General features: G+C 41.4%; 17 protein-coding genes across 28 annotated transcripts in view; 5 read left to right on the top strand and 12 right to left on the bottom strand.

The window, feature by feature from the left end:
* Window positions 1–23,910: 23,910 nt before the first annotated feature.
* Window positions 23,911–31,232, bottom strand: LOC307032463 (protein sidekick-2-like). Its single transcript, XM_079670443.1, has 14 exons — window positions 29,540–31,232; window positions 29,121–29,459; window positions 28,801–28,929; window positions 28,544–28,705; window positions 28,381–28,451; window positions 27,591–27,837; window positions 27,430–27,474; window positions 27,254–27,328; window positions 26,368–26,496; window positions 26,080–26,244; window positions 25,421–25,473; window positions 24,388–24,490; window positions 24,273–24,303; window positions 23,911–24,178 (listed from the first exon to the last, which is right to left on the bottom strand). Exons 1-14 carry the CDS (start codon window positions 29,580–29,582, stop codon window positions 24,121–24,123), a joined length of 1,650 nt encoding a protein of 549 aa, XP_079526569.1. The 5' UTR covers window positions 29,583–31,232; the 3' UTR covers window positions 23,911–24,120.
* Window positions 31,233–33,068: 1,836 nt separating this feature from the next.
* Window positions 33,069–93,127, bottom strand: LOC307032373 (hepatitis A virus cellular receptor 1 homolog). The gene is made up of 8 exons (XM_079670286.1): window positions 92,901–93,127; window positions 46,146–46,191; window positions 35,315–35,467; window positions 34,804–35,139; window positions 34,674–34,730; window positions 34,378–34,463; window positions 33,752–33,845; window positions 33,069–33,598 (listed from the first exon to the last, which is right to left on the bottom strand). The coding sequence occupies exons 3-8, from the start codon at window positions 35,355–35,357 to the stop codon at window positions 33,522–33,524; spliced, it is 693 nt and encodes a 230-aa protein (XP_079526412.1). The 5' UTR covers window positions 35,358–35,467; window positions 46,146–46,191; window positions 92,901–93,127; the 3' UTR covers window positions 33,069–33,521.
* Window positions 93,128–93,934: 807 nt separating this feature from the next.
* LOC307032372 (alpha-1A adrenergic receptor-like) lies at window positions 93,935–105,107 on the top strand. Its single transcript, XM_079670285.1, has 2 exons — window positions 93,935–95,803; window positions 102,602–105,107. The coding sequence occupies exons 1-2, from the start codon at window positions 94,840–94,842 to the stop codon at window positions 103,165–103,167; spliced, it is 1,530 nt and encodes a 509-aa protein (XP_079526411.1). The 5' UTR covers window positions 93,935–94,839; the 3' UTR covers window positions 103,168–105,107.
* Window positions 105,108–105,245: 138 nt separating this feature from the next.
* LOC307032371 (caspase recruitment domain-containing protein 8-like) lies at window positions 105,246–132,424 on the bottom strand. Of its 7 annotated transcripts, none has more exons than XM_079670279.1 (17): window positions 132,155–132,424; window positions 130,083–130,130; window positions 123,548–123,691; window positions 119,444–119,470; window positions 116,902–117,006; window positions 113,564–113,593; window positions 112,521–112,625; window positions 111,704–111,947; window positions 111,376–111,439; window positions 111,118–111,224; window positions 110,700–110,914; window positions 110,360–110,610; window positions 110,145–110,273; window positions 109,879–110,008; window positions 109,686–109,724; window positions 107,963–108,235; window positions 105,246–107,872 (listed from the first exon to the last, which is right to left on the bottom strand). In XM_079670279.1, the coding sequence occupies exons 1-16, from the start codon at window positions 132,408–132,410 to the stop codon at window positions 107,967–107,969; spliced, it is 2,163 nt and encodes a 720-aa protein (XP_079526405.1). In that variant the 5' UTR covers window positions 132,411–132,424; the 3' UTR covers window positions 105,246–107,872; window positions 107,963–107,966. The 7 variants fall into 7 exon arrangements, with proteins under 7 accessions (XP_079526405.1, XP_079526406.1, XP_079526404.1 ...); XM_079670280.1 differs by having other exon boundaries at window positions 105,246–106,833; XM_079670278.1 differs by having other exon boundaries at window positions 105,246–108,235.
* Window positions 132,425–133,209: 785 nt separating this feature from the next.
* LOC307032374 (gastrotropin-like) lies at window positions 133,210–134,289 on the top strand. The gene is made up of 4 exons (XM_079670287.1): window positions 133,210–133,346; window positions 133,442–133,602; window positions 133,727–133,816; window positions 133,973–134,289. Exons 1-4 carry the CDS (start codon window positions 133,280–133,282, stop codon window positions 134,030–134,032), a joined length of 378 nt encoding a protein of 125 aa, XP_079526413.1. The 5' UTR covers window positions 133,210–133,279; the 3' UTR covers window positions 134,033–134,289.
* A 4,410-nt stretch (window positions 134,290–138,699) lies between these two features.
* ccnjl (cyclin J-like) lies at window positions 138,700–156,576 on the bottom strand. Of its 2 annotated transcripts, none has more exons than XM_079671604.1 (6): window positions 156,251–156,576; window positions 154,986–155,093; window positions 150,884–151,094; window positions 143,168–143,467; window positions 142,896–143,055; window positions 138,700–142,031 (listed from the first exon to the last, which is right to left on the bottom strand). In XM_079671604.1, exons 2-6 carry the CDS (start codon window positions 155,061–155,063, stop codon window positions 141,506–141,508), a joined length of 1,275 nt encoding a protein of 424 aa, XP_079527730.1. In that variant the 5' UTR covers window positions 155,064–155,093; window positions 156,251–156,576; the 3' UTR covers window positions 138,700–141,505. The 2 variants fall into 2 exon arrangements, with proteins under 2 accessions (XP_079527730.1, XP_079527729.1); XM_079671603.1 differs by having other exon boundaries at window positions 154,986–155,096; window positions 156,251–156,575.
* A 299-nt stretch (window positions 156,577–156,875) lies between these two features.
* On the bottom strand, window positions 156,876–160,292 carry c1qtnf2 (C1q and TNF related 2). The gene is made up of 3 exons (XM_079672176.1): window positions 159,447–160,292; window positions 158,871–159,128; window positions 156,876–158,240 (listed from the first exon to the last, which is right to left on the bottom strand). The coding sequence occupies exons 1-3, from the start codon at window positions 159,472–159,474 to the stop codon at window positions 157,600–157,602; spliced, it is 927 nt and encodes a 308-aa protein (XP_079528302.1). The 5' UTR covers window positions 159,475–160,292; the 3' UTR covers window positions 156,876–157,599.
* Window positions 160,293–160,435: 143 nt separating this feature from the next.
* slu7 (SLU7 homolog, splicing factor) lies at window positions 160,436–166,766 on the bottom strand. Its single transcript, XM_079672175.1, has 15 exons — window positions 166,610–166,766; window positions 165,697–165,859; window positions 164,304–164,457; window positions 164,134–164,214; window positions 163,862–164,026; window positions 163,670–163,735; window positions 163,424–163,555; window positions 163,189–163,286; window positions 163,031–163,098; window positions 162,304–162,443; window positions 162,045–162,206; window positions 161,855–161,956; window positions 161,672–161,749; window positions 161,035–161,157; window positions 160,436–160,941 (listed from the first exon to the last, which is right to left on the bottom strand). Exons 2-15 carry the CDS (start codon window positions 165,849–165,851, stop codon window positions 160,762–160,764), a joined length of 1,704 nt encoding a protein of 567 aa, XP_079528301.1. The 5' UTR covers window positions 165,852–165,859; window positions 166,610–166,766; the 3' UTR covers window positions 160,436–160,761.
* A 1,256-nt stretch (window positions 166,767–168,022) lies between these two features.
* Window positions 168,023–183,426, bottom strand: nsd1a (nuclear receptor binding SET domain protein 1a). 3 transcript variants are annotated; one of them, XM_079672174.1, is made up of 23 exons: window positions 182,953–183,426; window positions 181,511–182,397; window positions 180,961–181,096; window positions 180,618–180,790; window positions 178,729–180,526; window positions 178,412–178,536; window positions 177,914–178,133; window positions 177,610–177,713; window positions 177,468–177,518; window positions 177,144–177,365; window positions 176,662–176,742; window positions 176,431–176,554; window positions 176,121–176,321; window positions 174,892–175,071; window positions 174,151–174,307; window positions 173,851–174,056; window positions 173,632–173,744; window positions 173,262–173,531; window positions 172,678–172,794; window positions 171,511–171,652; window positions 171,292–171,398; window positions 171,007–171,199; window positions 168,023–170,639 (listed from the first exon to the last, which is right to left on the bottom strand). In XM_079672174.1, the coding sequence occupies exons 2-23, from the start codon at window positions 182,378–182,380 to the stop codon at window positions 169,831–169,833; spliced, it is 6,399 nt and encodes a 2,132-aa protein (XP_079528300.1). In that variant the 5' UTR covers window positions 182,381–182,397; window positions 182,953–183,426; the 3' UTR covers window positions 168,023–169,830. The 3 variants fall into 3 exon arrangements, with proteins under 3 accessions (XP_079528300.1, XP_079528299.1, XP_079528298.1); XM_079672173.1 differs by having other exon boundaries at window positions 177,468–177,524; window positions 177,914–178,130; XM_079672172.1 differs by having other exon boundaries at window positions 177,468–177,524; window positions 182,953–183,425.
* Window positions 183,427–184,332: 906 nt separating this feature from the next.
* LOC307031403 (UPF0461 protein C5orf24 homolog) lies at window positions 184,333–186,329 on the bottom strand. The gene is made up of 2 exons (XM_079668497.1): window positions 186,076–186,329; window positions 184,333–185,801 (listed from the first exon to the last, which is right to left on the bottom strand). The coding sequence occupies exon 2, from the start codon at window positions 185,796–185,798 to the stop codon at window positions 185,130–185,132; it is 669 nt and encodes a 222-aa protein (XP_079524623.1). The 5' UTR covers window positions 185,799–185,801; window positions 186,076–186,329; the 3' UTR covers window positions 184,333–185,129.
* A 289-nt stretch (window positions 186,330–186,618) lies between these two features.
* Window positions 186,619–189,454, bottom strand: atp5po (ATP synthase peripheral stalk subunit OSCP). Its single transcript, XM_079668498.1, has 7 exons — window positions 189,341–189,454; window positions 189,009–189,053; window positions 188,818–188,928; window positions 188,416–188,545; window positions 187,597–187,709; window positions 187,338–187,424; window positions 186,619–186,874 (listed from the first exon to the last, which is right to left on the bottom strand). The coding sequence occupies exons 1-7, from the start codon at window positions 189,365–189,367 to the stop codon at window positions 186,764–186,766; spliced, it is 624 nt and encodes a 207-aa protein (XP_079524624.1). The 5' UTR covers window positions 189,368–189,454; the 3' UTR covers window positions 186,619–186,763.
* A 3,611-nt stretch (window positions 189,455–193,065) lies between these two features.
* On the top strand, window positions 193,066–196,472 carry LOC307031401 (serine/threonine-protein phosphatase 2A catalytic subunit alpha isoform-like). Its single transcript, XM_079668494.1, has 7 exons — window positions 193,066–193,628; window positions 194,076–194,285; window positions 194,406–194,579; window positions 194,677–194,766; window positions 195,156–195,317; window positions 195,462–195,580; window positions 195,715–196,472. The coding sequence occupies exons 1-7, from the start codon at window positions 193,527–193,529 to the stop codon at window positions 195,785–195,787; spliced, it is 930 nt and encodes a 309-aa protein (XP_079524620.1). The 5' UTR covers window positions 193,066–193,526; the 3' UTR covers window positions 195,788–196,472.
* A 648-nt stretch (window positions 196,473–197,120) lies between these two features.
* sfxn1 (sideroflexin 1) lies at window positions 197,121–205,471 on the top strand. Its single transcript, XM_079671484.1, has 11 exons — window positions 197,121–197,253; window positions 198,961–199,130; window positions 199,223–199,393; window positions 200,090–200,188; window positions 200,291–200,366; window positions 200,667–200,752; window positions 201,300–201,427; window positions 201,530–201,579; window positions 201,718–201,767; window positions 202,938–202,985; window positions 203,136–205,471. The coding sequence occupies exons 2-11, from the start codon at window positions 198,967–198,969 to the stop codon at window positions 203,230–203,232; spliced, it is 969 nt and encodes a 322-aa protein (XP_079527610.1). The 5' UTR covers window positions 197,121–197,253; window positions 198,961–198,966; the 3' UTR covers window positions 203,233–205,471.
* A 63-nt stretch (window positions 205,472–205,534) lies between these two features.
* atp7a (ATPase copper transporting alpha) lies at window positions 205,535–228,422 on the bottom strand. Of its 3 annotated transcripts, none has more exons than XM_079671481.1 (23): window positions 228,150–228,422; window positions 227,014–227,144; window positions 225,122–225,608; window positions 223,047–223,817; window positions 222,660–222,869; window positions 221,850–222,013; window positions 221,445–221,606; window positions 221,238–221,314; window positions 219,912–220,134; window positions 219,568–219,801; window positions 219,384–219,475; window positions 218,148–218,275; window positions 217,356–217,510; window positions 217,133–217,267; window positions 216,738–216,932; window positions 216,365–216,547; window positions 213,389–213,602; window positions 212,095–212,241; window positions 211,823–211,965; window positions 209,291–209,494; window positions 208,667–208,784; window positions 208,462–208,564; window positions 205,535–207,642 (listed from the first exon to the last, which is right to left on the bottom strand). In XM_079671481.1, exons 2-23 carry the CDS (start codon window positions 227,131–227,133, stop codon window positions 207,369–207,371), a joined length of 4,539 nt encoding a protein of 1,512 aa, XP_079527607.1. In that variant the 5' UTR covers window positions 227,134–227,144; window positions 228,150–228,422; the 3' UTR covers window positions 205,535–207,368. The 3 variants fall into 3 exon arrangements, with proteins under 3 accessions (XP_079527607.1, XP_079527608.1, XP_079527609.1); XM_079671482.1 differs by having other exon boundaries at window positions 228,155–228,422; XM_079671483.1 differs by lacking the exons at window positions 225,122–225,608; window positions 227,014–227,144; window positions 228,150–228,422 and adding an exon at window positions 223,961–224,083.
* A 1,934-nt stretch (window positions 228,423–230,356) lies between these two features.
* Window positions 230,357–232,275, top strand: fbxl3l (F-box and leucine-rich repeat protein 3, like; the record flags this gene model as incomplete). The annotated part of the gene is given in 9 exon segments (XM_079672146.1): window positions 230,357–230,425; window positions 230,428–230,498; window positions 230,500–230,713; window positions 230,966–231,082; window positions 231,238–231,433; window positions 231,436–231,689; window positions 231,770–231,830; window positions 231,833–231,975; window positions 231,979–232,275. Coding segments are annotated over 9 exon segments (1,338 nt in total). The 3' UTR covers window positions 232,192–232,275.
* Window positions 232,276–233,253: 978 nt separating this feature from the next.
* On the bottom strand, window positions 233,254–251,058 carry atp10b (ATPase phospholipid transporting 10B). The gene is made up of 21 exons (XM_079669742.1): window positions 250,428–251,058; window positions 248,162–248,366; window positions 247,697–247,782; window positions 247,306–247,412; window positions 246,323–246,454; window positions 245,953–246,080; window positions 245,605–245,857; window positions 243,887–244,086; window positions 241,944–242,099; window positions 240,771–241,314; window positions 240,535–240,635; window positions 240,319–240,445; window positions 240,022–240,206; window positions 237,820–238,087; window positions 237,127–237,203; window positions 236,914–237,039; window positions 236,619–236,819; window positions 236,450–236,530; window positions 236,219–236,323; window positions 235,788–235,975; window positions 233,254–234,801 (listed from the first exon to the last, which is right to left on the bottom strand). The coding sequence occupies exons 1-21, from the start codon at window positions 250,835–250,837 to the stop codon at window positions 234,516–234,518; spliced, it is 3,966 nt and encodes a 1,321-aa protein (XP_079525868.1). The 5' UTR covers window positions 250,838–251,058; the 3' UTR covers window positions 233,254–234,515.
* A 2,610-nt stretch (window positions 251,059–253,668) lies between these two features.
* gabrb2a (gamma-aminobutyric acid type A receptor subunit beta2a) overlaps window positions 253,669–263,324 on the bottom strand; it is a 31,022-nt gene continuing 21,366 nt past the window's right edge. The window contains 5 exon segments of the mRNA XM_079672795.1: window positions 253,669–255,670; window positions 256,658–256,798; window positions 257,237–257,478; window positions 259,426–259,578; window positions 259,825–259,962. Of these exon segments, the coding sequence (XP_079528921.1) occupies window positions 255,314–255,670; window positions 256,658–256,798; window positions 257,237–257,478; window positions 259,426–259,578; window positions 259,825–259,962 (1,031 nt within the window). The 3' untranslated portion in view covers window positions 253,669–255,313.

Below are 263,324 nucleotides of genomic sequence, written 5' to 3'. Positions count from 1 at the left end.
GTGTGGGGGGGTGTGTGGGTGTGTGTGTGGGTGTGTGTGTGTGTGTGTGTGTGTGTGTGTGTGTGTGTGTGTGTGTGTGTGTGTGTGTGTGTGTGTGTGTGTGTGTGTGTGTGTGTGTGTGTGTGTGTGTTTATTAAGATTATGTAATACCAAACAATGTAGCATGTTGCAACACCATTCTATATTATGTATAAAGTTTTCATTTCTCTGTTTGTAGGATCTGTACACCTTTAGAAAATATCTCAGAAGGTCCTATTGCTGTGTTGATGGAGCAGATAACCTCATCTTGGTCTTTCCAGTCATCTGTTTTCCTGTTTTACAGACTATAATATAACCATAATATACACCAAAGCTGCCGCCCAGCTCTAGAGCTGTCTGGTAGGACTTGTTTTGAGACACACCTCTGAAGTTCAGAGCCTTTGTTCACAATGTTGATAGATTGCGAGGTATAGTAAAATGTCTTCTTCTTTCCTTTTATCAATCAGGAATAAGTTAAAGGTTATTATTTTTCATGAAATGTAATAACCTTTCTTAACAATTAACTTTTCATATAGGACCATCATCAGGTCTACATTTAAAATCCTCCAATACTTTTGCATATGACCCTATAGCAAAATATTGCCAACTTGTCAACTTTAGTTGAGGTTGAGTGCCAATAAGTAAATATAGCATTCTAACATGCATTTCGTCTCACAGCTATCTTTTGTTAATTCACGGATGCAAGCAACTTCTTGTATGCATTTAATTTCTTTATTCCTATATCACGTAATCATTTGTGAACAACATGTGCATGTATGGGAGGCCCGAGTTTGCGTAATCTATCAATTATATTCGGTTCTGCGTGTAGCCATTGTAAATATCTCATTATCTGATTGTAGATAACAGGTGAGTGTTGAAACATTGACCTACTGTACTGAAAATGTTTTATTTCTACAAGGGAGAAAACGATAATTGCTACATTTGGAACGACCATGTACTCAGTCATTTACAACCAGTCCACATGATGGTCCACATTCAGGCATGCTGTCATGAGTCTGATAATGTGCACACTTGTGGTCTATCACATAGAGACAAATCTCTGTCTGCCACAAAAGCAGTATGTGGCACAGTATTTATCTTACTGTTATAGTTAGCTCGGAGTGGTGCATTTCATCTGTACCACTTTCAATTGTGTTCAGACGTGGGAGTGAGAGCACAGGGTTGCCTCGCTGTATCTGTATCTCTCATAAAGCACAGCGGCGTGCTACTGTTATATTATCTTATTTATGGCAAAGGGGGGCGAGTGAGAGGCTTTGTGGCTCAAAGCAGGTTGGCAGCGTATATCAGCTTGGTCTTTTGTACAGAACAGTGGGCCCTTTTCTTCTGAAATACATTACTGCAAAGAGTATTGAAAAGGGGATTGAAAGCAACACATATAGATAAGTAAATAGATATTACTGTTTTAGCGTGTGATTAATGTTGTATAGTGTGTTGTTTTCTATGATAATTTTATCCTATGTTAAGTGTCTTTAGAAAAAGCTCTCTATAAATTAAATGGATTATTACTATCATCAGGGGGCTATGACGCAAAGTAAATCCTTGCTTTAAAAATAAATCTGGATAATGATTTTCAGATATTTTGAATTGTCGTCTTGCTGATGCATGGGCCATTGATTTAGCTACGTTAGGATTTAAGACAATTTACAGAATAATGTTTCAAATTCCAGATAAGTGCAAGTGCAGGAGACAGAGGAGAGCATTTTGTTTGTCCATTTGATTGTGAGAGAGGGGAAGGCAATTCTTCCACTTCTCTCCCACTAGTTCACTGCACAGCATGTTCATGCACAATAGGTGTAGCAGCTTATTAATAACGGGCTGTTTACCGTTGAGCGCATATAGCCTACTTCCCTTCTATATAAGTCAAGTCTGCTCTTAACGCTGAGATCCTGATCACAGCTATTACTTCCTTTTGCGCTCTTGCCAACTGATGCTGAGTAAAAGCATCTTAGCAGTGCTGAAAGAATGACGCCTCTAACTTGCTTGGATAGTGGACACATGACAAAAGGAAAATACACTTGTTGCGTTTCAGACTATAAAGGAGGATGAGGGACTTTACATGGCGTTTGAAGAGACACAAGACTCTCGCCACAAAGAATCTCAAAGCTACACTGACCTCGAAACACTCATAAGCACAAGTGGAGGACGTCAACAGGCCATGGACGCCTCCTCTTGAAAACCATGGTATTTTAAGAGAATAAACAGATTCATTGAATTCCAAAGGAGAACAAAATATTTTGATCCGTGCAAATTGATTTGAACAAAGTGTTAAATAGGCATTTTACCAAATGCAGCCGCCTGTAGCATCAAAGCTGTTAACATTTTGTTCTGAGTGTGTGGTGGTTTGACAGGACGTTACTTGACATGCTGTTACAACACCTTGGAAGGCATCACTATCATCAGACTCTTTCTCCCCCTCTCACACCCCGACGCACACATACAGTAACATGAGTTCTCTCATATGGCTGCCTGTCTTGCAGCAATTACATGATGTGCGGTAATTGCCAGTCTCTGAAGCGGGCTCTTCAGACACACTTCAAAGGGAGCGGAGCGCGTCCACGGACGCAATTAACAAGATCAACGGAGCCCAGATGAGCTGGCGGGCCCCGCGCTCCTCTCCCCATTGTTCTCATTTTCACTCTCATTAGCGAGTGCGCCGTGGGTAGGGGGTTGGTGGGTTGGACACCTGCGGAAGAGCGGGTTGCACGGTCCACGGCGCAGGGAGAGTGACACGGAGGAGCTAACACCAGCGCAGCGCAGGGACACTGGTGTTAATGATGGTTGTCTAAGCTACTGGAGGGAAGGGCAGAAACAGCCAGCTGTGGGTGTCGAGGCATGTGCAAAAGTGGAGCCGACCCCGGAGAGACAGAGGTGTGTGTCCCTGCTTTGTGTGTCTGCGAGGAGGAGAGAGACAGTGTGTGTTTGTGTGTGGATGCTGCTGGTGCACCTGGGAGAGGATATCACCACGGCAACTGGATTGAGGATGACATGCAGGAGAAGCTGCAGCTCCACTTTTCAAGCACGCACAGACACACACTCCAAGATAAGTCAGCTTTGTCTGGTCCATGATCTCTGGTGACACCTAGGGGACAGCAGGCAGACAGACAAATAGACAGACAGACAGATGGAGAGATACCTCTGGATACTGTTGATTTAATGTCCAACAGTAATGTCATTTCTGAACCGCAACCAGTGAAGAATTTCATATTTTCCCAGTTTTCCCAGGTGAAATTTGTCATTGCCGCTGTTAGGAATAACTGGAGTTGATCCTGAGTGTTGAAGACAGTTAAAGTATGTGATGATACATCACCATTCATCAAAAGCTCCACAAACTCTCCAACCTTCACTCATCTGTCTTTATGGCCGAGCAGCCAATCTCCACCAGCCCCCTTAAGATTTGAATATTGCATCTCTGAGGCACCAATTCAATTTCTGCAAGCAATAAAACAAATGAGTATATATATGGTACACTACAATGCATTCCACCACCAAAGGGGAAAACATTTAACTTCATAGTTGTATTCTTTCAAAGTTAGATTTCCTGCTGTCTAGACCACTTTAGTCTTGGTTTTTATTCGAAAGCTGCTTGGCAGGCTTGTAAAGGCCTATTGGTTAGAGCTTTTAAGAGAGCCTTTCATTTGTTTCTCCTGAATGTTTAATGCTATGAGGCCCAGTGATGCATAGGAATACTTTAAAATCTGGAGGGATGAATACTGAAGTGTCATGTAGCAGCAGCCAGTCATTTTGAAGCATGCTGAGGTGCATTCAAATATATTACTGGTTTGCTTTGGAGTATATCTCTGAGATAAATGGACCAGAGTGATTAGGGGAAAGTAATCAGGTTAACCTGATGTTTTAGACCATTGCCATCCCTGCCCACAGTGGGGGAAACTTTCCAACTCTCAAACATGTAGTGTGAATTCTGAAGGGAAAGCAAAAGTGGGATTAGAAATGTGTGACCTATTTTGCAAAATAGATAAACTGGACCGAGCATTGTATTCAAATTGTACAGTGCAGACAAACACCATTAAAACATCTAACCCAGACCACGCTCTATCTATCCAGACTTACCCAGACCACATGCACTCTGTGCCAAACCACAAGGGGACAAAGAGGGTGGGGGAATAGAGACCATTGGTCTGCTGCAAAAACACCAGCCTTAAGAAGACTTTAGTTTACACCAGAAAGAGAGGCTGGTTGTCTTGTATGCTATTGTTTTTGTCATTTGGCTTTATTAAGCTGGAGTGAAAAACTGCTTGTGTGAAAACAAGGTATTAAAACTGTTGGATGTGTTTCTTCTCTTGGCAGTTGGCCTGTTGATGGTAATAGACTGAGCTAGCTATAGTTGGCTGCCTGGCTGTGATTTGTACAGCAAGGCGAGTGCTTAGAACAAATTGTATCGTGCGGCTGAGAATATAGAAATTGCAGCGTTATTCTGGCTGCTTAAAGCAGTGCCGCTCCATGTGTAAGAAAGAAAATCTTGGCTGATGAAAAAACGTGTTCCTGTTCGCGTGTACACACACATTCACACACAAGCAGGTGCACGCACGCGTGCACGCACACCATTTAACCAATCTTGGCTGGTACAGATATGCAACATACAGCACAGTTTGGTAAATGTCTGTCTCTGCAGCTTAGCGAGAAAGGGAACACTGTGTGAATGTGTGTTTACATCTCAACTCCAATGCTGTGAACTTCATTTCACAGCGGCCAGATGGAGATTTAGCATGTGAACATGCGCACCGCAGGGATGAAAATACACAAAGTGAAAAGGACTAAAAACAGAGAGGCTTGCCACTCTAATCAGGTCTGAGTGCAGCTTTTGTATTGAGGGGGGGGAAATATAGTTCAAGTACAAGGCTTTGGAAACTCAACAATCAGTAAAACAACTGTGACAGCATGTCTACTCAAGACTTAAACAATATTTCTTCAACCAACAGATAATAAGCTGAAAAAATAAAGAAATATAGTCAAATCAATCATGGACAAGTGCATTATAAAAACAGTTAAGACACACACAAATCAAAAGTGTTTTTGAGGCTGTACATCTGTATAGACGGGGGGAAAAAGCAGCAAAAAATGGTGTTGTTAAAATACTTAAATTATGTAATAGACTGTCAGCAGTCACAATGTTTTAAAAGTCCAGACAGATATATAAAAACAACACTTTGTGTGGTGGGTGTGTGTGTGTGTGTGTGTGTGTGTGTGTGTGTGTGTGTGTGTGTGTGTGTGTGTGTGTGTGTGTGTGTGTGTGTGCGCGCGTGTGTGTGTGTGTGTGTGTGTGTGTGTGTGTGTGTGTGTGTGTGTGTGTGTGTGTGTGTGTGTGTGTGTGCTCATGCATGTGTGTGTTTGTATGATGATGGGAGTGGCCATGACTGGTAACGGGACCAGCAGACAGACAAACAGAGAGCGCGCCTTGGCTTTAACAGGGCCTGTGTAATTATGGTCAACCGCACTCCCCACCGCCACCTTTATTTATAGGGTTGCAAACACACTGGGGCTTCAGAGTGCTTTTCCCTGCGCATTCCACTACATCGGGACATTCTGGTGGGGGGTGTAAACAAATGATATTTTAAGTAGAGTGTTAGGGGATCGGCATTGCGTACATGTTTGTGTGTTTTCAAGTTTGTGAGTGAGAAACAAGATCATAATGTATTCTGAATTTATAATAATAATGGGTTTCATTTATAACGCTCTTCATATTTGAGTTCAAATCCCGAAGTGCTACAAGCAGTGAGCATGGGACAATATAAAACACTACACAACACGGTATAATTGAATAAAAAGTGGTAAAAACAAACAATAAAAAATAAATAAAAGGGTAGTAATAAATTAAATAAAAGGTCTAGGAAAAGGCTCTATTGAACAGATGGGTTTTGAGGCCTGCTAAAAGCATCCACGGTCTGTGGTGCTCTCATGTGGTCCGGGAGAGCGTTCCACAGACTGGGAGCAGCCGAGCAAAAAGTCCGGTCTCCCATAGTACGGAGCTTGGTCCTGGGGGGTTTGATAACTTCTAAGATTCAACAGGATATCAAGGAATAACTTGGCTTTTAACTAGATGTGGTTATCACATGAGTGCCTCCCTATGCTTTCTGTGTCTTTGGGGATAACTTGAATTGAGATGGAAAGTAACTCACACTAACTAACCCGGACAGAAATCATCAAAGAAACATGCCGTTGAGGTTTGGTCAGAATCAATGGGGAGGGACAGCCTCTGGCCGCTTAGGACAGTGGGCCCATCGCCCATTCGCCTTCAGGCATGAGCCACCATCGCCAAAGCCAGCCGTCACCTCGAGGGTGCGGCAGAGCGGAAGTGAACAGACATGCGAGTTAATATGAAGAGAAAAGAGGAAAGGCATGGATGTGAACTGGTGAACTTTTCCAGCGCTCCCTCTCTTTTTTTTTGTGCGAGTCAAGCACATCTGCTGCACAACTGAAGGAAATGTAAAATGTTCAGGATATCCTGTTGTAATGAAACTCCAGGTTGAATGAAAGAGAACAAGGTGGGTGTGGTAGGAGGAGCTGTTCATGTCTAGTGCCTGTTGGTGGACAGTGGTGACAAGGCTGAGGGCCGGAGCACAGGAGCAGCAGTTCCTGAAAAGTGTGTGTGTGTGTGTGTGTGTGTGTGTGTGTGTGTGTGTGTGTGTGTGTGTGTGTGTGTGTGTGTGTGTGTGTGTGTGTGTGTGTGTGTGTGTGTGTGTGTGTGTGTGTGTGTGTGTGTGTGTGTGTGTGTGTGTGTGTGTGTGTGTGTGTGTGTGTGCGCGCGTGCGTGCGTGCATGTGTGATGTGGTAGGGAGGGAGGGCAGGGGGCTCATATTGAGTGCAGGTGCGCTGTGGGAGCCTCAGATGGGGGTGGGGTTATAAGATGTGAACAGGGAAAATTAGAGGCTTTGATGGAAACCAAGCACATCTGTGATTATGGTGTATGTGTTTGATCATGCATGCTTGACATATGCTTGGCTGCAGCAACCTCAGATGTTCTATCCATCTATCTATCCATCTATCTATCTATCTATCTATCTATGATCAACTTGTCTGGTTCCTTATAATCTTTCAATGCAAAAAATCGTCATCCCTTAGGCAGCTGATATTCAGAGGGGAGCGAAAAAGATTGAGATGAGGTGTCATGAATAAATCACTTAGTATCAGTTCACTCTCCTCAGCGAGGCTAAAACCTCGATGCTCAAGCTGGTGGCATCTCACCTCGGCCAATGAGCTGGATAATTGATGGAACTTGAAATGATTTCATGTAATATCAAACTCCTACGCTCACACGCACAGTCGTTCCTTCCCATGCCCTCTGAGGAGCGACACTTTCATTTTTGCAATGGTGTAATTTTCTCCGTAATGCACTGACAGAGCAGCTGACCCAGCTGTAACAAACGCTTCCCTGGATTTAAACCTTGTGTGTCTTGCGTGTCTCTGGGATGTAAAGCTGCTTCACAATGCTTACTCGGGTTTGAGCGGCAAATGCATGAAAAGGATACACACAGTCTCTATAGAACCCAGATGGCTGACAAATAGGGAATCATACAAGCCACAGATAAACAGTATAGAGAGAGAGGGAAGCTACTCACAATAACAAGCGGTGTGTCGCGAGCCTTTTCTCAGCGGTTGTGTTTACCCTCTTTGGTCCTCCAGGGGTAATTTGGGGAGAGGAAGAGAGACAGAAAGTTAGACAGAGCACAGAGAGACCAAAACTAGCAAATAACTGTCAGGAGGCAGCCTGTCTCCTTCAATGTTAGGTGTTTGTGCTGACAAACACACAAAGGCAAGACCACATCGGCACACTGTGGCGTCCCTGCACGCACGCACAGTATTTTTTTTTACTTTCCCCTGTTTCTTTCTAGTCTCTCAGAACTGAAGCTGATCTTTAGAGTACATGAGCATTCAGATTGGCTTTGTGGAAGACGCTTGGCAAAGAGCAGTTAACGATGCACCTTCAAACTTAAGCATCAGTGACAATATCTCACTCCCATCCATCACTCACTGCTGGCTCGCAGAACTGAGAACAGATTCACAACCTCTCCTGTTCTTCACCAGCAGGAGGATGAGAAAATACCCAGACCAGGGTCAGTGGTTGGGTCAAGCCTCTGCCGGCAACTTGGTCCTATCTGTGTGTGAGCGAGTCAAGGTGACATGAAAAGGGGGGGCTTGGGGTTTATTCCTCGTTTCCACAGAGAGACATGGAGCCGTGGGTCAATATTGACTGTCAACCATCCGTGAGCTTGGCTGAACATCGCTTGACTTTTCAGACTGCAGTTCATTCTAGCTTAACTTGAGAAGGGAGAAATTCATGGGGAGGGGACTCGGGCAAGGAATAATACCAGGCTTAATAGCCCATATGCACACACACACACACACACACACACACACACACACACACACACACACACACACACACACACACACACACACACACACACACACACACACACACACACACACACACACACACACACACACACACACACACACACACACACACACACACACACACACACACACACACACACACACGCAGGTATGAGGAGGCTTCATGGTGAACTGTGTGGGAGTTGCAGCGGTTTAGGCAGTGACAAAAAAGGTGACAGAGAGAAAGTGAGCGAGAGAAAGTGAGAAAGAAAAAGAGATATTGTCTGAGGGGTGGGGAGGTACAGTGAAATGTAAAAGGGGATTATAACAGCATCACTGAGGCCTCTAATGTTTGTTTTAACTGGACGCGGTCAAACCAACTTGGCTGCCCGTTTGTCTTTTAGAGCACCTTTCAAGCCACACACACACACACACACACACACACACACACACACACACACACACACACACACACACACACACACACACACACACACACACACACACACACACACACACACACACACACACACACACACACACACACACACACACACACACACACACACACACACACAGCTGAAGAGATCACCACAGGGTCGTAGTTAAGGCTGGAACCTCTGCGATATGGTCCATAATGCTCTCCTCTCCCTGGCAAGACAGAAGGAGCAGTTCTGGGCCAACAACAATACAACATAAAACACTCCTGACACCGCCTGAAACCAACGCCACTCAAGGGGAACTATGCTATGGCTGTACTGGGATATAACAGTCCAGATTAAGGCTTTACTTTAAACATTAACACTGTCTGAGCAGACTCAGGGATCCAAAATAAAAACGGACACACTGCCTGAATTTCCGCAACTCTGATCTATGGGCTTTTCATAAAAGTTGCTGCGGCTCAGACTAAACAAGTGGTCTGCCTGCAGCCCCTCTGGGAAGCTGCTCACAAAACATGACAAGACACAGATGAGGCCATAAAGATGAAACAGATGCTACTGAATTTTGTCATTCAAGAATATTGAAGTTGTTGAGAGGACCAGAACATCCAGTGTGAAGCCTGTTCCCACTGCATGATAAGCTCCTGTCACTGGCCTCATGTCTTGTTCATTGTCTTCATACCATTTATGAAAGTTGCGTGTGAAGGAAAACAGAAAGAGATAGAGGGATGAGAGCGGGCAGAGAAGGAGGGAGAGTACGTGGATGAATGAGGAAGAGGAGCTGCGATCATCCTGAAGAGACTGCTCCTTTGTTCTGTTGCATTAATCTGCTTTTTTCCCGTTCCCCTGCTCGTTCTTTTGATCCGCTGTTGGATCATCCCCTTGATGATTCACTAACTGCAAAAGAAATTAAATACATCGGATTGACGACCCGCTTTCCCCCATCCCATCCCCTCCCGCCTCTCCCCTCTCGTCGCCACCACTACCTCCCTCCTCATCTTCTTCTTCCCCTCTTCTCCCCGAGGCCCCCGTTTCTTCAATAGATAAGCAGCGGATCCGTTCTTTATCGCTTCACTCTCCATCTCTTCTTTCCCTTCTTCCCTCTTTTCTGTTTTTTTCCTCTGCGCTGTGTTTAATCCCAGCCTTGCGGTGGATGCATGTCAGAGATGTAATTCCATTGTTTAACATGCTCCTCTGAGCCCCCACCCCACCCCAAACTCAGTCACTCCCGGGTCCACATGCATATTCATCAGCTATCAAAAACAAAAGGCAGATCACACTGTTTGTCATGTGCCGCAACCAGCGCTATTCAATTCTCTCCCTTCTTTGCTGCTTCTGGAGGATTAGTGCATGTTGAACATATCTCAGACACACAAATCCTAAGTACTAACATATAGACATTCAATCAGATAGAGAGTCTGTAGTTTTCTTAAAACCTGTTAAGCCCCAAAGACCCCTTCGGCGGGTCTTTTTTTCACGACACTCTGTCTCAGGGCATCTTAATATTTTAAAATATATTAATGTGTTATAGCCTAACGGGCAGAATGTCAGCTAACTGACGATACAAACAATTTTTACCAAAACAAAACACAAGTCTCCTAAGATGCATCTAAATGACCCGACGGGATGAGGGCAAAAGCTCCTTATACTTATGTTAAGATACTGGGAAGTCTGGGGAGAGTGTGGAGTGTAGTTGGAGGCATGCGGACGACAAAAGCGGTAGAAAATTAAGAGCAATATCGGAAAAAGGGGTCAGTTATGCAAAGGGACATGCATTGCTCTGTGAGACTGTAGGCCATTCATCAGGCAGTCCTGCACAGTCGGAGCCGGAGAGAGAGTCGCTCCGCGGGTCCTGCCACAGTCTTCTGGGTAAAGTCCAGGATGCACCGGCACACTGCTCCAGGTTCCAGGCTCCAGGGCCAGACAGATGTAAACACTGCCTGACCACACACAGAGGCGCAGTGCCAGCCTGCCCTCACCTCACACATAAACAGCCAAGGAGGCCACACTGTGGGCCGGGGGACGGACAGCGCTGAACTTGGCTGGAGGGAAAGAAAGAGAGAGGGGGAGGGGGGCACGGAGCAGGGAAGGCAAGAGAGCATGAGGTGATGAGTTTATGCTTGTTAGAGCAGTTCACATTTCTGAGGGAAAAAACTGAACTGTGGCATCTATTCCGACTTGCCTTAACATTGTATGTTTTCTATTGTTCTTAATATTTGCTGTTCCTAATTGCGGTTCATGCCACCAGCGCTGTGTGCATCCGGGAGGATCTGCTTAGATATTTTCTCCAACGCCCTGTCATGACAGATGCGCCGGGCTCCTCAGCGCCTGTTTGATTTATGCGTCAGGACAAATATGGGTCAAAATGAAGCATCCAACACGGTGGCTTCTTCTTGCTTGTTCTTCTCTCTTCTTTTTCATTCCCTTTGCACTTTCTTCTTTTCAAAGCTCTGCTCAGCGGGACTGTGTGTCTCTGCAGCACCACAGCCAGGTTTTGTGTGTGTGTGTGTGTGTGTGTGTGTGTGTGTGTGTGTGTGTGTGTGTGTGTGTGTGTGTGTGTGTGTGTGTGTGTGTGTGTGTGTGTGTGTGTGTGTGTGTGTGTGTGATGAGACGTGACAAGCGCCTTCATCCTCCCCTCAGACGTCGCATTCCACAACGCTCGCTCCGTGTGGCGCGCTTTTCATCTTTCCCCTACCCGTTCCTTCCTCATTCTTCTTCTCCTCTTCCTCCCTCTCCTTGCTCTTCCTCTCCTCGCTCTCACAGGTGTAAGAAAGGCACATGGAGGAATGAAAGGGACAAGATTCTAATTAGAGGAGGAGGCTGAGACAAAAGCAGGGGGATAACGAAGGCAAGCAACGATAACACATGTAAAACACAAAGCCTTAATCTTAGAGAGTGTTTGGAGGGATCTCTCATTTCTCTCCCTCTGCAGTGAAGCGAAGCAGGGGGGCTGTGTGTATGGGAACACGAGGGGATAGGATGTGATTATGAGCGTAGAGCTGACAGACAGAGAGATTGGCGTGTGTGTGTCTGCGGATATGTGTGTGTATCCCCACAGGGCCTTTGGTTCCCTCTCTTCTTTGGGACCAACTTAAAAAACACGAGCCATGTAAAAACACGCAGGCAGTTGTACTTTTAGCATTGTTTACTTATTCGGAGAATAGTGCAACAAAGTGCCAATTTATTTAAGTAACTGCATGTTAATTCACATCTGTGAAGAAGTTTCATGCAGAAGTTTAGTTGCTGTGTTTATCTACTGTCAGGTTTTCAAAAATACGGAACGAAAGAGAGAAACATCAAGTCCACAATCCTCGATAATATTTTTTCATTGCTGCATCTCTGCTTGGGCAAAAAGAAACGGCTGATTGCTTCTCAAACTCTCTCCCTTCCCTCCAGTTTTTCTCACTTTGCATGTGGATTCTGTCTATTTACTTATTTGTATCGCCTCTGAGCTCTCTGACATGTCGCCGCACCTCCAGGGTCCTCGGGTGATGTGATAGGGCTCGGGGCCTTTGGTTCCCTTGCCACTGCTGTGAAACTCCATTCAGATGATGAAACAGCGGCGCAGCTGTGTCTGGGCTCACGGTAGGATGCTGGTGTCGTTGTGGCTCTCTGCGAGGCCGAGGCGAATACTCACTGATGGAAGAGCCTGCAAATGTGCCCCTTTAGCCCTGGCCCATACATCTTCTCACTGAGAGACCATTGTGAATGTCATCTGCCTGCGCTTGTGTGTGTGTGTGTGTGTGTGTGTGTGTGTGTGTGTGTGTGTGTGTGTGTGTGTGTGTGTGTGTGTGTGTGTGTGTGTGTGTTTGTGGCCTAGCATTACCATCCTTGTGGGGACCTACATTTGTTTACACAGTCACGTGTGGGGACTCACCCCCCTTATCGGGACATAATGGAGGTCCCCATGAGGGGAATCATTAATTTTAGGGTAAGGGTTAAGCATGTGTTGGTTATGCTTAAGGTTAGGATAAGTCTCCAGGAAATGCATGTAAGTCAATGTAATGTCCCCCGAAGTGATGTATGCAATGCATGGTATGTGTGTGTGGCTTTATACAAGCTGAAAAGTCCAGAATTGTCACTTTTGAAAACCTCTAACTGGCTCACGCACACCACAATATCCCTGCTCGAATATGTGTGCATTGTTAAATCATGTGTGTAGGCATTGGAGTGAAGGAAGAGGTTAGACAGTTTGTCAAATTATGTTTCAGTGTATGTGGCACAACTGACAGACAGGTGTCGGAAAATATATATTTTTTCCACAAATCCTGCCATGAAGTTTGAATCCTGTGAGTCACAGGGAGAATGGAAATAACAGCGAAAGATAACCTGGCAAAGCACATTTCCACAGAGTCTTCCCTGAGGTGATGCAAGACTTTAGACAAATGTCTTGTTTGTTCACCACTGAATGGCCATCTTTCAAGGGGTGGCATGCCAGCACAAACACACTCACACACACAGATTTACACACGGGAGCAGATCATTTTTCTCCCTCATGAAGTAGGTAGCGAGGATATTACAAACCAAAATCATAACGCATTGCCGTAGGCCAGAGGTCGGACGAGGAGAGGAGAGGAGAGGCAGCTGTGTAATAGAATTATGTGACAGATAAGGGGAGAGATAGAGAGAGATGAGAGGAAAAAGAAACAGAGGAAACAATTTAATTCAAGAAAATATAAAGATAGCATTGCAATACAGAATGACAATGTTTTGGATAACTACTTCTCGAAGTCATATTAAAATCCAGAACACTGGTTTAAACAGACAAAAGGTATTACACACAAATTACGAAAAGGCAAAAAAGGACGACCAGAATGCCTCGATCAGTCTCTGATATGGAAGAGATGAGAAACATCGGTGATGGTATCAGTACAGATATGTTGAAACAGTTGAAGCAAATGTAAAATGGCTGTAGTTAAATTATTCAATATTATATTTTAAAGCAGGACATACCCTTCAATTTAAAATGTCTAAATATTCCTATTTTCCTAATACCCTTCATTGGTTTTATACCCAAACATAGAACAATAGATCAGATATTTACTCAAATTTTCTCAAAAACCATGTACGCATTTATATTTACATGATACTCTTTTCTTTTCATTGCTCTGAAATGGTATTGGTGGCAAAGACTTTGACTTTCATTACATTGGCCAATCATCAGAACTATTAAAAAACACTTCAGCCCTTCAACTTGACTTAAAGGAAAAAAGGAAGTAAAGTTTATTTTATAATGAAAAAGAAAATAATATATTTTGAGAGACACAACATGGATTCAAACATTGGCGTGAACATACCTAGGCCAAACGAGTATTGCTTCAGGACAGGTTTTACTTTTAATATGGAGCTGAAGTTGGGGGCCTGTCCATTGAACAAGAGCACTGGATCACAGTTCAAAGAGATCATCTTGAGTTCTGTGAAAACATACTGACAGTTAACAGACACAGAAAACAAGTCAAATCAATAAACTTGAATGTTATCATTTTCGATGAGAGAATTTTAATCAGCCAAATTAAATGAAACTTCTCATAACAAGTCAACCCTAACTACATATACACTTAGTGACCATATACTCACCATTGAACATAGTAATCATGAAAGAGAATGGCTAGAAAGAGAAATGGTTAACGGCTTAAATTGAGACAAAAGTGTGTTTTATCACAAATATTCACAAATTGACTAAATATTTAAATTCGTCCAAAAAACTTCAGTGTCTCACACTTCCACAACACTAATTCAGACTCTTTGAGAAGACAACATTAAATAGTTTATATGTAACTCTTTCCTTTGCAACATGTTTGATTCATAACGTCATGCCAATTAAGCCAATTTAATTTAAGTGATAAAGATTTGGAGATATGGTTGGATAGATAGATGAACGGACGGATATGAAAGGAGTGTTTGTGTTTGTGTGTGTGTGTGTGTGTGTGTGTGTGTGTGTGTGTGTGTGTGTGTGTGTGTGAGTGAGAGAGTGACAGCAAAGAGCCTTATCCTCCATTAATAACAGCCACTAATCCCCTGATGTGATTACCTCTCCCTCCCTCCCACCTCCTCCTCCTCTACTTTACCCCCTCTCCCTCCATCGCTCCACACTCTTTCTTCCATTCAGCAGCGCCAGCCACTTGTCTTCCATGGCAGGGCTCAGCTGGTCCAATCCCCTGAACAGATCCAAGACTTCCACTGTGTTCAGCTGCCAGGACGATGGAGGTCTTCCAATTTGACGCCTCTCCTTACTAGAACTCGCCTCTGGGCAGGTGTATAAAATAGCAAAAGTCAGTGGTGTTAGTGCAGAGAAGGAAGCACATTTAAACAGATTAAGACCCATGCCTCTGTTCAAAGCTCTGACACGTAATGCTGCCTGAATGAGAGGTGACGTGTGATATAAATCGTACAAGATATGGTTTTGGATGTTCAAACGTTTATGGAAATATCTGCAAGCATTAAGGATTATGGGTGTGCAAAGGGAGGCAACAAGCATGTCAGGATAGCTATTTCTGTCCTCAATGACTTGCTGCCAAATGCATTTTTTTCTCCAGCATTTGATAAACTCGCTACATCAATATAAAGTCTTGTGTTTCTATGGAAACTTAGACCTCCGAGAAGGTTGAAATTTGCCACTTAGCTCCAGATCTGCTCAATAGTCAAATGCTTTGGAAAATCTACACAGTGCTTGTTCAGTTTACATCTGCAGACAAATGAAACTATGTGCATCCACGCATTGTCGAACGTGTTCTATTTCATCCTTACTGACCGTCAGAGGCGGTGCTTTAGCACTGAATATCTTCTGTCTCGCGCATGCGTTGGTCGAATATGTATATCAACAAAGTCTTGTGTGACCTCGTATGACCCCGGAAGGCATAAGTTCCGATGTTGTCAACGAGTTCAGTCCTTTTCATCTTCTCGCTGCGTCTGTAACTACTTTTTGAGTAGAACCCTAAAAGACGCTTTTGGGAAGTTTGACTTAGCTCAACGCTAGCGGTAGCCTTGCGATCGCCTCGATCGGAGCTGGGGGCTGAAAGACGCTCGCCCTCCAAAGGCTGCGACTGGCTGTCGCCTCCCTAAGGAGGGGACCGCGGTGTTCACCGCTCGGACCTCAGGAGCCGGATCTGCTAAAAGCGGACGCTCCTGCACGTCATCCTGTGAGATCGCTAATTGCGGCTGTACCAGTGAAGAGAGCGTCTCCGCTCCCCTCTCACTTTACATAATTGTGTTACCTGTTTAAACCCCCAGTTAACTGAGTGCTTTCGCTCAAAGGTTAGCTTCCTACAGCGCCAGTGAAGAGAGTGTTTCCGCTCCCCTCTCCTGACACACAGCCGGTTACTGTTCAATCCCTCAGCTAACTGAGTGCTCTCGCTCAGAAGTTAGCTTGCTACAGTGCTAGTGAAGAGAGTGTTTTCGCTCCCCTCTCCTGGCATACAGTTGGTTACTGTTCCATCTTCCAGTTAACCGAGTGCTCTCGCTCAAAGGTTAACTTGCTACAGCGCTAGTGAAGAGAGTGCTTCCGCTCCCCTCTCACTACATACAGTTGGTTTACTGACTTCACTTTGCTCACCCCAGATAGTAGACTGCTCACGCTCACGCTATGTTTAACAGCTGTAACACCTGTATGGCTCCTCTTCAACCAGAGGATGGCCACGACCTTTGCCCCTCTTGTCTTGGCCTTGAGCATCTGAGGGAGGGCCTTTCGGAGGACCCGTGCATGAATTGCACCATCTTACCTCGGGTGGTAAGAGCTGCGAGACTAGCCGAGGTTGGACTACTGACTAAAGGTCGCTTTCCCCCTGCACAGTTGGACCTAGCCCAACCTACCCATCCTAGGCGTTGGGCTACAGAGGCCGCGGGTGCCCCGCCCAAGAAGAGGACTAAGCCTGATAAGCTTTCCTCCAGGGTGGACCTACTCACTACTGAGCTAGCCCAGATGAAGTCACTCCTCTTGACTCTCCATTCTGGTGCCCATACAGAGCATACGGCTGCACCCGACCCACCCAGGGCTGAGCCGGTCCCAGAGGATGATGTGTTCTCGATGGCAGCTTCAGCCACTCAATTTAATGACTATGACAGGGTGGGCACATCCCAGAGTACTGGGCCTGGCTCCGGTAGCTCAGCTCAGGGATCGTTGGAGGGGGCAGATGAGGGTTCCATGGGTACCGTCATTCGTATGGAACTGGCCCGCCAGCAGCTGGACGTACAGCAGCCAACAGCGCCGCCTGCCAATGCGTTCTTCAGGCGCACTCTGACACCCGCCACCTTTACCGTTCCTCCCTCTGGTGAATATCTGAGGGAGTTACATGCATGCTGGAGGGACACTAAGGCTCTTCACTGTCTTACGAGCGACGGCCGAGCCCTGGCAGCTATGCAGGGTGCGGCAAGTGCTGGCCTTGACCACATGCCGGCTGTTGAGCCTACAATTGCTTCCCTCATAGTTTCCCCTGATGAAGCTCTGAGGTCGGAGGCCAGGTGCCCGCGACCCCAGTGTCGGGTCACTGATGACCTGGTCACTAAGGCTTACGATGCTGCGGCGCGCATGGGCCGTATAGGCAATTCCCTCTCTCACCTCATGCTCGCCCTCTCAGCTTCCCTGCAGCAGGAGACTCACAGCGCTCCCACTACCAGCCTCAGTGACGCCTCACTACAGGCGTTTGCTCTGATGTCTAGAGAGCTTGGGCGCCTGATGTCCACTCTCGTCCAGACTCGTCGCCAGGTTTGGCTGGCACAGTCACCCCTATCAGAGGCATGTAGGAGGACTCTCCGGGCTGTCCCAGTGGAGCCGGGGGAGTTGTTCGGTTCAGCTGCCGTACAGGTGCTCGAACGGACTGTCCAAGCTAGTCAGACCAGGCAACAGTTCTCAGGTCTTCGCAGAGACATGCCCCGGGGGATTAGGCCTAGAGGTTCCGCGTCTGCCTCCCGAGACCGCTCCCAGCCACCGGCTCACCCCGGTTCCCGCCAGGGACCCCAGCGTCCCACGAGGGGGACGGCCCGCTACGGTCTTGTTAACTCGCCCCCAAGGCAGTCTCGGTACCCGGTGCCTAACCGTCGCCCCCCCAGAGCTAGGGGCCGGGGGGCATGATACTGAGGGTCCGGGGCCGGCTGTCGGTTATTTCTCCCTGCAACAGCTCAACTGCTGGGTAGCTCAAGCTTCAGACCCCTGGGTGATTTCCACCTTAACCCAAGGGTACAAGCTTCAGTTCCGACGCCGTCCCCCAGCCTTCAGCCGGGTCAAAATGACCACCATGAACGACCCGGCAAAAGAAGTCGCCCTAAACCAGGAGCTGTCAGTCCTCCTTGCCAAGGGTGCAATCGAGCTTGTGGACCCCATCTAGCAACCCGGGGGCTTCTATTCGACCTACTTCCTGATAAGGAAGGAGGGCGGTGGACTCCGCCCAATCCTCGATCTAACGGGACTCAGCAAATTCCTAAAGGTCTTGCCGTTCCATATGCTGAGCACATCGGACGTTCTTCGTACCGTTGCCAGGGGGGAATGGTTCACGTCCATCGACTTGAAGGACGCCTATTTTCATGTTCATATTGTACCTCATCACAGGCAGTTTCTTCGCTTTGCCTTCAGAGGGCGCCATTTCCAGTTCAGGGTGCTCCCATTCGGACTCTCCCTCTCCCCGAGGGTGTTCACCAGGTGTGTCGCGGCAGCCCTTTCGCCCCTGCAGTCCCAGGGTATGAAGATTCTGCCATACTTAGACGATTGGTTAATCTGCGCACCATCGCGGTTGCAGTCGACCCAGGACACGGCTCTCCTTCTCTCTCATGTCGCAAGACTAGGCCTCAGGGTAAACATGGAGAAGAGTTGTCTGAACCCCTCTCAGAGCTTAACCTTCATTGGGGTGGCTCTGGACACAGTCACTATGCGGGCCTGTCCATCTGCTCAGCGCCTGGACGACATCCTCCAGCTTCTTCCCCTATTCAAAGGGGGCAGGTCTCGAGCATATATCCTGTTCCTTCGCCTCTTGGGCAAGCTGACAGCTGCCTCAGCTGTCGTTCCTTTGGGCTTATTGTCACTGCGCCCCCTGCAGAGATGGCTGAACGGCCTCCACCTAGACCCCAGGTGGCACAGGCACAGGAGAATCAGGGTGTCACAACAGTGCCTCTCCGCTCTATCCCCATGGAGAGAGAGATCATATATGTCGAGGGGCGTGACCATGGGCTCCGTCCCCTTCCACAGAGAGATCGTTACGACAGATGCCAGCCTGTCGGGATGGGGGGCGGTGTGGCAAAACAGGACAGCCCGTGGTCTGCTCAGGACTGCACAGAGCACATCAACGTGCTAGAGCTGCGAGCTGTGCACCTAGCACTCAGACACTTCCTGCCATACTTGAGTGGGAGGCATGTGCTTGTCCGATCGGACAACACTACAACGGTGTACCACATAAACCACCAGGGGGGCACCAAATCTGCACGTTTGCTAGAGGTGTCCCAGACTCTCCTGACCTGGGCAGCTCCTTGCCTGGCCAGCCTACGGTCAATGTACCTGCCCGGAGAGCAGAACCAAGTCGCCGACTTCCTCTCCCGTCACAAGCCTCCACAGGGAGAGTGGTGGCTTCATCCTGAGGTGGTGACCAGCATCTGGGGTCTCTTTGGCAGGGCAGAGGTAGATCTCTTTGCTTCAGAGACGTCGACCCACTGCCCCCTATGGTTCTCCTTGACGGAGAAGACCAGCCCTTTGGGTCAGGACGCCCTGGCTCATTCATGGCCAGGGTGTCTTCTCTATGCCTATCCACCCCTTCCTCTGATCCTACCAACACTCCTCAGAGTGCTTCATCAGGGCCACAAGCTTCTTCTGGTGGCCCCCTTCTGGCCAGCCAGGACTTGGTTCTCCCTGCTGCACAGACTCTGTTGCGGGACGCCTTGGCGTCTCCCCAACAGGATGGACCTCTTGTCTCAGCTGGAGGGTCGGATGTGGCACCCCGACCCCTGCCGCCTCCAGCTGTGGGTATGGCCACTGGAGGGCCCGAACCACTACTGAGCGACTGCATAGAGCCTGTCAGGAGGACTATTCTCAATGCTAGGGCACCATCTACTCGTAGGCAGTACGAAAACAGGTGGAAGCTGTTTTCCGACTGGTGCCGAGGGCGAAATGAGGACCCAGTACATTGCTCGGTGCCTACTATCCTTGAGTTCCTGCAGTCCCTCCTGGACGACGGCCGGCGTCCCGCTACCGTCAGGGTGTACGTGGCTGCCATATCAGCTAAGCATGCAAGGGCGGATACTAGTGCAGTGGGGAGCCATAGGCTGGTATCCCTTTTCTTAAGGGGAGCTCTGAGACTTCGCCCCCCGAATATCCCAAGGGCTCCTACATGGGACCTGCCCTTGGTAGTTGAGGCCCTATGCTCACCGCCTTTTGAACCCTTGTTAAAGGCAGAACTGAAGTGGCTCTCAACTAAGGCCGCTTTCCTTCTTGCCATCACCTCAGCAAAGCGTGTAAGTGAGCTTCAGGCCTTGTCCGTGAACAGCTCGTGTCTGAGGTGGAACTCAGATGGCTCAGGTGTCACCCTAGGCCAAACACAGTGTTCCTCCCTAAAGTGCTGGCACGCTCTCATTGTAATCGGCCCATCCAGCTGGCACGGTTTGACCACCCACCAGGGGAGGGGGAAGAGAGGTCAAGACTCCTGTGCCCGGTGCGGGCCCTCAGAGCTTATGTCCAGACTACCGTAGGCATACGTCAGTCCGAACAGCTCTTTTTGTGTTACGGTGGTCCTAGAAGGGGCTGTGCGCTCTCAAAACAGCGCTTATCCCACTGGATCGTGGATGTCATCGCCCAAGCACACAAGGCGAATGACCGTCCCCTGCCACCCAGAGTAAAGGGCCACTCTACCAGGAGTGTCTCCACGTCTTGGGCGACCTTGAGAGGTGTGCCCTTGGAGGACATATGTGCCGCGGCCACATGGGCATCCCCGAGCACATTCACCAGATACTACAGGGTGAATGTTGCCGCCCCTCACCCGCTGGGTGTGGTCCTCCTACAGAGTCCGCCATCCTTATAAGGTGAGTGTTCAGAATTCCTCGTGACTCTGTTGGTATAGGTCATCAAGTGCTAAAGCACCGCCTCTGGCGGTCAGTAAGGATGAAATAGAACGATAGTTACGTATGTAACTACGGTTCTATGAATCCTGGATGACCGCCAGAGTTCTGGGTCACTCGGAATCTCGTGTTTCTGCGAGAAGATTCCAGAGGACTGAACTCGTTGACAACACCGGAACTTATGTCTTCCGGGGTCATACGAGGTCCCACGTGACTTTGTTGATATAAATATTCGACCAACGCATGCGCGAGACAGAAGATATTCAGTGCTAAAGCACCGCCTCTGGCGGTCATCCAGGATTCATAGAACCGTAGTTACATACGTAACTATCGTTTTACATACAAAAGCTTTTAGTTGATAAGCATGCAGGTACAATTTAATAAATTAATTGTTATTAAATTGGTGATGTCTCCACAACACAAGGCAGGTCGATTTCTTTAGAAAAAGTGTTGCGAGTATTTTTGTAAATGTTAAGGAGCGGTAAGAAATCTTAATTGTATATCCTTTGTACAGTAGAGTTATAAAAGCATAATGCAGACTGATTATTATAAATTGTCAGAAAAATGCTCTTATACTGGACACACACACACACGGGTTGATGCAGGTCCCCCGGGGGGAGCGACAGTGCAGTGTAACATTGTACTTGGTTTACTTGGTCTACTTGGTGATGTCTCCATGGTAACTGTTATGTCTGACCTTCAAACATGTGCGCTGCTTTCCATCTGGCTCAGGTTGGCTAATCAGATCACATCAACACACACATAAATGCACTGTCAGTTCTCATTACGAATGAAGGGCACTCTTTGTGATTTTGAGATCATCCAAGTTTGTTCTTAGTCAGTGTAACCTCTGATGTTATTTCCAGCAGAAAGGCATTTTAGGATTGCTACTTGTTTTTATTCGCACATAAGCATGCTGCTGCTTAAACAAGATGAAAAGTTCCCTTAGAGCTGCCGTAGTTTGCTGTGGGTTCAAATGCAGACTTGATTCAATTACTTGCCTTTCATCACCAAATAGGCCATACACCGGCATGCTTTCACAAACTGCCCTTTTATTTCTGTCCTGTTCCATACCCTCATCTGCTGTTAGCCAAATTCATAAGGAGCTCCAGAAGGGCCAACATCTGGAGGCTCCTTAGGCCCAGGGCCGTGCATCCGTTTTGGGGCAAGGAGGCCTGGAGACCAGCCCCTCCTGTTGAGCTCAGCCTTTGGTGTGTGTTGTACATTCAGGGTCTCCACTTCCTGAGTTCTGGTGCCTTGATGTGGTCACAACCATAGCGCATGATTTATTACAGTACTAACTATGTCCCCACTGCTAATACTGCCATTATTATGACCATACACTCCCCTCCTCCTTCCTCAATCTCCCACCTGGAGTCGCACACTGAAGCCTTTACCAGATACAGCCGACACAGCTCTGGCTCGTGTGATTATGTTGTTGCCTTAATGGATGTTTGGCCTCAGTAGAAGATGTTTGAAGAGGGTGGAGGAGCCATCCTGCGGATGACGTGACAAAGTTGTTGGGACAGTGACACAAATTGTTAATTGAGATCAGCTGTTTCCATTTGTGTTCCCAACTTGTTGTGTTGTAAACTAGTTTGCTGCCTTGTGTGATTTACGGGTAGAAGGTCTTTCTCAGGGGGAACCAGGAAAAGTGGGGGTGGAGGTGGCTGGGAGGTAAACTAGAATTTGGCTATGTGGCCAATCAAAGGGGCCTCATCAAAGTCCCTCAACCAGTGCTCCCCACAACCTTCCTTGCCTCTTTTCCTCTGTTTATGTAAGCGCTACGCAGTGTAATCAGCAGGGCATGAGCAGAAAGAAAGATGGATGAAAGGAGAAGAAGATGGAGAGGTGTGGAGATGGAGTAAAGTGTTTGTGTACACAAAGCCAGAGTGAGGAGGCAGAAGAAAGAGGGAGGAGGGCAGCGGACAGGGGAAGTGAGGGGTCCAGAAATGAGAGCGTGTCCAGAGAGGAGGGATGTGGTGGACTTGTGTTTACAGGCCGCAGTCACACAGGGCACTGTGGCTTTGTGTGTCAGCACTCCGACTTTGTGATAGGTTACCACTGCAAAAGAATAATCAAGACATATTTACACTACAGCAGAAAAGCATTCAACTCCTCAGGAAGTGTACCACTTTAGCATGTGAATACAGAAGCAACAAAAACCACTGTTCCTTCTTCAGTAAGTCACATACATCCTTCAAAAAGTATAAACAAGGAAAAAGGAAGTGGAAGCCCATTTTAAACACCCATTTATTCATATATACATCCCCTATTGTGCCATGTTGTCCCCTCTGAGACACCAGCTCGGGTATCCCCCTGTGATCCCCCATTAGTAACAGACTCGCTTGCAGGCAGCTGCCTCAAAGCTCCACAGAGGTATCGGATCTCCTCCTCTTCTTCATCTCCTTAATTAGAACAATTAAGAGATTTACAGGACAGATGGATGGAAATCCAGCTGGCTGTGGTACCCGTCCCTGAGGAGGACTGACGATGAGGAGGTGAGATCTGAGTGAGGCAGCGGCTTTAGAGCATCTCACTCGTATGACTCTGGCTCCCTCTGGTGGTCGTGTATGGATACGGTCAGTGGTTGTGAACATAAACGGTTTTTTATGTTTTGATCCAAAGGTTTTCCATTACTATTATGAACTATTATTTGCATAAAAATATTGTGTTTGCTAAACCTTGTTTTTTTTAACTGAACAAGCTGAGAGTTGATACATCCGTTACAGCTTGTAATCTGATGTGTTCATTTTTCTACATGACACACAATGTTTAACTCGATACAATAAAGTACATGTTGATGACTTTGGTAATTTACTAGGCTATATTTATAGCGTAAAGCAAAAACAGCAAAGATGTGGTATCAATTCTTTACACATAAAGTCACATACAAATATAACAAGTCCTTTGATTTCAGTTGAGTTTTATGCAATCAAATAGCCGATATTGTGTTAAAATGAGAAAGAAAAAAATAACCAAAATGACTAATAAAGTAATGCAAAAAGTGCAAGGAAGGTTTGAAAGTAAAAGTCCATTTGCGTTAATGTTGTGATTAAAGTTTATTTAATGATTAACACATTTGATTATTTTTTTATTTTGGTTAATATGAATCAACTTAGCACACATACATTTGTAGTAGATATAATTTCTTTCCTCAATACCATAACAAATACATATATATATAAACAATTCTATTTAGCAAATGTATTCAAATGTCCTGTAAGATAAAGCCTCATTTTGGAGGATGTTTAGAGATTCACAGCTCTTGAAGTGGCTCCGCGCCTCTGTAACGAAGCGCTCCATTGGTCAGCCACCTGCACACAAGAGAAAGGTATTGTCAATAAAGCAGGTTATCTTTAAGTGGCTTATTTTGCTATAGAAATGTGTCACATACTGCAAACCACTCACATGTTCAGGTTGCCTTTTTTCTGTTTTATTCCTTTATGAATAGAAAATATAAGATTCAGAATAAAGAAGGAAAACCTTTCGGATGGGTTTAGTTTACACTGTTCGGAATACTCACGGAGAAGCTTCCATGTTGTTACCATGCCAACAACCAACAGCACCAGCACCACTGGCACTGCGATGGCTGCTAGGTGACCACCTTTACTCTTGTCAACGCTCGCCTACAGAGGGGGTTCAATAAGTTCATTCTTTCATAAACTGCACATTATATATCTTGTAATAATTAAATGGCATGAACAGATGTAACCCTCTAGGGGGCAGAACATCAAAACAAGCTAACAGTCACCAGCTAATGTTGTTTTTAGCTAGTTAGAAAAACAATTGCCCAATTTCCCACCCTGTTGATAAACAGAAATATTAACTTTAATTTGGAGAGACATTTCTGGCTGCCTCTTTCTTGAAGTTCTTTTTTGGTCTTTACTCAAACCTGACAAATAAAGCATTATTTTCACTTTTTGTGGATTTATTTTTATGTTTAAACTGCCTACAGCAGGGGATGATGAGCAGAGGTGAAAAGTGACGTAATACTTTGAATGTAGACCTTCTTACTGTGCTTGTGTGTGCGGTACTTGTAATTTACTTGAGTACACATTTCAGGGAGAAATACTTTTTACTTAACAAAATCGTAATGATTAGTTTGGAAATTCAGATATATATATATACAAATCAACGTATAGCTATTATTAAACATGATTGCTCCACAAGGCAGTATATAGATGAACTGGAATTAGCCCTAGCTTTACCAGCAACATTATTGGTGTTTACATTGATGCATCAATAATTATAATCCAGTTATGTGACATATCCTTTTCTGAAAATGGACCAACCAAAGATACATTTTGAATGCAGGACTAACTTTATTTCTACATTGGTTCTATTACTACTTTTACTAAATAAGTCTTTGTTCCACCACTGTTGAATCTCAGTCTCACACACAGAGTAAATGTACTGTATGCTATAAATAAAAAACAATGCGCTACAAGAGGCCAACCCTCAGTGGGTTTGTCACTATCAGCAAATTTATTAATTTAACACAGCCGTGCTATTTCTTAATATCGAAAGAAAACAATAATGATTGTTTTCATACTTACAGCAGCATGAGTGTCAGTAGAAATGGTGGTAAGGACATCACCCCTCTGACGACCTGTCAGACACCCACAAAGGAAATTAGCTAAGAGCGTGTTTTTCAGAAAACTGCCGAATATGCAAAAACTAAAATGCTATCAAGGAACAAATCTGAGAGTGCGAGTAAGGGCCACTGCTTGAACTTTTCAACCAAATGCATCACTTGAGAATGCAATATGCAATATATATGCAATATGTATCACAGTGTTAATTGAAGAACATTATGATGCAAAATATGAGTATAGATTTAAATATTAGTTTTCTTTTTCACAGGGATTTACCGTCTCATCTCATTTCATGTATTTTGTGTATTCTATTTCATTTTCTTTTTAAATTTATATCAAATTGTTAGATTTTCCATCTTATTTCCCATTAATAATGACATTCTGTGTTTTCTCAATGATATCTTATTGTGGAGAACCTTGGGCTGCATTTCTTGTATGAAAGGTGCTACAGTATACAATTAAAGCTCGAGTAATATAATCATAACTCATCATTATTTTAAAAACTATTGTGATAACCAAGTATGGTTCCTTTTGATGGTGTACCACAGTAACATACAATAAAAGACAAAACACAAAAACAGTCATTTAAACAAATGAAACAATTCAGAAAAACGTGATACCTCCTTCTCCAGTGGTGATGGTGAGGACGTTGCTGGCTCCACTGGTGGCCAAACTATTCTTGGCAAACATGCGGATGTTGAATGTGGAGGGAATCATCTCTATTATTGTGGCGTCTGTCTGGTTAGGGCTGAAGTCAATAACTGTCTTTATGTAATCCCAGGAGGCTGTGAAGAAAATAAGATTTAACATAACATAACCAGCGGGATTAGAGCGGCAATGTCAATTCAGCTTTTACAGTTACAGGGAAGAAGCAAGTCTTTTTTTATTCCATTAGAAATGCCTCTTACCGTTAGCTGATTTGGACTCCAGGTAATAGCCAGTGATGGGAGTTTCTCCTTCAAAGCCGGGGGTCCATAAAATGGAAAATGTATTGTCTCTGACCTCCTTTAACTCAACCACCGGGGGGTCCGGGGGCGCTAGAGACATGCAGCAAAGTTTTTTTATATACAGCTTAGTTTATTTTGTGAATTTGAAAATGTTTCTTCTGCATATAGATTGTAATGATCATTGCATTTAACAAAACACAGCTGTCATAAATGAATATACACTTAAGTGACACTTTGACAGCACATTGAGATCTAACTTGAATTTGGGCATTTTTCCTCAGAGACTTTGGAAGACCTACATTTAAAGGTCCCCTTTTAAACAATTTTTCATCAATATATTATACGTCTCAGATATATACAAACATGTCTCTGAAGTGTTTGTTTGTATTTGGCTCCAAATACCAAACAGATTGTGCATTGTAGCATCCCATAAACCCCTCTGTTTCGAAAGTGCTGATTCTCTGTCTGCTACTTTAGATGAAAATAAGGAGCCCCTCCCCACGCCCCTCTGAGAGAAATTTGGTTAAAAAGAACACAATGGTGCTCTGGGAGGAGATTTAGGTGATTCAGGTGGGGGGGGGGGGGGGGGTTACCTTGGTTGGTGATTGGCTAATGGTTACACAAGCCTGATCAGCTCATTTTCAGACAGGTTTTTATATAAATGGACCAGGACAAAAAGTGAGCAAATCTTTTTTCCTGAAACTTTCAGAATCTCCTTACACAGAGGGGACACATGTTTATGTATAAAATACATGAAAAAGTGGATTTTGCATAATAGGTGACCTTTAAATAAAGTTAAATTGGATGAATTGTGGCTAAATAAATTACTATACTATAGGTATAATACCTGATGTGATGCCTGGGGTGCTTCCTCCCCAAACAGTGGCAGCAGGAACACTCTGAACTGTGGAAGTTGTGTCAGCTTAGGACATAGTAAAAAAACAATTATTAAAATATATTTTATTTCAAGTTATTTATATAGCTCTCAAAATGTTGATAAATACTTCAGCCAATAACACATACCTGTTATCCATGTGGCAGCAGTGGAAGAAGACTTGATAGTTGACACTGTAGAAGATTTGTGAATTTTAAAGAGAAACATTTGTATTAATATCGAAACTGGGATGATAAGAATGATTAAATATAAGTCATATTTTGTTATCCTCTCATGTGACCCATCTTACCCTCATCCAGAGTGGAGCAGAGAGGGGCATTTGAAGCAGGTCCTATTCCTGCGTCGTTTTTGGCCTGTATAATCACGCCATATCTGGCAGAAGGCTTCAGGTTGCTGAGGACGACGCTCTCTAGTTCCCGTGTGGCCGGCACACTCAAGTGCTGCCACCTTTTAAACTGTCGGCCTGCAGGGTCGTACTCTCTGTAGCTGATGCTGTAACTCCGAAGAACCCCGTTTCTTAGCTCGGGCCTCGGAGGCTGGACGAGAAAAAAGGGTAATAAAGTATTTTACACTCCCTTTCTTTTTAAATATATCATATACATCAGGGGTGTCCAAACCTTTTTCACCGAGGGCCACATACAGACAAATGTACGAAGGGCTTGGCCACTCACTAGAGGTATATTGCCTCATAAATTCAGTTATAAGTTGGAAAAATCTATCCAATGTAGGCAAATTATTTTTGATACTTGAAAAGGCTGTTAGAAAAAACATGAATACAGTTTAATATATTTGAACATATATATTTAAGTAGTAAAATATAAGAGAAGCAGAAGTTCATTATACTTCCTATTCATTATACTTTTTGAATTTGCTAAGGGCCGATTCAAAATGGTCCGCGGGCCGCATTTGGCCCCCGGGCCGTAGTTTGGACACCCCTGATAAACATGAATGAAATATTCCCAACACAATAACTTGCTGGGTTAAAGGTAAGCCATGTAGAGAAGCCTTTAAATAAAAAATCTAATAACCTTTGGAGAAGGTTTTTGAATCCATACGCTAAAAATGTTTAAAAGATTTACCTTCCACGTGACTTTGATGGTGTAGGAAGAGAGGGGCTCCAGCTGCATATCCAGGGGAGGACCCTCTGGTGCTGCACATTTGAACAAGTCATCCATCAAAACTGATTTGAGTCCTACACATCTCAAAATATTTCTGAAAACAATAAATATGAGTGAACCATACCTGCTTCTTTCGTTGTGAATGTCAGAACATTGCTGGTGTCGCTCCTGCCCACACTGTTGATAGCAAACATACGGAGGTCGTAGGCCTTGGCCGGTCGCAATTCCGCCAAAGTCAGCTGAGTCAGTTTAGGATTATAGACTTCAGTTGTCTGTCTAGAGGATACTGGGCAACAGGGACATATATTTCAAAAGATAGAATTAGCTGTGAAATTTCCAAATTCTATTAATATTGAGATACTTTTATTGTGCTTCCTTTACACTCTATGATGTATAGATCAATCAAGTAGGATTCAATAGGTTTGCCGCCATCAAACACAGGGCTCCAGCGGACAGTGACAGTTCTCGGCTTCACCTCTCTTATCTCTACCTTCGGGGCATTAGGGCGTACTGAAAAGAAGTACAAACTTAGTTAAATGCTAAACAGTGTTGTAACAAGAAGTCTAAAATAGTGAGACTCAAGTGATATATCAAGACTTAAATGAAAACATTGTTATGTTGCCTTGGTCTCTTAGAAGTTGTGAGCAACTGATACTAACATACTCCCCACAGAGATCATAATGTCTGCCTGTGGGTCTCACCTGCCACCACAGTCAGAGTCAACTGGTGTTTGTGATCATTGAACCAGCCAGGTATTTCCACACGGCATCCATACATCCCGGAGTCGCCCTCCTCCACCTGCCTGATGGTGAGCGACACATCGCCCTCACCAATATCACCCTTGAGCAGGTACCGTTCCGACAGTCTGCTGGTCACCGTGGTCCCGTCTGCCTTGATCACCTCATTGTCACAGCCACGGCTAGGGATGGCTCCTCGACCCCAGCATGCAGGAAGCTTGCCGTAGTACTTGGCATCATAATTGCATATCAAAGTTACATCTTCCCCCACCGTGGCTATGATGCTCTCTGCAGATACACAACCTGGGAAGGCAGAATGGAACCTTATTAAGTAAACAAATATATTATAAATGAATAAATGTGCATTTTCATGACTTTCTTACCTAGGAGTAGACAAAAGAGGAGACTTCTGCCTAAAGAAAACATTTTACTCTCCTTGTCTCTATCAATTTGAGGATACGGTCCACCTGCTCCACGACACTGAACAAAACCACAGTGCGGTTTCTGCTTTGAAATCCTTCCATATCACATGATGCCGTCCTTGAAATGCTCACACAAACAACTTTGCTGGCAGAAGAGGGATGTAGAAAGAGCCATTTCCTTCTCTGTGGTTTTGGTTCCTTATCCTAGTGGTACACTGTTTCTTTTTGATGACTAGACAGAGGCCAAATGAAGATACTCTGTCCTTCTGTTTGTTATCACTCTTGATACGGACAGAAGATAATTTATGAAGTTTTAAAGATTAAAACTCTAAACTACTTAACTGGATGAGCAGGTTGGCATCAAAAGAGATTATACAGTAAAATGTGGAAATACATTTATTGCAATAGAAAACATTACAAAATAACTAAACTCAGTGAAAATTAGCGCTACCTTCTATTGTCAGCCTGCATAAACACAACATTAAAGATATATAATCATTATTTTAAATTCCAAAAGTATGCCCTTAAATAGAATACTGATGAAGAAAGAAAGTCTGGGTTACTCAAGGGACATTTACTGTTGCTGAGTAAACATTCGGGTCTGCTGGATGTTTAGTAACCCAGCAAAGAACTTCCTCTTCGATCACTCCCATAGATGTGTGGTCGGTACTAGCCACCTCAAAATATTTACAACTAAAAAGCTGTAGATTTATTTTGTAACTTAAAATATTTGTTGGATTGCAGAATGAGACTATCAACAATTGTGTACTTACATTATACACGTGGGTTCAGACAATGAAAAAATTAAATGTGACTTACAACTGTAACAGTTAGGATACATGCAGACTTGCCACAATCTAGATGATTTTCTCACATCAGTCATGAACTTTCTGTAAACACTGTCACGAGTATTTCTCTTAGCAAGTATTCCTTCCCCTAATTTCTGGGATTATGCTTACATTGCTAAACTTCATAGAGAGAATACAACATCAATACAGGAACATAATCAGCATTTACTATATAGTGATTTTCTTTTACACTAAGTATTCACATAAAACCAAAACTGCAACAGAAACCGAAAGGGCGACTTTCTCTCACTGAAATGTGAGAACATGCTGATAGCTAATTCTTCAAAACAAGCTCAAAAAGGGAATGTATGTCATTTTCTGTTGTGTTTCTTTGGCATGTTTGAATTACAAGATACAAACAATAAAATGAGTTAAAAGGTTGATGGACTCACATTTTGAGAGTAAGCCGTGTGTATGCAACAAACCCAGAACCTTGAGGGATGCATTCCAGTGTTTCCCCTAGGTTTACTGCCTTGGCAGGGTGCTGCTCGGGTACCCCGAAAAAATGTTTCGGGGCACCCGAATTTTTTTAATCCTCTGGAGCAGAGAGGAGCTGTGGATTATTGTTATTGATATCGTACAGTAACAAAGTACATTAAAAAGGAATAATGTACAGTGTTACACTGTACTTTATTGCTGGAACAGCTCCACCTCATCTGATCTCTGATGTGAAAGCAATCGTGTTATGATCATATTGAGCTATTGGTGTGAGTCTAACATTAAACAAGCAGTCTGCTTGTCATACATTGCTGACGATACATTTTAAGTGGCAATTTGTTGAGTCACTGCCGCTAAATGCCGGTAGCATCAAGCTAGCAAATCCTGCATCCTCACATCAACAGGTGTAGACAGAACATCCAATTATCCTGAGCTAATTTACTGATTAAACCAACTCACATCTCCTGTCTTTTTTTTCACCCAACTCATTAGACTATTCTTCTGCTGGCGTTTCATTGTTGTTTTCTGTCAAATTCAATACTGTAGTTCAAAACCGCGGTACCTGCTCACCATCTGTGAGCTATTTTTAGAATGCGCACGCCCCGTTCGTTGTCGCGCGCGTTCACCTGGGCAGGCTGTTTGTGTCCTTCTCCCGTGACGATAACAGCTTGCGGTTAAAAAATAATAATAAACGAATTTGAAACTGGGGGGGGGACACAAACGGGCAGACAGCAGAGCTGTTCTTCTCCTCCTTTCCTCCGCTATTGTCTCTGATTGTGAGTGTGTGCATTCGCGTGTGTGTGTGTGTGTGTGTGTGTGGGCGCCCTTCAGAAACAGAGCGGAGGGAGAATGTGAATCCGCAAGGCGTGGAGACACTGAAACATGCACATTGGATAAATAACATAGGCGTTTAGTTTATTTAATAAAAGAGCACATGTTCAATGTGAAACGTGACCGTAGATAGATTACTTCAGTTGCAATTTGGTGCTATATATATATTTATTTTTAAATAATAAAAAACATTTTTTTTTTTAAATAACTTTTTTTTTTTAAAAACACCTTGAATTTCAGGAAGGGCGCGGGGCTCCGTTGGCAGGTGCAGCGCCCCGCAAAGACAATGGTAGGGGAGACATCTTCTCTAATGTGATAGCACTGCATTGAATCCAGTAGGTGGCATTGTGTCCACAGCTATAACACATCCACTCGTTTTTTTAAACAAGATTAAATCTGCTATTTAAAAGGAGAAAACAGGAAAGGGAACTAATTAATCTGCAGGATAATTTGCATATTGTGAGCCTTCCTTAACACACATTAACCCTTTCTAAGAGCGGGAGAGTGTAAACTGCTGTTGCCAATTTGACACTTCTTTTTTCAGATTGAGTAACAGATGAGAGGTCCAAACGTTTTCCCTTTAATTTTTTAACAGTTCAATGCATGTATTGGCGCAGGTTTCTCCATTCTTACCTACCCTACCTTTAAGGTGAGGTGGCAATAGCACTTAGTGAAGGTTATGGAAAAAACGAAACTTTTTGCTGAAATCTGATGGGATAAAATGGCATGCTGCCCTCCACCCAGCATAGTTCATTAAGAGCACTGTGCTTCCTGTGTTGGTTCTGAATAGTGGCATTGAATGTGATTTAAATTTACCAAACCATCCAGTAAAGATTGTCCTAAACAAATAATCTGACACACAACTCACAAACTATAATCCATTCCACAATTTTGGAAAATAAAGAGGATTATAATTATTTTAACAAGAAAAAAACTACCGCCCTGCCCGTTCCCCATTTCCAAGAAGAAATGAAATGTTCTCTGAATAGAAATGAACCTCATCTTAAGGGACTGGCTCAACTATTATTGCTAAAGTTTTATATATGTTCCATAAACATGCAGCATATACAAATACAATAAAAAAAACAATATTGCCTTGTACTTTTGATTTTGTTTCCAGCAAGGTAGAGGTATGTGGGACGTTTAATTTGCCTAATTAATTCTGCACACTGCACTCCAATACAGGAAAAAGATTGGTGTTTTAGTGTGTCATACAAAAACAAAACATATTTTACCTCACTGAGAATATACCGTGTTTGAATGTGAAGTTGAGCCATTTACCTATTTTATTATAACATTAGTAAAAACAGTAATTTGTATGGACCCATAGGTGAAAATTGAGCAAATAAACAAAAAGGATATAACATAAAATGTAATTTTAAAATACAATTTATTTTTTCTGTTTGCAATATACAATTATAAAATGTAATCCATCTTTATTCAAAGCATTTTGAGTAGGAATAGACATGTTTTTAGATCTATATTATCTTGATAATATTGCATTAAATCCAATAGGTGGCATTGTGTCCACACCTATAAACCATCCACAAGCTTTTAAGAGCCGTGCAATTCATTTTTACCAGACAAACAGCAACTTCATTAATCTTCAGGATATTTTCTCCGCCACACATGACACAGATTTGCCTTTTTTCAGAGCAATCTGAGAACTATAAGCTGCTTTACTGTGGAGAGGGCTTCAAAGGGTTTCACTCTAAAGCTGAAGCGGTGGAAAGAGTAAACACATGAAAAGCACACACATTCAGCAAGCAGTTATTTAGAGACGCCATTGTCCTCATCATGTTCATCAATTTTGCACATGGAAAACATTATAGTACTTCATAAATGTTCTCAGCAGTTGAGATGTTGACATCTTGAAGTTTCCTCTTTGGTAGAAGTCTTCTCCCTGGTTTGAAGAAAAGCAAACATTAAATTATACACTCAGTCAATAAAAGGAAGACCCACTCAGTGACTTCAACTCAATAGACACCCACTTTAAATGTACAAAAATGAATCTGAATGGCACTGAGTCACAAACTAAAATCCATTCCAAGCATACCAAAAGCAAAGACGAGGATAATGATGATAGCGAAGAAGAAAAGAGCTGCCACTCTGCCAATGTTCCCCACCTCCAGGAAGGCTTTGAATTCTTCCTGCAAAATAAATGAACCTTATCATGAAGGACTAGGTCCACTGTGCCATAAATAAACAGCATATTGAAAATTAATTGTATATTAAAAACTGTAATATATACTTGTACTGAATTTGTCACTCCCAGCCTATACCCACACCCACACATGTGAAAAATAATTCCTTTGAAATGAAAATGAGAATGGAAAACTGCATTATTATTATTATTCTGATGATGTTTGTAATTATTATTCAGATTTTGCCAAATCTTTCTTCAGAAAATATGTCAGGAAGAAAGCCAGATTAGTCAAGACATTAGCTTTGAATAAATAAAAAGCTTCCATTTGAGTTTATTTTATTTTATTGTAAGCCAACACCTCTTTAGGTCCATACTTTCTTTCACTTATGTTTCATTAATCACGTCAGTCACTGTAGCTGCTAATTTAAATAAATCACATAAGAGTAGAGAAAAGCATTGATCTTTTTTTATAAATAGCATCTTTTTATAAATACTGTAATATATAGTTTTAGCTCACTACCAAAACAATAACACACCTCAGTTGATGCAATTCCAATTACGTCCAATGCTAGAACAGGAACTTCCTCATTTTCAGTAGAAGCAGCAAATGTTGTCAAAAGTTCTTTGAGTAGAAACCACAAGTTATTATTATGTAAAAAACAAGGTTATGCTCAACATGTAAAAGAATGAACTGCATTGTTCAATCCCTGAATACAGAACATTGCTATAAAACAGCTGCCTACATACATTATGAATTACAAAATATAAACATCTTTGTCACACATTTTAAACATAATTAATTAATGTATTTATTTCACAGGTGATTTCTCACCCTGGCTCACACCAACAGTAGGTCTCCAGTCTGGGGTTACTGGTTGTTCGTCGGGGGCTGGCAAAAAGAAAATATCTTAATGCTGTGAATTAGGTTCATATTCATACTGGGTGGGTTTCATGAGCTTTACCTTCCTCCATGAGCAGGTGTGTGTTGAGCTTCAGGTCATTGAACCACCCTGGGATCTCGACCCTGCAGCCGTACACACCGGCATCACTCCACTGAGCGTCCAGGATGGTCAGCGACACGTCTCCGCCCGACACCCGGCCCCAAAGCTGGAACCTGGAGGACTTCATGGTCAGCACAGTCCCGTCCGAGGAGAGGATGGTTCTGGAGCATTGGGATTTGGGCACCATTCCTCGCCCCCAACAGAAACTCAGGACGCCGTGAGTTTGGGAGTCATACCTACAGGGCAGAGTCACATTGTGCCCAACGAGGCCAGTGACTTCAACGGTGCTGGAAGACACTGTGGAGGACAGCAAATGATCAACTTAGATGATACGATGCAGATTGCATTTGTAATTAATAAATGTGAAGCCTGCGATTGCATCCACACATGCAAGCACACACACTTCATCACACTCACACCCACAGGCAGGCTAGAAATACAAGAAAACTAAAAAGCGAGAGTATCGACTCACCTTGGGTCAGGATTGAGAGGCAAAAATAAAAAAGACCACGCATGTGTGTAGGCTATTGCATTACAATGTCCTGAAGAGATAAAAAGATACACTTCTCCCCACACTCTCCTCAGTATGGATGATGTTATTCACTGAAGCTTCAACTTCCTTTTTCTGAAAATTAGGAAGGAAATCAATGTTAGTCATGTCTACGTATGAGCCTGACTGCTTGTGATGTGCAAAGAGCTCATATGCAGTCAGCTGGTATTACCTAATCTGAGATATCATTGTCTATTTAAACATCATGACCATTGTCCAGATAAACATCATCTTATGGCTATTATAACAAGAAACGTTAAAATACTTTGTATGTACACACACATTATGCAATCCCACATGTATTCAGAGTAGGGGTGCAGCTTATTTTAACTATTGTATAATCCGCCAATAATTGAATTAATGATTATTTAGGCAATACAAATGTTGTTGTTCTGAAACCCAAAGATCTCCGATTAATTAATTAAGATTTTAGAAAGAAAAGCAGGAAACCTTCATATTTGAACACTGGAAAGAGCATGTTCTGCCTTATTTGCATTGAAAATGATTAGAAGAGCACGATTGGTAAAAGTAGTCTAGGAGATTTTTCTTTCGATCGTTGCAGTTCTTCTGTGGAACGTTTAAAAGAGGCCAGAAGAAGATGACACATACTTAAACAGGAAATGTTGGTGAGTAAGCTGTTTATAAGAAGCCTTATTTTCTTGTCTGTTTATAGCTTGTGTGGACTGTGAGAAAAATGGCGTACGTCACTGTTGGCTTTTGAACTGTTTTGCACTGCCTACAGCTTTCGGGGTCCCAGTCCCCAATTTGCCACAGGGGTCAATAGTTTTATTTAATCTTCAGAAGTGATAGTGTTAACTGGTGTAGCAGTACAAATTGTGGAAGCAAACTGAACATTGTTGTTATAATTGCTTATTTTAAAGACACTTTTTATACATTTAAATAAAACGTTTTTAGTGTTAAAAATAACCACCTTTAGCCATTTGCTATCCTTTATGAGTGAAAGCATTACCCTTAGCCCAATCATATTAGGTTTAAGAAACTCCTCAAAGTGAGCAATACAATTGAAATGATCAATTTGATCAGGGCTAAGGGCTATTCAACTACACATTCAGTTGGGCCAGATTTTATAACTACAAAATTCAGCTGGGCCAGACATTCAGCGGCCTGTAAAAAGCGGGTAGTGACACATTTTAAACCAAGACATATTACTGCGATGAAAAACATGCAATATTTATTCATTGTTCATCTAACAAAAGTAGGTCAAAAAGTGCATAAAAACACAAGAAATTAGCATTAATTTAACAGAATCTGAAAAAAAAGTGCACAGTTGTAGCATTACATTTGTTTGCTTTAGAAGTCAAATATTCAGGTTAGTTTTTTGAACCAGGCACATCCCAAAGTGCATTTACTGAATACGATAATAGCAGTCTTAATAAATGTCCTCACATACAAAAAAAACAGCTAAAGAGCTCCAATGCAACACAAAGAGGTAGTAGCTATTGTCGCAATACTATTTTTTCACTTTTCAAGTAATAACAAAAAAATCACATGTTTTGGTCACATTTGACCCAGACACATTACAAAGTGCAATTAAATGAATACAGAAAGAACTGTCAAACCCTTCAGTGCACAAACCCATAACAAGGGATACGGGTAACTAACATATGAATGAATACTACACTACACGTCTACTATAGTAAACTAGGTGCTTACCATCACCTCATTTGTGATTTGTCATCGCTGACTTTCTCGATGGGAGAAGGGACATTTTTAGTTTTGAACAAGAGCAGTGATTTTTGGCTCATAGGATGTCAATGCAATCCTAAGACATTGGTGAAGAGTGCTGTCAGTCAGGGAGCAGCGAGTGCTACTTTTGATTGAGTTCACGTGTGAAAAGCTTGATTCACATGTGTATGTTGATCCAAACATACTGAGCACACAGATCGCTACTCTCTGAACGTTAGGGAACTGCTGTTTTTTGACATCACTCCAAAACTTCGCTGGCCCGTTAATGCGCTGCATGTCAATAAGTTCCAGTGTATATTTCCCCTTGCAGGGGACCACTTCCTTTGTTCTGGTTGATACGTTCCCCTCTATTGCAACAGTGAAGGGGTCTCTGGCAAAGCCCATCATCACCTCTCCGGGCAGAGCAAGTCCATCCAATCGACCGGCAAAGTTCTCTTTCAACCTCGCGATGAAATCTGTCATCACATCCGTGATTTGTGCCGGAGATGTGATGTGTTTGGGGAGCGTCGGAAAATGCAGCATTCGACCCGTGCTCAAGTTGGTCGCGAAAAGGTCCAGCTTGACTTGGATCTGCTCCACAAGATCAATGACCGTTTTGTCTCTGTTTACGCTTCAGAGTTGAGAGAGACATGTTTTAGAGTTGCTATCATAGGACCACCGTTACTACCACCACTTGATGCACTTTCAAAAAACGTGCTGCGTTGTGGTTTGGTGGTTTCTATGCAACGCGGAGTGTTGCGTTCATGGTCTGTACTAGTGTAGGAATTTGGCTGCGGAAGGCTGGGCCACTCAGGAGTTGGTTCTGGGCCGCATCTGGCCCGCGGGCCGCCAGTTGAATAGGCCTGGTTTAGACCCTTACGGTACTGTAGGCCACCTAGTGGTTTCATTTTGTTACATTGTAGGAAAAAGCTCCTTGGTGGTCAGTTTCTTTCTAATGGATCCTAATTGACAGTCTGTAAACACGACATGGCTTCCTCCTCAGTTGTCCTTCAAGTTCTTATTTTTGTCTCGTTCCACTGTCAAGCTTTGATGTAATAAGTCATTTGCAAAAGTGACGTAATTGCTCACATGTATGCCAATACACGTTATGGCTGCCTCATATTTTAAAAGTAAGGTAAAATGCCCCATTGATTGATGTGTCTATATGTATGTGCACATATATCCGTCTGTTAGGGTCATTGTTATATGACTAATACTAATGTGAAAGAAGAGAGAGTGTGTGTCAGTGAGGACAGAAGTCAAAGAAATCTAATGTTGTCTTCCCTGAACTTTGTCTGCCCCCTGCTCACCTCCGACCGGCCGTCTCCACCTGTCAACACCGTCAGCCAGCATCAAGTTCCTGCAGAGCGCCGCAGATCACCGTCCTCCCACAACAACATCCTGCGCCTTGTCACTTCTCATTTTTCTTTGTCTGGGACAATCTTTGAAATGAGTCACAGCTAACAACATGTGAATGTAAAGCCTTTCAAATCGACAAAAATGTGGTGAGTATACTTACAAATAGGTGAATCTAGTTTATTGAACTGTTTAATTAAAAAGAATATATGATAGAGAGCAGTTTACCAAATGTATAACATCAAGTTTCTCTCCATTGTAGTGTTTATTTTTCTTTAATATAATATATCATAAATATCATGGAAATAAATGGACATATTACTGCACTACAGCAGGGACAATAAGGTCACGGTTCCCTCCGTAGCCTTGTTTATTTGAATTCCCTGTCTGGGCTCACATTGGAGCCGTTGTCAATCGGCTGTTGAGATAAAGGTTTAAAAATGGCCTTTAGAGATGAATAACTGGTTTGGTGCGAGGCCAATGTGTCATCTCTGAGAAATCTATGGCTGGGCGACTTTTGCTGATGTCTGATAAAACAAAATAGCAAACGAAAAGGAGAAGTGAAACGACAGAGGTCATTTTTAGAAACCGTGAAGTATTGCCGCCTGGTCAGCTCCAATCATGGAGGAACTGAAGCACAGAGTGACTGAGCTTCAGTGTGACTGAGCTAAAATGAAGAAATATGGGTATACTTGTAAAATACATAGATCACAGCTTCTTCTTTTTTTGTCAAATTAAGTTTTGTTAAGTGATCCATCATAGCAAATGAACAAGAGAAAGTATTGATTGGCAATATTGCTGACACTTAGGGATCCATTGTTTCCTTCAGAGCAAATTGCTGAGCTGTCAAATAGCTCCCCGGTCTTTCAGATGACCTCTAATCCCTAAATGTGTTTTCCTGATAAGATACCCTGGAGGCATTTGTTGACAATCGGGTGTTTGCGGATGCTTCTGCCAATACTGCTTTCCAACACTCTGTTTAACACTGAATATCAAGCCAAGTCCTAATATCTTGAAATAGGAAGACATGGTATATTGTAAATCTTTAGAATGGATGTGTCTTTTTGATGTCTGCACAACTTATGTTTACTGTATGCATGTACGTAAACAAGAAGGGGATTGTTACATGAGTATTTCTAATGGAAAACGAACAAACTGTATATAAAAACAGTAGTTAACTTATTTGACCAATAATGTTATTGACAGTTAGAACTGCAGATCATTATGATATGCTGCAGAAGTCAATGTGAAATGTATTTATACATTTATTCAACAACTGATGCCCTGATGAAGACCTCTCGGTCACCATGTTGAACAAATATTTTGGTTTTATCCGCCCTCTGCTCACCTCTGATGACAGCTTGTTTATGCCTCCACTTGTCAACAGTATTATCTAGATAAGATAAAAAGGGCCAGAAAGACCACAAGTATAACCTATAAAACCACTTTAGTGGTTTTATAGGTTATACTATACTAGTTTATAGTGCATTAGAGCGTTGTAGCCTAAACATGAAGTGAGGAATGTTTAAGTGACAAAACTCTCTAGAGGCCGTATTAATGAGAGGAGCCAGGATAAGTCAGGTAACGGTATTATAGAGCATCGACGTGTGTGCAGCGAGGAGGTCAACAAAACATCAGACTTTAACAAAAGACACATCTGTTCATTTTCTGTTCCCAACCGACAGTCAACATTGTTTATTGTCATGCATGACCATGACCGTCCTTTAACCTTAAAGAGCAACTTCCAGGTTAAAGACACCCTGAATAAATGCGTAGGAAAATGATGAATACACTAGATTTTCAAAAGAATATACAGAAATATACACTACAGTGACATCTGGCGTCGTTTTTGTAAGAAATGTTCACTTCTGCATAAAAAAGCCTCGGCACGTGACCTCCCGCGTGTGACGTAACACGGGGGACACAAGGGGGAGATCGGCCGGTGTAACGTATTAATAAACATGGATCCCAATGCTAGTTTCGACACAGAAGACACAGAAGAAGTTGAACATGAATATTCAAATGCATATGACGGACCACAACCTTATAATTATGAGCCTGCTAGGCCTCCAAGAGACCAGGAGCAGCCAAGGATTAGAAGAAATAACGGCCATCGGAGAGAAATTGAGCTGTGGTGTGAGGAGAACCAGTGGAGAACTGGGCAGCTATCTTGGTGAGTGACCGGCGTTAGCTACAGAATGTTAACTAACGTCACATCACAACATTGTAAAGTTAGCTATCATATATCAGACTATAACTAAAGTAGCATTGATAATATAGTAACGTTACTGGTAGGACTGTTGATACTGATCCATAACAGAAACTAATGCGCAAGTATCAGCCGTATCTCGCGTTACCTAATGGAACTCCACACTACGGTGCTGTGTACCGGAGGAGAGACGCGAGATACGGCTGATAGTTGACGATCTGGCGGAGAAAGGTTGTGGAGCCTCCGTTGATATGTCGTTGTAAATGGCTTGATGGAAAGCAGGTGTGTAGTCGGGGAGGGTGCACAGCTGATTGCAGCAGGTGAGTGGAGGTTGAGCCGGGAGCCAGGAGTGACAGCCACCACGCACACACAAACAACACAGACAGGGGGAAACAAACAAACACAAAGGAGACGGCTGGAGCAGTACAGCCACCACAGCGTTACCTAATGTAACACCACACTATGTCTTACGCTGCTGTGTACCAGAGGGGAGAGGGAGAGAGAGCAGCTAAGGGGGAGGGGAGAGAGAGAGAGAGCAGCTAGGGGGGGGGGGGGGGGGGAGAGAAGTAATACGGTTTGCTGATAAAGCTGTGGAGAGTATGTGCTGCAGGGAGGTGGATGCACAACGCACCCAGGAACGAAAGCTAGCTCCGGTCCTTTTTACTGTGGACTCGATGTCCTGACCGGCTGGTATTTGTGCAACCTGCATAAACACAATACTGCACCATGATTACAAATGGTGAAATACAATGTAAAACTACCGAAAAATACCAGCTCCTTAAAACAAAACCGCTCTACTCAACGCAACTGTACTACTGTATACCCGCGGTCAGAGAGCGGAGATGTGTCCCCTGTGTGATGTAATATGACGCGTTTGACGTATGACCTTAAAAAAAAGCCGTTTTTAAGAGCAGAGCTCAAAATTGCTCCTTTCCCTCTGAATTCCTGCCCTTACAGTATGTCTCGTAAAACATATCAAATCCTGCATTCACTTTTTTTAATTGTAATTTTCAAGCAAGTTTAAGCATAAATGTAGAAAAAATAAAAACCTGCAAGATGCTCTTTAACGTAAAAGTATTCAACAAAGTATTATTTTGAAACTTTTTTTTGGTGGCTAAATCTAACCAAGTTACAAGTCAGCTAAATCACACCATAAAACCTTTTTTTTTTTAATCTAATGGTTAAAAGAGGAACAGATACACAATGCTGTCCTGCTTATAGTGGTGACAGATCACAAAACACTTCAATGTGTTGTCTAAAGAGTCTAGACAAACAACCTACTGTTGCTGATATATGCATTCTCCAAAATGCCAATACATGTTTGCCCTAAAGAAACACCACAAGGAGAAAACAAGTATTGTGATGGTCGGCAGGTCCATTATAACACATCTGACAAAGTCATCTTTACTGACAGCCCACTGCCCACCTCATGAGCACGGCAAATCAACACATTCAGTAATGAGACAAAACAACATTTCCACCATCATATCAAAATGTGAGTGAAATGTAAATAAAAGCACGATACAGCCTGGTCAAATCAATATTTCCTGTGATGCAAAGATGAATTCATTGGGTTTAATCCAATTTAATCCTTTTTTCAATCATGAATAAGACTGTGAGCTTTAATAGTGTTTATTTAAGTAGGTTTGTTCGTCTGTTCTCAGTCAGTTAATAAAATTCCTCTGGCCATTTATTTCTAATTTCCCCAGCAAGAACATATTCTACTATGTGTGCCTATGTCCGTTTATGTGTGTGTACTTTGTTCATGATGGATTTATGGCTGCCGCTGCCGCCGGCTGTGGAGCTCCAACCCTTTCCCCACTTCTTACTTCCCACCCTCAGCCCTGCTGGGAGTGTGTCTCAATGCTCCCCCTCCTTTCTCTTAATAATTTTCCACCAGGGAGACCAGAGCTCATGGGGGGTTTGGGAGCGGAAACGCCACTAAACACTCCTGCAAGACACAGAGCTGGGTGAGTACAAAACAAAAAAAGGGGGCGCAGTTTAAGTCGAGTGGGAAATGAATCTGGAGGTGTGAAAGAGGATTAGAAAGCATGAGGGAGGAGAGGAAACAGCGAAAGAAGAGGAGATGAAGTAAGAAGGAGCAGTTGGCAGAGGACAAGATGTGAAGATCTGTCCAAGATAGAAATACAAACACTTGTCAGTAAAGTTGCCCAAAATAAATTGTACAAACACTGTACACTTTAAAAGGACGGAGAGTTAATTAATGTAATATTACTCCGAACATTCCGGTGCTTTTCTTCGCCTCCCACACACAGTGTGTTGGGACAATGCCATGGATCATGTCTCTCTTGCTCAATGCAGCATCATTATGGGAGATATGGTTGTAAACAGAGCTTTCCCACAAACAAGGTTTTCTGGATCAATGGCTTGAAGACGCTTGTTGTCATTTGTGTTGTGTACTTTGTAGTAGATAGTGGCCTAAAAATGGGCATGAGAAGGGTAGGATACTGAGACCTGCTTCCATGCCAACACAACGTGAGGAAGGAGCCACAGAAAGATACTCGGCCAACATCATTCTCATGAGTTCAGTCTCCTTCGACATAATCAGGAAAAATGTGCTAACATAAACATGCCCTTAAAGGAAAGATGATTAGGGATGTACAGAAGAGAAGAAGTTCTCCTGACCCGAGGCTCCAACTCTTTCTCTCCGCTGGGAAACTAAGTCCTGTTTTCAAATCTCACATGGCCTGGCCACCCCTGCAACTAACACAGGACAGAGATGCTGAGAAACCATGTGAGGACATGAGTAGTAGCCAGTATGGGAAAGAGTATCCTGGAGTCCCCTAGTGGTAGTGATTTAAAATGTTTGGAATTTGTCCTTTTTTAAGGTTTGGGTTAGCTGAGGCCACACATTAAAGTTTTATAGTTGCAGTTTTTTTGAAGTAGTTTTTTTTTTTTATCAAGTCAAATGTAAGCTCAGAATAGGGATACAACCTCACATAAAGAAGTTAAGCAAGCGCAGTTAGCAGTGTGAATCTTGTTGGCTGAACCCCAGCGGGATCTATCAGTGTTTTTTCCTGTTGGTGTGTCGGAGCAGACAGAGCCTGACTCAGCCACAATACTGTGAATCAACCCAAGGCCACGAGTCCTTGCCGCTAAACATGGCAAGAGTCAAGGTTCATGAGAAAATGTGTGTTCCATATTTGAAAAAGTGTTCACAAAACACACACACACACACACACACACACACACACACACACACACACACACACACACACACACACACACACACACACACACACACACACACACACACACACACACACACACACACACACACACACACACATTCTTGTTGCTGTTGTTAAATATGGTGCATATTGTACATCAAGCACAACATCATGAAAATATAAACATCAAGTTTAAAAAGTCAGAGCATAGTGAATAGATCGAGATAAAATATATAATGTTATCCCTCGTTCATGGAGCTGCCTCAGAACAGCAGTCATAGGGCAGCTGGTACAAATGGATGTGGATTTTGCTCTTTACAGCCACATCTTACAGCTCTTTAAATATGACATTTATAAAATGATTTCACAACCACTACAACTAAAAGAACAGTCAAAAAGACATTATTATTCAGCTTCTGTCATTTTCAGTGAGCTTGGCATTTGCCCTGTTCTCAAGCAACATAATTAGTGTACGGCAAAACGCCTCCTGTTTAACTACACCATTAGTAACCCAGGACCTTTTCAACAAATGTCTAAATCGCTGTCTCACGTATAAGTCTCATGTTCCAAAATAAATCCAAAAGCAAATCGTTTAACTACATTGTGCGGCGGCAGTTTCAAGATTTCACTTTAAGGGTGAGTTAGACTCTCAAACAAGAATGCAAAGTATCCCATTCAAAGCAGGCTTAAACTTTCTGGAAATGAACAGGATTTACAGAGGGACTTTTATCTCTCTCTACACCGACAACCATATGCAAACAAGAATACATAACATCAGGATACAATGTTGTAATGTCAAAGGCTCTCACAAATACCCATTTTGGATTCAGAATGGATCATTTCACTAAAGGTGATAAACGTTTGCATGTCTGAGAAGCACACCACAAAATGGCTCCTGAAATACTGTAAGTACTACTTTTTTGTCGAAAATGGATAACACAGTTTAGCAAGTTCTATGTGTATCTTATCAATACTAAAAATGATCAATACAAATGATGTCAATGATAACTACAAACTTGGGGGAAAGTGTTGTACTCTAATCATAACTTCTATGTCAGGGAAAAAATATTTTGCAGCATTATTGATTTTCCCACTTTTGTGCAGCCCCAAATAGCTTCCATATACAGACAGCAGTTCGTCAACTTGACAGGCAGTAGCTTGTCAGGGTAGTGCTTTCATTAAAATGTTCAGCACATGTTAAAACAAATCCTTAACAACTAATCTTTAAACTTAAAGATGATTTGACAACTCTGTCGTGGCCACTCAGCTATTAAACGTATAAACTTTGGGCTGAACTGAACAAAACTGCTTGAGTCAGCAAAGTGGCGCTTCCCTTTGCAAGTTGAAGCAGTATGTCTTCTACATTAGGTTCCAGGTGTTAATTATGTGCCCATTTCTGCCAAGTTACAAACTTTATTCCTGACTTGTGAAATCCAATTCTGTCCTTTTTAATATTCACACACAGCCACTGGCCAAAACAGAAGCAAAGAACACCAGTCGGATCGATAATTGGATGCGTGACTGAGATAGATTCTCTGTTTGCTGTCCAGACGGTTCTCAATCTTTCAGACCAGACCATGGCCTCTTGATTGGGTCATTGTTAAAGACAAAGGGTGGGCTTATTTATTAGAACTCTTTTTTTCCAAGTCAGAAAATATAGATGGAAGATAACTTAACATACCTACCTTCAACGTAAATCATCAGGATGAACTAACAAGTCGATCACTAAGGTTGGAGGCTTAAAAAGGACACAATGCCACATCTGGTATTTCAACAGAAAGAGATGTTTCAGAGTTCGTTTTTTCAGAGTAAATATTAGGACATGTCATCTAGCAGTGATTTAAATAGCCTCTCAAACATTGCCACTGTTTTATGTACTGTAAATTCTCACGTCCCAGCCGGTGTGTCTGCTGCGTGGGAGGCCAGGTCGGAACACAAATCAGTAAACAGACCGATTTACCTACTGGAGGCATTTCAGGAATTTCCACACACGTGCACATACACACACACATTTCCTTTCTCAAGTTGTCTTGTCTACTGGTACATCATCCATCTTCGGCAAATGACCAGTTTATTAGATTCATATGGGAAACCCACACAAAGACGGGAAGGAAAGGCACCGTCTGCATGCACGGACACAATGGGAGCTGAAGGAGAGGGCACCGTGTCAGAGGAAAAACACTCACCTGAGAGAGCAAAGGTGACATTCCAGACACCGTACAGTAGATAAGGAGGTTTGGTGTACTGAAGATGTGATGACTTCTTTTTTGCTCCTGTAAAGTAAAGTACATTAAAAGCACATTTTACTCACCAATTCATTCTGGGGGAGATTTGAGTACAGCTTTAGATTCTGGAGTCTGTTAGGGTAAGAAAAACACGCGGTCAGAATATCAGACACAGTTTGAACAATCCCCAGTGAAAGCAAAAATAAAGACATCCAAAACGTCCATTAAAATGATTTACCGCGTCATAAAACTGTGCAGCCACTTGTACAGTCTAGCTATACAGGATCTAACAAACTCTTACAATGGACAGTATTGCTGATAACTTTTAACATTTAACTTTTTGAGTTTTAAAAAGTTGTTTCTTGACGTTTCATAGAGCGGCTGACAAAACTATCTTACTCCATTTAGTTGTTCTGAAGCTTTCAGTCATACCCCAGATGGAGTTTGTGCAGTTGTACAAATGTCCAGGTTATCAACATTTATATGAAAATGGATGAGAAGTTTTTTAAGTTATATTTCCGTAGAAACCCGGGCTCCATCTTTGTATATAAATATGTAACAATGGTGGAGAAAGTCCCTCCGGCCTACTTTGACTGCCCATTTTCATATTCAGTTTTTTCTATAGGGCGCAGTAGATAATAAGTATATTTTCATACCATACGAACAACATAGACCAAATGTACTTAGAAAATGACCTAATATGGTAACGTTTGGGTTTTTTAAATATAAAAATAGCACGTACCAACCATAAAAAGTACAACAGACATCTCTGTATCTCTGTAGACTTAAAATACAGCTAAAATATATTTATGGATACAAAGTGATTTAAAGCTTGTCATCCAGCCAAGAGTTAAAGCTCGTTTTAAGCAACTTTCAAACAGACCGTGTGTGCTCTCTCTTTCTCTCTGCCTCCTTGTAAACTTTATCAGCCTGGGTCCAATCAGTGAAACTACTCCAAAGTTATGCAATCCTCATGTCTCCGCTGCATTGTGTTGCACCATGTAGACGGTGTATTCTTTATGTTCACACTGCCATCTCCTTGGAAACACTGTAGATGCAACTGTGCAGCTCACTTGGCCCGGGTCTGGAGGGATGGCCTGAGTTTCTCACAGACCTCTGTGGCATTTAAATTAGGCAAGAAAAATACCTCCACTTAAGACACCCTGGAAACTATTTGAAAACCCAAATGATGTTTCTTGTTTGAGACAGGAAACCACATTATTTTGAATGTACATAAATGGATGTAGTTTCTCTCGAAAACATGACCCTAACTAGAGAATATCATCTCACAGTGCAAATCAGAATGATGTATCCCTATCGTTTAAAGCACTCAGGATACACACTGATTATAGCTTCAGATACTTAAGAAAAATCACTTCCCATTTTCTCCATAACTATTTCATTTGTCTTACAAGCACACGCTTCCCTGGAGATATACACATGGTGTGATCACTATTTCTTACATCTGTCAAAACTGCACTTTTTTTCTTCACCTCCTTTCTCATAATAAACACAGCTGCCAATAAGAGCAGAGTGCCTGTGAATGAATGATGATTTTGTACGTTCTTCTATTGTGTCGCAGTTTATTCTGGCAAGATTCTGTGGATTTCAAAAGAGCAGTGTTTGTACTGAGAGGCTGCATTGAGTCTCGTCTGTGACTCTTTTATCAATTGGAATTACAAAACATGAGACTTAAAGATACATGGTGTGTTTCTGCTCAGAACATTTTGGACGTCGGCAAGACGCTCACGAGAAGTTCTTTGAATAAAGTGTGTGCAAAATAATACCACCTTTTACCTCACCTCTTGTGTTAGTGAAACATTGGGTGATGTGTTTTCATTCCATCTTATATTGTGCTAACAAATGATTTAACACTAAACCATAGAATGTAAACATTGTGCAGAGAAAAGGGCTGAATGCAGCGTCAAAACTACTGTAAAAGAAAACCTGTTAAACCAATTTGTGAATTATGTGATGTCGTGCTGATCTTTACAAGTAAAACATGTTGATTACGTTACAAAATGTTTCATAAGCTATTATTATTAATGTTTAATTACTGCAAATGTCTGTGCTGATGTTTAAATTATGTATTTTAAAATGACTGATATGCTAAGGGTTGCATTTGAGATGATTATTAAATATTCGTCATACCACATGTAGCATCTAAACAATACATTCAAAATAGTTTACTGCTACTTTTTTGTAAGTGGCAATAGAAAAGATTAACGTTTTAACCCGTCATTATGAGAAATTGTTGATTGCACAATGTAATGGTTGCAGAATAACTACACTTCAGATTATAAGCCTTTCACTATGCATCACAATAGATCTCTGGATAATGAAGACTATTAAAGATCTAAAATAGTGGCAAACAAAACGCAGTGTGTTTTGTGCTGTCTTGTAAAAAATGTTTCCAATTAAAACTGAGCACTCCAAAATCTGGTACCAAACGCTCATTTGCATATGATACGCATTAATTGTATACAAATGTTTGAGTTGATTGCAGTGAAGGAGTCTGCCTGTGCACGTCACAGGAGAAGGAGGAGAGACCTTCTGGTGTTGGCAGCAAAGCCATGGACTGTGATTACATCGAGCAGTATCGATAATGAATTAAAAAATATAATTAAGTTCTTGCTTTTCTCCTAACGGTCTAAATGAGTCACTAGTAGTTGGCTACGCTCTGATAAAAGGAGGGGTTGAAAAGTTGTTGATTGCCTCTTTAATTAATCTATTACATGTCTTTTAGAAGTTAAAATGAATTTTAAATCTTATTCTCTTTGCCACTCGGATGAAAAAAGATGATGTATAATTGAATGCCATTTATTTTGGTGGCACCCCATGCACACAACAGGTGGCTTTGGAAACCCTAATGTGAATCATCATTTGATCAAGAGATGCAGAGCTGGAGGCCGCATTACGCAGGATGAGATAGAAAGGAATATCCATGATGCTGAAAATGTGTTTGATAATTAAAAAAAAGTGTTTTTTTTTAGTGCTTCAAAGACTGCTAAGTTCACAACCATGTGGAGCGAGGCTGATGAATCACACTGTGCATGACGATGCATTTTGCAGCTGAACAACTATCAAGTCAGGTCAGTCTCAATATTAATACATCCGCACAGTAGGATTGACAAAAATGTTTTATAGAAATGTAAAAAGAGCTTTTAAGATAAGCCATCATAATAACTCAAGCCTTTACTGAACACAAATGTACAAACTGCGATATGTGACAAGCTGGAGAACGCAGTAAAAGCAGCTCCAATGTTTCTGGGAAATGACAAAATGTAAAATGTTCAACATATTTCTCTTGCTGACAAGCCTTCATTTTTAAAGCAGATACAGTCAGACTATGATAAGGTAATGCTGTAAATCTGGGGCCCTCATGCTGTAATGCTCAACAGAGCTGAATATGACTGATGATTTAGCGAGTCGCCCGGGCCTGGGAACAGCCCGAATACTGTGTGAGACCGGGCGAAAGAAGTGTAAGGAAACACAAACACTCGTCTGCACTTTTTAAATGTCCTGTGTGTGTGTGTGTGTGTGTGTGTGTGTGTGTGTGTGTGTGTGTGTGTGTGTGTGTGTGTGTGTGTGTGTGTGTGTGTGTGTGTGTGTGTGTGTGTGTGTGTGTGTGTGTGTGTGTGTGTGTGGACTAATCACATTCCCAATTTCCAAATTATTTTTTCTCACATGTAACATTTCTGAGAGAAATGTGTTTAAAAATGAATCCAATGTAAATCTACACTTCAATTAAAGCCCAGTTATTGTTTTTTTTCAACTTGGGTTTTCTTATTATTTGCCACTTCCTTCAGTGGCCGGCCAACACAGCATTTAGTAAAGCTCGTCTTGTAGCTCTGTGGACATGGAGAATTTTATTATTTACATTTGTTTGGATGCTGTTTAGATTATACAATAAAAATAATGGATATAATTGGGTCCATTGAATAGCTGCAAGTCTTGCTCATTTTGTGTGAGCTGAGTGGGCACTTCAGTTAAGAGAGATATGCAAACAGTACAGCTCATTAAATATCTGTCGCTGCCATAAAATTCTCCCATTTCTTGGCTTCACATTTTATTATGTGTACAAGTATTATTTTTTTAATTATGGCAACAGCCTCTCAAGCTCCCTAATGTAATAGGATTATTATTTTAGTTTTATTTTAGATTCACTGAAGATGTAACATTGACATTTTAATTGACATTAAGAAGTCAAAGTGTTTAATGGCATCCTCCATCACTTTTAATATGTAGAGAACATCATCATATCAGTTCAGTACCAGTTTCTTTTTGACAGCAGATCACTAACACTTCATGTTATTTACATATAGAATTTGTTTATATAAAAATAATGAATTATTTAGAGTCATTGAACTTTTGGACACTGTTACTGATAATTAATCTGGGATGTTTTTGTACAGTTGAGGAACTTTTATTTTTCACAACATGATTAATCCTTTCCACTTTTCCCAAGGGCCTTTTAAATGCTGCTAGAAGAAGATTTTGGAGTTTGAAATATTATTTATTATTTTTCACCGCAGAGATGGTGATACAAACCTCCTGTTCCTTGAGTCCTACTTCTTAATGGTCTAAAAGAGGGTGTGGAGAAAGAACACGATACAATACGAGAACTTTAAACACCTGATTGCGTAGGCTACATTTTAAAGTTAAATGAATCGGCCTCTTTGCTTTGCCAACAACATTAAAAGGTCCCCTATTATACTGTTTTTCATCAATATATTATAGGTCTCAGATATATAAAAAAACATGTCTCTGTTTTTTACTCCAAATACCAAACAGATAATTGCAGCATCCCATAAACTCCTCTGTTTCAGATCTCGCAAAACTTTTGTGAGATCTCGCAATACTTTTCATTTAGCTCAATGTACTTCCTGTTCAGTTTGGCTGGTTCGGCTGCTACGGCAACACAGAAACCACAACAACGGAGCGGTTCATCAATTTTACTTTGAGCTTGGCCTTAAATATAAAGATATAACATCAGTGCTTGGCAATAGGCACAGGTTTCACATAAGTGAAAGACACCTCAAGAGAACACTCAGAGCGAGGGGACATGCACGTCCCTCAGATTCGAATTTCGCGGATCAATAACTCATGAACATAACGTTTTAAAAATACAAACAACATAACTTTACAATCATAGCAAGGTAGACAACGAGCTACAGAGTCGTTTTTATCAGAACAGTTAAACATCAATAATTTGTCACAATCTGCAGCTTGAGGAGGGAGAGGAGTGCTTAGGGACCGTCTACAAACTGCAACGGGGTTTTGCAAGATCTCGCAAAAGTATTTTTTTTGTTCAAATTTTTTCTTCTCTATATCCCCTAGGGGGCTCCGTATTAAACAGAGGGGACACATGTTTATTTATAACGTACACGAAAAAGTGGATTTTGCATAATAGGTGACCTTTAAGAGGCTTGATAAACAACAGTTCTTTTAAAAACACTATCAGAAATACATTTGTTGTATATGAATTGGAATGACACCGAAAAAGAGCAAACCTGGTTAAACAGGCAGACTGTAGTGGTGGTTTTACTTAGACACACTGGAATAGCCGTGGAAAACACAATATGCAAGTTTTTCTTTTTTTTTATAAAGCAGCAAAAAGGTAGTACCATGAAGTGTTCCCCCTAAACAGTGTTTTATACTTTCCTTGTAACATACATTCTTTCTTGGTTTGCTAACTGTTGGTGCACCAATGACATCTGAGGAGTTTAATGAAATGATTTACAGCTCCATCTCATTAGGTTTTACATAGGGTTATGTGGGGCCAAACATGTACAACATAAAAAATAACTTCCAAACAGTTGCTTGTTATAAAAAAAATGGTGAAGTGTTTTGTGTGGAACTTCCCTTTTATTGCTTTTCAACATTGCAGATTTTTGTAAGGACGTTACATTGCATATACCAGATGGTCTAAATCTCTGCCTGCAGCCAAGTTAAACTTAGCCTCTGGTGGTCTTGGATGACCCCTGCTATTATCAATCCAAGAAAACTATAAAGCTAGCATCTTTCTATCTTAAGAGTACCATTCAACCCACTGAGTTACTGCTTTAAATGTTGAGTAACTTCCTAAAATAATCATGTGATTGTGATACTCAGAAAGAAAAATATTATACATCTTTGGTGGTATGTATAGGCTGTACAATCTCCTGCATTGTCCTTTGATGAAAGGTATTTAACATGATTTACTACAGACATATTTGTTTTGTCATATCAATTATTTATTAAAAAACGAAATTTAAAGGACACATGTCATGCTTTTCCAGTTATTACCCGTCCCCTTGTGTGTTATGAAGGTTTTTCTGCATGTAAACGGTGTGCAGAGTCAAAACCCTCAAAGTACACCCTGTAGCGAGTAAAACTCTAACACAGAAAATACCTCCGCAAACCGCCTCGTTGGTGAAACGTCATCATGACGTCATCATCCATTTGATTCTTTCGGGTACGTGCTTACGAAAGCACGTACCCGTAACTAAATGGGCCAATCCGTGGAGCCGTTACGTTACGTCCGCGGAGCCGTTACGTTAAGCCCCCGCTGATTGGTCCAAATTGACCAATCCACACACACACTCAGTGCAGGCAGCCCTGCTGATTTCTGCTCCGTGCTGCAGGCTGATAACAGACAGTTGGGATCGCGCAAAATTCTCTCTGCAGACCCATTATCACAGCGTTTATCAACCTATAAACCTTTTTCTTACTCAATATCAAGCCACACTTATTGTTTTTATTTCGGCTGTGACTTTGTGTGTGTTCAGGTTGAGTTTGGCTGTGTTTGGCTGTGTATCGCTAAACAAGGAAATCACGGAGGGGGTGGGAGGGGGGGGGGGGGGGGGGGGAGTGAGGAGCTGCAGCGAGCCGTTTAGTGGAGAAAGTGAATACTGCTGAATACACATACTTTACAGAGATGCTGTATGCGAAACCAATGTGAGTTTGGAAAATTGCACAGTATTTTTCTATTTTAGTATAGCTCAACAATGGAATTATGATCAGTGGAAATGGCCATGACATGTGTCCTTTAACAAAAATAAATTAAGCTCAGCGCAAGTTCAACCAGGAAGACAGTCTTTACTCATTAATTTACTATTTCTATGTTACTACTGATCGGGGGCGTCACTCCCCAGCTTAACCAATCACTTTGCTCTATTCCCACAAGCCTATCATACCGCTCTGCTAAACCTTTTACATCTGCTCTCCCCCCTCTGACAGCTGTTATTTCAGGTGAATCGACGCAACCCTCCTCCACCCCTTTTCACCTCCCGTCCCTCTGAATCCAGGGTCAAGCTAAACCACCTCCTAAAATTGGATCCAACACTTATGGAATATTTTTGTACTAGATCAGAAGGGTTGATTCTTGACCGGAAGAATAGAGGTTCGACTGAACTCGACAAACTTAAGGTGCGTTTATTGACTTTTCAAATAGCTTTAAACCAAATAAAACTATTTTCTTGAGCATACGAAGTTTGTCAGAGGGTGTGTGGGAGTCTTAGCAGTGCTATGGAGGAAAACAGCTTGCTTTAATGTCAACAGATCAATGTCCGAGACAAGTAGACTATATCCACTGATAAAGACAGCGTGTCCTGAAAGAAAACTAGATCGACCATTTGGGAATGTCTTGTCAAATCAATTATATCATGCTTTATACCTATATTGTATGCTCTAATTCAATAGGGTACATAAATAGGATAGCTGCATTTTCCAATTCCTTTAAATAACATCTATTCTTGACAAAATGATGAACTGGATGAACCACGTCACTGTTTGTTTATATAAATGACTGCCATACAAAAAAATACATAGACTAAGACAGCTGTGGAAAAATCACATTCACCAAATGCCAAAACCTAGAGGCAAATTCTTACTTGGTATATTTGGGAAAACAAACTACAAATATAAACCTCTCCGGGGGGGGGGGGCATGTTTCATTTGCACATACATCATTATCTTCTCCTTGTGCAACATGACAGCCACAACACAAGGGCCTGCAGTATGAACAAACTGAGATGTTTGACTGTTGTTGTTTTTTTTACAGGATTACAAGCTGCAGACATGAAAAACACATTCCAGTCGAGTAAATAAATAGACCACTTTCTGTTTTTAGCCAGTGAGAAGTGTGTGCTGCTGAGACTCTGACTTACTGATCACATATTTGGGGATTTTACAAATAACAAAATCTAAAAGAAAAGGAACACAAAACCATCTCTTCTGTAGTATCTTCGGCAAAGCCACCTGAGCCATATTTGTTATAATAGTAACAACATTTAAGAAAAAAACAAGAATGGGTAAATGTTAATAACTACAAGGGCAACCTAATGAACAACATGGCCATTAAATCCATATTCCATTACATGGGAGGGTTGAGAAGCTTTATGATCTTAAGCAGGAATGAGTGTATGTATGTAGCGGTTCATTGATACTTATCTACCGGACTAAGGTCACACACTGCCATCTCCTCAGTCTTCATCCCATAATGCTGCTTATAAATACAGTCGATTCATGTGTAACCATACCTTTAATGTATGGCTGGTGAACATCAGGCACACTTTTACCGGCTTCATATTCTACTGGGTTAGTAATCTAATACCTGTTGATTTTTCTTACTATTAATAATATGAACTTGCGCACTTACTACAAACTAAAGCTGTCCAAGCAATAAAGAGCAGTAAATTAAACGGCAATGTAATTTACTGCACTGTATGCACTCTAGTCCATCATATGGCCCTTAGGTTTATACCTGGACGTGGCTGTAGAATGCATCATCGTTTATTGTTTGAGAGAAAAGAAAGGCACAGCATTTGCATACAAAGCACTTCTTGAAAAACAACCTGGATTTTTAAACTTAACATTAAATTCCCACTGCTTTAGGTGTCAAGACAATTTGTTCCTTCGAATATCATCATGTTACTACCGAGTTTGGAAAACTGGCCTAAACTTTGTATAGATGTTATTTATATAGATTTTATATTTAAATAAATAATACAAATATGTTCTCTACCAGTGCGGAGATCTCTCTTCCTCTCTCCTGTGTGGGGGGCGGGGCCTCACAGACTCGCTGCACTGCTGCAACGCCGTGCACACAGAGATCCACCGGTGGAGACCATCAGGGATCGCAATTCCCCCACTTATTTTGAGCCCCCACTTTTTTGAAGCATGATTTTTTTTTTAATAGTCATATAAATATAAAATCATTGCCAGTGTTATCAGTTGCGTGTGTGTGTGTATTGTTGTAATAATGACGAAAACATAATGCATTTCACAGTAATCATAATACAAAATAAAAACGACTAAGCATACCGGTAGTTTCTGTAGACCTGTCTGCCCGTTTTGTGTGCACTTGTGGCATTGTTTGGGATGACCTAATTAAAATAGAGTCCACCCAGTAAAAACAATCCCCACTACACCACTGGAGACCATAGACCATAGCGTTCAAAAGTGTAAAAATCTAATCTACAGAGCTCGATGTTGCCATAAGTATTTTTGCAGAAACACGAGCAATCTGTCCACCAGCTGGCCAAAAGGCATCCTATTCATACGGCGAAATGCACCATTTTCAACTTCCTTAACTCTGAGTTCTGTTGCCCCAATTACAAGTAAGGTGGGAGAAATACTCAGATCAAGAACTTAAGTAAAAGTAGTTTACTGCAGGGTAGCTTGTGAATTTACTCCAGGTGTAACTAGTCTGATTTAAGATCATTCATCCACATCTGTAAAGTAACTAAATGTATTAAATGCATGTAGTGGAGTAAAGAAAACCATTTACCTCTGGACTGTAGAGGAGCAGAATTAAAAAGAAGAAAAAGTGGAAATACAAGTACAGTACTTGAGTAAATCTACTTACCACCACTGCAGGTATGTTGTGTGCTAGCAGCCCATAATCCACACCATACATAACATAAATCAATGTGAATTATGTTTGTAATTTGTTTAGTTTTCCCCCTACAAAATAAAAAAATACTGTTAAAGAAACGGATTGATAAGCAGTGTTTGTATTTGTTTCAATTAGGCCTCATTATTTCACAGTGGCACAGGATCATCTGCCAATACAAGCACTTTTGTTCATGTTCAATCCATAATAAAATATAAAATATATATAGTATAGTTGGATCTTTTTGTCTTGTTATTATTAGCAGAGAAAATGTAATTTTTGTACGACTATATACAATTAATTCTACCAATCTCGGTGGGAACCGGGTTAGGGGGGGGCTCGAAAATGTTTCCAATTACACAAGTGGGGCCTGACTGAAAAAGGTTGCGAACCACTGCCTTAGCTGTTCACTAACATAACCTGCTAATTTGCCACAGAGATGCTTTGTAGAGTACTGTATTTTTTCTCATCTAATAATAATAATATAGGATCCCTTTATTTGCCAAATATATTTTACACACGCCAAGGGACCGATTTGCTGCAATCCAATGTCACTAGGAGTCAGCCCTTCACTAAGATTAAATGGAATAGCCTTGGCCTCAACAGTGTAGGAAATCCAATCTTGACGGTGGACTATATGGCTTTGTCAGTTGTTGTTTGTAAACACACAGCACTCAAAGTTGGCCCCTCCTCCAGGGCTCACGGGAAGAGAGAGAGAGAGCAGCGGTGGTTGAGCGAGCTTGAGTGTGAATTGTCGTTAGCAAGAACAAAGCAATACATCTGAGAAATAAAACTTTATTGTCTGATTGTTTCATGCCAGTTACATATGCACATTGCACAAATACCCACACAAACACAAACCTGTGAGAAAATGCCAGATTTTGAATGAATGCATTTACAGCACATGCTTCATCCTGCTGTGGCCGGTCAGCTCTGCATGAGAGCATGGCTCGGCTCGGCCAGAATGACATGCCAACAGCAGCACACAGCAGCCGCTCTGTACACAGCTGAGGAGAGAGAAAGGCAGAAAAACGGCGAAGATAAAACACAGCAATGTAACAGCCCGTTCTTCACCGCTTTGTATTCAGGGGCCGAGGGGCATGACAAAGTGAGGACAGGCTATACACCCTGCTTATTGGCTGAGGGAAGGTGGGGCCCAAATACTGTGTCAAAGGGCCTAAAATGTCCGAAACACAGGAAAATAATTAGGTAAAAATGAAAAAAATCTGATAGTTGGCAGGGAACTTTTGGATTTTAGCCTTTGCAGAGCATTTAGATGTACAAAAACACATTTCAGCAAAGAGAAACGCCATAAAGGCATAATAGGGCCCCTTAAAAACAAAGGTTCTCACCTCTAGTATCCAGCAACGCACATACAGTCCACTATTTCTGTTTCTAGATGGATGCTTTCCCTCCAATACAATGATGGATTTGAACGTTGTTGTCTTTTTCGGTGGTGCCATTAGCATGGCTAGATACGACTAAACATTGAAAAGATAATAGAAATATAATAGACGCAAAGCCACAAGTGGATACATTACTATATATACTGTAAAGAAGCTTGTAAATCGAGCTACACTGCGTTTGGTTCAGACATCTCCACGTGTTTTTAAGTGATGTGTTAAAATAGAAGTGCTCATCAACAATGGAGCCATATACAGAACCACCTTAAACTCTAGCCACAGGCATACATCGTAATCAAGAGAATTGTTGTTTTACTTGAAACAAATAAAGATTATAGTGCGAAGAAAGCTTCATTACCCAATACATAAACGACCAGAGAAAACACTGCTCCTAACTTTTTAAACTCACAGTCAATCATAAGTTTGATGAAATGGAGGACTGGTCCAATAGATTTATGCATCAGCCATGTGAAACACTTCCTCTAAGACTCTCAAGAAGTCAGAGTTCGAATTCAAGTGGAAGCAGTTTTAAAAGCTGTCAACACAAGAGTTACCGCTCAAGATTCTTAACTTGATGGGAGAGTATGGTCTAATATGAATCTCCTTTATGGAGGCCTTTGCTGTCACCTCTGGGAAACACACTTTAAGAATATTTTAATATAAATATGAATGATGTAAATTAGTTATTCAAGTGTTGCCAATCACAATAAACATCGAAACTCACCCGGATTATCAGATTTGTATTTCAAGTATCATTAAATCATGTTTTACTTTTTGTGACCGGCAATTTGTCTGAGGCTCTGCTGCGCACCATGAAACACTTGACTTTCCTCTCCATTATAGCTAAACAGTAGCACAATAAATGTCAGAAAGGGAAAGACACAAGTGTTCAATGGCATACAGTATTATATCCTTCCTAATAGGGATGCTCCGATCGATCGGCCGCCAAAAAAGACAGTAAAATAGCGGTATGCAACTGATGAAGCAGAAATCCTGCAGCTCCACCCGTTGTGACGGACCGGTGAACGGAGAAAAACACACAATAAGAGTTAGACCTAACACACTTAGCTATGTTATCTACCTCTGCCTAGCTAAACTAGTTATAAATATGTTTATTCTTCACTGTGGGGTCACTCATTACTGAATCAGTGAGCTGCATGAGACGGATGCTGACGGGCTGTCAAGAGAGAGCGAGAGAGAGGGGGAGAGAGGAAAAGAAAGCGCTTCCGCTCATTTCTCCCGCGTTATTATCCAAATAATAATTATGTTGGTTGTTCAAGGCTCGACATTAAGGGCTGCCCGATGGCCCGGGGCCATCTAGTATTTAGCTCGGGCAATGAAGCCTCACCTGCTGGTTGCCCGATCGGGCAATCTATTATGCCAGTATCATGCAGCTCGCGGATCCAGTAATGATTGACCCGACAGTAAAACTAAACATATCTATAACTAGTTACGGTAGTTTGAGAGGTAATTAAAATAGCTACGTGTGATATTCTAACCTGAGGTGTGTGTTTTGTCCGCTCATCGCTGCATGTGATCATGCAGAACTGCGTGTCGACTCATCAGCAGCAGCTGATCTCTCTCTCCCGTCAGATTAGACTTCACTCGCGTTTATGTCCATATTGATCAGATCTAGCTAGTTCTAGCTAATGATAGGACTACCTGCTTATTAAAAGACACCTAAACAATAAGGTTCGCTATGCAACCGGGTGAGGCCACGAAGTATAGCGCAGCATTATGCATTTGTTTACATGCCCACTGGAATCCTGAGGCATTACCAACAGATCAACGCACAATCAACCCATACAGGACATCTCTTTCTCCACATTAAGTGTTAGACATTAGAATTGACTATTCTTGTCTGTCACATACTCTTCTTGTCTGTCACATAAGTGGCGCAACTGAAGCGGTATTGTGCTAAAGGGAAATTATTGTGACCGAAGAGATTTAGATTTTGCCGGCCAACGGGAACTCGGTTATGGCTAGAAAGGATCCGTCTTGTGTAAAACTCTCGCGAGAGTTTGACTGAATGTCACGTGGCTGAATGTTTACGTTTGGCAGGCAGCCTTTCAGTTACGATCGTTAACATTAGTCGGCCACAGCAAATGATGGTGAGAAGCTAAACTATCTATTAATTATGTCAATTACAGGGAGTGTGATTATTGAAATAGGGTGTTAGCAGTCTTGTTGGTGTTCAAAGGAGAATGACAACACTGTAGATCACCAACACTATTGTTTATTTTTTATTCACAGGCAAGTCAACGTTGTCGCAGTAAAAGTCCCAAGATAGCTCCTGGTGCAATAAAATGTTCCCTTGCAGTGTTTTACTATTAAGTCTGATGTTTCTCTATTAATATTGCTGCTGCATTAATGTGTATGTTGCATCATGTTACTGCTGTAGATGTGTTTCCGAGCCGCTCCGATTACAACGAGAGTTACAACGAGAATGTGACGTCATATTTACACTTGAAGGATCCTTTCTAGCCATAACCCGGGAACTCTGACGTCGCCATTTTGTATGCTTCGCGGATGCGCTCGGCTCCTCTCGACTGCTGCTCGGGTCTACTCGGTCAGCTTCCGGATGAGGAGGCATTCGTTCGACCAACTTACAGTAGATAACCATACAAACATTTTTAACAGGGGCCATAATATTGTAAATAATGTTTGTTTTGGCAGTTACAACTGAATGTAATGTTTTCTACTTTTTTACATCTGATTTAGGCATTTGCCTTCATCAGATGGAAAGTGTCTTGACCAACAACTTAAGTATTTCTTATAGCTATGAAGGGCATGCAAGCGAGCAAACACAAACAAGAACAAACAAACAAGTGAAATGAAGAATAAAATTGAAATTGTACCATATAATATTGTGCTGGTTCATCTTATAATTCAGTCTAGAGAATGCACCAGATAGCATCTAAGACCTGCAAAAATCTAAATGCTCTAGGGCAGGGGTCGGCAACCTGCGGCCCTCGGGCCGCATGTGGCCCTTTAAGCCCTCTGCTCTGGCTCCCTTGAGCTTAGACAAAAATAAGAAGGAAATCAAATAAAAGTATTTGTAGGACTATTAAAATGTTCTTGCACGGTGGAAAATGTTTCGTATCTTGTATTTTGAGGTGATACTGTGACACATAAATAAAAAACAAAACGGTTTTAATTAGGTCAACTAAAATATGCGTCACATCCTGCTACGGTCCCGCGCTAGCGCCTTTTCTTGCAGACGAATAAACTGACCCCCGGCTCTATGGATAAACTATGGATAAATCAAAGAAAAGAAAAGTACCGGAGGAACACAGGATTTAATTCTGCGTGGAGAGAGTTATCTGTTTCACAGCGAGCGATGCTGGTTTACCGGTATGTTTGATATGTATAGAGAAGTTGTCAAAGGTGTTGCAGCCTTTACGTATCGAGGAACAACACGGCAGAGGAAGACAGCTGACAATCTTCGGTCATAATTCAATGGGGTATGTAAATTATTTCAGAAAACACTTTTTGTTATATTCCATGGAATGCTCTTAACGTCCCGATAGCAATGAATACATTAAATGCTTTGACAATAAATACATAAACAAATTAATCTCTGGAAGCCGTAGCGATGTAAAAAGCATGACCAATCATCTGAGCCGGCCCGGCTAAAATAACTGGATGGCCTACCTGCCTGTCAGCCTTCCATCTGTGCACAAACTTATCTCGTGCCCTCATTGGTCATGTGCACGTTCGTGTGTGTTGGAGGAGGGGCTCTGCAAGGAAGTCTGAAGGAACAGGCAGATTTTGTACGGTTGTGTATTTTCAAATTCTAGCGCACTCAAGCTGGTTTCTCCATTCTTACCTACCCCACCGTTAACTCTTTTTAGGGTGCAGCTATATGTTTTATTTATTTCAAAGTGGGCCCATTTTAATTATATATTTTTCCTTCAAATGTGCAGAGAACTCCCCAAGTGCTGTGTTTAATTTATTTTAAAGTAGGCCTGTGTATTATTTTTTAATTCTCCTTTGATTCTTATTAGAGGCTAACAGTTGTATATAATGTAATAAATAGCATAATAAATGCAAAAAAACTGTAGTTTTTGTCTGATATAACAATAAATACAACTTTATAAGCTATCAAGCTATGAAATATGTTTTGCGGCTTCATACAAAAAAAATTTGGGGAAAAAGGAGCAAAATGGCTCTTTTGGTCAAAAAGGTTGCAGACCCCTGCTCTAGGGGGAGGCCCCCCAAACCCTTCGTGGCATTTCGTCCGCACGCATTTTTTAGGGCAATCTCTATTGGACTCAGGGCCATCTGTAATCTGTAATTTTTAACATATTTAACATATGCACTGTTGTTGTTTGTGAAAGTGCCAGTGAATGAGCCCCATTAACTGAGTTTTAAACATCACTTTAAATGGAAGATCCTCATAGCCCCAACCCACTTGATCGGATCAGCGATCATGCAGGGCCGGTTCTAGACATTTTGGTGCCCTAGGCGAGATTATGATTTGGTGCCCCCCCCATCCCCTCCAAGGAATACACAATAGAATATATAAAGAATGAATGAAAAATCTCTACAAAAGACCAAGACACTACAACAACTGAAATGTATTGACATGTTGGTTATATACATAAAGAAGGTTTCAAATTGATTCATTATTGTATGAACATGTTTTAATTGGGGGGTGGACGTCACATCCTCTAGAGGGGGTATGCCCCCCGGGAAAGATGTGTTTTAACATTTAAAAGTAAAATGCTTCAATCGGGTGCACTTTGAGCAGAATTACTAGAGACCTGGGGCCGTATTCACAAAGCATTTTATCTTACCGCTAGGAGTGCTCCTAACTCGCGCAAAAACATTTTACTTAGGAGTTTTTTCTTAAAAGTTATTCACAAAGCCGCTGAGACCTACTCATACTAAGGATAAATCACTAAGAGTGAACTAAGAGTGATGCGCCATTGCTATGGATTACGTCGATTCTCGTGCATGAGTTTAGAAGCGGTCAGTACGGTGATTGGTTGTTCAGAGCAGGCGGTCTCGGTGAAACTCATCAGCAAAACATCCCACAAACGAGCCCACTAAATCACCGAAAAACAAGGAAATAGCCTAGGCTAGAAATGTATTCCTATCAAATAGTTATGGACAGTGCAGTTAGCAGAATACACGCATGATGACAAGTTTGTGCAGACCCCGATAATGACGTCGTATATGCACGTTAAAGAGAGAGAGCAAACAATACAAATACGTAAATTGCATTAAATCAAGGAGGCAATTAAAAGCACCCTGCAAACTATTATCCAATGAGCATATTTCCAGCACTTAAACACTTTCAATAACAGCCCATACCGCCGTTCAAGTCCCCCTATCATGATGAATGAAAACAATCTGCGTGTTGATGGAATGTACTTTCTTTCTATTGACGAACACGTCCTCATCTTTTGATGGCGCAATTATTTGTATGTGCGTCCCGTCAATAGCACTGACCACACCGGGCATACCTGCAATTGCCATGAAGTTGGCTTTGATCCTGTGTAGTTGTTGATTGTCCAAAGGAAACCGGATAAACTGTTGGATGATATGTGGTCTAGAGAGCGCGTTGATGGTTTGGTTTATGGCACGGCTGACTGATGGTTGCGATATTCCTAAATCGTCGGTATTGCAAAGTTGCATTTTCCCTGTTGCTAAATATCGTAGTGTTTCCAAACATTTTATTTCCGGACTAATCGGGTTATTCCTGTTAGTCGGGGATGTTATTGCATCCCGCACTAATTCCACAACAAGTTTGATACCCTCACGATTTAGCCTATATCTCTTGATCAATTCAGTCTTCCATTGTCTCCAAAACATTTCGTCTCGCAGCCATTTTCAGACTCTTTGTGAATAGGTCTTACTGAGTTAGGAGTCCTCTCGAGGACTTTTAAGCTCTCCTAAACTTAGGTGCTACTTTTAGGCCTAAAATACTTTGTGAATTGCTCTTAGTGAATACAATTAGGAGTCCTAAATTTAAGACTGACACGCCCATTATGTTTAGGAGTTTCTCCTAAATTCGCCAGTTAGGAGCTACTTTTAGCCCTAAGATCCTTTGTGAATACAGCCCCTGATCTAGTGGGTACAACTTTAAACACCCATATGAAAAAGATCGGTTTACATTTTAATAATCAAATAAATATGTGAACATAACCAATAACCTACCATTGCCAATAACAAATAAATGTAACGTATTTTATTTTTGTTGTTCATTTATATCTTTATCTCTTTGATATTTTTTGTTTACGGTCCTATAGTATACATTGGAATGATTTCAAACCTGTTTTTATTTATCCTAATAATTATAAAAGGAGTGCCTTGGAAATATTTGCTTGCATAAATTGTGACCAAACCGTTTGAGAACCACTGAGATAACTTAGACTAAAGTGAACTATCTCACTTTAAATGGAAGATCCTCATAGCCCCAACCCACTTGATCGGATCAGCGATCATGCAGGGCCGGTTCTAGACATTTTGGTGCCCTAGGCGAGATTATGATTTGGTGCCCCCCCCATCCCCTCCAAGGAATACACAATAGAATATATAAAGAATGAATGAAAAATCTCTACAAAAGACCAAGACACTACAACAACTGAAATGTATTGACATGTTGGTTATATACATAAAGAAGGTTTCAAATTGATTCATTATTGTATGAACATGTTTTAATTGGGGGGTGGACGTCACATCCTCTAGAGGGGGTATGCCCCCCGGGAAAGATGTGTTTTAACATTTAAAAGTAAAATGCTTCAATCGGGTGCACTTTGAGCAGAATTACTAGAGACCTGGGGCCGTATTCACAAAGCATTTTATCTTACCGCTAGGAGTGCTCCTAACTCGCGCAAAAACATTTTACTTAGGAGTTTTTTCTTAAAAGTTATTCACAAAGCCGCTGAGACCTACTCATACTAAGGATAAATCACTAAGAGTGAACTAAGAGTGATGCGCCATTGCTATGGATTACGTCGATTCTCGTGCATGAGTTTAGAAGCGGTCAGTACGGTGATTGGTTGTTCAGAGCAGGCGGTCTCGGTGAAACTCATCAGCAAAACATCCCACAAACGAGCCCACTAAATCACCGAAAAACAAGGAAATAGCCTAGGCTAGAAATGTATTCCTATCAAATAGTTATGGACAGTGCAGTTAGCAGAATACACGCATGATGACAAGTTTGTGCAGACCCCGATAATGACGTCGTATATGCACGTTAAAGAGAGAGAGCAAACAATACAAATACGTAAATTGCATTAAATCAAGGAGGCAATTAAAAGCACCCTGCAAACTATTATCCAATGAGCATATTTCCAGCACTTAAACACTTTCAATAACAGCCCATACCGCCGTTCAAGTCCCCCTATCATGATGAATGAAAACAATCTGCGTGTTGATGGAATGTACTTTCTTTCTATTGACGAACACGTCCTCATCTTTTGATGGCGCAATTATTTGTATGTGCGTCCCGTCAATAGCACTGACCACACCGGGCATACCTGCAATTGCCATGAAGTTGGCTTTGATCCTGTGTAGTTGTTGATTGTCCAAAGGAAACCGGATAAACTGTTGGATGATATGTGGTCTAGAGAGCGCGTTGATGGTTTGGTTTATGGCACGGCTGACTGATGGTTGCGATATTCCTAAATCGTCGGTATTGCAAAGTTGCATTTTCCCTGTTGCTAAATATCGTAGTGTTTCCAAACATTTTATTTCCGGACTAATCGGGTTATTCCTGTTAGTCGGGGATGTTATTGCATCCCGCACTAATTCCACAACAAGTTTGATACCCTCACGATTTAGCCTATATCTCTTGATCAATTCAGTCTTCCATTGTCTCCAAAACATTTCGTCTCGCAGCCATTTTCAGACTCTTTGTGAATAGGTCTTACTGAGTTAGGAGTCCTCTCGAGGACTTTTAAGCTCTCCTAAACTTAGGTGCTACTTTTAGGCCTAAAATACTTTGTGAATTGCTCTTAGTGAATACAATTAGGAGTCCTAAATTTAAGACTGACACGCCCATTATGTTTAGGAGTTTCTCCTAAATTCGCCAGTTAGGAGCTACTTTTAGCCCTAAGATCCTTTGTGAATACAGCCCCTGATCTAGTGGGTACAACTTTAAACACCCATATGAAAAAGATCGGTTTACATTTTAATAATCAAATAAATATGTGAACATAACCAATAACCTACCATTGCCAATAACAAATAAATGTAACGTATTTTATTTTTGTTGTTCATTTATATCTTTATCTCTTTGATATTTTTTGTTTACGGTCCTATAGTATACATTGGAATGATTTCAAACCTGTTTTTATTTATCCTAATAATTATAAAAGGAGTGCCTTGGAAATATTTGCTTGCATAAATTGTGACCAAACCGTTTGAGAACCACTGAGATAACTTAGACTAAAGTGAACTATCTCACTTTAAATGGAAGATCCTCATAGCCCCAACCCACTTGATCGGATCAGCGATCATGCAGGGCCGGTTCTAGACATTTTGGTGCCCTAGGCGAGATTATGATTTGGTGCCCCCCCCATCCCCTCCAAGGAATACACAATAGAATATATAAAGAATGAATGAAAAATCTCTACAAAAGACCAAGACACTACAACAACTGAAATGTATTGACATGTTGGTTATATACATAAAGAAGGTTTCAAATTGATTCATTATTGTATGAACATGTTTTAATTGGGGGGTGGACGTCACATCCTCTAGAGGGGGTATGCCCCCCGGGAAAGATGTGTTTTAACATTTAAAAGTAAAATGCTTCAATCGGGTGCACTTTGAGCAGAATTACTAGAGACCTGGGGCCGTATTCACAAAGCATTTTATCTTACCGCTAGGAGTGCTCCTAACTCGCGCAAAAACATTTTACTTAGGAGTTTTTTCTTAAAAGTTATTCACAAAGCCGCTGAGACCTACTCATACTAAGGATAAATCACTAAGAGTGAACTAAGAGTGATGCGCCATTGCTATGGATTACGTCGATTCTCGTGCATGAGTTTAGAAGCGGTCAGTACGGTGATTGGTTGTTCAGAGCAGGCGGTCTCGGTGAAACTCATCAGCAAAACATCCCACAAACGAGCCCACTAAATCACCGAAAAACAAGGAAATAGCCTAGGCTAGAAATGTATTCCTATCAAATAGTTATGGACAGTGCAGTTAGCAGAATACACGCATGATGACAAGTTTGTGCAGACCCCGATAATGACGTCGTATATGCACGTTAAAGAGAGAGAGCAAACAATACAAATACGTAAATTGCATTAAATCAAGGAGGCAATTAAAAGCACCCTGCAAACTATTATCCAATGAGCATATTTCCAGCACTTAAACACTTTCAATAACAGCCCATACCGCCGTTCAAGTCCCCCTATCATGATGAATGAAAACAATCTGCGTGTTGATGGAATGTACTTTCTTTCTATTGACGAACACGTCCTCATCTTTTGATGGCGCAATTATTTGTATGTGCGTCCCGTCAATAGCACTGACCACACCGGGCATACCTGCAATTGCCATGAAGTTGGCTTTGATCCTGTGTAGTTGTTGATTGTCCAAAGGAAACCGGATAAACTGTTGGATGATATGTGGTCTAGAGAGCGCGTTGATGGTTTGGTTTATGGCACGGCTGACTGATGGTTGCGATATTCCTAAATCGTCGGTATTGCAAAGTTGCATTTTCCCTGTTGCTAAATATCGTAGTGTTTCCAAACATTTTATTTCCGGACTAATCGGGTTATTCCTGTTAGTCGGGGATGTTATTGCATCCCGCACTAATTCCACAACAAGTTTGATACCCTCACGATTTAGCCTATATCTCTTGATCAATTCAGTCTTCCATTGTCTCCAAAACATTTCGTCTCGCAGCCATTTTCAGACTCTTTGTGAATAGGTCTTACTGAGTTAGGAGTCCTCTCGAGGACTTTTAAGCTCTCCTAAACTTAGGTGCTACTTTTAGGCCTAAAATACTTTGTGAATTGCTCTTAGTGAATACAATTAGGAGTCCTAAATTTAAGACTGACACGCCCATTATGTTTAGGAGTTTCTCCTAAATTCGCCAGTTAGGAGCTACTTTTAGCCCTAAGATCCTTTGTGAATACAGCCCCTGATCTAGTGGGTACAACTTTAAACACCCATATGAAAAAGATCGGTTTACATTTTAATAATCAAATAAATATGTGAACATAACCAATAACCTACCATTGCCAATAACAAATAAATGTAACGTATTTTATTTTTGTTGTTCATTTATATCTTTATCTCTTTGATATTTTTTGTTTACGGTCCTATAGTATACATTGGAATGATTTCAAACCTGTTTTTATTTATCCTAATAATTATAAAAGGAGTGCCTTGGAAATATTTGCTTGCATAAATTGTGACCAAACCGTTTGAGAACCACTGAGATAACTTAGACTAAAGTGAACTATCTAAACCAGAGGTGCCCCTGCGGTCGACCGGTCGACCGCAGGGGCAATGCTGGTAGATCGCGAGTCATTCATAAAAAAAAAAATCCAGCTCCGTTAAAATAGACAAAACTGGTTTTGATCCCTCCTCCCTTGGCCTCCCTGCCACTTAATTCACATTATCTCGCAGTCCTAGTGTCGCCAACTCGTTTCTAACATGCAAAAAGACAAACAAATGCGTCTATGGTCGGTGTATTTTCGATCTTTCCAATCGAGACGAGATCTTTCTCCCCCGTCTGTGTGCGAGGGGGCGGGGCAGTTTACACACACGCAGCTGCTACATGCAGGAACACACGGCGGGCATGGCGGAGAGAAGCGCTCCAAGGTGTGGTTAAATGTTGCCCGTCTTACGCTGGACAATGCTCCTTGCCAATAGTGTTTAGCATGTAAGGACGGTAACACGAGCAATTTCTCTAAACATTTAGCAAAAGTGCACCACATTCAGACGGAGGAATTCACCGGGTTCGACTCTCTTTCTAGTAGCTCTGTAGCCCCATCCACGAGTGACGTTTCCACATCAGGTGTTATGTATGCTAGCAGCAACACACAGAGTTAACACAATTATACAAACATGGGTTAATGATTAGAGGTAACAGAGTTACTCTTTATTTTTGTTAAAGTTTCAGCTATTCTGTTTACAGTTCTGTCATCAGATTATTTAATACGATTTTTTAAAACATTGTTCTTTCTTTTGATGTGAAATATTATTTATTTAATTAATAAAAAGCAATGTTAATTTTGTTCACAATTTGTTTAGTTAATTTAATAATATATGTATTTTTGAATCAAGTATTCATCTTTATTGTCTTCATTCTTAGTTTCCACATGCCTAAAACAACCTCAAGCTAAATCTAAAAGTTGATGGCTAAATAAGAGCGTTTGAGAAATTGTGCAAGGCATAATAGTCCGAATAGTCGATTAATCGTTTCATCAATCGATAGATTAATCGATTATCAAATTAGTCGTTTGTTGCAGCCTAGTTGTCCCATGTATAAATAAAACGTGTTATTCAGCAACCCTTGCAATTTGGAATTTTATTTTTGGTTGGTAGACCTCGGTGAGCTGGTCATTTCAAAAGTAGCTCACCAGCCAAATAAGTGTGGGCACCCCTGATCTAAACACTCAAGAGTCCTTTACCTCACTGAGCTGTAGTTATCAGCCTCAATCCAATCTATCTCTCTCTTGCTCGCTCGGAGGCTCGCTCGCACTTTGGCTGTGAGCTGCGGGCGCCTGATAAGTCAACATCCCCCACTTTCATCACTTACAGCGCCCATCGTGCAGGGCAAATGAAAAGTGTAACCTGGGTGAAAAGGGTGTTACCTTGACTTAATTATGAATGTTGTTACATCAAGGCTGAAAATTAGGTTGAGCCAAACAGTCGAAAAAGTTTTTTTCCATCCCAGAACTACCAGCGCAGCACCCCCCCATATCTGGCGCCCTAGGCGACCACTTATGCCAAACACCGGCCCTGTTACGGCCCGTCCACAAAGCGGCGTGCGTTGACGCTTCACCATTCACTTTGAATGGGGTGACATTTTGGGAGGCGACGCAACGCGTTGCTAGCGTTTCTCGCTTCAAAAGTTCAGCAATGTTCAACTTTTGGCGCCTCGGCAGAAGCGTCAGCCAATGAAATCCCGTTTATTCAAATCTGCCAGTATAAGCGCTAGCCAATCAAACCGCGTGTATTCTGGGAGAGACTACGCAGGTCATTTCCTCATATTCCAAAAAATGGAGGAAAAATTCATTATAGCGGTAGTGAATCACCCGGTGCTGTAGGATCAGTCTCTGTTCATCTACCGGGATACAAACCGGAGGAGCCAGGCATGGAGGGAGGTAGCAGAGACAGTGGGTGAAACTGGTAGGTTTTCATCTGTTTGGGGATTTTATATCCTGTTTACTTCATTTTAACATTGCTATTGCTTTGTATGTCGGGGGCGGGAGATTCATGTGATTGCTTGTTGGTCGCGTTGCTCGCAAAAAATCCCCAAGCTTTAGATACGCCCACCGCCAAGCGTCAACGCACGCCGCTGTGTGGACGGGCCGTTAACATGCGTCTTGGGCGATCAGATCATAACTGGAAAGTGCCAAACGTCTAAAGGACCACCAAGGTGCATTTAGATCCGATCACTCAAATCCCATGCGCAGGTGGTCTGGGACACATGCGTCCATATATCTTTTGTAGTGTTCATCATTACAAAGAGCAGAACCTCAAAATACGTCATCAAAAGCAACAGCTCTCATATTTCTTCTCTTTTTTATATCCAGTTGGTTCTTTAAACTCTTATGAAGGGAATAGGATAATAACTCAGGGGCTCCGTAGTCTAAGCGATGTTGACAAACTCTATTGTCAAATAAAGCCTTAATTCTTCCAATCTCACTTTTCACAAAAGCCCTGGATGTACAGTATACGGGGCATCAATGCTTACCAGATAAAACTGTTTGCTCAGAGGCGAATAAACAAAAAATAGCATACACTAGCTTTTTCCACAATGTCTTAAAAGTTTGAAAAGCCAATAGAGATACAGTATATTATGAGTGCGTCAAACATCTTTAGCACTTTTTTTTGTATGTCTTTAACCAGGGCCCTCTGTGACCTTACATTGTTGTGACCCAATGAGGAGAGTAGAGGCAAGAAAACAAAAGAAGCATCCTGCTGTTCTTTGTCCTGATTTCACACAGCTGGTGCTCAAAGGGTATTTCCAACTGCGAGACAGTGCTGGTCAACTCCAAATGGCCTATTTCACTTCGGACAACAAAACTAGACACAATGGTTGGTCCTTTATCTGCTCAAGTGATGCTCCAATGAGCCATTTGACCCCTTACATTCTTCAGGTTTACCCCAAATGACTGATGTAGTCTTGTCAAGCTTTCCATTCGTGGAAGGTTTATAATGCTGTAAACAGAGGCACTATAAGAGTTAGTTATAGACTGTGCGATACATTTAAGCTATTTGAACTGTTTTCAATTTGTCATTCTACCAAAAAGTGTTTGATGTGCACATAAGGGGTTCTGTGGTAATTTTTAAACAGTGTATAGGCTGGTTAAGCTTTTCACCAATTACATTACCTGACTGTTGCAGCTGGACTGTGCTGCATGCCGTGACGTCATGTTCAATGAGAACCCCAGAAAAACAACACAGCCATTAGCTGTTAGCACTCAGAGCTCACAGCTCCTCATATCTGTTCAGAAACTAGACAAAAGTTAAACAAGTACAAACCACATACTGTCTGTGTCATGGCGAATAAAGTCACTGGTTTATTTATGTTTGTAGGCCGTTGTTGTGAGTGTGGACGGTCGGAGCATACACTGCGCTAGCTTAGCTGATATCCATTTAGACAACACACATTTTAAAAAGGTTTTTTGCCTGCCGTCTGTCTGCAGACTTGTCAAAGCATTAATTCATGGTTTTTACTAACCGGTATCAGTATGTTGTTACTTCGGCATCATTTTGAAACGTGTATTACAATTAAATCACGGTCAAATATGTTCATCTTGTTGTAGTTGTAGCCCCCTTGCCAGCAATTCTCTCTCTAGTTTAGCATTCTCAGCCCGACTCAGCCTGGTTGTTGGCCCGGAAAGAACCTCGATTTTATGGGGCCAGAAAACTGTGAAATAGTACCCGCTAGCCGCTACTACGCTAAGTGGAAACTCAACCAAAAACGGGCCCTGCACGGCTCGGCACGCTTAAAGCGAGCACCGCGCTGTAGTGGAAATGCGCCAATAGAGACTGCAGATAAAAGGGAAACCTGCTGCTCTTAAATAGCTATAAAGAGAGTCACCAGTGAGAAAGAAAGGCCTTCAGCATATTACTAAGCACTGTCGTAAAACACTTGCCTTCAGTTCTGCCAAGCTGGCATTAATGCCTTAACATCTTGTTGCAGAATCAGCATAACCATGTTGAATAAAGTTAATGTTGCTCTCATAACAACTAAATTATACCTTTACCGCATTTTTGCTCAATTAAGCATGAGCCATATATGGATTCCATTTCATCAAATAGATATGGTTAACATGAGTTATTCAGCGAGTTACCATTCAAACTTAACAGCTTTGCTGATTTACTTTGATTAGCTTTTCTCTAGATGCCCAATAAGCAGGGTGAAAGATGTTGAGTTGAAATGATGGCTTCCTTGCCCTGTACCTTTATATGACTTTTTAAGCGATTAACTAGTATTTATTTAGACCATGATGCCTGATAGGTGGCAAATATGCTGAATAACCATACTTATTCACCATGAATATGGACATAGGTTGTCTTATATGATGCTGTACTTTTCTTTTAAATTGCTCTGGGTTGAGGAAGGATGACAACTCTTGCAGTGGGTAAAGGGACAGAAATATACATATATATACAAAAAACACAAGGTCACGGTTACCGAATCGCAATAGCTAAATGTCAAAGTTGACAGCCCTGGATAAAAACATTGTTTAATATACAAGTAGGCATTTTGTTTTTTGCTTAGGAAAGTGTGAATTTGCCTTTTTAAGAATTTTTTATGAGGGATACTTAAAAAATAAATCATATTTAAAGGGATGGCTCAACAATAACAAAATGGCAAACTTCTAGCTCATCAAAGAAGACGCTGCTAAAGGGCATGCTCAAATCAGGCTTTCAGGATCTCAAGCATCTTTCGGAGACATACAAGCATCAGGAAAATGAGGTCAAATTGGGCTTGCTCAGCAGAGCAAAACATAGCCACCCAAATTGACATTCCAAATACAACGGGGAAACTAAGTGTTAAATTGTGTGGAAAATATGAAGAAGCTAATTATATCAAATTGCAAAATGGTTTACATATTTTTCCACCTAAAATCCCCACTGAGAAGAGCCATGGCCTTCTTGGCAGGCCTAGTCAGCTTTCACATGGGAAAAACCGACAGGCTTTTCACAGCAGCATGTTGTTGGGACTTATGAGGAAGACAGGGAGAGACAGGAAGCAGCAAATGAGAAGAGAAGCTGTTTATATGGCCTCAGCATACCAGACTGTCCATGTACATGCTTGGCTTACCCTCAGGGCGAGTGGTTAGATGCCCCAGAGCCATGGACCAATGCTGTGCATGTAAACACATTTCCAAATAATGTAATATCAGTGCCTCTGTGCATGATCACTCTCTGCAGGTGAAATCAAACTCAAGAGGCATCCCATTTCTTGTTTTTCCCTGTGGCACTTTGAAGATTAATTTGCCTGTGTAGGTGTGAAGAACAAATTGCTCCTGAGTGACTTACATAAAATGTTTTTGGGTTAAGGGTTGAACAGGCTCGTGCGGCAGAGAGCTTATCTCCTCAAGCATCATGCTGAGGAAACATTATAGTGAGTCAAAGAGCTTCTGAGGTCACACTGTTATCCACAGGGGTAGAGTAATCTTCCCGTTCTAAAGCAACGTTTACTACAAGGACGTGACAGATCATTCGAAAGCCAAAGACCATCTTTAACATCTTTACTTATTCTTCCTCTGTGACGTGAAGCCGTGCACGTAGCAGACATAGAGGGACATAGTGCTTGTTGTGCTTGCTGAAGTTTGAGGCAGAAGGATGCATGTCTGATTTTGCAGCCTCCTTCAGTTGTTAAAAAATCAGTTTCATAAACATGAACACAGATCAACAAGCATAAGAATTTCCGTACTTCGGGGCCGGATGCTATTTCAGTATCTCTCATTCCTACGGGAAACCAAACTGATTTATCCCTTGGGGTGTGTTATTTTATCTTAGCGGCAGTTAGGGAGGATAAAAGGGTGTTTCTGTAAAAATGTACTTCTTGGTGTGGACAGCGTTAGATAAAACAGCCCAATACCTACAAGAAAATGTTTGTGAAAACAGTTGAAGCATGGTAGGAAAGAACCTCCTGAAGGAACAAGGCCAGAGAAATGGGCTGAGATTACGATCGAGTTGGCTAACAGTTAGAAAACTTCACTAAGACAAGAGGGAGAGGGAAAACCCAAACATGAGCCAAAGAGCAGCAGCTGCCATGTCTGGTGAGTTCAGTCAACCACAGTGGCTGAGGTCTGGAAGCAATTACTGCTGGCTCCCAGTGCCACAGAAATTACAACTATTACTACACTTAGGTCTAGAATAGGAGTTTCTACTAGATGTTAAACGTGGCAATTAAGTTCGCTGGCTTCATTTAATTTTGACCAATTTCAGAAACACAATATTATGGACAGTTATTCGAACGTGCAGTCCTTGCTACATATATTTGTTTCAAATAAGTTATCAAGACTTTGTGAATAAGAGATTACTCAATGATATTCTAAAATCTGGAAGCAATTATGGTCCTACTTTGTGTAATTCAGGACCAGTTCATACAAAGTTCAGAGGAGTGAAAAATTACAGTGAAAAGCAAACAGTGACAATGTTTTTGCAACATTTGATCAACACCATTTTACCGAAAATATATTCTCTCATTTGGTGTTTTGTTTGTTGTTTTAAATCTAATCTTGAACACCAAAGCTCACATACGTGTTCAGTTACAGTAGGTTGAGAACTTGTGAAAGCTATAGTGATTTACATGATTTTGAAACCATTCATTGACCCCTTGTATCCTGTATGGGAGGCATCCGCCCTTATATTTTGATTCAAATTGTTCACTTGTCTTCAGTTCCATGTTATTAATGGTCTCCAACAACAGCAGCAGCAGTCTGTACTAGTCCTTGAGAGCAGCCGGTCTCTTTGTCTGCACAAATGTTCACATTAATCCAGTGTTAAGTTGGTGTTAGTGTATTCCCAATAAGTGTGACAATGACAGAAAACCAGGACTCTAAAACAGAATCAGATAAATGGAAATAAGCCATCATTCATTTTATCATGTAAACAAAGTGCTTTTCTTATTGATGAAAAAGGTGATACTGTGACTAAATTCACTGGGTTTTCAGAGAATGTACGAACGTTTACATTGTTGTTGTTGTTGTTTGGCAACAGGCAGGCTATCAGAACAGGTAACCGAGTACAAAGAGGTAAGCAAGGGAATTGAAGCGGGTAAGCAAGTCATTGGTGAGGTGAAAGGTGCAAGCACAAAAGGGGAATACTGCTGGGAACAGAGTGAATAGCGAGTTCTGGGATGAACGAGATCTCATCTGTTAAGAACTTGTCATTGTGACAGTCATTGTGAGAAACTATCTTTTCAGGGAGGGTTCCTTTATGTCTTACCTCCAATTGGAGTTGGTAAGTCAGAGGTCGGCATCAGCTCATCAGCTGTAAAACAGTAGCCTTGGACTAATTATGTCCTTCTGTAATTCATTAATTAATTATACAAGTGCCAGTTCAAAACATTTAAAAGTGGCTTTTTGCTTGTTCTGTGGAAATGTAAAGCAAATGAAAAAAGCGGATTCAAGTCCATTGGATGAACGGTTGTTGAGAAAATAAAAGACATCAATACAAACCTATTTTTTTTTTATCTGGCAGGTCAAATTGCAGGTTGAGAATTTTATTTTCTGCGGTATAAATCATCGGGCAGTTTTGCCATTCAACATCATGCAATATTTCAAGACTATTCAACAAAAGTTTAAAAGGAAGCAATATGTGATTAATTATTTTTCACTCAGAAATGCATCACTAACATGCTGTTAATGAAAATGAATTTCCAGTTATTCAAGCTAAACAAAAACCCAATGTTCCTTGAAATTAGCTGTTTCTCTACGCTATCATCCAGGGCATTTATCCATTACCTGAGCTCAAATTGAACGGCACTTTTTCACTCCAATTAAGAAAATAGCTTCATAAGCACACATCTGCCAAATGGTGGAAACAGTGAATAGAAAAGATAAGAAGGTGGAGTGCGAGTAACAGAGGGAACAGCACGACAAAGAGGGAGAAATGGAAATAAAAATGTTGGAAAGCCGAGTTGTACTCTTCATTAGGCACCGGTCAAGCAAATTATGGTCTTTTTTTTCTGCACAATTGCCCAAAGTGAATTTGAAAAAGGTAAAGGCAACATGTTTTCAATCAGTGTTTCCAATATGAGAGGCTTGTAAGGAATGAACACAGAGCTCTCAAAATTAGAGCTCTTTAGAAAATTAAATTAAAACTGGTAATGGCACGACTGGTTAAGAAATTATCAAATCAAATAAATTGTTTTGCTACAATCAAAACAGCAGATTAACCAGTCGAGAGTCATTGAAGTTGACGTTGGAAGGCATAACACACTTATTTATTTATTTATGTTTATTTATTTATTTATTAGAAAGGAGTAGTTTGAAAAAATGTTAAACAAATGATTCACTTGCCAAAAGAATAACACTCATTCACGTCTAAACAAACATAAATACATACATACATATCACGCTACAAGCAGCCAGCTAGCTCAGCACCAACACTGAAAATAGTGGAAATAGCTCGCCTGGCTGTGTCCAAAGCTAAGGAAAAACGCCCACCATCATCTCTAAGGCTCACTAATCAACACATTGTCTTTTTTGGTCTAATTTGTCCAAGAATCTAAGAGTGAGAACAACAAGTTTCTGTGTAACAAGATGTTATGTATCGGACTATTTTGAGTCTCATGACCACGAGTACATACATACTGTACCCATGAACAAACCACACACATAGGCTTGAATAAATAAAACATACCAGATGCAAACACATTTGTCATTGTCTGCTGCCTCTCCCAGCAGTAACTGCTACCATGTGTTCCCAACATGGAAGAATCTGAGCTTTTCCTAAATATTTAGGTACTGCGATCACTCAGTTTCACATCGAAAAACCCAGCTGATAGTTATTAGGATGCACTTCTGATGATGTCCTCAAAAGGAAAATGCATAGATTTCTCTGAGCAAATATTAATGCCTAAGCTTCTCCTGAATTGTGGATGAAGAATACCTTCATCATGGCCGCAAGACTTTTCCTCACCCCTCACTCTCGGGATAAGCCATTAATCAAGTGATAAATGGAACTGAACAGAAATGGTTTAGATATCTACAGTGGGGCAAAAAAGTATTTAGTCAGCCACCAATTGTGCAAGTTCTCCCACTTAAAAAGATGAGAGAGGCCTGACATTTTCATCCTAGGTACACCTCAACTATGAGAGACAAAATGAGAAAAAAAAAAAAATCCAGAAAATCACATTGTCTGATTTTTAAAGAATTTATTTGCAAATTATGGTGGAAAATAAGTATTTGGTCAATAACAAAAGTTAATCTCAATACTTTGTTATATACTGTTTGTTGGCAATGACAGAGGTCAAACGTTTTCTGTAAGTCTTCACAAGGTTTTCACACACTGTTGCTGGTATTTCGGCCCATTCCTCCATGCAGATCTCCTCTAGAGCAGTGATGTTTTGGGGCTGTCGCTGGGCAACAGGGACTTTCAACTCCCTCCAAAGATTTTGTATGGGGTTGCGATCCGGAGACTGGCTAGGCCACTCCAGGACCTTGAAATGCTTCTTACGAAGCCACTCCCTTATTGCGCGGACGGTGTGTTTGGGATCATTGTCATGCTGAAAGACCCAGCCACGTTTCATCTTCAATGCCCTTGCTGATGGGAGGAGGTTGTCACTCAAAATCTCCCGATACATGGCCCCATCCATTCTTTCCTTAACACGGATCAGTCGTCCTGGTCCCTTTGCAGAAAAACAGCCCCAAAGCATGATGTTTCCACCCCCATGTTTCACAGTAGGTATGGTGTTCTTTGGATGCAACTCAGCATTCTTTCTCCTCCAAACACATCTAGTTGAGTTTTTACCAAAAAGTTCTATTTTGGTTTCATCTGACCATATGACATTCTCCCAATCCTCTTCTGGATCATCTAAATGCTCTCTAGCAAACTTCAGACGGGCCTGGACATGTACTGGTTTAAGCAGGGGGACACGTCTGGCGCTGCAGGATTTGAGTCCCTGGCGGCGTAGTGTGTTACTGATGGTAGCCTTTGTTACTTTGGTCCCAGCTCTCTGCAGGTCATTGGCTAGGTCCCCCCGTGTGGTTCTGGGATTTTTGCTCACCGTTCTTGTGATCATTTTGACCCCACGGGGTGAGATCTTGCGTGGCGCCCCAGATCGAGGGAGATTATCAGTGGTCTTGTATGTCTTCCATTTTCTAATAATTGCTCCCACAGTTGATTTCTTCACACCAAGCTGCTTACCTATTGCAGATTCAGTCTTCCCAGCCTGGTGCAGGTCTACAAATTTGTTTCTGGAGTCCTTTGACAGCTCTTTGGTCTTGGCCATAGTGGAGTTTGGAGTGTGACTGTTTGAGGTTGTGGACAGGTGTCTTTTATACTGATAACGAGTTCAAACAGGTGCCATTAATACAGTTAACAAGTGGAGGACAGAGGAGGCTCTTAAAGAAGAAGTTACAGGTCTCAGAGAGCCAGAAATCTTGTTTGTTTGTTTGTTTGTAGGTGACCAAATACTTATTTTACCGAGGAATTTACCAATAAATTCATTAAAAATCCTACAATGTGATTTCCTGGATGCTTTCCCCCCATTCTGTCTCTCATAGTTGAGGTGTAGCTAGGATGAAAATTACAGGCCTCTCATCTTTTTAAGTGGGAGAACTTGCACAATTGGTGGCTGACTAAATACTTTTTTGCCCCACTGTACATACATGCTGCTCATCCATCTCAGCGGCTTTGAATGAGTGCAGACCACAGACCTATTTTTCGATCATCAACAGAAGTACTCCTCACTGCCAGGTAGGGCTGAATGATTAATCGATTTTAAATCCAAATCGCTTTGATAATTATTTTCTTCTTGTGTGTCAGTCATCCACACCAATCAAAAGTGATGTGCTCCACATGCACCAGCCATTGTTAACCAATCAGAAGTGGCCCATGATAGAAGGTGATAGACAGATTGATCCAGTCACCTGCCAAGTATCTTTGAAAGTGCCTGCCCTTTTCCAAATGGCTTCCAATGGAGCTTTCCCAGATGGTTTGGTGAAACAAACCATCTGAGTCAGGTACAGTTGCAAGAAAAAGTATGTGAACCCTTTGGAATTACCTTGATTTCTGCATAAGTTGGTCATAAAATGGTCTTGGGACCCCCTTGAAAACGAGGTGATTCACCTCAAGGGGTTTATCCTAATAAAGAAATTTGAATATATATATATATATAAGTTGGTCATAAAATGGAGGAAGCCACTGCTGTCCAGAAAAAACATTGCTGCACGTTTGAAGTTTGCAAAAGAGCACCTGGATGTTCCACAGCACTACTGGCAAAATATTCTGTGGACAGATGAAACCAAAGTTGAGTTGTTTGGAAGGAACACACAACGCTATGTGTGGAGAAAAAAAGGCACAGCACACCAACGTCAAAACCTCATCCCAACTGTGAAGTATGGTGGAGGGAGCATCATGGTTTGGGGCTGCTTTGCTGCCTCAGGGCCTGGACAGATTGCCATCATCGACGGAAAAATGAATTCTCAAGTTTATCAAGACATTTTGCTGGAGAACTTAAGGCCATCTGTCCACCAATTGAAGCTCAACAGAAGATGGGTGATGCAACAGGACAACGACCCAAAGCACATTAGTAAATCAACAACAGAATGGCTTCAACAGAAGAAAATACGCCTTCTGGAGTGGCCCAGTCAGAGTCCTGACCTCAACCCAATTGAGATGCTGTGGCATGACCTCAAGAGAGAGATTCACACCAAACATCCCAAGAATATTGCTGAACTGAAACAGTTTTGTAAAGAGGAATGGTCCAAAATTCCTCCTGACCTTTGTGCAGGTCTGATATGCAACTAAAGGAATTGTTGGTTGAGGTTATTGCTGCCAAAGGAGGGTCAACCAGTTATTAAATCCAAGGGTTCACATACTTTTTCCACCCTACACTGTGAATGTTTACATGGTGTGTTCAATAAAAACATAAAAACATATAATTGTTTGTGTGGTTTTAGCTTAAGCAGACTGTGTTTGTCTATGGTTGTGACTTAGATGAAGATCAGAACACATTTTATGACCAATTTATGCAGAAATCCAGGTAGTTCCAAAGGGTTCACATACTTTTTCTTGCAACTGTAAGTAATGCTCCATCACATGTTTTACATCTATGACAGGGTGAATCTTGAACTGAAGCTTGACTTTAAAGCAACCCAACGGAAGTTTCATGTAAGTTTAGTTCTTTCACTTGTAGCTCGGGCTGCGGGGGTGTTAGAGACGGGAGCATGTCGATGCGACCTTCCTAGCCGGAGGTATGGCCACAGTTTGCAATAAACATCCGTTGGATCGCTTAAAAACAAATATCGCAAATCTCAATATCTGTCAGAAAAGTCGCAATTAGATTATTCCCCCAAATCATGCAGCCCTACTGCCAGGGGATCTCATGGTCCACAACAATTCTCAGGATGAAAATATCCCACTCCTCACAGAGGTTTGGCCATGGTCAATGTCAAGAGAGCTATCTGTTTGGCATTATTTTGGGACTTATTTACAAACTTCCATGCAAGGTTTATTTTTGATTCGTGTGCCTTTTTCCGCTTTTGGCAAGTTGAACGAAAAAGATTCTGAGATTATAACGATGCCTCACACACACTTTTATGCGGCTCATGTTGTGTGTCCACATGTTTCTTTGCATAGTATGTAAACACCTGCAACACAGGAATTATTCCTTTATTATAACTGCTAAAAATCACTCAAATAATAATCATTTCGGCTCATGATTACTCGGCAAATCCACATGATCTATTGCCAGCGATCGACTCTGCTGTGAAGATGGACTCGATCCTGAGAGCTGGGATTTATAAAAGCAGCAAAACATATGCCCCTATAAATATAGCATCTACCTTTGGGAATGATAACTCTTTCCAGCGAGGAAAGCATCTCTCTTCTCAGACTTGATGTGATGAGTTCCTCCAGCTGGCAGTTAGGGAACGTCACAACAGAGCTCACCCTTTTAGCAACCATAAATAAAGCTTACAAAAAGTGAACCATGGGTGACTTCGTCTGATACAACTCTGTAACATTAAGGTATCGGACCGATAGAACAGAGGGGGGTTAACTCAACATCCAATCATACTTTACAAACTCCATATCAACAATAATTCTGTTATTAAACTAACCCGCTCTGTTTTCTATAATTGTGGCTCTTTTAGGGTGATGTTGACTTTGCACTCTCCATCTCCTCCTTCTCTCTACCGTCTGGAGATTAGGGAGAAGCAACTCCAGAAGAAAAACGTTGAATAAAGAGCGTGTAATCATTGTCAGCCCCGTACAATTTTCCAAAATATTAAAGCAGATATAATCAATATGTATTATGATAACAATTAGTTTAATAATGAGACAAATGCAAGGAACATTTTAGAGTGTTAAAGTAGGAGGAGCTATTTCCTGCAATTGTACTCACAGTTGGGGCTCTTCAAAGGATGCGATCATGACAATGACTTTACTCTCAACTACCTGGTGATCATAGAGCATTTAGCAGCTAAAGAGCCAGATATTTCCCTCAGGAGTTGCGGAGAGCAAAGCAGCGCTCCAAGTACATTAAATAATAATGAATCGGGTGGCCAAACACACATCAATACATGAATGCTTATGCTGCTCTGTGTATGTTGGATGTGTAAATAGGCCACAGTCTGCTTAAAATGTTCATATTTTTATATGCAGATATAAGTTTTGCACTTATACATTTTTCATAAATCATTTTAAAAGTTAGCACATGTATTTTACTGACTACATGGAGATCTTTTTAAAGAGGGAAATAAAGCTAGCTGTTTATCTAGAATAGTTAGCATTTGTTAAATATGTAATTTGAGGAGTAAAAAGACATTAAAGAGTGTCCAGAAATGCTTTGGGTAACAAATCATATTAGAATCTTCCTTTTTTTTAAAGCATGCTGTTTTTCTAATTTAACAACATGAAGTAAAGTCAGACAGTATTTTGATTGATCTTTCGATGTGATGGAAAACTCCTGCAGGGGCAGCGACCCTCAACTCCAGCCAAACCACAGCTGTGTTGTAGATTCTTTTATATATACACTAAAGGCAGCAGGGGCTTTGAAGAGAAATATGTTTGATGAGGAAAAGCGTGTTTTATATACTGACAGCTTTTGTTTCCACACAGGGGGTCTGGTGTGACCTCAGTGAGCACAGGGCTACGTACATATCATCAAAAAACCTCTTGCTGCTTTCAAAGAAATATTCTAGTGACAGATGTTCGGGCAAACCAAACAAGCCTTACTATGAGAAACAGAATCTCCTCCCATAGAAAATGTCTTATTATCCCCTATACATATATTTCATTCCACCCTTAAATTTAAATATCATGTCAAGACTTTTCACATCAGGAAGCCTTCGATGGGTTTTTAGAGCTCAAGATGAACCCAAGTGAGAATAGAAAAAAAAGAGTGTAAAATGAGCACATTGTACCTCGACCCAGAGAGGGACAACATGTTCCTCCTTTTCATAGAAGAAAATGGATGTGAGTAAAGGCAGCTTCAGCAGGTCATTGCTCATCTGTCTTAACCTGTCTGCTTGCTTGTGGAAGAGACTTTGTAACAACTGAGTGCGACACGACCGTCATCGGCCAGATCACAGACGGCGACAAGACGGCGTACAGAGAGGAGGTCGGGAAACTGACATCTTGGTGCCAGGATAACAACCTCCATCTCAACGTCAGCAAAACCAAGGAGCTGATTGTGGATTAGAGGAAGCAGCAGAGAGAGGGACACGCCCCCATCGCCATCAATGGGACAACAGTGGAGAGAGAGTCAGCAGCTTCAGGTTCCTCGGTGTCTACATCACTGAGGACCTGACATGGACTCTTCACACCACCACCATCACCAAGAAAGCTTGACAGCGGCTCTTCTTCCTCCGCAGGCTGAGGAGGTTCAACATGGACTCCAGGATACTCTGCAACTTCTACAGGTGCACCATAGAGAGTATCCTGACTGGCTGCATCAAGGCCTGGTACGGCAGTTGCACAGCCCTCAATCGTAAGGCTTTACAGAGGGTGGAGAAAACTGCACAGAACATCACCAGGACGGAGCTGCCATCCATGGAGGGTCTTTACTCCCAGCGGCTCAGGAAGAAATCCCTCAGGATTATAAAAGACCCCCATGACCCCAGCCACACACTGTTCAGTCTGCTGCCGTCTGGCAGGCGTTACCGCAGCATCCTGACAAGAACAACCAGATTCAGTGACAGCTTCATCCCGCAGGCAATAAGACTGTTAAACAAATGAACTGCTGAAACAATTTCATAACATTCATCTGCTACTTAGTAATTATTTATCTATTATCTAATATATCATTCCGATAACTTGTATATAGACTCGTATTGTACTAATTTCTCTTTTTGTATATAGTATATTTTAATATTGGTTAATATTGTCTGCTTATCTGTATTATTGTGTTGCATTGTTGGAGAAGCCTGTGACCAAAGATTTTCAACGACATAATTACTCTGTAGCTATGTTAGTTTGACAATAAAGAACCTTGAACCTTGCTTGCTTTGTTTGTTTGGCTTGGTAGAACACCCCAGGCCCAGGGATGCATTAATTAGTTTTGACAGGATGTTCTCAGAAAATGAGAGCCATTGACGCAGGCAGACTCACCATCACTTCACCCAAACTTAAGGGAGATTGTAATTAAGGCTTGGCTGACCCATCCTGGCTCTGTTTTCTTTTGGATCAATGATCTGAAATGGAACCGCTCACTATTCTCGGCTCAACAAGTAAATCCTCACAAACACTGATGTGCTGTGGACACATCGTCTATACTGACAAACAAGATGTTGTTTCCTACTTTTTGAGTTAAATAAATAAATAAAAGGAAAAAAACCTTTCTAAAAGAGACTTGGGAGTACTCTAACCTGCGTCACTCCCACTGGGTAAAACTAATGATTTGCTCTGTCTCAACTTTGTTTTTGTACATTTCTTGACTGAATGCCAACTTACCAACTACTTTTTTTTGCAAAAAAGCCCATTCAACCAATATCCTGAAAGTTCATAAGAGAATCTACAGGCAAAATACAATGCTGAATTTCTTCTGAAGTCAATTTAATCAAAGAATTTATAAACCCAATATTTTATAAACTAATTATTTAGTTATTCAATTTGTATATGACATTAAACAATGTTAGCATCATATTATGCTAACCTTGCTATTTAGCAGACACATGAAGCATAGCAGGGACTGATGGGAATGTCATAAACCAACCAAAGTATTTGACAAATTACATTTTTACCATACGAGGTATCACCAATGCTACTAAAATCCTTAATATGGAGAACATTTTTTACTATGTTTCCTGCTTTACATCTAATAGTTGGGACATTTCACTCAAAACCACAAACGGCACTCTCCAAGTGGCACTAGAGGAAAAATCAAGGGATCACCAAAGTCATTGTAGGATTCACTCTCAGGAAACCATAAATGTCAAAACAAACTATAATGGCAACCAAATTAATAATAGAGATATTTAAGTCAGTGGAGGAGAGACCGACAAACCGACTGACACCGTAATTCCTGTAGCCATGTTGTTGGTCTGGCTAAAAATGCTTAAGTACATAATTAAACTTTTATGATGAATAATCCATTATGTCTTGTGTAATGTTTTACTTCCTCTTTGTCTTGCTTCCTCAAGCTCAAGTGTTTCCATGCTACTTTGTATAAAAGGAGATAAGCAGGAGAACATTAACATTTCCTTGATATATTGTGAGTGCATCATTTGAATGAGTGGCTTTTACTGAGGCCACCCATTCAACTCTGAAGGACCAGCGCCAAGTTTAAAATTAGCTCGTGGTACTACATTGATTACCATACAGAGAATTACTCATCTACCAATCAATTTGCAAAGGCCTTCATCCCCAGTGTACCCTTTTATTTTCATTCATGGGCTGAGAGACATTCTGAAAGTCAAATATAAGTTTGTCATGGCGAAGATCTAAATTGTGATGTTGTTACTCTTAAATTGCATCCACTAAAAGGTTTAGTGTAAGAAAGATGAACAAAGAAACACTATAATTTATCTGAGCTGTTCTTGTTGTCAAGATTGGTTTGTTTGTTAATTCCCCAAGAACAAGAAACGCGCAACACATGCGCACTAACTGTCACCACGCTATACACTCCTTAATCACAGCCTGTGCCAAAGTGACAATCAATTTTAAGTTATAAAAGCATGAAGAGGCACACACAAATAGAAAAACATGTTCCTATCAATAAGGGAAAAACTATTCCCCAAGAACAAATTGCTAGTTGCTTGCGAGTGGAATATGATTGCATTAAAATAGATTGCATTCAAATAGATTGCTAGTATTCAAATGAAATGAGGATGTGCAGCTCAGAGTTGATCAAAATGACTTTGATATAGAATTTTGTTTAGATGAAGGAAAGCCGGAGGCAGCTACTAACATCTTTGCAGAGCTAACGACCTGTCACTGGAGGTGAAATTGCACGTTTCTGGACTGGAAATGATTGCTCTGATTTTATAGGAAAATAATGTTGCAATTTCATTCACATGCCATATACCAAACAATCAACAGAAGGCTTATGTCATCTGAGACCACAGTGGAATGTCTATAGGAATTGTGTCTGCATAATTCAGAAAACATGCAGAGAAGTTCAAAGTATGTAGTGGGGGATCAAAGGCCTTGTCATTATGTCCCTGCAGGGAAAACAGTGAACAGTGAGCTTCACTCTGCTCACAAAACCTCAGAGGCAATCTTCTAATGGTTGGGGCTCACCGCACTGCTGGAGTGTCCACTCAGCACTCCTCTGTATGTAAAGTCTGGGCTCCTGCCAGGCCCTTTCCTGTCTCAAGGATCATCAGCCAAGATTCCCCTCTGATGAACGCACCTCATACTCCATAGTACCATACGGCCCATCAGTCTCACCCACACATCCCTGCCCCGGCCCTGTTTTTGTCAGACAATCTGCAGTAACACAGATTTTTGCAGAGATGGGCTTTTCTGATGGGGTCAGCCAAGAACCCTACAAGAGCTTTATCAAATTTAAGTGATGCAGCTTCAGCTTCGATTGCCTTTTGTCAAATATAAATAGTGATTAACAAAGTGCCGGACCTGCAGTTTTTCCACTGAGGAAGGAAATCGCAGCTCTGCCAGCTGTGCATTGCCAGCAGGCCAGGTACAATATGGATGTGTGGCAAGTGTCCCATTGCATGGTGTAGCAGCCTATATAACTGTATGAGCAGTTATTGTTACTGTGTGGGCAGAGAGGTATGATAACTTATCGTGGATGGCCAGTGATGTCTAAAGAAAGAGGGAGGCAGAGAGGTGGGAGCAGACAACGTGAAAGCCAGAGAGAAGCTGAGATAAAAGATGTGGTTTAAAGGTTTCTTCTACCAGATAAGCTCAATCATGCCCCAAGCTCTTTACAAACAAGAGAAAGCCTATTCATCTGCTCTTTTCTGCAGCCAACAGTTTTGTCTCATCTGGCACACTGGCTGCTGAGCAGCATTGATGAAATCCATTTTCTTCTCTTTTTATTAGTCTCTACTGGCTGATACCTGCTGCTGAGCCGCCCTGAAGCTGCGATCTATCCACCAGGATCTTAAATTATTGTTCTGCTCTGGTCCAAGATCCACAAGTGCGATATTCAAATAGTTTAAATTACTCTGATTAACATCAGACAGAAACAAATGAAGGAACTGATTAGACAGATAACGCTCATTGTGTCAACAACACTGCTGATGTGGATTTGATGGTTCCAGTTTAAAACCAAACTCAGGCATTTGCAGAGGAAGTTCACATTACAATGTAACCAACACACCACAATAACTAGCAACAGCCAGAAATAATAGGACACACTGCCCTGTTAGACAAACATACTCTGGGTTATAATAATGACAATAACAAAAACATTTTAGAGCAGTTAATATAAATACAACTTGGGTCTAATGTAAGCGTGGTTTATTCACTAAAAGAAACATGACACTGTTCAACTCATTATGACAACAAAACTGATGTTGATCTCACTTTTGTGTTTAAAATTTTAAAAAAATCTCATAGCCTTCAACTCCACTGTGATGCGAGTGATGAAGCCCACAAGCTGGACAAGGAGTGTGAAATGTAAGAATATTGTTTGGTTTGTGCTCACACAAAAATTCCAGTATTACACGGGCTAAGTTGAGCTAGGAAGGTAATGTGTTAGCACGCATTGTAAAGCACATTAAATGAGAGCTAGTCACAGCTGTGTACATAATACCCAAAGCAGGTATTTGGCGCAGAGGGCACCTGCAAAGCAACATAAGCACGTCTGCATTCATAAAACATTAGCAAGCCGCTAAAATCAGAAGTCTGACTTGTGGGGAGAAAGAGGAAAATGTGTTCTAGTCATCTCTTCTACATCTGAGAAGAAAAAGCAATAATCAGGCTAATGCTACATTGCTGGCAACTGTCAGGAAGGATCTATTTTGCAGCTGCTAGATGAAGACAAATGTGTCTGCAAAAGTGAAAATATAAGTAATTTAAATGTCGTTCTGGTCTTGGTATGATTCAGAAGACATCAGCAAAAAAGAAAGTGAATTCAGTTACTGACGAGTTTTTCTCACATGTTTTCTGAAGATATTTAGCTTGACTGCCTGTTCAAATCTTTCCAAGCCAATTCCCAAAAGACACTTTAACTTCACTTCCCATTTCATGACACATTTTGCAGACTCGGCCTGATATGTGTATTTCGTGGCCAACATTTTTCGTGTTTTTTCGAAATAAGAAACGTTCAGCAACAGCTTTAGATGTCTGTTGTCAGGGAAACGGAGTTCTGACCTCAGCTTCTGCTGATCTGGTTTCTGTGTTGTGGTTTGTGGGAAATGTGCTACCAGGTGGCTATGACTGTCACATCCATATAGGCTGAGGTGTGAATCCTCTGCTGCCTTGATGAAAACCAGATGGGATCTGCCTTGTTTTTCTGAGGATGAGTAAGATGTTGAAGACAGAATATTACTGTTCAGCCAAAGTATTATTAGAATGGAAGGCATTATGGAATAAAAGTGGCTTGGTATTAATACAACGCTTTCATTTTAAGACAGAAACAAACAAAAAAAAGACTATCTCAATTTGTGACCATTACTTAAAGAGTATTATGTGAATTATTTTTGCCACTTTTACTGCCAATTTCTTTTTTTTGGTGGCATATCTTGATGATAGAATAAGTTGACCAACTAAATTCAGTCGCCTGTGTCGGTCTGACGTGTGGTGTTGTGCTTGTCTTCTATTTTTATTATGATCCTATGATCATTAGTAGTACATCCTAGCCACAACAGAGCTATTTATTAGCACCATCACAGCTGTCAGCAACACATACACATACATTAAGCCATGCTTCAAAGATATTATTCCCCTTTTTGTTTGACCCCTCTCCAGGGAGGTGAGCAGAAACCCGGGAAGATGAAAACTGTTTTTGAACCAGGGTCACCGAGGTGGGGTTTGGTCTCATCATGGCTCAGTGTGATGGATCACTTTGGCCTGGGTCGGTTAAGGAGACAGACTGTGTGTGTGTGTGTGTGTGTGTGTGTGTGTGTGTGTGTGTGTGTGTGTGTGTGTGTGTGTGTGTGTGTGTGTGTGTGTGTGTGTGTGTGTGTGTGTGTGTGTGTGTGAAAATACATGTGAGAGTGTGTGTGTGCGTGTGTGAAAATACGTGTGAGATGCTCTTTTAGTGTTCAACTGTGCTAACGGGAACTTCCTTTAACCAATGTATATTAGCTCAGCTCTTTGCAATCCCCACAGGAGCAATTTGGGGGGGGAAGTGTCTTGACCAGGGACACAACGACATGCTGACTGCAGTGGGGTTTGAACCTGTGACCCCCTGACCCTGACCCCAACACCAACGCACAACCCACTGCACCACATGCCTCTTTTTTAAGATAATTTATCTTGAATGTTGGGCTTTCTGTTTTAAGGTCACACCTAAATGAAGCTGAGAGTAACCAAAATATATGAAAGTTAAGTTACAAAATGTATGCAAGTAAAAAAGTTGTGGTTGTGTTCATTTGTTTTAGGCAAAGATCAACAGTGTGAGGAATTGCCGAAAAAAGGTATTGTCATTAAAAGATTTGTTTTCCAACATTGGTGGTACACATGATATTTTCATCGACTGAACACTGAAGATGCTAAAAATAAAACCTAGAGAATGTGCACGCTCCAATCCTTTCATTAGACAGCATGACACAGTGTATCATGTTATTCATGGTTTTGAGGGGCCAAAATGTCACTGAGATAAATGTCTAAAAAAAGTGAAAGAGCCAATCGTGTTCTCTATCTTTGTAGATTGGCTCCTTGAGTCTATGTATGGTCCTTACAAAATCATATTACTAATCCTAAAAAACAGTTATACAACCAAAAGTATTTTCTACGTCTGAGCACATTACACAACATCCTCCATATATGGTGTTGGAGAGACTACACCACCAGGCAGCTCGGGCCCACGCATTCAGGTGGGCCGCTATAGATTATTGGGTCTGTGTGGGCTTCACTGCCAGCTGGCATCTGTATGCCTATCGATGAGATAAAAACATCAACTTAAGAGGAGTTTGCCCTAAAACGAGAAACATTGGGTTATATAAATGCTCATGGTTTACATCTTCCACACTTTTGCATCATAGGTGCCAGATTTGTTGTGAAGTACTAAAGACAAATGATTACATGAATACAATTTCTGAGGTTATTACTTCAAAGAAATCTTGGCCTTTAAATGTGTCACGGCAGTTTTAAAAACATTATACCCAATTGAAAAAAGTAGTAGCTTGTTGAAGCCTCTTTTAACATTCCAGATGTATGAGTATGTATGAACCGTTCCAACCTATGGTTCCAACAAGACGACATTACTTCCAAATAACAGTTTAACGCCAAAGAGAGTATTATCTATATTTCACAGTAAAGCACAGATGAGTATAAAAAGCACCACCAATTTTAAGCAAGAGTATTTTTTTACTTTTGATACTTTAAGTAGTCAACATTTTGTTGATTATACTTCTTTACTTTTTACTTAAGGTGGGGTAGGTAAGTTTGAGAAACCGGTTCGAGATACACTTTTTATTATATTCCATGGAATGCTCTTAACATCCAGATAGCAATGACTTAGAAAAAAAAAATTCCATAAAAAAAAATCTTCTGTGGAAGCCGTAGTACTGTACATTTTAAAAAGCACGACCAATCATTTTAGCCGGCCCGGCTAAAATAACTGGATGGCCTACCTGCCTGTCAGCTTTCCATCTGTGCACAAACTTATCTCGTGCCCTCATTGGTCATGTGTGTGTGCGTGTGTGTTGGAGGAGGGGCTCTGTAAGGAAGTGGCAGATTTTATCCGGCTGTGTATTTTCAAAAATTCTAGCGCACTCGAGCTGGTTTCTCCAAAATTACCTACCCCACCTTTAAGTATAATTTTAAGTGCAGGACTTTTACTCCCAAAAGAGTATTTTCATATAAATGTATTAGAACCTTTACTTAAAGTGGACCTATTTTGCTATATTTGAAAAATATATTGTAGGGCCATACCTATACAAAACATGTCTGTGAAGTTTTTTGCTTAAAATACCAAACAGATTACCCATTGTAGCCATGCAAAGCTCATACTCCTCTTTTCCAGCCCTGCTCCAAAAAGGCTGATTCTGCTTTAATGGACGGCTGCTGCTAGCAACGCCCATTTGTAGCGTCACGCAGCTTTCCCCTGCTAAGAGAGTTTTCTACCGGGAGAAACTCAGCTAAACGCTGCCGTGATTAAATGCCATATTATGTTCCCAACCACTTCAAGCATTATTTCTGAAACAGTATGGAGCTCAAACCTTTCTCTCTCGCGGGGTTTACCACAAGGACATTACGTTACACATATTCCAGGGCTGCCAACCTTTGAGTTCAGCTTGGAGTGAGATTTTTTTTATTTATAATTTAACTTATACCACATTGGGTTCGTCATCATCTCCTTCAGACCTGTGATACTGGTGAATCACTTCTGCTGCAAAGTCAATCACAGATCATGGATAATGGATGGATAACGCTGAACATGTGGAGTCAGTGGGCCCAGCACTGCAGTGACCTGGCAGTTTGAACAGGAGCACAAGGTCAAAAGGGAAACTATGACCTCTTAACATCAGGAGAAACATTTAACCAAGATGGCTGAACCCACACAGCTTAATTCACGGACAGTGAAATTAAATAAACGATTGCTTTCCACCACAATGAGCCATTTGTCGAACCACAGTTCTCCTTCAGTCACCTGAGTTTAAAGCAACCCTTCAAATATAAATATTTAAACCGAATAAATACGTATCTGACAAAACAAACTTTTCTAAACTTGAAGTCTTTATCTGCAGTCTAAACAAACCAACTCCTTATTTAATCTCATTTGATTAATGTTAAATAGATAAATATTATAACAAATTACTGTGCATAACTAGAAACCATATTTCCAAGTATAAATCAATTGTCTCATATTTTATGTAATTCAAGATTTATATTCCTGCACACAAGAAGTTGATCCTTTTGAATTTAAGGAAAAATCTCACCACTGAAGCACAGAGAGACAGAGGCGATCCGGTTGCAGCCCGCCGAAAGATATGAAACTGGCTCAGAGTGCTTGGCAGCATAGAAGAAGAGAGCTTCATGTCATGTGAAGCTCAGTGTATTCAATCAAGTGAAATGAGCAATGTACTTCATCCCCGCACTAAAATCCGTCGAAGAAATGACATGATATAATTGGCGATTATCTTTTAAGAAATATCTCATAATACCCTCATACTCTGGCGTCTGTTGAAGGGTTGAAAAGACAGAGTGTGTGTCTACTGACTGATACGCGTTGAAAGGAATGCAATACATTTAGGGATTTCTTGATGAAGGATTTACTCACATTTGTTATAGCCTACTGTATAAAATCCTAAGAACCAATAGCTTTACCATAACAAAAAGAAGAACAAGATATTTTACTTGTAATTTAATTGTGCAAATCAGGGGTCCTGAAAGTGCTCTTACACTTTTAATGCATCATGAACCAACATTGAAATTACAATTGATAATAAAAACAATTTCACTTGCCGTCTTTAATTAGAACGACTAATCCACAAGAGACTTAAAATACTGCTTCCTTATATAATATACACATCAATGTATTGGCCTATACTAGTGAAAATGGAAATGGTAATAAGACTGCATTTACAGTATATAGCACCTTTTCAGTCTTTACCACCTATCACCTACGTGCTTTTAGAAGTCAGCATTCACACATTCACACAGAGGCTTCAATACACCTGCTTAGGGAAACTAACTTTCCCACCACTGGCTACACCATCTGGAGCAACTTGGGGTCAAGTATCTTGCCCAAGGACACATCAACAAGTTGACTGCAGTAGACAAACACCTCACAGCCAGAGATTCCTTATACACAACAATCAATTCATAGACACCTTGGTGCAGCCTTATAACAAGAAAAAAAAGAGGCAAAACTCAACTAATTTGCCTTTAATGACCAACAATAAACAAAAACAGCCTTGGAAACCACGGCAAATGCAACAATATACATTAGGTCACAGAAATGAAAATATTTGACACACGCAGCACAAACAGGGCTGCCAAGTTTATGGACAATGTTTAGTAACCTGGGCTACAACACACTGATGATATGTCTCTATTACACAGTGGTTGTTCAGTGTTCGTCTGTACGGGTGTTACATTCATGAGCAGTAGTGTAAAGTAACTAAGTAGATTTACTCAAGTAATAACTTGTAGCCTACTTTACTTAAGTATTTCAATTCTTGTTTACTACTTTGTACTACTACCCAACTACACTGACGTCTATTTTACTCCACTACATTTATGTAGTGCCTTTAGTTACTTTGCAGATTTAGTTTAATGATGTGAAATATGACCAACACACAAGACTTGAGTTACACCTGTCGCAAACTTCACAAGCTAACCTGCAGCATATAAAGTAAGTAACCTTACCAGCTTTGATAAACCCATTAATGCATCAATAATTATAATCAAAACAATAATTTATATTATACTGAAATGGGCCAATCTGCACTGTACTTTTACTTTTGGTTCGTTTAGTATATTTTAATGCTAATACTTTTCGACTCTTACTTGAGTACCATTTCGAATGCAGGACTTGTACTTGTAACAGAGTATTTCTACACTCGGGTACTTCTACTTTTAATTTAAAAGTAGAATTCTAAGTAGTGTTTCCCCCGCTGTTCATGAGAGTTTGTTTTGGCACACACCTGTTTGGATATCAATTTGCGCGTCTGCGAAGTCTCCCTCCATCTGCTCTAGATCCATCTTCTTCTGAGTTCGTTCATGCTAACTCTAGAATAAACCAGCCGAGCCTCTCTTCCTCTGCATAATACTGTCACAGGCAGCAGAAAGGCCTCTCTGAAGGTAAATGTTTGCTGCTCATGAAGAAGTCACCGCTGGACGATCACCCACGAGGATGTTTAGCTAGTAGCTAGTGGCTTTAGCTGCACCCAGCATGCACCTGTCACCGGCAGAGGTGGAAGAAGTACCCTGATTATGTACCTTAGTCGAAGTCCAGAATTCCAAATTGTACTTAAGTTAGGAGGGAAAGTATTTGAACCAAAAAATATTTAAAGTACCAAAAGTAAAAGTACTCATTGTGCAGAATGGCCACTTTAAGTACCAGATAGGCCTACTATTACATTATTTGAAGATTGTTGCATTACCTTTCATTCATAATGTATTGTGTGTCGATTTAGCATCTCAGTTATCAGCTAATAGTAGCCTACAGTATAGGCCTATCTCTAATTACATATGAGATACAAACTGAACTGTATGAGCAGCACTAAGGTCACACTGAGTGATTGTTGTTTTCTTGAAAGAATGTAAAGTAAAGGAAAACAATAAGCAATGAAGTGAATACAAAAACATCTGTATTGGATAAAAAAACCCACCTCTCATTCAAAAATAATTCTTTAGAAAGGTTTAAAATCTCATACAGACTGAAAATCAAATATATATAATCACCCATAACATGCTGATTTATAATAAATTGATTTTTAGATGTTGTAAACATCCCATACTTTTTTCACAACTAAGTTCCAAATGAACCTACACCTATAAACATTCCTAGGGAAAAGCCAATAAAGTAAATGCAGATAAAGACTATAAATTGCAATACAACACACCTTCACATGTGCCTTAAATAGTAAGAATGTATTTAATCATTGCATTTAAGACAGTTTATCTTAAAGAAAAAACTGTGCTCTATCCTCCTCCAGTGTAACATCACGATGAAGGGGAAAAGCTCTTAAACAGACGGACCCTCAGTTTTAGGAATTTGCTTGTGTCTAAACTCAGCCCCTTAAATCAGTCGGTCCTCACGAACAGAACTCAGATCCAAAGTGATGTTCCTTTGATGAACTCCTGCATATGACCAAAATAGGAAACTATTTAGAAAGAAATGCCTGTTATAGAAGAGGGGTTGTTGGTATCTATTTGAACCCTTATCATTTTAACCTTTAAGGCTTAACCTTTTGAGTTTCCTGCCTAAACATAATTTTCAATGACCACACATTGAAGAAAACTGAGTAGATGTTGCTGATTCATAATTGGACTTAAGGATACATAAATCACGTTTTACTTAAATTATAATGTTTTCTACTTCACTTTAAATCATAGTGCCCTTTAAAGACAAGCCACTAAAGATCAGGTGGTGTTGGCACAAACGTCTTTCGCTTATAAGTGACCAGTTAAGTGCCCTCCCACAGCGAGGAAAGACAAAGACAGCAAACAGTTCCATTGCGCACAGCAGCGTAAAATTATGCAATGTTAGCCTGTTTTCTCTAAAGTAGCGTGTTTTCATGTATGCGTCATGCGTATACTTATAGACTCGTGTTTAGGTATGTTTGGTCAGTAGGCGACATGGGAGAGCTGTGTGTGGTGCTGAGGAGGCAGGAGATGACTGCTGCCCCCCTCACTTCTCCACTGAGCCCTCAGGAGAGTGGAGTTAGGACTGCATGGGGACTGCTGCGTACTGATCGCTTCTTTCTGACAAAACATCTCAGCAGTGATTTGGAAATTAAATTGCAAAGTTCCACCATGAAGACTTTGGATATGTAGTTCTCATTTTGTTTAGTAGAGCTCTTTCATGAGTTGCAGTTACAAGTGATCTGAAGCCTGCTATGGAGGAACTCTTGAGTCAAAATGAGTCTGAGCACTGACAATGTCACAAACTTGTGGAAAAAGGGTTCTTCGGAACTCGGCTGGACTGCGGGCGCGTCCTCCCCGGTCAACTTTACCAACAGCTCCGGTGGGAACTACACGGAGGTGGACCTCACCCGAGCCATCCCGCTCGGCATGGTGCTGGGGGCTTTCATCGTGTTCGCTATCGCGGGCAACATCCTCGTCATCCTCGCGGTGGTGTGCAACAGGCACCTGCGGACACCGACGAACTACTTCATCATCAACCTGGCCATGGCCGACCTGCTGCTGAGCACCACTGTGCTGCCAGTGTCCGCGACTCTGGAGATCTTAGACTACTGGGTGTTTGGCCGGATCTTCTGTGACATTTGGGCGGCGGTGGACGTGCTGTGCTGCACCGCGTCCATCATGAGCCTGTGCGTAATATCCATCGACCGCTTCATCGGAGTGAGCCATCCACTGCAGTACCCTGGCATCGTGACCGAGAAGCGAGCTCTGCTGGCCATGCTCGGGGTGTGGGTGCTGTCAGTAGTAATTTCCATCGGACCTTTGTTGGGCTGGAAGCAGCCGCCATCGCCAGACGAGACTGTGTGCTCCATCACCGAGGAGCCGTATTACGCGCTCTTTTCCTCCCTCGGGTCCTTCTACATCCCTCTCATCGTTATTCTGCTCATGTACTGCCGCGTGTACATAGTTGCCAAACGGACCACTAAGAACCTTGAGGCCGGTGTGATGCGCGAGAGGATGAACTCCGGTGAGCTGACCCTCAGGATCCACAAGGGCTCTCAGGTGCAAGAGGAGCCCTGTGGTGCAGGCGCCGGTAAAGGCCGAGCAAATCAAGCGAGAAGTTCCCTCACGGTGAAACTTCTTAAGTTCTCCCGGGAGAAGAAAGCAGCAAAAACTTTGGGAGTTGTGGTCGGCATGTTTACGCTTTGTTGGCTGCCCTTCTTCCTCGCCTTACCCATAGGTAGGTTCAATAGTTCCTTTATACTGTGAGCTTTTACACAAATAAAACCCACACCTCCCCCTCCTCTCCAATTTATAAACTTCATGATATTCAATTAGCTAATGAAACCTGTAGACAATATTTTACAACCATCTAAATATAGGACGCTGCAGGCATTATAAATCATACATATAGCTGGCACAGGGGAAATATCCTGGGCAGCATTACTGCTTGGAATTGATACCAAACCTATGAGTGGGCTTTGATATACTGTAGTGCTTATTTTATACTGCCAGAATAAGAAAATAACATCACCGGTATTGCAGCTTTCAATATAAATAGTGCAGAAGGGGTGGATCTACATAACAGTTCTCTTACTTCACGGCCTCTGTTAAGATAATAAAGTTAGATTGCATCATATTTTATTATGACACAACTTTTTATTTGGGCCAACTTTAACATTTTTCCAACACAAAGCCAAAGCTAACACTGATGTTTTGGACTCAAACTCAGGGCTCTTAATATGGGACACTGTGTTTTTCCTAGACTGTAAAGGAATTATTCACAAGCCTATCAAACATTATTAGTGTTATCTTTGCATTTTTCCCTGAGTGTCAGTTAATCTGCTGGTGCAACAAATACACTCCTCAAGTGTGCCAAGAAGAGAGTAGGTGGCCTCCCTTTGTTCCGGTCGGTTTATTCAGAGGCCTGTGGGGCCAACCGGGGCTGCCTGAGACTGGTAAGCATTTAACACCCTGCTGTCATGGTTGTTTAAAAACCTGCAGAGGATATTAAACAATATATTCTGTGGTGGAATGCTTGTGCTGCAGGCTGTCTTGTAGCAAAGAGGTTAAGGTAACATTGAGTCATTATTTGGTGATGGAATCTGGTCAAAAGGACGCAATCAACAAAGAGTAAACTACAAACATGGCTGCTGTATTTAGATGATTGTTCCCCATATGCCCCTGTAGGTTATAGTATATTAGTGTGTGTGTGTTGTCATGTGCCTGCATGTGTACACTTTTAATGATGTAAAATATGAATGTGTTGATGCCCCAGGCTCACCCCTTCCTCACATGGACACACGCACATTACTACCTGGGGCAAGTTCAAAAAATGGGGTGGGGGGGTCATTTTGCCTCAAGCGTTCTTAGTGCGATACCAAAGAGCATGTTACAAATGTAATTTTTCAAAGTTCTGATTGTCAGATCTGAGAGGCTCCAGAGAGCAGGGGGACGTGAGGTTCAGGAGGGGCCTGTTTATGTAATCAACAAACTGCTGAGAAACCCCCAGAGGGTGTTTCAATGTATCAACACTGATTCATTGTGAGAAAGCACTATAACATTTAGTTTCATGCTCATTAGAAATGGGCCTCCGAGATGCATGAAGGAAAAGCCTACAAGCAAGTCCACCAGTCTTTTAGTGGGGAGCACATGGTTCATCTTCTGAAGTTCATTGCATGGTGGACCTATAAAGTAGGAAACTGAAACTCTCTGTTTCTATTTGTAGGAAACATCGTTGTTTTTCAATGTAAGTTTGTGTCACTGTTCTTGTGTGTGACTTTTGTGTGAACATTAATACTCAAAGTGAGATAGGGCCCTCCCCATGTTGCTCTGTGGAGTGGGATTTCCTGTCTCACACTAGCCTGCTCCCTCCTCTGCCCACTGTCACTGATATGTAACCTATCTGGGGGTTTAGGAGTGTGTTAGTAGCAGCGAATGGCACGTGTGTTTTGTTTATGTGTGTGAGGAAAAGTGATACAAAAACTTGTGTTTATGTAGATGTATGAAACGATAGTTGTTTTTTGAGCGATTGTATCAATGTGGCGGCAGTTTATAGAACTCTTTCTAAAGCCAGGAAAGGTGTAACTTAGACTGCATGCTGTCAGAAAGAGCCACTGTGACCTCTGACCCTTGAAGTCTCAACCCAAGAACACGTGCAGTTTAAAGAAATATGTAAAATCTCTCCTTCAGAACATTATCTGAACAATTTGATCAAAATTCTATAAATGTCATGTTTTTTGTTTTTTCCAAAGCCTGAGCTAACCAGTCCCAGAGTTTGAGTCATTCCTTTTTCAGGTTCTGAATTATCATTTTTCCTTTTACGCCTTTTGGAGCAAAGAAAGCTATGCAGACTTTACATTACATTAAAGTTAGCGTGACTCCATGCAAGCTTCCTTGGACAAAAAGCAGCAGTAGAATTTCACAAACAGACCTAACTTAACTTTATTTGATATTAAATAAGACGTATTATTTGATCACAGGGGCCAGACAGAAATAAATAGGGCACACAAAGTCCTACAAAATGCTTTTAGACCTTACTATTAATGAAGCGGTATAATAATTACATGTATTTTCATTGACACTCTTTAGTGCCTTTCAGGCTGCACATGTCCCACCAGCTGATCTCTAATACAGTTGGTTCAGCGGCCGAACATTGTTTAGAAACCGAGAAAAATATTCTAAAATCTAGTCCTGATGGCAAAGTCATTCTGACCATTTCTATGATTCACAAGATGTTTAATTATTTATCAAAGAGCAGTCTAAAATTAGTAGCGATTGTATTATTAAGCACCATATTTCATCAGAAAATGTACGCAACCAGTAAATAGAATCAAAGTAAAACAAGGAAAAGCAGCAATTCCTCACATTTTTAACGCTGTGAAAAATGTAAACAATGCTACTTTAAAATTACACTCAATTGTTATTACAGTAGATAACTATCAAAACTATTTTGAATAAATATTTCTGTCCATGGACTTATCGTTAAATTAACTTTGTACGGGTAAAATAAATCAACATAACTAAAACAAGATAAGGAAACATAAACAAATAATTACTAATTCAAGTGTTTTTTATAAAGTATAGAAAATGTTTTGTTTTAACTTCTAAAATATGAGGGTTCCTTTGAGGTACTCCTCTGCATTTTGATGTTTCAATGAGCTGTCTCTTTCTGTCCAATCTCCCAACTCTGCTGGGAATATTATCACCAGTCCTCAGTGATTTGTGCGTCTTAATTAATTGCACACATTGTCCCACGGCTCTTTAACACCCCGCACAGCCACTAATGTCTTGTGAAGGCCTCGCATTTAGCAACTGGCACAAGCCGTGTGCCCATGTGTGAGAGAAACCAACACTTTGAGGTGCTACCCAATTGTTTCCATGTAGAGGTGTTTTTGGACACGATATTGTAAATGTGTGCAGCTCACACAAGTGTGTATGTGTTTTGTACGGTTTGTCACATGAGCTGGCTTGCCCCTGCACTAGGGGGTAATTGAAATGGTTTTTTGAAGGTGAAAAATAATGAGAGTGCTAAGTGTCAAAGCGTTGAAGAAGAAAGGAGGGGTCTGATCTGAGCAGACCATTGGGGGGGAAAGTGAGCTACCTTTGGATGTCAACCCAATTTCCCATACATAGCTCCACGCTATGGTTTCATTGAAAGCAATTTGCTAGGGCAATAACTTCTGTCCTTTTAGATCAAGACAAATTAATCACATTTATAGGTGTGTTGTGAAACTGGATGCGTGAGGTTTTGGAGAGCAGATTGTGGGGTTGTGAGCACTACGTGGCACCGAATAGGCAATGGTTCTTCCAATTAGTTAGAATAACAGGATGCCTTGTTTTGTTAAGATGTTCCTGTGTTTCATGGTGAGATGTTTTTGCGTGTGCCTGTCCTCAGGAAGGAGGTGCAAACGTTTCTCTTAACAGAAGGGCAGAGGCCACAAACAACAACCCTCCCACAGTTATCACCATACCATTGTCTCGCATCCTCTGCAGCTTATACTATAACCTCACAACATAAACACTCTTCAGGGGACAAAAACTGACCCTGCTCACACAAAACTTAAACATACAAACATGTACATCTGGCTACAGGAAGGTCTGTTGACAAACAGATTTATTTCTGTGTTTCCTTCTCTTTTATTCTGTGCCTGAGTAGAAAGGAGGCACAGGAACATATTGTCCACCTTCTGGTCTCGGTTGGGACCTGTAGATGTTTAGATGTAGTATTGTTAGGTGGTTAACAATGCTAAAACCTTCTCTGCCTTTCCATTGTAAAGATGTGTCTGTTGAAGTGAGTAGATTATGTTGTTGTTGTTTCAACTGTTGGTTGGACAACACAGACAATCTGACCTTAGGGCTGGTCTTATTTTGTACCCTATTTTCAAAGGATACATTGAGAAATAGATGTAAGATTAAGAGATTAAGAGGAAGAAAACTCCTGGCACTGGGCACAGACATTTTTATTCATAAATTGGATATAAAAACAAACTGGTACATTTGGGATCATAGTATGCTCACACAGCTTTTACTCAAAAGCATTACCATTACATTTAAAATTGACTATTTACAAGGAACACAATTATGTATTGTTGAAGTAAATAGTTGATAATTGATCAGAAAACATTGGATTGTTTCAGTGGAGTGGCGTGTAAATTCAATATGATGTTTAAATTGTCTAAATTGATGATAATAAACAGAACTACCTCAATTTCTTCAGAAAGCAGATGAAATTCAACTTAAATCAAACTATTGTTTTAATAGTGGTCCCCTTAATTGGTACAAAAGAATACACAGTCAATGTATGGCTGGAAGTATTTATATCTTCATTTTCTCTATAGTTTCTCTTAAAACATTTTTGATATCGCTATCTAAATATGAAATGACCTATATCGGGAAAGACAATTTAAGACATATCGCCTAGTCCTATGTTACAAATGCTAAACTCAGCTTCATCCGTAATTTATTAGGTTTTCTACATTTGTGATCTAATATACCAAAATAAAAGACCATTAATCATTACTTGCAACGACTATTATCAAAGACAGATGGAAGCACATACAAAAGAGAAAGATAAATAAGATACATTTATTAATTCCACTGCGCCCTACTATGTATCCCAATCACAAGCATAACTTACACGGTTATATAATCACATCTAAGTGGATACTAAAATAGCATGTGAAAATACCAGCCACTAAGAAGAACCATTCATCTAAAGTGCAGGAGGCCCAGGCACATTTAGACGTCTCAAGTTTGGTCTCACTCAAAAAAAAACACACACACACACACACACACACACACACACACACACACACACACACACACACACACACACACACACACACACACACACACACACACACACACACACACACACACACACACACACACACACACACACACACACACACACACACACACACACACACACACACACACACACACACACACACACACACACACACACACACACACACTTGTGCTGTCATTAGGATAAATGAAAGGACATTTCCTCATGTTGTTGCACGATCACTTACCTCCAGGTTAACAAATTCACAAGTGCTGTGTGTGTTTGTGTGTGTGTGTGTGTGTGTGTGTGTGTGTGTGTGTGTGTGTGTGTGTGTGTGTGTGTGTGTGTGTGTGTGTGTGTTCTCTTTGGATATTGAATGGTGTTGCTAGTTCAGTGTTAGTTGCATCTAACTAAAAATGTGAAATGATAAAAGAAGTTCAACCTAAAAAAGTTAGACACGATTCAGGTAACAGAATTTTTGCTATGTATTGCATAATGTACGTTGTGCCACTTGAAATAATTGTGAAAAGTGTTGATGTGATTCATGAGGCAGTAAGCTGAGGTGTGCCTATATAATATCTATCCAGAGGTCATTTCACACTTGAAAGCCTGAGATTATAGTGCATCCTCTTTTATTTTCAGGAATGTGATATCCATTTAAGAATGTGGGCTGGTGTAAAGAAGCACAGTTTTGCTCAGATCTGCCCACACACACAAACACACAAAGTCTGTCTTGCTTTCACACTAATGTCTCACTTGCTGTGTTATTATCTTCAGGCTTCCCCCTCTCACCTCATTAAAGTGTAAGGTATTTTTCCTCTGTTAATCTTAGCCACAAGAGGAGAAAATGCACAACTTTAATACATTTTAACACCGGCACAACTCAACTCATTAGCATGCCTGAAAACGTTCAGTATGTTGGTGTTTATATCAAAACAATTGTCTCTAATTGTGGGAAAAAAATCTTGTTGAGTGTCACATACCTCTGTGTACTGTTCTGCCTGTGAGAGCTCCTCGAACAGAGAAGGTGCGATTTAATCTCAACCTTGTACCCTTTGCTCAAAGCAAAGTGTGACAGTTTATTCCACAGTTTATCTAAAAAAGAATTCAGGGACATCCCACTCTTTCTGTATTCTCATTACATTTCCCAACATGAACTGCAAGTGTCGGCATCGGTTTTTGAAAAGGGAGCACTTTATTTGCTTCTGAAGGCTTTCCTATATCCAAGGTCTTTCTATAATTATGTGAATCAGGCTTTCCACTTGGGACTTCTGATCCACATACTATCAGCATGCAGTCTGATGTTGTTCCCGATCAATGCTGCCCCCTACTGGGTAAAAAAACAACCTGCAAGTCTCACAGTGTAATTATCTACTGACCCTGAACGGCCCTCATTAAACAGACCATGGCTATGATGTGACATGCAATTTGCAAATGTAACACATTTTCTTTTCATGTCACCATACATGAAGGTTATTCTGATTACTTCCACACAGTAAGAGACACACTTTAAATTCATGGAGGAAGAGCACTGATATTGCATCAGCATCACTCAGGCATTGGAATCAGGAGATTTAGCATGATATATGGGATGTGTGGGACTTCCACTACAACTTTTTTCCTATGACAAGCTAGCATTAGGTCCAAGTTTGATCAATGTCAAGTTTTACATTTTAGGAAATACTCTAGATGAACCCAATGCTATTGGCATGACATTATTTCATTTTTCTTTCTCCATGTCTCCAGGTGCTTTTAATAAGAACTTGCGAGCACCTGAAGTGGTCTTCAAAGTGATCTTTTGGCTGGGCTACTTCAACAGCTGCCTGAACCCCATCATATACCCCTGCTACAACCGCGAGTTCAAGCTGGCCTTTATCCGCATCCTTCAATGCCAGTGTCACCAGCGTAAACGCCCCGGCTGGAAGGCCTACAATTACCGCTCCTCCAACATCAGCTCCTCCGGAAACTCTCGCAAAGGATCAACGGATCACAACTCCAGCTGCTTAAACGGCAGCCAGCGTACTCTGCCGTCCTCAGCCAGCCCGAGCCCCAGTTACCTGAGCAAGGGTCTCCCTCCTTGCCCTGAGGGGGAAACGTTATACATCTGGGGGGGCTCCACCCCAACTCCCTCCACACCCAACCTGCTGCCCAGCAGCCCCGCAAACTACCAGCTGGGAGATCTGAGAGGGGAGGTCAGAGGAAGGAAACCATCTGACGAGACTACTAGGGGTATCTTCTCTTTCTCCTTTGGTAGAAACAGAGACAAGGGAGGGATCCACAAGGACGACATGTTGCCTGATGACAAGGTGTGACTGCTGCTGAGTGTCGCTGACGTCTGGCTCAGTCATTCCTCATAGGGGTTCAAGTCAATAACAGTGCAGGAGCGTAGGATTTCCCAGGTTTGCGCTATTCACTGTAAATGATCATTCATCAGTCAATGGATTGTTGTTGTCAATGTGAGGTGAAGGTAACTGAGTATTGACTATGCTGCTGTATCAGAGGTATTTTGTCCTATTTATCTTTTCGCTCAACGGACAGTAAGGGGTTCAAACTGTTAATCAAAATCACTGTTCTCCACGCTCTTTGTTACAGGAAAGACACCAGTGCATTCATTTGGGAGGAGAACAGGAAAGACATTTGAAGGAAAAAGGACACGTTTTATGAGAACCCAACGCTGCCTTCCCTGTAAATAAAAATTCCTGTCCGCCCTACAAAGACTGACATAACCTTTCTCATGTGAAAAGTGTGATTGACAATGGATCACCTTTATGCTGCAGTCACTTGTTGGTATGTTGTGAAAATAAAGTATAACCTGGTTTATCTGCTGCACAATTATCAGATATCATCTTGTTGTTTTGTTTGTTGTTTGTAAAAGTACTGAATATTGTGATTAGAAATGTGATTGTTGATATGAATAAACATAGAACGTTACTCTAATTCTGGTCTGTAACACTTCCTTTTTTTCTGTAAATAGAATGTGTACCCTCATAATGTGAATGATCATATTCTCTATATGTTGATGTTGGTTATGGTTTATTTAAAGTGGGGAAGTGTCCTAAATCCTAAGACAAGGCCACAGTTGTGAGGTTATTCAGTAAAAGGCAATCGTGAGGCTGTTATTTAGGAACACGTCCAATGAGCAGAGGTAAATACTAAGCTTTATTGCTTAAAAGAGCTTAGATCACAACTCCACTATAAGACATTTAACGATATATACCAACCTGTTCACTGACCTCACAGCCCATTGACTCCTGGTACTGTACATGCCAGTTAATAATTTATTCCTGATGGGCTTTAGTTTTAAAAAGAAGCAATACCGGACAAACGCCGACACATACTAACAGCCAAAGAATCTGGTAAATCTCAGGCTTTTTTTTTAGAACAGATTGAGATTAATCCGTGAGACATAACCGATGGATTTAAATTGAGTGGCTTTGTTTATCATGATTTCCATGCCAGGGACCAACACCTCAGACAACCACAGCCTGGCTCATGACGGCAGTGATCCTGCTTTATGTCATATCACCTCGGTTAAAGTCTGTGCCTGATCCTACCAATCCCTATCCTTACCATCATGAGGAGTCTTGTCATCATGGCTGCAGTGGCACGTTTCCAAAGCCTCCAGATGCCGACCAATGGTTTAGTGGTGTGCCTGGTTGTTGTGGACTTCCTGGTTGGCAAACTGATGATGCCTTTGAGTCTGGTGCGCTCCATCGACAGCGGGCACTTCGGGTGCTGCTTCTGCCGAGCTAACTTCCTTCCAGATGTCGCCTTCTTGTGCTCCATTTTTCAATCTCAGCGTCATGGTACTGGACCGATACATAGCAGTGTGTGACCCGCTGTACTACCCTGCCCGGATGTCAGCCGTTGTGTGGCATATTGCTGGATCCTGCCTCTGGTCATCTCCTCCTTTTGCGTCAACCTCGACATGAACTCTCAGTACTCTAACCTGTCTGGCCAGGTTTCGCCTCACCTACGCCTTTGCCTTTGATGGCATGTTGAGGCTGCCCAGATACAAGCGAGTTGGATCCATGCAATCGAACATGGCAGCTCCAAATATTCCCCATGAGGACTGACTCCACCTGACGCGTTCGTCTTAACATAGAAAGATATTCTCTGAAGAAGGAAAGAAGGCTGCTAAGACCCTAGGTCTGATCATTGGGGTCTTCCTGTTCGTTCGGCTTCCTTTCTTCTGTGTGAACGTGGTCCATCCTCTGAAGGGCTTCAGCGACATCCCCCTGATCCTGGAGGCCTGCTCGTGGCTCGGATATGCCAACTCTTCTCTAATCCTTTTCCTGCTTTTTCAAAAAACACTATCAACACTTATTGTGATGGAAACATCTGGAGCAATTGGAAACAGGACTCAGAGAGGCACGAGGAGAGCAGGAACTTTGATGGCAAACACTGATGGTTTATTTGGAGTTACGGCCGGAGAATTGAAAAGACAGGTGGTGTGTCACGAGTTGACACAGCGGTTGCCAAACCAATTCTGAAGAACTCGTTCTGTAGCTCGAGGTTTTAACTAGTTCGGAGTGTAATAATCAATATTCTTCATCAGCGAGAGTAAACAAATATGGACCCTGAATCTAATAGAGCTCTCGTCCATAGGAAAGCATGTGCACCAGGGAACCTTCGTCCATGAACAGTAAACTACCTCATGGCAGCTTGTGCTCTGTCATAGACTGGCAACAACAATGCGCCCAAGCTGCCCCTCCTTAAGAGAGATAGCAGCAATACCCAAGGCCGGCGTAGACCTATGCCATGGGAAAAGAGAAAACGATGAACTGTGTCGAAGGTTGAATACCTAAGCAAACTATTCCCTCACAGTCCCTCTCTTTTTATCAATTTTGATAACCTAAAAAACCTATTCTAATAATAATTTGTTCAATACCCTAATAAATTAGATTCTTCAGAAAGGGTGTAGGCATTCTACACAATGTTGCAAATAATCACATTAATAACATTTCAGATTGAAACAGTCAATCACAATCATAAAAATGATCTCTCATCAGTGTTTGGAGCATATTTTGTCAAAAGCATAATAATGAACATACATGAAAATCACAGATGTATAATAACACAAATCATTTAATCCTAACAAACTTTATCATGTATACTATTTATCAATTATCAATGTAGTAAATTCAAATCTTACTCATTAACCTTTTAAATTGAAAAGACTACTTATGAATAAAGGTATTCTGATTCAGAAGCTAAACACCTGTTACTTGATCAATTACCCAGGACCACAAAGAATCTAAAATTTAGATTTAAAAGGCTATATATTTTTTAACGTAGTCACTGACCCACTCCTACCTCTGACAAATTCAGGTTCCAATGGGGACCTTTTTCCCTGTGTGTGCCTCTCCACCTCTGTTTCCTACTTCTTACTTGCTACCCTTTTCCCTCAACCTATCCTAAGGGAGTCCATGTATGTAGACACGTTAGTTTAGCTGCTATAGGCTTGGACTGTTGGGGGGGGGGCACCTTACTCCGTCTTTCTGGCTGTTTGTACCCGTGTACTCTCATGTTCCGATTAACCTAGTTTCCCCCAAATCTCTTTTTTGTGTCCATATATACGCCGGGATCCTGAGTTGAGGCTAACCCTGTTGCCGTGGTCGTGTGTCCTGGATCCTCTATCCTGAGCACTGGATCTGAGTCCTGGACTTCGAGTCGTGGCTGAACCTGTCTCTGCGGTCCTGCCAGACTCTCACCATAATACTTCCCTGATGGCTCCCACAGGATTGTTGACATCCTCCTGGATTCATCTTATTATTATAGACACATGCATTTCCAAACATTTGGACTACCTATGTTGTAAATGTATTATCTTTTCGATTTACACACGGCATCTATTGCACGTCTGTCCGTCCTGGGAGAGGGATCCCTCCTCTGTTGCTCTCCCTGAGGTTTCTCAAATTTTCCCCTTTAAACTGTGGGGTTTTCTCCGGAAGTTTTTCCTTGCACGATTTGAGGGTCTAAGGACAGAGAGTGTCGTATTGTCATACTGATATTCTGTACACACTATGAAGTCCACAGAGACAAAATGTAACATTTGTGATATTGGGCTATATAAATAAACATTGATTGATTGATTGATTGATTAAAGTATTCTAGCCATGTTGGACAGAGGTATTTGGGGGAGGCAGTTAAGGTCAGGTTTGAATTCCTCAGTCTTTGAAAGGTAGGCACATACTGTTGTAACCTTAGAAACCATTTCAAGATAATCAGTGTTTTTTCAACAATAAGGTGAGACAATTTATGCTTGGGAGTTTTTGTTAGTTCAGTTTTGCCATAACCAAATCAGTATTGAGTTACTTCTCTGTTCTTCAGGTTAGAGCAAGAAACCTTACTCAATCCAGAGTGTAGGCCTAACTCCAAAATCACTTCAAACTACATTTCCCACAATACAATTTGATAGCATCTGTCATTGTACTTTCCCATGGTGATAAATGTTCCAGACTAAACACTCAGAGTTTTAAAATCAAACTAGTAAAAAAATATACATTTATAATGTTATGAATGTGCATGCCTGAGAATACCCTGAGGAGATTACCAGAGTACATTTGTCCAGGTTTGGAAAGCTCAGAATCACAGTTGATACTGTTCACCTGCATTATATGGTGAATAGTAGTAGCTGGTAGCAAGCTAACTATAGATGACCAGCTTTTTTTAACTGAAAATACTTTAAGCATCAATGACAGGTTTACCTACACTCAATAAAACATGGCCTTTGATATCCTTCCTGCTTGATCTGAAAATATTTGGGTTGTTATAAAGTGTATAAACAGCACATTTGAAAGCAGTATTAACTGGAAATTGGGGGTATTTACATGATTTTATCCATTGTTAATATGAAAGAATATTATTAGTACGGCTTTGATTAAGTGCTTTGTGTTAATTAGACATACAAACAATAAAATCATAAAGAGTGTCATTCACTTGATATGGCTTTCAATGCAGAATTAATAAGGACACTTTCAAATTCTGCGCCTCTTCTTAAACCCTGCAGGAACACTAAAATAAGAATACCTGTTATCAGATTATTGTTCAACATTACATTTTGCAGCGCACTACACGTTGACATTTGGTGTGCGTAAGGTTCACCTGGTTAAACATGCAGACCCAGATCAGCAGAAAGTGTAGGATCTCTGCTTTGAATGTGACAAATGATCTTCCTGCTCGCTGCACGTCCTTTCCTCTTCACCATGTCGATGAGGCAGCGGGCCCTGTCTGCCCTGGTGTCGTTCTCCTGAAGAACAGAGTCTTTCTCCCCGTCATTCAACACTCCATCCATTAAAAGGTCATCCAGCAGCTGATTGATCAGTTCTCTGGACACTTTCCGCACAAGTGCAGGCCTCAGTCTGGCAAGCTCCACTTCTGGAAGAAAAAAGAAAAACTTGGGGTACAGATATTAAAAACATATTGCTAAACTGTAATAGTATGGCCAAGGTGAATATCATTTATTAGAGCAATACTCATTTGTAAATATTTTACTCACCCTGGGTTGACTATAATTTATGAGCAAAACTTTGGTCAATGAAGGCCCAAAAACAGAGAAATATCTGGTTGAATTTAATTAAATTGGAGACGTGTTTAACAACAGCTAAACTATATCAAAACATAATCTTAAAGACTGTCACACAGCTTGTGCAGTAGAATTCTAATTTCATTTAATGAGTCCTATCTTCAATAAAAGGGTGTCACGTTTTCCATCAAAAATCCAAAATCAACAAAGCTCACCTTAAGCCTGGAGCTTCCCTTTCCAAACTGAAAAATATTTCGGCATCCCTGAAGCAGCCTTTTACCCTTCCACTGTTCGGGCCTGGGGGCTTAGATTGAGTGATTCTTACAGTTTGTGGTTCAGTTTTGTGATTCCATTGTCATTGTCTAAAATTGTCCATATTGCCTTGATGTTAAACATTGCAAACAAACATGGCGAATATATCAGCTTGATACCCTGAAGAGCCTATCTATGTTTATGTAAATGACGGTTGTCAGTTCATAAAACCAGTCTTTACAAATCCAGACTTGAAAAATGGAATAGCGATCAGTTAATGATAAACAAATGTTTAAATGTAATCAAAAGTAATCTAAAATCATGACGGGGGGCAGCTATGGCGCAGTGGGCGAGTGCATTGATCCTCAGATCAGGGGAGCTGGGGAACACCAGTTGGAATTCCGCCTTGTCCTTGGGCAAGACACTTCACCCTAATTTGCTCCAGTGGGTATTGTCAACAGTATTCATTGTTACGTGTGATAAGTGTAATTTATGTAATGTAAAGCGCTTTGAGCATTTCGAAAAGCGCTAATAAATGTAATTAATTATTATTATTAATTATTATGACCGTAAACAAAAGTCAAATCAATCGTTGATATGAAGATTTGTTCGGCCATTACTATTTCAAACACTTCTGCAACAGTACTGGCACGGACGGTGTAGCTGGCCTGTTAATGTGGGTTATTGTTTTAAATACATTTGAGCAAACATTTTAGTTTTTATGGAGATAGAATTTATTTGATTCATTATTAAGAATGTTATAATTTTATATAAACGTTGTTTACCGTTGAGCCATTCGAGAAAAAGTTATTTCTCAACAAATCAACATAACAGGGTGATTAATGGATAAAGTTGTCATTTTGTGGGTGAGATATTCCTTTAATATAATACTGTTAATTCAAAATCTCAGGTCCTGTGAAGACACTGTATTAATTTGTAGTTTGTGGTGATAAACCTAATTTTCACAGCATTTGACATCCTACCCACCATACCCTTATTAAGATGACCAATTTAGACAAGTCAAAATACTCATCATCAACAGTTTCTTACCATACATCCCCTGAATATCCCCAGTGTTTATATAGTCATCTGGAATGAAATACAGAAAATCAGTATAAAAATGTCTTTGTTTGGTGGGTTATTTTTTTAGACTTTTGTAACATAAGACAGGATATTTTACATAAATAAGACTTGAACTAATGTGCAATATTTTTGCAACCAATGATATCCTACAAACACTGACCTTTTCGAATGATACAGGTCCACACTGGTGCAGATTTATGGGCGAGTGTGAGCTTGAAATTACTGTCTGGATTTTCAATGAACACTTCACAAAAGTTTGGGTCACTCCCTTCATATACAAGCTTTAGGTTCTGTGAAATAATGTATATGAAGTAAAAAGGCGGGGATTAGACTCTGTCCAGGGTTAGTGTTAAAAACTCCATCCTGCTGAAGCTTTGCATTATTCATACAACGTATTTCTGAACAACAATCACAATCAAAACGTACCTCAGGAGTCATTTCTGCACTGTCCATGTTGGCCTTGAGGGTGAAATATTTACCCATTTTCAGGGACTTCTGTGGGTGTGGCTTTTGGATCATTTTGTATCCACTGGATAATTCCTTGCTTTTTATTGTCTGTGGAGGAAAATTACTTTTTTCAGCACAAAACGTCCAGCCAACACTGTGGTCTGAGTTTTTAAGTATAAATCAAAAGCAATTACCTGTTGCAGAGCAGGATCACTAGGGATCAGATACACATGTAGTGTGAGGAATGTCAGGTTGGTCTTGAATATTAACACTTTACAGTTGATTTTTATCCGAAAGCCAGCTCTCATCAGGACTCCTCTTGGAGAGAAATGTGGCTGAGACAACTTGACATGGGATGGTGTAACCTCGGACACTGGCTCCACGACGTCTCCACAGGTATCTATGTGCAGGACTGAGAACTTGTCTAAGACTTCAGGGTTGTCTTCTGCATAAAGAAAAGTGCATCAAAGTTTTTATGGACATATTATCAAACAAAGCTATTACATATGTGTTTAAATTATATGTTTTGCTTGCCTGTGCAGATCCAGTGAGGCAGATACGCTTCCTCCAACTTTCCAGCAATGACAGTAACGTCAAGAAGGGGACCTCCAGGAATTAAGTGCAGAGCTTCCATCCTCTCCATGTGTTCCTCCCAAGAGCCAAACTGGTACTTCAAGCTGACCTTTTCCTTACAAACCCAGCGCAGTCCAGAGACACCACACTCAAAGGGACCTGCATCAGACTGTAGGCTAATTTATGGAAGAGAAGATATTGTAAGAGTGGAACACATTTAAGCATTGTTAGAGAAAAACTGAGTTATTTATTCATGAAAATGTACTTGCTGATTATCGTAATAAAGCATTGGAATTAATGGTGGAGCTCAGAAAAATATCTTAGGTTTTCATCAGGAAATTGGTTCGCTGTGACACAGTAATTGAAGACGTTTTTTTACCTGTAAATTGGAGTATCCTCGTCATCCCCACAGATCACTTCAGGTTTGAGTGTAATCCAGTGAACCTCAGGTACTTGAACTACGGTCGGCATCTTTATTTTAGTTGTCTGAAATATATTAAAAGTATGATTTACTGTAGATGTACTGCAAGTAACAAGTAATTTACAGCTTGGTGTTAAAGTTTGATTTAAAAAACATTGTCTGGTGCCTTGCTCAAGGTCCTTGGTCAATGAGGATGCATTAGACAGCTTTACTCACTTTTCTCCTGACAACATTTGGAGGTCCTCCGCTGCTGAGTTTGTCAACAATCTCTGAATAAACTCTGAAATGGTAAAGGATAACTTTTAACGGATAACTTCACATGGTCCTTGCTGGGCTTAAGAAAACATACATTTTGTTTAATAATTCATTATTTTTTAATATATATAAATTAGCCTCAAAGATCAAAGCAGATATGGCAGTGCATGTGCAACACATTTGAACAAAGATCGTTCAAAGGAATGTTTTAGACAGCAATTTTTTATTGTTTTATAATTTTCTTATCAACATTTTTGTTTATATATCTTAATGGCAATACAAGACCAACCTTGCACCCAGAAAGTGTGGTATCCGTTTCTCAACAATTCTGTAGAAGATGTCTTTGTCTTCTTCAGATTTTAGATGACCATCCAAGAGCTCCTTCATCTTCTCCTCCGAGGTCGGGAGTGCGCAGATTTTATCATAACTTTCCTGATGAATCACCCCCTTGGTAATTAGCTCATCCAAAACGGATTCCACATCGCTCACATGGTGGATCAGCTGATTTCTTTGTATATCCACAAAGTGCTTCTCTAAAGGAAAACCAAAGGAAAAAATACATATTAGTCATTTTGAAGTTTTTACAATAAAAGTATATTTGAGGAACAATACTTTCCACATATTACGTTAAGATTTGCATTTTCATTGTTTGATGTGTATTACATTCAAGCACTTTACATGGACCCAAAGAAGAGATACGGTCAAATAAACAATAGAATACGTTAATTATGCACAACATAAGGCAGAGACAAGTGTTGATGTTTGATTCACGCGATACCTTTGAAAGGACAGAGGTAAATATTGTTTATATTTGATATAATATATATATATTTTTTTTTTATTGTTACTTCTCTATTCCACCTTTTAAGTATTTGTATTTTAATGTCTGAACACACTGCTGCTTCTGTAACAAAATCATTTCCCAAATGTTGATCCATAAAATATATATCTATCTATCTAATATCATGAAACATTATTATTCTTATATAAATTGCCAGATATGCCAGAAAAACTACATTTTTACAGTTATGTTTAACATAAAGAAACAACAGTACAATTCATTATCAACAATAATTCAACAACACAAACAGGAAAAAAGTACTCACGGCGCCGGGTTCCAGGTAGGTCCACATTGGTATTGCCCATGGCGCTTCGGCCTCCCTCCTCTGGAACTCTCGGCCCAGTGAAATCCACCCGGCGAACACTTGATCCTTCAAAAAAGCCCTCAAAACTCACTTATTCACTCTGGCTTTCAATCTCTAATCATCACCATCCTCCTTCCCCCTATTTAATTTACACTTGGATTAGGACTTCTATTTTTGTTTCTCTGTTTTGATATGTATGTAAAGCGTCTTCGAGCACTGGGAAAAGAGATATATAAATATGATGTAATATTATTAATATTATTATTATTATTATTATTATGACTGCCAAAATAGGAAAACACTGCATTACAATTTGTTTTCCAAAATAGGAAAAAGTGCATTATATGCTTCCCGGACTTAAACCAGGTGTTTTGTTAATCAATGCTGCTTCCTTTACAAATCTTCATCCAAAGAAAACTGTGAACAATTGTTTTTTTCAACAAATGTTTTTTAACCAACAACTAAATAGTATAAATATTAAGAACACTAAAGAAGTGAACATGCAAGGGAATATTATGCAAGGCCAAAAAGGGTTTAGATTCAATATTAATAAATGGATAAATAACATGGGCTTAAAATAAACTATAATATAATAAAATAATACAAAAATACATTTTGATGGTGACTAGAGGCCATGCAAAAAATGTTGAGTCAGAAGTGTTTTCATATATTCTGGGGTGGAAAGGTATATATTCAAGCATATTTTGTCAAGCTGGGCTTTAATATATAGCAGCAATACTTCATATACATTCATTTGATATTTGTGTTTACCTTCTATTAGTTTAACATGTTGTGCTCTTTCTATTAGTAGTTTGTTTTAGTCTGCACAATCTAATTTTCCCAGAATTGGATAATCTAAAACTTTTAGCACTAAAGTTCAACATTTACGATCTGTCAATACTATTTGAGAATATACAATTAAATCTGTACAGGTACTTTCTAACAGAAACAAATATTAATTATCTACAATAATTCAACAACACAAGCAGAAAAAAAGTACTCACCGCCCTCGGCCTCACATTCTTCATGACAATCTTCCATGCATGCCAAAATAGGAAAAAACTGCATTACATTTTTTTTCCAAAGTAGAAAATACTGCATAACATGGGTTAATACTTGATGTACAGTAAATTGGCATCGTCAATTAGTTTAACATTTTGTGCCGCTTTCACTGGTAGTTCGTTTTAGTCTGCACTCGTCTCATTTTACGATAATACCCCTTATAATCGGATAATCTAAAACCTCTAACACAATAGTTACATTGCATTACATTTCATTTAGCTTAAACTTTTTTCCAAAGCTTTTTATCCAGCCAAGAGGAAGTTGCAATAGTTGGGACGCGAGATGAAAAGAGCCTAGGCCATAATATGCGTTGCTTTCTCTGGGAAACAACAGAGGTGCCGATGTTGATAGAAAGGTCATAGATGGGAGAGTCCTGAACAGGGATGAAGAGCAGTTCTGTTTTGTTTAGATTGAGCTATTGAGCTTCAGGTGGTGTGCAGACATCCACTGAGAGATGTCACCAGACACGCAGAGATGCGTGCAAACCTGGGTATCAGACCGTTGAGAAGTCCGTTGTTTATCATCTGCGTAGCTGTGGTAGGACAGAGAAAAAGGAGAGACCAAGGACTGACCCCTGTGGGACCCCAGTAATGAGTTGACAAGGGTCAGACACAAACCCTCTTTGAGATACCCTGCAGCTCTTTGTTGGATGAGAGCAAGGAAAGTGCAGAGCCTGAGACTCCCAGTTATTGGAGAGTGAGAAGGAGGATCGGTTGGTTCACTGTTTCAAATGAAGTGGAAAGGTCCACAAGTATGAGGAAAGAGGAAATGGAGGCAGCTTTAGTAGTGTGCAGTTCCTCAGTGACCGCGAGGAGGGCAGTGTCAGTTGAATGGCCTAGACTGGTGCGGTGCAAAGTCGCTCTGATGAAGGTAAGAAGAGAGTTAATTAAAGACAGCACACAAGTGTTTTAGAAATAAAAGGAAGGAGAGGGACAGGTCTGTGGTTTGTTACGTCAGAAGGGTCAAGAGTGGGTTTCTTTAAGAAAGGATTCACCCATGCCTATTTAAAAGTTATTGGAAAGCAGCCGGTTTATAGCGAGGTGTTGAGGAAGTGGGTGAGAAAGGGAAGAATGTTAGGTTCCTGCGGATAGGTGGTTGGACGGGCAGAGAGGGCAAGAGCCTTTGTTGGAGAGAAGGGTGAAAAATAATTTAGAGTGTGGGTAGGGGATCTATTTAGTTCTCAAAATAGTTGACAAAATGTCTCAGTAGCAGGGAGGCAGGTGTTGGGGGACTGAGGGTTCAAGGAGGGTGGAAAGGACAAAGAAGAGTTTTTTGGGGTTAGAGAAAAAAGACTGAATTTCAGATTAAAAGAATGTGCATTGAGCTGCAGATATAGAAGTAGGGAAAGAGGACATTTGAGAAAGAAGTAGACCTAAAGTGTGGAAATAGGTAATGTAGGAGCTAAAATAGGGTAAAATAATTCAGATCCAGTCCTCATGGCTCCAGGGATTCCCCGATCATTTCTTAGGGTTTATCAACAAGGGGGGGGGTCTCCTGTCCCCGGCACAAACACACTGACACGCTGCCTGATGAAGGCATGTGTATTGTTTTTTTTGTCATTAACCTTTTTTGGACCACTTAAAGTTATTTATTTATTTTGTTGACGATCCGACCTCCATGCTGCTATTCTGCTTCAAACTGCATCCACCAAACAATATGATTTATCTCGAACTCCCCAAAAGAACCAAAATCTGACACTGAGTGAGATGTATTTTTGAGCCATTCTGTCGTCATTTCCTGCTATCTTCTTGATTGCAGTCAGTCAAAATGAATATTAATACGGGGCGTCTCTTTTACTATTTATAGGCAAATATGGGCGTTACGTGAAGCCCACAAAAACTGCGCCGCATTTCAAGTTGATTGTGATTTATAAACAGTGTTTTATAAAATCGGAAAATGTCTGCTTATTTATTTGCTTTGTCCTACGTAAGCAACCTTCCCACGTGAATCATACGCAAGGCTTTATAAATGAGGCCCCTGATGAGCTAGCGAGGCTACTACCAAAAATCTGTCACGTCATCCATTTCGACGATAGATTCAGGCAAAATCTTTGGCTTTTTTGATGGCATAATTACGTTTTTGTACACAGCGGAGCTGTTCCAAACGCTTGGTATAAGTGTCCAACGTTTTAAAGGATAATGCACAGGAGTTTAATCGAATTTTGCTCACAAGAAAGACGTGTGCCTAGTTCGTTGCCATAACCACAGCCCCCTCATTAGTCATTTTTAATTAGTAGTTTTTAAAATAAAAGTACATTTGAGGAACACTTTCCACATATTACTTTAAGATAAAAAAAAATGTCATGTTTGATGTGTATCACATTCAAGCACTTTACAATGAATCCAAAGAAGAGATACGGTCAAATAAAATAGAAATGCGTTACTCATGCACGACATAAGGCAGAGACAAGTGTTGATGTTTGATTCACGCGATACCTTTGAAAGGACAGAGGTCAATATTTTGGTGTCTATATACGCCGGGATCCGGAGTCATGGATGATCCTGCGGTCCTGTGTCATGGATCGCGAGTCCTGGATCTTGAGTCGTGGCTGTGGTCCTGGATCATAAGTCCTGGATGGATATCCTCGTGGATTCATCTTCCTATTATACACAAATGCATTTCCAAACATTTGGACTACCTATGTTGCAAATGTATTATCTTTTCAATTTACACACGGCATCTATTGCACGTCTGTCCGTCCTGGGAGAGGGATCCCTCCTCTGTTGCTCTCCCTGAGGTTTCTCCCATTTTTCCCTTTAAACTGTGGGGTTCTCTCCGGAAGTTTTTCCTTATACGATGTGAGGGTCTAAGGACAGAGGGTGTCGTATTGTCATACTGATATTCTGTACAAACTGTGAAGTCCGCACTGAGACAAATGTAACATTTGTGATATTGGGCTATATAAATAAACATTGATTGATTGATTGATTGATTGATTGATTGATTGATTGATTGATTGATTGATTGATTGATTGATTGAGATTATATTTGATATCATATTTTTTCATTTTCATTGTAATTGTTAAGTTTCTATTCCACCTTTTAAGTATTTGTATTTTAATGTCTGAACACACTGCTGCTTCTGTCACGAAAGAATTTCCCAAATGTTGATCAATAAAGTATATATCTATCTATCTATCTAATATCATGAACCATTATTATATACATTGCCAGATATGCCAGAAAAACCACATTTTTACAGTTATGTTTAACAAAGAAACAACAGTGCAATTAATTATCAACAATAATTCAACAACACAAACAGGAACAAAGTACTCACTGCTCCTGCGTCCAGATAGGTCCTCATTTGTATCGCCCATGACGCTGCAGCCTCCCTCCTCTGGAACTCTCGGCCCAGTGAAATCCACCCGGCGAAAACTTGATCCTTCAAAAAAGCCCTCAAAACTCACTTATTCACTCTGGCTTTCAATCTCTACTCATCACCATCCTCCTTCCCCCTATTTAATTTACACTTGGATTAGGACCTCTGTTTTTTTTTCTCTGATTTGATATGTACTGTATGTAAAGCGTCTTTGAGCACTAGGGAAAGAGCTATATAAATATGATGTAATATTAATATTATTATTATTATTATTATTATGACTGCCAAAATAGGAAAACACTGCATTACAATTTGTTTTCCAAAATAGAAAGAAGTGCATTATATGGTTCCCGGACCTAAACCAGGTTTTTTTTTCATCAATGCTGCTTTCTTAACATATCTTCATCTTTCACCAAAGGTTTTTTAACCAACAAACAAATAGTATAAATATTAAGAACACTGAAGAAGTGAACATGCAAGGGAATATTATGCAAGGCCAAAAAGGGTTTAGATTCAATATTAATTAAAGCTGCAAGCAGCGTTGCGCGGGTCTTCTATGCTCCGCAGGCTGTTGGCGGCACGTCCACGTCAGGCAGATGTCTCGAGGACTCGGCCGTTGGCAAACGTCGGAAGTTTCAGGCCGATCGGACAATGTCTTTGAGTTACAGCAGTAACACAAACATTGTGTTTGATGGCAGGTGATCTGTCGCCATGGCAACAGCATTTGATGACACCCCATAATATGCTTTGTTGTGTTGAGAGCTGCATCGTTATCAAACCTGTGAAGTTTTGGGCCGTTTGGAGCATGTTAACTGGAGTTATGAGAAAACCGCGTTTCACGGTGGCCATTTTGTTACTATTGCAACTAAATTTGACGAAATCTCAAAACTGACACTTATATGGGCTTGACGGTTAGCACACATGTGAAGTTTGAACACTTTTTTACCATTTACACAGGAGTTCTAGCAATATCGTGCTTAACGGCGAGGGATGTGTTGCCATGGCAACAGCTTTTGAGGAAAACTCAGTATTGTCATATTGAGGTGTTGAGGGCCGACCATTAACTGTCATCTGAAGTCTGGTGCCGTTTGGACGATTTTCCATTGAATTACGACAACACCCTGTTTCATGGCGAGGGATCTGTCGCCATGGCAACGACATATGATGACATCCCATAATTGGTGTAGAGCTGTTGAGGGCCGGACCATTAACTGTCATCTGAAGTCTGGTGCAGTTTGGACCATTTTCCATTGACTTAAGACAACATGCTGTTTTATGGCGAGGGAAGCGTTGCCATGGAAATGACAAATGGTGAAATTTCAGATTTCACGTAGAGCTGTTGAGGCATGGACCGGTGATATAAAAGTGAAGAATGGGGACGATGGGACCGTGTCCATTGGAGTTACAGCGACACCGTGTTTAATGGCGAAGGATCCGTTGCCATGGTAACGCCACATTAATTAACATCAGATTTGACCTAGAGCTGTTCAGGGCCGCAGTGTTAACCATCATGTGAATTTGGTGGCGTTCGGAGCATGTCAGTTGGCGTTATGACATCATCGTGTTCCATGGCGAGGGATCGCCTAGCATCGAGCGAACGCGAACTTTGGTGCCAAATCACGGCTACGCCGTGCGAAAGAAAAAAAGTTCCGTGATAACTTTCAATTGCCCATGTCTCGAGAAGCTACCTGACGAATCTCGAGTCGTACGGATAAAGTCCCTAGGAGAAGATAGATTTTGCACGGAGGACGAAAAACGCGATAAATCACGTTTTTCCGACGCCAAATTCAAAATGGCCGACTTCCTGTACGTTATTTTATACCCCTCCAAGACGCTTTTTTGTTCGTCTCCGCACCCTAGAAATGCGTAGCGAGTTTCATTCGTTAACGTGAAAGTTAAAGTGGGGGGAGTTTACGTTACTGGGCTCGCGCGGCCTATAAGCCGTCATGTTTTCCGAAGCTTTTCTGTGCTTTTGCCGGTCGTTTTCCCTGTTTTGGGTGTGTTTTCACAGGTTTATCGGTCGCTGTGCAACCGGTTTCAATAGGGTCTTTGCCGACCTCTGGTCTCAGACCCTAATAAATGGATAAATAAACTATAATAAAATAATACAAAAATACATTTTGATGGTGACTAGAGGTGCAAAAAATGTTGAGTAAGAAGTGTTTTCATATATTTTGGGGTGGAAATATATGATTCAAGCATATTTTGTCAAGCGGGGCTTTAATATATAGCAGCAATACTTCATATACATTCATTTGATATTTGTGTTTACCTTGTATTAGTTTAACATGTTGTGCTCTTTCTATTAGTAGTTTGTTTTAGTCTGCACTATCTAATAATAATCTAATAATCCAAAACTTTTAGCAATAAAGTTCAACATTTACAATCTGTCAATACTATTTGAGAATAGAAAATTACATCTGTACAGGTACTTTCTAACAGAAACAAGTATTAATTATCTACAATAATTCAACAACACTAGCGGGAAAAGAGTACTCACGTAATTTTCGAAAAAATTGGTCCATGCCTGCCAAAATAGGAAAAAACTGCATTACATTTTTTTTCCCAAAGTAGCAAATACTGCATAACATGGGTTAATACTTTATGTACAGTAAATTGGCATCGTCAATTTAGAAAGAAGTAGACCTAAAGTGTGGAAATAGGTAATTTAGGAGCTAAAATAGGATAAAATAATTCAGATCCAGTCGTCATGACTCCACTACGGAGGGATTCCCCGATCATTTCTTAGGGTTTCTCATCAAGGGGGTGTCTCCTGTCCCCGGCACAAACACACTGACACACTGCCTGAGGAAGGCTATGTGTATTGTTTTTGTCATTAGTCGCTTTCACACCGCAGGACTTGCCGTACTTTAGTGACGGCACTAAAGTACCATGGCACTGAATCCGCCAGGGGGCTAGTGCCAATCGCATTCACACCGCAGTACTTTCCCTGAGGCAAGATTACGCTGACGTTACTTTGTCTTCTTCTTCTCTGGGTTTACTGGCAGGCCGCAAAACCACTTCACGGCGAGTACAAAAAAAAACGAGAGAAGAAGAACTACACGGGGGAGGGGGTATAAACCCCACCCGCTGTACATGATATATATATAATAGGTAGGCTCAGCAGACAGACCTTAGTGCAAAGATAAAGTGTCACATGATTATCTACTAAATAGTGAATTCAGCATCAACTTCACCAAGATGAAGTTCATATCTTCCTAAAATACGTGTTACTTTATGTCCCTATTAGAATCCGAGCTCAAATGACTCAAACCAAAAAAATGTCCAAGCAAAGAATCATATGCACCATGAGGCTGGGTTGTAAGGGTAATTTACAAATAAAATACCCCATTATAACAATGGACTTTATCTTTATGTATTTATTATATATTACCCCCTCAGGCTGATTTTGGAAAAGGACATTAACCGTTGTTTGGTGTTTTTCCCTTATTTATCTAAAACAAATGACATGATAAATTACTTGTGTTTATGTGTGTAAGACTTGTGTTTCTGCCCCTGCCATTGGCAACATTGTAGATAAATTCAACCACCGACACCTGTCTGCTCTCACATTCTTCTATTCTGCAAATTTGGGGTGGGACACAATAAATAAAGCTTCGCCAGTTTGTTTGTTTTATTGCACAGTCAAGACATAACAATCAGTTATGCAAACACAGGTATGGTGAAAAAAGAGGTGAAAAAAAACAGCGTAATATACCATCTGACAAAGGCCTGTGCTATAATCCTTCAATTAACTGGCTATTCTTTATAATATACTCAGATCAATAGGAGACAGAGATGTTAAGTTATAAATCAAGGGTTTTTATTATTAATTACAGCAGGGGTGGGGAACCTTTTTCCTTTAAATTTGTACAACATCCTCCGAGGGTCGTACAAATTATTGAACACAACCTCTGCTTAAAAAAACTAAAATCACAGCCCATTCATTTCGCCTTTCTTTCATGCTGTGCAAAGAACAAGCAACCTCTTAATCCAGATATTTTACCATGACTCGCGCTGTCGCGCATGCATTCACGTGCACGGTTGTGGCATGACCACCAAAACAGAAAGATATGGACACAAGATGTGTGCAAATGTATTTAGTATCCTATCCATGTGAACATGATTTAAGCGGGGGGGACCTAACCTCCTATAGGGGGGTCCGGGGTCATGCTCCCCAGGGAAGATTTTTTTTTAAATATTGAAGTTAAAAGTATCAATCTGGTGCACTTTGAGAGCAACATGAGGAGATCTATGGATACATCTCTCAACACCAATATGAAACAGAACTGTAAGCAGATTTTTCTTTTGGGATATTTTACAAATCACTCCCCTTTCAAACTCTATTCTTGTTATTTTTATGTTGTTGAAACTTTTTTGTTACTGTCATATAGTATTTTATACCTGTTAATAATTTAGTCTCTAATGTCTCATTAATAACTATAATGATCATATCAAGGTGTGCCTTAACCTCATTGAGCTGAGGTTATTTGAGCCTCTCAGGAGAGCCTTCTCTTCTACCTGGTTGTAGAAAAGCTCTTTAAATGTGTTAGCATAGCTAGCTAACCAGATGCTAATAACAACAGATCACCACTGTGCTTACAACTAAAGACACAGCCTCGCAAACACTGCGGCATGTGTACGGCTCCTTATGGGTACTGCAATATTTGGAGAGCTGGAGTGGCGTTCCGGTGCTCTCCGTCTCCATTATTCAGACGAGACATACCACGTGAAGACGCGTTACGCTCGTGTTGTGTTCAATTAACCTGTCCTTGGCCAGGAAAAACAGGCACTCGCTTGTTTAATTATTTTGCGATCTAGACTTCTTCTTCTTTTTTGAAGTGAGAAGTTGTCCGTCAGTCGGACGGACGGATGGACTGACGGACCCCCCCCATTACGAAAACTCTTTGGTTCTCCACGAATTACACAAGTCACCAAAATCAGCGTTAAAAAAGCGGGAGGCGCCGAAAAGCTACTAATTTCCATCACTGAACAATAACGGCATCACGCCGCTCAAGTAGATTTTGCGAACATCGCTCAGAACATTTGGAGTTGGGAACTGCTTTCTGTAGAAGCTGCTGCATCCCGTCCTCAGAGTAAATTGCCAGAAGCGCCGACACTTCCTCATCATTCCACCGCTCCGGTGTTGTAGTACGTGTGGTCATAACTGCTTTAAAGTACAAAAAAACTACTTGCTCAGGTGTGGATGTGGTTTTGTAGCGAGGAAAAAAATGGCTGACTAACAACAAAAATTCTGTCTAACGGGGCGTGGTTTGCAATTTGCCCAGCCAATAGAAATAGGCACTCTTTTATCACCAGGTTCGTACCACCTCTCTAGCAGGGACTGAAAATGGCCAAAAGAGTTCCCGGCACTGAGTAGACCCGGCGGTGTGAACACGACATTATTGGTACCAACGGAACTAAAGAACCAAAGTACCAGGGAAAGTCCTGCGGTGTGAATGTGGCTATTAACCTTTTTCGGACCACTTAAAGTTATTTATCTATTTTGGTGACGATCCGACCTCCATGCTACTCCATCCACCAATCAATTTGATTTATCTCGACCTCCCAAAAAGAACCAAAATCTGACACGGTGTGAAATGTATTTTTTAGCCGTTCTGTCGTCATTTCCTGCGATCTTCTTCATACAGTCAGTCAAAATGAATATTAATACGGGGCGTTCCAAATATGGGCGTTACGTGAAGCCCGCAAAAACTGCGCCGCATTTCAAGTTGATTGTGATTTATAAACAGTGTTTTATGAATCGGAAAATGTCTGTGCTTATTTATTTGCTTTGTCCTACGTAAGCAACCTTCCCACGTGAATCATACGCAAGGCTTTATAAATGAGGCCCCTGATGAGCTAGAGAGGCTACTACCAAAAATCCGTCCCGTCATACATTTCGACGATAGAGTCAGGCAAAATCTTTGGCTTTTTCAACGGCATAATTACGTTTTTGTACACAGCGGAGCTGTTCCAAACGCTTGGTATAAGTGTCCAACGTTTTAAAGGATAATGTGCAGGAGTTTAATCGAATTTTGCTCACAAAAAAGACATCTGCCAAGTTCGTTGCCATAACCATGCCCCCCTCATTAGTCATTTTTAATCAGTAGTTTTTTTAATAAAAGTATATTGGAGGAACACTTTCCACATATTACGTTAAGATTTGCATTTTCATTGTTTGATGTGTATCACATTCAAGCACTTTACAATGAATCTAAAGAAGAGATACGGTAAAATAAACAATAGAAATGCGTTACTCATGCGATTCACGCAATACCTTTGAAAGGAAAGAGGTCAATATTGATTATATTTTATATCATATTTTACATTTTCAGTGTAATTGTTAATTTTCTATTCCACCTTTTAAGTATTTGTATTTTAATGTCTGAACACACTGCTGCTTCTGTCACGAAAGAATTTCCCAAATGTTGATCCATAAATTATATATCTATCTATCTAATATCATGAACCATTATTATTCTTATACATTGCCAGATATGCCGGAAAAACTACATTTTTACGGTTATGTTTAACAAAGAAACAACAGTGCAATTAATTATCAACAATAATTCAACAACACAAACAGGAACAAAGTACTCACGGCGCCTGATTACAGATAGGCTCCTGTGTCCTGTAGATACGCTCATTTCTCTACGTAGGTTGTGATATTTATCGTCCATGGCGCTGTGGCCTCCCTCCTCTGGAACTCCCAGCCCAGTGAAATCTACCCGGCGAACACTTGATCCTTCAAAAAAGCCCTCAAAACTCACTTATTCACTCTGGCTATCTCTAATCATCACCATCCTCCTTCCCCCTATTTAATTTACACTTGAATTAGGACTTCTGTTTTTGTTTCTCTGTTTTGATATGTATGTAAAGCGTCTTTGAGCATTCGGGAAAGAGATATATAAATATGATGCAATATTATTATTATTATTATTATTATTATTATTATTATTATTATGACTGCCAAAATAGGAAAACACTGCATTACAATTTGTTTTCCAAAATAAGAAGAAGTGCATTATATGGTTCCCGGACTTAAACCAGGTGTTTTGATAATCAATTCTGCTTTCTTAACAAATCTTGATCCAAAGAAAACTGTCAACAATTTTTGTTTTCACCAAATGTTTTTTAACCAAAACATAAATAGTATAAATATTAAGAACAGTAAAGAAGTGAACATGCAAGGGAATATTATGCAAGGCCAAAAAGGGTTTAGATTCAATATTAATAAATTGATAAATAACATGGGCTTAAAATAAACTATAATATAATAAAATAATACAAAAATACATTTTGATGGTGACTGGAGGCCATGCAAAAAATGTTGAGTAAGAAGTGTTCTCATTCATAACACTCCGTTCGATGTCTCACTATGGGATGCGCCTCAACGCGTATGCAAACAGAAGCATCAATCTCATTACGCCAATCCTGATTGGCTGGTGATCTTGACGTCTACGTCAGGGAATCCACCCACCCTATAAGTAGCTTGCGCTACGACGCAGCATCATTCAAACACCTCTTCTCGCTTCAGAGCACATCTCGAATTATCAGTAGCCGGGCTAGCTTAACGGTCCACAGACTGAACCCAAAGCTAACATTCGGTCGACGGGCGCTTGCCCGTTAATTTTTTGCTTTGCAAGAAGACTGAACAATATTAACACACCAGTTAATATTTTAATCTGCCTCGCCGTTTCTTTCTTTCAAATTACGGTAAGGTTTGATTTTTTCTTCAAGCTAGTAACATACCTGTTGCTAGTTTTTCTTCCCTCCACACCGACACCACGGTAGCGAGGACGTTCTCTTTTCTCTCTCACACCAGAGGAGACGGAGATAAAACACGCGCTGTGTCAGGCTGGGGTCCGGTGGCGGCAAGAGCCGCGAGAGCGGAGCCCTGCGCTGTGTCAAGCTGGGGCTCCCAACTGGACCTCACCATGTTTCCACCCGCGGAGGATGTCCTGGAGTTGGACTATATGGGAGAAGAAGAGGATGCCTCTGAGTTCCTCCTGTCCGACTCGGATGAACACGAGGATGACATCTTCGTTTCATCGGCTCAGGCTGCAAAGCCGGGAGCGATGTCCGCTCTCCCGGGCGAAAGCACACCAGCTTCGCAGTGCCTAAGTATGGACTTGCAGGCCGTGTGTCAACGCGCTGCGTCCAGGCTGGACATCCCATGGCCTGAAGTGGCCAAGGAGACCTCCAGATCTCGCTACGAGGGGAAGCAATTGCCCCAAGCAGCGAGGACGAAGAGGCAGCTCCTTCCAGTCTTTCCGGAGATGCTGGACGAGGTGTCGGTCTCGTGGAGAGACCGCCCTTTCAGCAATAAGGCCCCAATCCAGGGTGCCTCCTCCCTGGACTGTGACGGTATGGAGAGGCTCGGCCTGCTCCGCATGCCGCCCATGGAACCGCTGGTGGCAGCCCACCTCCAGCCGAGGCTGGCTTCGACACCGAGCAGGAACCCCACGCTACCGGCAAAGGCAGACAGTTTTCAGTCAGCGATGACCGAACGGGCCTATAAAGCCGCAGCTTTGTCCGCCAGGGCACTCAACGTCTCCTCGCTGCTGACCGCCTACCAGGTGGAGCTCTGCAAAGACTTGTCGAGCAAACCTGAGCCTGCCGTGTGGGACGAGATCGCAGCGATCACGGACATTTGCCTCCGTGTGCAGCGCTGTGCAGTCCAAGCCACGGGCAAAGCACTGGGAATTATGGTGGTACAGGAGAGAGCCAGGTGGCTTAACCTGACGAACCTTCCAGACCGGGAAAAGAGGATGTTCTGGACATGCCTATTGTTCCCGAGGGCATATTTGGCTCCGCTCTAGCTTCGATGCAGCTGAGATACTAATCAAAAAAGAAGGAAGACGAGGCTCTCCAGCTCTGTCTCCCCCGAAGGGTCCAGCCGCCACCTTCAACGGTCCCGCGGCAGGCCTTCACTCAAGCTGCCTCACGTCCTGCCCGGTTCAAGATACCGAAGCAGCAGAGACCACAGCCCATCCCGGGTCCCCAGCCCAGGCACAAGGCGAGGGTGAGCTGGCCAAGAAGATCTCCGGTTCCGGCAGCTGCCGCTCAGGCACAGCCGACCCAGGTTTTCAGCCACCAGGCGAGGAAGAAGAAGCGGGCGGCCTGACAGCCTCCTCTCCTCGACGAGATGAGAGGGCTGGAAGTTCCCTGTTCCCCAGCTCCAGAACACGTTCCAGTGTTAGATGCTCATGTGTTTTCGGGGTGCCATCATGCCCCCATCTTCCCGCCGCCTCGAGTGATGCCAGAACGTCATCCTCAAGTTCGCGCCATAAGGGAAATGGACTTAACATCAAAGACAGCAAGTTCCGCTGCCTGTTTAAGTCACACAAACACATGTCATCATTATTGTTTCCTAATAAATCATTTTCCACTGTCGTTTCCAGGCTTGAAGCCAAGGGCGCAGTCAATACAAATGAAAAGAAAAACAATAAAAACAATAAACAGTCTGTCGTCTACCCCTCTTTTGAGAGCGGCTACGGCGTCTCTCAAAAGGCGGACATTAGACGGGATTGTGAAGGCACCACCACCACGCGCATGCGCAGTGTCGGCCGGGGTTGTCAACCTGGGGTACCACCCTGTTCAGACACTAGAGGGACCCATATCACAACAAATAAAGACACAGAGGGCAGACGACAGAGATGTGACATCTCCGCTCGCTTTAAGGAGTGAAAAGTGGAAGATGCTCACAGATTCTGCTTAGGTTTTCAAGACAGTAACACGGGGCTACAGTCTCCAATTCGCTGTCACCCCCCCTCGCTTCTCGGGCATTCTGTATTCACAAGCCCGGGGAGAGTCGGCCCATATTCTAGAGCAAGATATTTTCTCTCTACTAGAAAAGAAGGCTATATCGATAATACCCGCCGAACAGTCAGAGCGGCTTTTATTCCAAGTATTTCCTCGTTTCCAAACGGGGAGGGAACGGAATTCGGCCTATACTAGATTTGAGAGCTCTGAACAAATATCTCAAAAGATACAAATTCAGAATGCTCACTCACACATCTCTGTTGCGTCTCGTGCGCCAGAACGACTGGTTCACATCAGTCGACCTGAAAGACGCGTATTTCCACATCCCAGTATATTACCCACACAGGAAATATCTGAGGTTCGCCTTTCAGGGTGTCTGTTACGAGTACAGAGTCCTTCCCTTCGGTCTGTCTCTCAGCCCGCGAGTGTTTGTACAGTATACGGAAGCCGCAATAGCCCCTTTAAGAAAACAGGGTATTCGCTTGGCAACTTATCTGGACGACTGGCTGCTTCTCGCACAGTCGGAGCAAGAGGCTATTACGCAGAAGAATGTCCTCGTAAAACACCTGCTCGATCTGGGTTTCGTAATAAACACAGAAAAGAGCATGTTGTCCCCAGCCCAGACTGTACTCTTCCTGGGCCTATACCTGAATTCGGTGCCCTTTAAGCCCGCCTGTCAGCAGAAAGAGTGAAAGCCTTCAGAGCTTGCCTCGCTAATTTCCGGCTACGCAAATATGTTCTCTTCAGATCATGTCTGCGGTTACTGGGGCTCATGGCGTCAGCCATCCTGGTGGTACGACTGGGACGCTTACACATGAGGGAGTTTCAGCGCTGGGTAGCTGCCCTCAGACTGGACGCCGCGCGTCATGGCGCGCAGAGAGTGATGGTCAATATGAAATGCGTAATGGCACTGCGCCACTGGCTACACCCGACTTTTCTAGTACGGGGCGTGCCTATGGGTGCTGTCCATTCGCGGAAGGTGGTCACCACAGACGCATGTCTGACGGGCTGGGGGGGTATCGACGAAGGTCGACCTGTGAGGGGTCTCTGGAGCAGAGACCTCCAATGGTCACACATAAATTATCTGGAGCTTTTAGCGGTGTTCCTCACCCTAAAACACTTTCTGCCATTTCTCAAAGGACATCATGTCCTCGTGAGGACAGACAACACGACCACAATATCGTATATAAACCGCCAAGGGGGTTTGCGTTCTCTCCAGTTACACATGCTGGCACGCAAACTGATCTTATGGAGCTGCGGACGTCTCCTCTCTCTGAGAGCGACGCACGTACCAGGAGTGATGAACCTCGCGGCAGATCTGCTGTCCAGAGGTGCACCACTATATGCAGACTGGACTCTACATCCAATGGTTGTGAGTCAGCTGTGGGTGCGTTACGGGCGAGCCGCGGTAGATCTGTTCGCATCAAAAGGAAATGCTCAATGTCAGCTGTTCTTTTCAATGCGCGATTTAAACGCACCATTAGGCGTGGACGCGCTCGCGCACGTTTGGCCTCCGTTCCTTCTGTACGCGTTCCCACCCCTGGCTCTGATACCCCCAACTCTTGCCAGAGTGAGAGAATAACACCACACACTGATCCTGATAGCTCCGCACTGGCCTGCAATGTACTGGCTGGCGGAGATATATCAGCTGCTGTGCGGGCAGCCGTGGCAGCTCCCACTACGCAGGGACATACTGTCTCAGGCGGGGGGGACGATCTTTCACCCACACCCAGAGCGCTTGGCGCTATGGGCCTGGCCCGCGAGTGGTACAATCTGAATACAGTGGGGCTCCCTCAGAAGGTGATACTATTCAGAGTGCAAGAGCTTCCTCCACCAGGTCTCTCTATGACTGTAAGTGGAGGGTGATTGAGGAGTGGTGCCTTCAAAAAGGACACATCTCTTTTCAATGTCCTGTCGGGGTGATTTTATCATTTCTACAGGACCTGATTGATAAACACAGAGCTTTCTCTACGATCAAAGTGTACCTGGCTGCTATTGCTGCATGCCATGTGGGCTTTGAGGGAAAGACGGCTAGCCAACATCCTTTGGTCTGCCGTTTTATGAAAGGGGCTCGCAGGCTCCTCCCTGTTTCCAGGTCACTGGTGCCCTTATGGGACTTGACAGTGGTTTTAGATGGGGTCACTCGACCTTCATTTCAACCCCTGGAAGAAGCTGACATGAAACACCTGTCACTGAAGACAGTGCTGTTACTGGCTCTGGCATCTGCCAAGCGAGTCAGTGACATTCATGCGCTCTCTGTACATCCTTCATGCACTCAGTTTGCCCCGGGGCAAACCAGAGTGTTGCTGAAGCCCAACCCTGCCTTTATACCTAAGGTGGTTGGTTTATGTACCCCCATTGACATTGTGGCATTTCCTCCGCCGCTGTGTTCCTCTGAAGAACAGCGGCCGAATTTGCTGTGTCCAGTTTGTGCTTTACGCACCTATATGGACAGGTCAAAAGAGTTTTGTTGCAATGACCAACTCTTTATATCCTGGGCTAACCCTCAGAAGGGCAAGCCCGTTACCAGGCAACGGCTCTCCCACTGGATTGTAGAAGCGATTGCTCTGGCTTATACGAGTCAGGGTTTTCAGGAACCAACGGGCCTGCGTGCTCATTCTACTCGTGGACTGGCTACATCCTGGGCTTTGTTCAAGGGTGTTTCCATCCAAGACATTTGTGCAGCAGCGAGCTGGTCCTCACCGCTCACTTTTGTCCGCTTTTACAGGCTAGATGTCTCTGCTCCAAGTGTGGCCCGCGCAGTGCTGGGCCCCGTGTTGAGACAGAGTTCTACCTGTTAAGGTCTGGTTGTTTTGGTGATTTTCGAAATAAGCATGTCTAGCAATACGGGAGTTTCAATATCCCATAGTGAGACATAGAACGGAGTGTTATGAATGAGAACTATAGGTTACTTACGTAACCCCAGTTCTCAGAGTAACATGAAGTGAGATGTCTCGCCAGACGGCCCTTCTTGCTAAGGCGAAGCGAGAAGAGGTGCTTATTTTTAATGACGCTGCGTCGTATCGCAAGCTACTTATAGGGTGGGTGGATTCCCTGACGTAGACGTCAAAATCACCAGCCCATCAGGATTGGCATAATGAGATTGATGCTTCTGTTTGCATACGCGTTGAGGCGCATCCCATAGTGAGACATCTCACTTCATGTTACTCTGAGAACTGGGGTTACGTAAGTAACCTATAGTTTTCATATATTCTGGGGTGGAAAGGTATATACAGTATTCAAGCATATTTTGTCAAGCGGGGCTTTAATATATAGCAGCAATACTTCATATAAATTCATTTGATATTTTTTTACCTTCTATTAGTTTAACATGTTGTGCTATTTTCTATTAGCGGGAATAAAGTACTCACCCCTCGCGGCATCACAAGCTTCAATATCTTCGTATGTGAATTGTTTGCCTGCCAAAATAGGAAAAAACTGCATTATATTTTGTTTCCAAAGTAGCAAATACTGCATAACATGGGTTAATACTTGATGTACAGTAAATTGGCATCGTCAATTAGTTTAACATTTTGTGCCGCTTTCACTGGTAGTTCGTTTTAGTCTGCACTCGTCTCATTTTACGATAATACCCCTTATAATCGTATAATCTAAAGCATCTAACACAATAGTTAGATTACATTTGATTTAGCTTAAACTTTTTTCCAAAGCTTTTTATACAGCCAAGAGGGAGTTGCAATAGTTGCAACATGAGATGAAAAGAGCCTAGGCCATAATATGCATTGCTTTCTCTGGGAAACAACAGAGGTGCCGATGTTGATAGAAAGGTCATAGATGGGAGAGTCCTTAACAGGGATGAATAGCAGTTCTATTTTGTTTCGATTGAGATTCAGGTGGTGTGCAGACATCCACTGAGAGATATCACCAGACACGCAGAGATGCGTGCAAACCTGGGTTTCAGACCAAGGAGAAGTCCGTTGTTTATTAGCTGCGTAGCTGTTATAGGACAGAGAAAAAGGAGAGACCAACGAATGACCCCTGTGGGACCTCATTGATGAGTTGACAAGGGTCAGACACAAACCCTCTTCAAGATACCCTGCAGCTGTTGTCTTTGAGGTAGGATGAGAGCAAGGAAAGTGCAGAGCCTGAGACTCCCAGTTATTGGAGAGCATGAAGGAGGATCGGTTGGTTCACTGTTTCAAATGAAGTGGAAAGGTCCACAAGTATGAGGAAAGAGGAAATGGAGGCAGCTTTAGTAGTGTGCAGTTCCTCAGTGACCGCGAGGAGGGCAGTATCAGTTGAATGGCCTAGACTGGTGCGGTGGAAAGTTGCTCTGATGAAGGTAAGAAGAGAGTTAATTAAAGACAGCACACTCTTTAATGTGTTAGTGTTTTAGAAATAAAAGGAAGAAGAGAGACAGGTCTGTGGTTTGTTACATCGGAAGGGTCAGGAGCGGGTTTCTTTATGAAAGGATTCACCCATGCCTCTTTTAAAAGTAATTGGAAAGCAGCCGGTTGATAGCGAGGTGTTGAGGAAGTGGGTGAGAAAGGGAAGAGTGTTAGGTTCCTGTGGATATGTTGTTGGACGGGCAGAGGTAACGAGGGCAAGAACCTTTGTTGGAGAGAGGGGTGAAAAATAAAAATAATAACAGACAAAATGTCTCAGTAGCAGGGAGGAAGATGTTGGGGGACTGGGGGTTCAAGAAGGGTGGAAAGGACAAAGAAGAGTTTTTTGGGGTTAGAGAAGAAAGACTGAACTTTAGATTAAAATAATGTGCATTGAGCTGCAGATATAGAAGTAGGGAAAGAGGACATTAGAGAAAGAAGTAGACCTAAAGTGTGGAAATAGGTAAGAAGCTAACATTTTATTTAGCCTAGGTTTATTATTTGTGTTATTATTGTTTGTTTACACCACCTTTATTTGTATTTGTTAATCACTTCCGGCCATTGGAAATGAGCTCCATAGATAGTTCAACAACGAAAGCAATCATATCAGACCAAACATGCGAGAGCAATTCAAAAAAAGATAGGTATTTACAACATTCAAACCACAAAAGAATCACTATTAAACTTGTGCAAATAAAATGAAAATTATCCCGTTTTTTAAGTTTTGTAAATCCCTAGTTGACAATGATAAAGAAAAACGCCTTGTATTTCAATTTTGGTTTTTCAATTTTAAAACGAAAATTAAATATCCAGTCGTTTTTTGTTTTTGAATATCCATTTGTGAAAAGAAAATCCAATAACCAAAACTTACACTACCACACGGACCCAAAACGGCTTTGGTTTCCCGTTTTTCGTTTTAAATCAAAAACGAAAAAAGGCTGGTATTTTCGTTTTTTGGCTTTTGGTTTAAACGAAAAATCAAACTGACAAAACGTACACGAACCCTGAAAGGAAGGCAACATAGAGAAAAAAAGTGATTGCTCGAAAGTCATAGTATAATTGTGTATCTTGAATTCATGGTTTAAATATTCTGCAACCTTCTGGTTCCAGTGTGTCAGCCTCGTCGTTGCAGTCCATCATCCTCAGTATATTTGCAGCCTTTGACAGAGCACCATCCTCGGTGTAATTTGAAACCATGAAGTCGGTGATCTCTGAGATGTTTGTGGTGTCTAACGTCGCATCGCTCCAATTCGGGCAGCTGCTCGATGACCACCACGCCAGCTGTCTGCAGAACCATCTTAAATTGCTCGGGTTCAGTTTCAACAGCGTGTCTTTCAAAGCATCGGAAGACATTTTTCACAAATGTAAACGACCTAGACTAAAGTAGTGCCTCCCGTGAGTTTATCACCCGGCTGGCGGCTGTTGAAGTACAAAGAGGAAGACACTTAGGTGCGTTCATATGCTGTCGGAAATATAACAATCATTTCAGTCCTGTCGATCAAAGTGCTACACAAGCTAAGTCTGTCTGTCTGTCTGTCATGTTTTTATATGTAAGATTATACAGCTGTTAAAAGATGGTAATCTGACTGCCATTGTTCAAGTCAAACAAAATAAGTATTCTGAATGCGGGCTATAATTAGAAAAATAACAGTTAAATAAGGGCACAGCATTTTCACATAGGCTACACATGTTCAATTCAGTGGCTCTCCTGAAAGTAGCATTTCAAAACAAGTCATTGACATACATTTTATCAGCTCTATGAAATCGTTTTTTACTTTTATATTTGACATTGTAGAGACCAACAATGAAAGGAATAATCAGCGGAGAAGGAAAATAATCACTATTTGCATGCAGATCTGTGTAATATTGACGGATAACTCACTTCAATTTATAAAGACTCATTCTCATATAGGCCTATAGTTGTCAAAAATTGCTGATCCCTAATTAAAGAAACCAACAAAACATACCACTATTTAAAGGATATTGATAACCAGTTTTGTACAGAGCATTTTATTGCAACATACCCTACATGCTCAAACTTGCAAAGTTCTGGATAACTGGGAGCCGGAAGAGAAAACTGCCTCAACTCTTCACACACACAGGGGGCGGACGCAGTAAAGTATATGAGAGAAGAAGTGGGTATTGCAACACTTCACAAATACAGGACACTCATTTTTGTCTTATAAACTCCTTCCTCACTTTGTCTCTATCCTTTCACCATCATGGCATTCGCTGGGAAATATGAGTCAGAGAATCAAGAAAACTATGAGGAATTTCTAGAAGCCCTTGGTATGAGATTGTCTTTCATGATACATCATTCATAAATTGATTTATGGTCATGTATGTAATCTTCAGCATTTGGAATTTCCCCTGCGCTCTCACAGGTCTTCTCAGTGCCAAGACAGACCACAACGTGGTAACGGAGGTGCTTCAGGATGGGCACAACTTCACCTGGACACAAAGCATTCCCAACTGGGCCTGGTCCAATAAGTTCACCATCGGTCAGGAATGTGAGCTGGTGACAATGAAGGGTGACAAATTCAAGGTGAGCTATTAACTCAGGCACTAGAGAACATGATCCTTTAACTGCAAATGTGCCACATATTCACTACTTGTCTTGATCTTTCATGTGAGGAAGTTTATTGGAGATTTTCCCCTGTGCCCTGTAGGCTACTGTCCTTCTGGATGGCGGAAAGATTTCAGCTCAGTTTCCTCAGTACCAATTCACAGCAGAGATCATTGAGGATAAGCTGGTTATGGTAAGAGAAGTGAACACTTCAGTTGTGTTCAAGCAATCAAACCCTGCACCTTAATACTCATTGAGACTAATTCTTTCAGATGTTTTTTAACAAGATGAATAGAAATTGTTATATTTTCATCACAAATCATCTCTTTCTTTTGCACATGTCCTCCAGAGTTGCATAACTTCAGGAGAGAAGGGCGTGGATTTCAAAAGAATTAGCAAGAGGATGTAATGCTGCGGGACTCAACATGCTTCAATAGAAAAGAGGCTCCCTCGGCGACAAATAACATATCATGAAAATGCTTGAATTACTGAAGCAGAAAGAATAAAATAACCATCTGCAGCGAGGAACAAGTGGGACATCTTTTGACTTCAATGAACTTTGTTTGGTTGTTCTCGTTTCATATATCTATGAAGAAAATTGGTAAATATATATTGTATTTCTACTAGGGTCCATGTTTGATCCAATAAAACTGAAATCAAATCAAACATTTCTCTTCCAGGCAATCTTTTTATTTTATTTCACTTGGTTTACACCATTGATGCTGTGGTAATGAACTCTGACATAGAGGATGTTTTCTTGTGCACATAATGTAAATAAAAACACAAGCTGAATACCATTTAAAGATAGATAAATCAGGATATATGTATACGCCTATCGTTGGCATTATAGTTATTTGAAGTTTGAATCCATGGAAACAAACGATATTTAAATGTGATGCAGACACACCCAGCTACGTGTGCTGGTAATACATGTGTCATCCTCCAGACATTTGTTCTAATTTAATAATTAGAGTTACTAAAGTCTGGTTCAAGTACCAACAGGTTGAAACAGTGCTTGAATTTTAAAACACAATAGTTTAAAAATAAATAAAAAACAGTATTCCTGGTTTTATAAAGAACTTCAACATTCCTATCATTATTCCTATTTATGTATTCACCGTATGGTTTCCTTGTTTCAAATGCACATTTATCCTTTTGCTTGCAAATGGATCTTTTTTTAATTGAAGAAATTATCTGCTGGGGATGTCAGTGCTGTGTCTGCATTACTGCACCAAACAAATGAACCGCTGCAGTTTCAGGAGCGCCGTGCCTCCGCTCGGCTCAGGTGGTCGGATATATTCTAATAGATATATTTGATTAGTGTGAAAGGTGCCTGAGGAGGTGTTTGGTTTCAGAGACACAATATCACAAACACCTGTGCATACTAATACGATGAAACAACTGAGACAGAGTTTATTGAGACACAGGTGTTCATTTAACTTTGTTTCCATCTTTTTTGAGTTGTTGCACTGAATTGCAAACATTGTGGTGTATTGTAAGGTATTGATTTCAAATGAAACACAGCCTATTCCATACCCTCTTAATCATCACATCTCCAATTTTCTTCAGAGTCAGTGATTGTAATGAAGAAATGTTATATCATTTCATTAAGAATACTGCATGCATGTATGTGAAATGGCAGTTCAGCCTGATAATCAAATGTGACTGATTAGCTGAGAAACCCACAATCAAGTCAATGTGAACAAAATACCTAAAGTAAAATGTTGATTAATGTTGCATTAATATCAATATTTTTGCTCTGCTTTCAATTGAAAATGTAAATGTTTGTTTTTTAAAATACTAGCTAACTGTTTCTACTTCCCCTTTCTTTTACAATTAAAGCTGTGGTCTGGACAATATTGGAGAATGGTGCTCAGAGAACAACCTACTACTAAAAGTTAGAAGATACCCCCTTGTCTTGCATCAATGGAGTTAATGTGGAGCAAAGTAACAGTTTTAAGTTCCTGGAAATCAGCATCACAAACAACCTTAAATGGTCATCATCGCACATCTTCATCCTGGTAAAAACACATGACGAGGCAAAATCCTCCTGCCAAGGCTTTGTTAACTTTTACAGAGCCTGCGGACAGGGAACATTAGGAACTGGCCTGGGATCTGCACGGTCAAGCACAGAAGGGCTCTGAAATCACCATTGATAGCAAGCTATATGTAGCCCCCATGATGAGGAGGGGGATGCTTGAGAAGAGCCCAAAGGGTATTCAAGAACAATCCACCTTCTCCATCACCAGACTATAGAGCTGCTTAGTTTGCATGGTTTTCATTATGTAGCAACATTGTACTACCACTACAACCATGTTTTGTACAATGAAAGAAAATCACCTTGAGCTTTTTGTCAAGGCCAGTTCTTCCTGAAATAGCCAAAGTGCAGAGGTACTCTGAGTTTCACTAACATAAAGCCAGGCCAAAATACCTACATTCTTAAAATCTTTCTTTTAAATTAAACAAACAGCACTGGATCTAAATTGTCTACACTGATCCCATTAATAAACGTCTTCTCTGAACTGCATTAGAGATAATATTTCACAAGGAGCAACAACACCTCAACAAGGACACCTTCAGCTGCCATTAATATAAAGCTGCTGATACTGAAATTAAATCATGAACAAATTAATGATCTATATATTACTAAAACGTAGACGAGGATTGCTTTCCAAAGGGCTGTTGTTAGTGAAGGAAGAGCTGCACTTTCCCATTGTCACCACCGCGAGGCGCCCTCATACCTCAATGAAACATCACAGGGAGTATGCCTCTCACTTTCATTGCATGGGGTTTATGGGTAAATTCACATCTGTAAAGATGTCATTTGTTTTTGATGGTGTTCAAAAACAATAACTTTTTTCGGTTCTACCAGAATTTCAGTTCCAAATCCAAATGTGTTCAGCAGTGAGCCGTTTGCTTCTTTTAATGGATAAATGAGGGAGTATATAGTTCTCAATTGATTCCCTTTTGTTGTGTGAAAGCAGTAACACATTGTTCCCTCTAAAACAGATAGTCTTGTTCACATTCACCCCCTTGTCCAAACAATTTGACATGCTATGAAACTCACTATGAAAAATAAAACGTGCTCATACTTGCAGCTGTTATAAGGCAAACATATATCCTACTTATGGTATCATCACAAGTTCCTGTTATGGAGATTTTAATGATTTTGACATCACACATCAAAAGAAGGGAAGATAGCTCTTTCTGATCACATGTACTATGGGGCATGACATCACATTTGTATTATACATACTGACAATTTGCAAAGCTTAAATTCAGTGAATTGCTTTTTCTTTAGTAAAATGTTTGTTTTTATTATTGGAACTCATTGAATGATGATTTCCATAATAACGACTTTTCTTGCACACATTTTAAATACCTGAAAACATTTGATTTTTTATTAATAAAGTAATGAGTAAGGTATTGTTACCCCTATATTTATTGGTCTATTTGGACTCGTATATATTTTCTTTAGTACCTTTACAGTTTAATGAAGCATCACAGACAAATGTAATTTGTGTAGATGGTAAATGTAAGTAAATTATTTTTTAAATGTGGCTGTTTTAACCTGTAATAGTTGTGTGTTGATTTCCGTTAACACAAATGAATTAATACAAATGTGCATTGGCATGAACCTAAAAACGTTGATTTACTAATCATTGAGATTAGCCACCAGTTTATGGCGCTGACATACTCAGTCCAGGTGTTGATAAGGCTGATTAAATGTAAAAAAGTATTAAGCAAATGTAATAAGACCCCCAAACATTGAGCTGCTCTCTCTGTCCCCACCTCCCCCTTTTCTTCCTGCAGGACACACTAAAGAGAAACGAGCAGCCTCTTCAGAAAAACACTTAATCTCAACATAAACACACACAAATTCTATAAAGTGTGAACCAAATACTGACTGCTGTTTATTCTGTTTGCCAAGTTAATTACGTTTCAGGCTTATTTTGAGGAGCATTTGGATTGCTATATTTTCTTCAAATGTTTCTACTTCACTTAATGATTATTAAAGATCTGTGAGCTGATATGATTAAGTATTTGTGTTCCAAATTTGTGGGGAAAAAACAATGAAAACGCCTCAGTTGCATGATGAATTAAAGATCCTGCTGTGTTTGAGAGAACAGAGCGGAGGCCTACAAATGTCCGCGGTCCTCTGTGCTGCGTCCAACACGAGGAGGGCGGTCAGTCTACAAGCATTGTGCTGGGGTATAATGTGTCGTGTGTGAGAGAGAGACACTGAATGGATTTTTTATATATCAAAATGTTGTTAAAACACAGAAAGCTCTGACTGAGCTGTGGAGGAGGACTTAAGAAGCAGCCGAGACTGAACTTCATTCTCTCATACTGAATTATTACTTTGTCTGCTCGTTAATATACTATTCCGCTCTTGGTAACAGGGAGAGATTATTTGCTTTCGGTTTGACCTCAAATAGAAATTGTGCAAATGTCAATGGTGGATAAAATATGTGCATGATTTAGCTGCAATAACTCGCATACAATATTCATGGGGAATGTGAAACGCTCCATTCAGAATGTAAACTAAAGCATGATTAAATATATTGAAGATTATAAAAAATACAAGTACTCATGAGCAGCATGAGTCACGCTATCATTTGTTTTAGTAGCTATTACAGTTGAAGTTAGTTTACCAACTTTAAACATTGATAAAACAGCCAGTTTAATATATATATTTAGGTTTGTTTGCCAGATTAAATATGCAAAGTAACAAAAAACCACAGCTGTAAAGTAAAAGTAGAAAAGTAAAACAAACAATATTATCTGAAACATTTAGCAAAGAAGAAGTGCAAAGCAGAAGTAGTGGAATGACCTAACGTTTTTAATAAGGTATAAAGCAGGGTAAATGTACTTAGTTACAGTTCACCACTGGCCGTACTGGTGTAGTGCTGTTTGGACGACAGATGTGTTGCATTGACAGCATGTGGTCACAGCTGGAGGGTTGTGTAAAGCCTGCAGGGTTTATCACTGGAGCTGCTGCATCGTCTTGCCCCTGAACCAATAGGAGCAGGACAGGGGAAACCGTCTATCGTCAGTGAAGAAACACACCCTTCAGACACTCAGTTCACTTTTGTGTTTATTTTTCCGTGGCACATCATGACAAAAGAAATCCTTCTATCATTCGGTGTCACATACACCAAAACTACATATTGGTACAAAATACAAAAATATAAATTGGAAGTTTGTAGTGTTTGTGTTTTCATTACTATCACATTAGACAAGTGTTGTTTGGTGTGAGAGACATCAGCACCTTTCACAGGAGGAACAACTGCATCTCTAACTAAAAGACAAAAGCATTCAGTAATATCTATCACTCAACGGAAGTGGCTGCAATATGCAACATATTCATTGTGTTCAGAGCCCACTGCCCTGTGAAGGAGATGAAGCTGCAGCAGCTCAAATCACACAATTATCAAAAATAAGTTACAAAAGATGAACCAGTGGTGTACACGAGACAGTGATGGCTGTGGTCAGTTTAAACAGAAAAACATCATATTGCACCTTTGACACCTCAGTGAGAAGTTGCTCATGAATAATGAGGAAAAGAGCAAGTTGTACTCTAAAAACAAAATGTTAGTTCACACCAGCGGCATTCATCGGGAGGATCACAAAAAGCTTTAACTAAAATACACTGAAAAAAGGAATGTAAAAAATATAACAAAACTGTACATAAAAAGTTAAAACAAAAAAGGCATAGTATCTTAGCTCATATCACCGGAAAGCAAATGAACAGGTTGTTTACTCAGGGGTGGGAAGACAAAGCTGTACATATGAGTTGTGATTATTGTAGTTTCAGAAGGTTTCATGTAGTGTTATCTGAGAAATGCTTCTCCGAGTATGGATTTAAGACTCACAGCTCAAGCACGGCAGCTGCTCAGGACAAGACAAGGCACGGCACGGTAAGATGGCCTCTGTCCACCACGACATTTTTCAGTCAACATCTGAGGGTCTTCAGTCGAGCTGAAGAGATCACGGGCTTCATTTGTCATTCGAAAGAGAGAAAAGCTATCGGGTTTGTCATTTTGTTTAGGCAAAAAATCTCTTCTGCATCCCCAGCTTCTCAAATGTGATGCTTTTCTTCATCCCAAGTGATCAGGAGCTGAACATTTATTTGACAGCAGGTCAAATAAAGCAGGCCATTTAATCGAAAAAAACATGAGCGCCGTGGGAACTTAACGCTGTTATTTTTTACAATTTCTTCAAAATGTTTTGTATGTTATCAAGAAAATAATCATTCGTTACATACCCAAATTAGTTGAACAACATCCCAAAGCGCGAGGCCCGCCGTCGTTTAAGGCATTACCATGGCAACCAGTGGGAAACCCATGTGATCAAAACTAGCAATCTGGATGTGTTTATACGTTAACAGGAAGTGGAAGATTGGGGATTGCAGCTTCAGAAGTCTTGGAGGCAATTACCGTGGACTGCCCACAGATGTGTGAAACCAGTGACCATGAGGTTGTTCCACCGCGATGCAAACAGACTGCTTCATGCATTCAGTTACCGACTACACAGCAGAGGACGGTCCAGTGATGAAGAAGGGGATTATTCCAGCCCCCACAGACACTGCACTAGCATCCACTTTAAAGCATAAGAGCACAGGATGATGGGAAGGCTGCTTGTTTCGGCCTTGAAACCTGAGCCTGAATAAACCGTTTCTATGAACAGGTACAAAGAAAGCTATAATTAATCAATGGTGTGTTTCTAAGATGGTAAAAGAAAAGCTACACTATATCAAACAAAAATGGAAATCGAGAGAAATAATGATCATAAATAAAAGCTATGGCATGTTTCAATGGCATCATATTCAAGTAATCTTGTTCAAGTCCCTGATAATTAGTGGTTCATGTAAACATCGGAGTCATTAACACAGACACAGAACCAACAGTTCACGAGAAGGCAGCAGCAATTCTTATTTACAATACACGAACAACGTCCACGGCTCCTTCTGGTCCAGTCACATCATTTTGTGTTATATTCTTTGAGCGGTGCAGAGACACCAACATTAAAACTTTAGTATGACAAAGCCTGGAGGTTCCAGAGAGACACAGTTTCACCTGGATGAGTGTCCACTCTGCCACAAGGCTGGACTTTGGAGGTGGGAGAGACACCAAGGACAGCAAGAGGAGTAAAGAGGAAACACTGCAGATGCTGCGGACTTTACCTGCTGTGCTCAAAGCAATGAATTCTTCGACTCCTCCGAGGGCTAATGCGGTGAGGAATACCCAGAGGGGCCCTTCATCTCTAACAGAGACTACAGGAGTCGGATCGATGTTCCCGGACACTGTTTTTCTTCTTGTCTGTCTCTCAAATGGTGGCTCAAGAAAAAAATTAAACACCTGCCTAATTCTCCCTGTCCAACATTTTACATTTTTGGGAATAGAAATTAAAAACAATAATTTCAAGCAGCAAGATATCCTTATCACAGATGCTTTGTGTTCCTCTAAAAATGGCTCAGCTATCACATGACTGAGAACAGGCACTGAACGAGGTGGGTGTTGGATCACACTGCTGCTTTCATCTCATTCACAGTGATGACAGTCTCATAATAACATTGATTTTTAAAACCAGGTCAGAGAATGGAAACGGCATCTTTGCAATGCCTCTGTATTTCACGATGGTGGAGCATTTGTCACGTCAGTGTGATGATTTCCACAGGGTCTGTCTTGCATTTGGACCTCTGCTTGCGTTTGAGGCGTCTCTGTGTTTGGGACGAGGGGGTTGGACAAGCTGAAGGTGTAGCGGAGCTGACGGAGAGAGAGAGGAGGTCTGCAAAAGGATATTTTGGGGTGGGGAACTGGCTCGGAAACATAGCAGTGCAGTCCCGCATGGATTTGTGTTCCCTCTCCGTCTCCTGGCGTCACCTGTCAAAGCAGCCGGCTGTGAAAGTGTGATGGGACCCCAGGTAGCCCCCGCTGTAGGCCATACTCAGACAGTGGCGTGGCTCTCCAGCTAGGGCCATCTGCACAGAAATGGGGCCCTGGAGCGGCAGTGCGCGGGCCCCTGGCTGAAGGCCTGAGGTCAAGCTTGGGTATGAGGGGAACCCCCCCCCAGGAGTCATGGAAGAAGCCCCAGTGAGGAGGCCCATCCTGTGGCTCTGAAGGAAGTCCTGAGACATGTTTACCATGGGCCCCAGAGCCTGGGAGTCAGCCAGCGCCTGCAGCTGGGACAGGGACGGGGAATGCTGGGTAAGGTGTGCGAAACCGTCCGGCTGAAAGAGCAGCTGTGGTGTGGAGGAGGCGGAGGAGGAGGTGGAGGAGGCTGGCCTCTGGATGGCAGACATTGGGGAGAGGTGAGAGGTCTGAGGCTGAGACTGCAGGGAGGAGGGCCGGTGAGGAGGAGTGGATTTGGTCTTGTTGGCCTCCTTCACGTCATTGTCATGAGCACTGTGCGAAGGAAAGGTAAGACATAAAAAAGAGATGAGAAATGACTCAACAAATATGGAAGAATTGACTCTTTTTGCTCTGCGCTCCAATAATAGTTGAGCAAACCTCAACCAGCTCTCTTCTTTCCTGTTGCCTATTTATAACGCCATGTCTTTAAGAAGGTAACCTTACTAAGTAAAGCCACATTCTTTTCAGAGCTTAAGTTAGCTAAGATAAAGCTAGCGAAACGCTGGCTAATAGTTAACGCTTCATCAACACTCTCACACACTTATTTCTGTGGTTCAAGGGACTTGACAAACAGGAATTTGGATGAATCAATCTAATTATAACTTAAACCATCCTTGCTTGCATTGCTGGTGTAGAGAGCAACGTGGGTAGAACATTTTCCAGAATAAAAAGCTACAAATCCATTTATGGGGTAGAGATTGGTCTCTACCAACCATTTTTAATGCTCCACAATTTAGTGTGAACATGTGCCAACAATTACACTAACCCAGATGCACACAAATAAATGCACACAGCTGCCAACCAAGAAAGTGTGCGATTTAATGACAGTTGTTCAATGACACTAAGGCTATCAGAAAGGTGGACAGGCTTAACCTGATGAACAAAAACATTATAAGCCTTGACTGTTTAAAAAACACAGGCATCCTGTAATCCAAAACCATGGCAACTAAAAATGAACAAGGATAGGGGCCCTGATGTCATCTACCTTGAGTTGCCCCCCACTACACTTCAAAAGACTGCCAGACTCGCTTTCTATGAGACCTTTTGCTTTCTTTTGGGTGTGTATGTATGTATGTATGTATGTATGTATGTATGTATGTATGTATGTGTGTGTGTGTGTGTGTGTGTGTGTCTTACAGCAGCATGAGCTCGATGCACTGGGTGAGGTGTTCCCAAGTGTAGCCTGTTAGTAGATGCAGAGCAGTCGTCCAGCTTGGAGAAATCTGAAGGCAAATGCGAGATGCTGCCACACATGCAGCAGCAACCTGGGATGGTCGGAAACTTAGAAAGGCGTGGTCTAAAAAGAAAAAAGACAATAGAAAATAAGGATCAGAAAATATTTCTACAAGCTAATTAATCAAACACCTCTGAAAGAAACAAGGCTTGATCCTTTGTCCTTTTACACCCACCTTGCAGTGAGACCTCCAGGAAGTAGTGAGTGTATTTGTCCATGAACGCCTTGGTCTTGGAGAGGGAGGAGAGCGGCCAGCCGTTGTACAGGTCGCCCTCCTGGACCGAGGCGTGGAGGTAGTAGTCAATAAAGTGGGCGGGTGTGGGCATGCACAGGTTCCAGCCAAAGGTCTCGAGCAGCAGAAGCTCCATTTTGATGAGATCCTTCTTGTTGAGCACCAGGTTCAGGCTGCACATAAAGCCCAGAGAGTTCAGCTGCTCCAGTTTGGGAACCCGGTCTTCCTTCTCCTCAAATTTACCTGCAGAGAAAGAAAGAGATGCAGTCAGGTCACTGGACACCGTTTAGTCCAATTTGTGTATAAGCATTGGTTTCAAAGTGACACGAAGATAGACTACACATGAAAGATGGACTGCAACAGAACAGAGGAGTAGTCTGCAACAATTTATAATCAATTCATAATTTTCAACGAATCATAAACTAATAATAGAACACATTCAGCTCCTCAAACGCAAGAACAGCTTTTTCTCTATTAGGACTTTAAAATGTTGTTTTAATTCAAAAAGAAAAATCCATATAGATGAACTGAAAATTAAGATATAAAATATTATATGTTTTGTATTAATATGTAATTGGTAAGATCCTCTTTTTGTAAATCATAGCCAAAGTAGTCACACTAACAAGGATGTGAAAAGGCAAAAGGGACAACTGCCCGGACTCTCGGTCATTATATCTTCATTAAAAAAGCCATGTTTTGACATGAGGTGATGATAGTTCTTTGTTCCTTTCAGTATTACATTATAAATATAATCATCATGTAGCTACAGGATGCTGTGCAACAAAACATAACAAGAGCCTGCTTAGCATTAGCAATTAAGCTGGCTATTGCTGAACATCTGGCTGTAGCGCTAAGCTATAATGCTCTCAGGAAACATCGCTCCCGGCTTGCAGAGTGTGGAGCACCAACTGTGGATTAAACAAGCCTAACGCTTTCTATGAAAAACAAACATTCAGCCAGATCCCCCATTTCTGTCCCTCTCCATGCCCTCAAAGACTTTGCAGCGTAGCATTACAGTGAACCCCACCCCAAGATATCCTCTTCTCCATGGCAACAGCCCTGAGGCCTAGGGGGTCCATGTGACCAATGGAGAGGGGTGACTCTGCCTTTAATCCAAGAGTCCCACAGGCCTCCTCTGCTCAAATTTAAGAATGAGGGCGAGGGGGTATCAGGTTACTCTGATACAGGCTTCCCTCTCAAGCATGTGCTTTAGCTACACTCGCTTTGAGAAGGACGACGTGGAGACTCATTGCAGCCAGTGATGGTTATTTGAGGCCGTAATTGTGCTAAATGTATACATTTGGTTTATGAAATGGTTCAAATCATGTAGAGAGCTAAACAACAATCATTAGCCAAAGGTATTCAAATGTGGTTTCAAATAAGAGACACTTTGTATGCAAAACACACAATCAGCTTAGACTAAAGCAAAGTGTCATTGTAGAACATTGAAATGGGTTTATTTATGGACCAACTCTAGTGAGGAAATCAAAAACATTTACAGCGTTTAACAACCTTTATTTTTTTTAAGACGTTGCGGAATATGTCGTTATTTTTTTTATTTGTGGTTTCTTTTGTTTTATTCTGGTAATTAAGGCGGGTATGGAGTATGAACACTAAGGCGGACACTTAGATTATTTTATAAGTTTAATAATAAAATACTTCAAAAAGAAGAGACATGATTGCATTAAATATCTGCTTTTTGTTGTTGTTGGGTATTCTTGAGTTGTTATCTTACTTTATCGTTGCTTCCTAGCTGTTGTTTCAGGATTTCTAGGAATGATATCCACTCGGTAGGACTCTGAAGTTATGCATCAGCTTTGTCAAAATATGCATCCAGTACAACAACCCTTCTGTTAGGGTAAATATTAGCCTCTAATCTGGATCCATGGCAACGAAACATTAAAAATAAGGGCTGTATTGGCTTTCCGAGCTGCAGTTAGAAGTGCGTCCTTCAATCAACAACTGTGTGCAGCGTCTTTCAAGGACCTCATTTACTTCTTCATGTCTGAGTGAGTGGGTCGTCTTCCTATACAGTGCGAGTTTTACCACTGATGTTGCGACCCACCATTAAGCAGGGGAGAGAGGGAGACAGGGAAAGGTTGAGAGAGCCTGAAGGGGGGGCAGCCTAACCGGCCAAAGGGGTAATTAGCAGAGAGGCAATAATGAGATCTCCCCACCAGAACAGGAAGCAGAATTAAACAGCGCTGATTACGGCCATCAGGGCTCCCTCCACAGCCCAGTCCACACTCGCCCCATTCTCTCACCCTCATATCCTCTGGAACTGTCTGCTGCTAGACTGCTATGTCCACACAGACGCTGCCATAAAACGCCATCAATGCTCCCCGATCTCCACACAACCCCAGCCGCTTTGATCTTAAGAGAGACACTGTGCAAGTCAATCTCCTCATTGTGCTCTGTGATTACTCCTCTGGTTTACTACAGAGGGTGACCCGGCACATGAGTGACACGCGATGCCCGAAAGCTTTGAAAAAAGAACACAAAGCCACTTCAGAGGGACCTACAGGAGTACAGTATGATGAGAGCCACAAAGCGGTTTGAACTACTGTTAAAAAGAAAACGGACTCATGTGTTTATCACAGCCTGTGTGACAAGACTGTGGTCTCATTCATTTCAATGAGTTGGCACAGCATGGGTGGGCTCCAGCAAAACAACACAGGGCACCAAAGTTGATTCTGGTTCGCCTTTATCTGCAGCACAACAGAAAGTTAGATAAAAGTCCTGAGAAAAAAGAGCATCAAACTGTTTATTTTGTTTGTAGGATTACGGCACATCAAACATTAACAAACCCTGATTCAGTGCTCACGGTTTAGTCATTAAACTGGACGTCCTGATTTGCATGTCATCTTCTCGTTGGTATTATGTAGCAACAACCCAAATGCAGCCCTTTGTTCTGGTAGTCAGTGTGGATGTGGCCCGAGAGACACGGTGCATTCCTCTGCTCTGAGTACAGCCTACCTGGAATGCAGGGGGCTAAATGATCATATCTTAAGTACGCGAGCAGGAAAGAGACACTGCTAACGGAGAAAAAAGCTGCCTTCCTTTTCATCAACACAATCTAACTTTGAATACTCTGTGACTAGAGGACACCTACCATCGCTCAGGGCACCCGCAGGTGATGTAGGTGAAGAGAAAGGTCAAGGGAACAGGGAGAAGTTAGGAGTCAGGGGTTAGGGAGAGGTAAGGGTCCCTCCCAGGTGTGCTGTTTGAGGAGGAGGAGGGGCAGAGGGGTTTTGAGTAATGGGGGCTGCTAGGAAACCTGAGAGCTGTATTCTCACACTGAGACAAAGAACTCTGTTTCTGTTGCGCTTCGTTCGTCCATTTTGGTTACCCTTTCAAAAAGTTAAACTCCTCTAAAAGAAAAATAGGGTCACGACAATAAATGTTAGGCTTTTACAGTTTTGATCATTTCCCTGCAACACAGAGCTGGAGGCTAGTAAATGTTGAACATTTCTTAATTGAAAAACTGACACAGCGAAACCGGAAGAAATGGGAATAAGTTACATCATAGAAGACACATAGTGGGGACATTGCAGCTGAGCTACACATTAATCCTATATTTTAAAAATAAATTAAAAAAACATGTGAATGTATGTTTCAACATTTTCTCCATGCTTCCTCTTGTTATAATTTATTGAAATGTTCCTCTCCAATTTCATCTTTTCTCCTCGACTTGAAAGTGAATTCAAGGAATTTCCTCTTCGGCTGAAACTCCTTTTAATTGCTGGTTCATTTTTCATTGGGTCAATGAAATTGGTCACAGCTCCGTCACAGAATTCCATGTGGCCACCCCTGGCCCCCGGGACCTCTCACAATGTAGGCCCGGGCCGACCCTTGACCCCTGTTGCTCATGCCTGGGTGACTTAGGAGAATCTTAACCCAGCCCACAGCAATGATGTGTGTGTGAGTATGTGTGGTGTGTTTTGGGGGTATCTATCGACTGGGGGTATGGGCAAAGAGAGCCTCAGGCATGACACAACTACGAAATATGACTTGTGATTGTGGATTATAATCACACAGAATCACTCAGATGAACACAATGGTGGACTGGTTTGTGATTACAATGAATAATATTAACTTTTTTAAGCCCATCTGTACATTTTTACATAATTCCTTTAATTATGAGATCCCCACATGACAAGAGTTCAATCAGAATTATTGTCAAACCTCTGAGAGGGGGTAAAGGGGAGGTGGGTTCCCCATTCATCTACAATTCAGGGCCCCCTGCTGGGTGGTTCAGTTCTAACATGTCCCATTTTGCAGGCCACCACCTCTCTCTCCCTTTCTACCCTGTTTAACATCAGCAGCCGAACTGCCTTTGAAGTACAGCTCCATTCGTTTCCCAACCCCCCAGGGATGTGGGGCTGCTTTTACTGGCCGCCCTGTCCCAGGACTGGTTCGCTCTGCCTGTCCCTGACAAGGTGAGAGAACCAAGAGAAAACAGAGCCAGCAGCCAAAGGTAAAAGGACACCAGAGCCCGCTCGGTTGAATGTGGCAGTAAAGCAGTAACCTTTTGTGGGACAATCTCTAGTGAATAACACGTCAATATGAATCTCAAGTAGATAAACAACAACATGATAGGTTCATCACAAGGTTGCCAAAGCGACATCTACTCATTTAGCAACGTTAGCTTACAGCAAATCTCTTCCATGCAAACAACAACCTCCACGCCTCAGCACCCCTCCCCCTCTCAGCGAATGGTCTGGCTGGCTGGCTGGCTGGCTGGCTGGCTGGCTGGCTGGCTGTCCTGCTTGCGTTGACGGGCTTTTGTTTGAGGCCTGACTCGGAGAGCATATGGCAGGTGCCCCTCAGCACACAGTTCCTCCCCGCCTCCGGGCTCTGAGGCCTGTCTGAGTGCACTGTGTAGTCCATATCATTGAGCTTCTTGTGCGTTCCACATGCAGGATGCTCTTTTTTCGTGTCCTTTAGAGACCCTTTACTGAATCAAGTCCGTTGAACAAAGTAGATTAAATCCAGTTTCAATATAACCTTGCGGGAGATATACACCAAGCATCCAATGATCATAACAAAGAGCCAAACAACAAACAAAATATATAAATAGACAGAGTTAAACCTTGGGACAATGTATACTAGCTGGCAACAGAGGCCCATCTGTGATGTCATTTACCATAACAAATAGCTGCAGTATGCAGAGCTCTGACTTCAGGGACCGAGATCTGTCAGGAAGACTGATGTGCGCACGGCAGGACTTCATGGAATGTAACACAATAGAAACTTAGGTTTGGATATGCGAGCCGATTTTTTTAAATAGAAATATGCAGAGTATACTCAAATGGTCTTCCCTGAAATCCACATTAATATGCCCCAGTATTCTGGTTGCGTGGAGTAACTGGATTCTCTGGAATTAAGTAAGGTCTCTAACTAGGATCCCAGCAGTTAATAAAACTGACCATAATCTCACTCCTGCTAATGAAGGAGAGCTCATCCATGAACAAACACATGCACACTCAAGCACCCTCAAAACATATAGACACAAAAGAGTAACAGGATTAAGCATTGACTGCTGAGAAGGACAAAAGAAGTAGAGATTAATTAACAGAAAACATTAGAATATTTCAAAGAAAGACAATGTAAGTGGCTGTCAACGGCAGGCAGTGGGACCTGGGGAGGCTGTTCAATAACTAGGCCAGATTCCAAAGCACCTCAGGACAGAAAAGAAAACCAAGACAACTTTGATTCAAACGCCCTTTCAAGCCTTCATCAATCACGGCTGAGACTCCCCAGAGTCGAGCAGGAGTCAGAGGCAGGAGAGCAGAGAGAAGAGAGTCTCACTAACCGAGAGCCACAATCAAAGGACTCAGTATAAAACCAGATTCATCTATTGAAGGATAGGAGAAGCACCTCTGTCCAGGTTGGCTTGATAATATTTATTTAACTTCAACAGCTATCTCTCAAAGCTATTTTTGGATTCTCATGAGATTGCTTTTAAATAAAACCTCTTTCAAGTGTCGTATTCAAATGTATTGCACCAAAGAAACTGCTCTGATTGCAAAGATGGCCAGTGTGCGACTTCACACACACAAAAGCGCATACACTGAGCGCCCCCCAAGTGAGCGGGCCCTTTTCCAGACTCCCACTTTGACGGCATCATTAGTCTAATTACCCATGATGCCAAGGGCTGCACTAATGTACAGAAAACCTCACAGTCTGTTAATCACAAGACAGACGCAGAGACACTAATAACTACCACACAACCTGAACCACGCATCAGCGGGGGAGAATGATTACCATACCTGCTTTACACGAAACACACACAAAGACACAGTTTTACATTTCACAGCAGAGAAGCATGTTGGCTTCTAGTTCACTTCTGCAGAAACACGGGCCGCTTGAGAATGAAAGAGACAGGCAAAGGTCTCACATCAACCGGTTAACAGTCTAAGGAAGGATTGTTTTAAAATCGGCACAGACGAGTGACATCAACAAGTATGACATTTGAATGATAATGCGGGTTTCTTAAAAAATACTTCCCTATCCTCCAGCTCAATACATTTAGTTAAAACTGAAGACTGCTAGCCTTTTCTTTAAGGTTCCAGCATCTTTTGAAACAGCTTACCGTAGTTTTAAACAAACATAACTCAAACAGGAAGAAACTGTTCATTTGTCTATGACATATGACATCAAGTCCCAGATGAATTCAAATGAGGCGTTCAGGTTTTTGGGGAAGCCAGAGTTTATGTGTGATAAGTCAAAATAAACTACAGAGACCGCGTTTATCCAGTAATATTGAGCTACACAGTCATCGTAGCTCTTGTACAAGCATAGGGCTGTATCACACAGAGGAATTAGCTACATAAGGCTTCGGCTATACCTGTCGGTTGCTGCCACAAATTCATACTTATCCTTAAGGTATGAAAAAAAAGGCTGAATACAAATTAAAGTTTCATTAGAGAATCAGCCTAAGGACAAAATGCATTTGTATGAGGATTGCGTATAGGTGGTTCTCTGCAACAAATCACATTTTACAATGACGAAAGGAAAAAATAAATCACACCTTTGATTAGAGGACATTTGACATTGGCAGGTGTGATACTAGTTATATCAAACCGACCAACTGGCAGCTGAAGTAACAGCAGCCGCCGCAGGCATGTTATTGCAGCCAGAATCAAAAACATACAAGAAGTTCTGCAGACACAAGCATCGTCCACCAGTTTGTCCTCAAACATTCATCCCACAGCAATGTTTGTTTTTAACCAACAGCTACAGTAAACTGGCGACGCAGGCTATCAGATCAGTTTGAAAAGTGTAGCTGGAAGGAAAAAAAGCTGCAGCGGTCTCTTGAGCGTATCTCAAATTAGCCTTGTTGCAGGAAGTGTTTCACCTTGTACCATCTGTGCATAAACCACAGTCACAGTATCTCTCTTAGCGCAGCAAACTTAAAATGGGGCTCTTCAGCATTTACAGGAACAGTCCAAATAGAATGCTCAAGATCACACACACAAAGCATGATCTTAGTTAAGTGACTTCTGAAGTAGACTTAGGTTTAGATTAGATCCATAACGTTTCCAGTGTCAACTCAAACACATGTCTGAGTTTTGATTTAGCATGTATTTAATAGCAACCAACAAACCATTCAAAATGGATTTTAAAGACAAGGTGGGAGTTTAAAAATGGACCTACTTGCAAGGAGCAGACAGGAGAGGGCGATGACATAGAGCTGCTTGACGGCCACATCGTAGTGGTCCATGAACAGGTCCAGCAGGTAGACGGCTAGGTGCCGCGCTGTGGGACATAGCTGGTAGCGGTTACTCAGGATGGCCAACAGGTCTGCAAAGTACCGCCGCATACCAATCTGTGGAGAGTGGGCTCTGTAGACCGGTAGCTTCAGCTCCTGTAGAAGAAAAAGAAGAGAGATGAAGGGGGATGCAAACTATGGGGGGTGAGAGGAGCAGGGTGGGCAGGAGGAAGCGGTGGAGAGTCATGGGGGTTGTAAAGGATATGCATAATAGTGACCATGCATGTTCCCTGCTGACTGGGTTTAACTGGTGTGTGTAAAATACTCGAAGAATAAAATTCCATTAACCGTCAGATATTCTTGATTATGCTTCGGCCTCATTTAAATTCCATTTAATTCACCATTGCTGAAGAGAAGAGGAGCTAATTTGGGTCAGTTCAGGGTCTGAGGGAGTGTGTGTGTGTGTCTGGTGTTTGTGTGTGAGGGAGGGGGGGGGGCATGGTTTCTCCAGTCGAGGTTGAAGAGTAGATAGGATTAGGTTTCACCCCTAGCATATCTCCTATTCATGTTCAATTAGTTGCATGTGTTTCAAAGTGGAAGGAAGACACTCGGGGGCATTATCATTGAATCAGCCTCGGGTATCTTCACTATCAGCAACAGAAAGCCGCAGAGCAAAAAGGCTCCAGTTTCAAAATCAGCCTCACAGTTAAAAAGAATAAACATTAAGTAGTGGATGTACAAACTCCGAGCATATACTTTCTTTGATTTAAGCTGCTTACATTAAAACATTTTTTTTTTTTTTCAATGTTCTGTGACCGTGTAAAAACAAGGGATTTGATTTAATAAGAGATTGAGAATTGCCAGAATAATCTGCTTAGGTTCAAATAGTCTTTCCACGAATAGAAATGCAGAAAACATCCACACGATATCAGGACTGTTATTTTGGAAAACCCCTGACTGAAGGCTGTCATAAAAGCCCACAACGCGGCTTTAATTCTTCATATTTCAAAAAGAAAAACACGTTACAGTCAATACTTAAAATAATGCAATTTGCTGTGAGGCCTAACATTTACCAACACTGTCAGGTTTGTGCAAAGTAAACTTATTTTGAACGTAACCGAAACAACAATGATCCTCAGACTGACAATTAAATTGAAATCTATAAATAAACAGTTCCCCCACCCAAATCCACTCCACCCCGGCATGTGCCACAAACACCCAGTCCTTCCCAAACTCTGCTCTCCTCCCACTGCTTCAGCCTCTGGTCCATCTGTCTGTCTGGGGGTACAAGGGCAGCAGGAGAATGGGGGGGTGGATGTGGGGTGGGGGTGGGGGGGGGGGGGCTGCTGGAGTCTGGAGGGGCTCCGGGGGGGTCTGTGTGGGGTGGAGAAGGTGCCTTTGTGGGGGACCCGCACCATAATTAAGGATTCCACAGCTGCCTCCGTCTGATTTGCATGTCTGATAATTTGCCACATGCTATACACCACAGCTATCTCCCACATCAGGGCATTAGCACAGCAGCAAGCGTCATTAAGGCTGGGGGAGGCTGTGGGGGAGCAGGCGCCATGCAGGAAACCTGAACACTCTGAAGGCCGTTTTACACACAGCTCTCTACCATTTATTACCAGTGCACATTTTACTGAGCTTTCAGCTAACCAACGTCTGAACACATCCAGTCTTACAACTTACTGAATACTATAAAGCATGCAAGCAATCTTGTCAATGTGGATATCTTAAAAACAGGACAATATTAGGGCTGTAGCTGGAAAATAGGCAATTTATTAAGAAAACCGGAAGCCTGCAAACTTTTTTTATAATCAAATAAACCCAAATGAAAAACATTAAGAGCCCAGGTTGACTTGAATTCATTAAGACAGAAAAATATATTGATAGTGAGACCTATACAAAACCAGGCTAACTGTTGTGTTCCAACAATAGATCAACATTCAAAACACATTCATTTTGTAGTCATGTATATGAGAGAAGTGCAGCAAATCTGCCCTTAAGAAGCAGAAATAAACATACCTACTGTTCATCAAAACACAGACACAATTAGACATGTTGTCTTCTACAGGTGATTTCGCAAAGCAATCCACTCTAATAGTTTAAGTCTCAAGCATTTCTCAATTCACCATGCAAGACGTTGCAGTATTTGCGAGGGTATTGCATTACACAGTATATACTGTGCTGAGCCTGTCGCTTGGGATTTCACTAAAATGCTGATATGGGGCAATCAAACCTAACATTAGACTGACACTCTCTCTCTCATTACAGAATGAGAAAAGAGTGGGTGTGTTGTTTAGTTTCCAGCTCTGTGTGCAGATTTTCAGTCTAATTGATGTCTCACTGAGTCAGGAGTGCCCAGCATGAGTAAACTGTGTGTATAAGAATGAATCATATATATGGCTCACAAACATCCTATCCACAATCTGATACAGCCCTACGCATAAATGCAATCTCTAGTACTTTCAGGCACCCGATATCTAAACCTGATCTGCAGTAATCTCCCTCAGCTTGAAGCTGGCAGCAGCGTGCCGGCTCAGAGATGCCAGTCGAGTGACAGATGTCTCCATTAAATGTGACACATGGGAGAAATATGATCACGCTTGAGGTTAATTAAGACATTTTCAATTAATGAGCCTTAACTCCTCCGTGTAATCTAATTTAGATCAGGTTTAAATAGAAAACATGACCACGTAATTATATTTCCTTCACACCTTTCAATATATTGTGCGGTTTATAAGTCAAGGATGATGCTGTGGAACAGGCCGGCTGGCTCATACATGTTGGGCTACAAAACTATTATTTTCATCATCGAAGAAAAGTGAATTAGACTGATAATCTACACACGGAGTTAGAAACTAGGTGTATTTTTTCAATCGATAATTTATTACCTAAGCTCTCTGAAAATTGTGAACATACAAGTACTCTCTTGATGTTGTTTTCATCAATTAGTTAAAAAAGGATTGTAGTAATTTTCATTACTGATAAATCTACAGATACAATTCTTAATTAATCAAAAAAATTGTTGAAAGAAATGTCAGCACTGTCTGACCAACAGTCAAAAACCTCATTTCAGAATATTGAATCTGTTAGGATAGAGAGAAACAGAAAGATATTCACATTTGAGTGAAGCAGTTCATGTTTACCCTTTGAAAAAAGAAATGTACTTGGAACAAATAATTTGATTTTAATACTGATGCCGATTCAGTTGCTAAACGTTTAGCTTTAGTTATTCGTCTGTTGTTTAAATGGAGATATTTTTTTTCATTGAATTTTAAAAAGTTCAAGGCCATCCAGGCTCTGATGTCCTGCAGACAATCAGACAGACGTTGCAGAGGGTTTGGGTCATTTATTTTCAGGGGCATGTAGATCTGCGAGTCATCTGCATACAAATGGAATGAGACCCCATCTTTTTTTAATGATAGCGCCCAGGGGGAGCATGTAAAGGGAAAATAACATCGGCCCAAGAATGGAGCCTTGGGGTACCCCGTACGGGAGAGGAGCAGAGGAGGAAGTAAATTCATCAAGGTTTACATTAAAACTTCTTTCAGACAGAAACGACTAAAAACCAGTCTAGAGCAGCACCACTGATTCCCACAGAATACTGCAGGCGAGAAATGAGAATACTGTGATCTACAGTGTCGAGGCAGCTGTAAGGTCTAAAAGTATAAGAACAGCACTGTTCCCAGAGTCAGTAGCTAAAAACAGGTCATTACAAACTTTTAAAAGAGCAGATTCAGTGCTGTGGAGGGGTTTAAACCCAGACTGGAATACCTCAAAATGCCATGCAACTGTTTCAGTACAACTTTTTCAAGAATTTTGGAAATAAAAGGAAGTTTAGAGATAGAGTCGAAAATGGTCAAAAACAGAGGTGTGCAAAACACTGTTATCTTCAGGTTTATGAAGATGAAAAAAGCTAGACAGAGTAAATGGGATTACTGGATCTAAAAGGTTAGCTTTGTTAATCACAATAAACACACGTTTGGGGCTCCTTCTGTCAACAAAACAAGTCAAAAAAGTAGTGCTCAATAATAATAGACTCACCTTGATGCGGAGCGATTGATGGATATCTGCAGCTAGTTGTCCTTTCCACCATTGCAACTCTCTCTCCATCTTTCCCATCCAGAGGACACTTCAAGAATCAAGTTTAACCTGCTGAGACAAACGTGTAAAAAATAAAGTTGTGTGCTGGGCTGAGAGTGTCAAGAATACAAATATATATGCTTTCTAACTGTATAGCCTATATACTAAGAAAACCATCAGACACATGAGAGGAAAGTTTAATCAAAGTTATTCTACAAATGTTTTCATTATAGGCAGTGGTTAAGTCACTAAGTACATTAAATACAATGTAATTTAATTGTTTAACTTTCTTCTTCTACTCCACTACAATTCAGAGGTAAATCGTTTACTTTGACTCCACAACATTGAATGTATATCTTTAGTTACTTTGCAAATTCGGATTAATAATGTAAAATGTAATCAACTCTTAAATAAGACTTTAGTTACACCTGGAGTAACATTCACAAGCTACCATACAAGTCATTAAAACTAGCTGCAGCTTTACCAGCTTTGATAAACACTTTAATGCATCAATAATTATAATACAAATATATAATAAATTATTCTGAAATGGATCAATCTGCATAATGACTGCTTGCTACTTTAAGTATATGTTGACGCTAATACTTTTGTACTTTTACTCGAGTAACATTTTGAATGCAGGACTTGTACTTGTAAGAGAGTATTCCTACACTCTGGTACAGACACTTTTACTAAAGTACAAGATCTCAGTACTTCTCCCACCTCTGACTATAGCATGCAAACAACTAGGTGATTGTGTTTGTGTCGACATCTAAAATAGGGCGATTAAATAAATAGTAATTGTTGAGAAATGCAGTCGTTTTCATGAGGTTTGTGAACACCTTGCTAAGCCGATAGCAGTGGTCTCTTTCCCCGCATAGGCCATTTTCTCTGCTCGGGAATTTAAAAGGCTCAGTTAAATGCCCGCTCGACCACGCTGTAGGTCAAAGGAATCAAAGCAGCCTTTCCATAATGCCATTTTTCACACGGTGGTACACTTCCAGCGAGAAATAAATACCACATCTCACACTATGGTTAACATTCAGACACTACGAGCACCACGAGTGAGGCTACACAAGTTAACTGCTCATAAACACTCGCATTGTTTAAAACACATCACACTGCGATGAAAATAAACATCTCGGCTCAAACACAGAGAATTTCTCCGAACACGACAGCAACCTAATGAACTTTACATCTCGGAGGTTATTCCATGTGCCACTTACCAGTACGACGGGAATGCCCCCCAGACCCCTTTGTCTCAGTCCGACATCCTGAACTCCTCTTCGGCTCAACTTTGAGAAACACCTCTCTTTTTCGGCGACAAGACAACGGTTGAATCCGCTGGCAAGTTCATAAAATAGCTGCCACCGATAAATTCCAGCAACAGGCGTCAGGTAGCGCCGTTTTCCCCCCACTGTTTACACTTTTCCGTGAGGTTTTGCTTCTCCGTTTTCTCTCCGGTAGCTCCGTGGTAACAAAGTAACGTCCTCGGCTGCACCAGCTGCTGCTGTTGCGGTGGGCTCATGCGTTCGACGTGAAGGGCCCTCCTCCTGCATGGGAGTTGTAGTCCTTTAGAGTTGAGTGTAAGTACTACAAACACCCACACATCAGAATCGAGTTTATTGCCAGGTACGTTTACACCATAGCGTTTACACATACAAGGGAATTTGCTTTGGTGTACCGCTTTGGAAGTGCAAACGTACAAAAAACATAAGAAAATAAATTGTAAGAAAGTGTCAAAAAGAAAACGACTATAACAAATATACAAACGTTTTAACATTAAAAAGAATAAAAACAAGTATTGACACCAAATATAAATATACAAAAGAAATCTTAGTACAATCAATATGACAATTTATGAAAAACTGCAATATTTATTTTTAAAAAGTAGGGCTGTGCAGCAGATGTTCCCAAAACAGTTTTAATGTACAATTCAACTATTATTTTTTGTTTACTATCTTTTTCAAATTCCTATAAATATTCAAAGTATTTGTATCAATATTACGCATTAATCAATTTAATATTTTCTCAGAATTATGACTTTTATCTCAGAAAAGAGATTAAAGTCAGAACTCAATTATTTTTTAACTTTTGGTCACATCCCAGGTTTTTGCATCATGAGGCCTCAATCCTCTTCCGTAAAACATCATAACATCATGTCTGCTCATTAAAACACATTTTACTGCATAAGTACTATAGAAAATCTGGTATGATTTCACTTCCAACTGTTTTTTGTCTTTTTGTATAAAAAGAAAAAAAAACATGTGGAAACCTTACAGCTCCTCTGTAAGACAGTACCAGAGGAATGGAAACAAATGTTATTGGAAAATGTAAAACGTTTTAATACCATCATGATGAATGATACTGCTGATAAAACCCATGGCTTCAAATTCCATACAATTTAAAGGGGTTCCCCAACTGTGGCTGACTTTTCCTCCCTTGTGTGCCCCCTGGTGTCCGAACCACCGAAATTCACTGAAGCCTGCCATTGCTTACCAATCTCTTCACATTCTCATTACATTTGAAATTAAGTAAAGGCAAGTATTACAAACTGAATAAAGATATCTCAGGATTAGCTGTCATCCTTAGCATTAGCTTTTCTATCAGCCTCATTCAGATACTCCTGGTCAGCATAGAGGAGAAAGCCAGTGAAGGTGCTGTCTGTCCAGAAAGGATCAAAGAAGAGTCCGTTCTGCTCTGCGTAGAAGATCTGCAGCCACACCTGGTCAGACTGCTGCAGCTGGAGGACAGTAGAACCAGACGCCACATCATGGTTCCCTGTGTTTGCATCAAATGTTCTGATCTTATACTGTCCATTGTGTAGCAGCCCAATGGCCAGGTGCTTGTTTGCCAGAGTGATATCATATGTGAAGTAATAGATCCCGGGGACAGCACAGACAAACTTCCCACTGCTGGCATTGTAGTGATTCCCTTCATTCAGCATAATCCGGTTGAAGCGGATGGGCAATCGCTCTTTGGGGTAGCTCTTTGTCACCGCCACAGAGAAAGCTGATCGAGCTGCACTGCCACAGTTACATCCTCCTGGAGCTCCCTGCTGGCCCACGTCACCCAGCTTTCCTTTAGGGCCCCGTTTTCCAGAACCCCCCGGTGTTCCTCGCAGCCCCTTCAGTCCTCGAGATCCAGCCTTGCCGATGACACCTTCACGCCCATTCACACCTGGCTTGCCTGGGTTCCCTGTCCTCCCTGGATCGCCTAACAAATGAGGACATTTTTGTATTTTTACAACTTACAACCATGACTTCATCATGTATCAACAAAACTCAGAAGTCTGACTTGATACTCACAGTTCATAATCTTCAGGCTCAGGTTCAGATTATTTAAAGGGCTAAATACAGATTATAGACTGGCACTTTGAGATATGCCAGTCCAGCTCCTGGGCACTGCCGAGGTGCCCTGAAGCAAGGCATCCAACCCCCACACTGTTCCCCGGCCGCTGCCTAGTAGCTACCTACTGCTCCTAACACTAGAATAGGTTAAATGCAAATTATTTGCTTTGTACATGTGTTTCAATTAACAGGATTTTATTCAAATATTCCTTTCCATTTCTCATAGAAAAAACTATTGATAACCCCAATCATAGGTAGGGCAGATTTTAATAAAAATGTGTGTAGCTGCTACAGCTGTTGTCCCTGAGACCCCAAACAAAAGTAATGTGTCTCTGTAGAATACTTTTTTATCTGACCCAATCATCAGAAAACCGTAAATCAACATTAAGGTTCAAGCCATTAAGATGTTGTGTTATGTGATCTTTGTAAAGGGTTGAGCGTCTCTACAACCCCAAACGATTCGCATTACGATAGAAGAGATTCAGACAGTAACTACCTCTATCTCCCTTTTGACCTTTCTCTCCACCCTTCCCGTCCGGGCCATCATTCCCTGGAAGCCCCTCAGGGCCCATGGCCCCGGGAGACCCAGGGGCTCCGGGGTGCCCGGCAGGCCCCTCTGGACCTGGCAGACTGCAGAGCAGCTGGGAGGAGTGGATGGTGATGTTGCGACCTCTCGGGGGCCAGGAATACGTTGATTTGGAGAAGACAACTGACGGCAAACACAACATCACACACATCTGGAGCATGATGTTAACTGTGGAGCCACAAGAAGATGAAGGAATGTAAATGTTTACATCAATAAATGTGTTCAAGTTTTATGAGAAAGTTGAAAAATATGATTCACTGTCTTTTATCATAAAACATCTGCCAAAAACAAGGGAATGGAAAGTGGTGAGTAAATGCATAGTATCAGCTATAATCTGAGTAAAACAATTATTATCATAATGTTTTAGTCACCGTCATGCTCTGACTCAGGTCTTACTGATGAATATGAGATCAATCAAATCTGCCTACAGCATGTTTTTCGCCAAGGGAGTGCATAAAACGCTTCTTAATCAGAGAAAGAACTCACCAGTTGAGAATGTATGACCCATAGGCATCTTTCAGCTCTACGTCCTTTTTCTGCACAAGGGCACAGACTTTCCTACAATGTTTTCCAATAACCGGATGAGATAGCATTCTTCAGGAAGAGCTGCAGAGAAAAGTGCAGCCCAGTGAATCTTTAACATCCGCCCTATTTAGCAAGTACAAGGCCAACACATACTTTCACAGTGACGTCATTAAACTCCAGTCAGTGTAGCAGGGGTGCACAGCTGAAGTGGTGACGCATCGCTTGTTCACAGTCAAACTCTGGAGAGAACGGATGTTATATAACAGACATGTTTAGAACAAAGCATTTAAGGTTTGTTATACTGTTTACAATTTTGATAAAGTTACAACTGTGTGCGTTTTAAATGTAACTCCCTAACAAGATGTTCAAGTGCAAAATCCAACAGAACAACAAGATGGTCTGCGGTATAGAAGTGTATAAAACGTAATGATGTGACCAGATGTGTTTACAGATGTGGTGCAGATCTAAAAGGTCAATACAATGTCCCAGCTGCTGGGCGGGGCAGTGCCTTGTTTAGAGATCTACCTTTAACTGGAGCCATGGGAACATAAATAACATGACAGCTGGTTTTTGGGAAACACAATTAAAGAATGATCTCATAAAAACACGTGGTCACCAAAAAAAAAAGAGTTCTCAGTAAAACCTGCACATGCTGTAATCTAGTAGTTGTTTTTAAAATGTAGTTGTCAACTAATAAAAGGAATACAATTAAATTGGGCAACAGAGGGGAACAAATCAATAGTAAAATGGACATACTCCACACATGAATCCACTGCTGTTTACAAGCTCTACTCTTTGCATGTCCAAAGAGAATGTGTTAGAATCTGTCGAAAACATTTTTATTGAATTACTATCCATCATTAAGAACCACTGAAGACATGAGCTACATTTCATATTGCAATGATGTTGACCAATATGCATAACAAATAAAACAACTGTTCACACAAGAATTCAGGCAAACATACATTTTATTATAAAAATTATGCAATAATCCGAATAAAAAGTAGTTGGATGTGCTACTATTGAGACATGAGGGAGGCTCGGTCATCTAAAAACAGCGCTTACATTCTCTCACATGGAACTTAAGCATATATCAGTATTGTCCTATGGTCTGTCAACCTGTGGCCTCAAAAACAAAAGTATTCCAAAAAGAAATGAACACATTACTGTACACGTTTTGTCCAGTTTGTAACCAAACATTTGCTGAACTTTTGGAGTCTTGATTACTTTTGACCGAGCAGCAGCTCTGGTGAGAGTCCTTGGGAGAGTCAGCAGGTCACTGGTTGAGGAAGGAAGCCATGGGATCATCCTCCCGGCAGCGCTTCATGCGGAAGGCCTCCATCTCCTCCTCAGTGGGCGCCTTCACTTCCTGCAAGCTGTTGTACGGCCTCTTCCTCTCCTCCACCTGCATGATCGCCTCGATGTGCTTCACCCGCTTGTCCTCTGCTTCCAGTGCCTGGGAGGAAGAAACAAGTTGGAGGGAAATCAGCAAAACCTGAGACGAACACAGAACAACATTTTGGCAAATCTGAAACATAAAATAGTTTACCTTCTTCAGCTTCTCCTTTTTCTTCTCTGCGTCGTCTGAATCGCTGCCGTCAGAGTTGTGCTTCTTGTTCTTCTTGCTCTTCTTTTTCTTCTTCTTTTCTTTCATCATCTTATCTCGATGCATCTGGGGACATGGACACGGTTAGCTTACTAATCCAGGGATGGTAGAGCTCTTTAAGAATACATTTAAGTACTCTTAAAAAGGTACAACAATAAGATTCACCCACGCTTACCACCACATCTTAATTGTTAGTATTAAAGCGATAAAGAAATGTATAGTTCACACAATCTCTCTATATCGGAAGCTATTAACTGTATACTGAACCTTTTAAAGATATCTTAGTGGTTAAATATACATTTTGCATGTGACGGTATGTTTTGATCGTGAGTTTAATTTATTGCTAGTCAAAGAAATCAAAATGGTGAGGAAGCAAAATAAAACAACTATATAACTGTAATAAACGAGATACATTTGGGAAGAAGGCATTTTTTTTAAGGATTACATATTTCATATATATTTCAAGCACATCCCTAACTTTGAAAACAAAAAATAAAGTAATTCCAAGACTTTGTACAAACCCCCAAAAGACACAATTAAGGCGGCAAAATGAACATAAACGCATCTCAGCGCCACTTACTTCCAGCAGAGTCTTGGGCGGTTCTTCATCCTCGTCATCCATCAGTCCCTCCTCAAATGGAACACAGTCTGTGTGGTTCTTCAGGTTATGAACAAAATTAAAACACAAAATAAGTCACAGAGCTAAAGTTATAAAAACTGATGTGTGAATCCCACAGAGCCTTCGGACACTTGATCTCCTTACCACTCTAAGTCCAGCATCTCCTGTGCAGTAACTCATCTTGACCATGGAGTGACAGCACTTGTATCCCCAGTAGCCGTCGTTCCAGAAGGAGCCCCAAATACACTAAAGACAGGAGAACGATTTTTAGAATACAACAAAAATGTGATAGAACTCATCGGGACGTCTCTCCGGTGTGTTCTGCTGTCCTTACATTGTGGTTGTTGATGACCACGTCCTCCTCATACTTGGAGCGAGCCACGGCCTTGTCCTGCCCCTTCAGCACTGCCCCGTGACGAGAGTACTCCACGTAGTCTTCCGTCTGGGCCAAGAGCAGCTCCCGTGGCGGGGCATCCAAGTGCTCTTCACCTCCGTACTGAGAGTCGCACACAAACGCAGAAACATCAGCAGTGAAGTCTCCAATCTGGAGGAATTCAACTACCGTAAACATTGGCTGAGGGTTGACCTCTTACCTTCTCTAGAATGCTGTCCCTCTGTTTCTCCTTAAAGTCCTCCTTCTTGACCTTGAAGGACTTGTGGAGCAGCTCCAACTTGGTGGGGTCGGCCTGCAGATGCACTTCCGAGCCCCTCTCATAGGCTTCCCAGGCAAACACTGGAACAAGATGAAGCATTTTCAGTTATTTACGAGGTAAAGTACAGACAACAGCTACAAGTGGGAGAGGCAATGCCATTTGTATGTCTATCTTATGGTTAGGGTTTAAGGGATTAGGTCTGCATGATATCAGGCATGGGATTATATGACTATTGTTATACTTATATCTGATTAAAAAAAATACAAAATGTTGAAGTGTGCACAGACCTGCTGCTAGAATATAATTTGTTTTGCTAATTTTGAATGTATATGCTTCTGTAAGTAGCACTTATAATATATTATGATGATATATATTTCCAGTATCTTTTTTTTCATAACAAAATTATAATGCCATTTTAAAGTGCAGGTTCTTCCTAAAACTATCTACAAAAAAAAGCCCAGATTGTCTTTGTGTCCCATCTCATATCTCCGTGTCATATCAGAAGAGTGGATATGCTTTGAGGGGGGGGGGTAAGCAATCCCCCCCAAATCATGTTTTAATTGAGCTCTGTCTGCTAGCTGGGGGTTAATGTTATCTCCTCAGAAGTAAACTCTGTTTTTGCAATATCAGACAAATCACAGATGTTAGAGTGGAATTGGGGACTTACATTGTGTTTGAGCCATGTTGATGGTGGCCCCACTGTAACGAGCAAAGTTGTCTCCAGCATACCCAACCCTGTCAGACAAAAAACATTTCAAAAATTGTCATCAATATAAAACAATTCAAATGTTTTAACTATTTGGAAATACAGTATCGACAACTTACTCGTCGGGGTTCATGCCGGTGTTGGAGTATGGGTTCTCTCTCATAGCTCGAGTCTTTGGATCGTAATATGCTGAATCTGGATCCAAATTCCTCAAATACTGCAAGAAACAGACATGAGAAGTTGATATTAGTGGTTGTCTCTTGAGTTACATAATCAATCTAAACAGTTGACATCAGAGGTATCGCAGTAGTCCAGCAGATGCAGTTGGCCTGAGTCTCCAGATGTTTTCCGTACTTTAGCTGTGTCTTCTCTGATACGCAGGTTCCTGACAGTGATTCTTCTCTTGGAGTCAAAGTTCTGACCAGGCATGTCGATGTCATCTGCATATTTATCTTCATCCTCATCCTCACTGTCGTGTTCCCGCTGCTGCAGAGAAATTATTAAAAGAAAAAGAAAGTTAGTCTTCTAGACAAGAGATGGCCTTTTATCACTTTACATTACACAACAACATTGCTACTGCGATCTTGACCGCTCACTTACACCTTGGTCCAGTTTTCCAGAGGCCAACTCATCCTGAAGCTTCTGGGCCTTCAGGGTCCTTTTGGCCTGTGAAGCAGAACGAAATACAAAGTGAGATCCCAGTGGTAAACAGGAAGCAGACAACTCAGATAGAATGACTATGGTGACACAAAGGTTAACACTTGAAGCTTGATTCACCACTAGACTGCTTACCACATCTACTTTGGCGTACTCTTCCACGATGCGATGGTGGTCCTCAGGGTTGTACCCGTTCCAGCGATCTCGCTTCCCGTCATAGTCCAAGTCCAGCTCCACCTGACTGTGTTCATCTGGAGCTATGCTGGTGCCTGTAAACTTTGCCCCAACTTTTCTGGGTCGCTAATGAGACAAGGATGAAGGTCAGAGGTTATTTGTGACGGATATAATTATATTAATGTGAATGATTATAATTAGTGGAAGATTCAAGATTGCTTTATCCATTTTACCTCCAAGCACTCCTTCTTCTTGTGTGTCATGGCACCACAGTTTTCACAAGATCCCTTACGAAACTTTGTGGTGACAGACATCTGTTTGGAAGACAAAAGAAAAGGATGCTTTCACCTTTCAAGTTCATTTGTAACGACTACATGAAAGTAGCTGATTGATTAACCCTTACATCGTTCACTCCTCTCTTGTACCACTCTCCAATGGTTGAGAATTGCACCGCAATTTCTTCCTGTGGTCTCTGATGCTTGAGTGTGGGCCTTTTGGACGGGTCGATGTACCATGGCACCGATGAAATATACTGTGGGATGTGAGGATTGATGTCCCTGGAAAAGAAGGAAGCAGCACAGGTTAGTCCAATTACAACAGTAGTATCGTAAATAAGTCAAACTGCAGACCTATTTTTAAATCAAATGAAATAAACAAAAGCTATCTGTAAACTAGGTGCTCTTTAAAGAATGTCCTAGCTCTGTTTATGCAACATTGATATAATTAAGCCATTGCATTTTCACTTTGTGTGATCTGTTCTGTTTGTCCTTCATACCACGTGATCATGTTTCTGAACCACATAAATAGATAGGTCATGAAAAGTAGTATCCAGGGTTTTAGGGAGTTAAGTCAGTTGTTGAACAATGTTTTTTTTTAAGTCACAAGTTCCTGAACTTAATGGAAGTTCAGTTGTAAATCACTGAGTGCTCTTTTGAGAAATTGTGATAATTCCCCATTAGACCTTTACTCACTATATTTATTTTACAGATTTAGATTTTTCAGTACAAAATATAAATCAACCAATACATTATTATATATAACTATAGGTTAAGCTACCCAGTAGTGTATAAAGTAATTTAAATAAACCCAACTTTTATTAAGTGCAACATTTAAGTGATGGATGGATTCTAACATTTGGGACGGGTGGCGCAGTGGTCTGTGCGTTTGATCATCAGATCAAGGGGGTGTTGGGGAACTCCAGTTCGAAACCCGCTCCCGCCCCACTGCTTCAGGCCGTTGTGTCCTTGGGCAAGACACTTCACCCGAATTTGCTCCTGTGGGTATTGTCCACAGTACATGTATAATATCAATGTGTACTTGTAAAAGCGCCTCGATGACTTTGAGGTGTGAAGATGGGCGGTGTGGCGCAGATCATTGATCAAGGGGGTGAAACCCGCCGCCGCTGCGTCTGTAAAGCCGTTGTGTCCTTGGGCAAGACACTTCACCTGAACTTGCTCCTGTGGGTATTGTCCACAGTAGATGACCATTACATGTATGTATGATCTGTATATGTAATGTGTATTTGTAAAGCGCTTTGAGTCATTGATAAAGCGCTATAATAAATATAAGGATTATTATTATTAATATAATATATGTTGGGGCTTAAATTGACCATTCTAGCCATGAGTAATTTTGATTTTGGTACTTAAAGTATATTTTGATTCCAATACATTTTTGGACGTTGTTGAGGTAACACTTTTGAATGCAGGACTTTGAGTATTTCTACTTGTGTAAATAATCAGAATACTTCTTCCCCCTCTGCTGAGGACCCTCTCTTTGGGCAGACATGAACTTACTTTCCCTCCTCGTCCACCTCAGCCGGAGCATTTCCCAGCTTCCTCTGCTCCTCCAGCTCCTTCTTCTTCCTCCAGTCCTCGCGGGTCATCTTCTTGGGCTCATCCAGGGCCACGAGCCCCTCCGGGTTCGCGCCAACTGTCGCCTCCTCATCCATGGCTGAACCTGCCAAAAGACATATAAAGCTTCAGTAAGTAACTAAGTACATTACTCAAGTACTGTATTTAAGTAAAATGTTGAGGGAATTTATTCAAGTCTTTAAATGTTTTACTTTGTTGTCCTACTATAATTCAGAGGTAAATAGTGCACTTTATTCCACTACATCTATGTATTACCTTTAGTTACTTTAGTGAGAAATATAATCAACTCTTAAAAAATACTTTAGTTACACCAGGAGTAAATTCACCAGCTAACGTGCAGCATACAAAGTCATTAAAACTAGCTGCACCTTTACCAGCTTTGATAAACACTTTAATGCATCAATAATTATAATCAAAAAATATCATACATATTATTATGAAAAATCGTCAATCTGCACTTTACTTTTGGAACATTTTGATGCTAATACTTTTGCACTTGTACAGGACTAACATACTTGATTGCAGGACTTTTACACTCTGGTAGTTCTACTGAAGAATAATATCTGAGTATTTCTTCCACATCTTGCTTTAGTACAGCCGTGTGACACAGCGAGGGGTTTATTAGATACATATCTGTGAACATATTTCAATATCTTACTAATATACTTCCCTTTGTTGTCGTGAAGCCCCATCTAGCAGTGATTGAATGTTGTCCACAATAATACAAGTTCAACCGAAACTATCCCTCTCACGTTAGCTAACCTTAGTTTACCAGATGAGTGACTTGAGAGTGAAGGAGATTGTTTATAGTTAATTTTATCAATAACTTGCTTACCTTGTTAGGACACAACAAACACCAAGTGGATGATATTTCCCCGTAAAAAGGGATTTTCTGTGTCTGTTTGCGATCCTTCGTTATGTTTTGACTAACACACGATGGTGGCCATTTTATGTCAACTACAGCTACGTCACGTCCTCTCTTGTTCTTCTCTTGATTTATGGCGGGCTGCAAACCAACGTGTAATGGTGCATGGCGCCACCTACTGTACCGGAGTGTGAAACTGCGAGACTGAAAGACAATTATAAAATTATAAACTATGCTCTATTTTAGAAATTAATTCTGTTTTGTTCAAATATTCAAATAAAGCCATTTCAACCTAAAGCTGTTAATCCAATGATGTATTTTTAACACCTCATAACATAATTGCAAATAACTAGACTAACGATCAGAGATGCAGCAACTATTGTATGATTTTACCTCCTTACACCATTGTTATACAAACCTTGAAACAACTAACGAAAGCTACAAAACCAATGGGCTACACTTTTGAACCTGGCCTATTTTAAGTAGACTACTATACCGATAAAGTGCATTATTAGTTATTATTTTTTACAATACAATACATTAGTGGTTATTAAATTCCCATTGTAACAACACTGCTGCCACATCATAGGTGCAGCTGCTAGCACTATGAGCCACAATCCATCACCTCAGGTGCAAGGACACTGTTGCCATTATTGACTTGAGTGATCTTATAAATGCTTCTTTATTTCTGTGTAGTATAGCATATTTTGTTGTACTTTTTCACAAAACTGAAATAATGCTCAATTCACACCAGTGAACTGGACAAGCCCACTAATTGCTGGATTACCAACAATACAAACTGAAACTGGCTTCCTGTTCATCTACTGGTCTGTGCCAATTAGTTGAATTATTTCAACATTATTCTGGGAATATGCCACACCAAAGTAAAATATAAACTGAAATAAGGGCCTTTATTTGGTTACTAGTATTTGTTGAATTAACGTTTAAAATACATTTGTTGCTTGTGTTTTGCAAATTCCTGAATTAGTGGATGTAATCAGATTATTCACAGTTATAGTGTGTTTTTTTTGTGTTTTGTTATTCAGTTGAAAAATATGTTTTAGAAGAACATTTATTTTATGCTTCCCATCTCCTGAATGCCGACATTGTTTGCTCATTAATAAAACATGTACGCTTACAAAATATGGCATGACGGATAATGCTGACTTATTTAAAGCCTTTTAATTGATTGACTTCACTCTAAGAAAGGATTTGTATTGTTATATGTGAGGAACATAATACTAGATACCAAGCGATCATGTACTTCGATTGTATTGTCTAAGTGGAGATGGCAACATTTAATTACATCACTTTATTTCTGTGTGACTTAAATCCTGAGCACCTGTTAATATAAAAACAGTAAATCACAAAAGGAACAGGCTGTTTTTGTAGTGAGAAGAATCATCTAAAGTCTTCGTGACTCCAGTGGGTTTATTTTTGCATTCCTCAGAAGCACCAGGCAGACATTGCTCTGCCTAACTGTAACATGGACCAGTGAGAACACTATTTTGATCACTCTTGTAATTAGAAAAACAAGGTTAAGACAGTAACAACAGAAGATGCCATTATGATGACAGTTTGGTCGAAGGAAACTTCTCACCTTTTTCTTAATACTCCAAACATTAAAAAAAAGGCAGAACAAATGTAAACAATGTTGAGAACAAACAAAAGAACAGGGGCTGTATTCACAAAGGATCTTAGGGCTAAAAGTAGCTCCTAACTGGCAAATTTAGGAGAAACTCCTAAACATAATGGGCGTGTCAGCCTTAAATGTAGGAATCCTAATTGTATTCACTAAGAGCAATTCACAAAGTATTTTAGGCCTAAAAGTAGCACCTAAGTTTAGGAGAGCTTAAAAGTCCTCGAGAGGACTCCTAACTCAGTAAGACCTATTCACAAAGAATCTGAAAAATGGCTGCGAGACGAAATGTTTTGGAGACAATGGAAGACTGTGAATTGATCAAGAGATATAGGCTAAATCGTGAGGGTATCAAACTTGTTGTGGAATTAGTGCGGGATGCAATAACATCCCCGACTAACAGGAATAACCCGATTAGTCCGGAAATAAAAGGTTTGGCAACACTACGATATTTAGCAACAGGGAAAATGCAACTTTGCAATACCGACGATTTAGGAATGTCGCAACCATCAGTCAGCCGTGCCATAAACCAAACCATCAACGCGCTCTCTAGACCACATATCATCCAACAGTTTATCCGGTTTCCTTTGGACAATCAACAACTACACATGATCAAAGCCAACTTCATGGCAATTGCAGGTATGCCCGGTGTGGTCGGTGCTATTGACGGGACGCACATAAAAATAATTGCGCCATCAAAAGATGAGGACGTGTTCGTCAATAGAAAGAAAGTACATTCTATCAACACGCAGATTGTTTTCCTTCATCATGATAGGGGGACTTGAACGGCGGTATGGGCTGTTATTGAAAGTGTTTAAGTGCTGGAAATATGCTCATTGGATAATAGTTTGCAGGCTGCTTTTAATTGCCTCCTTGATTTAATGCAATTTACGTATTCTTATTGTTTGCTCTCTCTCTTTAACGTGCATATACAACGTCATTATCGTGGTCTGCACAAACTTGTCATCATGCGTGTATTCTGCTAACGGCACTGTCCATAACTATTTGATAGGAATACATTTCTAGCCTTGGCTATTTCCTTGTTTTTCGGTGTTTTAGTGGGCTCGTTTGTGGGATGTTGCGGATGGGTTTCACCGAGACCGCCTGCTCTGAACAACCAATCACCGTACTGACCGCTTCTAAACTCATGCACGAGAATCGACGTAATCCATAGCAACGGCGCATCACTCTTAGTTCACTCTTAGTGACTTATCCTTAGTATGAGTAGGTCTCAGCGGCTTTGTGAATAACTTTTAAGAAAAAACTCCTACGTAAAATGTTTTTGCGCGAGTTAGGAGCACTCCTAGCGGTAAGATAAAATGCTTTGTGAATACGGCCCCAGAACAGCACCAGACACAAAGAAACGTATCGGCAGAAGTATAAAGAGACGGAGACAATCTTCGAACCGTAGCACCAGTACACCCCCCCACCGCGAGTCCAGCAGTCTGGGGACGAGAAGGCAACGCAGCACCAAAGTAGGTACCAAAATATCAAACTCTCAGTCTTTTACTAAGTTTTGTTGTCCTTTGAGGGTCTTTTGGGAGTTTGGGTGTCATTTGTCATCATCTTCAACTCTCCCCCACTCCTCCATATCATCCCCCTCCCCCTCCACCTCCCCATCATCAGCTTCTTCATCCACATAATCCCCCCATGTGTCATACACATCGCCTCCTTCGTCCTCCTCTTCCTCACCGCCTTCCTCCAGAGGACCACCTCCAAAGTGCTGCTCATCCTCCTCGTCTTGAACAATCTCCATCTCCTCCATGTCATCATCTTCCTCCCCTGCCTCTGCCTCTGCTTCTGCTTCTGCTTCTGCTTCCTCTTCTTCTTCTTCATCATCATCATCATCATCATCGTCCTCGTCCACCTCCTCCATCTCTAGCCCACACACCTCCCCGTCCTCCACCTCACCGTCCTCCCTCTCGTCCTTGGAGGAGGTAGGAGTGGAAAACCCTTTCCCTTCAGTCCTGTCTCTGCGGTGCGGCCTGCTGGAGGGGACGAAGCTGGAGGTAGCAGTTTTTGTGTTGATGTAGAGACGTGGAGGAGGCCCAGGCGATGTGGCCGGACCCTCAGAGGAGGTAATGGGAGCAGAACTATCTCCCCCTGAGTCTGCGCCCACGGTGCCAGGCACAGCCGTGGCCCCGGGCCTCATGGTGGGCACATATTCACGAATCTCCCCCGGCTCCAGGGGGTCAGGCCCACAGGGGTCATGTTCACTGCAGGACAGCTTGCCATCCAGCTTGGAGATGAAGAGCATGCCTTCACGATGCTCCTTACAGTAAGAACTGGGGCACATCTCACAGAACGAGGCGGCGTCTTTACCACAGACGTCACACTGGTGCCATGGACACTCCCATCGCCCTGGGGAAAAGATCACTGTCATTACAGAGTGTAAAAGGAATAGGGGCGTAACGGTATATAAACTATTGGCGCTCATTGCGTAACAAGGCGGAGATATAAGTATGGCTGCCAAAAACTGAGATTGTGGTTCAATTTGTACGTTGACAAATGAAGTAATGACAAAGGCCTATACTATAGTAAGCAATTTGTTGGCTTGGCCTATTTATTAAATTTACAAAGTTATTCTAGTTTATTGTCAAATCTAGAATATAATCTGCATTTAGGTACGAAAAAATTCAGATTATACTTAATACTAAATATATTATACTAAAAGGTTTTCCTTCAGTCCTACACTCGGTACGCTCTTCGTCCCCTCCCCGTTACTTGCCTGCAGGCCTCTTGGCCAGGTTGAGACAGTCTGCGTGATAGACCTTGGGGCAACCCGGCTTCTTACAGGACACTATCTGTCCCCCGTCCCCACAGCTGAAGCACTCGTCCTCCCTCTCCTTGGTCACCTCTTGCTTGGTCTTCTTCTTCCTTCTACCTTCCTTTAGTTTCAGTTTCTCCACTGTTGGCTGGTTCTGAACAAGGAAAACGGAGGTTATAACAGCAGCTCATTTCACATGTTTAAATGTGTCCCTGGTGGTTGAAAGTGTTTCCTAAAAATGTTTACCTTAGGACGGACACCTAGGAAACCGCTGCAATTTGATGCTCCACATTTACAAGCAGTTTTCCCATTGCCAAGACACTCCAGGTTGTAGTTGAATTTCAGCTCCACACCTAAAGTACATAGTTTATTAGACCTTTGATTATTTTAAAGTTATCAAATAATCTGCATTTTTAATCCTACACAACACAAAAGAGCAAAATGAAAGTAGGCTGTCACTCAGACCTTGTGGGATGTCTTGTAGAGCAAACAACCCGACCCTGGTGTCTCCATTCACAGTCCACTTCTGAGTCTCACAGTTTGGCTGGCAACTGTGGTTCATGAAGCGAGCCTGGTTCCCTTTGGGCCCCGCATCAATGATCCGGTCCTAGAATTAAAAATAAAAAACAGGTTTGCATCGGACGTCTACTTTAACTTGAGTGTGTTGCTAAGCCAAATCATAAAAAGAGCAGTGGCGTTTTCTCCTGGATGCCAAGGGAAGCCAGGCTTCCCCTGTTTTTTCGGATTGTAGTTATAATTTTAATAAATAAATAAAAACACTTCGTTTAGTTTCGGAAATTCTTTGTTGTGTGTTGCTGCCGCCCCTGCCAACCTGTGATTGGTCAGGGCCATGCCAAGGGAAGCCAGAGGCGGCCGGCTTCCCTTGCCTCACGATCCAATCAAATCGCATCAACTTAGTGGTGCAGTGACGCGTCCCAAAAAGCGGAAGTAAGCTGCGCTTGGTTTCCCTCGACAAAATAGCAATGGATTTCTCCATAGGATTTTGGAAAATAGCTCGAAAAAAGGTCAGTGGAAAACGAACCTGTTAGATAAATGCACGTTTTGTTCAGTCGGATAATATCCACATGTCTACCCTACTTTTATAATTTTCGAATCATAAATCTAATCGATAGAAGATAGATAGCGTCACTGCACCACTCTCACCGCCGTTAGAAAGTAGCAAGCAACTGAAGCAAGTGCAATTATGGAGGGTGGAAATTTGGAGTATTTAATCAAAAATAATTGTACTAAACTTCCGCTGCAGCAGCAACAACAAATACAATCTGATGACAGGCCAATGCCCAAACTGGAGCGGTTTACAGCGAGGAACAAAGGAGCGAACCGGACGTAAAACGTTAAAGGTCTCCTGATTTAGTTTGTGAATGCTTATTAGAGTTTCGGCTGGAGAGTGCGTGCGGACCTGTCGGTCAGATAACAGGCGTGTGTAAGTCCTGCATCTGTATGATACAAATGTGTATAAAATGATACCGGGCGCTGTAATCACTCATCTGGTTACGTTATTACATTGACCACCACACCCCCCCCCCACCCCAAAAGAAAGGACGTATTATTGGCTTCCCCTAATTTTTTCCCCACGCCACACAACTGCAAAAGAGAGGTGTATTTGATCACCTTGTCCAGTGTTAGCATGTAGAAGTTACAGATGTCGTTCTCCTGGGCGTGTTTGATCCTGGCTCTACACTCTTCTTCATCGATCACCTCTCCGACGTATTCACTCACAAAGGCTCCCTGAGAAGCACCAGAAAAAGAATGAGAAAGAGAGTATTACAAACGTAGAGAGATACGCAAATATCATAGTCGTGCATTTTGCAATTATTTTATTTCTTCTTTTTTTGTATCGTTTTGTTTATTTAAAGTTTCAAGGCTTGCAAGGAACAGCAGTTCAGTTGTTTAGTGTCATAGCCCATTAACCCAAGGGTTATTTAACCAAGTGTCATTAGCTAAATACCCCTTTACATGGTAAGATAGGAATATTGATAATAAATATAAAGTCATCATAAATAAACAAAAATAAAGAGATGAACAAATAAACACAATTTATATAAAAGAGATAACATTAGTGATATCAAAAATGAAATTATACATTCATTAATGAAAACAAATAAAAAGGGAAGAAATGCAAATAAAATAATGAAGTGATAATAACCAAAAATAAATCTTTTTGACCATGGCCTATCTACATTTTTCCAACATACCTTTTTGATGTCCGATTCGCCGACCAATCCCCAGCCGCACCCCAGTGTCCTGAAAATGTCCACGGGTGTGTACTGGCGCATTGTGAAGGTCTGGTTCTGACAGCGCTCCCCTGCCACACACACCTGAGGGTGGCACTCGTACATCAGCATGCGGTTAATGCACTCCGAGTCGATGCCGCACGGGTTCTCGTCCGACGCCTTACAGTTGCAACGTGGGATCTCTGATAGGTCGGCAGTAATGACCTGCACCTTCCCAATTAGCTTGTTCACCTAAGAGACAGACACAGGGGTGTTCATTTTTCACAGTTCATCTCATTGAACAGCGTTTTAGTCTGGGCGGAAAAGCACAAATCAGGGTTGATGACAGTACCTTAATGTGCCGGTACGGAGGAGGTTTCTTGTCGTTCTTTCTGTCCTCCTGAAGTTGCTTCATCTCCTTCTCTGCCTGGAGCTCTTTGAAGCGCTCCGCTGCAATATTCAGCGCTAAAAGACAAAACAGGACCTTTGTTAATAAAACACACCCTGAATACGTTAGTTAATGTCAAAAGCAGATTTAGACACAAAAACAAAACTGGACTCAATTACATACCATTTTTATACACTGCATCTGCGCCCTTTCCCATTTTCTCTATGTTTTGAGTGTCACCCTCCATGTAGGGGAAGACTCTGGCTTGGTACGTCCACACAAAGTCTTTGGAGCCAAAGAATTGCACAGGAAACTCTCCAACCTCATGTTTCATCCTTAAGATGTTGCTCGGGACATCTTTGGCCAGACAGACCTCTGCAGGCCACCACCTGAAGAGTCAGACCAGATTTCAGAAATGCAAACACGGGTACATTTAGCTGTAACGTTACAGTGTGTATAGGCCAGGCAATGTTGTGACTTTACCTGTAACGCCCCCATTTGACCCACAGTATGTCCTTAATACGAGGCCTCTTTCCAGATTTGCAGTCATTGCAGAACCAGCTGCCCTGAGGCATCTCAATATTCAAACATTCCTGATGAAAAGCAGCAGGACAGGCCTCACAGCAAAGCAGACTGCCCCCTACACAATCACAGCAAAACACACCAATTAAGTTATATGCTTTATCAGTTTGTTTGCTTTATCCATTCAAAATGATGTGTGATGACTAGTGGCCATCACACAGTGTCCAGGCTCAAAGCTCATTTGCATGAATTATTTGATATACAACAATATAAAACAAAACTGGAAAATCAAACAAAAGTTAGCTACTACAAGCAAATAAATATCAGACCATCCATCTATTCACAAAAGGAGGTAAAGCTTAACATTCAAAAATAAATCTGATCAATAACTGGATCTTATCTGCCAATTTCATTAAACTAAAATATGAAAGACCCTTAAAATTAGCACTTTGCAAAGAGGGAGCATTACATTGGTACATATTGGGTATAGACAAGAATATGCTCTGGAGCACAGTGCATTTTCCAAATCAGCCACTTTTATGTTTTTTTATTAACATTTGGAACAGGGTGTTTGGGAGACGCATATTCAGATTACATTTACTTACATAGCTTTAGGTACAAATGCATCTTATAATTTATTCATGATCACAGGAGTTTAGCTGTTGACAGGTTAAAATAAGCATAAAACAGGAGGAGACTTACCCTCGGAGCACACAAAGCACCAGCTGACGTTGATGTGTTCGTGGTTCTTGCAACCCTTGCGGGGGGTGAAGTGGTTTGGACAGAGGAAGCTGTTGTTTGCAAGCACCAAGCTGCCTGCTGCCATACAGTTGTCATTGGCATGATAGGCCACAGGACAGCGAACACAGCGAGCCAACCGACCTACAATACAAATATAGAGGAGCAAAAGTAGCTTAAGCGATACACACTTGAACTTGATTTGATAAGGGTGATGAAATCAAATGTAGTTCCACTAAAGAGCTTGGAACTGATGAGCTGCACCGAGAGTTTATAGTTTTTGCAACGCATGTCCCTAAACTGGCTTTTACCAGTATAGCATAGTTAAAATAAACTATTTGAGTGTCATAAAACACAATTCACTACAAATATCAAAACACAATAACACACTTATGACACCAGGACACAAATACACCTTTGTGTATTACATTTCTTAAAGTATTTAGACATCTAATGGAAGTTTTGCAACAATAAACTGACAAAATAGTGTTCTTGGAACACTTAATATAGAAATAGAGCCAGGTCAAATTGCAGTAATAGTAATTGCAACACACTGTTAGCAGTGCAGCATCAGGTACTTATTATACGATGTTCTAGAAGCATCTCGGGGTATCAATTGCAGCCTCTTTGTTAGGTATCACTCTCTTTGTTCAAAACAGCTCATTGCTACAGACAGTGATTCACCCATAAAGATTCAAATCACCTAAACAAATCCTGATATCTCCAGTCATAAAGCTAAAAGCCATTCAATAAGTAGGTTTAGAAAAGCTGCTCAAGGTTTATCCAAACAAACTGGTTACATGCAACTAGCTTCAGATTGTGTTGTGTAACCAGAACATCTTAGAAAACCTCAAAACAAAGTCATTAATTTGCTCCAGGATTGACAGACAAGAACAAAGAGCAAGTTAAGTGATAGCAAGTTCAGAATTTGCTAAAAATGCAAACATGTATCCATTTTGCAGGAGAGTACACACTATAGAAGGTGATCAGGACTGTCTAAACTGGTAATAAATAGTCAAGGTATATACAGTATATATTTGCCAAGTTAATAGAGGAGAGTAAGGCATAGTTCCATATGTTGTAAGAAACCTGACAGTAACATATCATCTATGATCATCAGGTCATAGTTAAGACAATAAGGACATATCTGGCACTAAAATCAACATAGCTTCAAATATGTGATTTGAGCTTACCTTTAGAGCTACAGATGTTGAGAGGGTTGGTGATGTGGCAAGACAGACACACATGCAGAGAGCAGCGGAAGGTTTTGTTGTGTTGCTGGGTGGCGGAGTACGCCATTATGCAGTCTGTGTGGTAGAACTTCCCACACAATGCTATCATGCAGCGCTTTACTTCATTATCAGACTCCTTACACACAAAGCAGGTGTGGACACCTGAAAGGGAAAGAAAACAATAACTAACATTTGTTGAAGTGTGGGTAAGGACAGATACCTTATGAGCGGTCATAGACTCAGCAGTTAGTCAGGCACAAGTTGTACGCACCAGCTTTGCATTCACGACAGAGGAACTTCCCCTTGGGAGCCACTGACAGGCCAATACACTGCGGGTGAAAGGCTCCATAACAGTGTCCGTCACACACCAGCAGGTCTCCCGTCCTCTCACACACCTGCACAAACACACACAATAAGATGTTATCGATCTACCCGTTACAAATAAATGATTTGCCATGCCATAAAACGCTAGAGATATAGAGTTTCTGGTGGATTATCTCACCTGACAGACATTCTCCTTTAAGGATGTGGCTCCTATTTTCCCTTTGACATCCACGTGAGAAGAGAGGCTGACAGAGAGCACCTGAACAGATGAAAGAAGAGATGAGGGCTGCAACTAACCATTTTTTGCATAAAGGAATAATCTTTAAATAATTCCAGTTCATCAAAGTCCAAGACATTTCTTTGAATGTCTTGTTTGGTCAGTCCGCGACCCAAAGATTTTACTTAAATATGATACAAAACAGAGGTAAGCTGAAAATATCCAGATTTGAGGGGCCATAATATTCTTTTCTGCAATTTTTGCAAGACCAACTACATTAATGATCAATGAATTAATAAAATAGTTAGAAGTTACTTTTCACTTGCCGCACTAAAAGATTAGACAATCATTGGAGCTCTATAGGAGATACTTTAAACTTCTGCAAGGCTACAGATTTAATGGATGACCAATGTCTTGTTTGCAGAACAATAGAAAATGCACACCTCAGATTTGGGAGTTAGTGTTCCAGTGTGTAGGTTTTGTTTCTCCACAGTGCTGCAGGCCTCCACCTCAGCCTCCTGCTTTGGGGTCTTGGATCCACGAGGGCTGGACGGCCTGTTCGGACTGAGGACTTCTGGGAGGTCTTTGCTCTCCGAGTGTCTTCTGGCAGCAGCAGGGGTCGAGGATGCGCCGGGTACAGGCTTCTCCCTCTTTACAGATCCAACCTATCCAATGTGTGATTTAATCATGTTTAGAATGGATATTTTTAGCATCATACTGTTTGGTTGAACCCAATAATGACAGTGAATGATTTTAAATATTAGTACCTGAGTCTTCTTGACAAACTCTTTCGCTTCTGAGGTAACTCTAGTTTGCTGCTTTGGCTCCAAAAAAAAGATTGTACGGTTCATTTAACATTTCTAGTTCAAAACACTAAGTGGAATAGTTGTTGAATGAATCTCCACATACCTTCTTCTTTGTATGAGCAACAGACACTTCTTCTATGGTACAGTCCAGCACCTTGTGAGAAAGCTTCCTTGGCCGCTTTCTTTCTTGGACCGGGGACCCTGTGTCTAAAGTAGGAAAAAAAAAATAATAACTCAGTATAAATTCAATGTAAAAATAACATCTCTGGGGAAGAACTGTTCCTTCTAAAAATCAATTAATTTGATTCTTGCAGCAACATTATTCTATTTTAAATTAGACAGCTAGAGAGTTTACATTTTCAGTTAAACACGATATCTGGTTAAAAGACACACTTAAACTTGTTTACCAAGTTCAGGAGGTAGATCAGTTTCATCTGCTGTCTCTGCATCGAGGAGGTGTTGTGATGTGGTTGGAGAAGCAGGGGACGCTACAGGAGAAAGTTCATCCCGACAAGGACTCCCTTCCAGCTCTGCCGGAGCCTCGGAGGGCTCAACAGAAGATGCCGCTGAGGTAATTATTCCCGGTGAGGTGCTGGGATCATGCAGTGCTGTCATCCCTGATGCCTGCTGCGTACACACATGCAAAGTAACCATCAAGTTCCAATTATATTTTACATGTTTTCAGAGAGGAATTTGCTATTTGTGTCTGCAATGATATCTTGATAACCTAGTAAAAATGATGACGATGGAAAAATTATGTAAGTGAACATTTTTAATGATTGCATGTGTGGATATTGTTGGATTATGTTTTTCTGGAACATAGAAAATTCAGGAATGAAATGAAAAAGACACTTCACAGTAACACCATTTGCTGTTTAAAAGAACGAGTTTTGGAAGATCATTACCGTTTTGGAAGATTCTGAGCTGTGTTTCTTTGATTTCTTTTTTGGGACAAATATTTGTTCATACTCCTCAGTTGACTCGAGGAGCCTTTTAGTTGGTTTACGTTGACGCTTGTTCTCCGAATTACCTGCGTAAATACATAATAAACACAATTAAATATGTAATCATTTTTCGTAAGAGAAATACAAACGAAGTACAATCCAAAACACAGTAGATCAAGCAAAACCTTTCAGAAAAACTGTCTCAACACACTCAAACACTATCTTACGCATTTTATAATCTTAGTGAACAAATTTAACAGCAGCCTTTTGTCTCTTACCAGGTGAGCTGCTTGTCTCTGAGATGTGCCAGTCACTTTCTGCCATCTTCCCAACTCCCAGATCAAGATCTGGTGACGCTCCTCTGGTGTAAGACCCACTCAGGTCTGCAGGCACCTCACTCATAACTTCACCCTTATTCTCAGCGGCCCCCATAACCATCTGCCAGCGCTTCTTTGGAGCCACTGTGGATCCTGAGTTCGTATCGAGGTAGCTGGCCAAGGCATCAGTAGTGAGAGTAGGACAGGACCCAGGATTAGCTAAATCAGCGTGGCCACTAACAAACTCCCTGCCGTAAGCCAAGTCCGCCAGGTCCGAAGAAAGTCCAGGTATGGCGAGTTTCAGTTTGGCAGGTAACCTTTGTTTTCTACGCTGCTTGTCCGAGTTCCCAGTCTGAGAGAGAACAGGAAAGCCCTCACAATGGTAGGTGTCAGCTGTCATGAGAGCTTTAGTCCTATTAGTTTTCACCACTGTATTTTTTATGGATTTCCTGGACCTCCCATTCTCCGTTTTTACCCCTAAGGCGAAACCATCACTCTTCAGCGGGTCACCCCCTGTAGAAGTAGGGATTACAAGAGGTTCCTCCTTTATGAGGACCGGTGATGGAGGAAGAACTAGGGGTGTACCATCTTGTTCTCTGGTATCATGCATGTCTTTCAGAAGCATTAGGAAGGTACTGAATTTATAATTGGAATCAGGCCGAAATGCAGTCCCTTCCGAGTCACTGCTGTCCTCCTTCACAAGAGATTTAAATGTTAGTTCCTTGACATCCTGGAAAGCGTCCATTGGAGACAGAGACGAGGAGGGGGAAGTAGATAATGACAGATCTGGGTTTTCTTTCTTGACCTCAACAGGCTGCACAGTGGGTTCACTTGAGTCCAAACACTTAGACCTCATTAATGAGCCATTACGAATGTGTTTCTTATCAGGTTTCCTTGCACGCCTTTTTGGAAAGCTGTGATTTGCAGAGGATGATACTTTGCTATGAAATTCCAACTTTTCAGTTTGGACGGCTGCATCAGTAGATATATTGTCAAGAGAATCATCAGCATGAGCACCTGTTGAGATTTGGTTTGTGCCCAGTGCATCTTTGAGATCTGTCTCTTCCTCTGCTTTCAGAGCCCTCGTCATCAGACGACTGCTGGCAGGAAGATTCATAGAGTGCTTTTCATTTGAACTGTACAACAGTTCATTACAGCTGCCCAAACTCTGTTCAGGTTGTTTGTCTTTAGATCTTAATGTCGAGTGGTTCACTTTTTCACTCAACTTTGTTTTATCTTTTGTGGAACCCTGTTCTTTCCTGACCAATCTGTGTACATCCTTTATAGGAGACACTGCTGTGCGTTTAGGACGATGCAGTACTGGAACTGAATTCAGATCTGCATAAGGTGAGTCCTTTGGCTCATCTTTCAGTGCACGAGTTGTTGTATGAAAAGGATCCGCTGTGTTTGTGATGGAAGATGACTCCTTTGATCCACCAACTATATGGCCAAATATGTCTGACAAACATTTCTTTTTCTTCTTACAAGCTTTGCCCCTATTGTTTTGAACTGCAGCAGAGTTTTTTATGAGATCATGCTCATTGCCATTGTTGGTCATATTAGCTGATGGAGGTTGAGCAGAATCCACAGAGACCGCGGGGGCCTCCTGTGTCTTTTCAGTAGCAAATGGACTGGGCACACGCTCCTCTCCATTGACGGATATTGAAAGCACGCTTTCAGTATTCTTTTGTCGATTTGGAAGAAGAGACTCAGCTTCTGTCACACTGACTTTCCAGGCAGTCAGTAAACTTTTGGGTATCTGCCAAGAACAGAAATAATATTAGTCCACAAAAAAAAAAAAGTCCACAATAACATTATATGATATTTTTAAACCAACTTCTTGAATTTACCGTATACTTGTAGTCTTTCTCCTTCTGCTTCCCTCTCCGTCTAAGCACAGGTAGGCCTTCAAACTGATGGCCTCCCTCAAAAGGAAGAACGGCACTCCCGGGGACCCAGGCAGACTCTTCAGTCTCCCCAATCGTCTCCAGGAAATACATCCGGCAAGGACGAGGACTGGGAACTAAAATAAAACATAATAATATATAAATGGTCAACTTATTAATCAACTTCCCCCCCCCCCGGTATAATTCCTGTGGAAGGTTTTACTTATCAGGTAAAGGTTGTGATGTGGGAAACTATTTGGTTATGGAATCCATATTCAAATTAAATTTCCTCTGCAGCTTTACTCACCTTTCATCCTGGTGCAGATGCCCTGGTCACAGGTGATTTGGCAGGGCCACCAGGGCCGCCTGTTGAATTTGGCCCACACCAAGTCCCCTTCCACGTATTTCGCAGTAGAAAGAAGCTTTTTCTTTGGGCTGTTGGACTATCCAAGACAATAAAAAAACTTTAATGTATAATCCAGAAAACTGTGATATTGTATGCAAACTGGAATAAAAATCCCAAAAGTATTCAAATATATATTTTTCTAATAAACAGTTTATTTTTCTGTTGCACTTAAACTTTTCTCTGTTGTTTTGAGTGCATATGTAAAACTTTTCCTCCCTACACACGGCACAATTAATCTCTAAACGATCAATACAAGTATTTTTAGGATGACATTGGTACAGGTGTACAGCTGTTGGTGAAAGGTGATCCAGGCACAATGAAATTATGACTTCAACGCATCGACATTCTTACTCCCTAACAGTACATAACCAAGTTAAATTCTGAAAACATAATGTAGATTTTGTTGTACAGCTGTAAAGGAAAGAAAGTATCCAAGGTGTTTCAGACTCACATTGGAGTTGGTGCCAGCTGGTGAAATAAGTCCATGGTCAACAGGAGAGGAAAGTTCAACATCACTGTCTGATTCCTCACCCAAGCTCCACCCATCCCTCATAGTGATTTCCGGCAGTGCACTGGGGCTTAGTGTAGGGTTGAGTTCAGATATAGTTTTGGACATGAGGTTAAAGACAGTAGGTTTGTATGTTCTTTTATCCAGCCCTGAGCCCCTACTTTCACTCACAGTTTGGTCCTGACCCAGCTTTGGGGAGTGGTAAAAAGGTGCCATGTCCTCACTACCACTATCCTCCTCCTCCCCCTCCTCCTCCTCCTCCTCCTTGATGTCACTGCTGTCAAACAGTGTGGACTCGAAATGCAGGTAGCCATTTGGAATGGGAGAACATCGCTCCATGCTGTCAGGACTGTGAGGGGAGAAGCCATTCCTGCTCACATCCTGAATAGTCTCAAAGGGCTCCGTATCATCAATCCCTGGAGAAGAAGGCAGCTGCACTGACGGTGCCTCAAATTCGTCATCGCCATCATCACTATTATCATCATCATCACTGATGGGGCTTGCACAGTGCAAGTTGTTCCTCGGTCGGAGGTCCCTCTCTAGGTCTGGCCTGCTGACCACAGTGTTCAGGTTCTGCAGCCTCTTCAGCGGGCTGTAGCGGTGGGATCGGTCTGGCTGGGTGTACCCCAGCACAGCAGGCTGTTTGATGCTGGAGGATGGCAGCTGCACGGCTGGCAGTTGGTCTGATCCACGTCTCACACTGCATTGGTTTCCATAGGAAGTGCCTACAAGACCATTGCGGGGCCTCAGCTCTGGCTGGCCTGAGCCAAACCCTGAGCCTACCCTAACAACAGGTCTGTATGACTGATTCATGTTGTCATGGCTAGATCCTGTCAAATAAAGAAAAAGCAGGTTAGACGGGGAAAATGTGCCACTTAAGTTTCTCAGTAACTACAATAGTTACAAATGAGACTTGTATAGTGTAAACACAATAAATCTGGTAGACACATCAAATCATTGCGGAAATAGAGCGACAAGCATTTCGGGTAAACAGACACCTATAAAGTAGCACAGGCTACCATGAACTGTGCGCGCTCACACAGAGTAATAAGCCGACTTTGCATGGCCTCCATACTAGAGGCCGGTCGGACTGCACAAGACAAAACACATCCGCTGTCCCGCTCCTATCGCACATTTCATTCACAAACTATCAGAAAATAGTACCGCTTTGTCTGATGATTGTGGGTCATGGCGATCGCTGAATTGTACAGTCAATGGAGGAGCGCTGTAGTGGAGGTGCTGACACTGAGCCATAACAGTGAGTGGCTCACACAAACAAGCTACAGCCACACACCGACAGAGGAAGCTCCTATTAACTCTAAAAAGGGCTGATCGGTAGTAAGTTTACAACACTATCAACACGTGTAAAAACGAGAGAAACTCACCATTTGGAGGTCGGCCAACGTGAAACCAACAGCGGATGTTTGATAATGTGGCACAAAGCGAGTGTTTTTCTCGGTTTGTGGAAGCGTATCTGCACAATCCCAGCTGCAGCAGCACTAGCAGTAGGCCAAGGCACAGCTCTCATTCTCTGCACTTCATCGCCTCATCAGCCCCCTGAAAACTGTAACCTAAATACAAAATAACAAGTAAATCTCCATTACGCTGCAACACCGAAATTAAAATGTGCCATAACCGGTCCCTAAGCCTAACAACAGCTTATTTACTACATTATTTTTGCCTGCTGTCGAAGTGCCCCCGGTTATGTTAAAACAAGCCCAGACTGACTGTGTTGGTGAGCAGCAACCAATCGGCACTGCTACCCAACCCCCCGTCTGCACAGGGCCGTGACACTCACCCTCTCTACACACGCACGCTCGCACAATTAAAATCAAGCACGCACACAATAATTCACGTGCATGCGCATCCAGGTGAAGTGTATTAATGGTGTATAATAGCTATATGGCATAATAAACAGTAATGAATGACTTTTTTTGGATATGTGACCCATTTCTGTGCGTCTTTCATTGTTTTCTGAGCTTAACCCTACTGACAGGCCTGTGTTTCTGAGTGTGTCGCAGGGAAATGGAGAATACAGAATGATTGCATTGCGCAAACAGCAACACGGCCTCGCCGGTCATAACTCCGTGCGCCATGTTGCCTTTCCACTGAGTGCTCTGACATGAGGAAATAGGCCGCTAGGCGCTCAGGAAAAATAAAATAAAGGAGTCAATGTGGCTGTAAGCGTGCACAAAAACTGAATTTGCGCCGATTAAAAACCCCACTGATCGTCTTCCATCTTGACCCGAGTAAGAATTTGATCCGTGTATTGGAGATTGAATTGACATAATATCCATAAACACGAAAGCACAATAGGCTCGCTGCAGTGGGCCAGTCCTTGAAGATCAAACAAAGACCATCCGGTTACATGCCGACCTGACAGCACAGGAACTCTCTGTGCGGATTTTAAAAAATACTATCAAGGCTGTTGATTTAAATAGGTAGGCCACTCATATCTCACACATTTTTGGTGAGTGATCCAGTACAAACACTGAACAGATTCGAGAAAGCAACTTATTTACCTACCCTGATAGTCAGCGTTAGCGTTTACACTAAACACTGTTATTTACCAGTTCGGATATCTCACGGTGTAACACTTAACTGTAAGACTGTAGATATCAGAAAGCTAGGACGTCATTTGATTTCACAGAAGGTAAATAAAGGATTTATTAGAAGGTGATTATATTGTCTGGGGATACGGGCCCTCTTGTGTCCACAGGGAGAATTACATGCTTTCGATTTTACAGGAAATTGTGTACAGTAGGTACGTGGAAAAGAATGTATTTTATTTTGGTTTCACATACAACACATTAGTATTTATTACACAAACCACAAAGCATTTTTTTCAGTTTTTCAGTCATTTCCCCCCCTAATAAACAGCATAACATACACGTAAATCTGGAAGTGCTTATAAAGTGAGTTTGGAGATGATGTTACAATACATAAAACTATTCACAAAGTGCAATAATAACAAATACTGTGTTCAAAAAAATATTATGCAGTGAGTCTTACCAGTTCAAGCAATTAAAAGTATATTGCAGTGCTGCCATTTTAGGTATGATGCAGGATAATATCACAAAATAATACACAGATGGAACTAGACGCCACATAAAGGATAACTATACTTCAACATATGTATGCACAGGAAAAAGCATATTGTTTTGGCAGTAAGTACTAAAATGCAGTTTTATAAACGTAGAAAATGTCACAAAGAACTGGGTCATAAAACATTAAAGCAGAGAAAGAACAACTCAAGGCAAGAATGCTTGATGAAAAAAAAGGATTAACTCTCAGTAAGGTTTTAACCAGACTGATAAATACATGTTTTGCCTTTACTGATTAGTGCGATTAATTCATTCACATGCATCTCTGCCAAACTGGAATAACATACTTGTAATTGATTAATGTATTATGATAAAATGAAGACAATGTCAAACACTGTACAAACACTCAGTCAGAACCATTTCTAAATGGCAAAAAGTTATTTCCTCCAACATTTGAGATCCCATCGGCATCTTCTTGCTCATGCACATTTTCCAGCACTGGAGATTGAGCTGCAGAACTATTCACTGGATTCATCCACTTTGCAAATGGGCTCACAGAGGGGTCTTTTCTCCATCAGGTTGTATGGAAAAGGTGGAACATCACAGCCAGTGAAGTCAAGTTTCTTGGGAACACTGCAGTTAATAAAGTCAAGTTTCTTGGTGCCGTCACAACCAAACTCCAGCCTCTTGAGCCGAGCTAGATTCTTGATGCTGCCGGGGGGCCGTCCGGGGCTGACCTTATATCCTGCTGCTTTGGTGGTACCAAGGGGCCTTCCCGGGCTTGTTTTGAACCCAGCTGCTCTAGTGGTCCCGAGTGGACGTCCAGTACTTGTACGGTATCCTGCTGACTTTGTGGTCCCTGATGGCCTCCCTCTCCTCCCCGACTTAACTATGCTCTTCTTCTTTTTAGAGCCATCCAGCCCCGCCGCCTCACTGCTCCTGATCCTCACTGTCTGAGGGTGGAAGTCGTTCTGGGTGCCTTGCATTTGACATATCATGGCTTTGTGCATGCCCTGCGGCAAAGGGGCTAGGCCGGCAAGGGACAGCTGCAAACCAGGGGTTGTCTGAGATGGGTAGAATTTGTTGGACTGTGTGCTACAAAGATCAAAGTGGCTGGCTGGATGACAGTCCTCTGCCAGCCCACTCATACAATAGTCACTGCTGCTGCTTGTCACTTGATGCATCATTTTCTGTTGGAATGCAGAGAAATACAAACATTAGGTGGAAAAGCTACTCATGCAAATGTGAACCAAGAAAAACAAACCCAAAGAAGCATTTTTAGTAGCTTACTTTTGATGGAGCCAATAGGCCTTTTAGCGTTGCAACAAAACACATTTTACGTCAAGACAAAGCGAGGTAAACTACAACTATAGTTAGCATAAAGCCAAACAAGTCTCGCAGAAAAATAAATGTTACCGCATGCAATACCTTGTTTATTTTAAACGTAAAATAAATAGTTCGTACCTCATTTGTTTGGTGAATGTTAGATGGAAAGGGTTAATTTCGGAACGCATACATTATCCTTTTCTGTCAGCGACAACATGTTTATGAAGACGCTGCTCAAACTACGCCCTGGCATTCATGAGTATTGTCTTGTAGCGGGGCTGCGATTTCGGCTGTTTATTTCATGGCCATTTAATCCTTTAAGCAGAGGTTTAGATGAGAGGAGCAGCCATTTTCGCCTGGATATTTTTTTTGATAAAACAGGATGCGCTGACCACGCATGCGCACATTTTCGGAAACGGCAGAGACAAATCGGTATCCCCCATTGTGGCTCTGGCAGATTAAACAAAGAAGCATGATAATAGCGTGCGTAACTATACAAAGGACCCTTAGTTACATTATAACAAATAAATAAAAATGGACACAACTCCAGCAATACCATCATCTGCTACATTGTTCAAAGTGTGGAAGTACTCTAATACAATTACGCTTTTAAATCAGTATTGCTGGTAATTAGGAACTAAGAGTGTACATGTGCCACAATTACAACAACAGAGACACACCTTCACTTTTTGTATGTTTTATTAACATCCATATCAACTTAAGTATAGACACTGGATTTATGGAGCAAATGCAGTGCCAGGACAGCAATATACATTTCAGTGTTTCCCCCGATGGTCTTCTCCAAACGTATGAAAGTCCATAGGACTTATGTTCCCTTGATGAGCTTGGTGAGCTTCTGAATCTTTGTTTTGGTGGACATGTCCACATATTTGTCCCCGATACTGACGATCATGCCACCAAGGATGGTAGAATCCAGCTGTGAAGAGGAGACAACGTTTTAATTACAAGCAACACTTAAAATGTTAGGTTAGAGTGTTTTTTTAAATTAGCTTTACTTATATTAATGCATTTGTGAACTAAGACTATATTTAGTATGGTAAGGAAAATACTTTTTTGTTCCGATTGGCTTCCAATCTTGAATTCTAGGCATGGAACATTTTTTGGGCAACAGTCAACCTTGACTATTGATAACAGTGCTCCAAGAATTTCACATGATTATTTTTAAAAGGTCTACCATTTCATATATGTGAATATAACTTTTTCTGCTATAGTTTTTTAATAGAATATATGCAAAAGTATTTATTGTATTTTTATTTTGTTTCTTAAATAAAATAAAAAAAGTTATCCCATGTGCCCAAAGGCTTAATAAATGAGATAAACTTGGAGTCACGACAACTGCAGAATGTTAATTTGTATTTGTGTGTGATCTTGCAACATACCTTTGTTTCCAGCTTGATAGATTCATGCTTCTGAAGAAAGCCCATGAGAGCTACTTTCAGGTCAGCAAGGCTCGCTGCATCCAAAGGCTGAAAATTGACAAATGTTCCTTGGTTGATTGTATAACATATTTGCAGTAAACAGATGCAAAAGTAACTGATACAGAATAATGACTGCGGTTTAAGGTGACCAGTGTCAATGTGTAGTCCAATCCACAAGGATGTGGAGTCAAGATAGATATTGTGTCAACTCATTTTATACCTGTGCAGTGGTGACGGTGCAGGAGACCTCTCCACGGTGTGCACTCATCATTTTGCCATAAGCAGCGATAACGTCAGCAGTTAAAGTAAGACGACCATTATCAGCCAACACATCTGCAAAACAAAAAGGAGGATACATTTGAGGAAGATGCAACACTGTCCGTTTCCCTGCATTACCAATGGATGGCCTTCAGTTCAGCTAGAGTGTAGAAAAGCCTTTTTAACCTAACATATCTAACTTTATAATATAAATAGTGTTTAGGCAATTACCGTTTAACTGCCTTGTTCCAAAAAACACTTACAGAGATTATTAGAACACAAGAAGCTAACGTATGACCACAAGAAGCTAACGTATGTCTCTGACCTCTACGGAGGTCAGACAAATATTATTTTCTACTACTCTATTTTGCTGCACAAGATGGTTTTCATTCCCATGTGACTTCTTATTTTAGATAACAACAGAAACATTTGTGTGTATACCCAACACACTGAAGTCAGTAGAATTTCAATCTAGCACAAACTATAAATAATTAAAATGGTTGAGGCTAGGCAAACAAACGTGTTTTTACATATTCAACATTGAAAACCCTGCACATTTAAGATTACTTTTTCATACGTTTGCATGTTGTAATTGTGAAACGTTTTTTATGCATTTGTATCCTAACTGGTGTGTGATGGTGGACTCCTTTATGCTTTTTTATGGTAACGACCTTACACTACACTCACATACCAATTCACATTGCATACCTGTGTTCTACTCATCTTTAATTAGTACAAATTCATGCTAAAACTTGTAGCAGTATTGATGGCAGTAACTCACTGATGAGGTTGAAGGTGATGGGGGAAACCTTGGACTTTGCAAGACCATTCTGGAAGGTCTTCTGCTTGAAGCTGCGCTTTACATGAGGATTCATTACAATACTGGAAACCTTGGGGTCCTTGATCAGGGACTGAAAAACAAGATGGCAGAAGGCAAGAGGACACTCAATTCATGTACTATAATAGAAATGCATGTTGAATTGAAACACCATGGATGAGCAAAAACTGAAAATGAATCCATAATTATCCTTATGTCTGATACACAGGACATTGTAACACAGTAAATTGATTACCAACAATTATATTCTTATCAACTTGTGATAAAACGTTGAGAAAACACTCCTCCTCATAGTCACCTTTACATAATTAAAACGGCACTTCAAGGTCTTAACTGTTCACTTACAGACACTTTCCCCAGCTCCTGCTCCACTTGGTCCAGAATGTTCTGCTTGCTGGCAGCCGAGAACAGAGCAGTGGCATAGCGTCCCTCCACCCCGTAGACCGTGATGGGAGCCTATAAAGACATGTACACACAGATTAACTGCAAACTCTAATCATTCTTAAACAAGCGTCCTGCAGTGTGACGATATTTACCTTGACCAGTTTTTGTCTGATGACAGACGTGCTGAATTGGCGGGCCTAGAAAAGAAAAAATAAATGATGTCAACACAGATAAAGCAGAACATTAGCCGATTAAACTTTAGGAACCAAGTGTACCGTTTACGTTAAACTGAGCTAGCTGGTAGGCTAACACATTAGCAGTCATTCAAGTGCAAAGGCCTCGTGTGGGTTTTTTGTACATTAAGAGTTACATCCTGGTCTCCAAAGGGAATACAACACAATAAGATGTGCAACTGAAATGATAAACAAGTCGGTCAAAACCACTTTAACATGATTAAAATCACCAAAATCATTGAATGTCTTACCTGCTGTCCTAGCATGAGTGCTGCCATTTTCTCCTACAGCTGTGTAGAGTAGAACAAAGAACTGCGCATGTGCCCTTGAGAGGAAGGAGTGTGACTGTGGGTAATGTAGTCTTTCCAGTGTGGCGCATTCTGACAGGTCAGGTCGATAAACAACATTTCTAAAAATAACAAATGTGGGGCCATTCAGTAGTGTAAAAAGCAAATAAACATTGGAGTTGCTTTTCTGTTTATATAATATGACGTGTAAACCCAAAATAGACACACTGTCAAAAATAAAACTGGCAGTAGAGACCACACATTACTTGTGTGGGAAGTTTAAAAAAGAGGTTCAGTGGTTCAGTGGTTTCTATTAGCCCAGAAACCCCCCAACCGACTGCTACAAACGGCAGACAACATATCGGTTACATTATTAGCTTTGCAAAAATGTGAAGGATGTGCTTAAGACTTCAGCAAAGTCTGTTTATCATCATGCTGCAAACCAACTTTGTACAATATGTGCTATATGTGCAATATATATATGCCATTAATAACTGTGTAATTTATACCTGGCCACTAAATCAATCAATATATATATATATATATATATATATATATATATATATATATATATATATATATATATATATATATATATATGCCATTAATAACTGTGTAATTTATACCTGGCTGCTAAATCCTTGTTACTGTTACAAGGTATCTATCTTGTATTTTGTAGATTGTGTAACTTGCTGCTGTTAAATACCGTCAAACTACACTGAACAAATTTATAAACGCAACACTTTTGTTTTTGCTCCCATTTTTCATGAGATGAACTCAAAGATCTAAAGCATTTTCTACATACACAAAATAACCATTTCTCTCAAATATTGTTCACGAATCTGAAAAAATCTGTGATAGTGAGCATTACATTACATTACATTGCATTTAGCTGACGCTTTTATCCAAAGCGACTTACAATAAGTGCATTCGACCAGGAAGATACAACCTTGAAGAAAACAGAATCATATAAGTACATCAGGTTTCATAGAGCCAAACATTTCAAGTGCTACTCAACTGGCTTTAGATAAGCCAGCCCTTTATTGGTATATAAGTGCTTTGTTAGTAATTCAATCGCTCGAAGTGGAGTCTAAAGACATGAGTTTTCAGTCTGCGCCGGAAGATGTGTAAGCTTTCTGCTGTCCTGATTTCAATGGGGAGCTCATTCCACCATTTTGGAGCCAGGATAGCAAACCCACGAGTTTTTGCTGATGGGAACTTGGGTCCCCCTCGCAGTGCGGGTGCAGCAAGCTTTTTGGCTGATGCAGAGCGGAGTGCACGGGGTGTACGGTTTAACCATGTCCTGGATGTAGGAAGGGCCAGATCCATTCGCAGCATGGTACGCAAGTACCGGTGTCTTGAAGTGGATTCTAGCAGTTACTGGAAGCCAGTGAAGGGAGCGGAGGAGCGGCGTGGTGTGGGAGAATTTTGGAAGGTTGAAGACCAGACGAGCCGCTGCATTCTGGATGAGCTGCAGAGGTCGGATGGCACATGCAGGTAGACCAGCCAGGAGGGAGTTGCAGTAGTCTAGGCGTGAGATGACGAGAGCCTGGACCAGAACCTGTGTAGCTTTCTGGGTCAGCTTGGGACGTATCCTCCTGATGTTGTAAAGAGTGTATCTGCAGCTGCGGGTTGTAGCAGCAATGTTTGCAGTGAAGGACAGTTTGTTATCTAGGACCACACCCAGATTCCTTACAGTCTGAGTCGGGGAAACAACAGAGGTGCCGATGTTGATTGTTAGGTCAAGAGTGGGACAATCTTTTCCCGGAAGGAAAAGCAGTTCAGTCTTGTAAAGGTTGAGGTTGAGGTGATGAGCAGACATCCACCGAGAGATGTCTGCTAGGCAAGCAGAGATGCGTGCGACGACCTGGGTATCTGAGCGGGGAAAGGACAGAATTAGTTGGGTGTCGTCAGCGTAGCAGTGGTATGAAAAACCATGCGGGCTAATGACAGACCCGAGCGAGTTTGTGTACAAGGAGAAGAGGAGGGGACCAAGAACAGAGCCCTGAGGGACCCCTGTAGTTAATTGACAAGGGTCGGACTCGGACCCTCTCCAAGTTACCCTGTAGGTGCGGTCTTTGAGGTATGAGGTGAGGAGGGAAAGTGCAGTGCCTGAAACTCCAAGTTCTTGGAGAGTGCGAAGGAGGATCTGATAGTTCACCGTGTCGAATGCAGCAGACAGGTCCAGAAGGATGATGACAAAGGAGAGGGAGGCTGCTTTAGCAGTGTGCAGTTCCTCAGAGACAGCAAGGAGAGCAGTTTCTGTTGAGTGACCTGCCTTGAAACCAGAGCACTTCTCCTTTGCCGAGATAATCCATCCCACCTCACAGGTGTGGCATATCAAGATGCTGATTAGACAGCATGATTATTGCACAGGTGTGCCTTAGGCTGGCCACAATAAAAGGCCACTCGGAAACGTGCATTTTTGCTTTATTGGGGGGGTCTGGGGGGATCCGAAAACCAGTCAGTATCTGGTGTGAGGGTTAGGATTAGGGTTAGGGTTAGGGTAATGTTGTGAATCGAGTGGCCTGTGTTCGCCGTCCATAACATACGCCTGCCCATACCATAACCCCACCACCACCATGGGCCACTCGATTCACAACATTACCCGAACCCTAACCCTAACCCTAATCCTAATCCTAACCCTCACACCAGATACTGACTGGTTTTCGGACCCCCCCCAGACCCCCCCAATAAAGCAAAAATGCACGTTGCAGAGTGGCCTTTTATTGTGGCCAGCCTAAGGCACACCTGTGCAATAATCATGCTGTCTAATCAGCATCTTGATATGCCACACCTGTGAGGTGGGATGGATTATCTCGGCAAAGGAGAAGTGCTCACTATCACAGATTTTTTCAGATTTGTGAACAATATTTGAGAGAAATGGCTATTTTTTGTATGTAGAAAATGTTTTAGATCTTTGAGTTCATCTCATGAAAAATGGGAGCAAAAACAAAAGTGTTGCGTTTATATTTTTGTTCAGTGTATGTGCAATATGTGCTTTATGTGCAATATATACTTGATATACATATGCCATCTTTAATAACTGTAATATATACCGGGCTGCTAAATCCTAAGAACTGCTACAGGATTTGATTTGTAGATTTGATTTGTAGATTTGATTTGTAGATTTGATTTGTTTTTGATCTTTATTTTTGAAAATTAGGTAACTTTTTTAGTTTTTATCTTTTTTTTTTTTTTTTTAGCATATTGTTTATTATATTATAACTTAATACTTTTTTAGCATATTATTGTGTTGTTTGTTTATTATATTATAACTTAGTACTTTTTTAACGCATTTAACATGTGCAACACTAAGCTGTCTGTGGTTCTTTCCTGCTGTAACGCTGCAAATTTCCCCTCTGTGGGACTAATAAAGGTATTCTGATTCTGATGTGAAAGTTGTTGGATTTTTAAGGTTTATATAGTCTATGGTTCAACCTTTGGTCATGACTGTTCCCGCTGTCGTCCAGCAGAGGGCCATAGAGCAATTTCACTCTTTATATAACCGAGATCAAGATAACATTAAACCAGATTGAAAAATTAAGATAAAATACATAAACCAATTTTATTTCATCCCGCAGGGTTACATTTGCATTTTTTTTTGTTTGCTAAAATCCTCCCAGAGAGCCCACCACCGATGATGACGTAAATGTGATTTGTTGCTCATCCTCTCTGGACCAGAGTTAGCTGGTTGGGTCTACATTTCTCTGAGCTATTGGTATTGTTTGTGACAATAATAAGGGGCTCTATGACATTAAGTTTAACTGTGAATAGTTACGTCACATTATCTAGGTATCATGTGAACTAAACACTTTTTTCTCTACCAAACTGGAGGGACGCAGGGCAGTTGACGCATTCGTTTTCGTTCACACACACACACACACACACACACACACACACACACACACACACACACACACACACATACACACACACACACACACACACACACACACACACACACACACACACACACACACACACACACACACACACACACACACACACACACACGTACAAACTGCGAATGACCAGAGCGCTTGCTAGGACGTAGCATAGCTGGGACATCAAACGAAACGAAATTGCGAGAGGTTTTCCGGATTTGTTTTTAAAGCTGGTCGGCTCGTTAGCTGACAGCAACCCAGGCATGGACGACAAGTCATTCACCAAGGAGTTGGACGGATGGATTGAACAACTGAATGAGTGCAAACAGCTGAGTGAGAATCAGGTCAAAGTCCTGTGTGAAAAGGTAAGGTTTGCGCAGGAAGGAATTCAGGCGAGCTATTAATACCTGTCAATAGATATCTGCAATGCTAGCGGGCCATTCGCTGTTACATCTCCAGAATCATAACGTATTGTCTTGAATAACGTCAGCTAATGCATGTGGCCTTGCTTTGGAGCGCACCATTTGGCTGCAGCTGCATGCAGCACATAGTTAAGGGAAGCAACTTGCCAAGAAGATGGAGGAGGAGGATGCCTGAAAATATGTTTTCCTAGGTCTACGCCCACTCCTGGTTCCTCACTTGGGTGCACTGGCAGTACCACATCACGTTATAACCATCTGCTGCATACCTCATTATCTGAACAATTATGCAATTCAGTCTCCTAGTGTATTATTGTAAAACACGTGCATACCCTGCACCATACTCCATGTTTCCTGTTCATCACCCTGTGTTATCCTGGTCCTCTATTTTAGGCCAAGGAGATCCTTACAAAGGAATCCAACGTGCAGGAGGTGAGATGTCCAGTGACAGTCTGTGGAGATGTCCATGGTCAGTTCCATGACCTGATGGAGCTGTTTAAGATTGGAGGGAAGTCTCCAGACACTAACTATCTCTTCATGGGAGACTATGTTGACAGAGGCTACTATTCTGTGGAGACAGTTTCTCTCCTGGTTTCTCTGAAGGTAAAAAATCAAAACAATACTTTGCCTCTCACGCTCATATGAGGTTTGATTTGGGGAAGGCATAATGTTTATGGTTAATTGATCTTCCATTTTGTTTATACTCACATTTTTCTTTTGAAGGTAAGGTTCCGTGAACGAATTACAATTCTCAGAGGGAACCATGAGAGCAGACAGATCACACAAGTGTACGGCTTCTACGACGAGTGCTTAAGGAAATACGGAAATGCCAATGTTTGGAAGTACTTCACAGATCTGTTTGACTATCTGCCCCTCACTGCGCTGGTAGATAACCAGGTAAGGTTGAGTATTCACAGGTAGGGTGTGTCATAAAGCAAAGATACAGGAATGTATCATAAATCACCTGTGATTTATTTTCTCTCCCTTCTGCAAGATTTTCTGCCTTCATGGAGGATTATCTCCTTCAATAGACACACTGGAACACATCAGAGCGCTAGATCGCTTGCAGGAAGTTCCTCACGAGGTAATTTCAGCACATGTTAATTGTTTACATTAGACAAACCACCTTTAAGGCCTTTCCAGATTATGGATTATTCTGTAACAACATATGGATTACATGTATATTAAGGCATATGATTGTGCATGTCGATGCAAGGGTGCTCTTGATACTTTATAATTTTTACATCAGGTATTACACATTTATGCACATTCATGAATTTTATATGAAATTTAGAGCTAAAACAATATATAAATTCATTGATCCATAGGAAATGAATAGAATAAAAAATTCCTACCTAAGCAATAACTCGTTTTAGCTGCAGCCTTAATACAATTCTGTAGTTTGACAGTTTCCTAAAACCTCTATATATTGGATAGATTTTGTACAACACTAATGTGTCCTCCATGCTTCAGGGTCCGATGTGTGACCTCTTATGGTCGGACCCAGATGACCGAGGTGGCTGGGGCATCTCACCCCGTGGTGCTGGTTACACCTTCGGGCAGGACATTTCTGAGACCTTCAACCACGCAAACGGCCTAACTTTGGTTTCAAGAGCCCACCAACTGGTGATGGAGGTACTTAAAGTTTGTTTAACTGCTGAAAATTATTATTATCATTATGTTTTTTGATTAGAAAAATTGCAAATGCAGATTTAACTTTACATGTTGGAAAATGTAAATAGGTACAATAGGTAATATGCCAATACTCTTTTGTTCCAGGGTTATAATTGGTGCCATGACCGGAATGTAGTGACAATCTTCAGTGCACCAAACTATTGCTATCGTTGTGGAAACCAGGCCGCAATAATGGAACTTGATGACACATTGAAATACTCCTTGTAAGTACATTTAACAATATTTTTGATACAAATGTGTCAACTTTTCAATGATATGGCACTTTCTTACAAATGAAATATTAACACATAATTTAAAATGTGAGTTTTTGAGGAGTCTTGTCCTTTGTTCACTTCAGCCTACAGTTCGACCCTGCACCACGCAGAGGGGAGCCCCATGTGACGCGGCGTACACCAGACTACTTCCTGTAGAGATCACACAGAGAAAAGCATTCATAACCCCATGGACCAAAAACATATGTGCCATAATCCAATGGAATGGAAACTATCACATATAGCTTATAACAACCATCCTTTCAACTTTACTTCCTCTCTGTGCATGATGTTTTTATTGCTAGAAATGATTGCTACTATGAACAATACCGTCACAATACCTACTGGATTGCCAGGAAACACTAATGAAGTAATGCTGATAAATAACAACTAAATGTAAGTAATCTTTGTTAGGACGTTAATGATGACCAGAGTGTTTCCATATACAGTGTGTAAACTGCATCTTTCACTTGGCATGGCCTCAAATCAAAGGTAACAGTAAATATAAAGTGAACTCTTTGTTTTTCTTTTTGTAACTAAAGCTCAACAGTTTTTTTGTGAAGTAAGATAATAGGGTTAGACGTCGGAAATGAATATGTTCTCTTTGCACTTTTGTATTTGATTTTTATCACATGGCACTGACAGACTATGTTCTTTTTATACCCTGTTATAGTGTACGTCGCTCTCTTCTTGCTCTGCTGTCGTCTCCTATGGGAGTTATTGTAATTCATTTAAGTAGGCAATATTGGTACCAATGACAATTGGTTGAAAAATAAACAACTTAATGTTTTGCAGCATCAGCTATATGAAATAAAGTCTGAAGTTGCTTTGTCATTTACTTCAATTTAAGCACTACTTGTGGCATTATTTCCTCTCACCAGTCACCACTAGATGGAAACAGGCACCAAAGAACAACTGCTGATGAACTAAAAGAACATTCAAGATAGTAATTATCAGGTTTACTGAAGGTGTGCAGGAAATTGGGTTATTTTTTTAGGTTTTCATTTTGATAACACAGGTATAACGACTGTACAACATGGAAGCTATTATACTGCTAATTAGCCGTTGGTGACTTATTTTGTTTAATTCAGTTTTATGGTCTTAATATATGAACCAAATAATGTTTGTTTAAGGGTCACTCTCTTCTTCACAAGACATAAGGGTGTCAATATCACACTGCTGTACAGACTCAGAGTCCTCTGTGTGGAAATCCAAAGTTTCACCAGTCATTAATAATTTACTGCCCGCGAATCATCGTGGCGAAAACACCACAGTGTTACCGGATGTAGTACTCAGCTCGCTGTTCAAAATAAAAGCCTTGTTTGAAGGACGAAGTTAAATTAAACTTAATTTCGCCCCTCAAGTGTTTACCCACGATTTTATTGCTTTATAGACTGGTTAAAAAATCATCATGTATTTGAAAGAGTTTTTTGTTTCTACCGGCCTTGTACAAGTCCCATATTTTCCATTGTGAATTGGCGCTTTCATACGGGACTTTTATTTTTGTTGGGGAGCTTCCGGCCGATGGGGGATGTGCCTGTGTGCTCTGACGTCGCTGCATGTCAAATTAGCTGTCTGCAGCCTTTCAGGGACACCTCTTGCAGACCGCCGGAGCCCACAGTGCAGTAAGTAACCTAGCCATCTTTTTTGTATTGATGGATCCCTCAGGACTGCAGCATAGACGTATCCAGCTTGCACTTTTTGTCTGAGGTCGGGGGAACTAGACTCGTTTGGCGTGCAGCTAGATGTGTGGATGTGGCAGGCTGATACTAGTTGAATCTGGAGCACAGCTGGACAATTACACGACTGGACTGATGTCGTGCTTAATTGGTCGTTTAAAAACAATGCTACTTAGATGTTGTATTATCTGCTTAAGGCTTGATCGCTTTGTTCGGATGCAGGCAGGGACACCTCCAGCTACAGTCCAGATCTGACTGGTCTACGTTGGGTTGAACAATTAACCGTAACCAGTCACAGAGCATGTTTACCCTGCGACCACTGACAGCTATTTTCAATGTTACAGATGCCGTATACACAATAAATCAGGGATTACATATCTGACATGCAATGCATCTCGAATACTATTTGAAAGATGTATTTGATTGTAAGGGTTTTGAATTGCAGGTTAATGTGTGGCCACACAGAACGCCTTGATTGGCTGAGAGTGAGGGCAGAGGATTATAGATCAAAGGTTGACAGTCCAAAGTTCTGTCCTCTTCTATCACCTTCATTAATAAATAATAATAATTATTATTATATAATGCTATGAACAGTAGTTTGACAACAAATATGGCTCTGTTCAAACCAAGCCGCACAGATTTGGTATTTCATTTGACAATCTCAGATGAGGGGGTGTTTTGTTGTCATCTCGTGAGAATCCCATGGAGTTTAATTCAATTTAAAGAGACCGCACGTCTCCTGTACGCCACAGCCGCCAGAAAGCAAGAAAGAAGTATGTTTTATTGTCAATCCCAGCAGCCATCTTTGGTGCAATTTCAAAAAGGAGTTTCATCATGCAGCTGCTGCAGATCTTTGCATTGACTTGCTTCTGATGTGTCACCTACCTTTCAGTAGTTCAGCTGGAGCATGGCCCAAATGGTTAAAAACCAGATCAGACTGGGTTATCTGGACACACACTGGGGAGAATGAGTATGCTGCATGCACATACACAGAGGCTGTTTCTGATAGTGCAGTGTCTATTCAGTGCAGGCCAGTCTTATCTGGTTTTTGATTATGACATCATAAATGCATAACACTTGAATGCAATTATCACTAGTAGTGGTGTTAATAAAGCGTTGCATAACCTGCTTTGCTCTAAAACAATTTGTGGTTCATTGATAGTAAAATAATAGAAATGTAGAGCTGCCATTCAGTTGGTCACAACGCACATGCAGTGGGCTTTGTCACTTTTAACAAGAGCTGCTTTTCAGCCACAGTTTGGGGGTTGGTGTGCACTCATAATGGGGCTTTCCAATTTAGTGCTTCACAACCCTTGTGTCAGGTCAGCAATCACCATAGCAACATAATGCTGAATAAGCAGCATTGCAAATCCACAGAGGCGATAATTTTCACAAGGTCCCTACCCTGACTTGTGTCTGCAAAAGAAAACAAGAAGTGAGGGGCTGTGACTAAATTGTGTGTCAGCCCTGAAATCCTGGAACAATATTAGCACATTTCAGCCTAAAACAGTGATTCCAGAGAAATATTACTCCAACATGTTCCTGTTCGGAGATCTCTTTTAGAATGATTGTAAATACGGTGACTAAAATTGACCCTTCAAGTATCATAGTTATGTGCGCTGGCTGATTATTGTAATGCTTTCCTTTCCCCAGATAAATATGGCAGCAGAGCTATCCACCTCCATAAACATCAAAGAGCCCCGGTGGGACCAGAGCACGTTTGTAGGTCGGGCTAAACATTTCTTCACTGTCACAGACCCCAGGAACATTCTCCTCACCAACGAACAACTAGCCAATTCACACAAAGTCATCACTGACTACAGGTAAGCGGCTGCAAGTGCAGATGGTGTTAATACACCAGTATAAGGATCTTATGAATGGGTTTACATTACATGTTACATTTACTGTCTCCCAGGAAAGGTATAGTCTCTCCAGGATTGACTGAAGATGAACTGTGGAGAGCCAAATATGTTTTTGACTCGGCCTTCCATCCCGATACTGGGGAGAAGATGATCCTTATTGGCCGCATGTCAGCGCAGGTTCCCATGAACATGACGATCACTGGATGCATGATGACATTTTACAAGTAGGAACATGTTGGGTTTTTAATTATATCCCTACCACTATTCATACTTCTCGTTCTGAAATTATAAACTTTACAAGCATCTTTCACTGAAGATATTTGTATGTGTCACAGTTCAAAATGCACACTGCTGAATTCCATTTATCTGCTCAAGAGTCCTGGTACTGTTTGTAGTCCTAGATGCTTAATTTGAGCTGTAATGGCTTCAAGGTTGTTGTTTCTTTTTAATCTGGTGGTTAAACATCACCCCAAAACAAAAAAAGAATAATATTTGAAATTAAACAATGCCAATATTTCTTGCAAATGCATTTATATTTACCAGCCTGGACTCCCAGCCAGGACTCCCTTGAGTTTCTGAATCTTGATGGGAATTACTCCTAGAAGTAATGAAGGCCTGGAAGAGTCTCAAAACGTGTTGTTTAGCTGCAAAGAAAGTGCTTGAATTTTCTCCTAAAAGCTGTAGGAACCTTGCTATCAGTACACATTACTTCGCTGATAGGGTTCCTATAAATGACAATGTTTTCACTTGTGCAATGGTATATATTACTGAAGGACATTGGGAAAGTACTCTTTGTTTTTCTTTTAAACTGTTTCTAATAAAGCTGTTACATAATATGTTACATGCATTAAAAAGTACTAAGTTATGATATAATAACAAATAAAAACCACTGTCCTTTAATGATGTTTTCCATCCTGCAGAACAACTCCAGCTGTGTTGCTCTGGCAGTGGATCAATCAGTCGTTCAATGCAATAGTGAATTACACCAACAGGAGCGGTGATGCTCCACTCACTGTCAGGTAAGGGAGGGATATTTCAGCACTGGCTCAGATTAACCCTTTTAATTTGTTTGTGTATGGACAGTTTCCATGTGATGTGACCGTTGACTCTTCTGTTCACAGTCAGCTTGGCACAGCGTATGTGTCTGCCACCACAGGGGCAGTGGCCACCGCTCTGGGACTAAATGCACTCACAAAGGTATCAGTTCATCTAACCCTATTCATTCTGCATCTCACTTTAATGCTGACATGAAGTTAGCCATGCACACATAGTTTCTTTGTCATAGGAGAGCCGTATTATTTACTGGGTCATGCCCTGGTATCAGCACGTTGTCCAGCCATCTTACATAGTGACTTTGTGCTATACATCCTGATATATGGGAGAAAAGAAAGAATACATGTACAACATCTAAAATGTCAGCAGCAAAGAAATTCCTACATTGGAAATGAATGAGTAATTTCTCCCCTCCTGTTTCATACCTCCTCTCTCCTCCCGTAGCACATCTCACCCCTGATTGGTCGGTTTGTTCCATTTGCTGCTGTAGCTGCTGCTAACTGTATCAACATCCCACTGATGAGACAAAGGTAAAGTGGACATTTTACACTCATCAGAAGTACTTAATCCTAAGCATGTAGACAATTGCAGTACATCATGTGGCTTATTGTACCTTTGGTTGGGAACAGAGTTGTGCTAAAAAGAAAATGGCTGATGCAAGAAGTTAAGATACATTTGACAAGATACAAGAATTTCACATAAATGCTATCATTTTAATTCTAAGAGGACTATAGTTTCATTGTTGTGAAAACAGGCTTTCTTTAATCTTCGGGTCTTTGAAGGCAGAATTCCTAGAATACAGGAAGTGTGTTTTTTAATGTAATGAATACATACCAAAATACTTGGTAAAATATCTGTGAATTTATATTATTATTGTAGAAAGATAAACCAAGAATATTATATAAACTAGATGCTTTTCTGAGTAATGTTTACCTGTCGCAGTTTGTGCTAAAGAAAAATCCTTGTTGTTTCCATTTGTATCTGAAAATGTCAAAGATGTTGGGCCATTACCCCTTATCTGTGTAATAAAAGGACAGTTGATTCTGATTGAAATATGCTTTTGGTCCTTGTTTTCAGAGAACTTAAACACGGCATTCCCATAACAGATGAGAATGACAACAGGTTAGGAGAGTCGACGAACGCTGCAAAGCAGGCTATCTCTCAGGTCGTGGTCTCCAGGATCCTCATGGCCTCTCCAGGAATGGGTAATATGTTCGGATCATTTGTACAATAAATACCAACCCACTTTATTGTGTTGTCACAGATTTAGTTGAAAGTGTTGAAATGTTAATGTGTGTCTTTTTTAGCTATCCCTCCATTTTTGATGAACCATTTGGAAAAGAAGGCTTTTCTGAGGGTAAGTTTCTGTTTTCTTTACGTCAACACACATCAGAGGAATGAAAAGCATTGAGGGCACAAGGCCACTCTAGTATGGGAATGCAACACTGCTTTTGTGCCCCTCATTCGGGTTTTCTTTCCTGCCTGGTCTTTTCAGAAGTTCCCATGGATGAGTGCACCTATTCAAGTCGGCCTGGTGGGATTCTGGTGAGTTGTTAGAGACGGTCCACTTCATAAGCAGCCACGTCAAATTCCATTGAAATGTCCAATTATTATCTTTTATATCGATATGAAATGTCAGTGATCATAAGATGTATGTGTCTTTTACAGTAATTGGGAAGTATCTCAATGGGAATTTGCACGTAAGAGTGGTTATTACCTATGCCTATCTCAGCCTTTTTACCATTTCTCAATGAGTCATTTCTACAAAGAGCTTCAGATCCGGTTTTGTCTTCCTCTGAAAAATGATCCACATATCTGTCAGGGAATAACTCTGTATCAATGTTTAACTTTTGCCCTCTGACGCAGATGCCCAACCTTGGGCAACCGCTATCTCCCTTCAAGGAGGGGCTGCCCTAGCATTTTGTTGTTGTTACCAGTTTATGACCGGGCAACTTTCGTACTATAGTTATTGTTGTGGGACACCTGGAACACATCCTTCTCGGGGTGTAGATGACCCCGAGCCATAAGCGACAACAAATGTGATTCAGTGCCCTCAGCTGTTTAGTCTATCTATTGAAGAATGTTGATTATTACACTCTGAACTAGTTAAAACCTGGGACTACAGGAGGGTTCTTCAGAATTGGTTTGGCATCTCATCCGTGTGGTCAACTCGTGGCCCGTGACATGTCTTGTGAATTCTCCGGCCTAAGCTCCAAATAAACCCTCAAAGCTCCAGCTCTCCTCGTGTCTCTCTGAGTCCTGTTTCCAATTGCTTCAGAAGTTTCCCCCACAATATCCTCCAACATGTATTTCTGAGGATTTCCTGACTCCTCTTGTGACCTCAAATTGACCCGTTTAAAATCATGTGTCGCATTCCTTCAGTTCAGTTTAGACAACATGACTTTGATTTGAGCAGCACATCCTGCCAACTAGCGCACTTATCAACATCGGTGGAAGTTGAATACTTGGTTGGTTTTTAATTGACTGAATACTAAAAAACATTATTAGCCAGGCTTGCAGTGTAGCTCCATCAGTACGAATATCAATCTGTCAGTTCCTTTGGTCCAGACTAAAATATACAGAAATAGGCATTTTTGATGGATGCCATTTTATTTTTGCACATATATGGTCCACAGAGTATAAACCAGATGACATCAGGACAGTTAGTTCTGAGCTGTGTGTCTGTATGTTTCATAGATCTGTGTTTTTTTTCAGCCTGGTGTTTGCCACTCCACTGTGCTGTGCATTGTTCCCTCAGAAGAGGTGAGTGACACGTTAAAACTTGACCTTGAGATAAAAGTAGCTTCTCTCTAGGTTAATACATTATTCTCTGCTTGAGCAGTTGCATAACACGCCTGCAGTGTATATGTGTTTGACCCATTAACCCCTGCGTTTCTCCCATTCTTTCCCCAGCTCTATATCAGTCAGCCGCCTGGAGCCCGAGCTGCAGGAGAAAATCCGGGCCAACAACCCAGGAGTGGAGAGGGTCTACTTCAACAAGGGGCTATGAGTGTGCAGCCCCCCCATCCAAACACTGCCATAGCACAGCTGCAGGCTCAGTCCTCGCCTCTCGGCCAGCCCCTCCTCATTCAGTGTGCCAAAGTTAAGTTAGTGTCTCCTCATTTTCAGTATTCAGATGGATATCTAGGGACTACCTCTCTGTCAGTCTCTTTGTAACAAGATGTTTGCTTTTGTCAATGTGATTGTTGATTTTATCGTAACTGCTATAGAAGATTTTCTCCGTCTGGGCCGGATGAAAAGTACAATGTTTATCATGGCGTATGTGTATAGTGGCCATTGTAAGGGTGTTTTAGGTGGACATTTTGTCTGTGAAGTATTTTATTTTTAAGTAAGCAACTTGTCGGTTGCATGTCGCTGCCAATTGATTTTCATACTCTATGTAAAGGTTGGCAGTCACCCTATTTCTCACCTGCATTATAATCAGACTTTAACATTGATTTTACGAAGACCTCTGCTGTTCATGCATTTGCCAAATCTGTACTCACATCAACAATCACAACCTCCTACCCTCAAAAGGGTTATTCCTAATAATGCCATCCACTTTAATCAGTTCATTTTGCCAAATGAGTGACGTTCAGTAAGCCTTGAGGCCTCTTGACGTCGTAACCATGAATCTGACAACAACTCTCCCGGGATCCACCCCACAAAATGTGACGCTATGATGTTAACAACCATCCATGGGCCAACATGGTGCTACTTGATGTCTTAATAATCAGTGTATCGTACTATTTATTCTGCTTGCCAACATGCATGAACAAACCGTTTGTATGAATTAACCTCTGTGAAAACTAATGATTTTATGTATACTTAGTCACACAGAGGCCAAACTCAGGAGAGCTGAATGCCAGTGACAAAATGTGTCAATAATAATAATTGAGCAAACACACAGGTTCCAACTTCCATATGTCCGAGTGTTCATCCAGGATTTAGTGATCACCATAAGTGACACCACAAACACTCATTCATACCTTACACAAACGTGTATAGTATCTGTTCTGTAATTCAACGCAGCATCCTAAGAGGCTTGATTATTACCGCACAAAGTGATACATTTTAATGGTAATGTGGCAGTTATATCACATTGTTTTGGAGGTACTATATTCCACATGTTAGACATGGCTGTCAGTGTTTGGAAAACAATACCAAAATCATGCACAAGATAGTATTTTCCAGGGAAAGAATGATATATAAAGGCAGGGATCAATCTAATGAATATGTGTTTTAATTATGACGGACATTATGATCTCTCCCTGCTGTTTGGACACGGTTGGTGTTTCCTGTGCTGTGTGGGCCTTCTGGCTTTTTAAAGCTGATTGCATTTTCATTTTGCATTTTCAGCTGCTGTAATGAAATATAACTGTGAAGAAGAATTATAGGAGACTGTACAGCGGCATGGCAGATTTATAATTGGATATTTTAAATTAAGAGTGAAAAAGATGGACTTGGAGCCACAAAACTAACAGTATTAATTCTCCTCATTTTGAAAAGGTATGAAGGATTTTAGGATCCAGTGGGTTAAAAGACTTGCTCCAAATAATTCAAATGTTTACTTTAAAAAAAAAAATCAAATGCTTGTGAATGATGATTTGATTTGATTGCATCTTTTGCTCATCATGGTGTGTAATTTCTGTGAGGTGTTAAATGTTAAATATACTGTAAATCTATTACATATATTGCTGTACAAGTAACTTTTCTTTAGACAGTCAGTGTTTCCAGAGAGATGTGTTGAAGATGAAGCGGTTCCCTAGCTGGTTTGAAGTGAAGTTTGTTATTCTAGTGTTAAAGGTAACTGAATGTAGCATTTTCTAATTTCAGCTGTTAACGCTGTGTTTGTCCAGAAAGCACAATATGGGAATAGATTCTAAATGCTGCACATTTTAAATACTTGTTTAGACCTGTTCAGTTTCCTCACCACCACGCTTTTTAGCTTGAATCAGCAAGGGAAGATGAACTTGCTCTGACTGCATATAATGAGAACTAATTCCCCTTTAATGTGTTAAAAATATGAAATTAACTACCTAATAACTAACAAGTTTCAATCTACCAAATGAGATTGTCATTACAGCCAAAGCGATACAAATCAACTCAAGAGGAAGAAGTCATTTACAGTCTGCATTAATCAAAATGAATATTTTGAAAAATGACTTAAGAAAATGTATCTGTTTTTCAGTAAACTGGGGTGATGTGATGTTTAGACTTACTGGAATAAATAAAGTTGATGAAATCTAGTGTCAGTAATGTTTAGCTGTCGGCTCCATGGCGCCACCTTGTGTTTGAAACTGCACACAGACTGAGATTACAAATGCGTTTTATTCCAAGGCACATCACGTTCAGAAGAACTATGAAAGACAGCAAACATGGACTTGCTTACATTTAAGTGCACACAGAGCCTAAGCCCTATGGACATCTTTACAAAGCCACGAACAAACAACAGATTGGCACCTAGCTGGCTGTGATAGCTACAGAACATAATGCATCATGGGAAAGTGGCAGGACAAACTGATGGCATTTTATATCACCAAACAGAAATACTATAGAAGCTTGGGACACAGAAATGCAAGGAATAGCTGGACTGTAATGATTATCTCCAGATTTGACACAGCAGAAAATAATTCAGCATCATTTTTGAAATACTTTTACAATATAGAAAAATAAAGCTGACCAGAAGCTGTCTTTGATTGCAAGATGTAATCTCAACTTTTCCTCTCCTACAATGATTTTAAAGAAACAATCTACTTAATTCTTCAACATTTGCCTCTCAGTAACTTGTTTGGTGGAACTGCTGAGTCACAGCTGTGTTTCCTGCTCCCCTGGGTTTACAGATGTTTCTTTGATCAAGTGCAACAGTGTGAATCACATAATAAAAAGCACAGATTTGCCACCACTGGAAACAGTAACAACATCTTATCTAGTGTGATGACAGAAAGAAAACAAAGGCTTTCACAAAAGGCCTTTTCCACAGCAGACATTTTGAGTAGGAAAAGGATATGTGTTACTGAAAATGTCCGTTCTATTAAAGTTTCCCAAAATCATTCCTTATTAACTTCCCTTCTGCTTTTCCTGTGTGTGACATGTCAACATGTCTTCTGTGTAAATACAAGACACATTTTTCTTTTTCACAACGAACTGCATCCAACACAAAACCTTCTCTTTGCAACGAGCACATAAAGCAATTTCAGCACAAAGTCACCTATGTAACAATTTCTGTTCATTTCTAACAATGAGCAGTGTTCACATTCATTGACAGACATATTTAATCATTAACTGAAGACGCAGACACACCTATAGAAACCTATGAGAGGTGTTCTATAGCTGCAGTCACCATTCAGCGTCTCTGCTGCGAGGCGTTGACCTTATCTCGGTTCACACTTTATCCACATGAATCCAAAGTAACCTCTGTGCGCTGCTATCTTTGGAATGTGATGGACTTTGCCGAGGTGGTTCTTGGATTGGCACTTGGGTTACATTGTGACATTAACAGCTAACTCAGGTAGCACAAAATTCAGTCTTCAGCTGGTTTCTTCTTCGATTGACTTGACGAGTCTTCATTCCTTAATCAGTAATTACACATTCTGTGGATACATTTGGATTCGACAACTTCATTCTTCACATAGAATATAATGAAAAAAAGAGATAAATAAGGGTAATATAAATACAACATATAATTATACAACATTATAATTTCCCATTTAAGGTATAAGTGTTAAAATATAGCCTGGTAGTGTCTTCTCTTATACCGGGCACCACGGTTAAAATGTCTTTGGAAAGATTGTACTGGCAGGTCAGAGGCGATTATCTCTCTGCTTCCTGGATGTGGACGCTTCAAAGCTCTGTAGATGCTTCATGCCCACAGAGAGTCAAAGGCTCGGCCAAAGACTGGGTCCTGGGGCGATGACCTCAACAAAAGATAGTCTGCAACTGAGGGAGAGAAACCCCCCCCTCCTCCCTCTCTGAAGTGCATGTGATCAGCTGGTTGAGCTAAAAGAAAACCCAGGGACATGTAAGCTTTTTTTCCAAGTCAACAGTGTCGCCCTAAGGCACCTACAGCAGCAGTTATTCAATTTCCTAGCCTAGAATAAATGTTGTTATCTAGTTCAGCTTAAAACCATGAGGGCCGTGTGAGCCTCAGCAGAACTCCTCCTCACACCGCGCCTCCCCCACCAGCAGGGAGTGTTTGTCGGGCTCGCTGAGCACCAAGCTGTTAAGGGAGTGCTTGTCGGAGCGCAGGGAGTTGATGGAGGCCCGGCTGTAGTTGACGATGCGGTCCAGCAGGCTGAGTCTGGGGGAGGGACGCCGCATCTCGCCCATCCCGATGTGGACGCTGACGTCGGACAGGCTGCCAGGACGCCTGCTGTTCCCAAGCCTGGCCTCCAGCTTCTCCGCCGTGGGCTTTGTGTAACTGAGCAGACCAGAAGACGGGATTAGACTAATGTGGACAGCGATGGGAAATGGTTTTAGAGGAATATTTTTTTTTAAAAAAGGGAGAATGAAAAAGCACACCTCAAAACACGTTAAGGGGACACACTACAGGTGAATAGGGTTACAAACTCAAAATATATCATAATGAAAATGATAGACATTAACACAATTCTCTTTTGTGTAACACTTTTCTTTCTTTTTTAAATGAATGAAGTGGGAATTTCTGTCTCTGAGTGATAAAAAGCTAACTTGTAGAAAACTGCCTTTAAAGATAAGTATTGTAAATGAAGAACAATTAGTTTGAAGCGACAGGCAAATAGGGTAAAGCAATCACACTAAATTAAAGTAAACATACAGATGGCGTCTCAAAACTTCCCAATTACTTACAATAAGATATTTTTTTGGTATGTTTTCCAAATGTGCAAAAAACAATACATTCATCCGTTTGCATTTTGCTAATTATGTATCTATATATATCATATTCCATTGACTTGTATATAGACTATTCTTGCACTATTTCTATTTTATGTCCTATCTATCTATATATATATATATATATTCATGTTGCACTGTTGGAGTAGCTTGTGACTTCATTGCCATATCTAAATGTGCACATGAAAATAAAGCCTTGAACCTTGAATAGAATTGAACATACCGGTATGCAAACATGCTGACATGTGCAGTAGAATTAACACTCAAACGTGTATTTCAGAGAGTTTCATTCAATGTTACGGAAATGGAATAGTGCCGGACAAGAGGATGTGTTTGCCAGTAGTTTCTCAGATTAAATATCTCTTACCATTTGAGCAGCAGGGAAGATAAGACCACGGAGACCGAGGACAGCGCCATGGCAGCAGAGCCCATCCACGGCTGTAACACCAGACCAATGGGGAGAAACACACCTGAGGACAGACACGGCTCTAATCAGTGCGGTGATCCAAACAGTGGCACTGGTCACTGTCAATTAGAAGACATCATTCAAACAAACCCTGGCAGTCACCTACCAGCAGCAATAGGGATGCCAACCAGGTTATAGATAAGAGCAAAGACAAAGTTGATCCTGATCCTCCGGACGGTCTTTTTAGAGAGGTCGATGCTGCCCACCACATCCAGGAGGTCATTCTGCACTCAAGACGAAACCAGTGTAAGAAAAAAGGGTAGATATTTCAGATAAGGAAACAGTTTGATTCAGTATTTATACATAGATTTTTGAATTTTTTTAAACCAGTGGTCCAAAGTGGATGAATATATTTTGTAAAGCTAAACTATTTTCTTTTTAAAAGCATTATTCTGCATTGTCATGTTATTAGCTATACATTGCTGGTTTTAAGATAACAAAATGTTTGGAAAAATAAAGCTACATTTAGGAAATAAAGACAAAAAGTGACATAATAACCAACGTCTGTACTTTTAAGTAACAGTACTGCTAAAATAGGAATGTATGATTTTCTCTTGAGTTACCCAGAATTAGTGACCAGTAATAGATTTATGTCTTGCAAAAAACTGGCATATTACAATTGAATTTAACATCTTGTCTGAGGATACAGTGTGGTGCTCTGTGACACCGTGTCTAGAGATATTCATTTATTGCAACCAAAAAAACAACTCTCCCAAACTCAAATCCTCACCCTGATCAACACCACGTCTGCTGCCTCTATGGCCACATCTGTCCCGGTTCCTATGGCGATGCCTACGTCAGCCATGGCCAGAGCAGGAGAGTCGTTGACGCCGTCGCCCACCATGGCTACGATCTTTCCTGCCTGCTGCAGCTGCTCCACCTTGGCCACCTTGTGGGAGGGCAGCACCTCGGCAAACACCTTCCTGATGCCCACCTGAGGAAATGCAGGAAAATGGGCTCAGAAACACAGAAATATACAAAAAAGAAGACCTGGACTATGTGTCTAACAAGGTTTTCTTCTTGCTGCCGGATTGCTGTATTTTCTGTGGGCTGGAAGTTAGCATCGCCCTGTTGCCTTGGAAAAGAAGCCATTGGTATTTTTCCATTGAATTTTGGATTATTGTATACAATAAGCTCTGTGGCGAAGATAACGGTACTTACAGTCGGTCAAAAAAAGTATTTAGTCAGCCACCAATTGTGCAAGTTCTTCACTTAAAAAGATGAGGCCTGTAATTTTCATCCTAGGTATACCTCAACTATGAGAGGCAAAATGAGAAAAAAAAAAAAGAAATCCAGAAAATCACATTGTCTGATTTTCAAAGAATTTATTTGCAAATTATGGTGGAAAATAAGTATTTGGTCAATAACAAAAGTTCATCTCAATATTTTGTTATATACCCTTTGTTGGCAATGACAGAGGTCAAACGTTTTCTGTAAGTCTTCACAAGGTTTTCACACACTGTTGCTGGTATTTTGGCCCATTCCTCCATGCAGATCTCCTCTAGAGCAGTGATGTTTTGGGGCTGTCGCTGGGCAACACAGACTTTCAACTCCCTCCAAAGATTTTCTATGGGGTTGAGATCTGGAGACTGGCTAGGCCACTCCAGGACCTTGAAATGCTTCTTACGAAGCCACTCCTTCGTTGCCCGGGCGGTGTGTTTGGGATCATTGTCATGCTGAAAGACCCAGCCACGTTTCATCTTCCATGCCCTTGCTGATGGAAGGAGGTTGTCACTCAAAATCTCACAATACATGGCCCCATTCATTCTTTCCTTAACACGGATCAGTCGTCCTGGTCCCTTTGCAGAAAAACAGCCCCAAAGCATGATGTTTCCACCCCCATGTTTCACAGTAGGTATGGTGTTCTTTGGATGCAACTCAGCATTCTTTCTCCTCCAAACACGTCTAGTTGAGTTTTTACCAAAAAGTTATATTTTGGTTTCATCTGACCATATGACATTCTCCCAATCCTCTTCTGGATCATCTAAATGCTCTCTAGCAAACTTCAGACGGGCCTGGACATGTACTGGCTTAAGCAGGGGGACACGTCTGGCACTGCAGTATTTGAGTCCCTGGCGGCGTAGTGTGTTACTGATGGTAGTCTTTGTTACTTTGGTCCCAGCTCTCTGGAGGTCATTGACTAGGTCCCCCCGTGTGGTTCTGGGATTTTTGCTCACCGTTCTTGTGATCATTTTGACCCCACGGGGTGAGATCTTGTGTGGAGCCCCAGATCGAGGGAGATTATCAGTGGTCTTGTATGTCTTCCATTTTCTAATAATTGCTCCCACAGTTGATTTCTTCACACCAAGCTGCTTACCTATTGCAGATTCAGTCTTCCCAGCCTGGTGCAGGTCTACAATTTTGTTTCTGGTGTCCTTGGACAGCTCTTTGGTCTTGGCCATAGTGGAGTTTGGAGTGTGACTGTTTGAGGTTGTGGACAGGTGTCTTTTATACTGATAACGAGTTCAAACAGGTGCCATTAATACAGTTAACAAGTGGAGAACAGAGGAGGGTCTTAAAGAAGAAGTTACAGGTCTGTGAGAGCCAGACATCTTGTTTGTTTGTAGGTGACCAAATACTTATTTTACCGAGGAATTTACCAATTAATTCTTTAAAAATCAGACAATGTAATTTCCTGGATTCTTTCCCCCCATTCTGTCTCTCATAGTTGAAGTGTACCTAGGATGGAAATTACAGGCCTCTCATCTTTTTAAGTGGGAGAACTTGCACAATTGGTGGCTGACTAAATACTTTTTTGCCCCACTGTATATGTATTGTTCAGCAGCACAATCTTAACAAATGGACAACAATTTAATCTTTTTTCTTTTTAAAGTGTAAATTATTCCATATCATTTGATTATTATCAATTTTGTAAATGAAAATATAAATGTTAATGTCAATGGTAGCATGATTTCAACGCCGCCACTAAGCTAGAAGCCGACTAGTGTTGCGTTTATGGTGTTTTGCGTGATTACATTAATGTCCCGACAACCATTGTAGTCACATGGAATTTTTGTGACATTATTAACCACTCCGCTTATTTCTGGCATCTCACGAAAAACCCATTCAAAAACCAGAAGTGCAAAAATTCTCACTCATTAAAAATGCTTAATATTATATGACTTGGATACCATGATGTCGTAATATATTGTGATTTGTATGTTGTTGTTTATTCCAAAAGTAACACTGTAATTTTAAATTAACATTGCGTTCTCCCAAACAATTGATATTCACATCGCCCAGCTCTACGTCTCTGTCGTACCTGAGCAGCGATAGCTCGTGCCGTCTTGCTGTTGTCTCCGGTCATCAGCACCACCTCCAGCCCCATGCTGAGCAGGGTGTGGACGGCCAGCTCCGCCTCTGGCTTCACCGTGTCCGCTATGGCTATCATCGCACACAGAGTGTCTACAACACAAAGTAACATGCTTAACAAAAGGAATACATGTCGTTTTAGACACAAAATTACTTTCAGCAATCAGACAATTATGACAAACAGCTAACAGTGTACATTTCATCTGAAACAGAGCTACTCACTGTCGACAGCCACGAGGACAGCCGTGCGTCCTCTGCGCTCGTGCTCGATCATGGCCTCATCGATGTCCGGTCTGACCTGCAGGCAGTTCCTCTTCATCCACTCTCTGTTTCCAATCAGGACAACGTAGGTGGCCGTCTGGACGAGGCCTTCACACAGAGATCAATGAGGTTAGACAACAGCATAGAAACAACCGTCTCACTACCTACATTCATTCATTTATAAACAGCTGTTTGTTTTGGGATCAGACAATGAAGACCACAGAAGGAAATGTAATTGTACTACTTTAAAGCAGATGTGTATTTAGGTGGTTGGTGTAAAACTGTGGAATTCTCCACAGAATGATCTAAAGAATTGTATAGGTATTTTTCAGTTAGAGAACTTGTATAAATTAAGAAAAATGAGACTATATGAAGCGGAATGTGAATACGTTTATGTCCTCTGGTTCTGCATTGGTATATTTTTGTGATGTCTGTTCTTTATTTGCAGGTCCCATTATTATTATTATTATTATTATTATTATTATAATAATAATAATAATAATAATAATGCGCTGCTCTCCCCTTCTACTCCAGTTGGACTCAGATGAGGGTGTTGCACCTTTCCTTGTTCATGTGATGTTTTGGTGTTGTTGTAGTTTTTTTGTTTCTTTCCCGTAACTGTCAAGTGGGAACTACCGTAATTTTCGGACTATAAGCCGCACCTGAATATAAGCCGCAGCAGCGGCATAACACTCTCGGTTCCACTTTTACTTTTGCGCGCTACCTGTCTCACTCTTTTCCGGCCTCCAGCTTTTCCTGCTGGAACCCGCCGCTTAAAGGTGGGGGTCCGCGGACCGGCCATAGAGCCCATAGAGTTAAAGGTGTTGGCCGTTAGCTGTAAAAATCCATAGATTAGCCGCACCGTTATATAAACCGCAGCGTCGAAAAATAGGGAAAAAGGCGCGGCTTATAGTCCGAAAATTACGGTAAGTATTTTTTGTAAGTTTTTGTGTTCCTCTTATTTCCTACAATACAGCAATGATTGGCTGTGAATAAGAAAATATGAAGGACAGACCATCTATTTCTATTTTTTTTTAGAGAAGGGGGCAGGTCATATAAGATTTTCTTCTCCCTGCTCCTTTTCGAGTATGGTATGTTTACAGAGACATGTTTTGTAAATAATTGTTATACATTGAGTTTGTGCATACCATGAATGGAAAAAATTAAAATCTAAATGAAATGAAATAATCTCAGGACTACATAAGAATGTTTCAGTATTTCTGTTAAAACCACAAAAAGGTGATCCCCATCATACTTAGCGGCTGTGGGTCCATGATGAGGGGATGGGAGCTGGTGGACATCCGGGTGTCACTGATCTGGACGAGGATGCTGTTGCGCTGGTTGTTGTCTTCGCTGTCGCTGTCCGACTGCCTCTGCAGGGTCTCCGTGTTGCTGACCTGACATCTGATCCCACAGCCCGGCACCGCCTGGAAGTCCGTGCAGGCGCCAAGAGACTCCGTGCTGAGCTCCTTCACAACAAAAAGTGATGGATGTTAAATAAAACATTCATGACTCACAAGGAAGATCATGTGTGTGCGTTTAATCGTATGATAGCAAAATAAAACCTCAACTACTTTAGTTATCTATAAATATATATCTATATATATATATATATATAAATATATTCCCCGGGCGCTGTACAATAGCTGCCTACTGCTCCTAGTAATATGATGGGTTAAATGCAGAGACCAAATATCACTGTGTGTGCTGTGTGCATGAACATGTGTGACCATTAAAGAGCCTGTGACACGAGTTTCCCCCATCATCCAAACCCATCAATTTGAGTAAATATTGTCCCCTTGAAAAGCGTTACTGAACTGATTTTGGATATTTGTACTTTGATAACCATTAATCTGCCCTTCAATGTTGACCATTTCCTGGATCTTCTCGGGGCTTCTTCAAGTCCCGCCAAATGATGGGTGACGTCATTGCGGGCACAGCGCTCCAGCTGCACCGTTCAGGATCCCAGCATCTGCATGTAAACGCACGATGGCGCACACAGCAGCAAGCTCAGACAGCGATGACAGTTTAATTTTGAACGTGTCTGCTCATATGAGGCTGAAGGATCGGTTTATGTTGTATCTGTTAGAAGTTTAGGAATTAGGTGCGTCAATATGGGCGATAATACGGTCATGTAGCCAGTGGTGGACTGGGACTAAAAATCATCCCGGGACTTGTTGGAGCGTTGAGGACGGTGGTCTGAAGCCCACCTCGGCTCCGCGCGTCCCTTGATGAGCTGGTTGAATTATAAAAGAAGGAATTCGAAGCACCAGGATAAAGGATAAACAATACAATTTAAAGGAGTACCCTGCTCTGGTCCTATTGCTGGTAGATCTTAATATCTTGGCAGCATGAGAACAAAGAGACCGGACAAAGGACACAACAGGGATACATGTAATTACAATGGGAGGAGTTGTGTCGGATGCTCCTCCCAGAGGGGTCATCTATTGGGAGATACAAAAACGATGGCCTGTCGCAGGAAAACAGCGCGAGCCAGCCGAAGCGGCCTGGAAACAAGAGTCTCTTAAGTTTGAGGCTAAGCAGACACATTTGGTGTCTAGTACGAACTGCTCCGAATAACAAGTTCGTTATCTTGCATCTTGCAGCCTGCACACACACACATTTTGCATAGACTTCCTTCTCTCCGGCCCCCTCCCCAATCAGTTTAATACACACACAGTTTCACATACTTTTGGCATTTTTAAGATATGTTTAAGATATAGTTGTTTGCAGTTGGCTAATACAAGTAAGTTACTTTAGACTCTCGACCAGCCCACTTTGGTACCGCGAGTAAATTGTCAACGGGGGGAGTGGGGGATGTGCTAGTGACTTATCCGACGGGCCCACTTCGGTACCGGCCCATCGGGATTCGTCCCGATGGCCAGTCCGCCACTGCACCTAGCCCAGCCCACGTAAACTGTCAACGGGGGGAGCCTCGCTGCGGGGAAACGGTGGACCTAGTGTCCCGATCGGAGTGGGAATAATAATAATAATAATAATAATCCGTGCATTTTATTCATTAATTTCCCCAACATAGTGGTAAAAAAAACACACGTTTAATCCATGTTGGTGTACTACAACTACAAAAAGCATCGGTTTGTTTTCTCATCAGGAAATGCAGACCGGCTCAAACAAACGATTTTTAAATCATCATCTTCACGATCATTTAATGTATCATATGTTCGCTGAATTGTACATGAAAGCACTTATAAATGTAGTTTCATCAACTTGAGTTTACAACTACAAAAATAATCGTTTTGTTTTTATATCACATCCGACGGGAGGAAATTCAGCAGCTCTCACTACCGATTTTTAAGCCTAATTTAATCATCATCTTGACCACGATCATTTATGTCTATGTTCGCCGAATTGACATGAAAGCACTGACAAATATGAATATACTGTAGTCAACTTCATTCAAACGTTATTAACGTGCCTAAACTCAGTAATTCACCATTTCTAAGCATGACAACACACTTTGTCCGTGTTTGGCTCTCTCGCCACACAGTGAAGCGTTCCCGCATTGATGTCACTTCCGGGTTCCCCAAAAACTTCAAAATCAGTCGAAGGAATTTCCCCGCGATGTTCGAAATTATTGATATTTATCGGAACGGTATCGCACCTTCTTTTTTAAACTGACGGTTCGAGATGACTAGTAGCCCAATATTTCATTGCACAACAGTTGTTGGGAGGCTGTCACAGGCTCTTTAAAGAGGGCTTCATCCTGCGAATCTATCTTCTATCAATAAAAAAGTGATGACATTCTTGTGTTTTTTTAGTCACTTGATTATTTTTTAACTGATCAGTCAATCAAATCTGGCCAAAATGCCACCTCATTTCTTTCTCCCAAGCCCAGTTGTTGTCATTGGACCCCTTAGCTTTAGTAATGTAGTTATTCTTCCTCCTGACTGCACCCCTATATGCTGCTGTAGTCCTGATAAGGCAGCACAGCAAACGAGAGAAAACCGGACTTTTAGTCAACGGAAAATGAGAAAGGGTTTTGATTTTCATTTTTAAACTAAATCTTTCCGACTTTGCTTTTTGTTACGTTATCACTTTCATTGATTTAGTCACGGTTGTTGGCTGGTGACATATGTGCCGTCTTGTCAAAGTCATGGAAAAAGGTTGTCGACGAACATATTTACTTGATGTTTCTGATAGTGAAATTAACAATCACGTAGAGCATCTCAGATTTTCCTGGGTGGGCGTTACATGTGAGGTAGGAGCCAACCTGTTTGCAGTATTTGGTGATAGCTGCTCCCAGAGGGTGCTCACTGTTGTTCTCAGCTGTGCCCACGATGGCCAGCAGTCGGGAGCGAGGCATCCTGTTCCCCTCCACAACTATCTTGACCTGGATCACCTTCGGGGCGCCATATGTGATTGTCCCAGTCTTATCAAACACCACTGTCTGGACCTAAGGTAAAACAAATATACATTTGGGATCAATGTTAAACGTTTTAGCAGTATTTAAAATCAGAGCAACCTTACACTTGGTTTTGTGAGCTTAGATACCAGAACCACTTTTCAATGTGTTTAATTGACAGTTGTTCCATTACACATTTGGCTGACTACGTATGAGTGTCACAAAATGATCATTTACACACCTTATGCGCCATCTCGAGTGGCTCTCCTCCCTTTATCAAGATGCCATTCTGGGCACCAACCCCTGTGCCCACCATGACAGCTGTCGGGGTTGCCAAGCCGAGGGAACAGGGACATGCGATGCACAACACCGTTATGGAGGCCTGGAAGGCGAAGCGAATCACTGCCTCTGTCCTGGAAATGCTCTTGTCGTAACCCTGCAGGGGGAAAAAATAGGGCCGTTAAAATGAAATACAAATCACTTTTACTATCACTGGAGATAAGACAGTGTAATTGCAATAGTGAACAAAATGAGATGCAGTGACATTTGTAATGTTTCAATTTGTACAAAATAATTTCCTGAGGCTTTACTGAGGAGCGTGGTATAGTCAGATAACAAGAATTAAATAAGACTCACAGGAAAGTACTCCACCACCAGAGAAAAGTCTAAAAACCCGATGACGATCCAGACGACCAGTGTGAGTGAAGATATGACAACAATGAAGGGTACGAAGTAGCCACTGATCTTATCTGCATACTGCTGGATGGGAGCCTAAAAAATAAATGTCATGAATGAAATACCTGAGCAATGATCCTCAAAGCAGGTAGACACCATGTAGCACTCCAACCACATATTTCACCTTTGAAGTCTGAGCCTCCTCCACTAGTTTGACGATCTGAGACAGCGTGGTGTCCAGGCCAACATGTGTAGCGCTGATCAGCAGAGAGCCATTCTGGTTAATGGAGCCTGCGATCACTGAGCTGCCGGGCTTCTTCGTCACCGGCATGGCCTCACCTGGAGTCAGAGCAACAGCTGGTGAGGAAACACGGCAGGGCAGCGGGAAACAGGAGCGCCACATCTGGCAAAGACTTGGACTCAAATGAGCGCTGAACTAATAATTATGTTGAAATTGCTATATGGAATTCTGAAATATTCAAATCTCAGGAAGCAGAATAGTTGATTTAAAAATGTTATTGGGGTGCTGCAGAGAATTTCTCTTTTTTGTCTCAAAGCTTAAGGAAAAAAACGTTCCATGATGATGTTAATGTGTTGTTTAAAAAGATTGAATATGCAAAATACTATGTCCACTATCTTGAATGTTTGGCAATATCATTAAAATATGCCCTAACTCAAATGTTTCTTAGTCATGGTAATTTATCTTCTCATAGTCTTAAGTACATTTCTGATTGAATATCAACAATGTGACAAATCAGGGCTAATAACTAGTGTAGTGAACTTTGTCAACACTGATAACACACTAAGATAAACAGCTAAAAGTAACACATTTGTAGAGACCAATCAGAACGCAAGTCAAATCTCTTGCCTTGGCTCACTTTATCTGAATACTTATACTTTCATCTTATTCCTACCAATACTGATATTGGGCCTTTAATCGAATAGGTACGTGGTCCATTCCTTCACTGCGACCAACCTGTGATCAGAGACTCGTCGGCCATGGAGTGTCCCTCGATGACCCGCCCATCGACTGGAAACTTCCCTCCAGGAACCACTTTCACCACATCGCCTCTCTGCACCAGCTCCACATCCACCTGCTCCTCGCTGGAACACACCACGTCACAAACTTTAAATGATACACTGTGGATAGTACAATGCCAGGCTATCATTACACTACTGCTGTAAGGATATCTTACACTAGAGTAAATAAGCATGAAGGCATACAGTGAGCCTGCACAGAGAGGTAATGTCCCATGGTACTGTGCATTGATTTAAAGACGTTCTCTGCTGAAAGTGATTGATTGACAGAATATAGAAAAAGGGCAGCTCTACATGTATTTGGGAGCTATACTAGACAATAGCATTCTGAGAGTAACACTGACATAGTGAACAAGAAAAGGCAGCATCTCTTTTTCCCCTCAGGAAGTGCCAGTTTGACCTGATGACAATGTTTTATATATCTTCTAAGGAGTTTGTACTCACTTTCTCTTTTATGAGCTGTTAACTTTCAAGGTCAAACAACAATGAACTCAATAAGTTGAATAGGATGTTTACATCAAACAGTTATATAGGAACAAATAACTAAAAGAAGAATCCATCCCACCTGATTCTTCCAACCCCTTTATATCTACAGTTTCCATTTCTGAAATCTATAAGCATTCTCAGACTTCCACTTGATAAACCAACAAACTCAAGGACACTCCTTCATACCCTCCCAAACTCTTAGAGTGCTTTTCACTTCTATAAACTGACATTTTTACAGTTTTTATAGTTGTGTTTTTGTGCTGTATTTAAAATTTGCCTTGTATTTCTTGGGCACCAGGTGTGTATACCACACAACTGCATAAACAATTGCTTTACTGGCAACTGATACAAGTATTGATTATCCCAGCAGGGTTTTTGAAATCTGAGTAGTAGATAAAAATAACATTTACAGTTGAATTTCCCTTTGATGGTCAATCAACTAACCTTTTTTATTTCACACAAAATCATTGAACAATTTCATAGTAAATCAATGATTAAAACGGATTACATCTGAATCCCATTTGGGATTGAGTTATGTGCTATTCTTCATTGTTTGTGAAGTCCTTGTTATTTCCCGTTAGACCTTTAACTGACATTTAATTTGCAAACCGTAGATGTATTGTAATCTAAAACTAACAAAGATATGAAAGGTTCTTTAAACAAAATGAGCACAGAGAACAAATGGTACCTGAGAAGGGACTTGTCGCTGCTGAGAGTCACCACCGTGGCCTCAGTAGCTTGTAAGGACATGAGCTTGGACAAAGCCTCAGATGTCTTGCTCTAGATGGAAGAAGATGATTTCCAAATGATTTATACATTAAATTAAGATCTTGCATTTAATGTCATAGATGAATAATGATTATGAGCTGAACCTTGGCTATCTGCTCCAGCCAGCGCCCCAGGGAGATGAAGACAAAGAGCATCGGCGGTGTGTCGAAGAAGGTGATGGGGTTGATTCTTGCCTTCTCCACCATGGCCACTATGAGGACAATCAGTGAGTAGGTGAAGGCTATGGAGGTAGCCAGCACTATGAGCACGTCCATGTTGGCAGATCGGTGTTTCAGGGCTTTGTAGGCTTGAATGTAGAAGTAGCGACCTCCAATAAACTAAAGAAAGGAAACACAGAATTCACCAAAACATTACCTTCAGTCCATCTTATCAAATCTGAATAATTGTGCTGTTTAAATCACATGTCCAGAGAGTGCAGGGGAGTTACCTGTACAGGCACACAGAAGAGGAAGGAGAGCAGGTTCATGATGGAGAGGCCTGGGAGCAGCTGTCTCTCCAGGAACATGGTGGCGTGGTAGTGGTTGCGGTCTTCCATGGTGGCGTTATGTTGATGTGAAACATTCATCTGGTGGTCCATGATGATCATGTAGGTCATCATGCCCATGACAGGCACGCAGAAAACCAAGCTCACCAGGAAAGATTTCCTCCATCTTAGAGAGCAAAGACAGTTGTGCATTTTATTTTGTCATCTATGTTTTAACAGTCCTTAGAGAGGGGCAAGGAAATGTCCATGGAGACTTTTCATCTCACTTCTCCGATGAATAACCCACAAACACTGCATATACATAAAGTAAAGCCATGTTTAGTGTTAAGGCTGTACTGCAGGTCATTTTTCCTTCACATGCCAAGCTAATGTTAGAGCTTTGAGTGTCTTTTGTCAAGGTTTAGGACTTTATCACACATTTAAATTAAAGGTGGGGTAGGTAAGTTTGAGAAACCGGCTCGAGATAGACTTTGTTATATTCCATGGAATGCTCTTAACGTCCCGATAGCAATGAATATCGTGTGCTTTGACAAAAAAATCCATTAAAAAAATGTCATCTGTGGAAGCCGTAGTACTGTAAAAAGTACGACCAATCATCTGAGCCGGCCCGGCTAAAATAACTGGATGGCCTACCTGCCTGTCAGCCTTCCATCTGTGCACAAACTTATCTCGTGCCCTCATTGGTCATGTGTGCGTTTGTGTGTGTTGGAAGAGGGGCTCTGTAAGGAAGTCTGAAGGAAGGGGCGGATTTTTTCCGGCTGTGTATTTTCAAATTCTAGCGCACTCGAGACGGTTTCTCAAACTTACCTACCCTACCTTTAAGTGGTGAATCTGTTTAGATTAAATCATTCCAAAAAAGGTCAAAGTAATGAATTGATATTATAGACTGTGTATGTATTGTATAGACTTATGGTGTCTTTATGCATGTACAGGAAGGTTTACATATAAAGAGGATTTTTATCAGGACCTTGTGCTATTCTCAAATATATATTACCTATCTTTCAAAACATTATTCCCCATTGACACAATTTACAGTTTTCCCTGGCACTAATGGTCCAAGCGATATGCAACTTGTGTACGAGAAGCTGGTTTTTGTATAATCAGAATTCATTGAGGAATATAAAGAGATGGTGTTGCCCTCTCTGTAAGTCAATGCACGTTTTCCTGAGATAAGCAAAACATATTGTTGAATGTTGAGTCATCACCAAAATAAATCAAAACAAATAGGGGCTGGTGTGTGTTCTTGGTGTACACAAAAAAGCTACTTACTGCCGTATCTCTTTGCTGTGGTCCAGGTGACTGCCAGTGCGGTCCCTCTTCACCAAAGAAGCTTCGAACCCCAGATTCTGCAATTAATAGTCAAACTATTGATACAACAAATCCTTCATAATGGTATTGGTTTACATAAATGATGTTAGCATGCAAAAAGAAACGTTAAAAATAACTGAACAAATGCTGAAATAACAGGATTAATACCTTGATCAGCTTGATGATATCTCGCGGCCCTATAATTTCAGAGTCGTGCTTAATGTGTGCTTTGTTGGTTGCTAAGGCAACAGAGGCATATATAATCCCCTTTTCTTTCATGAGGCTGGATTCAATCTTGTGAACACAAGAGGCACACGTCATTCCCCTGACCTGAAAGAAGGTGGAGAGGAGCAGTCAAGAAGGGAAAGGGAGACACATATATTAAAGAGGGGATGAAGTGAGGAACAGACATTTATTTTATCTACTGAAAAATAGGTTTTAGACCTTCTTCACTAGTGATGGAAATGTTTATCTATGGATGTGATATCGTGCAAATAAATGTACCGAGTTGAATGTGTCTTTTCCTTTTGAATCTAACACTAAAAATGTTAATGCGACCGTAGGTTTACTCACCACGAGTTCGAGGTTTCCATCTGAACCTTCATAGTTCTCCATCACAGAGGCAGAGAAGCCGAGCTCTTCCACACACTCGGCTATCTTCACAGGGTCGATGAGATCAGGGTTATAACGCACCTCTGCTTTACTCGCCATCAGTGCTACCAGTACAGAGTGGATACCTGCAAAACATTCAAACATGTACCTTCAGTTCCTGGTGAAAGCAGCACAGTACGATTAATGCTTAATGAAATACAAATGAATGATTTTTTCACATTCAAAGCTTCTGTTTGGTTTCTTTTTAAGAATGTAGCTTTGAATTATCCTTAACCTCAGTGAAAATGTTGAAAAACTAAACAAGCTAAAATACAGATTGAGGCATAACAGCTCATGAATTACAAATAAGTTATGGATTTTGGAAATGATTGCATTTGGATGAGTGGAAATGTTTGGATCACACCAGTCGGAAACAATCATACCAAACCACAATTTAAAATGAATTCAACAAATAGCATAATAATCCAAGAAATGATGTTAGATTATATGTTTGAGTTAATGTTAGGTTATGTTTACACAGTTGATAACTTGCATGTCTAAATACTTTTTTCAATGATTTTAAGAGTTCCAATAATCTGCTGAATCTACCTCTGTGGTTTTCCTCACATTTACATCAGTCAAATCGTTCTAGCTTTGGATTGGCTGATCAAATCAAATGGGAAGGAGGAAGAGTTGATTGATTTGTTTGATTTGGAAGTGTTGTGGTTTTGAATCTGATGCGTGGAGAACATTAAATCTGGCATCTAATATTTATTTGCGGTTTTTACAGACCCGTTTCATTCTTGAGGTTTCTCTCGATGTTTGCCACACAGGAAGCACAGGTCATCCCTCCGATCTGGATGAAGCATTTAGCGTTTTTGTCTCCGTTGTGTGCCTGAGTCTCTTTCTGCAGGTCACCGTCTAGCTCCTTATCTTTCACATTTGATAGATTTGAAGACTTTGAGAGACTTGGTTTTAGTACAGGAAGCAATGAATTGGTCTCTGCAGAAAACAAGGGGGGGAAAAAGGAAATGTCTCAACAATACCCACTGAATGATGAGCATCCTAAAAGTTGAACTTAAGACTACCTGCAGGCGATTCTCTAGTTCAAATACAAATGAGCTATTTTACTATGTGAGAAATAAGCAGACTCAACAACCACACCATGTCTCCTCTCACCAGGAAGGAAGGCATCAAAGCCCATGTCCTCCACAGCCTCCCTCAGCTCCTCAGGTGTGGTCAGGAGTGGATCGTACTCGAAGGTCCCCTGGTGCTCGGACAGAGAGACCTGGGCCGACGTGACCCCTTTCCTTTGGGAGATCATGCCTTCAATGGACTGGACACAGGAGTTGCATGTCATGCCCTCGATGTGAATATTAACTGTGGATGCTAGAGGCTGGGTGAAGCAGGGCTGTGGCGCAGCGGGCGTGGCCTGTGTTGCTCGAGCAGGCCGAGGGGGAGTTAAGGCAGCAGTGGGCAGAGTGGGATTGAGAGAGGCCAAGGAGCCCCAGAGCTGTGCCTTGAAGTGCCCTGGAGGCAGCGCTTCAATGGCCTGCTGCAACTGAGCCACGGTGACCTTTACAGGGTCGTAACAGATGGAGGCCTTCTCCTGCTCCAGAGACACCTCCACTGAGGAGACACCAGGCAGCACGGAGATATTGTCCTGGATATTGACCACACATGAACGGCAGTGCATGCCCTTTACCCTGAGCGCAACAAGTGTTGAGTCTATGAAGATTTCTGACTCCTCTGATGCCTCTGATGGTGAAGAGAGAGTTGGTCTTTGGGAATCAACTAAACGTCCGATTTCGCTGAGGGACAGCTGCAGGGGGCGAGGCTTGGACTTGACGAACGCCTTGAAGCCAGAAACAGCAATCTGGTCGGTGATGGTTTGGACAGTGATGAGGTAAGGCAGGTACACGATTGTAGCTTCCTGAGTCTCCAAAACAACTGTGGACGATACAGACATGACAGAGTTAAAAATACCAAAGCAGAGCATAAAAGACAATATTACAGGTCATTGTGCACGTAAAGATGACGCAAATGATTGCAAACAATGAGGCAAAGAAAAAAGAAAGTCCAAAAATGCCTACATGAAATGTAAACACAAGCCTTCGATCAACATTTAACAATCATTTAGTCCCATATGATCCTGTTAATATGAGTGTAACGACGAGACGCCGTTACTAGAGCTCTCGTGAACATGTTTATATAATTTATTGATGTAGTATTTATTTGGTATAAGTGTTCACCTCCATCTTGTTGCCTCCTACTGATTACCCAATTGTGTTCACCTGGTGCCCTGTGTTGTCTCCTCCCCCCTCACCTGTGTCTAATTGCTCCCCCTCACCTGTGTCTTGTTAGTCTGTGTATTTAAGTGCTGTTTCTTGTTGGGCTGGTAGTGTGTGTGTGTGAGATCTTTGTGGCTGCAGGATGTGTTCACAGAGAACAGCAGGATTGAGGCTGTGAACTTTGTGCACATTATTTTAATAAATGCCCACGTCGGGTTATATTTTTGGACGTTCTGCCTCTGCCTCCTTGCTTGGTCGGGCCGCTCAACGGTCAGTCTCACACAGAGATCAGGGGCCCTTTGTCATGCATCCTTTATAATAAGGTCATCTAAATCAGGTGTCCTTTCTGTGTGCTTTGTCCCGGTTTAAGGTCCTGGTGGATGTGTATTTCCAACTTGGGAAGAAGTGTTTTAAAGCTGAACTCCAGAGAGAACAGAGGCTTTGCATTCAGGGCTCTGGACCTGAGGAAATCAGGCTGTTTGAGTTGATAACCTCTTTTAAATCTCTTGTTAAAAATGACTTTAAGGACACATCATTTGAGTATTGATGGTCTTATTATAATGTTCTGTTTGAAGCACTTCTCTGGGGTTTTGAAAAGCTCTTCATAAATTAAGATTATAGTCATTATTATAAAAGGTTCATGAGGAAATCATCTTTGTGAAATATTCATATTTAACTCCATTTGGGACAATGTTTCTAGAAAAACAAACATGCAGCTTTAATCTTCCTGCACACAGAATCTGTAAACGTGTCACTACTTACTTACTTACAACAATACCAGTAGAAGTATTTCATTGTTAAATCCCACAGAGCAACCTGTCAACTGTTTCCATGCAAAGGTCCTCACATGACGTGACCATTTTTATCTTTAAGAAGTGCATTCCTGCGCCGCAACTGTGTTACAACATCACTTTTACATCAGACACTGAAGCAGTATGACTTCAAGCTTGTAAAGTACATCACCTTTGATCTTCTCAATCCCATTTAGTTTTCCAATCTTTCCTTCAATGGTAGTAGTGCAGGAGTGACAGGTCATTCCTTCAATGCTCAGTTTGAGGAGCGCCGCCCCGTCGTCCGCAGTGTGCGATGGAGACATGTTGGGGGTTATTTGCATTGGGCTGCTGGATGCTGGGACCTCCACCGCCTCACTTAGCTGCGAAGAAGAAGTCAGGGAAGGAACAAAGGTAACAGTGAGACCCTTCGGGGAGGGGCTCTCTCTGACGTCCAACACTCCCTGTATCTGGGACAGCTTCTCCAGAGCCTCCTGCTGGGCTGCAGGTGTCAGGCCTGAGGTGGGGATCAGCTGGGTGTCCGTGGAGACGGGGGTGGCTGCGCTGGACGCTGATAGACTCGATTCAAAGCCCATGTCCTCGATGGCCTCCGACAGAGACTCTGGGCTCTGGTGGCTCTGGTCAAATAATACAGTGGCATTCTTCTGCTCTAAAGACACCTACAAAATAAAAGTCAAGGTTAAAATAGAGTAAATTCATAAAACGGGAAAGAAATGGGAAAATAAATCCGGCTAAACTAAATCAGTGTAGCTTACAATAGCTGCCTTTGACTTGTATTCGACTCATAAATCGGGTTGATTCATCTATGAGGATAAAAGGCAGCTTTCTTCTTTCAGATTAATAACAGCATGTAGAATTTCCTGAGCGCACATTAATGTTCCAAAAATACTGTTAAGAAATTAAAGAGCCAATAGGCAGCTCTTTAGCTGGTTTGAAGCTAGTTCTAGCTACTTGCATCTGAATAAAGATGCACAGGACACAATGCATTAGGTCTTTGGGAGATAGAGCACAGTGAAGGGGTCTTATTGACGCAGGTGGTGTCATGAAGCGATTAGATGGGGCAATCAAAATGTACTTTAGTTACTAGTTAAAGATAAATTAAAGCAAAAAATGTGTCTATTGTCACTTTAATGTAGTTTACCCACGCATCATCAATAATATGCATTATCTTGTGGCATTTTCACAGCCGTACTGTGAATCTGCCTCGTCTCAACAATAGACCTTATACACAATACATATTTAAAAGAAATGTGCTAAAATGAGTCATTTCCCTTGGCAAGCTCAAAGCGTGCTGTGTCAGTATTGATGACCCTTAGCTCTTCCTCTTTAGCAAGAATGAAACATGTGACACGCTGAAGGGATCACTTGACTGGGCCGTAAGTAACAACCACAAGTGGGGGTTGAGTTGTAAGTGATTGTGCCTGTTGGCTTAACATTGATGTTTCTGAGAATGAGAGCGGGGAGGGCCAGGAATGAGACAAAATGAGTCTGTTCTACCAAAAACATCTATTCACTCCTACCAGATCATGTCTATATAAATGAATAAAAAAAAGACCCAGGAACTGAATTCTCTTAAGACATAAATGACATTTCCTGTGGGTGCAAGCTGCGTATCGACCTGTTGTCACAGTCCTGAGAAGGGCAGAGCTTTATCCGGAACACTCTATTACATTATCTTGTCATTTAACCCAAGCCTGAGGGGTAAACACACAATAAACAAAACAGAGGCCCACAACAATTGTAATATAGCAATCTCTCTTGGCCAAATGGATGTAAGTCAGTTTTAAATTCAAGTTAGTCATGAGGGAGTACAGCTGTGGGTATAATCAAACTGCCTTACATTAAAATGGACAGGACCCTTTTGTTAATATAAAAATGTATGCATATCTGCCTTTTAAATTACAGATTGGATTGTACAACATCCATGGTAGTCATTTCAGAAGGTTTTTAAGATATTCAGACATACAGCAAGATAAACAAAATTGCATATCAACTTGGAAGAAAATGCTGATTGAAACTAAAAGTAATAATCCATGTTCTCACTGAACATCTTTGCACATTTACCTTTATATGTATGACCCCGGGGAGCGTCCCAATTCGCTGCTCTATGGACTGGACACAGGAGCCACATGTCATGCCCTCCACTCCGAGGGAGACTGAAGACAGATTGCCTTTCTGTGTCATGGTTGCTTTCTCTAAAAAAGGGACACACGAAGTACAACATGTAAAACTCAAGTCTTTGGCTTTATAAAAAGAACCAAGAGCAAACCTTTAACAAATGCAGGGCAAATACTCGAAGAGACAGGTCAGAATAATCATCATCAATGTAATGATACAAAAAATGGCAGAAAAGCTAAAGTCATGTCAGGATCTTGGTTAAAAACAACACATGAGTTCTTAAGAATTTTTTTGTAACATGGTGAAATGTTACTGTAAACATTTTAACTCAAATATTTCATTTGAATGAAAATTCAAAATGATATATGCTACAAAGAACTTTAGGAGCTCGTAGCTGTGAAATAATACAATTCGTTGTTCTTTCAGCCTTGTCCACAAAACAAGATATTCATTTTTTTATCAGATCAACGTTTAAAATTGTATTTATTACCACAGTTGTGAAGAAACAAACAACAAAACTTGCCACCTTTTATCTATATATGTGTTTGCGATTAGTATTTGCACTTGCACAGTCACTTGACATCAATAAATACAACAAAGCGTATTTGTTCAATGATATCAAAACAAAAGTAAAACCACAAGGGAAAGCTATGATGTCCATGTTGTCTTGCTTGGATTGAATTACTCGGTAATGAAAAAAAAGAAAAGAAACCCTGCAACAGAAAGTCAACATAAAATTGTATTTGTTGCTCCTTAAGACCAAGGCTATTTCTTAACAAAGGTAATTAGCTGTAGACCGAATAAATGGTTTATGTGTAACAATGTTTTAAGACTTTTGATGAGGGTTTTGGAGTGAGTAAAATGATCATTTAATTAAGCTAGGATTTAAGCGGCTGATAAAGATAGCTTGAGTTAGCTCTAAAAAAACAAGTTAAACTTATCATTAGCTGTCGCCTGCTTGTTACTAAACTTAAGAAACAGTGTATAGTTTATTAAAAATGTAATGTAGACATTGATCTTACTGAAAGTGTCATGTAATAACACAGCTTACGTTAGTTTTAGCATGTAAATAAAAGTCTTACCTTACTCAAAGTAACCAGTTAGCTACAGGCTAATGACGTTGGCTGTCAGACTGTGGCTAAGCTAAGTAGCCAGCTTCTTCTCTTCAAAAAATAAAACAAAACAGCAGCGTCGTGGCATCGTGCTGTCTATGGAGAATAACAGAGGGTGCTGGAGTATGTCTTTTATTAACCTGTTTTAACAAAGCCACTCTGTGAAGCTGTCTTTATTTCTTCTTCTCATGCCGACGTAACTAGCGTCTCCTATGGACGACGTTTCCACGCGGCTACGTCAGTAAATGGGCGGGGCGGCCATCCATGGCAACACCTCTGGGTAATTTTGCCCTAAATTAGCCCTGCCAGGCTGCATTTACTGAAGGCTAAAGCTGTTTTCAATTTTATTTAAGTACATTTAATCAGGGATGTAAAGTACATAAGTGCATTTTCTCAAGCACTACCTTAGAACAATTTTGAGGAACTTTTAATTTACTGAAGTATTTCAATTATTTGTTACTTAGTACTTCTACACCAGTACGATTCAAAGGTTAATAGTGTACTTTTACTCCACTAAATGTATTCTATACCTTTAGTTACTTTGTAGATTCATGATGTGAAAAACAACAACACTTAAATAAGACTTGAGGGACATCTGGAGCAATATTCACGGTCAGACAACCCTGCAGTAATTCATTAAATTAGCTGCATGCTTTACCAGCTGTGATAAACACAATAATGAATAAATATCTATAATCCAAACCTATTATACATTATTCTGAAAATGGGCCGACCTGCATAATGAGTACTTTCACTTTTGGTCCTTTGAGTATATTTTGATGCTAATACTTTTGTACTAAAGGACTTTTACTTGTAACAGAGCATTCCTACACTCTGGTTCTTCTACTTTTACTTAAGAACACAATCTGAGTACTTTATATACATTTTCCTCCATGTTAACCAACTAAAAAAACTTCAATTCAGTTCACTATATTACCGTATTTTTGTCCGACCAGTAGCTGTCCTCATTCATAAGCCCTCTGTGCTCAGTGAAATATGATACATCTTTGGTCCATAGTCTGTTTTGACACACTGGTTTGAAATAACTCCAGGGACCTTACAATTTGGGGGCACTCGAAACACAGGGCAAATGTGTGTCCTTCCACCGTCCAGTTTGACTGACCTCTACACCGTCCAGTTTGACTGACCTCTACATGACATTACCCTGGTAATCTTTCTTTCTGGGGTTAGTGGCTGCTTTCCCAATCAGGAAGGAAACCAGAGGAATGAAGCGTCTTGTTAGGTGGTCAGAGATATCCTGTTTAATTTTTGGGGAATGACTGTAACTTGAAATGTGAAATATGATTTGATTAATTGCTGAGTGTTTTTCTTTTTTAATTAATCTTACTGTATAAAAAACACACACACACACAGGTATAAATATATATATGAAGTGTAATCTTTCTTCAATAATAAAAGGTATCCCCCTGTTGATGTAGGTCTTTCCTCCATGCCTATGCAGATGCAGCAGGCAGGCCCATGCTTCCCCCTCTCTCGTGTTTCAAGCTGTTGCTAAAGCCGTGAGAGTCGCTTGTGAAGAGACCTGCTCCTGCTGTCCTATCTCAGCCACAGCCAGCATTGATCAAGTAATCTCCATCCATGGCTCCAAGGAACGATTTCTCCTCCACCGGCAGAGCACACAACAGAGAGGAAAATGTTGTTTGTCAACCCTTGATAAGTAACACCCGTCAGTTGGAGTTTTTTACTTTGTTTGGTTTCATATGGGTGTTTTTTGTATGCTCATAGTCAGCAAGGTTTCTGTTAATGTGTCTCTGGCGCTACAGCTATAGTGATTATCCATTCACTTCAGCTCAGTTCAAAGTATGGGTTGATGTTTTTTATAAAGTAGTAAACTCTATTTAAAATACTTTTACAAAAAGGTGTCAAGAAATGACTATTGTATTTGTTGTGTTTGTGTTTTGTCTTGTATCTATATCCTTACTACTGTTGAAAAAATTACAAATTACTTCCTGGGCTCTAGTTATTAAACAACTGTCTATAGGAAGGGAGAATAAAACGACCTTATTTTATGATACATTGACATAATTCTCTTTTGACGGGTATGAGACTGTAAACCACTATCAAAAATCTAATAAAAGCTCAGATATCTTTGGTACACACTCTACATATAGATCACCTTACTTTTGGCATGTATACAAAATGTGATTTGTTTCTGAATGAAACGAGGAAGGACAGATCTCAAACCAAAGTGCCAGCACTTCCCATCCCTTGAGAAGAGAAGAAATTGAGGACGTCCTGCTTTGCTCTTCCTGCAGCAGAGGACTGGGGTCGCCTGCCGCCACACGTCGTCCTGCAGATATCAGTCCACCCAGCATCTGTCCCTCGTAGACCGGGCCAGGGCCTCCTCAGTGTGCCGCTGCTGGAATGACATCTTTCACACCCCTGATCTGTGGAGGAGGTCTGAGTTGGAGCTCAGTCAGCCGGCTACATCTTACCTGCGCTCCACTCACCCCGACCTCATCCAGCAGATCATCAGGAAGCACGCCAAGCACTTGCATTACGTCAGCTTCAAAGTGAGAGTCTTCCCTGCCGACAACCCGTTCTCCTTTCACCTCCTCCCCTTTCACACCACAGCTGTCTTTATAACAATATGTGGCCTGCTTAATTCAATCCATCTGCTGCAGTATTGATCATGACGCTGCCTAGGTGTGGTTAACACATCTAGGCTGGGATTATTCTCACAGTACACCGCCTTCTTTCCATTATCTAACATTGGGGTTTTTCTTTATTTTTACCTAAATGGTGAATCACTGCTTGTGAATCAGATGGATAGCTGCACAGAATCTGCCGAGGCGGCCTGTGACTCTCAGCTGGGGAACTGCACCATTAAGACCCTGGGGTTGACCTCCACAGCAAGACCCAGCTTCGTGGATGTGTCTCAGGTAAGAGACTGCATCTCATATGCACATTTCCACCCTTTCACTGCTGCCCTGTTTGTTTGACACACAAGATCTGGATTATATGGTAGAAATATAAAAACCTGTTGCCCTTTTAAAAAAGATTCTGTCCTTTATCAACTTTGTTTGTCCCTCCTCAGGCCCACTTTGCGTCTGCACTGACAGTAGTGTTTGTCAACTCCAAGTCCCTATCTTCCATAAAGATTGACGACACGCTGGTTGATGACCCGTCCCTGAAGGTGCTGGTTGCCAACAACAGCGACACCCTGAAGTTGCTGAAAATGAACAGCTGTCCTCATCAGTTCCCATTCAGAAGCTCAGACTTCTCCCTCTGTCCTCAGGTATTCTGTGTGTTGCGGATCAGTGCCATGGACTCAGAGAGCTGGCGTTAAACTACCATCTCCTGAGTGACGAGCTCCTGCTGGCCCTCTCTTCTGAAAAAAACGTCCACCTGGAGCACCTGCGCATCGACGTGGTGAGCGAAAACCCTGGACAGACACAATTTCACACCCTCCAAAGAAGCAGCTGGGAGGCTTTAGACCCTCACCTCAAGGTCAACATTGTCATGTACGTCTACCTCATTGAGGAGGAGGTCTCCCTTGAAAAAGAGACCTATGATCTCAAGGGACCAATCTGATTAAATAAAGGTTTGAAATGAAATGAAATGAGGAGTTTGATGCCTTCTTCCGGGACGAGACCCCCGTCACCCAGTTGTACTTTGGCCGGGCAGTAAAGAGATGCTGGGCCGCGTTGGACTGAACTGCCCTCGGCTGGTGGAGCTGGTGGTGTGTGCCAACGGTCCTAAACCCCTGGATGAGGAGCTGATCCGTATCGCAGAACGCTGCAAATGCTTGACTGCCATTGGGCAAGGAGAGTGTTAAGTCACATGCAGCAGATTTGTGGAGTTTGTAAAGATGTGCGGGGGCCGGCTGACTCAGCTGTCCATCATGGAGGAGGTGTTGATCCCAGACAGCAGCTACAACATGGAGCAGATCCACAGTGAGGTGCCCAAGCACCTGGGCCGCGTGTGGTTCCCTGATATGATGGCCACCTGGCAGGCTGACATGGAGCCAGAGTGCAGGGCGTCAGTGTGATGGGCTCTGAGAGGACAGCATGCATCTGTTGTCACTGATCTTGGCTGGCTTACAGGCAGGCGATTCATTTCTAAGGCTGTCACTTTTGTTTACCTGTTGTACATTTTAAAAATATCTTCTCACTTAAAAACAACACATCGCAGTTCTGACATTATTTCGCGAGCATTCAGCTTTCTTTACATGTTTAGATATTGTGATGTCGAACGTTGCTTTTAGTGGGCACTATCTCTTTGATATCAGACGACAGTAACCTCCACTAGTTGAAGCAGTGAAAGACAGAAAACCCCAACTAGTCAAACTAGTTTCACAAAATGCTAATGAGGAAGAATTAGGGAAAAAGAGTGCATTGAGGCTTCTTATTGGCTCTCTAGTTTAAAATAAAAATATTAGCCAAATAGGATTTTTTCATCAACCTTCTTGCTTCACATGCATGTTGCGCACTAGCCAAAATGTTGACCTGAGAAAATACAACTTGTTAACTAGTTGCATGTTATTCACTGAATTATGCAATGTATTTCTGTGCAAAATAGTTCTGATGCATTAAACAAAATAGGCGACATCGCCGTACCTGACACCTGCCTAAAAAAAGGCTGTAAATACGTGCCTTATTTTTCGATCATTTAACGCATGTCACATGTGTTCATGGCTATTATGCATGATAGGCAGCAGGGATAAGGTTGGCCAGGTCTTAAAGAAGTCTGCTTTTTGTAACAGCTATTTCACAATGAATTCCCAGTAAAAAATATGTTTCATCTAAAATATCAAGCCTGATGTTGAAATGTCCGTTTTTCTGACTTTGTCCCATTTGACCTTTGTGCAGCTTTTTATTTTCAACACTAGAGAGCAGCAATGATCTAAGTGGATGCAGTGGGACCTTATATAAGTAGAGCTGCTACTGTATAATGAAGTATGCCAATGATAACTCAGCCCTTTTTACAAGTGGATTCGGCTTGTGCACACTCCATTTCCATAAAAAAAGCTCTGTAGCTTAGAAGTCTTTTCCTCTGATTCTTCTGAATGTACCTTTTGGCTGAATGTGAAATAAGATGACACACATACAAGTTGAAGAATTTGATTGTTCTTATTTGTATTTCACAGCAGATGATACAGATAAACAAAAAACATAACCAGCCACAGGCCCAGCCTACATACATTTTTCTATAGAGGCAAGTTAATAAAACATCTGCAAACCACATCTGTGTTTGCCTCACTGACAGTATGCATTGTGACTGTTTAGGGTATCTAGGTGAGAGGAATATATTAAACCAGCTATGCATTTTGTTCTGGAAAAGTGCCATGTTTTTGAGGGGTGGGTGGCATGACTAATTGGGTTACCACTGTGCTCTGAAAACCCATCAGGAAAGTAACAGGCTTATGTGTTCACTATGGCAGCTTGTTATGAGAAGAGTAAGAGGGCCAAATACTTTTGGTCAATCATCGCGCTGATCAATGATTTGTCAGAAGTCACAGAGAAAGAGTATTCTATCCTGATTGCATTTAAGTAAGACCACCCTTAACCCTCCTGTTATCTTCGTTTCCCCCCCTCCCCCCCCCCCTCTTACTTTGGGGTTCACGGTCAAATTTGACCGGTCCTGTTTTAACTCCAATTACATTAACACAAAAACCATTAATCATCACTAAATTTCTTTTAACACCCTTTCAAACTGTACATATTGTATCAGACTACTGGTATACATGAAAAACTGCAGTAAATATACAAAGAATAGACACTGAACATGTATTGCGTGTGCCAGGTGTGATCCATGTGGGGGGATGGGCACATAAGAGCGGGGAATGTGTCAAATTTGTGTGTGTGTGTGTATGTGTGTGTGTGTGTGTGTGTGTGTGTGTGTGTGTGTGTGTGTGTGTGTGTGTGTGTGTGTGTGTGTGTATGTGTGTGTGTGTGTGTGTGTGTGTGTGTGTATGTGTGTTTGTGAGTGCCAGGTGTGATTCACATGGGGGGATTGGGCACATAAGGGGGGGAACACATCTAGAGTGTGTGTGTGTGTGTGTGTGTGTGTGTGTGTGTGTGTGTGTGTGTGTGTGTGTGTGTGTGTGTGTGTGTGTGTGTGTGACTAAATCATCAAAAATGTAATGAAAGTGGTGATCAGCAATTGTGTTCAAATGTCTACTGTGAAGGATATCATAAAGCCTTAATGAAATCGATTGTAAAAGAAAAAACTTATGATTGATGAAAGTATTAAATCGATCAGATTTGACCCGAAGACAAACAGGAGGGTTAAAATGAGCCAGTTCAGAAAATGTTCACTCTTCTGAATAAATAATAATCTTATTCCTTCAATCTGCCAACGACTCTCTGATTTTCACATGTGTACAGGCCTCTGATAGTTTTCAGTAATGACATTCAGTGTCAAATCATCAGCCATTATATCAGAGGCGGTGGGGGACTGGGGAAAAATGTCCGCAGGGGTATCAAGGGTAGGAGAGGGTGGGGGGGACAGCCTGGAGCGTCTGACCTGTCCGAGGCCCCTGATGCTCCTCCACTCCTTCATCCACTCGTCCCTGGTGGAGGCGTCCAGCCGGTCTAGTCTCCTGGCTTGCATGAGAGGGGAGGGGGCGATAGAGTTCCTCAGCACGTGAAACATGTACCTGGGGGAGAGAGTGTGGTGGTGAGAAAGTAGGCCAGTGAAAAATATGCGGCCCTTTGATGTAAATCAGAGCATTCCCTCTAAATAGCAGCACTTTCAGACGCAGCAGCAACCAGGAGGAAGACTGAGCCGCGGTGCAGATCATTCCTGGATGTCACAATCGTCATGATTTAATTACAAATCAGCCTAAACTGTCCATAACAACCTCACAATTATATAGCAGTTCATGATCTGCACATGTCAAATATACATACTCCGGAATAATATATAGTATAATTATGATGTTGACTGGATTTAACATGGTTAGAAAGAGCAATGTTGTCCTTCACATATCCTTTGTGTGGGGACACAGTATTTGAGATCTTTAGATCCAGAAAATGGTCAACATTGAAGGGCAGATTAATGGTTATCAAAGTACAAATATCCAAAATCAGTTCAGTAACGGTTTTCAAGGGGACAATATTTACTCAAATTGATGGGTTTGGATGATGGGGGAAACTCGTGTCGCAGGCTCTTTAAGTGAAAACTTGATCAGGGCTTATCATATCTTAACCTATACAAATAAATAATAATTTATAGCTTTATTATATATTGTATCATTAATTCAACTCTGTAAATTAATTTAGGCTGTTAGGGTATTATAAATACGCTGGAACATTTGATAATTAAATTTAAAGTAAAACATAATAATAAATATAATTTATTTTTCTTATTTTTTCCTTATTCCTTTGATAATATTGATTCTCCTCAGATTTATTTCGAGATCCCCCAAAAGAAACACTGGATTAGTAGCTGCTTTTTAATTCTTGTAAAATAGTACAATACTTGATTAGAAAGTTTCTCAAGTGGATATTTGTGCCTGTAGATGTAGGGACAGACACAACCCGCTCGTCATATGTTCTTATTACAATACATAAAAAGCCCCTCTGTAACAATGACAAGGCTTCATTAAATGATTATCCACAGGGAAGATGGCAGTGAAGGTACCTGGGCAGCAGAGCCACCACCGTAGTGATGATGCAGAGAAGGTAGAACATGGGGTCGGCCATCTGGCTATGGAGGATCCAGTACGGGTTGGACGGAGGGTTACAGGTGACGCACATGGCGCTGTAGGCGAGCGTCACAATGAAGTACAACGCCACACTGCCTAGCATGGTTACCCAGTGAACCACCGTCTGCAAGACAGGTGCATAAACAGCATTTAGATACATTGATATCTACCAAATGTGTCAAAAGAAGTCTGTTTTTTTATTTTATCAAATTAATTCATTAATGGATTAGTGTAAATAATATTATTTGACCATATTATTATTATTATTATCATACTGGTTTCAAATGCAGACCTGGCTGTTTTGGCCCACTGGGAGTACATAGCGTAATCATTTCTAATAATAGATATCCATCATTTCGGCACTCACCCAGGCTTTGATCTCTATTGACAGATGCAGCAGGATGGTAAATAAAGAAATGGTGTTTATAGGAGTTCCAAAGGTAAAAATATCTATGTCGGAATCCTGGTAAGCCTGGAGGGGAAAAAACACATTTAGTCAAATGTAAGGCAAGAAGAGACATAAAAGAGGACACACCATGACAGATGCAACTTTGCAAAATGCTTAATCAAAGACGGAGATTTAAAACGTTTCTCTTACCAAGTATGGAATAAAGAAGCCCACCAGACTCTGGTAGAAGGCATCAAGGATGGACACCCAGAAAGTAGTAAACGTGTATTCCTAAATAAGCACACACAAGCATGTTTGAATGAAGAGAACTACATTAATTAATTGAAGTAGCGGTATCTTGTTGTGGAGTGTCACTGACCCCTGCACCCTGCCCAATCCTGTACAGCTCTGGAACACCAAGCAGCATCTCTGCAGAAATGTCTTGGTCCATTATCCCAAACATGATGGGCGGCACCGAGGTGAAGAAGAGGTTGAAGAAAATCATCAGCCAGTAGTCGATCATGGTAGCTGAGGAGAAGCCGCAGCAGAACTGATACCAGAAGAGTAGGTTCACATAGGCCTGGGGAACGCATTACAGTGTGGGTGATTAGAGGAGAGATCCAGACACCATTTAGCTTCAGTGATCAGAGAGATTTAGCAGAGACGAGACTCACCACATTCTTATAGAAGAAATAAATGATCATGTTTGCAAGTCGAGTGTAGCACCAGTGTCCGTGGACCAGGAGAAGTTTTTTCAGGTGTTTAAAGCGAGATATAGCAAAATCACTCGCCATGACCGCCTGCAGAGGACAGAAAGTTTGGACAGTGAGAGTAGTTGAGAAAACAAACAGCATTTTCAAAGCTATACCTCAGACCGACCTACAGACCTGCATGCCCTCCTGGCCGGATATCCCAACGCCAATATCAGCTGCTTGGATCATGTTTACATCATTTGCACCATCACCTTAAAACACAAAGAGGATGCTAGTGTAGACCTCAATTAGACCTTATAAAGGGACTAAGTATTTAATCAGGACGCACATTCAAATGTAAAGTCTGTCACGAACAAACAACAACTTTATATACAGTTTATTTGGACAACAGTATGACGTTGTATTTATAGATGACAATCTCGGCACTCTCTCGTCTAATATTCAACAATACATTTCTCAGGAGGTTCAATGACTCACAACCAGATAAGAACAAGAGCCTTATAAAAGCTGAAATAATTACTTGTTATTTCCCCCCTGCAAGACTATTTCTTTCACATACAGTTTTTTCTTTCCTTCTCAAAGGCCGTTTTCATGTGCGTAGACATTTTGGCTTGTCATACTGTAGCAGGAAGAGTGCATTTGTTGTACTAATAAAAACAAAGTAACATTTGGATGGTAAACTTAAAATAAGAATAGCAACAAAAAAAATGGATTTAATTGTTAATTAAGTTTAAAACTGTTTTGATAGTTTACTGTACTTTACACATGCTGTCTTCTGTTTTTCCTTGAAGTCAGGTAGTTTGAAACTCCCAGATATACTGTATATGTATTTTTGTTTTGATGAATCGCTCAACAAAAATGTCTTACCAACAGCAAGGGTCATGACCTTGAGTTTCTCCCTGACCACCTTCACCACCCTGCTCTTCTGTAAGGGCGTGACCCTGCAGCAGAGCACGGTGCGGCAGTGTTTGGCCAGGTCCATAAAGCGATCCTGCAAGTCCGAGGACAGAGCCATGGTCAGTGTGCGTCCGTCGATCACCAGGGCGATGTCCTGGCTGGTGTCCACATTACGAGGGTCTTCACTGTACCTTTTCACCTCCTCCAGGGTGCAGTCCAAGATGGATGTGCACTCCAGCTGCAAAACAACATCTCCTTATTTTGATGATCTTATTTAACATACATTTAGTCACCTAAGCCATTTATCATGCTTGGTACAGCATTTTAATATGAAGATTTCTTGTTTTTCTTGAGGTTTTTGGAGGGTTGCTCTTAAAAAAAGAACTAAATTGAAGATGTCCAGTTCACACCAAGTTAAACATTAACAATCAATAGTCAATATTTGTTTCTAATAACTATCACATCAATCTATTATACAAAAGAATAGTTTAACGCGGACCTATTACAAAATGTAAAGTTATTTGACTGAGCTGTGGTGACCAAAAGAAAATAGTAAATTAATGAGGATATAGGCTGAAACTTTGAAGCAACGTCTCTTATAATACAAAAGGCAAAATGCATATAACTTTACACGGTATGATATTAAAAATAAGAATATTTCTCTTTGCTTGAAGCACAGATTATGGTCTGTGCTGGTAAAAGAAACATGATTCTGCTGTTGAGTCATGTTCATGGTCTCTGAATATATGCAATTGCTCTGGTCCCATCAGACTCATCATTGTTGTCTGTAAATAACTTCAGCCTCTTAGCCAAAAGGAAAAGCAACATGATGAAAAAGAATTGGGTCACATCTTGTTTTTGTATCATTTATCTAATACTGGTTAAATTTCATTAGGTGTGGTGGGGTGATGAGTGTGGGATTGCATCCCTTAGGTGGTCATTGAGTTACAGCGGTAAAAAAAAAAGTTCATTACCAATACGAGCAAAGGGGTATTTCCCCTGAGGGTTGGATATTAGACTGGTAATTAGATATGAAAGCAGTGGATATTGTACTGGGGGTATCTCACTCCATTCATCATCAATGAGTAGTCCCATCTAAAAGGAGCGTGGCAGTCCCCTTGTTCCAGAAAGCTCCCAGTGTATCCGTTAGAGCCGACCCATAATTCCTGTCTATTTGAGGCTTGATGATTAGACACGGTCAGGATGTTATGAAGGATCCATCCCCGTGCTACCAGATCTTTAATGACCTCAGAGAAGCAGGGCCCACACCTGACATCTTATCTTTCGTATATGAAAATCTGACCTTTAGCTGAAAAGTAAAAGTTGTCAAAAAGGTTTGGCCATTTAAATAAGAGGGAGACAGGCTCGTGGTAAAACCTCCTGAACTCACTGCTTGGAAAACACGTTATTCCTGAATAACCATCAACAAAACACAACACTGTCCTTAGAAACAAGCTGGTGCAATGTGAAATATAAATTATGAACAATGTCAATGTTCAATAGTAGTAGCTTGTTCACTTCTAATGCTCAAGGTCTTTACTTTATTTATTTGTGATTCATTCATTTGAAAACTTCATTCACATCTATCAAATATTCATGTATTTTGCAGCAGTTAAGTGTTCAACGTTAAAAACAATAAATACAAGGACCTGTAAATCAAGCGGGAAAGTACTATTTTATCACTGTACATTGTTACTTCATCCCTAGACTAAATTCATATATGTATTGTGCCCCATGCAGCATATTTAGCAAACACAGGATCATGAATGTATCACACTACCTAACACACTTCATTTAATATCTCTTTATAAGATGATATTTTACTTTATTAACAAAATCTGACCAAATCGATATCAACTTTTTTACAAAAATGTTTTTAAGTGTGGAGTAAGAGTTTATCTCCTGAAGATTTAATGGTTAGCACAACCCCTGAACAAAATCTGTTCCCCCCTGTTGTTCAATCCTAATACTAAACTAAACTATCTGGCTTTTAAGATTATTCTCCAAAATGTCACTTTAAGCAACATTTGTATATAATATTAAATCTGACACAAATTCTAATTGTGGTGTAAGAAATGAATCAAACCTGTGCCATCATTTATCATTTCACATAAGCAGTAAAACAAAAGCATCTCTGAGTTGAACAGCCTTCAGTTCGGCCGACCTCCTCACCTTGTTTTTGCAGCTCATGTTAATTACCAGGTCTTCCTCTTCCAGGAGCCTACAGGCGTATCCGATGTTAACTGCTGTCTCCGGCTTGTCACCAGTCAGCACCCACACCCGGATCCCCGCCTCCCGCAGCGCCACCACGGTGTCCGGGACACTCTCCTGCAGACGGTCCTCGATGCCCGTTGCCCCTGCAGGAGGACATATATCCACATTCAGGTATAACATGACTTATCACACAGATACACGGTATGTTTGTCAAGTGTTTATTATGTGTAATGTGTATTGGCGGATGTCTGTTACCGAGCAGGGTGAGTTCTGTCTCTAGCTGCACAGCAGTTTCCATAACCAGCTCCTCTCTGTTGTCTATAGCAGCCAGAGCGTTTCTCCTGCACACTAACCAGCTTTCATAAACCTTTTTACTCACAACCTGCAGCACACATAGAAAAAACATGAAACAGAGCTTCTCTAGTATTGTAAATTATGCTTGTGAATTTGAGTATATATGTGATTGTGCACCTTCTTCGTGAAGCAAAGCGTGCGTAGCCCCTCTTTACCATAGAAGTCAAGGTGATGCTGAGTATCTGTTGCTATATTCTTCTGCTTACCTCTGAGATGTTCTGAAAATGATACAACAATGTATTCATTAAGTTTAACTTTAATTTATAATTGACCCAGGGTATATCTCACTATTGACTATAGTAAAGGTAAATCATTTCATAAATGTGTTTAAATGCACTTTCACCAGCACACACCTGCGCACGATGTACCGAGTAGCTCCATGATAGCGTAGTCTGCACCTTTAGTGTACAACACACACTCTTTGGTGATTGGGTGTCGCACCAAAACAGACATTCTCTTCCTGTTGAAGTCAAAGGTCAAGGTGTCCAGCACCTCAAACACCAGGTCCTCGCCAGAGGGGAGCCTCACCGTCACGCTGTGAGGAGTGCGGGCCAGCAGGGTGAAGCCATATGCCTTGGCTGCGTACACCAGGGCTGCCTCATCTGGACTTTCTGCCTCATAAGTCACATTATCTGGGGTCGTTGCAGGATCATTGCTATGGGATGGAGCTTGGAGAGAACACGTTTGAAGCCCATCAGTATTTCCAGAACCGTCTATTTTTACAGGGGCGTTAAAATGGTCTTCTTCTACAACCGAGTCCTCTGAGATGGTGCGGCTTCTCTTGGGCTTGTTTTTCCAGGAGGTGAAAATATAGCGAAGAGAGAAGGGTTTTTTCGCCACGTTGGACAAAGTATCCAGACGGTTGTTTGTTTGCCCAGATCGTGAAAACCCACTTGCCTGAAAAAGTGAAGCAAAGAAAACCAATGTGCCAAAACACACATATGGTGAAACACTCTTAAAATCTCCCCATCACTTTCCACTCTGTTTCTTTCTTGTGCTTTTACCTTTAATTACAAACTCAAGGGAAAAACCCACATATTTCTCCCATCTGCCAGACCGGAGAACAGCACAGACAAGGGAAGCGAGTACTCAAATTAATAAGGGCAACCCTGAGTGCCCCTGAAAATCTCCCTTTACTATGTGGCTAATTTAGTGAGGACTCTTTACTACTGGGGCTTTAAAGATGAAAGAAATGTTGTACAGACCACTGATAAAAGAACAGAAACTTGAAACAAAACAAAGGAAGAGAACTTTTAAAATTAAACTAAATCTTTAAGGTTAATAGGTAGAATTTAAACTTAATCGTTGTGTGTGTTACTGGATAAATTATGGTGATAACACTGGCCTTTAGTTTTGTAAATCTAATGAATAAAATAATTACTAGATTCCCCACAAGGTTTTCTAGAAGAACGAATTGCAATTTTTTTGTAGGTTTGGAGTTCAAGGAGAACAAATCCTGCATCCATCTTTCCTCCCTCTGACTGTGCCTCCATCTCTACCACTCATCCACAGTAGCAAGCGCTCACCCTCTGTCTTTCAGCTGTTGCCATGGAAACCACCACGGTGTTGCAAATGGCGAGACCCAGAAAGAATTCTAGGTAAGGATCGGTCTTCCGGCTGCCGCTGCTGTCCACCCTGCTAATGTGCTGAAGCAGCTTCCTGTCTGGAATCACCTCAGTTTCCTGTTGGAGTAAGTGTTAATCATTTTTTATTAAAAACTAATGTTGATAAATGGTTTATTGCTTACGCTCAGCCCCGTTACGTTTTCATCCAGTTTTGTTTATTCATGAGGAAATAGACAGAAGGAAGGCAGGAAGTATTCATTCATTCAAACATGATTCTGCTCTGTTAGAGGCACAGCATGAGGAAAACCAAATAGCCCATAGGGCGTTTCTCAATGTCGAGGAGGCTTGCTTGGTAGCACATGTACCTCCGAGTCAGTTGCTTCAGAATCGAGGCACGAATCCTTCCTAGCCTCGGAAAACGAAGGATTGTGGAACAGGCTAACAGCTGTGCGTCATATGCGAGGCCCCGCCTTAAATGGAACACGATTTCCGCCGAAGACTTGGAAATTGGTCCGTGCGCAAAGCATTGTGGGGATTTTAAGACCGCGGAGTCTACACATGTGCAGCCTCGAAATTTCTCGCTACGAAGTACACCAGGCTCGGTAGAATTCCAAGTATGCTGGACATTGGAACAGTCTTTCGGCGGGACTCGATGACTTAGTATCCTTGAAATAGTGGCTCTGGAGCAGCTTTCCTCAACATTTCTGGAATAAACACATGCGTTTTTATTTCCCAGCCTGCATCTCCAGGCCTCTGCTCTTTGCCCTGTAGACCAAAATAGACACAGAGCTACTTTACTGTATATCGAGACGGTGGTGACTAATCTATAGTGCACGTTTACAGTTTATGTGACATCAGTGATCTGTGCCAAATGGTGCCCAGCATGACCATATGTCCTATCACAGACACAGGGGTTACTTGGGGCCAAAATTGATGTGCTTATCACTGACACCTAGCAGGTCGGCCATCTGCAGCCGGGACTGGAACCATGAGGGCTGTCGACACAAGGATGGGGAAGATTTGGTTTAACAAATTACCCTTTTTCAGGTATTAAGAGTGAGTATTTGAAATAGAATAGAGATCGAACAGAACTATTGAAATGCTTTCTTAGGTTTAGATCTTGGCAACATGTATGATTAGTAAATAAGGTTATCAAATAAAGTACCAGGAAATAAAAATACTCAAGTAAAGAACAAGTAGCTCAACATTTAACTAAATTACTTGAGTAAACTTTTAGTTTCTGTATTAAGCTACCTTAATTTTAATGACCTGAGCTAGAATTATACCTACGATTTTTATCGTAATAATGTTTCAGCCCTGTGATGGACTGTAAACCTGTCCAGGATGTTTCCTGCTCCTCTCTCAGTGCATGGTGGGAGAGGCTCCAGTCCCATAACTAGTTTAATAAATGGATGGATAGATAAAGTTACATTTCCATACTGACAAATGCATTTTGATAATGTTTTCGTGATAAGACATCACCTCAATCAGGACATTATAATTCATTTTCCCTGACATTAGTACAGAGTGTTAGGAAAAGGTGTCTCAGTATCCGTCTCAGCTCCTCACTCTGGGTGTGATTACAGCGGGCAAGGTAACACTATATAAATGCACTTTCATGTTTGATTTTCAGACATTTATTCGTGCTACTCAGTCATAATTATAACTGCGAGGACACTTGTTAATCAAGAAGAAAGATTCTCATTGATTTGCCCCACTGGGTGGCCTTCAGTCAACAGACAACTTCCCCTCCTGCATGAGCAAACAAAAAGCTGACGACCATTTTCCCCCCCTGGCGACTTCCTGTGACCCGGCATTATAATATCAGACAGGCAAGACCCCTGACCCTCCCCCACTCTGAATTAAATATCTGCATTTTCTTCCTGACTGAGCCATCATCTTACCAGCGGACTGCTGAAGGCCACATCGCTCGGGGCACTTCCCGTGACCCGGCTCTTGCGTCGGTTGTCATGGTGATGTTGCATTTCTTCTGGGTTGGTGTCCTCAGCGTGCAGAGACCATCCCGTTTGAGAGGGTTGAGGTCTCTGGTTGAAGATGACCTCCTCCCCTGACTCCGGCTCTTCAAGGACAGCTAAGCGGATCGCTGCAAATCATAAAAAAAAACATGTTGATACAGTAAGTACTTTAAATCATTATCATGTGTACTCCTGTTAGGTTAAGTCATTATCGAATGCAGAGCCCTGAACCTTAATGGCAGTGTCAAAGGTCTTTAAAGATCTTTAAAGAGTTAGTTTATGCACCAATGGTCTTGCTTGTTTGAAATGAATATGTCAGCACTTTTCCTGTTGTCCTTAGTTTGAATCTGTATGGTTTATTGCATTTAATTGTCAGCTTTGGCTAAAAGGAGCAGCTACATGCAATGTAATGTAATGTAGTCTGGATTATACAGCCACATCCAGGTCGAATCAAATCCTCACACAATTACCCTAAATTAGCATTATAATGCTTATTATAAATGTAAATTCTGTTTCTATAGAGGTCTTAACTGAGCGCATGAATGCTTATCAATTCAAAGTCAAATCAGAATGAAGCGAGGCCGCACAAATATGGAAGCTACAAATGTATGTGCCTACGATCAGGACACCACACACTATACAGGTGTATAAAAAGAGATACAATATATTGATAAAAGTCTCCAATGTGTGCCTTAACATAACTCCTTTACATGTGTTCTCCCTTATCAATGTAAATATAAAAAATAATCTTGGCACTGATTCACATGTGCAAGACAAAGAAACAGAGCAGATCATCATCATAAAATCCTGACACAGCACAATTAAGTTTCACATCAGAGCCAACCAGGAAGTGCACATCAGGTGATCAACTGTTAAACAACTATGGATCAAAACACACTAGTAATCGGATTAAAGTCTGAAGCCAGGTGAGAAGCCATGGGAGACTAAAACAAAACAGGATAGACGAGACATTCATTCTTTGACTTTTACTCTCCTAGTCTAGCCAGGAGAAAGGTTTTGTTCTTAGATCAGATAATATAAGATGACATATGTTAAAAAAAGATAAGATAACAAAAGAAAAAATGTATGTTATTGTCCCAGGGGAAATCTGTCATGGACACATATCTGTTGTTTAAAGAATTTTAAAAAACATAGTGCAAACTATCAAAGCTGACTTTTGCATGCCAACACTTTGTTGCGTCTGAAATTATTTACAGAGTAGACTGAGAATTGGCACACTAATGTCGATGGAGCATATAAAAAATGTGGATGGAGGTATTATTGATTTAGATGTTAATGTTTGAAATGATGTGGTTAAATTATTCTTAGAATGCATTGATTTTTTTCATGCTGTGTTCATGTGTTTTTTATTTCATCTCTGTAATCAGGTTTTGCTTGCAAATGAGATTGCTATCCTAATGTGACTTCCGGATTAAATAAAGTATAAATAGTCTAACATTAGCATATTCACATATTAATGTCCTATTACGGTAAGTGACGTGCTTTCAGTTAGTATGCTGAGTAATAGTATGCCAATGTGTTTCAGTTTTCATGATTGTATTAATAAAATCACAGGGGGCTTATGATGAAAAGCAGTGCTGCAAAAGCTGTTTTTCGGTACTAAGAATGTGATCGTGAAGGTTTACCGTTCTCTTTGTGTGGGTACTCGGTGCCAATAATGGAGCATCTACGAAACACCATCTTATTCTCAGTGAGGGTGCCAGTCTTGTCTGAGAAGATGTATTCAATCTGTCCCAGATCCTCCGTGATTTTCAGGGCCTTACACTGTACTCGGCTGTCTGTCTCCTCATCGTACAGATCTGCATCATTAGTGATGAAGAAGATCTGACCAATCTTCACCAACTCTATGGACACGTAGAGGGAGATAGGGATCAGGATCTGAAGGAGAGGAGAGGAAAGGAGAGGAGAGTTAATTAGGAAATGAAGGAAAGCCCAATAAACTCTCTTTCATAAATATAGTCAGATTGTTCCACCTGCAGCAGGATGATCATGGTAAAGAACATGTAGAAGCCAGACAGACCGGGACTGTCCAGGTGACCATTGCTGTCTGGGACCAGATAAGGGGGCACATCCGGGAACTCCTCCAGCCATAAGAAGTGACCTGCAAGTGTGAGGACAAGGAAATAAATACAGCAACAAGTGCAGGAATGAAAACTATTTTTGGCACACTTTGGCCTGTCTCCTTCCTGTTACCCTTGTGTGGGGTAGGCCTGTGGCTGAAATTGATGAGGTTTATTCTTTTCTTTTTATTTGATATTCATTGTTCCCTCATGTGTAGAAACGCCAATCATTTACCAACCTGTTTAGGGATTTCATGGTTTCGTTATTTAATTGATTACTGACCTACTGATCCGACGAAACACATGGAGAGGAGGAGAATGACGCAGAAGATGACGTCTATGTTCAGCTTACGCTCTAGTTTGCTGCGCTTGTATCTTGGCCCATTGTTGTTGAGCATTGACTTGGTTTCCTGACCTAACAACAGGATAAAAAGGTGTTGATTTAGTTAGCATCAGGCACTAGATATGGTCAAGGGAATTTGACAGAAAACAGAAGATAAAAACAGGGCACTCCGACACTAAATCCAAACTGTCTACAATATTTCAGGAAAAGTGGGGGATTATTATAATATACACATTAAAGAAGTTTTGAAGATGTGTATATTTTTACTCATATCAGTATGCATCTAGGCATTGAAAAATGCTTTTCTCACAGCTGATATTTTTGAAATATATAAAAAAAGACAGGTGTTTCTAACATTAACATGGCTCTGTTCTAATCTAATCAAGTGATTCAATGAAAGTAAAACTAAAATATGTGTTGCTCCTTGAGGATAAATCCTAAACTGACGTCGATGATCCTCTGACTTCTACATCCAGCAGTTGAAACATTTTTCTTAAAAAACTAAAATAATTGGTGAATATGCTTTGGTTGATGACCAAATACCTTAAAACGAATTAGCCTTAGTTAAGTGCTAATAAATAAATGTTAGCATGCTACATGCTTAACTTACATGGTAAACATCAGCATGTCAAAGCCCCACTGTGCCTTATTACAGCTTCACAGTACCACTTTCATAGAATTACACCCACCCTTGTTTGACTAAACTTGAAAGTCACATTAAAATGAGAGAAATGTAGTGCCCAACAACAAAAATCACTATTATGTATAGGCACAGACATGTAACTGAACATTTACAAGCTGGGAGGGGCTTCATGCGAGAACAGACATTTGAACTTATGTCCTCAGTACTTTTAAAGTCCTGGGCCCTGCACAAAGACACTAAAAGCTCAAGGTCAAAGCCGCTGAGAAAGCGGGGAATATACCTGCATACACCACAAAGCCAACAGCGTGGTCCGTGTTCTTCACTGTGCATCCTCGCAGCAGCAGACTCTCTATTCCTGCGCCCACCTTCTCCTTATCAGGTTTCTCTCTGCAGCAGGAGAAAGTGAGAAACCTCCTTTGTCAGAACTTGCTAGATATTCATTACTGCTTATATATTCCTATTAGCAATTCCCCTGCATTATGGCTATAGCCGGACAGCATGAGTAGAACAGCTGTAAGAGCTGTGGTGCCCGAGGAAATCGATTATAGTCTATTACAGCCCCAATAATGCCTCTGGTGGCATCACAAAGTGCAGCGAGTGGGCTGGAATTAGTTTTGCTCGGCTGCTCTGAAAGGCATAAAGGAACTGTGATCCGTGTATTTGATACTCACACATAACACTTGAAATGATTCAGATTGTTGTTGGGCCTTTCACACACCACAACGCTGTTGAAGCTTTCAGGTTCAAATTCTGGATCCTGGAAATGAGGTATTATTATTATTATTATTATTATTATTATTATTATACATAATTTTCTGGGAAGAAAGTCATTACAGTTTGAATGGAAACTTTTTAAAAGTAACTAAACCTGTACTTTGAGACGAACGTGATGATTCTAAGGTATCTACAGGAAAGACACCAGTCCAAAAATATGCCTATAAAATATGTAGACTAATCCAACAGGTATGTGTCACATGTCTTGCATCAAAGGCTTTACCTGGATGTTCAGGAAATGTTTTTTGTTTTTAATGTGTGTTCAAGGTCAATCCCAAAAGAGAAAGGTGAGGCAGCACAGGGTGAACAAGGGTAAAAGAGAGTGAAGAGAGCAAAGAAATTAAACTAAAAGTGTTCTTCACCGAGACGCAGACGCCTGACACTGTCCTCCTCGGCTTCAGGTTGGTCTCTCCATCGAGGTTGGACGTCTCTATGTGACACACACCGTTGGGGTCTGATGTGTCTAGGAGCAGGAGGTCTGCAGGGACAATCTCATTGGAAAACACCTTCACAAAATCTCCCACTCGCACCTCCTTCCAGCTTCTCTCCGAAAACTGTTTCTCTCTCCTGAAATCAGACATGTCAGATACCAACAGTCATTGCAGATTATTTCATCAAGATAAACAAGCCCCTGGGTGGCTTTTACATAGATTTTTTTGTGTCACATTTATTTACAATATTGGTAGAGTGGGTGTATTTTGTCTATGTTTATACAATAAAATGAAATATTGACTCACTCCTTATGGATACAAAATCCCAGCAGCTGCTTAAATTAGGGAATAAACAAAACAACCAAATGAAAAATCAATGCTGTTGTTTTTGGAGAGCGGCCCACATGTGATTTGTGTGCTTTGGAATAGGGAAACTTTTAGAGGAAAACACACTGCACCACACATTATGAGCTCAGGCCATTCCCAGGCATCCCAGAGAGCCACATGCTTTATGGTTATATCCTGCATGTCAAGCTGCTTAACCACCAGTGACAGAGAGCTGCAGGCACGCTGCCCTGCATGTAGGACCTGATGGGTTGGCTGCCACATAACACCACACCTCGCCTCAAACAAAGCCAGGAGGAAGGGGGAGTATTTTTAATATGTTCTGTTTGGATGGCCATGACAATGTTTATGTGTACCAGGTTTGGCAAATATTTTCTCCTTTCAGAAAGGCTTTATGGTCGGCTTCTGTGTGACAGGCAGTTTCCAGTAATAGGAGTCAATGTGTGAATCACATTGCATAAAGCAGCCTACATTTCCTCGACATGACCTAAACATTGTTTAAATGTATGTTAATAAGCCTACCCATAATTTGACATTTGTTGAAATAGGATTATTTAATTTCTTACCCCGGGCCAAGGGTATAAGAAGTTTGAAACCATTCTTATGTCTGCAACGTTATGATTAATATAAAACTAAAGCCAGTTAGCCAGCTTAGATAAAAGAAAAACAGTGGGACATCTAGTCATGCTCTGTCAATGATAACCTTTGTATCTCAAAAGCTCACTTGGATTGGTTGACATGAGTTTGAGATAAGATACCATAAAGATAATGCACGTTTTATCACAAACAGTTTACACCTCTTTTGAGACACCATGAAGGGTGATGTGAAAGAAGACGTTTAGTCTCTGACAGCCTTCCATTTGGACTTTTACATGCTCTGCAAGATGTGCTCCTTGCGCCATGAGATATAAACTTCACCAAGAAAAAAAGAGAAAGTGAGTGTAAGCCTAACATTTATTCTTGAGCTTCTTCTAGGAACAGTTGTGTTCTTCAAAGAAATCCTAGCCAATCGATTCTGTTCTAATCTTTACAAGCCCAAAAATTAGCTCCAGCATCCCCACCCAGCGAGCAACAACGAGAGCCCCCTCGCCACGACTCAACTGCTGTTTATGTGATTGCATGAGGCAGAAAGGACTAGTGTCCGCTAACAGGCCGCGAGGGACTGGTGCGTTCACGGGAATTCTGCATCTGGGGTCTCCACCTGCACCCGCACACACACAAACCTAAACCCACACACATGAAGCAGGCTTTCCTCCAGCTGAGGCTGCACTTACCAACATCCCTGACTCTTTTGGGAAATTTGAAAGCAAGCAACCGCTGCCTGATGCCTAATGCTAAACCCTTCCAGAGGTTGAATGTGTAAAGATTCATCATTGGAGTTGCCTCCAGTCTCACATCATATCGTGAGGGAAATCCATATCCCTGCTCCCATTCTACTCCCTAATCACAGCCGCAAAAGGGTTGAAAATGACAGTGTTTATCCACCTTTGTGAATTATTCATTTTTATTCACCAGTAATTCAAAAATAGATAACCGCTAACCCTACTGTCTTTTCTGACGCAACACCCAGATGAGGATTTCATCAAATGTGCACAATGCTATTGTGAGAGAAATTGTTATGAGGCTCTTCAAAAGAGGAATAATTTCCCACACAGTTTCTATTTCTAAGTCAAAACATTCTCACGGGGTGAGTATCTACACACTCACACAGACAGCAACATGCTGGATGATAAGAATCGCACACACAGATGTGGGGGTGCTGTTAATGCACCATGAGTTCTTCCACTTGCTACATCATGCATGAACAGCACGCTGTCTATATTTAGGACATGATTGTGTGTGAGTCAGTTACCTGCTGTATATGAAGCACGGCGTGTTGTTGCGCTTCCTGTCAGACTGGTACCTCCTGAAATCCTCCCAGGCGTCCTTCAGTGCCGTCAGAGTCATGATGACACAGATGGGGATCAGCGCTACCTCTGGCTGGAAGGCGTTCACTACAGGGACAAAGTTCAGGATGGCCAGGCCAACAAAGTAGATGTTGGCCAGACGGTGAAACTGCTCAAAGAGGTTCATGGGGATGAAGAGGAGGAGGGTGTATTTGGTGGTTTTGATGGCGTTGCCAGGGAAGAAGCGATTGGGTTGCTTCGCCTTCTCCAGGCCCTCATAAGGCAGGTTGGACGCAAAGTTGCGGAGGTCTTTCTCCCGCGCCCTTTGACCTCTCAGAGCCTCCCTCACCAGGGCCAGAGGGCTCCTCCACGTCATGGCTGCTTCTTCTTTTCCACTTCTCAACAACTTTTCCTTCTCATCCTCTCAATACGTACAGCTCCTGTGAGTTGAAGAGACTCTCCTCAGGTCCATCCTCTCCTTAAAAGAGTGTGTGTGTGTATGAGAGAGAGGCCTAATGCCAGGTTAAATCAAGTGACAGCACACCTAGTGCTAGTCTGAGTCCGCCCCTTGCATTGTGTTTGCATTCTTGCCCTGTCATTGTTCTAGCTGCTCCAAATGACTTTGCTGTCAATCTTAATATAGCAGTTTGTTTAACCAGTTTTTAACTATTAAAAATAGTCGTTTAAATTGTAGAATCACGAGGCGGTGAAGTGCATTGAATAATTATCATTACAATAATGAATAATACCATATTGTCCAAAACAATAGAAACACTAATACTGTATATGCACAGCTGACAATCTAATATTTGCAGGGCAGAACATTGGTGCAGTGGGTCATAAGGAGATGTGAACTGACAACACAACACCGAGCGGAGCGCAACAACTGCTCGGGGCAAATGTATGTGAAGAGTTTACAGTGTGAATGAACGCAGCAGAGGGAACATACACATCGCCATTCACAAGTATACAGATGGAGAATTAAATCCACTTAAAGACACTGAAGATTATAATAAGCAATATTTATTGGGGCATGTCAGAAAAGACCCTGTTTATTCTCCCCTCATCCACCGAGAGGTCACCGGTAAGCCTGCAAATAAAACAACCTTTGACAAAAAATGAAAGGGTTCGAAATGGACCGTGATTATAATGCATTAAGTGATTGTATGTGTTAACATGTATCTGTTTGAGACCCTCACGTATGATGTACAACAAAGAAACAGCTTCTTGCACAGATGGCATGCATGTAGGATGCCTTCCACTTCCTCATTTTGGCATATGTTGTCTTTTCCAGAGCAGGCTTGAAGTTTAAAGTTTAAACAGGCCAAATTAGCACCAGGTGACTCATTTACTGTAGTTCAATTTAAAATCCAGCCAGTAATAGCCATAGTAATTGGTACTACAGTATTTGTACCTGGTTAGCAGAGAGAGGCATTATTGTGAAAGTGCCTCCAAATGAAGACAGATGGACCTTTATTGTCTTTTTTAACGGATGCCATGCTCGACCTTGCAGGTGATTTATCATCAATCAAAAACATTTGAATGATTTCCTGTGTTGTCCTTGAACAGCTGACACAGTTTAAAAAAAAAAATCTCTGCTTGGTAGCTCAGCTTGATTTTCCATCCGTTACATGTGTAGCGGGGGAGTGGCGTGACGAGACTCACCCTCTCACCCGTCCCAGTCAGTTCTGGCTGGGTTTGGGTTGGCTGGCACGCCGACTGCACAGTGCCGCAGCTGTGAGTATATACACACACACACACACACACACACACACACACACACACACACACACACACACACACACACACACACACACACACACACACACACACACACACACACACACACACACACACACACACACACACACACACACACACACACACACACACACACACACACACACACACACACACACACACACACACACACACACACAAAAAACACTCATACACACTCCACAGAGCAGAGGTCTGTGCATTCCTAATTACTCCAGTGACATGGAAACACTACAAAGTATAAAGCATCTGCCTTTCGCCCCCCTCTTCCATTTCAACACAAATGCACTTTTTGAAAGGAGCAAAAGAGATAGAGAGACAGAGGGCCAATTTAGCAAACACCATCTGGGGATATTACATCTGTTTAAGTGAATGGGAACAGAAATGTAGAGCTGATTTTTACCAATGATTGGAGGAACCTGAAAAAAGGGATCACCATGTTGCATTACATCCTTTTTACACAACTTAGCTTTTTCTTTAGATTATTTTGCATTTAAAGTTTTTTTCACAGACCGACACACAAACATCACCACTGTCTTTTTCTCATCTTAAAAAAACCTCCAGCTATAAAACCCTCCACACTATTACCCTCTCTGTGTTACATTTCCATTTGTCCTCCATTTTCCTGAGCTCAAAGTCCCTCCTGTTTATTCAAGGCTCTTTTTGACTGAAATCCTAATTTCCTGCTTTTGCTCATATTTCCGATTCATGATGTTCCTCCAACATTTCCTCCCTTACAGTAAAAAAAATACTCCATTTGTTGGTCTGATTGTGTTCTTCTGGCTCTTTAAGTTCAAAGTCAAACATTAGTTTCACACCAGTCTCTGCTAGAACAAAATCCCTTTTTAAATATAAAAAATGCAGTGTTTTGCACCATCAAATATGCAATAGCATCCATTTAAGAGCTGTAACAGTGGTCAGGTCAGAAAGGGAGTGTAGTGCAGAGTGCAGTTGGTGTGCTGAGAGAGGGGAGGATGCAGTTCGAGGCAGGTAGAGATGGATGGCTCTCTCGCCTTTTATTTTCTTCTCTCGTCCATGGCAGCCAGCGGGCCACTGTTGAGTCTGAAGAGTGCCTCCATATCCATGGCTCTCTGCGTTAATGTCCCCTGAGGCTGGGGTCTGCGCTCGGCCCCGCTCAGACCCCAGCAGAGCTCAGACCACCGCTGCGGCCCCTCGCTCCGACTCCTCCTCTCCATCCATTATGCAGCCAATAGTCCCCAGCTGTAGCCCTTACATCGCTCCATTCACCCCTACATTTGCTGCCCTCGCTTGCCCACTCTCTCCCTGTGTCGGGTTTAGTTGTTCACTCACTCATTCAGACACTCAATCAGCCGTGAGCACGAGTCCTTCCTCATGAACAGCAGCACATTCATCCAGGACGTATAAAACCGCCAGCCGTGTACTCTGTTATTGAAGTGATAGACTGAATTGAGTTTTAATTGAATTTAGATACATCTTCATAATTGCTGACAATCATTACACAAGATATTTACAGTCATTATGAAATATTACAATTGGAATTTACAGAAACTTTGTACAAAATATGCCTGACTTCAATGCCTGGATAGTGGGGTCCTTGTTTAGCCATTTCTGGAGAACAAAACATTGACCCAAAAGTCACTGGTGTCTGGAAGTGCTTTAGTTTCAGCAAGTAGATGCTTTTAGAGTCCATTAAAAAGAAAGAAAAGAGAGAAAAATTCCAAAAAGTACAGAGTCAGCAAAGTTGTGAATTGTGTTTTTCTTTTTCCTCAGTTAAATTGCTCTTTTTCTTTTTTTTGACTGAATGGAACATTTGATCTGTAATTCAACTGCAAAAACAACAACAGAGACCCATTTAAATAGAATAAATCCATAATATTTACACAATAATGTGAGTATTGATTTATAAAAATGAATTATGTCTTTTTCTTTAAACATGATTTATGTTTATCTACAGTTTTTCAAAACAGAAACCTAATCACAATGAAACGCATCATACTTCTATCATTCAAAACTACTGATAATGATGATTGTGGATTGCGATATTTATGCAGCAACTCTGGTTGCAATGAAACTCAGCTTATCTGTCAGCAAAGTTCTTACACCAGCTTGAGTCGTGTTGAAGCCATTCTCCCCCTCTGAAGCTCCTCACGATGGCAGAAAGTACGGAGGAGTCAAATGTTCTCTTTAGAAAAATAACACGTGGTGAAATGGACTTTGTCAGCACAGCAAAAGCAAAACAAAACTTGGCCAAAGCGGCAGTGGTCAACAGTCCCGCTCTTTCACCGGACAACATGAGACCTTTAACAACTGAGGAAGCTTCTTCTGTTCAGCATTGGCACCATTGAAGCCCCACAGGGATGTCCAGAGAAAAGAGCGCCCCCTGTTGTCCAGATGTTGTCACCCAGCGACTCTCAAACATCCACCAAGGGGGCCGTCCTAAGCCAAAGCTGCAATAAAAATAACTGACAGACTAACCTCAACTAGTGAAATTAAAATGCTTTGCGCTCCTTCATTATCATGACTGAGATGCAAATGAAATCAAACATAAGCATGCTTTTAAAGGATGTTTTTGATATACAGTAATTATAGGAAAATAGACTATCAAGGATGACTCCTTTAAAATCATTTATAAAGCTTTCCTGGATGCAGACAGCTCGGCTACGAAGTAAATAGATACTAAACAAAACAAATCCTTAAAGTATATGCAAACACAAGCATAAATATTTGATCCACAGAGAGTAAGCTACGAATGACAAATATTAGTGATATATTGAAATTCTGGAACAGGCACCATTTCTGTCTTTTTAAAAGTCGCTCTTCTTTTTCGAGTGTTTGTCAGACGTTTTAAGGTGTTTCCAAAATCCTAAAAGAGTCACTGCTGACTGAAGTGTTGGGTGCTGCTGCAGTCCATCCAAAAAGTCTTTGCATTCTCTTCAATTTTTCTAAAGTGAACCAGCTAAAAAGAGTTGGTGCACTGTTTATCCCTCATTCTTTCTCTCTCATCAACTTTCCATCATTACTCTCATCTAAATCCCCCTCTTCTCCCCCCCCCCCCCTTCTTTTCAGGCTGGCCACCGGACGCCGCCGGGTTTTAATGGACGTAGTAGAGCCAGTAGACGACGTTGAAGAAGGAGAAGACGGTGGGGAAGATCATCCTGGACCACTTGTCGATAGAGTTCACGTCGGACAGGTCTGGGATATTCACCTTGAGCTGGGAGGCCCGTCTCCGTAGGCGGGACTTCTTCTGGGCGTGGCGCTCCAACGCGCTGTGGCCATAGTTCTGGCGGGCCATGGCTGCCCTGCGGTACTGCAGCGTCGAGCTATCGTAGGCCAGCATGGTGTTGCGGGGGTCTCCGGGTGCCCCCAGGCCCCGGGACAGATCTCCGCCACCACCCATCTCGTTCTTCATCTCCAGGGTGCTGAACAGGATGTTGTCGTCGGGAGTCATCTGTATGAGGGTGTAAAAACAAGTGGAGCCATGAGAAGTTACTGCCAAGAGGAAATCTAAAGGTCTTCAAAGTAACTCTAGCAAAATTACTATTAGCTACAAGGATAATTAGATCATTCACTGTGTAAATAATACTGATGAGGTGCTAGAATGGGTAATGCAAATGAGTCAAAAATTGTGTTACTTACAGTGGTATTTTTTAAAGCACTTCAAATTATCATTGATCATCTGTCAATCAATATATGAGTGATAAAACAACCACAAGACTATGAGATAACATTCCTGGAAGAGCACAACATGCTCCACAAACTAATTGTCATGGAGAAATCTTCATTGTCATCTCAGAATTTCAACCAGAGTGTGGTTAAAATTCTGTCGATTCACAAGACAAACTGAATAAAAAGAAAGAGAAAGCAAAGGAAAAAAATGTGACAGGAGAAGGTTGAGAGAAATAGTAAGGACTTTGCAAAGATGAAGGAGAGGCTTAAAAGGTTCGGGGGGGGCAGGTCAGGAAAGACGTTGTGGGGATTGAATTTCGGATCAACATTTCTTCATCCATAGCCTGACTTCTGAGGTAAAACGTCCCTATAATCCAAATCCTGTCCCGCTGTAAATGGAGCTGGTTGTATTTTGTTGTTTTTGTTATAACTCACTTATAAAGCGAAGCCACTTAGTTGGCGCTATTCATCAAACTGAAAATGGTCTCTTTCGTTATCTGGCGATCCATATTTTTTAAGACAGTTATCAATTGACTTTTTCATTAAAATAATGCCTGCAGAAATCAAACTGCTAAGCCATGTTTGTCAGGAAAATGCATGAAGAGCAAACCAAGAGAGGGAAAAAACACAATGGTGGGAGTGATGATCAAAGTTGCCTTAAAAATCTATAGAAATCAAAGAAATGCACAAAAACTACAGCATTTTCTTCTGATCTGGATTGATTCAGATTGATGACATTGTTAGTTTTGACTTTCAAAACCTCCAGTACCTTATTTCTTTGCTCGCCTAGTCCTAATGCGGCATCGTCCACAAAGATGGGATCCCACATCGAGTCATATGCGTCAATTTCCCTCTGTTTCATTCTGGCATACAGAGCATCATCTCTCTGAACTACATTTCCCACCAGCCACTGCAAGCATACAAAATCAGCACTGTTACTTAGGGGAAATCGAAGCTTGCCACACTCAGAAGGAAAGGGTGTTTTATTTATTTTTGTTGCTGTTGTTCCTGCTAACTTTAGCAGCTGAATGAAATTTAAAGGGAAGGTGATTTTCTTTCAAGGCGGCTTGCCCTTTGAGAGACACAGAAATATGGAGATAAAGCATAGGCCAATCATTGCTTCTTCATTCACTCTTTCAGATCCTAGTCTGAGTCATAAAGATGATACACAAGGCTAAACCAGTGAGAAACGGAGAGCTAGAGAAGGAGTAAAGAGGACATCAAGCATTGATCACAGCATCACATTGACCTTGAGAGGAGAAGAAGTCATTTGCTACAACAGAAACAAACACACAGACATTAACCGACAGCACAGATACCTCTAGAGGAGGTTCGCCTGCACATGTACCTTGGGGTCGGGTCTCAGCTTCTCATTATTGGCCACGGCTGCTTTCTCAGCCGCCTTCTTCTGTCGCTGGGGGCCCTGGCCGAAGAAGATGTAGTTGACGAAGGCGTACTCCAGCAGGGCCAGGAAGACAAACACAAAGCAGCCCATCAGGTACATGTCAATAGCCTTGACGTAGGGGATCTTTGGGAGCGTCTCTCGCAAGTGGGTGTTGATGGTGGTCATGGTCAGCACCGTAGTAATCCCTGGATACCACAGGTCACACGTTTAGAAAGAAAGTGAAGTCTTTAGACTCTGTAAGACATTTTTTAACATCATCTGTACAGTGAAAAACAATTTGACCAATATATTATGCTAGAAGTAGCCATGCAAGCTGCTTGGCTCGAGGAATGGAAATAGATATGTCGGTCAAACACTTGGTCCAGGCTAAAAGATCACAGCAACTTTATCTGGCTTTGGTTGGATGGCAATGAATCAAACATCTGCAGAAGTTCCCCTGCATGGCACGACTCGACCTGAATTGCTTTTGGTACCAGGTACTTTTCTGAATTTCATTTTCCACTGCAGATATAACACCTTCAATGTATGCGTGATTCGTGGCTGATAATCAAAGCGTTGAAGCGTGAAAATGCCTTAATGTCATCTTCAAACACATTGTGTTCTCTTGATAGATCTTTTCATCAAGTCTAATGGTAAAAACCAAAAAAAGAACCAGTCGAGTTCTGCTGTTATCTTCATGAATCATATTCATTTTGAATCTATTACAATCATCAAACCTTAATTTAAATGTGTCCAAATAACTGCAAAAGTATTGACTTTCCTTTCAGCCTTGGCTATGCTGTAGGTTTACTACAGCTTTCTTAACTAACAAACCTACTTATAAAGGACATAATGAATGAACAGGAATGTTCTGTTTAATGAGAATTTGCCCTACATCAAAATGACTGAGATCAGGTGCTCATCTTCAAAGGATTTCAGTATGTGCTTGTGAACATAAGCATTCATGTTCATAACATGAATTATATAGTATGTATTTATACCAAACAGACCTGAAATAATGTGAACCCATATGGAGAAAAAGATCCACCGAAACCTCCTGGGACTAAAACTGTGTGTGTGTGTGTGTGTGTGTGTGTGTGTGTGTGTGTGTGTGTGTGTGTGTGTGTGTGTGTGTGTGTGTGTGTGTGTGTGTGTGTGTGTGTGTGTGTGTGTGTGTGTGTGTGTGTGTGTGTGTGTGTGTGTGTGTGTGTGTGTGTATGGTGTATATTCAATCATGTATTCAAATGGACAGAGGACAAACTGTAGGCTACATAAAAGCACGCTGTAAACATCTGCTATTAGTCACAGCACAATTCACCTGTTTTTTTTACACACACACACTGTGTTTGATACATTAGTCATTTGCATGCACAATCTGCATTTGGTCAGATTCACACGTATTATAAATAACCCGGCAGCCAGCATTGTCACTGTAGCATGGAGCCTCATCTCTTAGGATGCGCTCGCTTGCTGCATGTTTTCAGGAGGCTGAGCGGAGGCAGATCTTTAAATCACGCTACCCTCTGAATGCACCGTCTGGGGCTCCAAGCCGCATGTGTCCCACTTCAGAAAACAAATGGTGTGTGACAAGAACAACACACATAAAGCTCAAAGCCATTTCCTCTGCTGCCCTGACCTGTCATACCCAAGTTTAACACTAAAGGGAGCTTTCATTTTAGTATCAGGGGCGCTTTGACATCATGTAAAAACATTCAAATGTATAAGGCGCAGTTAAGCAAATGTTGCCACCTTTCATTTGGCCGAAATGTAGCCGTGATCAGGCTCTGATAAGCTGTAATCTCCAACCAATGGGGGGCTTCGATAGACAGACAGGCAGAGATAAAGACAACACGCTTCAAGGTCGAGCTGCAGCGCATCTCGCTCTGCATGAGTCATGTATATAGTCATCTCTGAACAACAGACATTTAGCCAGGCAGCCTATCACACACTGCTATCACTCACATGCTTAAAGCTAATGGGAAAAAAAGTCAATGCTGGGAAAACAAACCAGAGATCAGGCTGACACAATGTATATCTAATGCAAGTCTAAATGTAAAAGGCTCAACATGGTTAATAGCTCTTTTCATGCTCTTATCATTTAGCTTTAGGTTATTTCCCAGGGTCACTGTTCAGCGGTGGCGAGGCGATCCTACCCAGGGCCACTCTGGCAGCCGAGGCATCGTAGTTGATCCAGAAGGAGACCCAGGAGAGGATGGTTATCAGGATGGAAGGCATGTATGTCTGCAGGATGAAGTAACCAATGTTCCTCTTCAGTTTGAAGCTGAGGGACAGGCGGGGGTAGGAACCTGAAGGAGGCACAGGGAGAGAGGAAGTGGGATGGAAATAGATTTTCCCTCAAAGACTATAAATAAAAGCTTTATTTCCCGTGACGCCAGGGAGGATCCATATCTTACTTGTGTGGATATTGAATAGAAAAAAAACAATGAAATGTACTTTTTTTTTTTACAATAACCCATTTTCTGCGGTCAATACACGTAAAAACCCACACCTCCAATGTCAAAGAACCGAAGTAAAAGTGGACTGTTGTGTACCTGTAGAGAAGACCACGTTCTTAGAGATGAGTTTATAATCAACAATGGAGAACTGTGGCAGCTCTATTCTGTCGACCCCGGACACAGCGCCGTCTCCACCTCGCCAGTAAAACTCAATATCATCTGTTGTGTAGCCATCTGCAGACCAAAGAGAAACAATGTCATCACCAAGTTATGGTCTTTAATGAATGGTACCAGAATGGTATGCAGGAATGTTAAATGTTAATGTCACTTGTTTTGCATGTTTTAGCTCACCTACAAAAGAAGTTCTTAACAATGGGGACGAGACCCTCTCAAGGGGTCTCAGGATGCTCAACATTTGGGCTATGCTAATGTATGTTCAGTTTTGGGAGCATTTTGTCGCTTGTTTAAAACAAAACGGTGGTATTGGATAGAAGACGAAATATGAACATTTTAACGAGGTGTAACAAGTTGAATTAGCATTTTTAAGTGCTAAAAGCATAAATGTTTCAGAATCAATGTTTTAAAGCATGCACACATTTTAGGATTCATTTGTTTACCATTAACTTGAGCACACCATGAAAGCTAAATGACTTGACAACTGTTTCAGATTTGTAATCCATCACAAAACAAAGCAGAATTTATTTATTGTCAGAGATCAAATATAAATGCATGTTAGGAACACAGCGGACGCATGTCATTTTTAAAATGCTTTCTTGGTGGTGTGTTCAAATGCTTAATGGAAACTCCAGAAACATCACTCTCTTGGCTCTCAGCCACCAAAACAAAAATCATGTTGGCTTGTTGTGTGTTTTCAAAAACATAGCTTTTAACCATTTCCTAAATGATATATGTTGTGGCTTTCTTAAACACACCAACAATAAAGAGTTTTTCAAAAGTCCTCTGTCCTCCTCAAGTACACCATCAATAAAACCATCAATGAAGAAAAAGTCAAGCTTAAGAACAAATCGATGTAATAGATTATGATCTTAAATGTTGTTTTTTTTTGTAGAAAAACTGCTCAAATCCAATGCATATAAAAGAATAAACTAATGTTGGGAGCAAAGCATTCTGCAGTAGCAACTTGCGTGCTAATTTGAAGCTACATAACACAGCCGAGATTTGGAGCATGATGTTTGTTGCACATGGAAGCAGTCGGGGGACTCCTGTGTTGGAGACCGTCTCTGACATGAACAGCAACTAACAGGGAGCAGCCATCTCTATTCTCCCTCACAGCGCTCTGAGATCTACTTTGTCTGCCTCACACTCAAAATAGAGGCAGTGACCTATTCAGATGTGATGAATAATTAAACTGCAAGGCTTTGATTTAAAAAAATTAACACACAATTCTCTTCTGTGGTTGCACTGACATTCAAGGTGAAGTTAGTCATGGTGCTCGTGTTGGGTTGTTATTGGTTGGACAGGCAGCCAACTTCACCCGTAGGCTTTTTTCACAGCAGACATTTTGACTCGTCACAGGCAAAGCACAGGTGTTGCTAACAATATCAGCAATGGCTGCATTCTTCATGAAGCTGCATGCCCTACACCAGGGCCCGGAATACTGAACAGACATTTTACATTTTACTATTTACACATACCAAGACATGTCGAAATGTCTGCTGTGAAAAAAGTAAGGTTGCACTATTTTATACTACCAACAAATCCCATGAAAAAACTAAAATTACAATTGGTTTCCCGTCTCTTTACAAATTCTGGCTTATTAATCGTTCCTGTGCCACTCCGCTTCATCCTGAGGATTTACATGTTGATTTAATAAAAGGTCTTAAAAAGCCCACAAGGCCCTGTAGCTTTTAGTAAAGGTAACAAAAACAGCAGTACATTCTGCATTAGTTAGAGGCTGTTTTAATTTGCAGATTAATCCAGAATTGGTGGTTTAGTAAGTCTTTGATTAAAAATAAACCAAAGTGTTTTTGGGTTAATGGTAATGAAAGAACATGTCAGCCATTTTTTGGAGGTCTTTAAAACAGAGAAATATACTAGAATTTGTTACACAACAGATACTTGTTAAATTAATTGGGAAACAGATACTTTGTTTGTAGCAGTAGAAAAAAACAAGGAAAAATCAGAATATAAGAAAAGGTTACAACTAAAAATATAAACACCAACTAAAGTGTTTGCAACATGTTGGCTTATTTACGATTTAGCCAATAAAATACAAGATGTTTAGTATATGTTCTTCATTGTTGTTACTATATTTAGAGGAATCAATAATTTCTTCATGTAGGTCTTTTCATGGGATATGTTTAAATTAGAAAAATGGAGATAATCACCAGTTTGTTAGCAGGCTGAAATAAAAGAGAGAAAACACTTCACACGCCCTGGTGCAACTGTTGATCATAATGTTGAAATTGTAGCAGATACAGTAAGCTCTGCCTCCACTTCTGCATTATCATGATCCCTGCCTTGTGCGACTTTGCATCACCCCAATTAGGGCCGAGTCCACAGTTCTGATCAGCCATGACAGGCTGCCATCAGGAGGCTGTCGTGGAGTTTGGGAAAGGGAGACGATTGACCCAAGAATGTCTTAAGTGAGCATTTTATATCGTGTACATAAATGGTCATTCTGTAGCTTCCTTACTTCAGGACCATTGTCTCTGCTCAGTAAGATGTCAATGTATTACCTCACTGTACTCATCCTGGGCTGTCATGAGAAACAGTGCAGTATGAGCTCCACGATGTGCATACATATGTGGGTGTGTATTTGCATGTGTGTGTATGCACTACAATAGATCTTAACTGTTAAAGAGGTACAAATCAATTATTGCTCAGTCCGGCATGTGAGACCAGTGGTCTGAGCCGCTGCAGTGAGCTCCTGATGTATCGGGGGATCTAGGGTTTAAAGACTAGTGTCTGTTAAAAATGCATCAAGTTTATCAAGGGAAGTGAGAGTTCTCTGGGCTCATTAGTCTGAATAAAATAGCATGCTCTGGCATGAAGCGATTCCAACGTTAAAACCATTGCCAGTTAATCCATATGAGAGCAGATACTGCCTGGTGATCAAAACTGGAGCTGTGTGTGTGTGAGGGAGGGAATGTGTGTGTGCATTTTGTGTCGAGCTGCCTGAGAGAGGAGGAGGAGGAGGAGGAGGAGAAAAAGAGAGCATGAGTGATGGAGAGAGAGATAAAAAGGCTTGGAGAAAAAAAGACGAGGATGAGACTGTGCAAAGAAAGGAGATGAGGAACGGAAAGGGAGAGTGATGAGGAGAGAGATGGTGAGCATAATGGGAGAGGAGCAGCGAGAGGCGGTTCTGACCCGCACTGTTTTTGTGCCACTCAACCCTGCTGGCAATAGCGTGATCAAACCCAGAATGACTGAGCCCTATACACCACATTCAGCCCCATAATCCTTTTCTCCGGGGACCCAGATAAAACACGCAGAGGACCTCGTCTTTCCTCTCATGTTCCTCCACACTCCCTCCCTCCCTCCCTTCCTCCCTCGACTCGAGAACGCTGGATCACATACAAACTCCATATGAAATGAACTCTTTGCACTGTACAAACATGGAGGCAGTTTCGGGA

The sequence above is a fragment of the Notothenia rossii genome, assembly GCF_949606895.1.
Source record: "Notothenia rossii genome assembly, chromosome: 3".
NCBI lineage: Eukaryota > Metazoa > Chordata > Actinopteri > Perciformes > Nototheniidae > Notothenia > Notothenia rossii.
The sequence above is the reverse complement of the archived record's forward strand: the minus strand, read 5'-3'. Positions and strand labels throughout refer to the sequence as shown.

What these genes read in the sequence shown, in the direction of transcription:
- LOC307032463 (XM_079670443.1), bottom strand. Translation starts at nt 29,582, where the DNA reads ATGTTTTCTTTAGGCAGAAGTCTCCTCTTTTGTCTACTCCTAG. An exon ending in GACTCTGACTGTGGTGGCAG is followed by an intron (nt 28,930 to 29,120) that starts GTGAGACCCACA and finishes ACTTCTTTTCAG; the next exon opens with TACGCCCTAATGCCCCGAAG. An exon ending in CCATCAAAGTCACGTGGAAG is followed by an intron (nt 27,838 to 28,380) that starts GTAAATCTTTTA and finishes TTTCTCGTCCAG; the next exon opens with CCTCCGAGGCCCGAGCTAAG.
- LOC307032373 (XM_079670286.1), bottom strand. Translation starts at nt 35,357, where the DNA reads ATGCGTGGTCTTTTTTATTTTTGCCTCTCAATCCTGACCCAAG. An exon ending in ACACCTGCTCATGGAGGAAG is followed by an intron (nt 34,731 to 34,803) that starts GTAAAGCTCATG and finishes TCTTTTTGCCAG; the next exon opens with CCCCCGACGAACAACCAGTA. An exon ending in TTGGAATTGCATCAACTGAG is followed by an intron (nt 33,846 to 34,377) that starts GTGTGTTATTGT and finishes TTTATTTTGCAG; the next exon opens with GAAGAATTCAAAGCCTTCCT.
- LOC307032372 (XM_079670285.1), top strand. Translation starts at nt 94,840, where the DNA reads ATGAGTCTGAGCACTGACAATGTCACAAACTTGTGGAAAAAGGGTTCT. An exon ending in CTTCCTCGCCTTACCCATAG is followed by an intron (nt 95,804 to 102,601) that starts GTAGGTTCAATA and finishes CCATGTCTCCAG; the next exon opens with GTGCTTTTAATAAGAACTTG.
- LOC307032371 (XM_079670278.1), bottom strand. Translation starts at nt 132,410, where the DNA reads ATGTCTTCCGATGCTTTGAAAGACACGCTGTTGAAACTGAACCCGAGC. An exon ending in GAGGATACTCCAATTTACAG is followed by an intron (nt 110,915 to 111,117) that starts GTAAAAAAACGT and finishes TCCATAAATTAG; the next exon opens with CCTACAGTCTGATGCAGGTC. An exon ending in GTGATCCTGCTCTGCAACAG is followed by an intron (nt 110,274 to 110,359) that starts GTAATTGCTTTT and finishes TTTCCTCCACAG; the next exon opens with ACAATAAAAAGCAAGGAATT.
- LOC307032374 (XM_079670287.1), top strand. Translation starts at nt 133,280, where the DNA reads ATGGCATTCGCTGGGAAATATGAGTCAGAGAATCAAGAAAACTATGAG. An exon ending in TGAAGGGTGACAAATTCAAG is followed by an intron (nt 133,603 to 133,726) that starts GTGAGCTATTAA and finishes TGTGCCCTGTAG; the next exon opens with GCTACTGTCCTTCTGGATGG. An exon ending in TTGAGGATAAGCTGGTTATG is followed by an intron (nt 133,817 to 133,972) that starts GTAAGAGAAGTG and finishes CATGTCCTCCAG; the next exon opens with AGTTGCATAACTTCAGGAGA.
- ccnjl (XM_079671604.1), bottom strand. Translation starts at nt 155,063, where the DNA reads ATGGGAAAGATGGAGAGAGAGTTGCAATGGTGGAAAGGACAACTAGCT. An exon ending in ATCAATCGCTCCGCATCAAG is followed by an intron (nt 151,095 to 154,985) that starts GTGAGTCTATTA and finishes TTTCTTCTACAG; the next exon opens with GAGCTGAAGCTACCGGTCTA. An exon ending in TGCATCGAGCTCATGCTGCT is followed by an intron (nt 142,032 to 142,895) that starts GTAAGACACACA and finishes TCCTTCGCACAG; the next exon opens with TGCTCATGACAATGACGTGA.
- c1qtnf2 (XM_079672176.1), bottom strand. Translation starts at nt 159,474, where the DNA reads ATGCCTATGGGTCATACATTCTCAACTG. An exon ending in GGGTCATACATTCTCAACTG is followed by an intron (nt 159,129 to 159,446) that starts GTGAGTTCTTTC and finishes GTGGCTCCACAG; the next exon opens with TTAACATCATGCTCCAGATG. An exon ending in AGGTCAAAAGGGAGATAGAG is followed by an intron (nt 158,241 to 158,870) that starts GTAGTTACTGTC and finishes CTCATTTGTTAG; the next exon opens with GCGATCCAGGGAGGACAGGG.
- slu7 (XM_079672175.1), bottom strand. Translation starts at nt 165,851, where the DNA reads ATGGATGAGGAGGCGACAGTTGGCGCGAACCCGGAGGGGCTCGTGGCC. An exon ending in TCAGAGAAGACACAGCTAAA is followed by an intron (nt 163,287 to 163,423) that starts GTACGGAAAACA and finishes TGTTTCTTGCAG; the next exon opens with TATTTGAGGAATTTGGATCC. An exon ending in TGGTCATCAACAACCACAAT is followed by an intron (nt 161,957 to 162,044) that starts GTAAGGACAGCA and finishes TCCTGTCTTTAG; the next exon opens with TGTATTTGGGGCTCCTTCTG.
- nsd1a (XM_079672172.1), bottom strand. Translation starts at nt 182,380, where the DNA reads ATGAATCAGTCATACAGACCTGTTGTTAGGGTAGGCTCAGGGTTTGGC. An exon ending in CTGTCGTGAATGCAAAGCTG is followed by an intron (nt 176,322 to 176,430) that starts GTGCGTACAACT and finishes TTTCCCTTTCAG; the next exon opens with GTGTCCACACCTGCTTTGTG. An exon ending in GTGCTTTGTGTGCTCCGAGG is followed by an intron (nt 174,308 to 174,891) that starts GTAAGTCTCCTC and finishes GTGATTGTGTAG; the next exon opens with GGGGCAGTCTGCTTTGCTGT.
- LOC307031403 (XM_079668497.1), bottom strand. Translation starts at nt 185,798, where the DNA reads ATGATGCATCAAGTGACAAGCAGCAGCAGTGACTATTGTATGAGTGGG.
- atp5po (XM_079668498.1), bottom strand. Translation starts at nt 189,367, where the DNA reads ATGGCAGCACTCATGCTAGGACAGCAG. An exon ending in CACTCATGCTAGGACAGCAG is followed by an intron (nt 189,054 to 189,340) that starts GTAAGACATTCA and finishes TTTCTTTTCTAG; the next exon opens with GCCCGCCAATTCAGCACGTC. An exon ending in CATCACCTTCAACCTCATCA is followed by an intron (nt 187,710 to 188,415) that starts GTGAGTTACTGC and finishes TTTGTTTTGCAG; the next exon opens with ATGTGTTGGCTGATAATGGT.
- LOC307031401 (XM_079668494.1), top strand. Translation starts at nt 193,527, where the DNA reads ATGGACGACAAGTCATTCACCAAGGAGTTGGACGGATGGATTGAACAA. An exon ending in TCAAAGTCCTGTGTGAAAAG is followed by an intron (nt 193,629 to 194,075) that starts GTAAGGTTTGCG and finishes CCTCTATTTTAG; the next exon opens with GCCAAGGAGATCCTTACAAA. An exon ending in TGCAGGAAGTTCCTCACGAG is followed by an intron (nt 194,767 to 195,155) that starts GTAATTTCAGCA and finishes TCCATGCTTCAG; the next exon opens with GGTCCGATGTGTGACCTCTT.
- sfxn1 (XM_079671484.1), top strand. Translation starts at nt 198,967, where the DNA reads ATGGCAGCAGAGCTATCCACCTCCATAAACATCAAAGAGCCCCGGTGG. An exon ending in TGCATGATGACATTTTACAA is followed by an intron (nt 199,394 to 200,089) that starts GTAGGAACATGT and finishes TCCATCCTGCAG; the next exon opens with AACAACTCCAGCTGTGTTGC. An exon ending in CATGGCCTCTCCAGGAATGG is followed by an intron (nt 201,428 to 201,529) that starts GTAATATGTTCG and finishes TGTCTTTTTTAG; the next exon opens with CTATCCCTCCATTTTTGATG.
- atp7a (XM_079671481.1), bottom strand. Translation starts at nt 227,133, where the DNA reads ATGACACAGAAAGGCAATCTGTCTTCAGTCTCCCTCGGAGTGGAGGGC. An exon ending in CTTTGATGCCTTCCTTCCTG is followed by an intron (nt 222,870 to 223,046) that starts GTGAGAGGAGAC and finishes TGTTTTCTGCAG; the next exon opens with AGACCAATTCATTGCTTCCT. An exon ending in CAGACGTGGTGTTGATCAGG is followed by an intron (nt 208,785 to 209,290) that starts GTGAGGATTTGA and finishes TCTTGAGTGCAG; the next exon opens with AATGACCTCCTGGATGTGGT.
- atp10b (XM_079669742.1), bottom strand. Translation starts at nt 250,837, where the DNA reads ATGACGTGGAGGAGCCCTCTGGCCCTGGTGAGGGAGGCTCTGAGAGGT. An exon ending in TGTCAGGCGTCTGCGTCTCG is followed by an intron (nt 247,783 to 248,161) that starts GTGAAGAACACT and finishes CCTCATTTCCAG; the next exon opens with GATCCAGAATTTGAACCTGA. An exon ending in TGGCCTTCAGCAGTCCGCTG is followed by an intron (nt 242,100 to 243,886) that starts GTAAGATGATGG and finishes TTACTCCAACAG; the next exon opens with GAAACTGAGGTGATTCCAGA.